This window comes from Ovis canadensis, chromosome 6 (assembly GCF_042477335.2).
Source record: "Ovis canadensis isolate MfBH-ARS-UI-01 breed Bighorn chromosome 6, ARS-UI_OviCan_v2, whole genome shotgun sequence".
NCBI classification, from domain to species: domain Eukaryota; kingdom Metazoa; phylum Chordata; class Mammalia; order Artiodactyla; family Bovidae; genus Ovis; species Ovis canadensis.
In genome coordinates, this window is record NC_091250.1 from 110,095,551 (window position 1) to 110,383,908 (window position 288,358).

The 288,358-nt window shown below is 39.2% G+C and overlaps 2 protein-coding genes across 13 annotated transcripts; one reads left to right on the forward strand and one right to left on the reverse strand.

The window, feature by feature from the left end:
- The first annotated feature begins 363 nt into the window (after positions 1-363).
- On the forward strand, positions 364-122,290 carry BMP2K (BMP2 inducible kinase). 4 transcript variants are annotated; one of them, XR_011257814.1, is made up of 17 exons: positions 364-1,110; positions 53,779-53,897; positions 56,708-56,813; positions 62,350-62,492; positions 65,374-65,495; positions 67,700-67,781; positions 71,779-71,911; positions 78,188-78,291; positions 81,097-81,176; positions 85,264-85,424; positions 92,856-93,040; positions 94,126-94,224; positions 95,005-95,189; positions 95,947-96,104; positions 102,592-102,702; positions 116,401-117,857; positions 121,408-122,290. XR_011257814.1 is itself a non-coding variant. In XM_069594441.1 (16 exons), the coding sequence occupies exons 1-16, from the start codon at positions 951-953 to the stop codon at positions 117,804-117,806; spliced, it is 3,354 nt and encodes a 1,117-aa protein (XP_069450542.1). In that variant the 5' UTR covers positions 364-950; the 3' UTR covers positions 117,807-122,290. The 4 variants fall into 4 exon arrangements, 2 of the variants coding, with proteins under 2 accessions (XP_069450542.1, XP_069450543.1); XR_011257815.1 differs by lacking the exon at positions 102,592-102,702; XM_069594441.1 differs by having other exon boundaries at positions 116,401-122,290.
- On the reverse strand, positions 115,694-147,486 carry PAQR3 (progestin and adipoQ receptor family member 3). Of its 9 annotated transcripts, none has more exons than XR_011257821.1 (8): positions 147,078-147,486; positions 141,451-141,613; positions 136,108-136,263; positions 132,786-132,983; positions 130,460-130,550; positions 126,487-126,635; positions 123,728-123,846; positions 115,694-117,837 (listed from the first exon to the last, which is right to left on the reverse strand). XR_011257821.1 is itself a non-coding variant. In XM_069594454.1 (7 exons), exons 1-6 carry the CDS (start codon positions 147,260-147,262, stop codon positions 126,493-126,495), a joined length of 936 nt encoding a protein of 311 aa, XP_069450555.1. In that variant the 5' UTR covers positions 147,263-147,486; the 3' UTR covers positions 115,694-117,837; positions 126,487-126,492. The 9 variants fall into 9 exon arrangements, 2 of the variants coding, with proteins under 2 accessions (XP_069450555.1, XP_069450557.1); XR_011257822.1 differs by having other exon boundaries at positions 123,653-123,846; XR_011257825.1 differs by having other exon boundaries at positions 123,728-123,865.
- Positions 147,487-288,358: the final 140,872 nt, after the last annotated feature.

The window sequence follows — 288,358 nt, forward strand, 5'->3', positions numbered from 1 at the left end:
AAATCCGCTCTAGTTCTGTGCTGCTCCCACCTCCCACGCTCGGGGGTGGGCGAGCGGAAGAAGGTTCTCGGGAGAATTTCTGGAAAAACGTCTTCGAAATGCAGGGAGAAAAGTCCCTTCACAGGGGTGAAGTTGTTGGCGGCATTTTTAAGCCCCCGAGTGACATACCAACCTCTCGCCGCACAGCCAGAGCCAAAACCGGTCCCCTGAACACCTCCCTGCTCGAAGCCGGGACCTCAGGAAACCGGCCTGAATCCTCCCAGCCAGGCCCCCCGACCCGGGATTCCGGACCTCGCCCTCGTCCCCAACCCCCACTATCGCCTCCCCCGTCCCCCCCTCCACGTGACAAGAGCCGGAACCGTCACTTCCGGCGGCGCAGGCAACGCGCCTGCGCGGGGCGCCTTGCCTCAGTGAGCGGTTGGCAGGGGCGCCGCGCCGCCAACGGCCGCGAGTGGCGGGCGGTGCAGGTTCGGCCGGGGCGGCGGCGGTGCGGTCCAGCGGGTGTGAGGCCTGAGTGGTCCAGCCCACTCCCCGGAGGGACCGGCCGCCCCGCCCCCTTGGCCCTCTCCCTCCCAGGCGCCCTCCTCCGGGGTTCGCGCTCCGGGCGCCTGGCGCGGCGGCGAGGGCGCCCGAGGCACTGGCGGAGGCGGCCGCGTCGCTCCCGCACTCGGGCCCGCCCCCTCGCGCCCCGCCCCGTCCCCGCCCTCCTCGCCGCCCTCTGCGGGAGCCCGGCAGCTGCAGCGGAGCCGCGGAGCGGGCGGCGGGGCCAGGGCAGTGCGCTCGGGGCGCGCGGAATGTGAGGCTCGGCGGGCCTCAGCGCGCACGGACGCTCGGACAGGCGAGGGGCGGTGACCCCTCGCGGACGCCCCGGCCGCGCACGCCGGGCCGGGCGCTCGCCCTCTCGCTCGCCCTTAGGCGCGTCCCGCGCCCTCCAGCGCGCCGGCGGGACCATGAAGAAGTTCTCTCGAATGCCCAAGTCGGAGGGCGGCGGCGGCGGCGGAGCGGCGGGTGGCGGGGCCGGCGGGGCCGGGGCCGGTAGCTCGTCCGTGGGGGTCCGGGTGTTCGCGGTCGGCCGCTACCAGGTCACCCTGGAGGAGTCGCTGGCCGAAGGTACGGGCGCCCGGGGAGGCTCGGGCAGGCAGGTGAGGGAGGGCTGGGGTGTGGCGGTAGCTTCTCCCGTTCTCTCCCGCTTCTTTCCGCGCCTTCGCGGCTCACTCTCCTGCTTTCTCGGCCAAGCCGGCGGGGGCTCGCGCCTAAGTCGGCTTTTCTCGCCGCCGGCAGCTCTGACCCGTGCACAGTTCTTTCAGCACGAGTTTGTCATTTTCACTCCCTCTTGAGGCTGGGAGATAAATAGGAAACGTCTTAGCGAGGGCTGCGGTGTCATGATTGAACCAGTGACTCATTAGAGGTTCAGATAGAGCAGGATTGGGTCTCCTGTCTCCCCGCTGTGTCTCAGTAGGCTGTCCTGCACTAGCCTCTCCACCCGCGCCGCAGGGCTCAGGACCCCGCAGCCCCGGGTGTTCCGCCTGGGTTTGCTCCTGCTCAGTCATCAGTTGAAAAACAATTTATTTCTGTCTGTGCGCGTGCTGGAGGTGATGCTTTGCCCCAGATTTCAGTCAGTGGGTTGCCATGGGGGAAGCAGGTAAACTTGAAGTCCGCTTTGTTGTTTAGAATCTTCTCTATGAGACCAGTCATATCCTTGCTGGACGTCTCTTTGATAGTACTTTAAAAGGCGGTAGGAAAGGTTAACTTTCACTTGAGAAGTTTTGTTTGGGAACTCTCATTATCTTTACCGGGTTATGTCAACAGTTGCAGGGCTGCTTACAAAAAAGTTTACTCTTTTTAAAAAAAGAAATCTTACACTTTAGTTTTGTGTATCGTGTATAATTGGCTTGTAGGAGATAACTTGTTTTGTCGCGTGTTTCACTGGCTTTTGAGTTTTTAATCGCAGAATGATATTACCAAAAAAATACTTAAATACTTATCAAGAAATAATTTGTTGGTGTGCTTAGTCCCTCACTTGTGTACGACTCTTTGTGACCCCGTGAACAGTAGCCCACCAGACTCCTCGGTCCATGGGATTCTCCAGGCAGGGATACTGGAGTGGGTTGCCATTTTCCTTCTTCAAATTTCTTGGTAAATGGCCCTTTTAAGTTCCAAGATTAAGAGAGAAGAAATCGAAGACAGTAGTTTTGGTTCTCTGAGAGCTAGTTGTTGATGTGGTTTGGAGACAGTAGACTGAGATTCCACTTGTGCTTTTTGAAATGCTGTAAACAATAGCAAATGAGTACAAGAGGAAAAATGAAAGGTTATTGTCTATAACATACTCTAAAGAGAAAGAAGATTTGAATGGTTCAGGGATGGATGCATTGTTTGGCAAGCCATTGCCCCTAGTAATGAGCCTGGCTGAATCTTAGAGAGGTGGGAGGAGGATCCTTAGCTTGTCAAATAATGAGTGTATGGTAATGGGTGTTGACAGACAGATTTACTACGCTGTGAAAGTTCCTATCGCATTATGTTACAGGAATTTCAAATGTTTTAGTTGTAGCTCAAGCTGAGGTTTTCAGAAGACATGGCTGTTAACTCGCATGCTGTACTTCTGTCTTTTGAACTGCAGTAACTAATTCAAGTGTGACTTGAGTAATATTACACTCACTTCATTTCACTAAACCCCAGGTGAGTCTTTTATTTAATAGAAGGAAATCATCAACATTTCATGAAAGTAGACTTTGGATTTGTAGCTTTTGCCACTGCTCCATGCATGTCCTGTGATTACTTCTGAGCAAGCTATTTTCAACAAAAAGTAATTTTGGAAAATGCAAATAAAAAATTTTCAAAAGGGGAGTGCTCAACCACACACAAAAAAATTTAAAAGAAAAATTTTTTCAGTCACTAATGTCACTGTTAATGTTCTGCTGCCTTTTGCCATAATTTGTCATTTCTTTTGGAAAAATCTGCAGTCAAGTGTTAGGAGGAAGCAAGCATTGAACCAACTCTTTTGAAAGATGGCACTCCTCCCACCCCCATCCCAACCCCGCCCCCAACACCCCCAGCTCCTGGACCTAGGCTTTTGGCCTTCTGTGGAGGGAAGGCTGAGTCCTTGGTCTTGTTCCCTTATGTATTTCTTTTTCCAGCACACACACAACTGAAATCTATATTCGGTTCACTCTTTGATTCTGACGATATATTGTCATTTCATATGCTTCATATTCTCTCTTCTTTCCAAATATGCCACAGTGTAGATGTTTAAGTACAAATGTGGTTTACATTCAAGAATGATCATTCCTTTAATTTACAGGTACATTTGCCCAGTTGTAAGATTATGGCAAGTGCTTTTGAAAAGGCGTTAGTGTGTAGAGCACCTGAATTGGGGAGAGGTTTACCATTGAATGGGAAAAAGGTAGAAGCAAAGATAGCAAAAAACACGCTTAGTAGGTTTTCCATTTTTGTTTTGTGTCAGTGTTGTTTAAATGGAGCCGGGACTCTGGATGCTGTGTCCTGCGTGTTTTGCCCTGCTATTGCTCAGAATGACTTCTGCAGTGTCTGAGTCTTCAGTCACCCTGGTGGGAGTGCTGGCTGTCTCCCTCCCTATGTACATACTTGATTCTCATTATTCATAGAACTTATGTTCTTTAAAGTTGTCGTCAACAGTGATTTAGCAAATATGGAATCATTGTGCCTAGGGTAAATACAGTGTTAGGGTACCACAAGTCTCTGCTCCCATTTTTGCCAATCAATATAAACCTTGTTTTATGTGTGTTTCTGTTTAAAGAACCTTGTTTAGTATGTATATTGTTCGTTCACTCATTAACATTGAATTCATGGCCAACAGTACTGTTCAGTTCAGTTGCTCAGTCGTGTCGGACTCTCTGCGACCCCATGAACTGCAGCACGCCAGGCCTCCCTGTCCATCACCAACTCCCGGAGTCCACCCAAACCCATGTCCATTGAGTTGATGATGCCATCCAACCATCTCATCCTCTGTCATCCCCTTCTCCTCCTGCTCTCAATCTTTCCCAGCATCAGGGTCTTTTCTAGTGAGACAGCTCTTCGCATCAGGTTTCCAAAGTATTGGAGTTTCAGCTTCCACATCAGTCCTTCCAATGAACACCCAGGACTGATCTCCTTTAGAATGGACTGGTTGGATCTCCTTGCAGTCTAGAGGACTCTCAAAGACTCTTTTCCAACATCACAGTTCAAAAGCATCAATTCTTCAGCACTCAGCTTTCTTTATAGTCCAACTCTCACATCCATACATGACTACTGGAAAAACCATAGCCTTGACTAGATGGACTTTTGTTAACAAAGTAATGTCTCTGCTTTTTAATATGCTGTCTAGGTTGATCATAACTTTCCTTCCAAGGAGTAAGCGTCTTTTAATCTCATGGCTGCAGTCACCATTTGCAGTGATTTTGGAGCCCAGAAAAAGTCTGACACTGTTTTCCACTGTTTCCCCATCTATTTCCCATGAAGTGATGGGATTGGATGCCGTGGTCTTAGTCTTCTGAATGTTGAGCTTTAAGCCAAATTTTTCACTCCTCTCTTTCACTTTCATCAAGAGGCCGTTAGTTTTTCTTTACTTTCTGCCATAAGGGTGGTGTCATCCACATATCTGAGGTGATTGATATTTCTCCCAGCAATCTTGATTCCAGCTTGTGCTTCCTCCAGCCCAGCGTTTCTCATGATGTACTCTGTGTATCAGTTAAATAAGCAGGGTGACAGTACTGTAGCTCGTGCCTAAATGAAGCTTAGCGAACACACAGATGTTCTCTGTGAGGGTCATCATAGCCTTCTTGCTCTAAGGAATGCTAGGTGGACAACATTTTGGCACTATGCTTGAGGGCTGTTTTAAACAACAGAATCGTCAGTAAAAAACACAAAAATGAGAAAAACATGACACTGTATAGACCTTGAAAAGGGCCCTTGCTTACAGTATGAGAGCTGAAAGAAGGCAGGGTAATACCTCGTTGATGCCAGCTGGCCTACTCAAAATTTTCGCCGATGCACAGTCTGCAAATGACTATGAAAGTGCCATTGTTTTGATTTTGAGATATTGTATTGATTTCAGGGATACAAATAAATTTTGGCAAGTAAGCAGGTTTACAAATATGAACTCAAATAATGAAGATCAGCTGTGTGTGAATATATACATACACAAAATGTTTTATATAGTATATATAATTTTAAAAACCTAGATTCTTAGGGGTATACTTATGTTGTGTGTTGGTGTAGTTTCCTTTCTGAAATGTTATATATTTCATATCATCTTTCTAGTTAAGAATATGTGTGTTGGAAAATGCTGAGAACTTGCACCTTTTTAGTTCTTGCTAAAAGTCGAAACAACTGATATGACAGGCATTTTCATGATTTTCCTCAACAGTTGTGTTTAGTTGCAGGAATGCAAGTTCAGTTTTAGGTTAGGCCGTAGAAATGAGCTAGAGCCATATGTAAATTTTAGCTTGAAACAGTATCAAATTGTCAAGCACATATAATTCAATGTCACCTTCCAAGTTTTTACTAAAACATAGGACCACTTTTGGATAACATGACTTCAGTCTAATCAGAAGAATTCAATGTTGATTGATAAGGGGAAGAGTGGGTTCTCCAGTAGGGGACTTTTCCCCTTAAATGGGGAGCAGTGTAGAGGGCAGGATACCATCCATAATTTGTTGACATAATCTAATCATGAGGTTATGGGGCTGGATAGGAACGATATTTTGAATATAATTGGGTGCACAGGACTTTCAGACATGGTCATGGTGGGAGGCGACTGTCAGAAATTGGCACTGTCAGAAATTGGAGGCCAGGAATTTACTACAGATTTCTGTAAAAGTAGCTTGGTAACTCTTTCAGAGTTAACTGCTTCAAGTAGGGTGAATTTAGCTTAGGTGCCAGTTAATTCTCATTGTTAATTTAACAGAAAGGTAGTAAAGTACTTCTGATTTTGCAATATAAATCAGTAAGAAAAATGATGGATTTAAGCATAATGTTTCATGCAGGAATTATCTGTAGCTACCCAGTAACATGTAAGTTAAAGTTCCTAAGAGAGACAGCGGAAGGGAAGGATTTAATAAAGATATCAACAACTGTTCCTATTCCCTATTTATGAAATGCCTTCTTTAAAAAAATGCCAAGCTCTGTACTAAGAGAACAAAACAGATATTTCTTTGGCCTTATGGAACTTGCAGTCTAGTGTAGATGATAAAATCAGTCAGGTTAATGTAGTTAGCAGTTTAGATAATTGTGACAAGAAAGCGTAGGGTTTTATGAGCAAATAACTGATTCAGTTTATATTGGTGGATTAGGAAGCCCCCTCCCCCGCTATTTTTGACATTTTAGCAGAAATCTGAAGTGTGAGGAGAGTTAAGTAAGGGCAGAGGTGTGAAGGTGGGGGTGGTGTGGAGTATGTCATGAAGAGAGAAATTCCTCTGTAGGAAAGTTTCAGAAACTGAAGGAAGTCCAGAGCCATCGACCGTAGTGAATGAATCACGTGAAAGAAGAACCGGGGTGGTTTTGGAGCGGTGACTAGGATCTAGGTCTTTGTATGGCATGTTGGGTATTTAGATTTTTATCTGAAAATGCGGTGGGAAGCTAGTGAAGGATTTAAATTTGGGCCGTGACATGCTCTCATCTGTGTTTTCGTGAGCTCGTGGTGTTTGCTCTGTGGTGACTGTTTGAGAGGTATACAAATTAGATGATTAGTTAAGAGGGTGGCAGTGGGGATGGAGCCTAATGTTACTAATGCTTGACTGGGAGGACCTGGTGTGGATTACGTGGAGGTGGGTGTTGTAGGAAGTGTGAAGAATGACTTGGTTATGCACCTCTTGGATGGAGGTGCTTTTATTGAGGTGGGAAGAGTAGAGAAGGAACAGAATTTGGGGGCTGGGTGTGGAGATTGGAAGAATATCCAGTAATTCCGGACATGTTTAGTTGAGAAATCTGGGAGGAAATACTTGTCAAGTGGGATGCTGAGTATATATGGCCTGGTACTCAGCAAAGGTGTTTGGGTTTAGAGACAGGTACTTGTGATTAGTGAGCATTTATTTGACTGTTATTTTAAGCCCTGGGAGAGGATGGGTGAAGGAGAGCGTGTAGAATGAGAAGGGCAAGGCTCTCATGAAGGACTCCTGTGGAACATTGGTTTCAGACATTAGAGTTTATTAGAATCATTTATTTGGAGAGCTTGGTAAACCACAGATTGCTGAGCCTGACATCCAGAGTTTGATTTTGTATGGCTGGTCAGAGCCCGTAATTTTCATTTCTACCAACTTGCTCATCAGTGCAGATACTGCTGGTCCAGGAAGCATGCCTTGAGATTTAAGAGTGGGCAGAGACTTCAAGGAGCTGCCAGAGGCAGAGGAATACAGGAGAATCTGATGCCTTGAAACTGAGGAGTGAAGGGAGGGAGGGAACAGTTGTGTTGGTGAGAAGTCATCTTACTTGGTTACATTTTTTTGGTCAGGCATTCATGATTATAATGGGCTTCCCTGGTGGCTCAGGTAAAGAATCCTCCTGCCAGTTCAGGAGACAAGGGTTCAATCCCTGCATTGGGAAGCTCCAAGATCCCCTGGAGGAGTAAATGGCAACCCACTCCAATATTCTTGCCTGGGAAATCCCATGGACAGAGGAGGCTGGCAGGCTACAGTCCATGGTGTTGCAAAAGAGTTAGACACAACTCAGCAACTAAACAACAAGTTGATGATTGTGCATGCTTAGTCATTCACCTGCCTTATGAAACTTAGCTGTGATTATTTTCTGGTAATGCTCTTTGCTCCAGCCACAGTGTGCTTCTCGCCTCCTGGTTCCGGGGTTGAATCTCCTGTTTGCCTTTCACTCTGCCTCTCTAACCTTAGCTTCCTAACTGCTGGCTCTGATCACTCCCTTCTTCCTGTGGACATTTGTAGCTGTTTGCTTTTTCTTCTCTTATCACATTTAATCTTTTGTCTTGAGATACAACTATGTAAGCACTTGCAAACCGGTGATTAATTATTGTTCCTGTCTCAACGCCCCTAGCAGATAGTGAAATTCTGGAGGCAGAAGGACACTCCATTAAATGCTTTTTGTGTCACAGAAATTGCCTCACCATAGGCATTCAGATACTTTTCAAAGGAAATGATTTTTGACTTTTTTTGGGAAACCAGAATTCTTCAGTAGAATTTAGAACCGAATTTGCAAATTAAGAAGTACCAGTGGAGGACTCTTTAGTTCTTGTCCCCTCAGAGGTCTTCTGCTTAGTCCTGGGGACCCTGAATTTTCTACTTTTGGTGAAGACACATTTGCAAATTGGCATTTCATTTAGCTTCCTTGAAACAGCAAAGAAAGAATAACGTGGATGCCCTCTTAAGTCACCTTTCTTTGTTGACGTTGTATTTTTCTTTATGTAGCAAAAGTGGCCGAGTTAAAAAACAGAAAAGCATTTTTACATGCCATTGTGAAATTGTTTTATATTCTGCAGTTGATTTTAAGTCTTTTTTTTTTTTTGGATGGAGAGTATTTTGAGGACAGAGTCTTATTTATTTATCTCTGTATCTTTAGTTCTGTGCAGTAATTTTCAGTTGATGTTGAAATAAACTGTCAGGAAACATTGTTTGCTTTTCTGTAACACATAGCCTATACCTAGTATGAAAATCAATAGGTAATGTGTGATATTGACAAGATAATTTGTGACAGTACCTAACAGTGTATGCCAAATCTCTCAATAAATATGGATTAATTTCTGGTTCAGATTTAGTTGTAAGCTTTCAGTGAAATTTGATTCTGGCATTGTAGTAACTTGCTTTTAGATTAGGTGGTACATTTATCCTGAAGTAAGTGTCACATGTTTGTAAAAATACCAAATCATTTTGATCAGATAATTATATGGCATTCAGCCACATATAATTTGTATGTTCCTGTTAGCTATATAGAATTTTGACCTTGATAGCAGCATGTGCTTTCACAATAATGTGAAAGTAATTTGCAGCAATGGGTATTACATAGAATCTTGTTAACAATGCTTCTGTGTTGGGTTATGTTATCATTGTAGGGACACTCCTAGGATGTAATTTTGATCACTGATATATTTTCTTTAGATGTGACACTTTATTCAAGGACAAGATACTAACGCTAAATTTCCAGTACTTCAACAGTATGTAGTGGAAATTGTACATTTGCCTCCAGTGTGTGTGAGCTCAGTTGCTGTCATGTTTGAGACCCCATGAACTGTAGCCTGCAAGGCTCCTCTGTCCATGGGATTCCTAGGCAAGAAAGTGGAGTGGGTTACCATTTTCTTTTCCGGGGAGCTTCCCAACTCAGGGACCAAACCCACGTCTCCTGCATTGGCAGGTGGATTTTTTACCATTGAGCCACCTGGGAAGCCCATTTATCTCCAGTAAAGGTGCTAAATTGCACTGATATGTCAAATTTCTGTGATTTTAGCTGTGGTCAACTTTGTGGGGTTAGTACTGACATTTTCATGTTGAGCAAATTGGAAAGGTTGTCTTCGGTTACTTTAAAAATAATGGGAATAAATTAATATTTGTTAGTATCTTTCCATTATGGAGTTCGCAAGAGGGAAAAATAGAAAATTGGTGTTAGAAGTATTAAGTAACATATTAGAAGGTAGAATTGATGTCTGTCCTTACACTGATTCCTGATCTTCTTTGGTATTCTTTACTGATCTTGTGTATTATCTGGGGTTCTCTTTCTCCCCTTCTCTCCTGTTTTTTTTTCTTTTGATGTCAAAACTCAAAGTAGAACATACATATTTATTAGAACACATTTGATAGCTATCAAATGATTAAAGCCTTGATCTGGAATTCTGAAATTAAGAGTCTGAATGGCAGTTTCAAAGCTGCAGGAGGTTTCATCTGCAAGGGCTTGAGGCTGCTCATTCCTTGATTTTTATCCTGCATCCATCTGGTGAGCCATTTATGTACCCACAAGCCACTATTTTTAGGGGACTTGGTTGGGACGTTGAGTGGTTAATGACTGAGCTGTTTTAAATAGTTGGGTGCTTAGTTAATTTGGAGATTCTCAGTCTGTATGTATCATGTTTACAGTTGAGATCAGTCAGCACATTTCTGCTAAGTTTCAAGACTTAGGAAAGTGGTTGTCAGGCCTTTTATAGAGGGCCTTTTTAATGGAATTTTGGGTTTGTCCTAGAATTCCAGTAACCTTGAGGGCATAGTTTGGGATGTAACCTTTGGAGAGGCACTTTGCAATGGTATTGTTTTAAAATGTGAAATATTTGTTGCTACTAGTTTTCCTGTTTTTAATTAAATTTTGAAATGGTGCCTTCTTGGAGACAACTATTAAAAAAAAAGGTGAAACTTGGAAGTTAGACCATTTGCTAATCCCAGTTAATACCACTAACTCACATTGTGACATTTTGACCTCAGTTTCCTCAAGGAGAAAAATGAAGTGGGTTAAGATAAATCTGTAACATTTTTTTCTGTTTTGAGTTTCGCTGATTCTACCTGTGTACCTGAATCTTACTGCTCCTGCCAATAAGAGAGGAGCATGGGAAAGGAGGGCTAATGATGAGCAGTTTTAGGATTGAGACCGTAATGAAAGGATTGTGCATGGTTATCATACATTTGTGTTCTTTGGCAAACTTCAGTATAGGGTAGCGATTTATTTCTTATTACATGGTATAAAGCTATTTCTTAAGCATTGGAAAGAGTCTTTTATAAGAAGTTACCTTGCGTATTAGCCTCAAGGTAGAGGACTGATGCTCAGTTGAAATAGCGTGGCATTTCAGAGCCCAGTTCAACTTCAAGGGCTGAGGCACCTTAGTTGCTGCTTTTGTCATTTTAATTTGTTATCTCCAAGTGAGTCGTTTATATGTTTTTTGAAGGGTATCTGGAAGTAAAGAAACTCGTTTTACAAATGTTTGCTTACAAAGAATATATGAGGAAGGGTTATAGTAATATTTTCTCTGAGCAAGTTTATGGCCAGAAAGTTTAACTGTGTTATGTATGAAGAACTTGTTACTTTTTGTTTCCATTGCTGTCAGCTCTAGTTTGGGTCCCTACTACTTCTTAAAGAAATACATTCTCCTGTGGGCTGTTCCTCCCCTTTTAGGCTCTTTCCTCATCAGAGCGACTCTAGTCTTCCTTCTAATTGTTCTGGAAGTGGGCTTCTGGTTTTGTCACCCTCTTATTTGCTTAAGCAAGTGAAGTGCAGACTCAGTGCTCTGGGATTCAAGGTCCTCTGCAACGTGACTCCAAACCCCTTTCCACCTTCATCTCTCACTCCTCCCCTGGGTGTATGTCACGATTGCACATGTGCTTCTGTCTCCTACGCTTCTTTCATGCTTTATCATTCCCGGTTTTCAGATGCCGGCCTCTCCAGGTCTGTTGAAATGGGATCTTGCAGGACTCATTTAATATACAGTTAATTAATTGCAGTCTTTATTTTTCCATGAAGCCTGTGTGCCACCAAATGAGTGCAGTTATGTCTTCCTTTGATGCCTTGTGTAGCAACTGTTTCTCATGTTGCACTTACTTTACATGGCTTTGTTCTATTCCAAGAAAATGGCTGATAAAAAGTTTCCTCTACTGCAAGATTTTTTAATCCTTTTTAGCTCCTTTAAAACTTGGCTTATATTCATCATTTATCTTTTGCAGTGCTATACTTGTGATACAGGTAAGAGATTGAGGTTTTGAACTGAAAACAGTCCGAAGGCCTGTACAGATTTACTGTTAAACAGTCAGATAGCAAACTAGACTTGACGTATCCTGTTGTTCAGTTGATGTTTAGGAACAGATTGGCCCTATTTTTCAAGTTATGTCCCTTTATAGAAATTAAAATAAGTAGATGCATTTATAATAATGTAGGTACAGTATTGTCTAGATAGATGAAAAAACACAACCAGATTAATTTTTGAATTTCTAGCCTGTTTTACTTCTGTTATGATTACACAAATAGTGAGTGCATCTTTGTTTTGTGGGTACTGCGTTGCTCTTGTTAGGTATGACTCTCAGAAATATTCTAGCGTAAACTCCCCTGACCCATGTCATCTTTAAGAAAGCCACGACTGTGGGACAGACAGTGAGCTGAAGAGGCCTAATGTATGTGCTCTGAGTAAGGAATCTTAAGGAAGTGTCAGTGTTGGAAATGATCAGATGGCTAAGGCTTTCCCTTCAGTGACTGATAGTACCGAGGTTTAAAGTGACAGCTGGAATCTAAGAGAAGGAGAGATTAGCAAGAGGGGCATCTCCTTAATGCTCTGCTTGAAGGAACATATGATTATTTCTTTTAAGGACCTCTCTAGTTAGTCTGTGATGTTGGAGGTGCTCATTTTCTACCAGAGAAGCTTTGCATTTTTGTTGACTGGGAAATTTGTAAGCCTTAGCATAACAGATCAGAGGGTAGCAAATGAAGTCTTTATGCAGTTTTCTTAGTAACTCATCATTACCACCCTTAGCATTCTTGTATTTCTTCTTTGGTTTTCTGGAAGAGAGGTTTCTAACACACTCCTTCCCTTGCCTAATTGCTATATTTACTTGTTTTCCTTAGATTGTGTGTGTGTGTGTGTGTGTGTGTGTGTGTGTGTGGCTGAGCCATTGTTTGAGCTGATGGGGATTTTTACATACTTAACTATTGTCTTTTGAATGAGGTGGTCAGTGGTTAGTCTGAATTTTGATATTCATTCTGGAATCATTAAGATATTAGTACTTACAATACAGTAAACTATTTTACTTAATGAATGTTGTCAGGACTATTTTTCTAGGGAGTAGGATTATGCATCACTGACCATGACCCACTTTTTCATTCTCTTTTCTGCATAACAGAATCTCTCCTTCTGAATATTAATGGTCTGTCTGTTCTTTGTGTAACAGCAACAAAAAAGATGCCACTGGCTCATGATCAGTAGGACATGGATTCTGAGTTATTTTTCCAGAAGTAGGATGAGTATGTGTTCAGCTGTGCTTAGGCTTTTAATGGTCTGTTTTGTGATCAATGAGAGAAGTTTGTAAAACAGTTAACTAGTGCTGTAGTGCAGAAATGTAGACCTAAAAAAGAGGATTTGGTTTTCCAACTAGCCTAGTTCAAATCCTGGTGAATAGTTAACCAGACTGTTAAATCTTTGTTCATTTTTTATCTTTTAATAAAATATTATTAATAACATTTTAAGGATCTCAATTCAAATTGATAGTTATATGTATGTATTTAAAATCCAGTGAACTAGCTGTTACAGCTTTGTTTTTTCAGCTCACTGAAGTGGGGACTTGAGAAGTGTTGCAAATCCATGGATTGAAAGAGAAAGCATGTGTTTGTGTATGGCATTTTGCCCATAGTATCATGGTAAAAGTGAGTTTGCAAGGTGCTGTATGGATCCATCTTATTCAGAGTTGGATGTGACTATTTTGATGGCCCATAAATTTCTAGCATGAGAAACTCCTGTTTACAGAGTTAAGGTTCAAGTGTGTCCTCACTTTAAAATAGTAGCTGTGTTGATAAAGGTTACAAGTATTTTAAAAGGTTACGGTGGGTCATTATGGATATTCTGAGGTCAATTCTATTGAGTTTTGGTTTTTTGGAAGACTAAATATAGGGATGGAGTGGTGGGTGGTGTACAAGAATCTGCATGAAGGCAAAGGCCTTCTCAGCTTCCTTCAGAGAATATCCCCAGTGGTCTATTAATTGGAGTTGGTGGTGCTGGACTGACAGTCTATCTTTTAAAATGCTAGAGCCTCATTAAATCTCCTGTAATTGCAGCAATTATCCAATTTTAGTTCCCTTATTTAACTATGAGAAAATAGATTAAGGGATGAGCCCTCAAAATCACACTGTTAGTGTTGGTTGTGGAGGGCAGAATTCAGGTCTCAGGACTTAGCACTCTTTCCACTGCATGTGGGCTCTTTAATTGGCACTTGTACACATTCAAATTTTGGCCTTTGGTTGGAGTGGGACTTTGAGCAGACTTAAGAGATCAGAGGACTTTGAATATTTTGGAGGCAGCTGGAGTATTAATGGGTACCTGAGGAGTCTGAGGTGGAAGGAGGTATTCCCAAACATGTTTGAGTTAAAGTTTTTTCACTTCGCTCTTTGCTGAGGCCATGAAACCATTTGTTGCAGTTGTTTAAGGTGTCAGAATTAACATGAAAAGGTTTAAAATTATACCTTCCCCCAAATTAGTCTTATCTCAGTTTAGAAAGATTCAGCCCTGAGTGAAATAATGTGTTTGTGAACTGTAAAGTAAGATAAAATCATATTACTTTAGCGTCTTCTTGTGAATCTCGCTTTGCAATATCTGGGACCTCCTGGTAGGGAGGAAAGAAAGTGAAAAGAAGAGAAACAGATGAATTCTTACCCCCTACTTCCTTCTGTTCCTAGTGTAAGGTTATGGGAACTTTAAAGCTTAGAGTCTAATGTGCTATAATATCAAATCCCCTTTTGCATTTCATTTAACCAGTTTGTGCTACATGTATTCAAAATAGAAAAGACATGGGATCTTTCAAATTTTTATCTTTAGATCATAGCATGTATACATTTGTCTTAAACCTGAAAATACTACACTTCTGAGTCTTGGTAGGAAATAAGATCATGTGACATCATACGAATTTTCTTAAAAATGACATTACTTCTGTGATATATGTGGCATATTTTTATACACATGCAAGTGAAAAGTTGGAATAGTCCTTGATCTATGAGTTAAAAATATTAAAAGAAAATTTCTTAATATTTTTTATTAAACTATGGGACTTCCCTGGTGGCTCAGACAGTAAAGTGTCTATGTACAATGTGGGAGACCTGGGTTCGATCCCTGGGTCGGGAAGATCCCCTGGAGAAGGCAATGGCGACCCACTCCAGTATTCTTTTTTTTTTTTACTTTTTTATTAGTTTTTTATTTTTTTAATTTTAAAATCTTTAATTCTTACATGTGTTCCCAAACATGCACCCCCCTCCCACCTCCCTCCCCACAACATCTCTCTGGGTCATCCCCATGCACCAGCCCCAAGCATGCTGTATCCTGCGTCAGACATAGACTGGCGATTCAATTCTTACATGATAGTATACATGTTAGAATGCCATTCTCCCCAATCATCCCACCCTCTCCCTCTCCCTCTGAGTCCAAAAGTCTGTTATACATGGCTGTGTCTTTTTTCCTGTCTTGTATACAGGGTCGTCATTGCCATCTTTCTAAATTCCATATATATGTGTTAGTATACTGTATTGGTGTTTTTCTTTCTGGCTTACTTCACTCTGTATAATCGGCTCCAGTTTCATCCATCTCATCAGAACTGATTCAAATGAATTCTTTTTAATGGCTGAGTAATACTCCATTGTGTATATGTACCACAGCTTTCTTATCCATTCATCTGCTGATGGACATCTAGGTTGTTTCCATGTCCTGGCTATTATAAACAGTGCTGTGATGAACATTGGGGTACATGTGTCTCTTTCAATTCTGGTTTCCTCGGTGTGTATGCACTCCAGTATTCTTGCCTGGAAAATCCCATGGACGGAGGAGCCTGGTAGGCTGCAGTCCATGGGGTCACTAAGAGTCGGACACGACTGAGCAACTTCACTTTCACTTTCATGGGACTGTCACCATCATTATCAAGAAACATTTGTTTAGTGTTCGTATATTTTTAAGTAGAGGTTTTTTTTTTGTTTGTTTAAATTGAGATAGAGTTGATCTATAACATTATATTAGTTTCAAATATACAACATGAGTCCACATTTGTATACATTGTGAAATGATCACCAGGATAAGTCTGTCTATCACCACACATAGTTACAAACTTTTTCCCCTCTGATGAGACGTTTTAAGATCTATTCTCTTGGCAACTTTCAGATATACATACAGGATTATTAACTATTGTTACATGCTGTACATTACATTCCAAGCACTTAGAGCCTTTTTAAAGCCAAAATACAACCATGCCCATCCTCCATCTACGTCTGATATGGGTCTCTCCTTTACTTATAACTTCAGACTCGCCCCCCAACTGCATTTCTACTTGTGCCTTATTACTTATTCTGTCTATTCAACATATCAGCCTGTTTCTCTCATTTTAAAAGACAAAACAAAAATAAAGGTTTCTCACGGTCTTTTGTGTGTCTTTCCTTCTATCACTGACTTCTGAAAGAACAGGCTTCAGTAATGGTTCTCAAAGTGGTGTTTGTGGGCTCCAGGGGGATAGGTCCTCAGAACCTTTTGATGGGGTCTATCAGGTCAGAATTTTCATAATACTTTTAAGACATAATTGCCTTTTACACTTTATTGGCATTTTCATTGACAGTTTGAAAGCAATGCTAGTTAAAACCACTGTAACACGAATCTACACGGTTGGCCCCAAAATGTATTAGTCGTCGTGTTCTTCACTGTCACACGCTCTCAGTTTTGTTTTGTTTTGTTTTTAAAGCTGCTTTCTCTTAATTTCTTTGATGCAGCTGTAAAAAGTCTTTTCTCAGTCTCAAAAGTACGTGTCTTTGTTTTTTTTCTTCTGGTTGTGGTAAAATATACATAAAATTTACCATTTTAACTATTTTTTAGTTTATAGTTCAGTGGCATTCACATTGTTAGGCCATCGTCACCACTATCCATTTCCAGAACTTCTTCATGTTCCCAAATCGAAACTCTGTATCCATTAAGCACTAACTCCACATTCTTCCTTTTTCCTAGTCCCAGTAACCACTATTCTACTTACTGACCCTATGAATTTGACTATTCTAAGTACCTCATATAGCTGGAATCATACATAATTGTCCTTTTTTTATTGGCGTGTTTGACTTACCATAACATTTTCGAGGTTCATCCATGTTGTAGCATGTATCAGAATTTAAGTCTGAGTAATCCATGAATGGAATGTCACATTTTGTTTAGTCACCATCAGTGGACACAGTTTGGTCATTTCCACCTTCTGACTATTGTGAGTAACGCTGCTATGAATATAAGTGTATAAATATCTAGTCAAGCCCATGCTTTCATTTCTTCTTGGTAATGGACCCAGAAACAGAATTGCTGCATTATGTATGAATGATTCTATGTTTAATTTTTTGAGGAATTGTCATCCTGTTTTCCATAGTGGCCAGCTATACCATTTTAAGTTCTCATGTCCTCACCAACACTTGCTATTTTCTGTTTTGTTTCTTTTTAAAATTTTATAATGACCATCCAAGATGGGTGTGAAGTGGTGTATCATTCTGGTTTTGATTTGCATTTTCCCAAAGATAGGTGGTGTTGAACATCTTTTCATGTGCTTATTATTGGCCATTCATAAGTTCATATCTTTTTAATATCATAAGTTTAATATCATTTAAGAAATGGGAAGTATACATGAAGCACCTGCTGCATGGTGAAGTTTATGGTGGTATAATTGAGGAAGAGCGCTTAGGTGATTCAGTTGTGTGCTGAACCTTCTGCTTTTTTCGTGGAACACTTATTTTTCTTTGAAAGTGATTGATAAACTATGGTTATTCATTTAGATCTGGATATTTGGCTCACATTTTCTCAAAAAATGAAGTGAGACTGTCACTTCAAGGAAAACAAGTGTTGTTAATGACAGAATTTGATTTTTCGAAAGAAAGTTACAATTTTGGAAAACTTGTATCTGCCTCTGTGAACTTGATAGCTTCCTACTGCCTAAAGGCTTTTCTCAGGAGATAGGTGATAATGTTTCCAAATACAATTTTTAAAAAGGATAACACAATTTCTTAAACTCGGTTAACTGTTATTTTCCTAATACATGATGTTACTAATATAAGATTGACCATTGGGTTTTAATGTAAGCATGCAAAAAATTCAGTGATGTGGTTTGAGATATCATGTTGGAGTGACCTTTAAGAAGTGAGTAATTGTTATGTTTTGCTACGATAGCAGAGAAGAATATCCATAGGTATGTGAAAGGACTATTAAAATAGTCTTTGATCTTTACTTCATTACAGCCTTATGAACAGGAGTTGTGATGAGGTGTCTGAGGGACTGGTGACAGCAGGGAAGTTTGAAAGGAATATTCGTTTGGACTCGAATAGCTGGTTCACTTTAGAGTGCGTGCGTGCACGTTCAGTTGTGTCTGACTTTTTGCGACCTCATGGACCGTAGCCCACCAGGCTCCTCTGTCCACAGAATTTTCCAGACAAGAATACAGGAGTGGGTTGCCATTTTCTAATTCAAGGTATCTTCCCAGCCTAGGGACTGAACCAGTGAACCAGCATCTCTTGCATTTCCCGCATTGGCAGGCAGATTCTTTACCAGCTGGGCCACCAGGGAAGCCTGGTTCACATTAAGTGTATTAACTTTTTAAGAGTAATTTTGAGGAGTCGTATTCTCTAATATACTGCTTCTCAGACTCTCAGTAAGTATATGAATCACTTGGGGATTTGTTAAAAAGTAGCTTCTGACTCAGAGCATCTGGGGTAGGGCCTGGGGTTCTACATTACCAGCACTCTCTTAAGTGATGCCAGTGCTGCTGTTTCCACAGGTCACATTCTCCTTTAGACAGTCTCCTAGGAGAGGGAGAGAGAAAAAAATACCCTCTGAAGTGATCAGAGCAGTTCATGATGAATATCTGTTTTATTAATGGCCTTCAGATTGATCATTAGGAGACAACAGGACTAATGCAGGGATTCTTAAGTTTTACCTGGGGTGCTGTTGAACAGATTTCTGGACATAAATCCTAGAGATTTAATCTTCGGTTTAGAGATCTTTTGGGAAAACATCAAGTTTAATAAGCACTCCATATAATTCTGTTGTGTTGGGATTTTGATTGACATTACTCAAAACTGCCTGTTAACTTGGGGTTGAGCATATTGATATTATTGAGCATTCCTTTCCAAGAGCATAGCATCTCTATTTTATTGAAGTCATATGTGTAAGAATTACTAGAAACCTTGTTAGATTTTGTTTGAAAGAAACAAAGGATAAGGGGACATAGTACTTGTTGGGTGCCTGTGGGAAAGTTGCCTAGACTGTTTGAAAGGCTGATCTTTATTACACAGGTCCTTTAAGGTCAAGGGGGACAGTGCATTAATTCATTTACAGTTTATGGGGAAAATTTTTAGAAATACTGTTGGTATATATAGAACCTCACCATGGAAGGAAATAACTGGTTTTACTTCTTTCCTCAGCTTTCTTTCTATTGCATTTCTATAAATTATTTCACTTTGAAAAGAATTTGTTCTTAGAAAAGCTGTGATCATATCCTTTCAAAGGTATGACTTTCTGACAGATTACTTCAGGTGGGAATATTTTTAGGAAAGTTCCAGTGGGTATCTGAAATCTTTTCCCTGAGAGTTTCACTTTAGTCATTGTTAACCAGAAGTGCACATTATTATGCTCTTTCAGATAAAATATGTTCGAATATAAACCTACATGTCTTAAAGATCCACAATCTGTATGAGAAAACTAGTCTTGGTATCAGTGCTTTTAAGACAAAGCTTGTTTTAATTTTTTAATAGTACTTGTTCTGAATGAAATTTGAAATATCTTTTTATAGACCATTGTAACAGATAAAAATATCAATGATAAACATTATAAAGTTATTGCATAGTTGGCATATTTTGATAGAGACTTCTAATTATATAGAGAACTTTCTTCTACATTGCCAAATTTAATGTATTCACCAGTTCTTAAGTAGACATGGCAACAGAACTATGTCCATTTTTAAAGAGAAGGTATGTGAGGCTAACAAAGGTCAGGTACCCTTAGAAGCCAGTTCAGACAGTGTAAGGAAGGGGAGATATACACACACACACACACACACACACACACACATATATGTATATATATATATATAGTGTGCCAGAATTTGGAAAAGTTATAGTTGTTGTATATTCCAGTAGAAGTAGTAAAAACAAAACAAAACAAACTCTTTTTGGATAGCACATTTCTTTGAGAAGTTATATAGATACTTTCCTCAGGAAAATGTGCCTATATATAAATTGTGCAGATTTCAGAGAGTATATATGTATTATGCAAATTACCCCTGTGGTATATTCCTTGATTTTTATAATTTAAAAATGTATTCAAGCTTTTGTGTTTTAGTAGCTTAGATAGTAGTGGCTATAGGTACTAATACATGAAAATAAAGTCCAAGAATATAGAGAATTCATTTTTCTAACCTATATACTTACTTGATTTTGGGGAGGAGATTCTGCTGCTGATGCCAATATTTGGGGGTATGTGTGTGTGTCTGTATTTAAAGGTTTTGTGTACAGTTTCTCTCAGTAAGATTGGCTTTTCTATTAAAAGTGCATAAAATGTTTGTAAGGCTGTGTTGAACCTTATCGCTGAGTATCAGAAGAATTTGACCAAATTCTTCCTTACCAATATGCTGTGGTCATTAACAGTATGCACAGATGGGTTGTAGGTGTGCCCAGATGGTTCCCCTCGGCCCTCAAAGTGGCCCTGTTGTGGTTGGAGGTCCCTGCTGGTCAACTCAGACTGAAAGCAGACTCTGTCATTCACATCATTTCCCCAGGGCGCTGGCCAGGTGGTTGGGAAGCACCGAGTTGGATAATAATACTGGATGGTTTTCTATTAGTAGGATAAATACGGATTCAGTCAATGGAATATTAAGCCCAGGGAGTGTTAGAGGCCCGTGAGAAAAATATGCGCCACTCGACCTGACAGGTCTAATTAATCAAGAAATGAATTTGAGCTGTCTTTAAAAAGGAGGAATTATGCTGGCTAGTCTTTCAGTTTGAGTCTTGTGTTTAATAACATCAAGATAAACCAACTTGGAACTTGTAGAGTGTGCTTTTCTTAGGCTTACACAGAATGTTTAAATATGTATCTGTTTTCTGAGCCAAGGTTTTGCTATCAGGCCTTGAAGTAATAGATACTGGCCCTCTCCTGATACTTTGGCTCCATGGGGTGATTTTTCTCAGCAGTTCCCTCCTCCTCTTCTGAAGTAATTACAGAAGGCGCTGTGTTTACTTGGCACGCTTTGAACTCGTTAGACAAAGTGCATGCATAAGCATCAACATGTTAGGGCCAGTGTAGTGATAAGGGATAATACCAGGAGAAGTTAACATATCCTGTTCAGTGCACTCTATCTTCTGTGACTTTAAAGAAGATATTTCTCTTGTTTGAATCATGTGGAATTACCATGCTTCCCAGCTATCTCATGCACAGTCATAACCATTTTTTGTGGTTTTTATTTGCTAACCATAGCTGTTATGTATGATTTTAATTCTGCTTTAATGAACCAGATAGTGGAATGTAGTTATGGACAGAAGTTGTGTAGTGTTAAGTTAGCTTAATTTCTATGTGTTGAAAAAAATGGGTTTTGCCTTCTCTCATCATTTCATGTTAATGTCTTAAATTGGAATGGGTTGAACTTCAGCTGTCTTCAAACCTGGAAATAAAGCTGTTTTCATTTAATAAAAATATAATTTATATTGTAAATATCGAAAAAATGGGGAAGGGTTCACTTACTAATGGGATTTAGATTGAATTGCCTTGCTTATCTACAGTAAATATCTGATACTGAAATTATAAACAAGTTTTCGGAGGGTGAGTGTTTTAAAGGCTTTGTAAACCTTCGAAGGTAAAGAATCAGCCAGCAATGCAGGAGACCTGGGTTCAGTCCCTCGGTTGGGAAGATATCCTGGAGAAGGGAATGGCTACCCACTCTAGTATTCTTGCCTGGAGAATTCCATGGACAGAGTAGCCTGGTAGGCTATAGTCCATTGGGTCGTGAAGAGTTGGACACTGTTGAGCAACTAACATACACAGTATTTCAAAAGTTTTTTAAAGAAGAGTTTTCTTTTAGTATTTTTTTTCCTAACGGCAGTTGTCCAAAATATTTTAAGGTAGAGTTAAAACATTCCGTAGAGTTCATTTTCATTTGCCTAGTGTTCGTGTTTTACCTGTCCTTTACTCCCCCTCAGTATCTGTGTGATGGATTTATTCACAAATTCCCCAAATCTCTATCTCTGTAGTATACTCCTTGCCTCTGTTGTAGACATGATCTAAAAAACCTGAACTTCTCACCAAATCAACAACTTCTCTGACTCCATTGGAAGGGAAGCCCACTCATAGTCACCTAGGTGAGAAACAAGAGAAGAGTTTGTCATTTCCTTTCTATAAATATCTTTATTTTGCCTGGACTGTTAAAGTAGCTCTGTGGGGGTGTGGGAGTGTATGTATGAATGTCCCAGTAACTTCGTGTTAATCCTCTTCCTGTATCTGTTTGAGACTTCTTTCTTCATACTGAAATTCCTTTCTAATTTGTCTCTTCTTCTGCCCTTGACTTCTCTTCACTTGTCAAACAATGCTGGATAATTATTATCTTTTATAAAAATTCTTTTCTTTTTAATCTTTTTGGACTGATTAAGGTTCTCTTTATCTTATTCTCCCACCTCCCAGTAATTGGAAGCTATATATATATATTTTTTCCCTCTTATTTTTTTAGTAGTTGTTTAATAGAAGACTACTTCCCAGGTGGCACAGTGGTAAATAATCTGCCTGTCAATGAAGGAGACGGAAGAGACGCCGATCGAATCCTGGGTCAGGAAGACCCCCTGGAGTAGGAAATGGCAACCCACTCCAAAATTCTTGCTTGGAACATTCCATAGACAGAGGAGCCTGGCGGACTGCAGCGCATGGGGCTACAAAGAGTCAGACATGACTGAGGAACTGGGCACAACAATAGAAGGCTATAGTTAATATTTCTTTAATGCATGAATATTATGAGAACTGTAGAATGTGCCAACTCCTCCATAGCATCACCGTTCTCTCATCCTGATTTATGATGTCATTGTCCAGGATTTTGCAACTATTGTCTCTTTTCATTATAAATTGGAATTATACTTAGTGTTTTATATTGTTGTTCAGTTGGTTAAGTTGTGTCTCACTTTTTGTGACACCATGGACTGCAGCACTCCAGGCTCCTCTGTCCTCAACTATCTCTTGGAGTTTGGTTGAATTCATGTTCATTGAATCGCTGATGCCATTCAGCCATCTCATTCTCTGCTACCCTCTTCTTCTTTTGCCTTCAATCTTTCCCAGCATCAGGGTCTTTTCCAGTGAGTCAGCTCTTTGCATCAGGTGGCCTTGGTATTGGAGCTTCAGTATCAGTTCTTCCAGTGAATGTTCAAGGTTGATTTCCTTTAGGATTGACTGGTTTGATCTCCTTGCAGTCCAAGGGACTCTCAAGAGTCTTTTCTAGCACTGCAGTTCAAAAGCATCAATTCTTCCACACTCAGCCTTCTTTATGGTCCAACTCTCACATCCATACATGATTACTGGAAAACCTATAGCTTTGAATATACAGACCTTTGTCAGCAAAGTAATGTTTCTGCTTTTTAATACACTCTGCAGGTTGGTCATAGCTTTCCTTCCAAGGAACAAATGTCTGAATTTCATGGCTGTAGGCACTGTTCACAGTGATCTTGGAGCCCAAGAAAATAAAATCTGTCATTGTTTCTGCTTTTCCCCCTTCTGTTTGCTGTGAAGTGTTGGGACCAATGCCATGATCTTCATTTTTTTTAATGTTGAGTTTTAAGCCAGCCTTTTCACTCCTCTCTTTCATCTGCATCAAGAGGCTCTTTAATTCCTCTTCACTTTCTGCCATTAGAGTGATATAATCTGCATATCTGAGATTATTGATGTTTCTCCCGGCAATCTTGATTCCAGCTTGTGATTCATCCTGCCCCATATTGCACGTTTTACTCTGCGTAGAAGTGAAAAAAGCAAGATGACAATATACAGCCTTGTTATACTGCTTTCCAAATTGTGAACCAGTGAGTTGTTCCACATCCAGTTCTAACTGTTGCTTCTTGACCCACATACAGGTTTCTTAGGAGACAGGTAAGGTGGTCTGGTATTTCCATCTCTTGAAGAATTTTCCACAGCTTGTTGTGATCTGCACAATCAAAGGCTACACTAAAGTGTAGTCAATGAAGCAGAAGTAGATGTTTCTCTACTTTCTCCATGATGCAGTGAACTGATTATTTGATCTCTGGTTCCTCTGCCTCTTGGTTTTTTTTTTTTTAAATTTTTATTTTTACTTTAGTTTACTTTACAATGCTGTATTGGTTTTGCCATACATTGACATGAATCCACCACGGGTGTACATGTGATCCCAAACATGAACCCCCCTCCCACCTCCCTCCCCATAACATCCCCCTGGTCATCCCCGTGCACCAGCCCCAAGCATGCTGTATCCTGCATCAGACATAGACTGGCTATTCGATTCTTACATGATAGTATACATGTTTCAATGCCATTCTCCCAAATCATTCCACCCTCTCCCTCTGAGTCCAAAAGTCCACTATACACATCTGTGTCTTTTTTGCTGTCTTGCATACAGGGTCATCATTGCCATCTTTCTAAATTCCATATATATGTGTTAGTATACTGTATTGGTGTTTTTCTTTCTGGCTTACTTCATTCTGTATAATCGGCTCCAGTTTCATCCATCTCATCAGAACTGATTCAAATGTATTCTTTTTAACGGCTGAGTAATACTCCATTGTGTATATGTACCACAGCTTTCTTATCCATTCATCTGCTGATGGACATCTAGGTTGCTTCCATGTCCTGGCTATTATAAACAGTGCTGCGATGAACATTGGGGTACATGTGTCTCTTTCAATTCTGGTTTCCTCGGTGTGTATGCCCAGCAGTGGGATTGCTGGGTCATAAGGCAGTTCTATTTGCAATTTTTTAAGGAATCTCCATACTGTTCTCCATAGTGGCTGTACTAGTTTGGATTCCCACCAACAGTGTAGGAGGGTTCCCTTTTCTCCCCACCCTCTCCAGCATTTATTGCTTGCAGACTTTTGGATTGCAGACATTCTGACTGGTGTTAAGTGGTATCTCATTGTGGTTTTGATTTGCATTTCTCTAATAATGAGTGATGTTGAGCATCTTTTCATGTGTTTGTTAGTCATCCGTATGTCTTCTTTGGAGAAATGTCTATTTAGTTCTTCGGCCCATTTTTTGATTGGGTCATTTATTTTTCTGGAATTGAGCTGCATAAGTTGCTTGTATATTTTTGAGATCAGTTGTTTGTCAGTTGCTTCATTTGCTATTATTTTCTCCCATTCAGAAGGCTGTCTTTTCACCTTGCTTATAGTTTTCTTTGTTGTGCAGGAGCTTTTAATTTTAATTAGATCCCATTTGTTTACTTTTGCGTTTATTTCCAGAATTCTGGGAGGTGGATCATAGAGGATCCTGCTGTGATGTATGTCGGAGAGTGTTTTGCCTATGTTCTCCTCTAGGAGTTTTATAGTTTCTGGTCTTACATTTAGATCTTTAATCCATTTTGAGTTTATTGTTGTGTGCGGTGTTACAAGGTGATCTAGATTCATTCTTTTAAAAGCGGCTGACCAGTTTTCCCAGCACCACTTGTTAAAGAGACTGTCTTTACTCCATTGTATATTCTTGCCTCCTTTGTCAAAGATAAGGTGTCCATATGTGTGTGGATTTATCTCTGGGCTTTCTATTTTGTTCCATTGATCTATATTTCTGTCTTTGTGCCAGTGCCATACTGTCTTGATGACTGACCAGAAAATTACCAGAGCTAATCAATGAATATAGTAAAGTTGCAGGATATAAAATCAACACACAGAAATCCCTTGCATTCCTATACACGAATAATGAGAAAGTAGAAAAAGAAATTAAGGAAACAATTCCATTCACCATTGCAACGAAAAGAATAAAATACTTAGGAATATATCTACCTAAAGAAACTAAAGACCTATATATAGAAAACTATAAAACACTGATGAAAGAAATCAAAGAAGACACTAATAGATGGAGAAATATACCATGTTCATGGATCGGAAGAATCAATATAGTGAAAATGAATATACTACCCAAAGCAGTTTACAAATTCAATGCAATCCCTATCAAGCTACCAGCGATATTTTTCACAGAACTAGAACAAATAATTTCAAGATTTGTATGGAAATGCAAAAAACCTCGAATAGCCAAAGCAATCCTCTGCCTCTTTGAAACCCATCTTTTATATCTGGAAGTTTTCGGTTCAGGTACTGCTGAAGCCTTGCTTGAAGGATGTTGAGCGTAACCTTTCTAGCATGTGAAATGAGCTCAGTTGTCTGGTAGTTTGAACATTCTTTCTCATTGTCCTTCTTTGGGATTGGAATGAAAATGACCTTTTCCAGTCTTGTGGCCACTGCTGAGTTTTCCAGATTTGCTAACATATTGAGTACAGCACTTTAGCAGTATCATCTTTTAGGATTTGAAATAGCTCGGCTGAAATTCTGTCACCTCCACTGACTGTGTTCATAGTAGTGCCTCTTAAGGCCCACTTGACTTCAAACTCCAGGATGTCCTGCTCTAGGTTAGTGACCCTACCGTTGTGGTTATCCAGGTCATTAAGACCTTTTTTGTATAGTTCTTGCCACCTCTTCTTAATCTCTTCTGCTTCTGTTAGGTCCTTACAATTTCTGTCCTTTATCGTGTGCACCCTTGCATGAAATGATGCCACGATCTCTCCAGTTTTCTTGATAAGATTTCTAGTCTTTCCCATTCTGTTGTTTTCCCCTGTTTCTTTGCATTGTTTATTTCTTACCTCTCCTAGCGATTTTCTTGAACTCTGTACTCAACGGGGTCTTTCTTTCCCTTTCTCCCTTTTGCTTAACTTCTCTTTTTCCCTCAGCTATTTGTAAAGCCTTCTCAGACAACTACTTTGCCTTCTTGCGTTTCTTTTTCTTTGGGATGATTTTAGTCACTGTCTCCTGTACTGCGTTATGAACCTTTGTCCATAGTTATTCAGGCGCTCTGACTATCAGATCTAATCCCTTGAATCTATTCGTCACCTCCTCTGTATAATCATAAGGGATTTGATTTATGTCATACCTCAATCGCTTAGTGGTTTTCCTTCTTCAGTTTTAAGCCTGAGTTTTGCAATAAGGAGTTCATGATTTGAGCCAGTCAGCTCCCAATTTTTGTTTTTGCTGACTGTAAAGAGCTTCTCTACCTTTGGCTGCAAAGAACATAATCAGTCTGATTTCAGTTTTGATAATATGGTCATGTCCATGTGTAGAGTCCTCTCGTGTTGTTGGAAAAGGGTATTTGTTGTGACCATTGTGTTTTCTTGACAAAACTCTGTTAACCTTTGCGCTGCCTCATTTTGTACTCCACGGCCAAACTTGCAGTGTTCAACAGTTATCTTCTTTTTTTTCCCCCCTTCTTTTCTTTCTTGTATGTTAGGCTTTCCATCCAGACTCAGCTGCTTTTACTCTGAAACATTCTTCCTTTTAAGTTCTTTTAATCAAGGTCATTTTGTTAGTTTGAGAAATTTTTTATTTTGTCTTCACTCTAAAAAGACTTACTTGATACAGAATTATAGGCAGATAGTTTGTTTCTTTCAGCATTTAGGTATCATTTCTCTGTCTTCTTCCTTTTATTTTTGAGAGGTTGGACGCTGATCAGTTTTGTGGGTAATCTGCATTTTCTTACTGGTGGCTTTGATATTTTCTGTTTGTTGCTGTGTTCTTTTACTGTGATGGTGTAAGTTTGGTTTTCTGTTATTGTAGAGTCCTTGAGTTTTCTGAATCTGCTGATTGGTGTTTTTCATCAGTTGTGGACAACTCTCAATGATATCCTTTCTAATAATGCCTTTTCTCAGTTCTCTTAGGTGATGGATGTATGTTGAATCTTTTCACCGTGTCCTCCAAGCCTCATGACTTCTCTTTCTCATTTCCCGTCTTTGACCCTTTGTCCTGCATTTTGGTAGTGCCATCATTCTGTGCATTCAGCTTCTTTTCCCGGTTTTGCTCCTTTATGTGTACTTCATCTGTGGTTTCCCCTTTTCAGTTACTGTATTTTTCATATTAGAAATTCAGTTTGTATTATAAAATTGCCTGGTCAGTTCTCTGGGCCTTGTCAATTTTGATAACCTCTTAGTCCCTTTTTATACTTTTATTTTCCTATTTTGTTTCTTTAAATCTGTGGAACTTTGTTATTTAATATTCCGTGTTTGGTAATTCCAGTATTTTTTAAATCTTTTCTGGTCTTATTGTGTAGTTTGATTGTTCCTTCTGACTTTTGTTCATGGTGGCTGGTTTCTTGAATGCTCAGTGATTTCCTTCCTTCTTTTAAAAATGTTTGTTTGTTCTGTGCTCACAGTCTGTAGAATCTCACTGAACAGAGTTTTTTGAGGTTTTAGTGCCTTCCTCTAGAGAATAGGAGTTTCTCTCTACCAGAATTCTGGGTGTACCCATCTGAGCTATTAATAAATTGTTGGTTTAGAATTTTTTTTTCCTGAAAAGTTTCAGGCGACTCTCCCAGTTTTTTCAGAGCTGAGGCTAAGGCCAGTGCATGCATCTCTTTAGCATCATCTGTGGGATGCATTGGTTTTGCTTTGTAGATGGATCCAGGCTTTATGTGGTGGTCCCATTGTGGCCTTCCGCCTTATTCCAGTGTTGGCCTCTGTCTAGTGAAGCTTATGGATTCATGCATTTTTCTTGTTTCTTTTTGCTTCAAGGAATTCTCTTGATCTGTCTCCATGATTATGTTCCAGCATTTTAAGGACTACTATACTAGGAAAAATGGCACCCCACTCCAGTACTCTTGCCTGGAAAATCCCATGGATGGAGGAGCCTGGTGGGCTGCAGTCCATGGGGTCACTAAGAGTCAGACACGACTGAGTGACTTCACTTTCCACTTTTCACTTTCATGCATTGGAGAAGGAAATGGCAACCCACTCCAGTATTCTTGCCTGGAGAATCCCAGGGACTGGGGAGCCTGGCAGGCTGCCGTCTATGGGGTCGCACAGAATCAGACATGACTGAAGCGACTTAGCAGCAGCAGCATACTAGGAAACATACTATACTATACTAAACATACTATAAACTGTACTATACTGGGAAACTAGGATCATAGCAAACTGTGGAAAATTCTTAAAGAGATGGGAATATCAGGCCACCTGACTTGCCTCTTAAGAAATCTGTAAGCAGGTCAGGAAGCAACAGTTAGAACTGGACATGGAAAAACAGACTGGTTCCAAATATGGAAAGGAGTATGTCAATGCTGTATATTGTCACCCTGCTTATTTAACTTCTATGCAGAGTACATCATGAGAAACGCTGGGCTGGATGAAGCACAAGCTGGAATCAGGATTGCCGGAAGTATCAGTAACCTCAGATATACAGATGACACCACCCTTATGGCAGAAAGTGAGGAATAACTAAAGAGCCTCTTGATAAAAGTGAAAGAGAGTGAAAAAGTTGGCTTAAAACTCAACACTCAGAAAATGAAGATCATGGCATCTGGTCCCATCACTTCATGGCAAATAGATGGGGAAACAGTGGAAACAGTGAGAGACTTTATTTTTCGGGACTCCAAAATCACTGCAGATGGTGATTGCAGCCATGAAATTAAAAGATGCTTGCTCCTTGGAAGAAAAGTTATGATCAACCTAGACAGCATATTAAAAAGCAGAGACATCACTTTGCCAACAAAGGTCCATCTAGTCAAGGCTGTGGTTTTTCCGGTTGTCATGTATGGATATGAGAACTGGACTATAAAGAAAGCTGAGAGCTGAAGAGTTGATGCTTTTGAACTGTGGTGTTGGAGAAGACTTTTGGGAGTCCCTTGGACTGCAAGGAGATCAACCAGTCCATCTTAAAGGAAATCAGTCCTGAATATTTGTTGCACGGACAACAAATATTTGATGCTGAAGCTGAAACTCTGGTACTTTGGCCACCTGCTGCGAAGTACTGACTCATTTGAAAAGACCCTGATGCTGGGAAGGATTGAAGGTGGCAGGAGAAGGGCATGACAGAGGATGAGACGGTTGGATGGCATCACTGACTCAATGGACATGAGTTTGAGTAAACTTCAGGAGTTGGTGAAGGACAGGGAGGCCTGGTGTGCTGCAGTTCATGGGATTGCAAAGAGTCGGACACGACTGAGCGACTGAGGTGGACTGATAACTAGGAGAGGTGATCTACCTTGACTCTGTAGTCTGCCTAACGTTGCTAGAAGCCGAAATTGTCATTTAAATTTTAATATGGTAAAATTTATTAGTTTTCATCTTTCTAGTCTTTAAAGTAACTTAACGTAAGAAATTCAGTCATACATACCTTTACTTCATTTTCTTTTAAAACTTTTAATGTTTTATTTTTTAATATATATATCTTTGTCATCAAATTTCTATTTGATGTGTTATGGGATAGTGCTCTAATTGATTTATCATTTTTCCAGTGATATATATGCAGTGTTTCTGATGCCATTTATACATTTTTAGATAGCTTTCATATATAAGTAGATTTGTTTCTGAGTTTGTTATTCAGTGGTTCTTTGTTTCTGTGCCATTACCATATAGTATCATCAGAGTTTATAATTTTGATATTTGGGAAAGTGACTAACCCCGTTCCTTTATCTTATTTCTTTGAAAAATATTGTTAGCTAGTCTTAGTTCTTTGTACTTCCATGTGAGTCTTAGAATCAGGACATCCAATTCCATGAAAAACTATTAAGGTTTTATTTAAATGATATTGACTTTATCAAATCTGCGAGAAATTAAAAGCTTTGTAACATAGAGCCTTCTTTTTCATAAATATATAGATATAGGAAGCTGCACTTATTTCAGTTTTCTTTGTCTTGTATTAATGTTCTATGATTTACCTCATACGTCTCTCACACATTTTCTAGTTGATTTATTCCTTGGTGCTTTTGTTGGTGATATTATTGATATCATAAATAATATCTTTATTTTTTCTCTTAATTGCTCCTGTATAGGAATATAACTACTAGAGAATTACTTTCTGATGGTAATCTGATGAATATAAACCTTTGCCTAAAATCCTTCTGTGATTTCCTTATCTTCTGCAGGGCAGGGTTCAGTCATCTTAGCATAATGATCTTAGCAATAATCTTTCATGATGAGGATTATTTCTGACTCTTTACCATGCCTCACCCATAACTTCATGTTTTGAGACCTGTGTTTCAGCTGTAAGGAGCTAGTTGTAATTCTTTGAATATAGCTTAAAATATAAGCTTTATTGGAATATAATTTATATATAATTTAATTTAATTTAAAATGTATGATTTAATGAAGTTTAGTATATTTTAGTATATAGATCTTTCTCAGCTTCAGTTCAGTCAGTTCAGTTGCTCAGTCGTGTCCTACTCTTTGTGACCCCATGAATTGCAGCACGCCAGGCCTCCCTGTCCATCACCATCTCCCGGAGTTCACTCAGACTCACGTTCATCGAGTCCGTGATGCCATCCAGCCATCTCATCCTCTGTTGTCCCCTTCTCCTCCTGCCCCCAATCCTTCCCAGCATCAGAGTCTTTTCCAGTGAGTCAACTCTTCGCATGAGGTGGCCAAAGTACTGAAGTTTCAGCTTTAGCATCATTCCTTCCAAAGAAATCCCAGGGCTGATCTCCTTCAGAATGGACTGGTTGGATCTCCTTGCAGTCCAAGGGACTCTCAAGAGTCTTCTTCAACACCACACTTCAAAAGCATCAATTCTTCGGCGCTCAACCTTCTTCACAGTCCAATTCTCACATCCATACATGACCACCGGAAAAACCATAGCCTTGACTAGATGGATCTTAGTCGGCAAAGTAATGTCTCTGCTTTTGAATATGTTGTCTGGGTTGGTCATAACTTTTCTTCCAAGGAGTAAGCGTCTTTTAAGTTCATGGCTGTAGTCACCAGCTGCAGTGATTTTGGAGCTATGTCCCAGTAAACCTATTGTATGTTGAAAATACAAATTGAAAGTATTTTAATTCACCTAACCTATCAAACATCATAACTTAGCCTGCCTTACGTTGAACATCCTCAAAATACTTATATTTGCCCACTTAGAGGTGGGCAGAATCATCTGACACATAACGTGTTTTGTAGTAAAGTATTGACTGTCGTGTAATTTACTGAATGCCTGTAAGTGTTTCAGTTGTTACTGTTGTGATCATTGGGCTGACTGGGAGCTGGGACTCACTGCTGTTGTCCTGCATTACAAAAGAATGTCCTACTCTATAACCCTACCTCAGGAAAATATCAAAGTTTGAAATGTGAAATATGTTTCCTACTGAATGTCTATTGGTTTTGCACCATCATAAATAAAGTCATAAGTTGAAACATAGTAAGTCAGGGACTGTCTGTATATTTAGTGTATTTGGATCACCACAACTGTTAATTCTAGACTGTTTTCATCAACCCCAGAGAAGCCCTGTACTCATTGTCAGTCACTTCCCATTTTTCCTTCCTGGTTCCAAACCCTTGCAGTGAGCATTCTGTTTCTTTTCTTTATGGATTTGCCTGTTCTGGGCATTTCATGTAAATGGGGTCATATGTAGCCTTTATGTCTGACTTCTTTCACTTAGCATATTTTCAAATTTCATTCATGTCTTAGCATGTATCCTATGTCATTCATTTTTATGGCTGAATCATTACATTCTTTGGGTAATACTACATTTTATTTGTATATCAGTTGATGGACATACGTGTTGTTTCCACTTTTTGGCTGTCATCAGTAATGCTGTTACGAACATTTGTGTACAAGTTTTTGTACACAAAACTTGTGTAAATTTTATCAGGTGAAGGATTTGTAAGTATCAACTTGTGTGAATGTATATTTTCAGTTCTTCAGGGTATATTTTTAGGAATAGAGTTACTGGATTGTATGGTAACTCCATGTTTATCTTCTTGGGGAACTGCCAGAGTTTTCCAGAGTGACTGTATTCTCTTGAAATTTATGAAGGTTTCTAGTTTTTGTGTGTTTTCACCAGTGCATTGTCTTTTTGACTAAAGCCATCCTAGAGGGTGTGGAGAGGTATCTCATTATGGTTTTGATTTGTATTTCCTTAATTACTCATGATCCTGGGCAACTTTTCCTGTGCTTATTAGTCATTTATATATCTTCTTTTGGGCTTCCCTGATGGCTCAGCTGATAAAGAATCCACCTGCAATGCAGGAGACTTGGGTTCGATCCCTGGGTTGGGAAGATCCCCTGGAGAAGGGATCTTCTACAGGGAGAACAGCTACCCACTCCTATATTATGGCCTGGAGAATTCCATGGGCTGTATAGTCCATGGGGTTGCATAGAGTCAGACATGACTAAGTAACTTTCACTTTGGAAAATTGCTATTAAAATCTTTTGCTCTTTGATTGAATTATTAGTCTTTTATTGTTCAATGGTAAGAGTTCTTCATAGATTCTAGATACTAGATTTTTATCAGGTGAAGGATTTGTAAGTATCTTCTCCCTTTCTTTGGATTATCTTTCACATTTTTGAGAGTTTCAAATTGAATATTTTATTAACAGCACAGTTGTCTTTTTCACCTTAATAGTGTTCTTTGAAGCATAAACATTTAGCATTTGATAAATTTCCAATTTTTTCCCCCTTTGGTTGACTGTACTTTGGTGTCATGTTAACACCATTGCTTAGTCCAAGGTCATGATGACATACACCTATATTTTCTTCTTTTATTATTATTATTTTTTAATGAAGTGACTTTATTTATTATTTATTTATTTTTTGACCACACTGTGCAGCATGTTCTCCAGCTAGGGATCAGACCACACCCCCTGAGTTAGAAGGTGGAGTCTTAGTCACTGGACTGCCAGGGAATTTCTTCTTCTGTGTTTTATAATTTTTGCTCTGAAGTTTAGGTCTTTCATCCATTTTGAGTTAACTTTATGTGGGGTGAGGTGGAAGTCCCACTTCATTCATTTACACGTGACGATTCAGTTGTCCTAGCACCATTTATCGAAAAGACTTTTCTCATTCTGTTGTCATTCTTACTGGATATCAATTGACCATAAATGTATGGGCTTATTTTTGAGCTCTCAGTTCTCTTCCATTGATCTATATATGTCTGTCCTTCTGCCACTAACACACTGTTTTGATTGTTGTAGCTTGGTAGATAGTTTTAAATTTTTTTATTCTTTAAAACTTTTTTTTGGCTATGCTAGGTCTTCATTGTGTGGGCTTTCTCCACTTGCCATGAGCAGCGGCTACTCTTCCTTGCAGTGTAGTATGCAGGCTCCTCATTATGGTGGCTTCTCTTGTTGCAGAGCACGACTGGAGGTGTGAGGGCTTCAGTGGTGTGTCTCACAGGCTCTAGAGGGCAGGCTCAGTAGCTGTGGCACGTGGGGTTAGTTGCCCAACCACATGTGGAATCTTCCTGTAACAGGGATTGAATCTGTGTCCCTTGCATTGGCAGGCAGATTCCCAACAACTCTACCACCAGAGAAGTCCAGTAGTTTTGCATTTGGAAAGTGTGAGTGAGTCCTTCAACTTTTTTGTTTTCAAGACTGTTTTTAAGTCCCTTGAGTTTCCATATGAATTTTAAGGTCAACTTGTCTAGTTCTAGAAAAAAAAAGGAGAGGGGACTTGATAGGGATATTGGGAGTTTGTTTTTTCTTTTTTAATAGGAATTTTGGTTGTACTTGGGGATTATTACTGTTTTAAGAGTTCATTCTTCTAGTCCATGAATGAGGGATGCCTTGACACTTACTTAGATCTTTAATTTCTTTCAGTGATGTTCTGTACTCTTCAGTATACAAATCTTTCATCTCTTAAATTTACTTTTTTTTTTTTTAAAGATTATTGCTGCTGTTGTCAGTGGAATTGTTTTCTTAATTTCTCAGATTGTTCATTGCTACTGTATAGAAATACAGTTCATTTTTACAATAATGATTGGGTATCATGTAACCTGCTTAATGTGTTTATTAGCTCTTTTTGTGTGGGTGTTTCAGGATTTTCTATGTACCAGATTATGTTATTTACAAATAGATAATTTCACTTTTAAATTTGAATGATCTTTCATTTATTTTTCTTAGTTAAATTACCCTGGCTAGAGTCAGCACCATATTGAATAGAAGTGGAAAGAACAAACGTGCTTGTCTTGTTCCTGATTGCACAGGGAACGTTTTCATCTTTCACTATTGAGTGGATTTTTCACATGGTTTTCTTTTTTTATTGAGATGATCATGTGCTTTTTGTTTATTTTACTAACATGTTTTATTATGTGATTTTTATATGTTGATCCAGCCTTCTGCACTCCTGCCCACTTGGTCACGATATATAATCCTTTACATTCCTGGATTTGGTTTGCTATTGTTTTGTTGAGGATTTTCACATTTGTATTCATCAGGGACATTGGCTTGTAATTTCTTGTGACATGTTTGGTTTAATAGAATGCATTAAAAAGTGTTTCCTTCTCTTGGAATTTGTGAAGGATTGGTGTAATTCATCTTTAAACATTTGACACAATTCACTAGTGAAGTCATTTGGACATGGGCTTTTCTCGGTTGGATGTTTTTTGATTACTAATGCAGTTATCTTTGGGAGCTTCCCAGGTGATGTGGTGGTAAAAAATCCATCTACCAATCAATGTAGGAGACCCAAGAGGCTGGGGTTTGATCCCTGGGTCAGGAAGATCCACTGGAGGAGGAAATGGCAGTCCACTCCAGTATTCTTGCCTGGAAAATCCCATGGATGGAGGGACCTGGCAGGATACAGTCCATGGGGTTACAAAAAGTCAGACATGACTTAGTGACTGAGAATGAACATGGATGGATGGCAGTATCTTTATTTGCTACAGTTATTATAATTTTTTAAATTTATTTTTTGTTGTGCTGGGTCTTCGTTTCTATGTGTGGGCTTTCTCCTGTTGTAGTGAGCAGAGCTACTCTTCATTGCAGTGTGCGGGCTTCTCATTGCAGTGACTTACCTTGTTGCAGAGCACAGACTTTAGGCACGTGGGCTTCAGTAATCGTAGTTACCGTCCAACTTTTTCATCTGTACGTGACTATTGGATAAACTATAGCTTTGACTATTTGGACTTTTGTCAGCAAAGTGATGTCTTTGCTTTTTGATCGGCTGTCTAGGTTTGTCATAACTTTTCATATGGGCCATAATTTCCTGTTTCTTTCCATGCTGATAAATTTTTGTTGAAAAATACATGTTTTAAATGACATATGTGGCAATTCTGGAAATCAGATTCCTCCACTCCCTAGGATTTACTGGTTTTTTTTTTTTTCATTTAGTGACTTTTCTTCAGAAATTGTATAAAGCCTGAATTTTTTTTTCTTTAATGAGAAAAAGACTGGTCTTTGCTCTGCTAGTAAATAGTCAGATAATGATAGAACAGATATTTCCTTAAACACCTGGAATCCATAAGTCTTCCAGCTTTTGCCAAAGGACTTTATGTATGTGTTGGCATAAATTCAGTTCTCTCATGCAATTTACAACTCTACTTTACTTTAGCCTGGTCTTCCTTCTTCTATAGAACCTCAGTGTTCTATAGAATGCTAGGGCTAGTTGAGGATAATAAGGGATGAGAGGCTAGGGCCTTCTCAGTTCTGCCCTGGGTGTGCTATTTTACTCTGTATATGTGTGTGGCCTTCTCAGTTCTCATGAATGTGTAATAGCTTTTCAAAGCCCTCTGTAGACATCTCATTTCCAATTTTTCTATGTAAATATTTTTGGTCAACTTCTTATTATCCCAGCTTGTTTCACTGCCAAAGATGGCTGCAATGTTATACAATTGCTGTTGATTGTTTTAAACAACCTCTCTAGTTATAGAACTAGAATGAGTCAGGTTAAATAAAAACAAACCCTGAGAATGGAGCTTTTCCAGAGAGCTACCTGACAGATCTGATAGTGAGGAGTCTTGGGCTTTTTGGTAGCTTTAAGCTTGTTTTATTTCTTCCATTGTCTTCAAGGCTGCAGGCTAGTAGTTTTTGCATTTACTGTAGTTGTGAGCTTTATCTTTTCAAGACTGCTGTGGAGCTGGGAGAGAATAATGAGAATAGGATAAGTTGTCACAAAGCTCACTCTTTTTACTGAGATTGTCATTTTTCTTGAATAAAAACTCCTTGAATTGTTGCAAGTCTTTGTGTAATTTCCTGAGTTGTGAAAATATAGATGTTGACAATTTTTGCCAGTGTTCTTACTGCTTTTATGGAGGTATAGCTTTTTGAAGGTTCTTAACTTTCTATTTTGGAAGTGTCCCACTTGTTTTTTGTACTTGTTTTTGGGGAACTACTACATATCTTCAATATTCAGCTCATACATTACTTCTTTCTTCTGCTTAGTTGCTTCAGTCGTGTCCAACTCTTTGTGACCCCATGGACTGTTGTCTACTTGGCTCCTCTGTCCAGGGAATTCTCTAGGCAAGAATACTGGAGTGGGTTGCCATGCCCTTCTCCAGGGGATTTTCCCGACCCAAAGATCGAACCTGTTCTCTTAGGTCTCCTGCATTGCAGGCGGATTCTTTACCGCTTAGCCGCCAGGGAAGCCCTATTACTTCTTCAGTTGCAGCTATTCTGATTTTTCTCCATATACTACAACTTTATTGGTTTCCATATGCTTTGAACATAGTGTTTTTATCCCACTTGTTACAATAGTTTGTTTATCTGTATTTCTTACAAACTTGTGGGGTATTTAGACTACTTTTTATCTCATATTCCTGAGAGTTAAACTATCCCTGGAGATGATCTGCAACTGTTAACATAATTTTATAAATGATAGAGGCCTAGAAGGGTAAGAGAGTAAATACTTAACTAAGTATGTTTCTAAAACCCACTTCTGCTATTTGTGCAGTATATAACCATTATGCACTTAACTATTAATATTATATAGGATTATGTAATATAATGTTATGCATTGCTAGATATTTGTAGGTGAAAACAAGTCTATCTTATTAGAATTTCATATATACATGTGAAATAAGATTGAGATGACAAATATTAGGCTAGTTAATTTTAAACATAATAGCTTCTTTCTGAATTTCATAAAAATAGTTTAGAAATTAGTGTATATGTATGTATAAGTAATGAGTTTGATCTTTTTGATGAAAATTACAAATAAATGAGTATTTTCATGAAGTAATCTCTTTTTTGTCCATTGATAAGTAATTTTCTTTTAACATGTTTCTGAAGTCATTAAAAGTTTTAGGACCATTTTATAAAATACACAGATTAATTTTTTGACCTTTCATGTACTGGCTTCCACATACTGTTTTTTCTTTCCATCTCAAAACATTGAAACCTGTCAAAAACTTTTATCTAATTTAGTTGACTTGGTTAGGGGCAGGTTTTAACTATTTTTGAAATTCTGTTCTGTCTCAAAAAGTGGGAAATTTCCCATATTGTAGTTATAAAAAAAAATTTATGATGAGTCTGTGAAGTCTTTTTCAAACTGTATTTGAGAACTGTGTTACATTTTTAGCAATGTTGTGGAAAAAAATCAGTGTTAGTAACTTTGGTGACAATATTCATATTTTGAGTCTGGGTATATAATGTCTATACCTGCAAAATATAATTTCTTTTGTTTAGTATAAGCTGGATCCTAAAGTGGTATTAAGTATTGCAGGGAACTATCTATATGGTAGGCTTCTGTTGTGGCTCAGCTGGTAAAGAATCCACCTGCAATGTGGGAGACCTGGGCTGATCTCTGGGTTGAAGATATACCCTGGAGAAGGGAAAGGCTACCCACTCCAGTATTCTGGCCTGGAGAATCCCATGGACTGGAGCTACTTTCATTCACATCATATGGTATTAACCCACTTTATCTTACTGTTACCTAACACCCCAAATGCAGGAGTATCACAGTGCTAAATCATTGATTTTTGTTTGTAAGCTTCTGCTTTGGAAACATTTTATATCGTTCTTAGTTAATGAGAAATGCATGATCTTTGCATTCTATAGAAATAACCTTATAGATGAGGGCTAGCTTCTAAAGCTTGATCCTACTGCTCATGTACTTGATGCCTATGTAGGACTCTCTTAACTACAAACAAAAGTTTGCAGTTGAATACATCTCAACTTAGTGAACTAAAAAAAGGAATTTTATTCTTTGAAAGACAAGAGACTGTCCTGAAAGCAGCTGTACCAGAAGTCAGTTGAGCTTGCTTTGTATATATAGGAATCCTTTGGTACCCACAGGAGATTGGTTCCAGGACCACTTGGGGTCACCAAAATCTGAGGATCCTCAAGTCCCTTAGATAAAATGGGATTGCATTTGCATGTAACCTACGTATATCTTGTAGTCTTTAAATCATCTCTAGATTACTTATAATACCTAATACATTGTAAATGCTGTGGGAATAGTTGTCAGCATGTGGCAAATTCAACTTTTGCCTTTTGGAACTTTATGGAATTTTTTTAGGGGGTGGGATGTTTCAGTCTTGGTTGGTTGAATCTGCAAATGTGGGAGCTGTGGATATGGAGGGCCTAGTGTAGTCTATTATATGTTTAAAATTATAATAGTGTTATTACAAGCATCTTTACTGCTTCCACGAACTTGTCCTATATGACATTATTTGCATATTTATTTGCATGTTGCTTGAAATACAGGTTTCTGCTTTTTCACTAATAATTTTTTATGGTAGAATTCTATGAATAAAATCATGAGAAGGAGAATATGAATAATTTTTAAGGCTCTTAATACATGATATGTAATCTTAAAGTATGGTTGTGATGGAAATATTTTACTAATTTCCACATCCACCAAGAGCATATAAAAGATTATTGATTTTAGAGCATCCTTGATGACAAGTTTAATGAGGCTTTACTTTTTAATAATTTTTTGTGTATGGGAAATTTTTTTGGGATGCAGGAATACAACTATCCTCTTGTCTATAGCTAATGATAGATTGATTAAAAACTAAGGTATAAATAAGGATAGCTCTTAAATATATCTCTTTCCCTTTGTTACTTTCTCTGGAGTTTATACTTGGAAATCGAATTGCCAATTCCACATCCCAACTGAATGTCCAACAGGCATCTCTAACTTAACATGTCCCAGACTGAGAACTTACTCTACCCCAAACCTTCCCTGTTGTCTGTTAAGAACTGTTAAGATTTTGAGATTTACCTTACTTGTAAGTTGGAACTTCCCTGGTGGCTCAGTGGTAAAGAACTCACCTCCCAATGCAGGAGATGCAGGTTCAGTCCTTGGGGTGGGAAGATCCCCTGGAGAAGGAAATGGCAACCCACTCCAGTATTCTTGCCTGGGAAATCTCATGGACAGAGCCTGGTAGGCTACAGTCTATGGGATTGCAAAATGTTGAACATGACTTACTGACTAAACAACCAGTTAAGTTAGCCTGCTATAGTTTCATAGATTCCGACAGAAGACATGAGAGAAAGGATTTTGTTACTGCAGTATCTGTATCCAGAATACCAGGGTTTGCTCCACTTTCTAGAGCCTCAGTTCCCAGAGGGCCACGTGAAAGGGCCAGGTGATGCCTGTGCATATAGTGGGATTATACTGAGTTGGCAAAGGTTCAAAACCCAAATGAACTTTTTGGCCAACTCAGTTTTACAGGAGAGGAACACCGACTTTAGGGAACCAGATGTTTTTATAATGGTTATTATATTTGCTCCAGGAGAGTTGGGGGCCAGGTATTATCATTGTTATGCTGGACAGTAAACAAACCTTCCCTTTGCTCCAAAGGAGGTACAGGGGCTCTTGTCTTTCTGAGGCTGTTCATTACGTAGACAGTCTTGAAAAGATCGTCCAGAGCAAAGACAGTCAGTGCCTCTGCCTGCAAATAGGCAGAAATGTGAGAGATGCGTGTTCAATTGTTTTCCAGCACAGTCTTCTCCATCTCAGCGGTGACTTCATCCTTCCAACTTCTCAGTCCAAAAACCTTGAAGTCATTTTTAGCTCCTATTTTTCTCACATCCAGGGTTGTCAAGAAATCCTGTCAGCTCTATCTTAAAATTGTATCTAGATTTCTTTTTTTCTCCTCATTTCTCAGTAGTCCACTGCCCTGCTCAAAACCACTGTTATCTTTCAGCAGAATTAGTGTAGTAGTTACCAGCCGGCTTCCCTACCTCCAGTGTTGCCTGTCTCATTCTGTTTCCACAGATAGCTGGAGCGGCCATGTTGAAATACGATCCAGGTAAGTCACTCCTGTTGGGTGGCTTCCCATTTTACTTAGAGCAAAAGGCAGCGTCTTTACCCTCATCCATACCCAAGAGCCTGTGTTCCCTTTTAACCCTTTGACCTTTTTTTTTTTTTTTTTTTTTTTACACTTGCCTTTGCTCAATTCTGCTGCAGAATTTCTGCTCCCTTTGTTGTTTTTGGGTGTTTGGTTTCTGAGTTGTTTTCGACTCTGTGACTCCATGAACTGCAGCACACCAGGCTTCCTTCTCTTTCACTGTCTCCTGGAGTTTGCTCAGAATCATGCCCACTGATTCAGTAATGCCATCCAACCATCTCATCCTCTGTCTCCCACTTCTCTTGCCTTCAGTCTTTCCCAGCATCAGGGTCTTTTTCCAGTGAGTTATAGCTCTTTGCATCAGGTGGCCAAAGTGTTGGAGCTTCAGCTTCAGCATCAGTCCTTCCAATGAATATTCTGGGTTGATTTCCTTTAGGATTGATTAGTTTGATCTCCTTGCTGTGCTAGGGACTCTCAAGAGTCTTCTCCAACACCATGGTTTGAAAACATCAATTTTTTTCGGTGCTCAACCTTCTGGATGGTCTAGCTCTCAGATTTGTACGTGACTGCTTGAAAACTATGGCTTTCACTCTATGGACCTTTGTCAGCAAAGTGATGTCTCTGCTTTTTAATATGCTATCTAGGTTTGTCATAGCTTTTCTTCCAAGGAGCAAGTGTCTTTGAATTTCATAACTGCAGTCACCACCCACAGTGATTTTGGAGTCCCAGAAAAGAACGTCTGTCACTTTCTCCACTTTTCCCTATCTATTTGACATGAAGTGATAGGACCAGGTGCCAAGAGCCTGTGTGATCTGGCACTCTTTTAACCCTTTGACTTCTTTTTTCTGTTACGCTGCCCTTTGTCCATTCTGCCCTAGGCTTTCTGGTCCCTTTGCTGTTTTTCAAATGTATCAGTAGGCTTCTTCCTTAGGGCTTTTGCATACCTTCTTTTATCTCCCTGGAATGAACTTGCCCTGTTATCTCTGTGGCTCATTCCCTCACTTCCCATCTTTATTCAAAGTCACGCCAGGCTTCTCTAGGCATCTAGCATCTAGATTAAGAATTTTAACCTCATCCCTCCCTCTGCCCAGCACATATTTACAGTCTACCATCCGTCTCAACTTTAATTTTTTCTCTCCTCAGAATGTGTCATCTTTTATATGCCATATATTTTACTTGTATATCTTGTTTCAACCTCTCTAGGACATAAGCTCACAGAGGGTACAGGGGTTTCTCTGAATTACTTATAGTTTTGTTTCTAGCACATAAAACAGTGCTTGGCACCTTGTGAGCAATTAATATATATTGTCCAATGAATGAATGATTTACATGGTAAAGAAGTGAAATTCTGTCTTCTAAATTTGTAGTGTATATTAAAAGTCCAGTCAATATCCAATCAAAATGATGAATCAGTGGTTAATTACTTATTATTCACAGAAGATCAGTGTAGTAATTGTAATTTGTCAGTTAAACTGTTTGCAGCAGAACCAACTGCTATTAATGTTAAGTCATTCAATTAGTAAATATTTGAGTGCCAGGCAAGGTGGTAGGCATTGATGATACTGGGATAAGTGAGGTGTATGTAGTTTCTTCCTTATAGAGCTTATGACCCAGTTGAAGGGAGAGGCACTAAGTATAATAGGTATAATTACTGTGAAAGGCAGAGGAACCAGAGATCAAATTGCCAACATCCGCTGGATCATGCAAAAAGCAAGAGAGTTCCAGAAACACATCTATTTCTGCTTCATTGACTATGCCAAAGCCTTTGACTGTGTGGATCACAATACACTGGAAAATTCTGAAAGAGATGGGAATACCAGACCACCTGACCTGCCTCTTGAGAAATCTATATGCAGGTCAGGAAGAAACAGTTAGAACTGGACATGGAACAACAGACTGGTTCCAAATAGGAAAAGGAGTACGTCAAGGCTGGATATGGTCACCCTGCTTATTTAACTTGTATGCAGAGTACATCATGAGAAACGCTGGACTGGAAGAAACACAAGCTGGAATCAAGATTGCCGGGAGAAATATCAATAACCTCAGATATGCAGATGACCACCCTTATGGCAGAAAGTGAAGAGGAACTAAAAAGCCTCTTGATGAAAATGAAAGAGGAGAGCGAAAAAGTTGGCTTAAAGCTCAACATTCAGAAATCAAAGATTATGGCATCCGGTCCCATCACTTCATGGGAAATGGATGGGGAAACAGTGGAAACAGTATCAGATTTTATTTTGGGGGGCTCCCAAATCACTGCAGATGGTGATTGCAGCCATGAAATTAAAAGACACTCCTTGGAAGAAAAGTTATGACCAACCTAGATAGCATATTCAAAAGCAGAGACATTACTTTGCCGACTAAGGTCCGTCTAGTCAAGGCTATGGTTTTTCCTGTGGTCATGTATGGATGTGAGAGTTGGACTATGAAGAAGGCTGAGCGCTGAAGAATTGATGCTTTTGAACTGTGGTGTTGGAGTAGACTCTTGAGAGTCCCTTGGACTGCAAGGAGATCAGCCCTGGGATTTCTTTGGAAGGACTGATGCTAAAGCTGAAACTTCAGTACTTTGGCCACCTCATGCGAAAAGTTGACTCATTGGAAAAGACTCTGATGCTGGGAGGGATTGGGGGCAGGAGGAGAAGGGGACGACCGAGGATGAGATGGCTGGATGGCATCACGGACTCGATGGACGTGAGTCTGAGTGAACTCCGGGAGATGGTGATGGACAGGGAGGCCTGGTGTGCTGCGATTCATGGGGTTGCAAAGAGTCGGACACGACTGAGCAACTGAACTGTGATGGGTACGTTTTTAAAAGTTCAGTGTTGCAGGGGTTGCAAACTCAGATGCCTACACAAGCCAGGCGCTTAATGTTAAAGAGCAAGGTGGGCCAGTACGTCATTGAAACTTCAAGAAGAGAGGGATCTGTGCTGAGCTGCAGAGCACATGCCCTGTATAAAGGAGTGGCAATTGACTGACATCATATAGGAGTAAAAATCCTGTCTCCTCATTTCCACATTTTTCAAGAAAAACAGAAAAATCAAGATTGTCATCTGAAATATACCAACCTTCTGAGGTACTATGCAGTCCAAAGCAATCCTGGTTTTGACCCACAAGCCTCTTTGTAAGAAATATTGCTTATTAAGTAAGATATACCAAGAGGAAAACTCTGGGTATTAGGCGGGGAGGACATTGTTTCCTCTCAGTAACCCCAGTTTTCTCGTTCCTCCTAAATTGTAATTTTATTCCCAGATCCTACATAGACTTTTCTTCTGGAGTAACAAAGGTGTGGATATAAAAACATCACAACGTGAGATTTATGAGAAAAACCCCTCTGGCTTCATCTTATCAGCGTTGTGTAATTGGACTAGGTGCTTACCTTCTTTCTCAGCGTTTAGCTTATTCCTCATCTGCAGAATGGGCATAAGTTAAATTGCTTCATAACGTTACGAGAACTAAATAAGATAGTGCACAGCAATGCATTGTAGACAGACCCTTTGCCATCTGAGCCACCAGGGAAGTCCTTTCTGTGTAGTTAGGGCTGTGTGAATGAATGCAGTGCTCTTGCTTTTTCTCTTTCCAACTCCCACCTCCTTTTTTCTCCAGCCAGTGAAATGTAACTGACTTATTCTTTCATTACCTTGTACCAGATAGCACAAACGGATATGATAACTTTAGCATGAATTTAAGTTAGTAATTCTTTTTAGAGATATTTTCACTTTTAAAAATAAAACTTCTGGAGTTCTTGCTTTAACCTAGAGTAACGAAAGTCTGATGTATCACAGGCCAGTGGTCATTGGCTCAAATCCTGCAGCCAAATAAGTGCCTGTTCCACTTAACTTGAAGATAGTTTTCAAGTGACATTGTTTTTTTTGGCAGTGGTTGAAACCAGAAGTTGCTGACGGCTTAGTATTTTTTCTGTCTTGTTGACTAGCATGCTGTCTGATGATACACACAATTCAGAAAAAGACCATGTGTAATTATATCCATTCCTCTCATCTCTCTTCATTCCCCAGGGAAACAAACTTGATAGAAGTAAACACTACTAAAGCCCAGTCTTTCATAAACATGAAGTGCTTGTGTGTATCAGGATATTGGAACCGTAGGTATCTAAGATACCATAAACATTTTCTGTGGCAAGAGACTTATGGTGCCTTTGGGGAAGTTGTGAGTCTGGCTAATCAGCAGCAGCATTGTTATTCTTGTAAAATAATAATTCTCAGTGGTGGTGGTGGGGTTGTTGGATGGCAAGGGAGAGAGGAATTACTTGGAGAAAAACATCCTGAGTCTCTTGTTCTTTTTCTTCCAAGTTTATTATGAAAGATTTCAAAATGTACAGAAAGTTTGAAGGAGTAGTACTGTGAATAACCATATGAAAATCATCTAGATTCAACTACTGATAACATTTTACCATTCCATTCTTTATACATTTTTTAAAAACATGGATAATTTTGAGTCAGGACTGTGCATTAGGAGAATTATTTTTCATTTTCTTAGGTGGAACAAAGGTATTATATAGGATAATGTATGCATTTTAAGAATGTATATGTGTTTAAATACTCATGAAATAGTAATACTAAGAATAAAATGACACGAGTTCACAACTCACTTTCAGGTAATTCACTGCTAGCCAAAAGCATGTTTTATGGTTTCTTTCAAAATAGAGTTAATTGAGGATTATGTATTTGATTATAATCTCATTTAAAATCTAGGATCACCCTACCCCCCTCATTAAAAAAATTTCAATTTTTTTAAACTTAAAAAAAAAAATGAGTCACCCAGTTCTTCCAATCCCCCACCCTTCACCTCTGGCAACTACCAGTTTATTCTGTCTGTGAGCTTAGTTTTTTTATATTTATTTAAAAAATATTTTTAGATTCTACTTGTGAGAGAGATCATATGGTATTTGACTTTCTCCATCTGACTTACTTTGCTCAGCATAATGCCCTTGAGGTTCCTCCATGTTGTTACAGATGGCAAGATTTCCTTCTTTTTCATGGATGAATACTATTCCTCTCTGTGTTTGTGTATTTGGCATAGGTTTTAAATCTATTCATCCATCACTGGCCAAGCTGTTTCCATATCTTGGCTATTGTGAATAGTGCTACAGTGGATATGGGAATACATGTAGTGTGGTGGTTTAGTCGCCAAGTTGTGTCCATCTATATCTTTTCAAATTAGTGTTTTTATTTACTGCCAATAAATACCCAGAAGTGGAATTGCTGGATTATACTGTAGTTCTATTTTTAATTGTTTGAGGGACCTCCATACCATTTTTCATCGTGACTGCCCCCAGTTTTTATTCATACCAACAGTGCACAAGGGTTCCCTTTTATCTGCATTCTTTCCAGCATTTGCTACTTCTAGTCTTTTTGATAATAGATGTCCTAACAAGTGTGAGGTGATATCTCATGGTTTTGATTTGCATTTCCCTTGTGATTAATAATGTGAAGCATCTTTTCATGTACCTGTTGACCGTCTGTGTGTCTTCATTAGAAAAATGTTTATTCAAATCTTCTGCCCATTTTAAAATCAGATTTTTTAAAAACTGAATTGTACAAATTCTTTATGTATTTTGGACATTAGCTTCTATCACATGATTTGCAAATATTTTCTCCTGTTCAGTATGTTGCCTTTTCATTTTGTTGATAGTTTCCTTTGCTGTGAGAACTTTTTAGTTTGATATAGCCCCACTTGTTTAGTTTTGCTTTTGTTGCCTTTGTTTTTGATGTCAAGTTCAAAAAATCATTGTCAAAAACTATGTCAAGGAGGTTACTGCCTGTGTTTTCTTCTAGAAGTTTTATGGTTTTAGGTCTTATGTTCAAGTCTTTAACCCATTTTGAGTTAATTATTGTATACGGTGTAAGAGAGTGGTTCAGTTTCATTCTTTTGCATGTGACTGTTCAATTTTCCCAACACCATTTATTAAAGAGACTTTTTCCCATTGTATATTCTTGTTTCTTTTGTCATAAATTGACCATGCATGTCTGGATTTATTTAATTAATCTGGGCTCTCTATGCTGTTCCATTGCTTAATTTGTCTTTATGGCAATAACATACTGTTTTAATTACCATGCCTTTGAAATATAGTTTGGAATTAAGGAGTCTGATGCTTCCAGCTTTGCTCTTCTTTCTTGAGATTGCTTTGGCTCCATGGGAAACTTTTAGGTTCCATACAACTTTTAGAATTTTTGGTCCTATTTTTGTGAAAAACGCCACTGGAATTGATAGGGATTGCGTTGAATCTGTAGATTGCTTTGAATAGTATGGAACTTTAAACTGTATTAATTCTTCCAGTCCATGAGTATGAAGTATCTTCTATCTGTTTGTGCCTTCTTCAGTTACTTTCATTAATGTCTTGTAGTTTTCAAGATACAGACATTACACTTTCTTGGCTAAAATTTTTTCTAGGTATTTTATTCTTTTTTATGCAGTTGTGAATGGGGTTGTTCCCTTAATTTCTCTTCTGGTAATTCATTACTAGTGCATAGAAATGCAGCATATTTTTGTGTATTGATTTTGTATCCTGCAACTTTACTGAATTCATTTATTCTAACAAATTTTTAAATGAAGTCTTTCTTAGGGTTTTTTTTTAATATAAAATATCATATCATCTGTGAATAGTGACAGTTTTATGTTGAATAGGTGTGGTGAGAGGTGAATAGTGACAGTTTTATGTTGAATAGGTGTGGTGAGAGTGGACATCCTTGTCTTATTCCAGATCGTAGTGGAAGAGCTTTCAACTTTTCTTTGACTTTTGAAGTGAAGTGAAAGTCCCTCAGTTGTGTCTGATTCTTTGTGACCCCATGGACTATACAGTCCATGGAATTCTCCAGGCCAGAATACTGGAGTGGGTAGCCTTTCCCTTTTCCAGGGGATCTTCCCAACCCAGGAATTGAACCAGGGTCTCCTGCCTTGCAGGCAGATTCGTTATCAACTGAGCTATGAGTCATCCAATATTATTTTGTTACTGTCTATTTCTCCTTTTAAGTCTGTTAATATTTGCTTCATATATTTAGGCTCTCCTATTTTGGGTGCAGAAATATTTACAAATGTTATATCTTCTTGTTGGATTGACCCCTTTATCATGTAGCACCCTTCATTGTCTCATATTACAGTCTTTGTTTTCAAGTTTGTTTTGTCTAATGTAAGTGTAGCTACTCCAGCTTTCTTTTGGTTTCCATTTGCATGGAATATTTTTTTAATCCCTTCACTTTGATTCTGGGTGTCCTTACATCTAATGTGAACCTTTAGTAGAGAGCATATAAGTTGGTCTTTTAAAAAATTTATTCAGCCACTCTGTGTCTTTGATTAGGGAATTTAGTTCATTTACATTTCAGTTAAGTAGGTGCTTACTGCCATTTCGCTAATTTTTTTTTCCATGTTTTTTGTTCTTTGTGCCTGTCTTCTCTTATTTTCTTCTTTGATGGTTTTATGGTTTGATGATTTTCTTTAATGGTGTGCTTATATTTCTCTTTATATTTTTCTGTCTGTATTTACTACAGGCATACCTTGTTTTATTGTGCTTTATTTTATTGCACTTCCCAGGTACTGCCTTTTTCTTTTTTTCACAAATGGAAGGTTGGTAGCAACTTTGCATTGAGCAAGTCCATCAGGACCATTTTTTCTAACATCTTTTGCTCACTTTGTGTCTCTGTGTCACATTTTGGTAATTCTTTCAATATTTTAAACTTTTTCATCATTATATTTTCCTTGGTGATTTGTGATCAGTGACATTTGCTGTTATTAGTAAGACTCCCTGAAGGCTGAGATGGTAGTTAGTATATTTTTGCAATGAAGTATTTCTTTAATTAGTGTGCACATTTTTAAAAGACATGATGCTGCTGTACTATTAATAAACTATAGTAGACATAGCTTTTTATATAATGGGAATCCAAAAAATTTGTAAGACTAGTTTTATTGAAGTATGCATTGTTACAGTGGTCTGGAACTGAATGTGCAATATCTTCAAGGTGTGCCTATATAGGCTCTTTGCTTTGTGGTTACCAAGTCTTAACATATGACAACTTATATCTGCAGTAGTCTATTTAAAATTTAAAACACTGAAGTTTAATCCCATTGTGAAGCTCAACATTATTACTCCTTCCCCTTCACATGTTATATTATTGATGCCACATTTTACATCTTTTTATCTTGTGTATCACTTAACTAATTATTGTAATCATAGTTATTTTTCTTACTTTTTTCTTTTAACTATCATAGTAGTTTATAAATGGTTAAACCTTCTTTACCTTTACTATGTATTATATTTCCAGTGAGACTTGTTCATTTATGTGTTCTTGTTACTACTTAGTACCCTTTCTTTTCAGCTGAAAGAAGTCCGTTTAGCAAATTTCTTCTATGATCGGTTTAGTGGTAATAAGCATGTTTAGTTTTTGCTTGTCTGGAAAACTCTTTATCTCTCTCACTTCCAAGTGATAACTTTGCCAGGTAGAGTATTATTGGTTAGAAGTTTTTTCTTTCAGCACTTTGCATATATCATGCCACTCCCTTTGGCTTGCAAAGTTTCTCCTGAAAAATCTGCTTATAGTCTTATTGGAGGTTCTCTTGTACAACAAGTTGTTTTTCTGTTCATGCTTTTAATGTTCTCTCCTTGTCTTTAACTTCTGACATTTTAATTATAATGTGTCTTGATGTGGGTATCTTTGGGTTCCTTTTATTTGGAACTCTGGGCTTCCTGGATCTGCATGTCTGTTTTTCCCCTTAGGTTAAGGAAAATTCAGCTATTATCTCTTCAAATAAGATTTCTTCTCCTTTCTATCTCTCTTTTCCTTCTGGGAGCCCTAGTTTGTGAATTTTAGTTCATTTGATGTTGTCCCATAGACCCCTTAAACTATCTCCACTGTTTTCCATTCTCTTTTCTTTTTGCTGCTGTGATTGGCTGAGTTCCACTGCCTTGTCTTAGAGTTGATTGAACTCTTTGTTCTACTTCATCCAGTCTGCTGTTGAGCCCCTCTAGTGTATTTTTCAGTTCAGTTATTGCATTCTTCAGGTCTGTGACTTCCATTTGGTATTTTCTTATATTTTTTAAATCTCTGATGAAGTTCTCACAGTTCATCTATTCAGTTTGGTAAGCATCTTTATGATTATTGCTCTTTATCAGATAAGTTACTTATTTCTCTTTCATTAAGGGTTTTTGTTTTCCTGAGGTTTTATCTTGTTCTTTTATTTGGAACATAGTCCTCTGTTTCTTCATTTTGCTTGTCTCTCTGTGTTGGTTTCTATACCATAGGTGAATAGCTGGTCAGTTTGGAAGGAGTGGCCCTGTGTAAGAGATGAACTTTGTGATTCAATCCTGCCTCAGCTTTTGGTTATCTTATAAACATCTGTCCTTGTCCAAGTAGCCTGTTACATTTTTAATACCTACCAGTAGTTGTGGGTGTGCTATGACTTGTCATTGTCCCAAAGGGCAGAATCTTAGTACCTGGCTGCAGGCTTCATGTAAGTCAAATCCTCAGACACCAGCTTTTAAAAGTATGCAGATATGTACAGGCTTATGAGACTAAAAGTATTAGCTCTGCTGGCCACCAGAACCAGGTGATCTGGAGGTCTCCCCTAAGTAGCAGCGTCAGAAACTGGGACTCCAGATGAGGGTATAAGCTCTTCTCTGGGTGATACCAGTGAGCTGGAGCAGGGCAGAGGGAGAATGCCAAGATGGCATCCAAAGCCTGTGTTCCTTTGTAGGCCACCAAATGTGGATCAGACCTGAAGATTGACCCTTAGGGTGAAGCTCCAGAACAAGTAAAGAGGCCGCCTTCACAGAAAGTCTTGGGTGTGCCCATTACCTACTAATGAAGAAAATGACCTTACTTTCAAATGGGCTTCCCTGATCGCTCAGTGGTAAAGAACCTGCCTGCCAGTGCAGGAGACATGAATTCAGTCCCTGGGTCAGGAAGATTCCCTGGAGAAGGGAATGGCAACTCACTCCAATATTCTTACCTAGAAGATCCCATGGACAGAGGAGTCTGACAGGCTACAGTCCATGGGGTAGCAAGTGAATTAGACACAACTTAGTGACTAAACAATAACAGCAACAACAACTTTCAAATATTTAACCGACAAAAATCATGTTTCATAGTTTCTTCTAAAACTAGTAATTAATCCAGAACTGTGTATTACATTTGATGGTGATGTGATTCTACTCCATTTTTGTACTCCACATATGGAATACTGTACAAGACAACTAACCAGAGTCAGGATCCCAGACTTTGCCTTAGTGTCACTTTGTGTTATTTTCCATATTGTTTTAGCCCCTGTTATCTGTAAAGTGGAATTTAGGCCTTTAAGATTTACTAGGTTAAAGATATTTCACAGATGATGCTGTTTAATTCATTTTCTATCACATCAGGAAGCATGTAATGTCAATATTAATGCCAATATTAGCGACCCCCAAATTTCTTTTGTGAAAAGAAATGCTTTTCCTTTTGATGCTTTGACACCATGTGAATATCCTATTTTTCATAAACCTTTCATGGATTTTGGCATACAACGATGATCCTTGCTGAATCAGTTTCATAATATGGTATTTCTCAGCTTTGATGCCTTCTCCCAATTCCATTGACAATCTCTGTCACTTGGGGAATGAGTAGGGTCCATCAATGTGTTGGGCAAGAAAATGAGTTGAGGATCTCAGTTACAGGAAACAGATAATGGTATCTAATTTTATGTCACTTTTTCGAAGTTGGATTTTCAGTTCTTTGGAAAAAAAATACTGATTAGGAGCTGAGAGACATAATTAGCAAATTATGTCTGATGAATTGACTTCTTGGTAGTGATTGGAAAATTTTTATAGTTGTAATCAGGTTATGTCAAGTAAATTAGTGTATGTTAGATTTCAGTTCAGTTCAGTCACTCAGTTGTGTATGGCTCTTTGTCACCCTATGAACCACAGCACGCCAGGCCTCCCTGTCCATCACCAACTGCCGGAGTCTACCAAACTCATGTCCATTGAGTTGGTGATGCCATCCAACCATCTCATCCTCTGTCATCCCATTCTCCTGCCTTCAGTCTTTCCCAACATCAGGGTCTTTTCAAATGAGTCAGCTCTTTGCATCAGGTGGCCAAAGTATTGGGGTTTCAGCTTAACATCAATCCTTCCAATGAACACCCAGGACCGATTTCCCTTAGGATGGACTGGTTGGATCTCCTTGCATTCCAACGGACTCTCAAGAGTCTTCTCCAACACCACAGTTCAAAAGCATCAATTCTGTGTGCAACTCTTTATAGTCCCAACTCTCACATCTGTACATGACTACTGGAAAAACCATTTGACTAGACATACCTTTGTTGACAAAGTGATGTCTCTGCTTTTGAATATGCTGTCTAGGTTGGTCATAACTTTCCTCCCAAGAAGTAAGCGTCTTTTAATTTCATGGCTGCAATCACCATGTGCAGTGATTTTGTAGCCCAGAAAAATAAAGTCAGCCACTGTTGCCACTGTTTCCCCATCTGTCTGCCATGAAGTGATGGGACCGGATGCCATGATCTTTGATTTCTGAATGTTGAGCTTTAAGCCAACTTTTTCACTCTTCTCTTTCACTTTCATCAAGAGGCCGTTAGTTCTTCTTCACTTCCTGCCAAAAGGGTGGTGTCATCTGCGTATCTGAGGTTATTGATATTTCTCCTGGCAATCTTGATTCCAGCTTGTGCTTCATCCAGCCCAGCATTTCTCATGATGTACTCTGCATATAAGTTAAATAATGTTAGATGTTAGATTTAACAAGGGACTAAAAAATACGACCTTCCCTCGCCCCACCCAGAGCACTTAGTTAATTCAAAAGTGACTTAACAGTTATGTTCTAAACACATTAATTGCTTGTCCTCTGTCCATGGCAATTCTCCAGGCCAGAATACTGGAGTGGGTAGCTGTTCCCTTCTCCAGGGGATCTTCTCAACCAAGGGATCGAACCCAGATCTCCTGCATTGCAGGCGGGTCCTTTACCAGCTGAGCCACAAGGGAAGCGTTGTTCTAGAAGGACTATCAAACTGATGAAAGTGACATAAAATATCCTATGCCAAAATGAGTTTTGAAAACTTCAGGTGGAAATCTTTGTTTAAATGCAACAGAAGTAATTGTTCTTTAGAATACCTGTATATTTCAGATATTGATGCTTTCTCAGGTACAGTGAACAGACTGTGGCATAAATAATGAGGACATTTGTTATCTAGCATGAGAGATCCCAAAGGCTTGTCTAATTCAGTAGCCTAACTATGTTAGTATTCTGGGTCATTTTTTCTCTCATTCTTTTTTCCATCATAGCCACATATGGTTGCCCTAGGTCTAAACATTACGTTCTTACACAACAAAATCCAAAAGCTGGAAGGAAGAGAAAGGCCTTCTTCGTAAAACTCTGCCCCCCGCCCCCCCATCCCGGGATGGAAAATCTTTCCTGCAACCCTCAGCAGACTTTCCTATATGTCCCATTAGCATAGTCAGTCCTGAATCAGTTGCTGACAAGAGGAAATGAGGTTCTCGTTATCACCTTAATACAATGTCAGTTCACCCCCTAGAAGTGGATGAGGGACCCACCCATCTGAGCCTGTTGGTGTTTTGTATCTGATCATATCAGTGTTTTGTCATCATGGAGACGGAGAGGTCGATGGGTAGAAGATCAGTAGTATATGCCAGATATAGTGATATAGTTGTAATATTTTCCATATCCCATATAAGAAATATTCCCATTCAGATACTATTTTAATATTTTAACCTTTAAAAGAGAGGTGTGTAACCTGAGAAGCATATTATTCTATATGTGCTAGTTTGTGATTGGTATAGGAAGCCAATGTTTTGGCTGTAATTTAGTATATTAGTTGCTTACTGTCCTTATTTTGGGTTGTGTACAGTCACTTTATTTCCTTCTGAGATTAAGCTCCTCAGTGATGTTACATAATTTTAGCGTAGTTTCAAATTCTTTATATTTAATTGGTACTTGTTCTCGTAGGTGGCTTCTCCACTGTTTTCCTGGTGCGGACTCATGGTGGACACCGTTATGCATTGAAGCGAATGTATGTCAATAACACGACAGACCTCAACATTTGTAAAAGGGAAATTACAATTATGGTAAGTGAGAGTAATTCCATTTGAAAAACTTGTATTCTTTTTCAGTTTTGCAGCATAACATTAACCAGCTTTTAGGCAAGCTGCTTATTGGCTCACGCACATCTTGAAAACTTTTGGAGAGTCCTCTTTAAAGCCACACTTAGGGCTAAATATAGCCAACTCCTGCCTCTCCTCCCTTGCTTATAGTGGTTCAACAGGGAGGCTTCTCTCCTGTTTTTTTTTTTTTTTTTTCTATTTAAAATACATTTTAATTATGGAATATTCTGAGAATAGAAAAATTGAGAGGACTAGTGAATACTACTTCACCCCCTACTCAACTTAAGAATTGAAAGCTTACAGATACAGTTGAAACCTTCTATGTATTCCTCTCCAATGTCATCTTTTTACTGTTATCCTCATCCAGAAAGAAGCCCTTATCCTGAATTTGGTGCTTATCATCCCCATGGGTATTTAATAAAAGTTTGTGCTTGTATTCACAGGCAAAAGTTAGTTTTGCTTTTCATTTTAAAAATCATGCTGTAGAATTGATTTTTTTGTGTAGGTGTGTACTCTAGTTATATGGTAAGGTATGCTTCAGTAAGGAAAAAATTTCTTCTTAAATATTAGGAAAAGTGAAAAATACTTTACTAGGCCATTAAAGAAAATTTCAGTAATTCAGTTAACTAGACTAACCAGTTCAAGAAAACTACAGAATAAAAGTTTCCTTCTTGTCTGGAATTGCTTATTGTCAGTGCTCTGGGTAGTTTCTTATTCTTGTTCCCCCTCCTTCTCTCTATTCTCCTCCTCTTCCTCCTCCTCATCCATTCTTTATCAAGTGCTAATATATATATTTAATGTTTTTGTTTTATTGTGTCAAAATTCACACAATATACATTTTATACTTAACATTTTAAAGTGAACAATTCAGTGGTATTGAATGCATTCAGTGTTGTGTACAGACTGCCCCTATTGTTCTAAAGCATTTCATCCCTCCAGAAGGAAACGCCTGCCCATGAAGCAGTAACTCCCATCCCACTCTTGTTCAGGGCCTGGCAACCACTCAGTCTATGTTATGTCTCTATGGATGTGTGTCTTGTGGATATTTTATATCCATGGAGTCATGTAGTATGTGACCTTTTGTGTCTGGCTTCTTTTCACTTAGTATATTTTTAAGATTCATCCACATTGTAGCACTTATTAGCACTTGATTCCTTGTTATGGCTGAATAATATTCCATAATATATGCTGTGCATATATATCAAAATTTGTTTGTTCATCTATAGATGGACTTTTAAAAAACCATTGTGATGGTCATTTGGGCTGTTTCTACTTTTTGGCTATTGTGAGTGTTGCTATATATATGTATATATATGTATTTGTTTGAGTATTTAGTTTCCGTTCATTTGCTATATATCTAAGAGTGGAATTGCTGGGTCATACGATAATTCCATGTGTAACTTCTTAAGGAACCATTAAACTGTTTTCTACAGCAGTTGAACCATTTTATGGTCACACTAGCAGTGTAGGAGGGTTCTAGTTTTTTACTTCCTTGTAAACGCTTGTTATTGTCAGACCTCCCCAACTGCTAAGAGGGAGATTTTCTTATTTTGGATTAACATTTCTATCAACACACACGTGGTTTGATCCTTTTTGTTTTAAGACAGGCGCTTTTATACAACATGACTTACCTGAATTCTGCTTTTATTGTCTCTATCCCTCAGCTAGACTAGAGTTGATTAGACTTTGAGACTTGAGTTTTTTTCAGGTAAGGCTGTTAGTCAAAGAGGGAAAAGATTTACTTTGAGATAACAGGAAACCTTAGACTGTTTTCTAGCTTGAGCACAGATATGTTACTATTATATTGTAATAGTTCCTTCAATAGAATTTAAGTTTGAGAGCTATAAAACATAGTCATCATCAATCTCAGTTAACAATCAGATCTTATGCTTTGAAAGAAGATAGTTTGGTGAGATGAGCAGTTTTTTTCTTTCAACTGTTTTTTGATGACTAATCCTCCATTATTTATGTTTATTTGTGAATTATTCACATGTTCAACTGCCATTAGCTAATATCTCAAATTATATTGCATAGTTAAAAGTAGATTTTTTTCTTTAATTATAGTGGATGTAATTTATTTTAAACAGTATTCTTGATAAGAGTTTTTAAATTTAAAGACAAAATGAATTTAGATCATTATTGTTTTTAACCTTATTGTATATTGATGATTGTTTTATACTAGGAGCAAAGTGTCAGATTTCCTATTTTCTTCTTATTTCCTTGTACTCGTTATGCTAGTACTATATTTAATCTATAGTTTCTTTATAGGAATCCTATTTAGCTACTTGTTTATTTTTTAGGTTATTTAGTTGAAAGTACATACATTCATAAATTCTTTTAACTAGGTGGATATAAATTGCAGTCTGTTGCAGAGAAAACAGACAAATGGGAGTATAGTTGTTAGTTTATGAACTAACAATTCATATTTTAAAATACCATATAAAATCTGGTATTTTATTCTTGAGTCCCAAAGTGCTATCTTGTGTGTTCACTTTTGAAGAGTATTGTTTTGAATGAACAGAAGTGGTGTCTTTTTTTCTCCACTGAATTTAAAAATGAATACTCGTGAACTTTCTGTCTATTAGAAAATGACAGTCATGTGTAACTAAACTTTCCATTGAAACTGCAGAAATTTTTTTAAACATGTCAGATTCCATACTTAAATTTTACTTTTTGAAATTCTTTAAATATTTTAGTTTGAACTTCAAATCATTAACAATAGATGTTTAAAATACATGTTTTCCAGCTTTTAAAATTTTGTTTATTTTTTGCAGAAAGAGCTATCTGGTCACAAAAATATCGTGGGTTATTTGGACTGTGCTGTAAATTCAATTAGTGATAATGTATGGGAAGTGCTTATCTTAATGGAATATTGTCGAGGTAAGTATTTCTCTGCATTTGTTTTATGCCAAAAGAATTTGCTCATAAAATGGGTTATTAGGTGTCTTGGTTTCTCCCTGGGCAGCTGTTATCTAATTCTGGACACTCATTGTACCTCAGCTTTAATTATTTGTCTAATTAAGGAATGCTGTTGGAAAATAATTTATAATATTGTTGCTTTGGTGATATGAGCACATGTAAATGGATAATTAGAAAATGCCTTTGGGTTTAAAATAGGAAATCTAAGCAATCACATTTCCTGGTCCCTGTACATTTCTTTTATAGTCTAACCAAGAAGAACATGCTGTGTCCATATTAGTATTATAGGATTTTTCCAGAATGCTACTATGTTATCCTTGGGCATATTGAATGTAATAAATTTAAAGGATACATTTTGGTCTACAATTTTTATAAATTTGTGTGGTCTTTTGTAAACATCAGAAGATAGAAAACTACTTTTTATTTGGATCTAATGTGTTATTTTCAAAGAAATATTTACTTGTAGAGTATACTTAAGAATTATAATCAAAGTCTTGATTTTTTTTTTTTTTTAAACTTTAACATGTGTGAAGGGGTCAACTAGTCAATTACCTGCAAACTTGCCTTCTTCCCCCCCATGCACACCTGGCCTCCTCCAGACTGTAACTGGCAGTTTGGGTTCTAGGAAGACCTGTTTTATATTTAGATTCTCTTAAAACAGTTATGATTGTTAACTATCATACCAGGAACTCTGGTCAGTTCCTGACGTTTAGAGGAGGAGGAGGAGGAGGATGGTGATGGTAAGTGAAAAGATTTAGTCTTACTTTACTCCAGTCTTGTAAGAAGGGAAGGACAGAGGAACATGAAGTGAATCAGTATTATAATATCTATTGTGATACGTTTGTAACTTATATAAACAATTAGATATTTTTGTGATTGTTCTTCCTTATTTTTATCTTCTCTACTGTAAAGCATTATGATCCCTTGAAGGAGACAATACTGATTTTCCTTACTTTCCTGAATTCTAACATTTAAGGTGCTAATTCTTAGCTTGATTAGAGTTGACTAATAGCCCTTGACTATTTTTAAAAATAATTGAGCATAATCATAATCCTGAATGAGTTTAATTAAAATTGTCATTCAGAAGACATTTTAAAAGGGGAACCAAACGAGCTTCAGTTTTTAAGGAAGTGAGTATTTGTGGGGGGCGGGGTGCCAGTGGTACAGTCTGTGGCAGATGAAATTTAATTATCTCGTAAAAAAATAAAGTCGTATCTGCTGCTGCTAAGTTGCTTCAGTCGTGTCTGACTCTGTGTGACCCCAGAGACGGAATCCCACCAGGCTCCCCTGTCCCTGGGATTCTCCAGGCAAGAACACTGGAGTCGGTTGCCATTTCCTTCTCCAATGAATGAAAGGGAAGTAGCTCAGTCATGTCTGACTGTTAGTGACCCCATGGACTGCAGCCCACCAGGCTCCTCCATTCATGGGATTTTCCAGGCAAGAGTACTGGAGTGGGGTGCCATTGCCTTCTCCGAAAGTCATATCAGCATTTAAATAAGATGGTAGGTTGCACTGTTTGGCATTTTAAATTAAATGGTAATGAGTGCAATCTCAGAAATATTAAGATTGTTGAGGATAGAAAAAATGGTGACTTTTAAAATTTTAATCATGAAATTGGGCAGAGTATAAAAGTTTTGTTTAGGGGATGATATCTGTTTGAAAAATATGTAAAGATTTGGAAGTTACCAACGTCTTACTTTAAAAGACCTTCAGTCTTCAGCAATATTTGCTTTTTGGATATGATTTTTAAATTTTTCATTAGAATAATTTTACTTTAATGTCTTGTTGTTGCTCAGTTGTGTCTGACATTTTGCGATCCCATGGACTGAAGCACACCAGGCTTCCCTGTCCTTCACCGTCTCACAAGAGTTTGCTCAAACTCATGTCTGTTGCGTTGGTGATATCATCCAACCATTTCATCCTCTGTCATCCCCTTCTTCTGCCTTCAGTCTTTCCCAGCATCAGGATCTTTTCCAGGGAGTCAGCTCTTCGCATCAGGTGGCCAAAGTATTGGAGTTTCAGCTTCAGCATCAGTCCTTCCTATGAATATTCAGGGTTGATTTCCTTTAGGATTGACTTGTTTGATTGCCTTGCTGTCCAAGGGACTCTAAAGAGTCTTCTCCAGCACCACAGTTCAAAGGCATCAATTCTTCGGGCTCAGCCTTTTTTATTGTCCAGCTCTCACATCCGTACATGACTATTGGAGAAACCATACCCTTGACTGTTCGACATTTGTGGGCAAAGTAATGTCTCTGCTTTTTAATACACTATCTATTTAGAAGACTTCAGTTTTGAATAATTAAATTTCATTTGTTTCTACATTTGACGTGTGGCTCAGATAGAGCTTTTAGCTTTTTCTGGGAACTTAGATTTTGTAATTCAAGGCTTCTAACCCAAAGATCTCTAAAGGGAAAAAATACTGACTCTTTGTTTAAAATTTATTCTACTCATTAAAACATTGAAAGTTTGCAAGAGATAGAATGAATTAAAGGTTATGATTTCTTTAACTGTGAAATGATAGTTGAATAACGTGAATGTTGTTGTTCAGTCTCTAAGTTGTGTCCGACCCTTTGCGACCCCATGAACTGCAGCATGCCTGGTTTCCCTGTCCTTCACTATCTCCTGGAGTTTGCTCACATTCATGTCCATTGAATCGGTGATGTCTAACCATCTCATTCTCTGCCGCCCTCTTCTCCTCTTGCCTTCAATCTTTCCCAGCATTAGGGTCTTTTCCAGTGAGCTGACTCTTCATATCAGGTGGCCAAAGTATTGGAGCTTCAGCATCAATCCTTCCAATGAGTATTCAGGATTGATTTCCTTTAGGATTTACTGGTTTGATTTCCTTGCAGTCTAAGGGACTCTTAAAAGTGTGTGTGTGAGTTGCTCAGTCATGTCTGACTCTGTGTCCCTATAGACTGTAGCCAGCCAGGCTCCTCTGTTCGTGGAATTCTTCCAGGCAAGAATACTGGAGTCTGTAGCCATTCTCTTCTCCAGGGGATCTTCCTAACTCAGGGATCAAACCCAGGACTTCTGCATTGCAGGGATTTTTTTCCCATTGAGCCATCAGAGAAGCTTGAATAATATGAATAAACACCAATAAACCACTTCTTTTACTGTTTAATTTTTGCATAAAATAAGCCAGGACATTTGACAAAGTATGGAGAAAATTGCTGCATAGTCAGGTGCCTCAGTCTTATATGAGATACTTTGAACAAATTATAACCAAATAGACCTGAGTTTTCTCAAAATTGAGGACTCATGGGCAAAATTAATGTTATTTTCCTCTGCTTTAAAGTTCTAAGGAAAAACTCACTGTTTCAGAAAACATATGAGAATGCTGTTTAGATAGTAATAATAGAAGGAACAAGTATGTATGCACCTTCTTCACTTGAGGCACTCAGTTGTATCCAACTCTGTGACCCCATGGACTTTAGCACACCAGGCTTCCTGTCCATCACCAACTCCCAGAGCTTGCTCAGACTCATGTCCATCGAGTCGGTGATGCTATCCAACCATCTCATCCTGTGTCATCCCCTTCTCCTCCTGCCTTCAATTTCCCAGCAGCGGGGTCTTTTCCAGTGAGTCAGTTCTTTGCACCAGGTGGCCAAAGTATTAGAGTTTCAGCTTCAGCATCAGTCCTTCCAATGAATATTCAGGACTGATTTCCTTTGGGATTTGATCTTGCAGTCCAAGGAACTCTCAAGAGTCTTCTCTAACACACAGCTTGAAAGCATCAATTCTTCGGCGCTTAGCTTTCTTTATAGTCCAACTCTCACATCTATATATGACTACTGGAAAAACCATGGCTTTGACTAGAGGGACCTTTGTTGGCAGAGTAATGGCCCTGCCTTTTAATATGCTGTTTAGGTTTGTCATAGCTTTTCTTCCAAGGAGCAAGTGTCTTTTAATTTCATGGCTGCATCACCATCTGCAGTGATTTTGGAGCCCCCCAAAATAAAGTCTGTCACTGTTTCACTTGTTTCCCCATCTATTTGCCATGAAGTGATGGGATCGGATGCCATAATCTTAGTTTTTTGAATGTTGAGTTGTAAGCCAACTTTTTCACTCCTCTTTCACTTTCATCAAGAGGCTCTTTAGTTCTCCTTCGCTTCCTGCCATAAGGGTGGTGTCGTTTACATATCTGAGGTTACTGATATTTCTCCCGGCAATCTTGATTGCAGCTTGTGCTTCATCCAGCTCAGCATTTCTCATGATGTACTCTGCATATAAGTTAAATAAGCAGGGTGACAATATACAGTCTTGACGTACTCCTTTCCCAATTTGGAACTAGGTGTTCCACACACCTTCTTACACATTACAAAATAACAGACATTCATTTATTCAAACTTATTAAAGGAAAGTTTCAAACTTAAACACAAGTTTGCCTTTTTAAATTTCTGTACTTTATTAGGTTAGAATGTTTTCTGAATGAATCATGTATTTGTATTCTGGGAATATGATAGTAAACTTTCTCTTAGTGTAAGAATTGTCACCATTATGCTGTCGGTTGTTGTAGTCCACTCAGTACTTATTTAGTAACTCTCTCAGGGCTTGTTGGTGTGGCTGTTTGACTTTGGTAAGTTACTCTGCCCTGGTAAGTTATCTCTTAACCTGGTTTAGAACATAGTCTTTTATAGATCTCTTTTTCTCTCTTGTGATTCCTCCTTCCCCTAGTCAAGATCTTTTCAAAATCAGATCAGGAAGTTTCCTTGATTCTCAAGATAAAATCTAAAATTTCTCTCTCTCTCATCAGTATCATCTTATTTTACTCTTCTTAATGCTTTCTAGACCATACTTACATTGGTTCTCTTTAACTTATTCAAAATCATCAAACTCTTTCCCAAACTAAAGGCCTTTTTACAGGTCACTTGCTGTCACTAGGGTGTTCTCCCAAATCTCTGCCGGGTTAATTTCTAATTAACCTTCAGTTTAAACATAAATAATCACTTCCTTAGATAGGCCTTCTCTGCCAGTCTTTTCTTCCCATCCTTTACCAATTTAAATTTGGGTTTTTCTCATACAGTACTTGTTGTATGTAACTTTGATAAATACTTACATGTGTGATTGTGTAGTAATTTATCTCTACCTTTAGGTATAAATTTTGTGATAATAGAGACTTTATTTTCGTTCACTAATGTTTACCCTCAAAATTAGCATGGTTGAATAACTGTTGCTTCAAATTTATGATGCCATCAGTTACAAGGTACATCTTGATTTTGGAATTGTTAAAATGTTAAAATATGGCCAATGGTATTAGCAGAACATCAGTTATTTAAAATGAGAACATCAGATGTTCTCATTTCAAAGATGTAAAATGTGAAAAAAAAAAGTACGTCATTGAATCAACAGAATATGGTGTATAATAAGCATCCTTACAGGAAAATTATGAAAAAGCCAGTTTCCCATTACCTGAGACCATAAAGTCATTTCTTAATTTCTTTGTCTGTGGTAGTCTTCATTTATTAAAAATGTAATCAAAATTACTTTTTTTGGTTAGCTGGGCAGGTAGTGAATCAGATGAATAAGAAGCTGCAGACTGGCTTTACGGAAGTAGAAGTGTTACAGATATTCTGTGATACCTGTGAAGCTGTTGCAAGGTTGCATCAGTGTAAGACTCCGATAATTCACCGGGATCTCAAGGTATGAACTTTAGACTCCTTATGGATTACTGCCTTTTAAACTTTGGAGTTAAAATGTCCTTGGTCTGTCTTCATCTAAGGCAGTTCCTGTTACCAGGACTGAGATCGGTCTCTCCATTCTCTGCTGAGTTTCCTGAGGCCGTGTAGAGACTGACCGTAGAACTGAAACTGTGCTTTCCATGACCCTGACAGTTTCTCGCATGGTTGTAGAGATGGATTTTGTGCTCCCTACTCTGCTTCTGTTGTACTGAGCAGGCTTCTTTAAAAGGTTTCATATGAGCAAGAATATGAACATCACTGACTCAGGTTGGATGTCTCTCCACACTGTCCTTCCAGCACTCCTCCTGTTTCCTATAATTCATTTTAAGCATCAAGGAATTTTCCGGAGATATTGGAGGTCACTGTAAATGGGTCTCTTTACTTACTTATCTATAATTTGCTACAGTTTTAGATAGTTTCTTATAACTTGGTGGTGATTGTCACCTTAAGGTCACTTTGTCTTTCATATTCATGAATTGGACCTTTTGTGTATGGTACCCACCTGTTTACACTAGAAAAAGTGCCCAAAGGGGCTTGACTATCCCTGGAATTATATTGCTCGAGCTATCACTACATTCTTTAGAGACATGGATATCTTCTTTGATACTTGCAAACACTAAGATTATAAAAATTCCTCTTTCTGAAATGTTCTATGCCCAGATATCCCAAGGTAAACCTTTCCCCCACTTCAAGTTCACTCAGATTCACTTTCTCAGAGTCCTGTGCTAGTACCACCTTATTTATAATTACAACATAATCTTTCCGTTTTCTACTTGTTTTACTGTTTATTATCATTTGTCAGTTTCTCAGATACTATGTAATTTGCTTATGTATTAAGACTACTGTTTTATTTTCTGTCCTCTTCCATTGGAAGGTAAGCTCTCTGTGAGCAGGGATTTCTCTCTTTTGTTATGATTTATCCAAGCATTTCGTACAGTGCCTGGCACATAGCAGAGTCTCAGTAAATATTTGCTGAATAAATGAATCCCAATTCTGACTTATTATTGGGCTTCCCAGGTGGTGCTAGTGGTAAAGAACCTGCCTGCCAGTGCAGGAGACATAAGAGAGGCGGGTTTGATCCCTGGGTTGGGAAGATCCCCTGTAGGAAGGCATGGCAACCCACTCCAGTATTCTTGCCTGGAGAATCCCCTTGGACAGAGGAGCCTGGCAGCCTACAGTCTATAGGGTTGCAAAAAGTCAGACACGACTGAAGCGATTGAGCACTCAGCACACACAGCTTTGAAAAGTGATAATAAAATGCTCTTAAGATATAAGAGAATAGAAGATGTTACTCAGAATATAGGTTGTTAACCATGAAAACCATGAAAGCATCTTTTAGGGAAACTTACACTAAAGAATACAAGCTAAGGTAAGATGACAGCGTTTGACTCCACATCTGTCTCTTAATTTGGGTAATTAGTGTAGCATCTTTCATTTCAGTTCTTCTGGATATGCAGCTCTTTTACATTTTCCCTAATAATTTGGTCAGATGTTTTTGTGCTATTTTAGCTCATTAAGTTTTTTAATGTAAAGTTGATGTTTTCAGCCAAGTCTTCCTTGGCTTTAAAACAAAGACATTGAATTGCATACTTTTATATAGACCATATTGAATAGAGTTAGTTCTTTTTACATGTGGAAATTCATTCATACCTGCTTAAGTAGCTTTTTTAAAGTAGATTTCTCGTATAAATCTTTATTTTGTACAAGTATGTTTAAAAGTAAACTAAAATGAAATATAGAATAAAAATTATAAAGAAACTAATGTGAGTATTTTGGTAGCGTGGAGAGAAATTTAATTACTCATTCAAGGCTCTGTCATAAAAATACTGTAAAAAAGTTAATAATAATAGTGTCATTTATTGAATGCTTACCTTATTTCATTTGTGTTCTAAGCTTTTTCATGTTTTAATACATTCAGCTTTTACAGTTTTTACAACAATCTCATGTAGCAGATGTTATTTCCCCCAGTTTATAGGTAAGGAGACTGAAGCACAGAGTGGTTAGGCAAATTGTCCAGGGTACATGCGATAGTAAGTAGCACAGTTGGGCTGTGAACCCACGCTCTCCTGTTTTAGAAACTGTGTGCATGACTTTAAGTTTTTATGACTCCGATCTCTTAAGTTAAGACACAAAGTTAGATCTGTGTTTTCAGTGTAATGTTTTAGATAAAAATGGAACTAGGAGTTAATCAGAGGTGGAATTGGAATGGTTTATGTTTTTTCTGTAGAAAAACTGAAGTGTCAGAAAAGGAGGAAAATGGAGGGTAGGGAATAGACTCACTTGCCACTAGCTGTTCTCTCTTGTAGAAGCAGTTATAGAGAGGACTTACAGTTACTTGAGGGCTTCCCAGGCGGCTCAGTGGTAGAGAATCCAGCAGCTAATGCAGGAGACACGGGTTTGATTCCTGAGTTGGAAAGATCCCCGGGAAAAGGAAACGGCAACCACTCCAGTAGTCTTGCTGGGGAAATCCCATGAACAGCGGAGCCTGGCAGGCTACAGTCCATAGGGTCACAAATAGTCGGATACAACTTAGTGACTCAACATGTTACAACAAAAAGGGTTACTCGACTCTTGCAAAACTCATCCTGGTATGGAAGAAGCACTCCTCTGTTCTTAGTGAGAGAAGCAGTAGATAAAGTAACATGTATTTTTGTTCTGAATCGTTGTCCTTTCTCACAGTTTGAGGTACCTTCTCTCTATATATACTTGTGTATGTGTGTGTGTAGGGGGTGTGTGTATGTGTATAAAACAAGTCATTTGGTATCTATTGTGTCAAAACATTGTCGTAAAAAGACAATTTTCACTTTGAAAATACTACTAATTATTGATTTTCTTTTCTGAAGGTAGAAAATATTTTGTTGAATGATGGTGGAAACTATGTACTTTGTGACTTCGGCAGTGCCACAAATAAATTTCTTAATCCTCAAAAAGATGGAGTTAATACAGTAGAAGAAGAAATTAAAAAGTAAGTGTTAATTTTGTTTTGTCTCATGAGAATTTTAGGTAACTTGAGTCTGTGACCAGCTCTGATAGCTTAAACTTTAGGTATTCCATTAATGGATCTCTTTAAGATATTTCTGTGTGATATAATTGATGAGTTTACATCTCATCTAGTTCAATAGGAAATACATTTTACCATGGAAGCGAAATTTTCATCTACATTTTAACAAATTAATCAAATTTAACAAATTTGTTAAATAAGCTGTAGTAATTAGTGGAATCATTAAAGGGAGTTTGAAGTTATTATTGAGTTCAATTAAACATCTTTGTGTTTATTGATACTGAGTGAGCATTTGTGCTTGTTAGGAAAAATATTTAAACTTTGACCTTGTATTTACTATTAAGAAGTTGATATTATTGCATTGAAAACTGTGTGGAAAACTTACTTTATAATACTGTTCTGGACAATTCTTTGGTAGAAATATAAGTCATATCTGCCTTATGTTTTCTTAGCTTTGTATTTTCCATGGTTGCTAGAGTATTGCAAGGACTTCTCCCCGGCTTTTCGGTTTTCTAGTTTCAGAAAATAGTACTGTTTGTAAATCTTTGATCATCTTAATAAAATGATGCAGAATGCAGAAAGGTCTGTAAGAACAGGGTTTTCTAAGTAGCTCCCTTTTTCTAAGTTACTTTTCTTCACTTCCTCAACGGATTCTCAGTTGTTTAAGGCTACCTATGAGCTTTTGTTTGAACTGTGACATGTATTTTGAAATAGGCTCAAATAGAGCAGTGTTCTTGCCTGGAGAATCCCAGGGACAGGGGAGCCTGGTGGGCTTCTGTCTGTGGAGTCGCACAGAGTTGGACACAACTGAAGCGACAGCAGCAGCAGCAGCAGCAGCAGAGCTGATCTTACTCTGGTCCATTTGTATAAACGTATGGTTTTCTAGACTTGTATTTCTACTCAGGAACAGCCTCTGATGGTTATGTTAAGATTCCATAAAAACAAACTCCTTAGTAAACTTATAAACATCCTGAAGAACACCAGAACAATGAATTATTGAATTGGCTTCTTGTGGGTATATGTATATACATATAATTTAAAAAGTTACTGGGTTGTGATATATAATGACTGTTACAGAATTCTGCTCAAGCATCTTTGGCTTGCTGAAAGTTTAATTTTTTGCTGTTAAGACCTGAAGTATAGCTAAAGTTTAGCAGAATTGTACACTAGTGATGAACGTAATAAGCTCATCGGTTCTTGTACTTAGTGGCTCACAGAAATTAACGGTCTAATTGTTTATTCAGTTAACAGGGCATACAACATATTGGACACTGTTGATGCTATACTATAGCAGTGAACAGAAAAAAGGCCTGTCCTCATGTAGTTTCTTTTCTGGTTTCTTAGATCACTCCTCTGTAGTAGTATCATTCAGAATGTATCACAGTTAGGGTGATTTGAAAAAAATAAGATGGTAGAATATTGAGTTTTAAGATACTTCATGTAAAATAAAAACATAAAAGCACTTAAAGTGAATCTTAAATTATGCCATAATATAGAAATTCTTTTGATAGTCTAATAATTTCTCCCATGAAATTGAGCAATACTTAATTCTATTCATAGTGGATTTGGAGTTTTTATTCCTGTAAATATTTATTCACCGTACCTTTTAATTCCAAACTACTTATGTTAACAGTTCTGGAAGTGTACTTAATGTAATTAATAATAGTTAATTATGACAACTAGATTACTTTTAAAAGAATAATTATAAAAACAAACCTCGAGGAGATTTACTACCATGTGTAAGGAATTATGTTAGGATTCATAAAAACAAACTGCTTAATAAACATAAATTAATTTTTTGAGAGGGTAGAAGTTTTACTTATAAATTAGTCAACTAAAATATTTTGATAAGGATATTTTTAGAGTTAAATTGTACTATTTCATTTAAGAAATTCAAGGAAAACCATGTTTCCAGTACATTGTCTTTATTTAGTTTTTTCTATTAAAAATTGTGTTTATTATTAAAGATGGAATTACACTTGTTGAATAAAAACGTGTATAATGCTTTGTATTGTTTAATCCTTGATGGGCTTTTAATGAGCTTTTAAAATAGTATTATTTCTCTATAATGTTATTGAACCTAAAAGTTTTTGTAGTATTTTATGTAGAAACAATGTAGTATGTCTTTTTTTTTATATCTCCACTCCATTTTACTTATTTACTGCCAGGTATACAACTCTGTCATACAGAGCCCCTGAAATGATCAACCTTTATGGAGGGAAGCCTGTCACCACCAAGGCTGATATCTGGGTAAGGCCACGAAAGGCTGGCATTGTCACTAACCAAATTAACAAATCTGAGTTCAGTTGATTATCTTCCCCCTGTCCTCCACAAGGTTATTTCCTGATAAGTAGAAGAGAGTGGTGGACAGTAAAGCTTACATAGCAGAAGAAAAATATTAGCACATATCTTCTTGATCCAGAGATGGAAAACTTAGGTATAAAATAGCAAGTAAACAGTTTCCACATAATGTAACTTTTTATCACAGTATTTTTTAGAATTTAGATTATATATGATTGTTAAAATTTTTTTGAGTGCAGTTTTGGAAAAGCTGGCCATAACTCTTAACTGGTTATGCTTAAAATTTTCTCAAGTATTTTAGGATCTTTTTAGTGGAAACTAATGTGAGTAAAATTAAAAAAAAATTATAAACATACCGTTGACTAACCTCTGTATATTGAGGTTCTTTAGCGTCTATATAGATTGAATTTATTGAGGTATAACATGTTTCTGTGGCTTCCCTGGTGGCTCAGATGGTAAAGAATCTGCCTGCAGTGCAGAAGACCCAGGTTCGATCCCTGGGTCAGGAAGATCCCCTGGAGAAGGAAATGGCAACCCACTCCAGTATTCTTGCCTAGAGAATTCCATGGATGGAGAAGCCTGGGGAGCTACAGTCCAGGGGGTCTCAAAGAATTGGACACGACTGAGTACCTAACACACACAACATGTTTCTTTAGAGTTGAACTTTATGTTAGAGTGTCAATACCTCTTTTGAGGTTATTTCATAAGTAAAATGTTTTGTCTGTATTTAATAAACTAGCAGGAAACTATTTAAAATGTGAATTCATTTAAATTTAACAAGCATTCAGCCATATCTGCCACCAGTGGCCATATTAGGAATTGAGGAAAAACATTCAGAAGTATTTCTAGAGTTTACAAGAAAGGTCATTTGGTTTCATTTTAAAGCATAATATTTAGAAAGCAGTCAGGTGTAACGGGTGGAACCAAATGAATATCTTCTTGGTGTTCTTCTCCTGACCAGAACTTTTATAGAGATTGGGAAGTATTCTTGCAAGGTAATGAAAAAAGAGTATCTACAATATTTTTCCCTCTGTCTACTAATACACACTTTTTCATCAGTGGTTCTTAAATCTTGTGGTAGTTGAATTTTTAACCATATATGTAATTTAATGAAACCACAGATAGGTTTGATTTAGTTAATTTGCTCCTGCTTACAGATCCCCAGCTTGTATGACTCAAATTCAGTTGGCTCTTCTCAGCATTGACATTTGATTCACTAAATGGCTATAGTAAATGGCTTGTAGTATAATGTAGAAAACAAATTCAATTGAATCTTAATTTATAAAATGAAGGTATTAATTAGAGGAGGTGATTGTGGAAGTCTTTTCCTGGCTTAATTTTGTGACTAGTGTTGAAACCCACATTATCTAAAAGTATTTCAACAGCAGAGGAAACAAGACTCATACCTTGACTACTGTTTTGAAATCATTAAGGGTTGATTTTTAAAAAGTCTTGTAAGAACATGTTTGTTACCCAATGTCTTAACAAAAAGGAGGGAGTCTTTCTTTGTTGTTTGTTTTTCCCCAGGCTTAGAATGTGCCAGGATAGCTAAATTGTCAGTGATAGGTGGCTCAGTGGTGAAGAGTACATCTGCTAATGCAGGAAACATGAGTTTGATCCCTGGGTCAGGGAAGCTCCCCTGGAGAAGGAAATGGCAACCCACTCCAGTATTCTTGCCTGGGAAATCCCATAGACAGAGGAGCCTGGAGGGCTGCAATCCATGGGGTCACAAAAGAGTTGGACAAAATTTAGCAACTAAACAGCAACAAGTTTAAAATTTATTCCATTTACAGGTTAGTTATATGGAATAGCATTTCTATAATGGGTAACTGGATATAGCTATGGGATGACAAATAGATACTCAAAGATAAAAAAGAAGCCAGAAAAATTATCAGAAAACAGAATGTATATTTATATGCTTGAGAGAGAGAGTTTTAATTTCCGTGATACCATTTTTATGCTTGCATAGCTCAGATGAAATGCCTACAACATTTTAGGTGTGAATTTGAGAATATTGAGAAAAAAAATTAGTTCATATCAGTTAAGAGCTATATTTTGATCTTATTTCAGAATAGTATTTAGAGAGTTATGATATTGAGGTTAAAGTATTCATATAGCATATGTATTTTGGAGAAATTTATTTTTTACTTTGAAATTTCTATTGTAGGTTATTTTTATCCTGAGAACTAGGATGCTGATTTTATTGACCAATAGGAAATTCAGTGAGAGATGCTTCATGTTACCGTTTAATGGGGAAAATGGAAGATGGTGATACTCAACCCTCAAAATGAGGTCATTCATTCCCTCTTGTTTCCTGAACAGTTCTCATTGTATCAAATGGAAAAAGAGGGAAATGCCTTTGGTGTGAAAAAAATTAGGACACCTCCTTGTGTTCATAGTCTGTGAAGCGGAGTATTTTAAATTAATGTTTTTGAAGTACACTGGCATTGCTATCTAAAATTGTTACCTGGGAACTCCCACAAGGTATACTCTAACAAAAGACACATTACTGAAGGTTTGATTGACAAGATAAAACTGGCTAAAAGGCAGATCTCCTTTGCCTCACTGTCATCTGGGCAGAGGAAAGGTGTAATTTAATGCAGATATTACACCATTAATAGTCATGTTTTTAGTGCTGTTAAGGAAGCCTTATGCTCAATTTGCAGTATAGAAGCTGAAAATATCTTCCTTAGAGAAAAATGCATCATAATTTTTTTAAAGCCACATTGAACTCGTTACTTCCATTCAGAATCTTTGTAGTTTTGTTAGTCACATAGTAAATAATCTAGTAATGTTTTTGAACGAATATATTGAAATTTCTAGAGTCTTTAAACTTTTTTCATTAAAGGACTATTGTAATATTTAAAATAATGTTTTATAAATTAGTACTGTTGAACTCAGGAAGGTAATTCTGTATTTTGTGATCTTTGTAGCAGTTATAAAACTAGTGTATTTGTTAATTGGCTTGCCAGGTTGCTGTGTGAAGAAAAAGCCAACAAAGGAAAGCTGATGTGCTAATCTTTAGATAGGCCAGATTTCAGTTATTGCTGATGTAACTGTATAGTAACTACTGGATAATTTTATGTAATCAATGTAGAGTTAGAATTGTCCCTTACACTCATAACGCTTTGTAGGTGACACTTCTTGTGACAGCATAATGATCTCTTGAGCAGAAAATCACACTTTATTGCCACATCTCGGATCTGAGCTGTTGGCAGTTTAGCTAAAAATTTCCTGTGGTACTTTTCCAGACACAATTTGTGTCTTAGGGTGTTTTGTATTCGTTGTCAGAAAGTAGATTTATTGGCACTGTGATGACTATGAATCCATACAAGCAAAGCAGACAGGGCCCTTTCTGAATTTTATATAGATTACTCAGGTACAAATATGACTAGTATAATGTAGAATGGAAATGGTAGGATTATGTTTAGAAGTTGAGAATTAATTTTTATACTGTAAAATGACATGTGCTCAGTGAATAATCAGTGTTGATGGGTGTCTGATAAATTTAACTGTGCTGGCTAACTCCTATTTGAAACCTGGAATTTTAAAATGTGTTTTATAGTGAATTTTAAAAATATTCTGCTGCAGGGAGCTTTGTGCTTGGTTTGTTGGTTGTTACATGCTAGCTGTGTACTAAATATATATTTTCTTTGTGAAAGAAATAAAAATGTAACTTTTCTCCCAAAGGGAAGCAGTCACTTCTAATTTTAGTTCTGTCATTCGTGATCTAGTGTTCTATGAGAGCATGAATTCAGACATCTAGCCACACACATTAACTTAAGTTGTAATTTGTGAAAAGATTGAGCCAATATAGAAACATTAAGCTTTTGTTTTTTAAATAAGATATTTAGTTTTTCATTTGTGGTTTTTCTTTTGTTTGTTTGCTCTTGTGATCAAGTTGATACTTGAGTTCTGATGATATTCATGCTTCTTTGTTTTCCAGGCCCTGGGATGTTTACTGTATAAACTTTGTTTCTTCACTCTTCCTTTTGGTGAGAGCCAGGTTGCCATCTGTGACGGCAGCTTTACCATCCCAGACAACTCTCGTTACTCCCATAACATACATTGCTTAATAAGTAAGTACTTGGACAATTTATGAAAAGAATTGTAAGGTACTATACGTAGGGCCTGCTATTTCCGTTCCTTTACCTAAAACTACTCTTTTAATTTCATGTTATTATAATTTTGTAGAACTACTATAGTCAAGAAATACATTTGAAAGGATGTTCAGGGACTTCCCTGGTGGTCCAGTGGTTGAGACTTTGCCTTCCAACGCAGAGGGTGCTGGTTTGACCTCTGGTTGGGGAGCTAGGATTCTACATAGCTCACGGCCATAAAACCAAAACATAAAAACATAAAACAGAAGCAGTATTGTAACAGATTCAATAAAGACTTTAAAATTTATCTACATCAAAAACAACTTTACAAAAAGATGCTTATAAGACTTTAATAGGAATGAAAGTAGACTGATTACTGATTAGTATATGGATGTTTTTAAGCTCCAGATAAGCTTTTATAGAACATAGAGATTATGTAATTAAGGAAACTGGAATTTGTGGAAAAACTTTACAGCATAACATTTCATTATCCAGTCTTTGTACTTTTGAAATCAAAATAACCTGATCTGTTTCTTCTTTAGATCAAACTATTTCCAATTTAAAATTGTAGTTTATTTGCCACGTTTTTTTACTGTTTATTCCTTGTTGATTATAAAATCAGAAAGCAACCTGAAGTGTAATAATTAGAAGGAGTAATCCTGTGGACCTTTCATTCCAAAAGAACACCTCAATTTTTCTTACAGTCTCTTTTGAGAGTTTTTTCTTCCTTTTCGACAGATACTGTAACTTAATTCCTTTAATATGCACATTGTATAATTTCTGCAAAAGATGATTTGTTATACATTTGGTGATTGACTAACTTTTGTAATTTATGAGGCTCATTTAACTCAAAAAAAAAAAAAAAGAGCAAACACTCCAAAAGAAAAACAATCAAAATGGAGCATTAAAGGATATATGTTGCTTCACTTGGCAAACTTATTTAAAGCATAATCTTCTTTGTTTCTTTAAAGAAATCCACATTGCTTTAATGTGGATTTGCCCATACATGTTGGAAATTAGAGGATTATGTCAGCTGAACACAAAAATTATACTGCTTCACATAGAGTGTTTTTCCTAGGTGAGGGGAACCAGAGTAATGGCGTAGGGGAAGTGGTGTTATAATTCACAGGGGAAAGGAAATAGCCCTAAGCTTGGCTGCTTCACTGCCAGCATGAACTTTCAGCTCTAATTGGAGAATATTAAATATGAGTGCTTGTACCTGGGGTTTCCTTCCCAGAGAGGTCTACCTCTCAGCTTTTGTGTGACTCTCTGCGAATGGACGACTTCCTGAAGAGCATCCTTGCTGGCTCAGAACTGCACTTTTATCTTTATTGGTGGAGAACCTCCTAGTCTTGTTTTGATATGTTTTTCTGTCCTTTTGACAGCTTTCAGCCAAATAAGCTACCTGCCTGGGCAGTCCAAGTTGCCTTTTCAGATACCAATTAATGTTTTTATCAGTGTTCTGATGACTGAGCTGTATAGGTTTTCAGTGGTTTGTCCCAGCTCTCTTTCCCCATTAGCCTTGTTATTTTTAGCTTGCCATTTTGCAGAATGTTTTTTTAAAGAGCGAGTATACCTTTTGAGTATATATGAATAAACATCAGACCGATCAGCCGCTCTGTCTTAACCAGGTGCTTTCTTCCTTCATTGCAAAATTTAGGGCATTAGGAGCATGAAAGAACTCTGATTAATTGGAATGCTCAAAAAATAGATTGAGGAATTTCCTTTGGCTGTTGAGTGTTCTAGCCAATTGAAATTTAACCTTTCTTTGAAGCCCTTGTTATACATCACCATATCAGTGGCATGGTTTTGTTGTTAAGTATTTATGTTTTTATCACAATTGGACTGAGGATTTTATTGAGGATCTTGCAGTGTCTGCTGATTGCCAAAGGTGAGAGATGGGCAAAAGAGACGAAGGTGGTCAAAAGGTATAAACTTAGAGTTATAAAGTAAGTCCTGAGGATGTAATATACAGCATGTGACTATAGTTAAAAATACTGTACTGTGTACTGTATATTTCAAGGTTGCTAAGACAGTAGATCTTAAAGAGTTCTCATCCCAAGGGAAAACAATGTCTAATTCTGTGAGGTGATAGATATTTGCTGTATCTACTGTGGTGACCCATTTCATAATACATATATACAGAAAGTCATTATGTTACTCACATAATGAACTTCTGTCTGACCTGGGCTTTCCTGGTAGCTCAGCTGGTAAAGAATCTGCCCGCAATGCAGGAGACCCTGGTTTGATTCCTGGGTCAGGAAAATCCTCTGGGTAAGGGATAGGCTACCCACTTCCCTGGTGGCTCAGTGGGTAGAGAATCCGCCTACAATGTGGGAGACCTGGGTTCAGTCCCTGGGTTGTGAAGATTCCCCTGGAGGAGGGCATGGCAACCCACTCCAGTATTCTTGCCTGGAGAATCCCATGGACAGAGCAGCCTGGTGGGCTACTGTCCATGGGGTTGCAAAGAGTCAGACACGACTGAGTGACTAAGCACAGCACAGTTCTGTCTGACATATTTTACTTAGCATATTATGTTGCTGCTGCTGCTAAGTCACTTCAGTCGTGTCCGACTCTGTGCGACCCCATAGATGGCAGCCCACCAGGCTCCTCTGTCCCTGGGATTCTCCAGGCAAGAACACTGGAGTGGGTTGAGACTTCCTTCTCCAATGCATGAAAGTGAAAAGTGAGAGTGAAGTCGCTCAGTCGTGTCCGACCCACAGCGACCCCATGGACTGCAGCCTTCCAGGCTCCTCCATCCATGGGATTCTCCAGGCAAGAGTACTGGAGTGGGGTGCCATTGCCTTCTTCAGCATATTATGCTACCCTCATGTTTATTCATGTTGCAAATGGCAAGCTTTCTTTCTCTCTTTTTTAATGACTGAATAATATTCCATTGGTACATATACATACATAACACACACACACTTCACATTTTCTATATCCATTCATCCATTGATGGACACAAGTTGCTTTCTTGTCTTGGCTCTTGTAAATAATGCTGCAGTGAACTTGGGGGTGCAGATAGTTTTTTTGAGTTAGTGTTTTTGTCTCTTTCAGATACATACTCAGAAGCAGGATTGATGGATTATATGATAGTTCTTTTTTCAACTTTTTGACATACCTCCATACTGTTTTCCATAGTGGCTGTACCAATTTACAGTCCCACCAACATTGCACAGGGGTTTCCTTTTTTCCACAATCTACCAACACCTGTGGGGCTTCCCAGGTGGCTTAGTGGTAAAGAATCTGTCAATGCAAGAAGACACAGGAGATGCAAGTTCTGTCCCTGGGTCAGGAAGATCCCTTGGAGGAGAAAATGGCAACCAATTCCAGTATTCTTGCCTGGGAAATCCCCATGGACAGAGGAGCATGGCAGGCTACAGTCTGTGGTGTCACAGAGAGTCAGACATGACTGAGAGACTAATATACACATACATGTATACTTTTTAAAAGTTGATTTTATATTTGCAGTAGAAGCAAAGTTAATGGGAATGGTCTTGTGGTGACTCACATGATCATTTTAAGTTGGGTAAACAGGGGTGTATTCTACCTTCTTTGTCTTTTCTAAAAAACTTAGTAACTTGATTCACTTTTAGATCAATTAGATGTGTGTATTCATTAACCCAGCAGTCCCCAACCTTTTTGTTACCAGGGACTGCTTCTCTAGTGGCTCAGACAGTAAAGAATCCTCCTGCCAAACAGGTGACCTGGGTTCAATCCCTGGGTCAGGAAGATCCCCTGGAGAAGGAAGTGGCAACCTACTCCAGTATTTTTGCTTAGACAATCCCATGGACAGAGGAGCCTGGTGGGCTCTAGTCCAGGGGATTGCAAAAGAGTTGGACACAACTTGGCAAGTAAACAGCAACAACAGACAAACTAAACAGCCTCCAGAAAATGGTATTCCCACATGAAAACATGAGTTAGGGGAGTTAGAGGTCCTTTTTGTTTGCTTGTAAGGTGATGTCAGTCCACCGGCAGCCTGCTTACTTAATCATTAGGAGATGTGCTATGCTTAACTTGAGAGAGAGAGAGTTACCTATACAGATAACGGTTAGAAAACATAAAAGCTCAAATTTATTTATTTCTCTTCAATGCTTCTCATCTACTGTAAAAGAAAAGAAATATATAGGGTTGCCTAAAGGATTCCCATTCCTCTCTAGATACTCAAAAAACCTTTCCCAAGATTATGCCATGCCAGGGAAGTGTATTTTCGTACCCTCGCTGTTCTCTACTCCTGAAGAATTGCTTCTCCTGAACCGCGTTTTGTTGTTACGTCACTGGTCTGCACGAAGGCGGGTGTAAGACCTGACTGCGTGTCACTCATTGTAGTTTCTTAGGGATATTGTTCACTCAGTGTGAACCATCTTTAGAAAGACTCAGAGGAGAATTTACTCTTTGCTTTCAATGTTAGAAGTGGTGCTTTTTCTTAGCACCTAGTTTGTTTTTAAGAATACCGCAATTCATATAATGGATCATGTTGCCCTATCTGTGTTGACAGCTAGAGGGCTAAATTTTTCCAGTTTTGCCCCTGCATTTGTAGGACCAAACATGTAATTTCTTTACTGACAACATTATCCCTCTTTTTTCTTTTTTTTCCCCTTTCAGCCATTACTTTTTCATTAGTCTTAATTTTCTCACATATTAAAAAAGAATTACAGTTTTGTATGCCACTTCAATTCCTCTATAGGAAAATATTTATAATTAGCTAGTATTGAAATAAGATTTTAAAGGCCAAATAAACTGAATTGTTAGGATAGAAAAGTTTTAGATTTATGAATTTTATAAGTTTCTTGTGATTTGTTTCATTTCTACAAATTACATAGATAAGCATTTATAAAAGTCTGTATAAATGTATTCCTATATCATGTACTGTTGTTGCTTCTAAAACAATGTGTGTTGCTATCAAGATAAAATATGGTTTTGGAGGATAAAATAAACCTTGTAGATTTTTTAGATCTTTTCTGGAATGAAGTTGAATATCAACTAATAAATAATAGAATTAAATGTTTTGGGTTATTTCATTCTAACAGATGATAAGATAATAAAATATCAACTTTATAAGTGGTATATGTTAGCCTTTTTAAGTGTATAAAACCAAGTGACATACAGAATATAATAAAACTGAGTTCAAAATCTCCCAAATAAATTGTGCTTAGTGTTGTTTGCCATACAACCATGTTTTTAACCAAGTTAACTTATCCTGCTGTCGGAGATGTATTACATATTGTTTGTTCAGATATTACTTACGATTGAAAGGATTTAATTTTGATTTGTAATATTACATATGATTGAAAGGAGGATTTAATTTTGATTTGTAATATTCAGGTAGTTATTTATATACTTTTATCTCCAAACATAATTTTGTTAGCAAATTTCAGAATATTGTCTAATTAATGCTGTAAATTTTACATTGCAAATAGGTTTAAAAATGATTTGAACACGATAAGAATTTAATCAATGAAGCAGAGTTAGAACATGAAGAATACTGTAACAAAATATGGTTTTTTCATGTATAGGATGGAGTAGAAATGTCGGCCTTCTTGTGACATTGTAATTTAGCAAGTAGTTCAAGAAATGTAGTGGCCATTTTGGTTAGAAAAAAGGTCAGGCCTTTCAAGCAGTGCTGTAGGACTGGTATGAAAACTGTTCAAAATAGAACCATAAACCTTTGCTTGTATTTCTAAACATGTTGTGGATAGCATATTGAAATTGAAACAGAACTATGATGAATATTGCTGTCATCAGTGTGGGAAGAAAACGTGTTTTAAGAAAACAATGGTGCCAACCCTGTACTACTTCCCTATACTACTTTGTTAAATAGATTGTAACACATACAGTTTAGTCTTCCTCTTCATAATTCAGAAGCCCTTAAAAATTAATAGATACCTAAAAATATTAGTAGGTATGTTAAAATTATTTTAGATAATAGTGAAAATAAGGACCCTTAATATAGCCCAGAAATTTTCTTGAATAATTCCCGTGTTGACTAAACTCACTTTTTGTTTTGTGTCAGAGTCTCAGAAGATTATTCATATTTGTAATTCATGCTTTCAGTACCGACCTGTCCTAGGATTCATTTATCTTTAGCTTAAGATAATGTATAAAGTAACAATTTTTGTATTTTCTATAAACATTCCCAAAGTTTACTGGAAGCATCACTAATCTTAGAATGGAAGTATATATCTTTTTAATGTGCCTCTAATTGCTTCTATGTTCAGTGAAACTTCTTAACATTTTGATTTATTCTTGTAGGGTTCATGCTTGAACCAGATCCAGAGCGGAGACCCGATATATTTCAAGTGTCATATTTTGCATTTAAATTTGCCAAAAAGGATTGTCCAGTCTCCAACATTAATGTAAGTAGTTTTTGTATTATAAGTATCATAATATATATGAATTTAAAAGTTCATCATGTGTGGGTATATATACTTTCAAAGTCACTTGTTTCATGACAAGTGATCTAACAGTATATTTGTAAGTAGTATTTTTGATGCAAAGCTGCAGATACAAAGTATATGTGCTGGGGTGCTCTGGGGAGCTACAGTAGACTTGATGGCACTCACTGCAGGACACTTTACATCATTGAGGGGATCACAGTGGCATCTCTGAAATAGCACTGACTATTATTAAGTTAACTATTGAAAAAGCAGGACTGTTAGATTTTGGGGGAGCATGGTGGGGCCGGGGGTGTCATGAAAAATGGCTGAGGTACTCAGTATTCTGTAAACCGAGAAAGTTTGGTTGCCCTTGGTGTACAGAGCATAGGCATTGTAAATGCAGAGAAGTGGTTCAGGTCCACAGGACTGGAAAAGGTCAGTTTTCATTCCAGTCCCAAAGAAAGGCAATGCCAAAGAACGTTCAGACTTCCTCACAATTGCAATCATCTCACATGCTAGCAAAGTAATGCTCAAAATTCTTCAGGCCAGGCTTCAACAGTATGTGAACCGTGAACTTGCAGATGTTCAAGCTGGATTTAAAAAAGGCAAAGGAACCAGAGATCAAATTGCCAGTATCTGTTGGATCACAGAAAAAGCATCAGACTTCCAGAAAAACATTTACCTTGGCTTTATTGACTATACCAAAGCCTTTGACTGTGTGGATCACAACAAACTGTGGAAAAATTCTCAAAGAGATGGGAAGATGGGAATACCAGATCACCTGACCTGCTTCCTGAGAAATCTATGCAGGTTAAGAAGCAACAGTTAGAACTGGACATGGAATAACAGACTGGTTCCTAATAGGAAAAGGAGTACATCGAGGCTGTATATTGTCACGCTGCTTATTTAACTTCTATGCAGGGTACATCATGTGAAATGCTGGCTGGATGAAGCACGAACTGGAATCAAGATTCCTGGCAGAAATATCAGTAGCCTCAAATATTCAGATGACACCACCCTTTTGGCAGAAAGCAAAGAGGAACTAAAGAGCCTCTTGATGAAAGTGAAAAGGAGAGTGAAAAAGCTGGCTTAAAACTCAACATTCAGAAGACTAAGATCATGGTATCAAGTCCCATCACTTCATGGCAAACAGATGGGGAAACAATGGAAACAGTGAGAGACTATTTTCATGGGCTCCAAAATCACTGCAAATGGTGACTGCAGCCATGAAATTAAAAGATACTTACTTGTTGAAAGAAAAGCTGTGACCAAGCTAGATAGCATATTAAAAAGCAGAGACATTACTTTGCCAACAAAAGTCTGTCTAGTCAAAGCTATGGTTTTTCCAGTGGTCATGTATGGATGTAAGAGTTGGACCATAAAGAAAACCAAGTGCCGAAGAATTGATGCTTTTGAACTGTGGTGCTGGAGAAGACTCTTGAGAGTCCCTTGGACTGCAGGGAGATCCAACCAGTCCATCCTAAAGGAGATCAGTTGTGGGTGTTCATTGGAAGGACTGATGTTGAAGCTGAAACTCTGATACTTTGGCCACCTCATGCGAAGAGTTGACTCATTGGAAAAGACCCTGATGCTGGGCAAGATTGAAGGCAGGAGGAGAAGGGGACGGCAGAGGATGAGATGACTGGATGGCATCACCGACTCGATGGACTGGAGTTTGAGCAAGTTCCAGGAGCTGGTGATGGACAGGGAGGCCTGGCGTGCTGCGGTCCATGGGATCACCAAGAGTCAGACACAACTGAGGGACTGAACTGAACTGGGCTCGGTACTGGTTTTGTATATTTTGGGAAGTTGCTTAACGTTTGTTACTTTTTCTGTAAAACAAGGATGATAATTATGAGGATTAGAAATAATAACTGTAAAACCCAGTGTATCGTTCAAGGAAGCTGTATTATAGCTGACACCATCAGAAGGCTTTGAATTGCATCTGTTGCCTGCACCCTGTACTTAACTATATTGGATTAATAGTACGTGACAAGTCTGCTAACTTGAATCAAGGTCTAGAATCAAACACTGAATTTAAGCTGTTTTCACCTTGAGTGGCCTGACTTTTTCTTACAGGTTTCCTTTGTGTATAACTTAATCCACTCCCCTAAGAAAAAAGAAGGAATTTGGTGCCTTTCCTTTTCAATTTTTGAAGTTCTTGTTACGTCAGTGTAATATATTCTCGGTTGAAGCTGAAAGTCATTGCGCACATTCTAGTAATGAATTTTATTTAACATTTGCCTGGATTTTTAGCTTTTCACTCTGCAAACATTTATTGAATACTTTGTGAATTTTTTTGAGTAATTATTGTAAACTGAACACTAGAGAGCAGAAGCAAATCAGTGAAGCCTCTGCTCTTGTTTCCTGGACTTGACAATGTCATGAAAATTACCTCCAGTCTGTAAAACAACACTTTATTCATGTACTTGGTGTTTGCTTCTTTTCCAGTGTGTGAAGTAGTCATTGTGTGATCCTTTATACCCCAGATTTACCCATTTGTAAAGTGGGTATAATATATATATATAATAATATTGTTCTGTTTATTTTCCAAGGGTTTCTCTGGAACACAAATAAGAAAGTGACTCTTGTGTGTAACACATAGTGATATTTGTGCATTAGATTGGGCAAATATGTGTCAACTTGTACAAAATGAAGATGTGAAGAAATAGTTTCTCACAGACAGTGCTCTTAAAGTTTACGAATATATTTGTAGTGTTTCAATAAAACTTTCTGCAGTTGAAATGAAAATTAAAATGAAAAGTTTTCTTTTTTTCTTCCAAGAATTCTCCTATTCCTTCAACTCTTCCTGAACCGATGACTGCTAGTGAAGCAGCTTCTAGGAAAAGCCAAATAAAAGCCAGGTAGGCCAAGCTATGCTGAAATTTGAAAAGGCATTTATTAAAAAAAAAAAAAAAAAAGGTGGGGGGAACCATACTCATTTTTAATCCTAGCAGATGTCATTGATTAAATAGCATCTTTACCCACAAAAAATACTGTATTCCTTACTGCATGTAGTATGATGTTGAGACAGCAAGTTCAAAATAAGCTTTTTTGTATGAGATAACAGGGTTTGACAGTAGTCGCGCTTGAACTGCTCCCTCTCCACCTTCATGAAGTGATTGTGTAACTGGTGATGTTACGTTGGGTCATCTTATAGGTGGGACTTGTCGTTATTTCATCACATGACAACTAATTTATGAAATGTTATGTTTTATTTTATTTGTAATGACCTTTTATTGATTTATGAAAAGAAGAGCTGTATATAATTTACAATGAATAGTTACAGTGGCAACATTTTTAAGACCAGTAGAGGACTATTTGTTGTTCAGTTTCTCAGTCGTGTCTGACTCTTTGAGACCCGTGAAATATTACAGTGTTTTAAATAATTTTATAGTTATTCACTACATTAGTGTTTGATCTAGATTATGTAGGTTAAGGCCTAAATTTGCGTAATGGTTGAATTAATAACTTTTTCTCCTCATGCTTTTTTTTTGAGTTTAAAAGTGAGTAGACAGGATTGTATTTTAGATTATCAGACAGGTATAGTTTTATGTTTGGGGAGATTTCTCGATCACAGCTGATTTTTGTATTGTATTTCACTTATGCAAAGTATTTTGACATGAAATACATAAAACCATTTGTCACACACTTGTTATATGCAGGATATAGACATGGAGAACACAAAGAAAAAGAAGCAGTGTATGTCTAAGGAGTTCATATTCAAGTGATGATACACCAGCGAACAGTTACAACTTGCAGTGATCAGGCAGCTGAGAGTGGAGGAAGGGAAAGACTGGGCACAGAGGACAGGAGCACAGGGGGAATCCTTTCCCTGGGGGTGAGAGTTGCTGAGCTCTTTCCTGAAGGATGAATACTCTAGTCACTTGGAGTAATGGGTAGGAAGCTGTGACAGGCAGACCTTTCAGGTGAGAACAGCCTTTGTGACGCTGCAAGACGGGAGCATAATAAGGGCACATCTGCAGGAGGTGGGAAATGAAGCTGAGGAGGCAGGTGAATGTCAGTCATGAGCAACTTTATTCTGTGTCATGCTGAGAAATTTGGATTTTGGCCTTTAGGCAGGTGAACCTTGTAGTCAGTTTGCTATTTGGAACTTGGTTGTGAGATGTGTTAGAAATAATCTGCTATTTGTAAATTGTTGAAATATCAATTGGGAATGACTTAATTTTTAAAAAAGATATAGCATCACTCTAAAACTATTATCTTCATTCATTTGAATTTAAAATACTCTTGAGTAAGAGACAGAGGAGTAAAGTTACATCTAACTTGCAGGGATCCAGTATGACTGACTGTCTTACTCATGATATAGCTGGAGTTAACAGCTGCTGTTACAGTTGAATGGTCATTATGAATTATTGTCAGGCTTGTCAGCTAGTTTTATTGTTGTCTTTTAAAATAATTATTTTGTCAATGATTAAATCTTTAAGTATAAATTTTTTAAAAAGCATGAGTCAACTGAAAAATAATGCTTTGTCTTTTCACCATGACACAAGCTATAGCTATATACTTACAAACAAATGAAATAGTTAACAGAAATTCACAGTGCTATTCATAGTATGTTAAACTATATATTATGTGTATTAAATAATAGGGTTCATTGATCCTTACTGGTCAACAATATAAATTTACTTTTTATTGATAGTATCAGTAAAAATTATAAATGGTAAAAAATTAATCTTTTTTTCCATGTGAAAGGTATATTTCCAATGAGGGGGAGAAGGGGAGTCTTTAAATAGCCAGTATCATTATTTACATGTTTTAAAACTTTTATGTATATTATCTACCTGCCCTACCTTCAATCTGTGAACTTTTTGTTTTACTTCTTAAAAGTTCCTTTCCATCCCCCCAAATTTGCATCTGCTCTTGGGAATGTTAAACATGTGAAACTTACATGATTTGTATCTTCAAGATGGCAGGGTTGAGAATCACTGTCCTGGCCGACAGAAACACTGAAGGATTTTAAGAGAAGAGAGAGTTTATATTTTAGGAAGATTGTTCAGGTTAGTGAGTGGAAAGAAAAGAAAGCAAAACAAAAAAAGCTACTACTGTAGCTCTGTGTCAGCTACAGTAGTGCAAATGAGGTTGTATAGCAGTGTTGATACCAGTAATTACTCAGTTTTTCATTTCAGTTAAATTTGTATTTTCTCTTTGCCTAATTCATCCAGGCATTTTCTTCCCATTTTTTTCACAGGCTGCTTAATGTCTTTTACTCTCTGATGAGGTCATATTTATTTTTGTACCTCCAGTTCTCACCTGAGCCTTCTCTAGCCAAGTTAGGTTAAAGGTAGAATAACCCCTCTGTCAAACTCTTGACATTACTAGTGTTAGTGCTAATTATTTTTTCTGTGTTTTATTTTCCTGAACATGTGCCATATCTTCCCAGGTAGGCTGTAAATTCTTTGAAGACTGGGTACTGTCATGTTTGCAGGGTATCAGTAACAGTGATTATATAATAGATATTGGTGCATTAGGGAAATAAATTAGGAAACGCTAGACTCAACAATTGAGCCACCAGGGAAGTCTGCATAGCTTTTCGATGTGGTTTTTAGATGTTTGCTGTTCTTGTGTGTGTTGTGAATCCTCTGTGGAGTGATTTATAATAAAATAAGAACAAGGCAGGATGAGGCTTTGCCTATACTACCCCTGAATAAAGAATGGTTAGACAAATGGAAAGACTGTGTATAATATTTCCACCAGATTGCTTGAGTTTAGAGAGTATAGCATGGGTTTTAGTGCCACATCCATAATCTGAACTCAATAAATACTTGTTTAGATTAAATGAGATAATTGGTTAGATGCACATAGGATCTTTTATTGCCTTAAATTTAGTTCAGTTTTCATTGTATCATCTGCATTCCATCTAAAACATAAATACTATTCAGAAAACTGCCCGTATGCAGTGTATTTCTATGATTTTCCAAAGTCTTTCTATTCAGTTTCACTTCCTTTCTTTCTGAGAAGATAGTTGTTGACAGGGCTCCCTCTTGTGGTGTCTACATATAGAGGAGAGAACTACAAATCTGTGCAGTAGACAGATGTATAGGTCTGTCAAGGTAGACAGGACTTTCTCTACGTGCCGCAGATGTCCGCTTGATGAATCATACATATGCAAAAATTGTAAGTGTCAGGTCATTTGAAAATGTGCTAAGGGAACTTGGTGAAGAGATTTTATCGCAGTCCTTTTGAAAAGTGAACTTAGACCTATTAAAAAGTATGAGTTTTTGTATTGAATTTATAAAAAGCAGAGTTGATAACTATGTAAGTTAAACATTTTTTGTGGCTTTTTTTGGAAGAGAAGTGTCTTCTCAGATCATATTTAGTGTCTCCTGATTTCCATTTGACCACTTCACATCTGTGACCTAAACTAGGTCCTAGTGTGAAAACATTTATATAATTTCCAATCAGTGTTTTAAGTCAAGCAATGAAAAAGATTCAAAAAGATGAAGGTGAGCCGGTAGCTCCACCTGTTAAAAGCTTTGGCTTCTTTTGTTTTATGTGCCCTAGGACATATTCTTTCTTTCTCAGGCTGAGTCCAAGCTAAGGAAGACTGTTATTTGTTGTTTATTTTTATTTTTCTGACTGGTTTAGGAAGTTGGCTCTCATTTTTGTCTAAAACCTTACTGAGAAGGCTTCTGTGTGTTTATTTTATCTCCTTAAGAGCAATCCTATACTCTTTTTTCTGCCAGCTTCAGTGGCAGACTATGAGTGGAAGCAATCCGGTTTGAGGAAGTTGGTTCATTTTATTTCATTTACTTCCTTATCTTTATTAACATTTAATACTTGATAATGAGACTTAGGAAGAAGCCAAGAGGACTAACATGATCATCAACAATAATAAATATGCATCTGCTGAAATAGATGCTTCATAGAACAAATAGTAAATTAGAAATAACCCCAGTATTTGGAATGACATGTCTTCTTCTGTTGTAGAATAACAGACACCATTGGACCAACAGAAACCTCAATTGCACCAAGGCAAAGACCAAAGGCCAATTCCACTACTGCCACTCCCAGTGTGCTGAGCATTCAGAGTTCAGCAACACCTGTTAAAGTCCCTGCTCCGGGTGAATTCGGTAATCACAGGCCAAAAGGTAATACAGCCCTGCCATCCTCGTCCCCTTTATAGCTGATTTACATAAACCTTTTATGGCTTGGTTACCTAGCAGTGTAAATTATTGGCAGACTTATTGTGAAGCAGGTATATTACATAGTACTTTAAGGAAGATAAAGCTACTAATGTGTAATAAGCTCAGTTAGTTATTTTCCTAAAGTTCTCAGCAGTGGTAAGTTACTGGCAGTATAAAAGTATGGTATAAAAAGCTCACAACTTGCTCATCCCTAGCGTTATCATGAACTAGTAGAGTTGGAAGTTGAGACTAAAGTTCAAGAGTATAGAAAATTCTGTATTGTATTGGAAAGGAAGAATTTGAAACTCTAGCCTTACAAAGCATTTGTGTAAAATTGTTTTCAACCAGTATGTTTTAAATTAGGATACTCTGAACGGGCCTCCCAGGTGGCGCAGTGGTGAAGAAACTGCTTGCCAGTGCAGGAGAGGCAGAAGATGCGGATTCACTCTCTGGGTTGGGAAGGTCTGCTGGAGTAGGAAATGGCAGCCCACTGTAGTATCCTTGCCTGGAAATTCCACGGACAGAGGAGCCTGAAAGGCTGCAGTCCATGAGGTTGCAGAGTCGAGCATGACTAAACAACTGAGCACTCCCACAGGGTGGATAAAAACCCACGTGTGGAGTCTCATGAACCTCAATTTCAGTCCTGTATCTTCTGTTTTTTAGTAATGTGTATTATGAAAGTATAGGATTGCTGTGAAGATTAAATGACTGCTCACTGTAATGCCTGCCACATAATAGGCCCTTCAGAAATGTTCACTAGTAACTATTATTAGTACTATTAAGTAAAATATATGCTCAAGAAGACAGTATATTATCTGATGTAACATATGCCTGTGGTGATCAGGTATACCCGACGGAGGAATAAAAGGGAAAATAGGGAAATACAAAGTCTTTATGTCTAATTCCCATTTTACCATTTCTTAGCCTCACTGTTGTCTCTTCTGTAAAATGGGAAAACAGTTATTCTGTTTTAAAGAGTAAATAACAAGGTGTATTGTATCTTTGAAAATTCTGTTTCATAGTAAGCATTCAATGTTAATTTCCCTTTTTATAGCTTTCTGGGTTGGGAATGCTATTAGTCCTACCTATCATTTATTTCAGCCCTTCAGCCAGAGACCACTAGGAACACAATTACATTTGAATAAATTTGTTTATTACTCAGATACCCTGGAAATCTGTTGGGAGTATCTCAGTAAGAAGGTGTCTGAAAAGACTTATGGAAGGGTTTGAGCTTGTTTTTGGTAATTTGGGGGAGGTAGGGGTATATTGCATGAAATGTTCCCTTAGTATCTCTAATTTTCTTGAAGAGATCTCTAGTCTTTCCCATTCTGTTGTTTTCCTCTATTTCTATGCATTGATCGCTGAAGAAGGCATTCTTATCTCTTCTTGCTGTTCTTTGGAACTCTGCATTCAGATGCTTATATCTTTCCTTTTCTCCTTTGCTTTTCGCCTCTCTTCTTTTCACAGCTATTTGTAAGGCCTCCCCAGACAGCCATTTTGCTTTTTTGCATTTCTTTTCCGTGGGGATGGTCTTGAGTCTCCTGTACAATGTCACGAATCTCATTCCATAGTTCATCAGGCACTCTATCTATCAGATCTAGACCCTTAAATCTATTTCTCACTTCCACTGTATAATCATAAGGGATTTGATTGAGGTCATACCTGAATGGTCTAGTGGTTTTCCCTACTTCCTTCAATTTCAGTCTGAATTTGGCAATAAGGAGTTCATGATCTGAGCCACAGTCAGCTCCCAGTCTTGTTTTTGTTGACTGTATAGAGCTTCTCCATCTTTCGCTGCAAAGAATACAATCAATCTGATTTTCGTGTTGACCATCTGGTGATGTCCATGTGCAGAGTCTTCTCTTGTGTTGTTGGAAGAGGGTGTTTGCTATGACCACTGCATTTTCTTGGCAAAACTCTATTAGTCTTTGCCCTGCTTCATTCCGCATTCCAAGGCCAAATTTGCCTGTTACTCCAGGTGTTTCTTGACTTCCTACTTTTGCATTCCAGTCCCCTATAATGAAAAGGACATCTTTTTTGGGTGTTACTTCTAAAAGATCTTGTAGGTCTTCATAAAACTGTTCAACTTCAGTTTCTTCAGCGTTACTGGTTGGACATAGACTTAGATAACTGTGATATTGAATGGTTTGCCTTGGAGACAAACAGAGATCATTCTGTCGTTTTTGAGACTGCATCCAACTACTGCATTTCAGACTCTTTTGTTGACCATGATGGCTACTCCATTTCTTCTGAGGGATTTCTGCCCACAGTAGTAGATATAGTGGTCATCTGAGTTAAATTCACCCATTCCAGTCCATTTTAGTTCGCTGATTCCTAGAATGTCGATGTTCACCCTTGCCATCTCTTGTTTGACCACTTCCAATTTGCCTTGATTCATGGACCTGACATTCCAGGTTCCTATGCAATATTGCTGTTTACAGCATTGGATCTTGCTTCTATCACCAGTCACATCCACAACTGGGTATTGTTTTTGCTTTGGCTCCATCCTTTCATTCTTTCTGGAGTTATTTCTCCACTGATCTCCAGTAGCATATTGGGCACCTAATGACTTGGGGAGTTCCTCTTTTGGTATCCTATCATTTTGCCTTTTCCTACTGTTCATGGGGTTCTCAAGGCAAGAATACTGAAGTGGCTTGCCATTCCCTTCTCCAGTGGACCACATTCTGTCAGACCTCTCAAGGGAACATTTCATGCAAAGATGGGCTCGATAAAGGACAGAAATGGTCTGGACCTAACAGAAGCAGAAGGTATTAAGAAGAGGTGGCAAGAATACACGGAAGAACTGTACAAAAATATCTTCACGACCCAGATAATCATGATGATGTGATCACTAATCTAGAGCCAGACATCCTGGAATGTGAAGTCAAGTGGGCCTTAGAAAGCATCACTATGAACAAAGCTAGTGGAGGTGATGGAATTCCAGTTGAGCTGTTTCAAATCCTGAAAGATGATGCTATGAAAGTGCTGCACTCAATATGTCAGCAAATTTGGAAAACTCAGCAGTGGCCACAGGCCTGGAAAAGGTCCGTTTTCATTCCAATTCCAAAGAAAGGCAATGCCAAAGAATGCTCAAACTACCGTACAATTGCACTCATCTCACTTGCTAGTAAAGTAATGCTCAAAATTCTCCAAGCCAGGCTTCAGCAATATGTGAACCGTGAACTCCCTTATGTTCAAGCTGGTTTTAGAAAAGGCAGAGGAACCAGAGATCAAATTGCCAACATCTGCTGGATCATGGAAAAAGCAAGAGAGTTCCAGAAACACATCTATTTCTGCTTTATTGACTATGCCAAAGCCTTTGACTGTGTGGATCACAATAAACTGTGGAAAATTCTGAAAGAGATGGGAATACCAGACCACTTGACCTGCCTCTTGAGAAATCTGTATGCAGGTCAGGAAGCAACAGTTAGAACTGGACATGGAACAACAGACTGGTTCCAAATAGGAAAAGGAGTACGTCAAGGCTGGATATTGTCACCCTGCTTGTTTAACTTATATGCAGAGTACATCATGAGAAGCTGGGTTGGGAGAAACACAAGCTGGAATCAAGATTGCTGGGAGAAATATCAATAACCTCAGATATGCAGATGATACCACCCTTATGGCAGAAAGTGAAGAGGAGCTAAAAAGCCTCTTGATGAAAGTGAAAGAGGAGAGTGAAAAAGTTGGCTTAAAGCTCAACATTTAGAAAACGAAGATCATGGCATGCGGTCCCATCACTTCATGGGAAATAGATGGGGAAACAGTGGAAACAGTGTTAGAATTTGGTTGTTTTGGGCTCCAAAATCACTGCAGATGGTGACTGCAGCCATGAAATTAAGACGCTTACTTCTTAGTAGAAAAGTTATGACCAATATAGTTAGTATATTCAAAAGCAGAGACATTACTTTGCCGACTAAGGTCCGTCTAGTCAAGGCTATGGTTTTTCCTCCGGTCATGTATGGATGTGAGAGTTGGACTGTGGAGAAGGCTGAGCACCGAAGAATTGATGCTTTTGAAGTGTGGTGTTGGAGAAGACTTTTGAGAGTCCCTTGGACTGCAAGGAGATCCAACCAGTCCATTCTGAAGGGATCAACCCTGGGATTTCTTTGGAAGGAATGATGCTAAAGCTGAATCTCCAGTACTTTGGCCACCTCATGTGAAGAGTTGACTCATTGGAAAAGACTCTGGTGCTGGGAGGGATTGGGGGCAGGAGGAGAAGGGGACGACCGAGGATGAGATGGCTGGACGGCATCACGGACTCGATGGATGTGAGTCTGAGTGAACTCTGGGAGATGGTGATGGACAGGGAGGCCTGGCGTGCTGCGATTCATGGGGTCGCAAAGAGTCGGACACGACTGAGCGACTGAACTGAACTGAACTGAACTGAGGGGTATATTATCATTATGTAGAAGGAGAGATGGAAAAGCCTCATTTGGAAATGAAGCAGCATTCAGTCATATTGGCCAGGATTGAGAGAAGTTTGGTCATTTTTGTGGTTTGGACAGTGTTCCTGATTTAGCCAGTGTTGAGACATGATTATGGAGTGGACTTGTCATGATCCATCACGGTCACAGGATGGCCTTGTCTGATGCTGGTGTTCTGTAAAACTGTTCACATTTATCAGGAGAATCCTCCATGCAGGGGTGTCAGGCCTGCCTCCCCATGTCAGGGGCAGTACTTCTCCTTCTTACATGCTTCCAGATTAAGTTGGGGAAGAAAACCTCTCCCCCCATATGCATACATCTCTGAAGATTTCTTTTCCCATTAAATCTTACATAAAAGTAACACATGAATAAAATTTTAAAAAATATTCATACAAAGAAGTAATATTCAGAACACTGTAGATATCTCCATTCTTTTTCTTCCTGTAGTAGACTAGCAACAGTTTGGTGTACCTCCTCCCAGTCCTTTTTATGTTTTTGCATGTATAAACACAGATATAAATAATTCATGTTGGGTTAAATACAAATGCATTCATACTCGATACAGTTCTCTACAGCTTGATTTTTCTTAAACTCAATATGCTTTGGGGGGGGCCTCCCAGGTGGCTCAGTGGTAAAGAATCTGCCTGCCAATACAGGAGACATGGGTTTGATTCCAGGATTGGGAAGATCCCCTGGAGGAGGAAATGGCAACCCACTGCAGTATTCTTGCTTGGGAAATCCCATGGACAGAGGATCCTGGCCAGCCACAGTCCATGGGCTCACAGAAGAGTAGGACATGACTTAGAGATTCAGTAACAACAACAATAAACTTTGGAGAGCTATGCATAAATCTGTATGCATAGTGCATAGAGCTTCCTTGTATTTTTATAAACACTTTCAAGAATAATTTAAAAGGAACATGCATATTGTTATAATTTTAAGAGTTGTTGCTCAGTCATGTCCAACTCCTTGGGACCCCGTGGACTGCAGCACCCCAGGCTTCCCTGTCCTTCACCGTCTCCCAGAGCTTGCCCAAACCCATGTCCATTGAGTCGGTGATGCCAACCAACTATCTTGTCCTCTGTCGTCCCGTTCTCCTGCCTTCAGTCTTTCCCAGCATCAGGGTCTTTTCTAATGAGTCGGCTCTTTGCATCAAGTGGCAAACGTGCATACAGATTCCTTGTGTTTTATAGACATTTTCAAGAATAATTAAAAGAAACATGCATTTTCTTATAATTTGAAGAGTTCAGTTCATTTCAGTTCAGTCACTCAGTTGTGTCTGACTCTTTGAGACCCCATGAACCGCAGCACACCAGGCCTCCCTGTCCATCAGCAACTCCTGGAGTCCACCCAAACCCATGTCCATTGAGTTGGTGATGCCATCCAACCATCTAATCCTCTGTCATCCCCTTCTCCTCCTGCCTTCAATCTTTCCCAGTATCAGGGTCTTTTCCAGTGAGTCAGCTCTTTGCATCAGGTGACCAAAGTATTGGAGTTTCAGCTTCAACATCAGTTCTTCCAATGAACACCCGGGACTGATCTCCTTTAGGATGGACTGGTTGGATCTCCTTGCAGTCCAAGGGACTCTCAAGAGTCTTCTCCAACCACATAGTTCAAAAGCATCAATTCTTCGGTGCTCAGCTTTCTTCACAGTCCAACTCTCACATCCATACATGACCACTGGAAAAACCATAGCTTGACTAGACGGAACTTTGTTGACAAAGTAATGTCTCTGCTTTTTAATATGCTATCTAGGTTGGTCATAACTTTGCTTTGGAAGAGTTAGAAATGGTCATAAAACTGTCTTCATAGAGATGCTGTATTTAAGGCCTGTGGAGGTTTGAAGACATTAACATTGATGAGAAAGAGTCCTCTTTCTCCTTGCATGCTCCCTCCTTTTCCCCCTTAGGATTAAATAGTCACATTTGAATTTACAGTAACTTATTGGAAGAGAATATAGAAATTATTGTCATTTTCTCTTTTTAAGTTGTGTATTTCATCCTCTTTTGTTATTTCTAAAGTTTATTTGTAGGGTTTTCCTGTGGTACAGTTTATAAAGCTTATAAATAAATGCCTGTTTAGGAGCCAGTGTTAGTAGATTTTTCTACAGTAGCATTTAATTTTGAATATCTGTTATATAAAAAGTTCTTTGGGGTGCTAAAATAAATAATACGTCTTCACCCCATCTCTCAGGGATACTAGTTAGGAAATAGCCATGTAAACAGTTAATGTGTGCAATGCTGAGATAAATGTTATAAAACCAAGTGGAAGCTTTAGATGAAAGAACAAGGAGGAGAGATTTGAGATAAATTTTAAAGGATAGCAACAGTTGCAGTGCGTGGAAACTGTCATTTTGGTTAGAGAATCCTATCAGCAAACATGCAGACTCAGGATGCAGACTCAGACTCATCATACAATTGAGAAATGTGGAACATTTCAAACTGGCCTGGCTGGTGTGTCCATGGAGAGAGAGAGCGGAAAATGACGTGTTTCTAAGATAGTGACTTGTTCATGAGTTGTAACTGTCAAAATTAACTTTCATGAATACTTTTGCTGTAGTAAATAATCCATATAGACTACATTCATATGGAAGTTTCTATAAAATAAGGATATAATGCCTTCGTTAATGACTACTGAAATGAGTGTTTTGAAGTCTAACCATTTTATTGAAATCATGAGTATTTTTAATTTTTACTCCATGAAATGGAGTCTATTTGCCTTGCAGTGTTGTATTAGTTTCTGCTGTGCACCAGAGCTCTACCTATACATGTATCACCCCTTTTTTGGACTCCTTCTCATTTAGTCACCACAGAACATTGGGCTGAGTTCCCTGTGCTCTACAGTAGGTTCTCCTTAGTTATCTGTGTTATATGTAACAGTGTATATATTTCAGTTCCAATTTTCCTATCCGTCCTATCCCCTTGAAATCATGATTATGTTCATATACGTCTTTGAAAACCTCTTTTAGGGCCACTGAAACCTGGAAATGGCCCCGAGATTTTACTGGGTCAGGGGCCCACTCAGCAGCCTCCACAGCAGCATCGAGTCCTTCAGCAGCTACAGCAGGGAGACTGGAGACTGCAGCAGCTTCATCTGCAGCAGCGTCATCCTCACCAGCAGCAGCAGCTCCTTCAGGATGCTTATATGCAGCAGGTGATTCTGTTACTTGAGATATAGAAGTGTCTGTATCTTTTATATATAGCTTCTACAGCTGTGAAATTCATGCCAATTGTAGATAACAGTGAATTCCCTTTTGAGTCATGGGTACGTTGAACAGTGGACTGAAGTAAGCAGGTTGCTCAGTTTGCTGCTTATTAAAGAAAATGCATTTTATTTGCATTCTGTGAGATACTTAAGAATGCTCTGTGGAAATAGGCTGCATTGTGGCTTTATGAAGCACCCAGTCATTGGCACCAGAAATAAGTACTGCAGTTTATGATGAGTAGTATCTTTTGAGTTACATTTTGAGTTCATATATATACAGACTAATAAGGTTGTTGAAAAGGTGATATTAGGCTTTCAGAGGTAGCATTGTCTTGGGTTCTTGTTCTTATTTTTATGTTTTTCTTTTTTTGCCTGTTTTGGGTTAAGTGTGTGTTATGTATGTGTGTAGGTGTATGGGGGTCAGCATTTAGAAGGGACATAGAAAAAAATGGCCTTAACTTCTGTTTTGTTCTTTGCCTCATCAGAATCTGCAGATTTCTAGTGTTACTAAACTATTTTAAATTTAATGGCTGTTGTTATCATCCTTCTATCATTTCCTGAACTATTTTTGAGCCAGTTATATGCATGACACTTCTTATGGGTGCACTCGTGGTCTGCTCTTGATTGATAGACCCAGAGTGAAGAGGCGTTAAATAGGGGTGCCATTGGATGGCCAGAAGATATCATTTGAAGGGGAGACAGAGGAGAGTGGGAATTTACTGTTATAATTCCTGCAGACAAATCACTTCAGGGTCTTCATCAACTGGTAAATGGGTTTGGGTTTCTTCCATACATCTTAAACTGTGCTGAAAATTACTTTTAGTTGAATCTATTATGTTGCATTGATTATTTTGAAACCAGTTCCAATAAGCAGATGTAAGTTCCAGTCACTTACTGATTATAGGTATTTCACATTAGTGTTTGACTGTTGAGTACCCAAGTCATTGTTATGGTAGGATCAATACTTCAAAATAAAAGGCTATGGGACAAAAATGGCATGAGTAATATTATTGAATTTGTTTTTCAAATTGTAGTATCAGCATGCAGTGCAGCAGCAACAGATGCTTCAGCAGCAGTTGTTAATGCATTCGGTGTATCAGCCACAACCTCCTGCATCACAGTATCCTGCAATGGTAAGTGTTACATAACTTTTAGAGGTTGCTTTTAGAGTATACACTCCAGTGTTGGAATTCACAGTGTGAATAGCATTTTCTAGAATTTAGTAATTCAGAATTAAGTTAATTAATGGACATATATTTTATCAAAGCCAGTTATGTGTGCTCAAGCAGTTTTCCATTGGGTTGAACCTGGATTTGGCAGATCATAATTGACTGACAGTATTTTTCTCTTATCTCATAGTATAAGGATATGACTGCTTACCCAAGATATCTTGTCATATGTTTCTTTCATTTGACAAATATCTATTGAATAAAAAAAAGTAAGAAAAGAAGGAAGCCCAAAGGAAAATTACATTTGCTTCAGACAATAGTTTGACCTTTTTTTTTATAGCAACCACCATACTAAGTGACTTTAAACTACTGTATTTTTTTTTTCTTAAACTATTTAAAGGAGAATTTTTGAATCCTGCTAGGTGAGCCTAACTTTCCAGTTTCTTAAAAATTGAGGTATAATTGACATAAGATTATGTTAGTTTCAGGTAGATTATAATAATTTGTTGTGTGTCTGTATTACAAAATGATCACTACAATAAGTCCAGTTAAACAACTTTTTAAATAGATTTATTTTCCCTTGTTGTAATGTTCTGCAGAAGCTGCTCCTTCAGATGAAAGTTGATTTTCCAGTTTCTGATTTGTTGCCAGTGTGAAAAGGAAGGAGTGAAGTAAATGGGTGCACTACTGATAGTGCTTCGTGCCCTTGAGCGTTGTTTTGTGTGATGGCCTGTTTTGTTTCAGATGCAGCAGTATCAGCAGGCTTTCTTGCAGCAGCAGATGCTCGCTCAGCATCAGCAGTCTCAACCACAGGCATCACCAGAGTATCTCACCTCCCCTCAAGAGTTCTCCCCAGCCTTAGTGTCCTACTCTTCATCACTTCCAGCTCAGGTTGGACCCATGATGGACTCCTCTTATAGTGCCAATAGGCAAGTATTTTTCCACTGAACACAAAGGAAATCATTGTGGGAGGGGGTGTTACAATGTAGTTGGAGTCATTTCATCAATTCAAGTGGCTCCTGAATTTGGAGCCTATCTTTTTGGCGAGTCCTCTCTTACGTTTCTCTTACTAGTCTTCTCCTCTGGTCCCTGTGCATCTCTGTCCTTCCTTCCATTTTCATCAGTTAGTCCTGCTAACTGCTCTTTGCAGATAAGGCTTAGCAACATCCAGCAGCATTTAAGGCTAAGAAAAGGAAAAGGAAAATTATTGTCAAAAGCAAAGCTATTGTGGTGTCTCAGCACAACCAGGGCATAAAATCACTTTATTCAGTAGTGATTTTGGAGTGATACTGTTTGTTATGGCAACTGATTTTCACTTTAAGGTTTATTCACTATGATAATAGTTAATCTTTATTGAAGGCTTATTTATTTATTTTCTCTTTGCTTTACATGTATTAAATCATTTAATCTTCTCAGTAACCCTATGAAGTAGATACTGCTTCTTCTGTTTCACAGATGAGGAAGTTGAAACCTATAGAGGTCAAGGAACTTGCCCAAGGGTGAACAGCTAGTGACCTTTATGGAGGTGATTCAAATCCCATGTGGTCCCTCTCCCAATGCATGTCCTTATCTACCACCTCCATCATAATAAAATGATCTGCTTTATCAAGTATTTATAAAGTATGAACCAGGACCCCTTAAAATTTTCAGTTATAATTTTTTTTCCTTTTTTATTTTTTACTCTAGGTCAATTGCTGGTAAAGAGGCAGTTGCAAATATGACAAATCAGAAGAATATCAGTAACCCACCTGATATGTCAGGGTGGAATCCTTTTGGAGAGGACAATTTCTCCAAGTTAACAGAAGAGGAACTGTTGGACAGAGAATTTGACCTTCTCAGATCAAGTAAGGGACACTTGAAGGCTTATTTTGCTTCACAGTAAAATAACAGCTCTGTAATTATTCAGCAAGGCCAAAGACTGTTTGGGATGCTAAAGAGAAAATTCTTTTTGCGCATTTGAGGGCAAAATTCAGGCCATCTTCTTTTACATATACTATCATACTATCTTGTGTGCATTAGAAATCAGTTGCTTGATAGTAGCTATTAAACCTAAGATTACTGATAGTATGTTGATTCCTAACACTTAAATACTGCATATCTTTGAATGTTAATTCAGAAACCTCCAAAAAATGGAAAGTTAATGTTCAAATAAAAAGGGAGACGTTAGTATCTTGCCTTACTAATCATTTTGCAGCTCTGTTTTCTTGCACACTCATTAGAAGATTTTGTGGGTCTGAGATGCCCTTTGAAAGTGCCTGAAAGAAAACATAGGCTACTACATTATGTTAATGTTTTGTAATGCCCTTTGAATGAGTGGTGACATAAAAGGGCTGCTTTGTTATCCTGGTATGGCAAAAGTGAAATAAATTCTTTTCCATCTTATATCAGATATCTCAATGTTTTTACTTGCAATCATTGCCTTTTATTAAACTACCTAATACATTTGTCAAACCTCACCATACATATTTTAGAAATTATTTTTTGGAAAAGGAATGTGTGGAGTGTTTTGAGGAGCTTGCAAAATAGTAGTGAAAACTCACTCCTGAAATTTTAATTATCAGTTTTCTGAGTCTTGGGTGTGTGTACGCATGAGTGCCTGTGCCAAGTGTTTTTCCCCATGTTGCATGTGAAAAGGTCATTAGTTACAGTTCCTAGTTTCTGTTTTGTTTTAGGTAACTGGCCTTATGAGAACATTTATTTGGTGAAGTACTTTGTTTCAAATTGATATATATTTTATGTTAAAGTTTATAAATACCCTGAATTCATGTAAGAATAGTTGTTTGGAATTTAAATTTGTATTTTACTTATTGGTTATATGATTATAAAAAAATTAAATTGATTAAATACAGATATAAAAATGAGTTCTGAGCCTTTAATAAAGGTTTGTTAATTTTGGTAAAACCAATCTTACATTTTTTCATTAAAAAAATTATTTTTAAACCACAACATTTTTTGTATGGCATTTTTCCTACAATTTATGTTGAGTTGGCTAAAAAGCAAGGTTTTTGAAAAAGAAAAGTATCTCTTTCCTTTAAGGAGATGGTAGGGAGATATAGGGGTAACCAATCATTGTAATTTATAGGATTATTTTTAAAGCAAAATATAAAATTAAAATATTCATTTTAATGTATTCTAAGCAGGATAGTAATTAAGGTTTGCTAAATCAGTATTTTCTACTCTCTGGGTGAAAACTCCTCTCCACACTGTTTTAAAAAATAAATAAGTTTATGGAATGGGTAAAGTATTCATATTATTCTGTACCTTATAAAAATGTTATTCTAAGCTCCCTAGAATTTATGATGACACCAAGTGTTAGTTACTTTGGATAGGCAGGAATGGCATACAGATATTCATGTATACTTCATAAAAATTGGATTTAGCTTGTAAAACTCTTAACCAGCTATTTGCTTTCAAACTTTAAGATCTGCTCACATGTGTAATTTGTGTATGTATTTGTATACACAAATGTATGCCAAAGAGAGTCAGAGTTCATTCCAGTATTAGTTATGAAAAGATACTAGGTTCCAAATGAAAGTGCAGGAGGAACTTTATCTAAAGGTCAGACTTGGAAACAACTCAGCCATTTGGAAAACCGCCTAGATGGTCCCTGAGCTATTGAACTCATTGTCACAAGGATGATTTACTTAAATTAGCACATAGCAGCAGAAAGCATGAATTCTGATACCTGCCATGCCATTTAACTAGGTTTAACTCTGTAAAGTCACTTAATTGCTGTTCACTTGCTCATTTATAAACTGGTTATAATGATGCTTATCTCATAGGGTTGTCAAGAAGGTTCAGTAATGTCTTTCAAGAGTCTTGGCACTCCATAAATGCCACTCCACTTTTTTTACCTTCTGTGTAAGTCTTTGGGGTCTTATTTCTGAGGTCATTTTTCTATAAAAAGCATTTTAAAATTATATCTAAACTGTCAGGTTTCTCAGCTGGCAATTAAAAAACAAATGGAAGGGGTTTTGTGGGCAAACCTGTCAGCAGCAGAGGTGATTTATGACAGCATGGAAAGAGATTGAATACTCCAGGCAAGAATATTGGAGTGGGTTGCCATTCCCTTCTCTAGGGGATCTTCCCAGCCCAGGGATCTAACCCAGGTCTTCTGCACTGCAGACAGATTCTTTACCAACTGAGCCACCAGGGAAGCTTCTAATAATTGATAGTCACAGTAATGGGGTTCAAAAAAAGTGAAATGTCTTTAATAAAGTTTATGAAGAAATCTGTAATGTATAGAATATAGTTTAGAAAGATTTCCTCCCAGATTTGACTTAATTGTAAAACTGAGTCATCGTTAGCACTCCTTTCACTCACAAGCAATAAGGTATCTCATATTTGATCTACTTGATAAGATTTAAATTACACAGATGGATCTCTTCTAGAACCTTGAGTTTCAATACACTAATGTTGTAGTGAAAATTGATTGCTGGTCATTACTGGTTGGTTCCTCTGTCTCTATCAACATTTTCCAAATTGGAGAAATAAATTACCAATGAATTTGAAATACCACATTTATCTTTTTTTATCAGCACAGATATTTATCAACAATTTTTCAAAGTCTTTTTTAAGATTTTTTATATTTGGCTTATGAAAGCTTTCCATTGAGAAACTGAATACTTTTATGTTTGGACCTTAAAAATACTGGCATTGCCCATATAATGATTGTTCAGAATAAAACATTGCCATTTGAAGTTTTATTTTTAAAATAGTATGTGGTTATTTATTTTTAAAAAAAGAAAAAAGATATACTATCTAGGAAATACTCTACATGTGTGTATTTTGTAGGCAATAATTCTAAAATTTTGAGATATTAAAATTCTAAGATATTAGTAATTTGTAATTTAAAAACCCATTTTTTAATCATTTTTAAGAAAACAGTGGAATCCAGCTGGCCAAGGGAGTTAACAGATAAAATACGACTCAAATTCTTCTTGCTTTTGCTTTCAGTATAACAATATTTATGGTTTGGAATTTTTAACCTGTTCCTATTTAAGACCAAAATATTACATTGAAATTAAGCATTATTAATAAAGCTAGTCTTAATATTTTAAAAAAATTTAAACTTGTATTTTTCATGGTCTTTTGTATCAAAACATTCAGATTCATGTGTTAACTTTAGAAATCTAATTGTCGTAATCTTTAATACATTAAGCACTCATTAGAATACGAGTGTTTGCTTTGGGAAAATTTAACTTGCCTTTGAATAGTCATGTAGCTCTACACATTAAAAGTAATACTTGATGATATATTTTCTTGCTTATGGATTTATTATTTCTGTTTAAAATTGCATCAAAATAATTAAAAGGAAGAGTTGAAGAAACTAAAGTCTGTGGCTCCTTTGCATATTCTACTGAATGTGCATTGTTTTTCTCTGAAGTCACAGTATGAAATAGATATTAACGTCAGTATATAAACTTAGTTTGTGGTAAAACATTAACTCTCATCATTTTAACCTGATTCAGACCTATTGCTGTTCTCGTAGGGCAGAATAACAGAACTTTTCAGGCATATTAGAATGGTGTCAAAGTATCAGATGATGACTCTACTTTTAAAAGTTATTCTTTAATCTTTTGGCTGTTAAAGCCATTATCCATCCATATAAGCTGTTGAATTAACTTTTTAGAGTATATTCATTTTTCTGATGATATTATGGAATATAATTTGATTTTAAAATTTTAAAATTGTCTGTTTTTGCTATCTGTATCTATTAAAATTCTTGAAAAAATACTGTCTTCATTCAGCACAAATACTTTGGGAAGGCAGGAAGAGGTAAGTTATAAATCAAGCTTAAGTTTTACTCTAATGAAAAGAAAACAATTCAGAAAAAGAAAATGAAAGTTCTTTGAAAATGGAGCTTAAATATATTTTAGGGGTTACTGTATTTGAAAAGTAACTCTACATACCATTTCATTAGTTTTTATTTATATATAGTTGATAACTTAAAAAATTAATATGTATATTTTTTATTTTGTGCCCTGGGATTCAGATTATCATGTGAACTTTAGAAATCTAAATGATTAAAAAAAAAATCCTTCTTGGAAAAATTTATCCTATTTTGTGGAACAATGAGAACATGATTCACTTGATAGTTTATTCTGCTTCCTGTTTTGAAATAATTGGATACATGAATTTTGTACAGAACAGTATCTTCACATTTTTAATTGTGGGGACCCCATATATAAAAAATATTACTCATTCATGGTAGGCTTTATATTTTTTCATAGTACAAACAGCATTTGTTACTGATTTCCTGAATTAAGGATACAATGAATATTTTGGAAAAGAACATCTAAATTGAATTTTCATTGCTTTCCATTTCTATATTGGATTTGAAAGTAACCTCTTGAGTTTTGAAAGTTTTATTTGTACATAAATCAGTTGTCAGGTTTGTTGCCTTAAAATATTAGTGTTTCATTCAAAATTTTAAGTAAAAATTTAAACAACCTGAAGTTTCATGTGGATATTAATAGACTTAGTTTTAGCCATAAAACTGATAATTGTATCATAAAGGTGTTTCAAGGATCAGTTGTCCATAGCAGTGATTAAGTATTGTCAAGATACCATAGACTCTAGGGCCTTGTCTTCTGAAACCTGCACTCTGGACCAGCAGTGTCCTGGCATCTGGGAGCCTGTTGAATTGAGAATCTCAAGATCCGTTGCAGAACCATCCAGTCTGATCTGCATTTTAACAACTCCCCAGGTGTTTAGAATGCACATTAAATTTGAGAAGCACTGTCCTAAGAGATTGCTGCTTTAACTTGGGGCTTTTTACCTCACTCTGCAGTTACAGGTCTTTTTAGAGAAGTCTAATTCTGTCTGGATTTTTCCTCCCCATCCTGCCATCCCTTAGAACTCACATGAAATCAGCATAGTTTTATGTTTGTGTGCATGTGTGTGCGTGTGCGTGCATGTGCGTGTGCGTGTGCACGCATGTGTGCAGACGATTAGTTCTGGCTGACTCTGCAACTCCATGGACTGTAGCCCACCAGGCTCCTCTGTCCATGGGATTTTCCAGGCAAGAATACCAGAGTGGATTGCTATTTGCTTCTCCAGGGGATCTTCCCAACCCAGGGATCGAATCCATGTCTCCTGCATCTCCTGCATTGGCAGGCAGATTCTTTACTGCTGAGCCACCTGGCCTGGGAAGAAGCCAGTTTACCCACAGAATTCCTCAAACATGAAAAGAATAGTCCCGGGAATGCTTAAAATATCTGTAAGGGTAGAATGGATCTGATTATCAAGAATCAGAGGATAAAGAGACATTTTACAGAAATCCAGAAGTTGTCAACTAATAAAGTGCCTGCGTTGTACAGTTTAAGGGCAGGGAAAAATAATCACTACTAGTGAATCAGGATACACTAAATCTTCGCACATAGCAGACCTGCTCCTACCTTTGAGCCTCTGCTCTGGCACTTTGTCTGCCTGGTGTGTTCTTCCCCAGGAATCCACTTCCACCTCCTGGGAATCTTTTCTAACGAGGCACCTGTTAGCATCACTCCATTTACTCGATTTATTACTGCAACCTGTGCCTGCTCCCTCATTTCCTTTTATCTTGCTGTACATATTTCTCTCTAGCTTTGTTTTTAAGTCTGTATTCCTCATGTTTCTTTCTTATTAGTCATTCTTCCATGCCAGCATGTAACCTCCATGAGGGCAGGAGTCTTCTTTTTGTTTGTTATTGTATGCCCATGCTCTAGAACAGTGCCTGGCACATACTAGATGCTCAACTATTTATTGAATGGAAAAAATGAATTCTGTTAAGGCTTTTAATTTAGTAGAGAAATGTCTATATATTTGTATGTATGAGGATGGTTTTAACCAAGTAATATGAGAAATCAACAGTAACACAAAATAAATTAACATACAATGAATTACATTTTATTGCTATTGAAAAATATGATTTACCTCTTTTATGAATAAATGACTGTTTGTATTTTTTCTGTGTGTATTTTTAGAGAAAGTTTGCCAAATATATCTCTGTTTAATAATTGGGGTTTAACTTCAGACCTAATATGTTACAAGTTAAAGATAACTGTTGTTTAAATAAGTCAATCTAAGTTATTTGTTAGGTTAATTATATTTAGTGAAATCTAGCAATGTGATTATATTGTTAAACTTGCCTTTGTAGAAACAGATACGTATTTAAACTCAGGACTACCCCCTAATACTTAAACAAATGAACTTTGAATCTCATATTTTTCAAGAAGGCTGTTGCTTTGTTTAATTTTCACTTTTATTTGTACTGTGTGCCACTTTTTTTTAAAATTTAAAGATCATTTTGTTTTTATTTTATTTTTTGTTTTGTTCATCTTATTTTTGCAGACAGGCTCGAGGAAAGAGCAGCCTCAGATAAGAATACGGAGCCACTTTCTGCTCCATATAACCATCCTCCAGAGGATCCTTTTGGTTCTGTTCCTTTCCTTTCCCACTCAGGCAAGTTACATATGGAACATCACTATCATTAAAAAAAACACACAGCAACAGTAGTAACAAAGGCAAAAACCCTTATTATAAAATCGAGGTCGAAATCAGATGTTAGTTACAGAAGATAGAACAGAAAATTATTTTAGCCTCTAGCTATCCTGGTTTTCTTAATGTTCTTTCCATTGGGTTATTTAATTTGTGCCTTTTGCTGACAGCTAAAAATGCTGATTTGCGTAGTAGAATATTAACTGTTTCTTTCTACCTTTATCATTGGATACTGTTTTCATGCATGAAAATGTCTCCCCTTTTATATACTTGAAATACTTTTAAAGACATTTTTATACTTAGCTTTTGCTTAAAAATCCTGTTTTCCTAGTTTATACATGCTCTCTTGTAGCTGCGTTTTAAAAGTATTAGTGATTTTCTGTTTGTCACAACTTGTAACAAATTACCTATTCTTTTCTTCTTATTCCTTCTTTGATTTCAATTCAGAAATTAAATATTGTCATTATTCACCATTTAAGAATACTTGTAATAATATTTTCAAAGTAATTGCCTAGTTAACAACACTGTTGAAAATACAAGGATGGAATAGGATCCCACTTTAGCATAAATGGATTTGTGTGTATGCTTATATTATAGTGGAAAAACTGAGTTTAATCTTAGAGAAAGGAAGTGCAGTAGAAGAAATCACGCTTTACCAGAAGGTAAAGATTTTGTTTAATATATTCAAGGTAATTGTTGACCATGTTCTTTGGTTCTGTTTTGTTTATTTCTCACTCAGGCAAGTTACATATGTGACTTCATCACTACCATTTAGAAGAATTCATATAAGAGAGAGCAATAACAAAAGAAAAACGTGAATATAAAACCAAAATAAGATATAGGTGTTCAGGATTTCTGATGATGCACTGAGGCAGTGTTACGGCCTTTCAGATTTGGTTATTCAGAACACAACACAGTAACTAAGAGTGTTTCCTGGAGGGTTTCTTTATCTTAAATTGGGGATGGTAGTAGATACTTGATGAGATTGTTGAAAGGATTAAGTGAGAGCATGTTTATAGAAAATACAAAGATCCTCAGTGTTGGTTGCTGTTGTGGCTGTTGTTATTGGTAGTGTTATTAAATAGTATTTTTACTACTTACTACTGAATTCCAAAATCTTAGTGTTCAGTAAGTTTTGTAGCTGCTATCCAGTGAGTAGTAGTACAGAGTTCCAGTAATAATAAGCTAATTAACTACTGACTGAAATCTTTTCATAAAGTGTAGACCCAGTTGACGAAGCTGTTCCTCCACCAAGGACAGTTTTAACAGTGCCGTTTCTATTTTTATTAAAGCGTTCACTACCAGTATTCAGTACAGTATACACATATACATATCTGTTAAAAGCGTGGTGTTCATTCCTGGCCTTGAAATGCACCCAGCCTTCCTTCTCCCTGAGATATCGTTGTTAGTTTGTATACTAACATGGGATGTGTGACTCTGTGAGTTACAGCCTGGACTATCTAATTTTAATAAACACCCTCAACTTCTGAAACATATAGATTTTGAACAGTTCTGTCAGTGAAATTCTAGATTTCTTGTGTTGCATTTCATTTTTAATTAGGTTTGATTAACTTCCCTTACTCTCCCTAACCTTAACCTACCTCTTGGATCTTGTTATCTAATATAAAGTTAAATTGAATTTAAGGATGGGAAAGGTCACTTGGTATATAGCAAATACTTACTGAAACATAAATTATCACAGATCGTCATTCCAAATGCTGGATCATTATATAAGCCATGATGAGGTGTATCGTTTATACCTTTAGAGTCTAGTGATTCTTTTTTTTTTTTTAATTTTTTCCTTGAAATTGTTGTTGTTCAGTCACTCATTCATGTCTGACTTTGCGACCCCATGGACTGCAGCACGCCAGGCTTTCCTATCCATCACTAGCTCCTGGAGCTTGCTCAAACTCATGTCCATCTGGTCGGTGATGCCATCCAACCATCTCATCCTCCGTCATCCCCTTTTCCTCCTACCTTCAATCTTTTCCCAGCATCAAGGTCCTTTCTAATGAGTCAGGTCTTCACATCAGGTGGCCAAAGTATTGGAGCTTTAGCATCAGTCCTTCCTATGGATAGTCAGGATTGACTTCCTTTAGGATGGACTGGTTGGATCTCCCTGCAGTCCAAGGGACTCTCAGGAGTCTGCTCCAACAGCACAGTTCAAAAGCATCAATTCTTCAGCGCTCAGCCTTCTTTGTGGTCCAACTCTCACATCCATACATGAATACTGGGAAAACCATAGCTTTGACTAGACAGACCTTTATTGGCAAAATAATGTCTCTGCTTTTTAATATGCTGTCTGTGTTTGTCATAGCTTTTCTTCCAAGGAGCAAGCGTCTTTTAATTTCATGGCTGATGCTCTTAATTTCTCCCTATATGAATATGAGTTATGAAGTTATTCTATAATGAATAACTATGAGCAACTTTTAAGAAATCAAGCACAGTCTTTTATTGTGAGCACTTCCTTGGAATGCTCCCTACTTTCAGGTTCTAATTAGAACTTGGAGATTCTACTGATTCTTGAAGATAAGAATTTTCCTCTTCTAGAGTGTCAGCAGTGGTTACTATTGTTGAATCCTACTGTATACACACAATGGAAACTGAGGCTCTGAAGTGGGGGCAAGTGACTTGCCCAAGGTCAGATAGTTTATAATCCAGCTCTGATGCTAAACTCTGTTCTGTAAAAATAGCAAAATGAAACTGTTGCATGACTTTCTTTTTTTAACCTGTGTTCAGTATATATTCTGTTCTGTGTGAATTGTTCCACTTGTAGATGAGTTTTTGATGTATTGTGGAAAGAAGGGAACTCCATGTCCTAATTCTCCACCATCTTGATTTCCCAAGTGTCGAGTGTCTTGTTCTAAATAAAAACCTACAGTAAGAGGAGTAACATAATAGAAATGTCAGTTCTATGGCATTTTTAATCTGGCTGGCAAACATTACCCACCTCTAGTATGATTCTCTTCTTATACTCAGGCCTTGTTGCTTGGCTCGTGTTCTGAGAAATTGTACAGATTTTGATAAAACCTTCTAATCCAGTAATCCTTGGGTCTGGTGGGGTAAATTGCTGAGAAATGATGGCAGGCAGTATGCTTCCAATTCCAAGTCTTACAGCCCCTCCCTTATACCCTAAATGATGAGACAACAGAAGGCATGTAATTACAATAGCAGTTTCAAGCCATTCATCCTCTATAATCCGATAGCAAGGAAAAGAACATCAAAATTTTCTTGAAACTGGAAGCTTCTTATATGATTAAAAATGTACCACCTGCTTTATAAGTAAAAGAACTGTCCTCTTGAAGATGGAAACCTGATTAAAAGAGTGGTAACATGAATGGTAAGATGCAAATATTCCCCTCTCCTCACACTGTTTTGGATGTATTCTAAATATTTTAAGTTTTAAAAATTATTCATATGGTTTATATATAAAACTAAAGACAGTTTATATAAAGGTTCATTTATGAGATTTAGAAATGCATTTGCAATATTTATTTAAAATAGTGTGGCATTGGGACTTTCCTAGCAGTCCAGTGGGTTAAAACTTCACACTTCCAATGCAGGGGGTGTGGGTTTGATCCCTGGTTGAGGACCTAAGATCCCACATGTCATGTGGCTCAGTCAAGAAATTAAAAAAAAAAAAAAAAAAAATATATGTATATGTATATGTATAGTGTGGCATTAACTAGGATTTCATTCTTTATACAAAGTATTTGTTTTAAAAATACTAATAAACTGTATGAAAGTCTATGAAAATTGAGAAATTTTAGCTTTTGAGTTTGGAATCCTCTTTTGGACACTGAAAGACTATGATGTCTTTGAAATTTTAATATCTAGAAACATCTTTTTATGAAAATTCAAGCTTGGAATAGAAGAATTCATGTTCTTATATTCATTTGGTAGGTTCATGTTCTTAAATTCATTTGGTTAGGTAAGCTTGTTCTTCAGAATCTCCCAATAGTTTTTACCTTGTTCAGTCATTTTCCAGATCACTAGAATCAGATTAGTATGTGTTTTTCACAACTGTTGGCTTAGATGATAAAGAATCTGCCTGCAGTGCAGGAGACCTGGGTTCAATCCCTGGGTTAGGAAGATCCCCTGGAGAAGGGAATGGCAACCCACTCCACTATTCTTGCCTGGAAAATTCCATGGACAGAAGAGCCTGGTGGGCTATGGTCCATGGGGTTGCAAAGATTCTGATTCAGCTGAGCAACTAACACACTTTCACAACTGTTTAAATGAATGATAAGTTCCTTGAAGTCAGGAATTAATCATATCTTTGCATGCTGTATAATACCTTGTTGAATGAATTCATTATCAAAGTGTACTTTGGTAATCTAATATAAACTTTCTATCAGATACCCTAATATTTAATGAGTTTTCACTAGATAAGATGGATTTTATAAATGTTCTACCTCTATCAGGTAAGTTCCATTATTGCCTTTATTTCCTCATTCTGTATGTGAGGAAATTGAGACTTTTTTGGATGTCTGTCTTCCATGGATTTTGTAAAGTTCTTTGTGTTTTCATTTGTTGATAAAGCCTTATAGTATTTCTAGAACTTAACCCTTTGGTAAGTAAAAGTGGCTCAGTTGTGTCCAACTCCTTGTGAACCTGTGGACAATATAGTCCATGGAATTCTCCAGGCCAGGGTACTGGAGTGGGTAACCGTTCTCTTCTCCAGGGGATCTTCCCAACCCAGGGATCAAACCTAGGTCTCCCACATTGCAGGCAGATTCTTTGGCATCTGAGCCACCAGGGAAGCCCAAGAATACTGGAGTGGGTAGCCTGTCCCTTCTCCAGGGGATCTTCCTGACCCAGGAATGAAACCAGGTAGATTCTTTACCAGCTGAGCTACCAGGGAAACCCTATATGATTAAGATATTTTTCATAGTGTTCAACAAACACTGTTTGCTGAAATAGAAGCGATACCATTCTCATTCTATTAGTTTTTTGTTTCTTTTAAAAAAAATTTTCAGGCATAGGTTTGTAAAGGGGGATACAAAAGAAACATAAGGCAAGCCTGTGGTTATATTCTATAAGGAAGGGGTCGGTTCTAAGCTGTACTGAATGTTTGCTGGTGATGATATTCTCCTGGTAGTTTATAGAATTTACAGAAGAGAGTTTTAAACTAGTGTCATCAGCAGAGAAGTAACTGGGCCTTAAACTTGGGCAAGTCATTCAGCTTTTCTCTAATTTCAAATTACTTTTGTGTTAAAAGAGATTGGACTTGTCTTTAAAAATCTCTTCTTGTGTTTTTGCTTTCAACATATAGTTGAAACTATGAAACAGGATTAAGATCAACAAAAGAAAGAAACAAGAAGAGAAACGAGAAAGCCAGGGAATGAGCGTTGGTTGGTAGCTTGGCATATCTTCAAAATGGTAGGAAATCATGACAGTGAGCTGACATAGAAAGCAAGGGGAACATTTTTGAAGATGTGGTTCATAAGACTGAAGGGGAAAGATTGTAGCAGAGCTAGCCGACAGAGCATTTCACCCTAATGTTACTATGGGAGCTTAAATGGTGGGGGGAGTTAAGAATTAATGTGTGAAAGCCCCTCGGCACTTCATTCGCACTCAGGACAGTATTAGTTACTGTCTTCTCTGGTTGGTTTCTCAGGACCGTTAGCAGTGTGTGGTGGGTACTCCATACTCATGAAATGATGGTGTAAGACAGCGCAGTAAGACAGCCCTCTGCTGAGCGCCTGCGACGTGCTGCCACTGTGGCAAGCTCTGCACCTGTGCTCTCGCTCTAATCTCTGCTGCGGTTCTCTGCGGCGGACACTACTGCTGTCCCTACTTTACAGATGAGGAAACTGGAACACTAAGTCATACCTGACTCCAGATGAGAGCACGAATCATCAAAAGACACTTTGATGAAGGGAGGGAAGTATGCTATATATTTTGATATGGGCAGTTACCAAATGGCTAATTTGGTATTTAACTTATTTAGTAAATACTCGTTTTATGCATAGTACTAAATAATTGAAGCACCGTCTTGTTAGCTTTGAATTACTGTTTTGACATTTTATACAGAAGTACATATTAAGCCATAAAGCAGTGAGAATTTTTGTGTGTCAGTAGGTTCTGTTGATACTTTGGTGACTTCCATGCCCCCCCCCCCCCCCCCCATACATGGAATTTCCCCGAGGAGACAAGTTCATATGCCACATGAGAATTTAGACTTCATAAAGTCATTGCTGTTCTTCATCCTTTACCTGTATCTGCATTGTCTGTCTTAGTCACTCACCCTCTTCTCAGGATTTGGCTCCAGTTAGATTTTGGATGGTTCCAGTAATCAAACCCAACCTCAAAAGATGAGGATTACTCACAAAGCTGAAATTTTTACAGTTTGTAGTTCCAAGGCACAAAGTGGAGAAAAAAGTACCCTGACTGGAAGCCAGAATCTACTATATTTAGTTTAAGGAAAGAAGACTGTGCTACTCAGAGCCCAAAATAAAAATTAGTCAATATATGACATTTTATACAGTGCATTACCGGTATCAGTTAATGAAGAAGAATGTAATTTTACTGGTATCAGTTAATGGAGAAGAATGTAATTGAGATGTGATACTGAACACATTGTAGAAATTTGTTTATGCTTTAAATACATGTTCCTGGTGGTTATTGAAAATACTGTAACTCCCCTTTTGCCTACCTGAAAACCAGCCATTTTTATATTAATACAAATCTCAGTAAAGGATTATTAGGATTTGGGATTATTGAATTATAAAGCAACATATTTAGGCTATCCTTTTGGGAAATTAACTTAAGCAGTGGAATAATCCTGATTTAAATTTTATAGCAAATGTGTAATATTTGCTCTAACAACTTGGAAAAAGCAATCTGGCTCCAAGAGCAAGCAGTAGGAATATCTGAATTTTTTTAATTACAGGAATATGTTTAGGCAAAGAAACAGGTTGAAAAAGTTGATGGCACTCAGCTGTGAAGTTACATTTTAAAGTATAGTTGGTAACCAATTTTATAACTTGGTAATTCATTTTGAGTCTTTTGTGCCTGTGGAACAGGACTAAAAGTCTTAGAATATATTGAAATGATTAAAAAAAATTTATTGGAGTGTATTTGAGTTACAATGTTGTGTTACTTTCTGCTGCACAGCAAAGTGAATCAGTTATATGTATACACATCTACTGTTTTTTAGATTCTTTTCCCATAAAGACCATTACAGAGTATTGAGTAGAGTTCCTACTCAATACTGTATGCTATACAGTAAGATTTTATTAGTTATTTTATATATAGTAGTGTGAGTTTGTTGATCCCAATCTCTCATTTATCCCTCCCTCCTTTAATTTCCATTTCTTTCTCAGTTTATCGTTTTGCACCAAGGAGAGCACAATTAAGTAGATGGCTGTTGTTACAGAGAGTAAAACCTTACCTGGAATGTTTGAAACTTGCAGCTTTGGAATTTACCTTTTCCCTAGCAAGGGGTGGTGCAGAGCAGTGACTACTTGTGTTTAACTTTGGGCTTCATGGTGCTTAGTATTTGTGTTGCTCTTAGGATGCTGGCAGAGAGGCCTGTTGCTGCTCTTGTCTCCACACTAGGTTATGAAGGAATGGAAGGATGAAGAAGCAGAGAAACATTTCAGCAGGGTCAGGGTGGGTTATGATCATATGGGAGAAAAAAGGAATTTGGAAAATATTTTTGATTGCTTGTTTTAGTTTTGTGAAGAGGTGACGATGAAAGAAATAAAACCAGTCTGTCTATACCAACCAGAAATTTCCCCATTTGCCCATACTTTTCAGAAATGTAATCTGAAACCATAAAGCCAGGATAGATCATTTCATGTGTCTTTTCATGTTATTTTTGAAAGCTTTCCTTTGAATTTCCTATATTGTGCTCTTAACTATAGCTGTTTAAAAACCAGAGAGAATGTTTCCAGGATCCAAAATGCACCCTTGTGGTCTGTGAATATACATTTGTTTGCCTGGTGATTTGTTTGGACCCGAGTCACTCTTGAATTATCCATAGAACTGCACCCTCTTGTATCCTCTCCCTACTCTTCCTTCTCATTTAAGTCTGTCTTCAACCATTGGGTCCAGAAAAGTAGGTAGGAAGTTGGAGTATGATGTGTGAGATTGTTGAGTTTGGCCTTGTCCTGGAGATGACAGTTAAACACTTTATCAAGTACTTTTGTGTCAGGCACTGTTTTAAGTCCTTTCTTTATAATAGTCCTATGAGCCTGTTATTACTGTATTATTTTCTTGTAATATGATAAAATGTGTTCCCTCATACAGACCAGAGGATTTAGCTCTGGTCTTAGTAGTTAACAGTTAAGCTGTTAACTAGGTTAATTTTATTAGCTGTGTATTAATCATGCATAAGGAAGGAATAACAGTAAGTCATTAAACTGAAATTATTAGTAAAAACACGCTTCCCCCCCCCCAAAAAAAAAGTGCATGATCATAGTTCTATTTAAAATCCAAAATAACTAGAAACAACCTAGAGGCGCATTCTGTAGGCTTCTAGTTAAATGTTTCACATACAATGTTTTGTTACATCTCTATCAGAATTACTAATGGATTATATCGAAACCTGTAAAGATGCTTTAAAAATGGTAAGTGGAAATCCCCACAAATTTATATCCATGCTGACAGTTTAAAAAGTAGATCTGTATAGCGCTTTACAACAAAGAAATACACAGTCTGTATTAATACAACTTTGAGAAGCTGACAAAAGGCAGAGTAGGAAGTAGAAGGTGACGAATGTGTTTTGGAAAGCAATGTTGACAAGTTGGGTAAAGGAAACAATTTAGGAGACTAGAGTTAATGTAAGAGTACCAAAAGAAGGTCAGTTGGAGGACCTCTGTCCTGTGTTAAATGTTCCAGAAGACTTCTAGGAACAGAACTCTGTGCCCTAGAAATGGAAAAATTTCTAGGGGAATTAATAGAGCAGCATTTTCCCTGAGTGCTTTGTGCAGAATTGTATATAAAGGTTAATAGGTGTTAACGTGTAAATAAAAGTGTTCGTAGTGAAGGAAATGGGGGAAACTAGGTTTCATTAAGTCACATTCTTTTGTGTACAACGTGTCTGTACCTTTGGTTTGATGAGCATTTTCCAGATGAGTGGTGGTGTTGGGGGGGTTACATTATAAATGTACACTCAGTTGCTTGAGACCACAGAACTGTTAGGTTCTTCTTATGGGAATAGCATTCTGCGGGAGACCCTTTAGGGAAGATATTGGACGGTTTCTGGAGGTGTCCGCGAGCAGGAATGAGGGGTGCGTGTTGTGGCTCTCTGTGGTGGGCAAGTCGCCTCAGGAGTAATACGTTAGCATGTCTCTTAGAGGGACTATCCCACTAAAGATAGTGAGGGATGGTTGCAAGTCTTTGCCATTACATTTTTGCTTTGAGATAAAAATTCATGGAAATAAATGCTCTAGCTAATCTAAAAGCAAGCTTTCTTTTTCATATCAGAAGTCTGGTATATGGAGAAGTCAAGTGAGAATTTGACTTGATTTTAATCTGTTAGGATTTAAGATAAGCTTATTATGAATATGTAAAGACACAGCGTATAGCTCTTGGCTGGTTTCAGGGAACTGGCAGATGAATAATGCATGAAGATTATATTTGTGTTTAAGTATAAACTGATGGAAATCTCTGAATCTTCTCTCCCCTTCACTGCTCAGCCCCACCAGGTTTCCTCCCCACTCCCCACTTCAAGGTTGTCAACAACCTGCATGAGCTGACTAGAGCTGGTGGCCATTTCCCTCCTCAGTTTATTGGGCCTCTTTGCATCACCCAGCCCTGTTGTCATCAGTTCCCTCCCCTGGGAACACTCTCTTGTCTCAGCTTAGGTGACATGGCACTCACCTGGCCGTGGTCCTCCTCTCTGGCACTTTCCTGTTTGCATTGCAGGTTCCTCTGTTGACTTCTGAATGTTTTATACCTAGTGATGGAGCCCTTTTCCTCTTGTACTCTCTTCCTCAGCGATTTCCTTCAGACTTGTGCCTCTCTCTGTATAGTGATGACTCCCAAGTCTATTTTCTCCAGCCAGAAACTAACCGTGGTGCTCAAGCCACAGATACTTTGCTCACACTCAAATGTCTTAAATAGATACTTAAACTTTGTGTCCAGACCAAATTCTTGATAATCTCCTCTACTTCCCAGTGTATTTTTGACTCTTTTCTTCTGTATTAAAGGCATTGTCATCCATCCAGAGTTTTTCTCTCCAGTCTCTAATTCTGCCACTTCTGTATTGCGTGCCACCATAACTTCTAACTTGGTGTTAGTTGCTCAGCTGCATTTTACTCTTTGTGACATCATGGACTGTAGCCTGCCGGGCTCCTCTGTCCATGGAATTCCCCAGGCAAGAATACTGGAGTGTGCTGCCATCCAGGGGATCTTCCTGACCAAGGGATCGAACCTGGGTTTCCTGCATTGCAGGCAGATTCTTTACCATCTGAGCCACTAGGGAAACCCAACTTCTAACTTAATGACAATTTCCTCTCCCTGATTGGTACTTTTGCAGCCACCCTCTTCAGTCTTTTTTCTATATGGTAGTCAGTTAATCTTTTTGAGATCTAAATCTGATCTTTGCACTTTAAATAATTCATGACAGTTCCCTACTACACACTGAATTTAGAACAAAACTCAGATTTCTTATCATGGCCTTAGAGGGACCCTCACGATCTGGTCCTTTCCCCTTTCTTTCCCTCCTCATCTTGAGCAGTATCGCCCTTGTTCACTGTACTCTGAGCACACTGGTCTATTTTCAGTCCTTCATATATGCCAGCCACCCTGTTTCTTGACTTGGTCTTCACACATGCCGTAGCTGTTACTCGGAGCACCTCTCTGCCTGCCCTTTGTGTGGCCGGCTTCTCACATAACTGTCTTAACTGTCATCTCCTTAGGGAGGCCTTGGGCAACTGTCCAGACTAGCTTCAAGCACCCTTGCCCCCTGCCCCACGACTTAACATCTCTGCTCTGTTATTTCAGAGTTTCTTTATACTCTGAAACTCTCGAAGGCAGGGACCGTGTTCATTTCATGCACCAGTGTTACGCTCAGTATATATCATATAGTAAAGAGCTTCCCTGGTGGCTCAGTGGTCAAGAATCCCCCTACCAGTGCAGGAGACACGGGTTTGATCCCTGGGTCAGGAAAATCCCCTGGAGAAGGAAATGGCTGCCCGCTTCAGTATTCATGCCTGGGAAATTCCATGGACAGAGAGGAGCCTGGCAGCCTACACTCCATGGGGTTGCAGAGAGTGGGGCATGACTTAGCGACTAAGTAACCAACTACCCTATAGAATGTTTTGTTGAATCAAAAAAAATGTGACTGGATTCAAAGCTAAGAACTCTGAACATGAGGGTTTCTTTTTCTGTGTAGCTTTCTTGATTGTATCCTGAATGTATTAGATATGTATGTCTGTAGCTGTGAGCTTATAGTACTTGTTTTGCTTAACATATATTGATTGCTTCAGCACAGCATTAGGGAATGATCTATGAGGTAAATGATAAATAGGCCTGTGTCTAAGTAGGTGCTACAATTAAGGCTTGTATGAGGTTCATCAGGACCACCAAATATGGGTGTTTTTCGAGGGGTGCCTCAAAAGGGCTCTGACATGAGCTAGATACAGCTAGGCACCCTGGGCAATCAGTCAGGTGGGAGTGGAGTGCTAGAAGGGCATTCATGCCGAGGGCAAGTATTACATGTGAGAGGCTAAAATAGCATAGTGCTCCTTGATCCCCAGATCTATTAGTTTCCTTGGTTTTTGAGAGCAAACCTTAACAGTTTAGATAGCAATAGCTCCAAAACCCTTGTCCACAGCTATTCAGTTCCTGAATTTGAGCAGGGAGAGTTTTGGTGTGGCTATAATGAGGAATACCCATGGGAGACATCAGGGTTCGAGGCTCATGGTGTCGGAGGACAGAAGCTAGGTGGAGAAGGGCCTCTGTGTTGGGCTGCGGATGGAGACTTTAGAGAGACACTGAAGGATTTTCAGCAGTAGCCACGTGGTGAGTACTTCGGCAAGGTCATTCTGGTGACAGTGTAGAGGCACTGCCTTGAGGGGTATGGGACTGGAGGCAGGCAGGGGAGTTGAGAGCCTGAGGAGTTGCTAAGTGAAGCTAAGGAGAGGGTGGGATACACAGCTGGTGGAGGGAGAAGAGGGACCAGATCCTTGAGATTTTAAAAACACTGGTGGAAGGGGAAGATGGTTTCCAGATTTCTGCTAGTTTGCAGAATTCGGTAGATGGAAATATTCATTACTTTAGAGGGAACTGGTGAGGAGCACATTTTAAGAGAAAAGATGATCTCTTTTGAAATTACTGAGTTTAAAGTAATGGTAGAAAAAAATATATATATAAGAGTATTAGGTGACTAGGCTAGGTGAGTATGTATGGTAACTATTAGAGATCTAGTCATTACGGTATAAATGTTGATTAACATACAAGTAGTTAGGACCCAGGGCAGGACATACAGAGGGAGAAAGGCAGTCAAGGTTAGGACCCTGCGGAGCATCTGTGTTTAAGGAGACGTTTGTGAAAGGGAAGTCGCTAACAAATTTGAACAAGAGGGAATAGTCAGAGAGGTAGGAAGACAACAGTGCTGACTTTCAAAGAGAAGGAAATAACTTGGAGGTGTCCTGTGCCATGGGGACCACCATTTAATCACGGGAAAGTAATAGCCCATCCATCATAAGGTATTTAGTTTTCATGACTAAAGACTGTACTCCCAAGCCTAGCTAACTGTTTTGAAAATATCTGATGTTAGAGGGGAAGGGATGAATGGATATGTAATTGGATCAATTCAGATTGTTTCCTACTTTTCTGGAAAATCAATCCAGTACACCAGTGTGTTGGGAGGGCCATATACTTCCGTATAAGCTGACATACTCTATGTTTACTCTGTATGTAGCATGCAGTGAAATTGGAGAACACTGTGCTTGATGCATTTCTGTCACCTACCATACAGTAACCATACTGACAGTTAAGATTTTCATTAAGGTAGAGTGCTTTTAATACAGGGTCTACTAGTACAGGTGTGACAGTTAAAGGAAGATGTGTCCTCTTGGGAAGGCAGGTGTCCTTGATACATCGCAGTTCAGTAACTGGTCCTCAGCTTGGATCAGGCTATGGGGATGCGCTCATGTTCACCCAGCCCATAAGATACTTGTTCACAATAAACTCCCAGAATGCCAATTTTAAATAGTACAGTGAAACATATCTAAGCAGATAAGCTATTCATGCTTGTTGATCTCCATAGGAAAACTTAATAAGAGTCGAAACAGAAGCATAAGGTTGGGGTGAATGGGGTATCTTGGCAGGGCAATTGGCTGGATAATCTTGTTTTGAAGCTGGGAGAAGAAAATTTGCTTGTGTACCATATTCAGAGTCCTGTTCTGGGTACTATAAGTAAGACAGCTGTCAGTGACCACCTGTGGTGAGTAGGTGGTGTGTAGGGTAGAAACACAAGTTTGTCGGTCTGCGCTTCAAGGACCTAACCATCAACTAGGGGCCAAGTGCATCACCTCCCCTGCCCCCCCCACGGCTCAAGAGCCTAATGACAAAGACGTGCCAATAAGTCTTCCTATAAGGGAACTGATATGAGCAATCTGTAAGGCTTTGTATTAGTACATGACGTTTACTGCAAATGGTTTTTGAGATGCATTGAGATGATACAATTTTTGTTTGAATTGGCAGATTCTCCTGATAAGAAAATTGAACATCCCTCCATGAATCAAGAAAACGGCATTGCAAACCCTATCAAGAATACAAAAGGAAGTCCAGTCTCTAAAGACCACCGGACTGGAAAGAAAACCTCAGAGAATTCATTAGTACGTGCTCAAGTGCAAAAGGGGAACGACGAATCTGAGAGTGATTTTGAGTCCGATCCCCCTTCTCCGAAGAGCAGCGAGGAGGAAGAGCAAGAGGATGAGGAAGTTCTCCAAGGAGAACAAGGAGATTTTAATGACGATGACACTGAACCGGAAAACATGGGGCACAGGCCTCTGCTCATGGATTCTGAAGATGAGGAAGAGGAGGAGAAGCACAGCTCCGATTCGGACTATGAGCAGGCCAAAACAAAGTACAGCGACGCGAGCCCAGGCTACAGGGACGCAGCCGGCGGCGGAGCGGTCCAGGGTCCCAGCGCAGCACTCATGATGTCCGCCCGGGTGCCCTCGGACGTGGGAGCAGGGACTCCCAGACCCGAGTTTGATGTCTTTGGCGCTGTCCCCTTCTTCGCAGCGCGGGCTCAGCAGCCCCAACAGGGGGAGCAGAAGGACCTCTCTCCGCAGAGCCGGCTTCCCGCCGCGGGACTCGAGCCGGAGGAATTCGATGTCTTCACCAAGGCGCCCTTCAGCAAGAAGGTGATGGCGCGCGATGTGCACGCCGCGCCGGCTGGCCCCCCTAGCGTGGATGTCTTTGGCTCCACGCCGTTCCAGCCCTTCCCTCCGTCCGCCAGTAAAAGCGACAGCGGCGAGGACCTTTTTGGGCTGGTGCCGTTCGAGGAGATAACTGGGAGTCCGCAGCAGAAGGTCAAGCAGCGCAGCCTACAGAAACTGTCCTCCCGGCAGAGGCGCACCAAGCAGGACACGGCCAAGAGCAACGGGAAGCGGCACCACGGCACCCCGACTGGCGCCAAAAAGCCGACCAAGCCCGCCTTCCGCACCCCCGAGCGGGCCCGCAGGCATAGGAGGGTGGGCCGCCGGGACTCACAGAGCAGCAACGAGTTCCTGACCATCTCAGACTCCAAGGAGAACATCAGCGTGGCCCTCACTGATGGGAAGGACCGCGGGCACGTCCTGCAAGCCGACGAGGGTCTATTGGACCCCTTCGGGGCCAAGCCCTTCCACCCTCCGGACCTGCCTTGGCACTCCCCACACCAGGGCCTGAGCGCCGACCACAACCCGGTCCTGCCCGGGAGGCCCCGGCCGAATTCATTGCACGGCTCCTTCCACGGGGCAGAGGCGTTGAAAATGGATGATTTTGGTGCTGTGCCCTTCACAGAACTCGTGGTGCAGAGCATCACCTCCCATCAGCCCCAACAGCCCCAGCCCGTCGAATTAGACCCCTTCGGTGCTGCTCCGTTTCCTTCTAAACAGTAGAGGACTTAAGACGGACTCTTGGTATTAACTCCTGTTTCAAAGAAAAAAAAAGTATGAATAGTTTTATGAATTTGAAAGAAAATTTATTTGTATAGCTCTTTATATCATTCATTCTTACAGGTCAATCAGAATAGGCGATTTTTAAATAAACCAAATAGAAAAAGGAAGTATCTGCACAGGGTAGTGATTCCACGTGTCTTCACGCAGGTGCAAAGGAAGTGAAGGTGGCAGGTTCTAACGTGGGGTTTCAGCTCCCCACCTGACCGCACAGAAATCTAGGGAACGCGTGTGGCCCCTGAAAAGCAACCGGGAGTTGTGGCGTTATTTTTATAAAAACAGAATGTCACTTGTGCGCACATCCCAGGCTCATTCCAGAATCTAGCATTTAAAACTAAGGTTACTTGTATATACACAAATTGCATTTGTGTATTTTTTTTAAAAAATATCTCTTCTAATTTCCAAGAGGTTAAAAAAAAAAATCCATTTCTCATAAAGAATGGGAAAGTTATCTGGAGAGTGCAGAGATTTTTGTCCTTACACCTTTCTCTAACAAAGAGGAGCCAGAAGTCTCTGACTGTTGTGCCTAAAACTGTTTCATTAAAAAACAAGTGCCATTAATATGGACTATTACATAGAAGCCTAGAACAAAAACTAGAGATAGCTAGCTGATGGGTGGAAAAATGGAGAGTAAAAAGGAATGATTATAGAAGAGAGGAAAAAACATTCAGTAGTACTTCAGGAACACTTCATGTTCTGATTTTGAATGGCTTCTAGCTAAAAACTTATCATGTCTCTAGTAAAACAGATTATTGGAAAAACTGGGAGTGAGGACAAAGGTCATAGAGAAATAGTCTAGGGAAAAATATGTAGCTGAAACCCTGAGTTTCTGAGACGTTTACAATGTAAAATCATGTCGCATTTAATAATGTGCTTTATTAAATAACCACCTTCACCAACTATTCCCCAAGTCGTCTGGTGAGCAGCAGTTTTGGAGTTAGGTCTGAAGGGTGGAGTAGTTTAATAAAGAGAACAGAAGAGTGAATCCCACAAAGCCTTACGGGCAGGCCTTGCACATCCTGCCGCAAGTACCTCTGCACTAATACCTGAGATCTGAGAGTGGCTGTAAGGTGTCAAGGTGATGAGGGGCTAGCATCTCAACTCTGCTAGTTAGCCGATTATGACTTTAGTGAAAAGAACCGAGCTACCAAATTGCCTTTTGATTTTTACATCACAAATCCTAATTAGAAACTTGAGATTTTATAGAAACTGTTTAAGGTAGAAATCATTGATGTGAATACAGTCTGTTTCTCCTATGTCTCCATTTTAAGTTACAGTTAACTGTCCCTGCTTTGCAAGTGAACATCTGGAAGTTTCTAGAACCATTAAAGCTATTTACAGAAAAGGGTAGAAACTCCTATCAGTTGGCACTCTCCTTGATTGCTGTATTTTAACTTAACGCTTTGAGCCCAATTAAAATCTATTTTATCAGTATCTTATTAGAATCTCAATTATAGTGCCCAAACTGGGATGAGCTATTTGCCTGTTTTCATAGTTCTAAACTTGGAAAGAAACAAAGTATCTGTAACTAACCCCTCTATGTTTTCTTGCTTCTTTCTTCTATGTTTTAAATCAGATACAGATTCGTGGACAAACAGGGAAGCAATATGTGAATGATGTGTAGCAGAGACAGATCAATCATGATAGTCATTACTGGGTAAATGTTAGAGCCCAACTGCACCAGTTTTACTTGTCCTTGTGCCAAAGGGAAATGTTATGTTTGCACCTTTTTTTTTCTCTTTCTGATTCTCAGGTTGATTAATACTGCTAATGCAAATACTCAAGTAGATGTTCTTTAAAACTTTACAAAGTAGATTCAAGTGATACTTTCTTTTAAAAGTGAAGAGTTGATGATTACACATAGTCAATTCATGAACTACAGTAGGTTTGTATCAAACAATCTGTTAATGAAAATCTGTTGGTTGATGTATATACAAGATGCTTCTTTGACTATTTTAGTCCTTATTAGCCTTTGTCTCTGCTAGACCTCATGAGTTTCATAATTTATAAGGGGTACAGATGAATTAGTGTGGTCCCCTTGGGATGTAATATGAGATATCTAGAGTCTGTCAGATACCAAGGGCTTGCTTACACTCATTTTCAATACACTGAATAGTTTTAAATGATTTAGACACTGACAGACACTTTGGCTTATAATGCTGGATAAATTCTAAAGAAACACTTTGACGTTGTTTAAAATATTGACAGTCATATGCTTGTTATATCACAATGACTTTCCTCTTGAGATTACAGCCGAGAGGAAACATTTAGTACTTATAGGGGACCCAAAGGGATAGAAATGGGGAGATTCCTTTGTGTTCAAGTGGAGGAATTTTCTCAAGTATAGGATTAGGGTCGCTTTCCATTTCCCATCATGTTTTCCCACTACTGTTAGACTGTAGGTCACTCTACACAGTTGATGCCCAGCTAATTCCCTTATGAGAATAAAGCTCCCACGACGTGTGAAAGAGCTTAATGCATACTTGGCATACAGCACTCGGTTTGGCTCTATTATGGGATGGTCCAGTTCTTGTATAAGGAAGGAATGCTGAAAAGAAATCATGTCTCTATTAATCAGTTGTCCTCTGTGCTTCTTTAGCATGTAAAGTCGTCATAACTCTAAACCTGTAATACTTGAACATCACAAAGGGAAGTGACATATTACAAAGCTAGCAAAAGTCTGAGGCCAAAGTTATTTCTGTCCTAACTGCTTTAATCATGCTTCTTGGTTTTGAATTATCTTTTAAAAAGCGGACCATTTGCTTAATTATTTTAATGTTACCACTTCAGCAAAATGTTAAGCGTTGAAAAGACCAGCTTCTATGGCACTGAGGAATGTAAGACATTCTGCTAGGACACAAAAGTTGCTTGGTATATATGTTTTAGGTGGAGGAGGAAAGGTGATGGGCTGGGTGAAACTGACTAGAATATTTATTCAGAAGTATCCATCAGGAAAGTGTGATTCTTCCACTGATGTGACCTCCGCCCTGTGTGTGTGTATGTGTGTGTACTCGGGCCCAGTTATGCCATTATTTGGAATAGTAGACAAAAGCAGCTTTGGGTCCTCCCATTTGTCGTGTGGCAGGGACAGACCACTGTCCTCATCTTGCTGGTGGGAAACCCTCCTCTACTGTGGTGTGCAGCAGGCAGAGCCCTTTCGTTCGTGTGTGTGTGTGTGTGTGTGTGTGTGTGCGCGCGCGCACGCGCGTGCGTGCGTGTGTACTCGGGCCCAGTTATGCCATTATTTGGAATTGTAGACAGAAGCAGCTTTGGATCCTCCCGTTTGTCGTGTGACAGGGACAGACCGCTGTCCTCATCTTGCTGGTGGGAAACCCTCCTGTATTCTGGTGTGAGCCCTTTCCTACTCTCTGCTTGGCTTATTTTAGGTTGTGGTACTTCATATCAGCATTGAGAGAAGGTACACGTGTATTCGTATCACTGGTTCTGAGGAGTTTGGGTACATTTGTTTTAATATATGTAGACTGTGCAGTAAATATTTTCTTTGTTTTTTTACAGCAAAATTACTTATCATTTATCATTTTAGGTCCAGTGTTGAGCTGACTGTGATCTACTGTGAGAATGAACTGACAGATCTACTGTGAGAATAACATAATGATAGTTTATATAAAAACTTTTATACACAGTGGGGTTTATACATTAGGGTAAATATATAAACCCACGCTTGCATGCACATGTCACATCTCTCTAGTGTGGAGTTAATGTGAATTTTTACATTTTGAATGGAATTGCAACCACAATCATTGCTAAAAGAACATTCACTCCTAGTGAGGGTTTACAAAAGCCACTAAAAGAATAAGGTAGACAGATGAAAATGCAAAGGGCCATCATTTGGGGTTATTTTTATTTAAAAATTTATTGTGCTACTTTTGAAAGAGAATTGTTTTTATGACTATGCTCTTTTTGTGATTGAAAAGTCATCTAATAGTAAGCAGTATAGTAATAATAATAGGCTACTTTTTAATTGCTGGCAAACAGCTTTAAGTGCACTTTCTTTGATTACACTTCCACTTTTTGTTAAACTTGAATTTTCTGAAGCCTTTTATGTACCACTAAGCAAATAATTTTAACTTTTAATAAACCTGATTTTCATCTTTATTGTATTTCTAATTGTTAAGATCATACTTTCTAAAGTTAACTTCAATCCTCAGATACAGCTGGGAAACTGTTATGAAATAGAATCAGTTGCTTTTTTTTCCTCCTTCCTATATCTAATTAAGCACTAACTGATTTTAGTACTATATTGCCTTTACATGGCTTATTCTTATTGACTGAATCCTATCCCTCATTCACTTTGTTTTGTTTGAAATTTAAAGTTATTTTCTTACTGTATTTATCATACCTACTGTTTTAATAATCTGCTTTCTTTAAATGCAATAAATCCCAAATGGATTGCATATTCTTTATAATCAATGACTTTGAGTTTTTCATTTGTCGTCTTATTAAAAATTTTGGATGCCAACTTCTAGTCAGTTCTTTCATTCACATGCATCTATTATGCATGAGCTAACGGAGGAGAAAAATGATTAAGATTAGATCTCTGGTCTAAGGAGCACCCAGTTTTGGATTTAAGTAAGAAAATACATTTTGTGTTTGTACAGTATTTGACCTAGCATCTGTACAACCAAAACGATCATACAGTTTGTTCAGGGATTACAATAACTGATACTTACAGTGATGAAGATAAGGTAAAGACATAAGACTCTGAAGTAGCTTTTGAATATTTAGCATCGTTTTTGCTTTATATAAAATTTATTTTTTAAACTCTTGAAAAACTGATAACATTTTTCACTGTTAATAAGCATTTAGTTAAATAAAATAACTTGATTACAGATGCGAGGCTTTGGCATGTTAAACAGAAAACCTGTTTATTGCATTGATGAACTAAGTTTGGTGTTGAGATCACAATATTATGTATTAGTCCACAAACTGGAGTTTCAGATTGGTGGCTTGTGGAAAGATTCAACTTATTTGTTAGAGATGCACTTCCACCCCCCTCCCCCCCGAGAAACTGTAACATTTATCTTAAGGTTATATGGGAAAATAAGGGCCCTGTTTCTTTTTAATAAATTAATGGTACAAAGGAGCAAAATATCACATATAAGTTATATAAAATGCATAGTGTAGACTGTACCACTGTGCAAATTTGGTTATAGTTTTAACTTTAGAGAAGAATCTGTGCTTCAGTTAGAGCTGTTTACTTTGAGCAAGCTAATCTCGTTTTAAGAAAGTCCAACTCCAACATCGTATGTAAGATGCAGTTAATATTTTCCTACTAAAAGCATGAGCTTTTGAAGTTTTCTTTGTTGCACATTTAAAAAGACAGTTCACTTTTGCTTCAGATTGTTGACACTACTGAATTTACATGTGTGCTCTGCAATGTTTTTGATCCTGGGTTTGCAGAGTATAAGTAGACTTTAGTGGCTATCATGCCTGCCCTCTAAGGATGGAATTTCACTGTTCATAAGAGACCCCTGCCCACAGTGTTACTGCTTCTCCTTCCTGAAAATGTTTTCTCAAAGGTAGTTTCAAGTTTGGGATCATTCTCTCTCCTACTCAGCAAGTATGGTAAAGAATTTCAGGGGATGTTGGTACCCAATTGCATCTGTACCTCTTTTCAGTATAAACAGTTACTGTGATAATGCACATAAATAAAAGACACTTCTGCCCCTCCCCAAAGAGCTGAGCTGACTCTTCATTGCACATATTCTGGCAGGGGTGAAACTGCTCAGAATGATCATTACAAGTGAATACAGATCTACTCGGCTCACCAGGAATCTAGACGTGTAGGCTATGCCCCTTGATACTTAATGCAGGGCAAGCAAAGGATATCTCTACGTCGGTACCTGCCGAGTGGAGAGCTGTACAGCTTTATGCCAGTCAGTGCCAATCTTCAAATCGGTTACTCTGTCCAGGTGGGATGCCAAAGATGTGACACACACTCCCTGAAGCTTCACTCCTGATTCTAAAACATGATCGTGAAGCTGTTATGCATTATAAAGAAAGACAAACAGCGCTTACATATTTAGTAAACCCAGTTTATTTACATAATTCACATTTTGCCATGCAGCTCACTGAATTGCTCTCAGTGTAACAAGAAGACAAGCACTATCTTGCTATTTGAAAGCGGTTTTATGTAGAAAGATAATTCCCTTAAATGAGTTAACTACAACCTTACAAATCACTACAGACAATTTAAAACAGTCATGAATAATTTTAAAATGTACTTGTAAAGTCTATAGGTAAACAGCTTTTATAGTTTACACACTGGTAAAATTAAAAGCAGTCTTTTTTTAGTACTTTAATACCATAGCTGACTAGTGTACTTTTAAAATCTTATTTTAATAAATCTACAAAAACAAAAATATACATCATTACAAGGCTCAGATTCATATGCAATTTTTAAATATTTATTCTTTAATGTGTTAACAATGTCTTAAAATTTTTGCCAGTAGTGATGTGCACACAGTAGGTGGTCAATAAATGCTGATATACAGAAGTGCTTATAGTTGACAGCAATCCACATTCGTTCATTCCCTACTTTATAATAAGTACATCATAGTAAAGATACAAAAGAACTTTCTTACAATATTTAATATTTTCATAAAAAGATGAAATGTTTACAATGGTATAATTTAGTTCTCCTTTCAGTCAGACCTATATGCTTTTTAAGTTCAAGAAGTCTTAAAATTGGTCATTTTTATCAATTAATTCAGAAGTCAAGGATTAAATAACTCATACACTATAACAAAAAAGGACTTTTTCTAAAAATTGGAAAAAATGAAACTTTAATGTTTTTATTTTGAGATTTTATAATTAAAAATGGTGCCAGACCTAAAATAGACTTCTCCTTCATTTTTAAATTAATTATAACCACTCAGTATATTCTGTTTAGCAAAAACGACAAAATATCTATTTAAAAGCAATAGTATCATGTAAGTCAATATGGATACTTTAGAGAAAATATATCCTATTACCATTTCACCAAAATCTTCTTTCACTAAGCATACGGATCAAATTTCTGGCCATTTTCTTTTGGTCAGTTCTTTTAAAATAGCCATTTTCATAGTGGTGTTCCATCAGAATAATGGGTATAATGTGGTGTGCCCTTAGTCTACTGGGGGAGAATTCGCCTTGCTGAAATACTAGCATGGGGAATTCATATTCCAGCAACACTACGCTGAAAAGAAATACAAAATTTTACAGATGCATAAACTAGGGCACATTAAAGTAACATTCTAAATATCAAATGTTTAAGTGGCATTTTGGGAATAAACTTTACTATCAGTCAACACCTCCTGATACTTAGAAAGTTCAAAGTTTTGAATATACACCAGTAGTTAAAGCAGCTCATGTCAACCCATTCAGAAACTTGGATAATATTTTATATTCCAAAAAAACAACATTTTTATGAATGACTGCTTTAAGGGATTTAACTTATGCATATGAGAAGACCAGAAAACAAGGGTGCTAGGCTGTGGTATAGGGCAGCGAGATCTGTTTTTTAATATATACAATGAAGTACCAGACCCAAATGTTAGCTAGTGTCTATCAATACTGTGAGTTCTCAGTGCAATACTAACACATGCATACAGACAGAAAGACCAGAACACAGGTGAATTAATCATGTCATCAAACGGGGAATCTGCATGACTTTTTCTAAGGCTTAAGGTTCATTTCAGTGTCAAGAACTGGGCCATGTGGATTCTGTGGCCTTGAAAGTAGCACCATATACCTGGGAATCCCCATCAATCAAGAAATTAAGACCGCAAACTCAGAGAGGTGAAAAGTCTGCTGTTATAGGTATTCTGGAGACCCAAATCTGCCATCTATGGGCAGGAGCTCAACTCTTCTATATGGGATTAAATCATAATACTGGAAACTGAAAAGCTTAAATGGCCAATAACTTGGTAATTAGACCACAGAATTTGTCACCTGTCATGTAATTGGTTCTTCGTATGATTTTTATTTGATGAGAAATGACAATGCAAGTTCTTTTCCCTTTCTCCACACCTCTCTCAACTTGAAGAAGAGGTTTAAAGTTTTGTTCTAGCAAACTAAAAAATTCAGCGCTCCAAAGAAGAGAACCTACAGGAAATAAGATCTGAAGTGCTGGTTTCTCACAAACCAGCCATAGAAAGGCTAGTGATTACTCAGAATCACGATCAGCTTGCTTTGAGCACAGGCCATCACAAACACTGCCTTGATTAGGCACTTAAACTTGATCATCTACTCTGTCTTCTATGAAAGGAACCATACAAGAGAACTCCACTTTATAACAGAGGTGAGCCCTTCCTAAGGAAGTTAAGCTGGTGCTCAGGAAAAGGAGTACTGGCTTCACATTCAGGTTATTCAGATGATTCTTAGGGAATACCAACTAAAATTTTCACTTTCTGTACAAGCAGCAAGTCAGTAGTCTTAAGGACCCACAAAGCAGTTACTATTACTGATCCCCAAGTATATTTTTCCATATTTATAAAATATTACTCATGATATTACCCAATCAGAGGGAAAAGGAAAAATGAATGGGAATCTTAGAAATGGTGGGGTCTAGAGCTCCCCAATATATATTGCTTAACAACTGAATACACCCAGGCGGCCATACCTGAATTCACAAATGTGAAACATAGTCAGGACAGGGTTTGCTGTGTCTATACTGCATGACATACACTGTCGACTGATGCCACCAATATAACATCACTACTGCAAGGATGTGCCATATTTGGTGGCTTGATCCGAGGTAGTTTAGTTGTCCTGCAAGGGAAGGGGAGAGAAATGAGTACTGATTAGTCTAGAGTCCCTTGGACAGCAAGGAGATCAAATCAGTCAGCCCTAAAGAAAATCAGTCGTGAATATGCATTGGAAGGACTGATGCTGAAGCTGAAACTCCAATACTTTGGCTGCCTGATGCGAAGAACTGACTCTGGAAAAGACCCTGTTGCTGGGAAAGATTGAAGGCATGAGGAGAAGGGGATGACAGAGGATGAGAGATGGTTGGATGGCATTACTGACTCAACGGACATGAGTTTGAGCAAGCTCCAGGAGTTGGTGATGGACAAGGAAGCCTGGCATGCTGCAGTCCCTGGAGCTGCAAAGAGTCAGACACAGCTGAATGACAGAACTGACCTGATTTTGACTTTAAATAAAAATATACTTCCATCTCTGGCCTCGGAAATATGACTGAGCAGCTAAAAGATTTTGGCAGTCTCAGAAACTGAGATTAATACAGACCCAAATGTTTTCTAAAAAAAAGATTAATTCATATTGAGTCTGACTTTAAGGTTGTATTCGTGAAGAGTTCTGGTGAATTTCAGAAATACTATTCCAAATGTCTTTTCAAAATCTAGATGTGGTTAATTTCAGGAATTTGACCTTTTGTCTCCCATGTCTCAACATATATATCTGGTGAGGAAAAGACATCACATGAGAGAAGCAATGGAAATGAGTGCTACAAATCATGGAGTTAATTAGGCATGAAGCAGAGACACAGCTGTGTTTGGGTATAAGTCTGTTTGAAGCATTTTTAATTTTAAGCAGGTGTGTAAGGAGATAGCTCGGACCTGCATCTTGTACTATCAGACAAATGGAACAAATGGAACAAATGGAAAAATGTAATTAGTGATGCTGAAGCTCTAATACTTTGGCCACCTGATGCGAAGTCAACTGCTTAGAAAAGTCCCTGATGCTGGCAAAGATTGAAAGCAGGAGGAGAAGAGGACAACAGAGGGTGAGATGGTTGAGTGGCATCACTGAATCAGTGGACATGAGTTTGAGCAAGCTCCGGGAGATGGTGAAGGACAGGGAAACCTGGCGTGCTGCAGTCCATGGGATCTCAAAGAGTGGGACATGACTGAGCAACTGATCAACAACAACAAAAAATAGGTTAATTAACTAAGGCTGGTTAGTTCATATACAGGCTTCCTTGGTGGCTCAGACAATAAAGAATCTGTCTGCAGTGCAGGAGACCTGGGTTTGACCCCTGGGTTGGGAAGATCCTCTGGAAAAGGGAATGACAACTTGGAGAATTAATTTCTCTCTGGTTACAGTATAAATTCCAAGGAGATTAAATAACTAACAGGTAAGAAGCATGGAGAAGGCGATGGCACCCCACTCCAGTACTCTTGCCTGGAAAATCCCATGGACAGAGAAGCCTGGTAGGCTGCAGTCCATGGGGTCGCTAAGAGTTGGATACAACTGAGCGACTTCACTTTCACTTTTCACTTTCATGCATTGGAGAATGAAATGGCAACCCGCTCCAGTGTTCTTGCCTGGAGAATCCCAGGGACAGGGGAGCCTGGTGGGCTTCCATCTATGGGGTCACACAGAGTCGGACACGACTGAAGTGACTTAGCAGCAGCAGCAAGAAGCATACTGAAAAATAACAAAATACAGAACTATAGAAATTGAAATGTAATTCCTGGTGCATCTATGGTCACATAATGTAAATATTCTCTAACCTTCTGTCTTCTCTACCAAGGACAATAATCAGTACAGTATGTGGATTTTAAAGTGTTTAAGTCAACAAAATCCTTTCTGTTCCCTTATTTTTTTTTTTTTTTTGGTGCCATGGAACCGTTTGACAGCCTAGTGAAGTTCATACTCATTTTTAAAGCATAAAATACTGAGGATCACAGATTCACTGAATTCTGTCCATGGAGAACTTTGGGATCATTGAACCCAACAAATGCCACTGTGATGTTTACATTAAACAAAACAACAACAACAAAAAACTGACATAAGCTGAAAGTAAGTTCTTAGGTTTGAAAAGGTTTTTGATCTCACAGTATTCACCCACCATCTCCCCACCACTACAATGTGCTTCTCTTTAGAGCCAGGTCATCAGGGAGGACTGGCCAGACAAGGTTTTTAAGCCATGCATTCATGAACACCTGACACTATCTATCACTTTTATCTGTAGAGACTTCATTTTTCATGGACTCTGTTTTCTCCCCTGCACAAATGTACCACACACTCAGCTACATGGGGCACGTTTTATGTCAAGCTCATCTGGAGAAAAGTTAAGTTACATAACATTTGACCTTTTATAGGTGTCCTGTATTAGACAACTGAGAACTTTTGATCTGAATATTTTTGGCTCTAAAAACATGATTGCTATAATCACAAGTGTAGAGAACTTTCATTAGTTAATTTTCTACCTGTATGTATGAAAAAGAAGAAATTCATAATAAAATAATTATTAATAAAATGATATGAAAATGTATTTCACCAGAACTGTTTTCTGAGGAGAATTCTGACCCTGCCTAGAACATGGGTGGGTCTTCAATTCAGGGACATGTCCGAGTTATGTTCCCAAATCCAAACGTTTATACACAAGTTCTTCTCTGTATTCCACCCTTATTTAAAACCCAGAAGTGAAAGGTCACGTGCACAGAGGAATGCCTGAGGTTCTGCGGTCTATTCATTCGCTAGTTCATGGTTTCTCATCCTTTTTCCTTCCCCAACACATGTGGCAAATGGCACACTATCTTCAATTCACCGTGGAAGAGGTTCTTAATCCAAGAGAGAAGGAGGACAATTTTCAATTTGAACTTAAACAGCTCCCCACTTCCAGCCCTCACACTGAAAAGCCACTGCTCTCTGCCTCCTGTTATTCTTGACTGGCGCCAAAGCTCACCTGCGCTTGCACCACTCTGTCCCTTCCTAAGTCACTTATTTCATTTATGTACTGGGGCGGGGTCACTGGAACTACAGCTGCTAAGATTTACTGAGCGCTCACTACTTGTTGAAGAACTGAGCTAAATGTTTCATGTGCACGTTCTCATCTAATACCCAGAAGAGAAAAGAATTATCTTCAGGTTTCAGAGAAGGAAACTGGCCTGAGAAATCTTGTGTGACTTCAGTGCATACAGTTAATGAGGGGCTGATCAGGGACTTGAACCTAAGTCATCAGGCTCTAGAGCTGAAGCTCCGAAACAAGCAAATACATGCTTTGGCCAACATTATTCTCTTTACCCAGTGTCCTCTTAGTTCTTTTCTATCAGAAGGTTTTTTTACCTAAACTGAAGCAGGGAAATCTGTCCTTAAGTTCCTGGCTTGTGTAAATCTTGGGGACATGAAGATCCTTAATTTCCTCTCACCACTGGGTGCCAGGAAGCTGAAAGTCAGACTGATGGGCCTTATATATTTTATAGAAACTTACCACAGATACTTGTGAAGTAATCCTAAACCTGGCTTATTTTCATTATCCTATTATTTTCCTTTGTTTCTAGTTTGTTTTATGAATCTTGCACATATAAATTAATTTTTAAGCATAAGCAACTTTTGTGGAACAGAACGCTCCACAAAAAAGCAGTGGTTGAGAACTCACTATTGAAATGGTGAGATGAAATGGTGAAGTGAAATGGTGGTAACCCTGTCTATGGACTCAACTTCTATTGTGACAATGAAAGAAAAAGTTTGTGAAAGCCATCAGAGTTCAAGTTTTAGATACCATTTGAGAAAAGCCATTCTATAATCAGTAATATTGGAAAAAAAATCTGTTTTGATGCTCTGACATATATACCTCCACCATTTATTTAGACTAAAGTCATAAATCCATTATAAAAACATATACCTACCTGGAAAATACCTTTCTGGAACTTTGGAAATGTAGAACAGGAAAGCAAGAAGAGCAATCACATACATCACAACTACACGGGGTGCAAAGTCCTGAAAAGCAAAACATAGTTTTTCACAGATCTCCCGACTGTGACTGAACTTCCAACTTACCGATATTATAAATCTAATTAATATAATTAAACACACAGAATTAGAATTCATAAGTGGGATTTAAGTCTATTAAATCTTACAGACAGTCTCCAGTCATAGAGACCTAGCTCTAAATACTTTAGGAAGCATTTCACAGGAGTGGAACACAGAGACTGCCCTAAGGGTCAGGGCACTACAGCAGCTAAAGCTTCAACAGGGTGAAACTGCAAAGGGCAGCCGACTCCCATTTACAACACGGGTGCCTGGGTGGAATACATGTGGGAACGGAGTAACCAGCTGAATAAGCAAAGAAGCTAAACAGGGATCTGTGGCTGGAAAAGACCCAAGAGGCTCAGCCCAACACTGATATCTGTTCCACCATCCTGGATAAATGATTCTCTTGAATACTACTGTGCAAAGTTCTCTTGGAAAGCTTTTCCTTGCCCTAAGAAAATCAGCCAGCTCTAATTTATACACCTTGTTCCTAATTCTGATTATAAACCTAATTTACTAAGAAGCCATTTAAGAAATAAAACAAATGACTTTTCTTCCTTCGACACATATTTGAGAATCATCATGGAGCCCCTCTCCCCTGAATCCTATGTTCTCAATCAACCTCAGATTCTACAAACATTCTAGAACAGAGCTCCACTGTACCTCCAGGATTAGCTGTTTGGAACTTTGCATCTTTGGTCAAGCGCCTCTCTCTCCATCTTTTTAAAACTAGACCTTACTGGAGAATTTCTCTGGAAGCCTCCCTTTGTTTCTGCACTGGGATGACCTCTGTTTATGTTATATTTCCATCTTAGAGAACCAGTCTTCCTAAGCCATCTTTCTATTTTAAGACTGCTGAACACAGGAAAGTGTCCCCCTGCCCTCCCCCACACTTATTTTTTTCCTGAATTTCTTAATAATCTACTGGCTTAATAGGTCTGGTGCTCTTTCTTTAATAACAAGATAAGCTTATGATAAGCTTGAAAGTGAAAGTGAAGTCGCTCAGTCGTGTCCGACTCTTTGTGACCCCATGGACTGTAGCCTACCATGTTCCTCCGTCCATGGGATTATCCAGACAAGAGTACTGGAGTGGGTTGCCATTTCCTTCTCCATATGATAAGCTTAAAAAGATGCATTTCCCTCATCCCAAAACATTCACTTCTGAATGTCAACAACTATTCACTTCTGGTTAGGACTGAATCTATTAAGAGAGTGGCACTTCCCCATTCTATTTTCTGGGCATCAAAACTGTCACAAAACTGATGTTTTCGCAGATACCAGGATCACTGAAGTTACTCATTACCACTATCACATCTTTATCCCAATTTTTTAGTCTTATAACCTACCATTAGCCTCTCCTCTTCTAAAAAAATATAATTCTTTTGAATAAAACCTGCATTTAAATCTCCATTATTCCAAAGGTACCTTTGCAACAAGTGCATGAAATTTCTTCTAGATTTCTCAGCATAATTATGTTAAAATTCTCGTTTACTCTCTAGCACATACCTAGAGCATTTATATACAAATCTCTTAAGAATTTAGGTCTTATTTCTAACTCCCTTCTCAAGAATGCTGAGGAATTCTCACTGAGGTTCTTCCTAATGTACTCCAGCTCTCCTCATAACAACTAATGGTCTTTTATTTCTCAATATATTTTCCTTGCGGGGTAGAATATAGTCCCATGGCTCTAGCTGCCAAGAGATTTTCAAATCTCTACTACTAGTCTCAATCTCTGAGCTAAATCCACACCTGATCTCCACTTTAACATTCCACAGGTACTGCAGACTCAAGAGGCCCAGGAATAAGTCCTTCCCAACTCCTTCCCTTCCACTAACAAGCAAATCAGCTGCTTCTCCTGGCACTGACCTTGCCCCAGCTGACAAAGCTGGAAACTTAGGAGTCTTCCTCTACAGGGAGGACTTGGATATTTACATTCCAAGGGGAACAGAAAGAGAGTTAAGAACGTATCATCTTACAGAAAAACATCTCAGAAGAAAATAGTAGTTAGAAACTATGCCTCAGAGTATGTTTTATCTATTTATTAATGTATAGATATGAGAACTTACTGCATCATTATGCAATTATAAATGTGCCCTCAAATGACAAAGACCCACTCACTTGGCCGGAGTACACTACTTTACCCAAAGGAATGAAATGAAAAGGACAAAAAGAACGGGAACATACTGACCACACTCAGCCTACCTGAACGATAGGAGCACCGATTCCTCCATTGAGCCACACCCAGTGGAGAGTAGGGATGACTCCATACCCGGAAACAGAACAGAAGATGATGGAACGGAGCCTCTGCCACTGCTGTGTGAGGTAATTGGGATGGATCTGAGCAAAGAACACGGCCAGGATCATAGCAAGCACGGTGATCAAGTACACTTGACGCCAATACTAGAAAGAAAGGACATTGCATTTTAATTGTCATTGACAATAAGGGAAGGAAATGAGCAATTTTTGATTTTGGCTTCTACGGGATGCATTCCAAACTGTATTTATTTTCGTATTTTCACTTCCAAACACGATTACCTTCCTTCCGTAAAACAACGCACGTCGCATACAATTGTTAGGTCTCTTAGGATGACAAACCAGACCCCAAAGTGAGGTGGTAAAGAACACATTTATTCACACAGAAGCATTCCCTGAGTACCTATTATATGCCAGGGGCAAGTGAAGTCCTGTGGCAGCAAAGACAAAGCTCAGTGGGAGAGCTCACAGGCTATGAGGGGGCAGACGTATAAAGAGATGATTATAATCAAAGGATAGGGACTGCAGCTGAGTTATGAACAGAATGTTGTAGGACCACGGAAGAGGGAGCAATTGCTACCGGAAGAGTTAAAGAAAGCTTCACAGAGGAAATGACAACTAACCTGGGTCCCAAGGAATATTTAAGATTTTGTGAGAGGAGGGAGTTCTCAAGGAAAAGGAAGTACAAGGGAGCAAGGAAGTTTTGTGAAGGGAACTGAAAGGCAGACACTTTTCCAAGCTGGTGCTGAGGGAATAGCAGAGCTCTTGAAGAAAAAGGTGATGTGGTTGTTTTTCAAACTAACTTATTAGAATAACTCTGACATCAGTGTAAAGAAAGAAAAAAAAAAAGAGGTGACAGGAAGCTAGCTAGAAGGGTATTAAATATTTGATTCAAAGAGAAAATAGCTTGGACTGTTGCTGAACAAGAAGACAGATGTGAGCACCAGATTCAGGAGACATTTTTGAAATAAACTAAAATTTTACTGGTTGACTGTCTATGGGATAGGGCAGCAGAGGATGGTCAACTGATTGCTGTAGAAAAGGCCAGGCAGATGGCTTCTATTAGTGGAGCAAATGAACAAAGTGATCCAGCAGGAGGGTGTGTGTGTATTGGGGGTAGAAAATGGTGCAACATGAAATATCATTCATTTCAAAATATATCAAGTGTGAAGGACTTATAGGATATTCAGGTATCTAAACGAGAGGTTGAAAAGCTAGTCCTGAAGCTCAAAAGCTGTTAGTTGTCCTAATAACTCAGTTAGGACAGAATTCTTAACCTGGGCTCCAAGGACTTCTCTGGAACCATTACAACTTCCTGAAACTCACATGTCAAAATGACTGACCAGTCTGCACCCAAACGCATATTATCTGGGATGGAGGGTCCACAGTTTTCAATCTCATTCTCAAAGCAGCCTGTGTTCCTTAAAAGGTAAAGCACCATTAGAGCAACTGTATATTTGGTTAAATGATGAGATATTAGAAGTAAGAAAACAATTTTTCCTTTAAATGATTATGGATTGTATTAGCTCTAACAGATTTTTGTTTTTTCCCTCTTTAATCTACCCTGGAGTTCTGGTTCTTCTGAAAAAAGATTTACAGTTTTCCCACTAGTCTCTTTGATTATCAGATATGCTTGGGAAGAGTTAAACACAAAACCGGTTTCAGAGAAATACAGAATAAGCAAAAAAATTTCTAGTATTACATACTCAAAAGCCTATTTTTAAAGATGTCAACATTTTCATGTAAAACGAGTAAGTTGTGAAAGGTGAGCAGATATGGGCAGTTTACTACTAAAATCAAATCACTTTTCAACAGGGTAAATGGCATATATATTTAATTATATGCTTCCATTCCAATGTAATCAGGCCTGAAGAACAAATGGCTTATGAATAAGTGGCTATCATTAATAATGTTCTTACATTCAAACCAAATTCTGATTTTTCACTTTGCTGGTTTTACACTCTAGCAGCGTTGCCATTTTTCTCTATTATTGTGGAGAGACAAAGATCCTACTTAAGAATTTCCAACAATCAGAGGTCTCCGGTGCTGCAGCCCACCCTCCCAGGGAGTGAAGGCTGGGGATATGGTCTGGACCCTCATTCCATGGGGAGGGCTCAGACAGGACAGACTCTCATCCTGTGACTAGCAGGTCCGCTGTTCCTGGCAGAGTAGCTCAGTTTTGGCTCTGAAAGGGAAGGAACTAAAAGGATAAAAGGAAAAGAGAAAATGGTGTGGTGGGGGGCAAGAGAAAAAGAGAGGTGGGTCAATGAGGACTTTCTGAATGGGAGGTCTTGAGATGCAAGGTTCAGTTTGCCTTCTTGACTGAGACATGAGATGAGGAGGGAGTTGGTCAATATATTCAGATCAGCTGCTGTATAATTTGATCACAGTGTTTCAAATGCTGCTTACCCAAGGCAAAAACTGACTTTTGTTAACTTGAGGCTCAGAAAGCAGCAGTGGTCAAGAATTCAGAGTAGTAGTAGCAGTGTTAGTTGCTCAGTCGTGTCCGACTCTTTGCAACCCCATGGACTGTGGTCCGTCAGGCTCCTCTGTCCATGGGATTCTCCAGGCAAGGATACTGGAGTGGATTGCCATTCCCTTCTCCAGGGGATCTTCCCAACCCAGAGACTGAACCCGGGTCTTCTGCGTTGCAGGCAGATTCTTTACCATTTGAGCTACAAGATATGTTAGAATTCAGAGTAGACACGTTTGTTAAAAACACTCACCACCCATCTGGTCTGTCTCTAGGTTTGACTCTAAATATAAGACTAAGGAAAGGAAAATATATTTCTTATATAAGAATATGGGTCAACACATTCAGAGATATACTTTTCTTTTTCTTTCTTTTTTCCCACTGAGAGAGGAATAAAGGATAAGAAGGGAAAATGGAAAGTAGCACCTAGCTTCTTAATTTTGACCAGCACTAACTTGATCTTCAACTCCAGCAACACAAAAATAAAAGACGTGTAATGTGCATCTGAGGACTCAGGTAGCTATATGGTTTTAGTGGGGAAATAGTAAAATTTAATGCTTAAGTTTCAGAAGATAGCATATATATATTTTCCACGGAAAATCAGTAAAAGGAGTAGGAGCTAATAACAGATGTTAGAGATCATGGGGCCCTTTTGAAAAATGAGTTTATGCCTCCACTAGACTTTACTGTTTCTTCGATAAGTTAATTATGTGTCTACTCAGAAGTTCCAGGGAATCATGGAAAGATAAAAGACCTATACCTGAAAGGGAGTATGTAAAATGTTTTTAAGTTACTCACATTATTACAATAAAATGCATAAAATACACCAGAGACATAGCAGCCCAGTATTCCAATAGAAATTCCTGCATAATCTAATGCCATCCATCTTCGACAGGTTTTTTCTGATCGATGGCAGGAAAAGAGATGATAGCCCACGGAGCAAAGCATACAGACCTAGGGAAAATAAAACAACTCTTGTCAAAGTGAAACAAACAAAATGATAAAAGCAACTCATGCATGACATTCAGGGAGGTGGTCAGGTGAAGTCCAGGTTTTTCAGCCAAACAGACCTAGACACAGAGGACTCTGGCTTTGTCCCTGGCTGTATGTCATTTTCTTAAGCCTCAGTTTCCTCATGGGTAAAACAGAGACAAAAATCATAAAGAAATCTATAATGACAGCTATTTTATAAGATAAACAACTTAAATGAGTAGCACAATAGAAGGAAATCTATCTATTGCATCTTATTTTGATCCATGAATAAGTTTCCTTTTAAAAACTACTTACTACAGAAGTAAGGCATGTCCTTAGAAAGATGGAAAAAAAAAAAAAAAGGAATTTGATGATGTAAAAAAAATAAGCCCCACCCAGTCAATCTCTTCTCCAGTGACAGCCACTGATAATATCTTTTATGTGTCTGTTGAGACATTTTCAATGAACATACCAAACATCTATGATACAGAAGTCTATATATACACATATAAGAACACATTTTATATTAATCAGATAAAATCATATAGTTTGCTCTGCTATTTGTTTTTTTCACTTAATTTAAGATCTTTTATGCCTGTATGAGACTTCATTGTATAGAGTTTACTTTTAAGTCAAAGTTAAACATGGCTTTGGTGCATTCAAGGAAAAATAATTGTGACTTATGCTGATTCTATGCTGCCAAATTGAGAGTAAAGCTTATCTGATTCAATCAGCTGCTCTGAAGACTGATAAGGTTTCTGTAGCTGAACTCCCTCTAGTCATTAAATACCAGCTGTGTGTCATGCACTCGGGATACAAAGATGAAGGCTGTGGGGACTGATTTGCATATTGTTTATTTGTATATTGTTTATTGTTGTTATCTACTATCAAAGAGATTTTTTTTGGACAAGTGAGCACATGGTGATGTTGGAAGTCCTGTAGGAACAGTGCAGAGCACAGTTAGGAAACAGGGGAGGGCGGGAACTGGGTCTGTGGGCGCATGTGTGCCCTGGAGGGCGGGAACCATAGGAGGAAAAAAGTTCCATAGTTTATAAGAGGGCTGCCACCTGAGCCGCACCTTCAGTTGCTCTGGCATTCATCAAGGACAGAAACAAAGGTGTGCGCAGGGTTACTGGTGGGTCCACAGCAAGAGCAGCATATTAAACACAACACCCTGAGCAATGAATGCCATGTGGTGTTCTTCATGATATGATTAGGACAAGTCCTATACATCGAGGAGTCTTAACTTCAGTATTATGGACTCTGTGATACTACTGAAGATTTTATTTTAAACGCACCTTTATAGAAAGGTTGACATGAGAGGTTACAACACTAGCCTTAGGAAACAATAACTAGAGCCTACACTAAGGCAAGGACAGTGGGGATGGGGAAAATGGGCCAGATACACGGTCATCTAGCCATTCTATCGGAGAAGGCAATGGCACCCCACTCCAGTACTCTTGCCTGGGAAATCCCTTGGACAGAGGAGCCTGGTAGGCTACAGTCCATGGGGTCTCGAAGAGTCGGACACAACTGAGTGACTTCCCTTTCCCTTTTTACTTTCATGCGCTGGAGAAGGAAATGGCAAGCCACTCCAGTGTTCTTGCCTGGAGAATCCCAGGGACGGGAGCCTGGTGGGCTGCCGTCTATGCGGTCACACAGAGTCGGACACGACTGACGTGACTCAGCAGCAGCAGCCATTCTATGGGGTTCCCAGGTGGCGCTGGTGGTAAAGAACCTGCTTGCCAATGCAGGAGATGTAAGAGATGTGGCTTCGATCCCCGGGTCGGGAAGATCCCCTGGAGGAGGCAATGGCACCCCACTCCAGTATTCCTGCCTGGAAAATCCCATGGACAGAGGAGCCTGGCGGGCTACAGTCCATGGGTTCCAAACAGCTGGACACAACTTAGCAACCAAAAACAAACAACAATACACAAATCAGTCCCCACAGCCTCAATATCAACGCTCAAAACAAGGTTCCTAGCCAGAGTCTCATTTCTTCTTCTGCTGTCTAAAATCCTTAAAGCTCTGTGGCTTTGGCTACTAAACTGCAAGTCAGAGTGCACTGAGCAAATTATCCTTGAGATAAAAGGATACATCCAGAGAACATGAAGGGGTACCTTCTCACTGACTGGAAAAGATCTCATTGCCACAGTGCCGAGTGACATCAAACAGTAAGCAGAGTCAATGACACTCAGAAGGGGGGAGACAGAAAGGTAGGCAGGCAAGTGTGAGGCACGTGTGCACCCACAAACATCTGCAGCGATTTCACCCCAAATGTCCACCATGGAAGTGGAATTTCAAATGACTTTTTATAATACTTTCTTCAAATACCACTTGTTTGCTTGAATTTCTACATGAGCGTATCTTATAGTAATAAAAGAAACAACAAGAAAGCTACTTTCATTGTGAAAAGGAAAGTAAAACTGGAAAGAGAAAAACTACAGTTTCAAGTGGAAAGGATTAATAAAATAAATGGTATTCATAGAGGACATCTGAATGTTTGAAAAGCTAACTTAGACTAAGTATGTTCTGTTTCGAAAGGGACATGTTGTTAGAGTTGCTTAAAAAAAAAAACTGGCTGAAAAATTATGACATGTTGAGTATGTCTGTTTTCTGGGAATTTTCCTTCTGTGGAATATCTCACTCCACCTAGGTAGACAAACAACAACACCTACAAGTCCAGAAAGTGCTAAGCTGTCTCTTGCTTCTGGGCTGGTCCACACATTTTTTATGCTTCAATGCCCTGCCTCACTCTCCCTTCTGTGACTCGATCTTGATGACAGGCTGGTTTTGTTCTGCACCAGAGTCCCAATACCTGGCTTAGTCCAAAAAATATTTTTGGAACTGAGTATTAAGGAACTGAATCTAGGGAAAGGCATTCTCAAATTTTATTTTTCTCTAAGAAAGATCTCTGGGAAAGTGCAAAGCCCCTGAAATTACACTCTACTATTCAGAATGCACTCTATTAATCTTGTTGGTAGGAAAGCATGAGCATTTAAAAAGTGCAGGATAGAGAAAAAAATATTATATATCTTTAAAAAATTAAATGTATATCAGTATTAATACATACACTGATGATTTACCATGTTGCTTGCTGACTCGAAGAATCTGGGAAACTGGGTGAGCAAGTTATAATATCATAAAAATCACAAAAATGGTATTAAGTAGGGCAGGTGTGCTCAGGTGACTTCAGCAAGCTGTGCTGTGTGTAACAGAAAGATCACTGCACTAGCAGTTAGCAGAACAGGACTTTACTGTCCTACTGAACATCCTCGAGCAAGTGACTCTAACACTTTAGGCATTTCTTCATTGGCAGGTGTTTTAATTATTTCATCTTCTCAGTTTTACAATGCAGTGCTTTCTTAAACCACTATGAAAATAAACATACATTCCCTGAACTAACATCAGGTGTGGCTGGGAGGATAAAGGGCAGGCCGAGGGTCAGAGGAAAGCTTGTGGGATCCTCATAGGGGACAGTATCCATATGACTAGCAGTAGAGCATAAAACAGTTTTTCTGATTATTGATTATAAGAGCATCTCAGTCTATAGTATCCAGGTGTGTGAGTCACTCAGTCGTGTCTGACTCTGAGACCCCATGGACTGTAGCCCACCAGGCTCCTCTGTGCATGGAATTCTCCAGGCAAGAATACTGAAGTGGGTTGCCATTCCTTTCTCCAGGGGATCTTTCTGACCCAGGGGTCAAAGTCGGGTCCCCTGTATAGCAGCCGGATTCTTTACCATCTGAGACAGGTAAATATGGGCAAATGGATTCATTTCCATTTTAAAAATGGAGATAGGTTTTTAAGAGATGTTTAGGCTCCGATCGGGACAAAATTAAACCTGAGAATGCGTATACTGTAAAAAAATACTTAAAGAAAAAATAATTTTCTAATAATGACACAAAAATACAGAGTATTCTTTCCCTCAAAGAAATTAAAAATTTTATTCTAGAAACTAGAATTAGAAGAAAAAGGAGAGGGGGATGTTTCCATTGTGTTTCTTAATCATTTAAGTCCAGAGTTTTGAGTCAGATGATGAAGGCCTGAAGCTGATTAATACACAATGAAAGCAACAGCTGTGTGGTTGACTTATGGATTCCCCTTTCAGAGCAGCAGCAGGTTAACTGCTGCATGTGCTGGCCTATGTCTGGGGGAGGAAGGACGATACTTTTTTCTTTCCATTTTTATGGTTATCTGTACTTTGCATTTTTTTTTTTAAATTTAAAAAATATCAACTGGATTTTGGTCCATATTAGCTTTCTTCTTTAGAAACTGTTTGAAAAATTATTAAACATAACTTTTAAAGGCCCTTTAACAGATTCCTGAAGAAAAGTGAAAGTGCTGAGGGACTAACACATGTTAGGTCAATAGGGGAAATGACACAGAGAAGAAACTGAAAGTATTTGAAATCAGGAAAGTGCACAAGGCCCAAAGGAAATAAACATTAAAGTGAGAGAAAAGATTAATACCAGCAAAACGAGGCAACAGAATTAAGACAATAAGGAAACAAGTACAAAAGTCATAGACATATAAAAGGTGAAAAATGTTCCCAAACAAGTTTTAAGCACTGAGTAGGGTTCTACTTCCGGAGAAGGCAATGGCATCCCACTCCAGTACTCTTGCCTGGAAAATCCCATGGACAGAGGAGCCTGGAAGGCTGCAGTCCATGGGGTCGCTAAGAGTCAGACATGACTGAGTGACTTCACTTTCACTTTTCACTTTCATGCACTGGAGAAGGAAATGGCAACCCACTCCAGTATTCTTGCCTGGAGAATCCCAGGGACAGGGGAGCCTGGTGGGCTGCTGTCTATGGGGTCACACAGAGTCAGACACGACTGAAGCGACTTAGCAGCAGGGTTCTACTTCAGTTGGCAAATAGAACACAATGAGAGATTTCTATCTCTGGATTAATTTTATAGCACAGATGTGTAGAGAGAGGAAGAAAAAAGAAAGAAATTTTCTCAATCTTTAAAACTTCATGGATTTCAAATACACTTTCAGAAAAACATACTTTGGGTGCTTCTATTAGGAAATCGAATAAGCTAGCTTACATGCTGCTTTGGGTCTCTTTGCAGCAAGTGGTGGGTGTGGAGTACAGCCACCTGCCCAAGCCTGTGGGACCAAAGTTCTCTTTATCAACAATAGTGCTTGTGAAATGAGACTTACCTGGAAGCAGAAGAGACAAATAGAACAAATTACAAAATCTTCTCTGGATGCACTTGCTGAAGGTAACACAGATGTCATGTCATATATTCCCAGCGTGAAGAAGAGGAAGAAACCTAGCAAATGACTCCAGATGTTTACTGTCTCATTAGATAAAATGAACAAACTGGAAAAAAAAAAACAAAACCAAACATGCAGCTCAGATTCAGATCTGCTGGCTCACTGGAGGCATTTATAAGGGTAGGGACAATTTGGTTGGTGGCAGACGCTATCTAATACTTGCTACTTTAAGCCCTTAACTCCACCTTAGCCTTTTTAAATTTGACATACCATTTAGTTTAAGTTTTTCCACAACTCATCAATCCTGGGATCTTACAGTTTTTTTTTTTCCCCTTCTCATCTCTTATTATATTTACCATTTCAGTTATTTATGTATAAATTCCATCTCATTCTCCAGCATATCAATTCCCTGACAACTGGCATCATTCATCTTTATGACACCACTGTTCTCAGCACAGGGTCCTGCTCAGATTAGATGCTACGTGTCAACAGAAATAAACATGCAGATTAAAACTGGGTGCTAGCTAACACAGTCTGACATTTAGGATAGGCATCTGAAAATCTGCTAAGCTTAGGCACACTCAAAATACCTTTTTAGTATACACTGGGTTTCCCTAGTGGCTCAGATGGTAAAGAACCTGCCTGCAATGTGAGAGACCCAGGTTCGATCCCTGGGTTGGGAAGATGCCCTGGAGAAGGGAATGGCTACCCACTCCAGTATTCTTGCCTGGAAAATTCCATGGACAGAGGAACCTGGCAGGCTACAGTCCATGCAGTCACAAAGAGCTGGACATGACTGAGCAACTAACACTTTGATTTCAGTATATATAACATGCAAGTGCAAAGTTAAATGGACTTGAGATAAGCAGGATAAATACAAATGGATCCACTGGAGATGTCCTTTAAGACAGGCATGCTGCAACAACTTTGCTGAGGCTGTTTTGAAACCAAACTAGTTTCCAGGTGGCATGAGTTTATTCTTTGTTGGAATAACAGGAGGTTACTTTTAATATCTTTACCAGCTGAGCTACCAGGGAAGCCATAAAGCAAAGATATAAGCACCTGAATGCAGAGTTCCAAAGAATAGCAAGGAGAGATGAGAAAGCCTTCCTAGCGATCAATGCAAAGAAATAGAGGAAAACAATAGAATGGCAAAGACTAGAGATCTCTTCAAGAAAATTAGAGATACCAAGGGAACAGTTCATGCAAAGATGGGCTCGATAAAGGACAGAAATGGTATGGACCTAACAGAAGCAGAAGATATTAAGAAGAGGTGGCAAGAATACACAGAAGAACTGTACAAAAAAGATCTTCATGACCCAGATAATCACGATGGTGTGATCACTCACCTAGAGCCAGACATCCTGGAATGTGAAGTTAAGTGGGCCTTAGAAAGCAACATTATGAACAAAGCTAGTGTAGGTGATGGAATTCCAGTTGAGCTATTTCAAATCCTGAGAGATGATGCTGTGAAAGTGCTGCACTCAGTATCCCAGCAAATTTGGAAAACTCAGCAGTGGCCACAGGACTAGAAAAGGTCCGTTTTTATTCCAATCCCAAAGAAAGGCAATGCCAAAGAATGCTCAAACTACCGCACAACTGCATGCATCTCACATGCTAGTAAAGTAATGCTCAAAATTCTCCAAGCCAGGCTTCAGCAATACGTGAACCATGAACTCCCTCATGTTCAAGCTGGATTTAGAAAAGGCAGAGGAACTAGAGATCAAATTACCAACATCCGCTGGATCAGGGAAAAAGCAAGAGAGTTCCAGAAAAACATTTCTGCTTTATTGACTATGCCAAAGCCTTTGAATGTGTGGATCATAATAAACTGTGGAAAATTCTTCAAGGGATGGGAATACCTACCACTTGACCTGCCTCTTGAGAAACCTATATGCAGGTCAGGAAGCAACAGTTAGAACTGGACATGGAACAACAGACTGGTTCCAAATAGGAAAAGGAGTACGTCAAGACTGTATATTGTCACCTTGCTTATTTAACTTATATCCAGAGAAACGCTGGGCTGGATGAAGCACAAGTTGGAATCAAGATTGCTGGGAGAAATATCAATAACCTCTGATATGCAGATGACACCACTCTTATGGCAGAAAGTGAAGAGGAACTCAAAAGCCTCTTGATGAAAGTGAAAGAGGAGAGTGAAAAAGTTGGCCTAAAGCTTAACATTCAGAAAACGAAGATCATGGCATCTGGTCCCATCACTTCATGGGAAATAGATGGGGAAACAGTGGAAACAGTGTCAGACTTCATTTTTTTGGGCTCCAAAATCACTGCAGATGGGGATTGCAGCCATGACATTAAGACACTTACTCCTTGGAAGGAAAGTTATGACCAACCTAGATAGGATATTCAAAAGCAGAGACATCACTTTGCCAACAAAGGTCCATCTAGTCAAGGCTATGGTTTCTCCAGTGGTCATGTATGGATGTGCAAGTTGGACTGTGAAGAAAGCTGAGCGCCGAAGAATTGATGCTTTTGAACTATGGTGTTGGAGAAGACTTTTGAGAGTCCCTTGGACTGCAAGGAGATCCAACCAGTCCATTCTAAAGGAGATCAGTCCTGGGTGTTCTTTGGAAGGACTGGTGCTAAAGCTGAAACTCCAATACTCTGGATACCTCATGCGAAGAGTTGACTCATTGGAAAAGACTCTGATGCTGGGAGGGATTGGGGGCAGGAGGAGAAGGGGACAACAGAGGATGAAATGGCTGGATGGCATCACCAACTCGATGGACATGAGTTTGAGTAAATTCCAGGAGCTGGTGATGGACAGGGAAGCCTGGTATGCTGCGATTTATGCAATTGCAGAGTCAAACATGACTGAGCGACTGAACAGAACTGAACTTTTAATATCAGTACTACTTGCCCTCTTTCAATATGCCCTAACTGGTTTTGAGTTTAAATAGGGCTTCCCAGGTGGCTCAGTGGTAAAGAACCCACCTGCCAATGCAAGAGACTTGGGTTCCATCCCTGGGTCAGGATGATCCCCTGGAGGAAGAAATGGCAACCCACTCCAGTATCCTTGCCTGGGAAATCCCAAGGACAGAGGAGGCTGGAAGGCTACATTCCATGAGGTTGCAAAGAGTCAGACATGAGGGAGCACACAAGCAAATGTATAACTTTAACACAGAATTTGCAGCAGTCACCATGGTTCCCATATTCCCATGCCATAAACACAGTGGAGTCTCACACAATCAAATGATCATCAAGGATAGAGCGGATCTCGTATCATTAATGTCAGGCTTTATCCTGTACAAGCTCCAATTATAAACACTGTTTATACTGGGGAGGGGGAGAAGAGATGCAGGAATGTGAGGAAACATATCTAAGCCCAGGACTGTTTGACAGCCAGTACACATCCGTTACCTCAGAACTTTTCATGTGGTGAAACCCAGTGTAACCTGGTTAAGCGAGCAGAGAGGCACAATCATGGCACGTTCCTTCCAACTAACAGAGTACTGGCAGAACAGCTGTGACACATGAAACCTCTCCTTACACCTAAGATATAGATATCAGTATCTATATAGATATAGACATACAGCTGGCCCTCTAGGCAGCTAAAAGAAGAGAGGGCAAAAGCGGAACCTGGAAACACCAAGCTGGTAGGAAGGGCACTTAGAAGAATATCCCTAGGAGGGGATCTACTTTTAATCAATGAGAAGTTAGACATATACTCCGACCAGCTGCAAAATCAACAATATATTTCTTCATCAGCATCTATCCGGCTTCAAATTAAAAGATCATGGTGTTAACAAGTCACCATTTACTGAGTGTTTATTATGTGCCAGGCTGCGTGTAGTATTTACATACACAAGGACTCATTTAGTCCTCACTACCTTCTGAAGCAGATACTGTAATTACCCTCATTCTTACAAATGAGGAGAATAAGGCAGAGAGAGGTTAACTTTTGTTTAAGGTCCCACAGCTGTGAAGTGGCAGATCTGCATACTCACGTCTTTTTCACTCAATGGCCTGAGATCTAGAGCACTGTATTTTCACTCCTTGATCTATGAAATTTGGACCCTAACATCAGAATGCAGAGGTGGGTTTAAAGCTATTATTTAAGATAATTCATTACCCGCTCTATCCATGTGGAACTTCACATCCACAGCAGGAGCTAGCTCTGATTTCTTGTGTAATAACTTATGCAAAGAAGGTGATGGGGAGGAAATGGCACTCACGAATCAAACTGTCACATGCCGTGGGCCATTCACTGACGCCAAGCAGAGATGGACAGTGATGTCACCTTGTGACTCTGAGTTAGAGAAGTACTTCAAAGGCAGGCAGGGTGAAGGAACAGTGGACAGACGGTGCCAAAAAGAAGATCAAGAATCAAACACGTGGTTGCTGCTTGAGCAACTCAATAGCTCACATTCCAGCAGTGGGGTTTGTCACTACACTGACCTAGAGCTAACCAACATCAGCATCTCAATTCTCTTAAAGTGGGGTCCTGTAATTAAGTACATATAGTGAGTTTTGGGGCTTCCCAGGTGGCTCAGTGGTAAAGAATCTGCCTGCCAATGCAGGAGATGGAGGTTTGATCCCTGGGTCAGGAAGGCTCTCCTGGAGAAGGAAATGGCAACCCACTCCAGTATTCTTGCCTGGAGAATTTCCATGGACAGAGGAGCCTGGTGGGCTACAGTCCATAAGGTCGCAAAAGAGTTGTATATGACTTAAAGACTGAGCATGCAGGCAAGTGAGTTTTAACAGAAATCTAGTCTAAGAACTAGAACACTGATTTTTCAGTTTTGTTTTCTTTTTAAACCCAGGCTTTCAAGGGACTCAATTTTAAGAATGTAGATGATGAAGACATTCCTTTTTTAAAGATGTTTCTACAGTGCTCTAATGGAGGGCAGCACCCCGTTACAGGCCCCCTTTGCTATAGTGCTTTTCCCACACAGCGTTTTTCACAATGGTCATTACGTAATAGTGTAATTAGCTCTTTAATGTGTGTCATCCAGGCTAGAGTTCAGTAGATTCACGAGAACAAGGGCCATATCTGCGTTCCTCTGTAGGACCTGGTAGGGAGACTGTCAGGGGCTCCATACTACCTACTAAATGCATGAATCAGGAATTTTTAAAAATTTATATGCCACTGTGAACTTGTTTCCGATTATACCGGCATTTATCTGGCCCCAAATATCTGAATTTCCATACGGCTGCCTTAAAAATAAACAAAGCTTAGGTATACATAGGAGCAAGTATGTCCTCGCCATTGCCGGTGGGGTCGAGTCCAGCATGTACCCCCAATGAACACCGAATGGAATAAAGGATGTGAGCCCTTTGTAAACAGCAAAGCCCCGCTGGAGTTAGCGACTTCATCATCATTGTTACCGTCATTAGTCCATGGATCAAGTACCCTGGCGGGGGAGAAAGAAAGATCACGAAGAGAGGAGAGGGGGCAGAAAAGGATGAAAAGGATGGAGCAGCTAGGGAACAAGGGGCGCGGAGAACAGCGGGGAAAGCAGCAGGCGGACCAGACAAAAAGGGTGTAGAGGAGGAGGAGCCGCCGGCGCTCCCCCCTGGCGCACCCAGCGGAGGCGGCCAGTCTGTACCTTTTGATACACAGCCTGGAAGGCAGGTAGGCCCGGTAGCCGTCGGTGATGTACGGGTTGTCCTTGAGGGACACGGGGATCTGCTCGTAGGTGTAGAGGCGGATGCCGCGGGGCACCAGGACCGGCCAGTACTGGTAGCTGCCCAGCTCGATATAATGTGCGCTTTTCAGCAGCTTCTGATGCATCCTTCCCGGCCGCCGCTGCTCCCTAAGCGGGGAGCCCACCCAGGCCCCGCTTCCCCGGGGAGGGGGCTTCGCCGCCGCCGCAGCCCCCACCCCGGAGCCAGCGGACGCCGCACGAAGTCCTACGGCCCCGCCGCTGCCCAGGCCCGGCTCCGCGAACTGAGCGTACACAGCCGTCAGCACCCCGGCGGACCGGGCGGCGTCGCAGTCCTCTCTGACGTCAGCACGCCGCTGCGGGCTCCACCCCTCGGCCCTGGCTACGATCGGCGTGGTTGGCGACAGGAGGGGGCGTGGTTATGGAGGGGAGGGGGCGGGGCCGGGGTCCACGCGGGCGCGCCTGTGTGCCTGCGAGGCGGGTCTCCGCAGGAGGTCCGCTACCTGAGCGCCTAGGGGCGGCGGGCCGCGAATACTTATGGATGACAAGAGTGCGAAACTTTATAGCAAGTACAGCGGGTTTTTTCTTATTCTGTGTTTAATTAGAAGCAATACGTGTTTCATTCTGAAAATCAAATAGAAAAGACTAACTGGAAGAAAAATAAGAACTAGAAGTAACTCTTACCGGTTACTTTATCCTTGGAATCTCACACACTTGGTGTCAGAAGGGACCTTCGAGGTTTTCTCGGCTAAGGTCAGTCTTTTGAAGTAGTTGGAAATAGAGAAATCTGATATACATAGAATTTTACCAAAATCGAGCGTACACTGAGCCGTAAAGAAAGCCCTAACACATTCAAAGCGCCAAACCCACTGAGTATTTTCTCTGACCATGATAGACTTAAATTAGAAATTAACAAGAAAACGGAAAATCCCCAAATGTCTGGAATTGAAACAAACGCTTCTAAATATTTAGTGGGTTGATGAAGAAATTGCAATGGAAATGAGAAAATCTAGTGAAATGAGTGATAAAAGGTGGAATATATCAAAACTTGGGGTGTAGCTTATACAGTGCTTAGAGCAAATGTTATATCTTCGTCACAGACTTCGAATTATAATGTAGACGTTTAGTCATAATGGCAACTGGGGAGAACGTCAGTTTTGCGTCCATGTTTGTAGAATCCTTAGCCTGTGTTTTGCTATGGTAACAGTCACTCATGATGCCAATTATTTGTGTGTTGTTATTGTGCAAGTAGTATTAGTTGATGTTTGAGATTCAGTATGATTTACTTCGGAGAAGGCAATGACACCGTACTCCAGTACTCTTGCCTGGAGAATCCTATGGACGGAGGAGCCAGGCTTTGAAGCCTTTCTAAACTACCTGAGTTTGAATTCAGCCATTTACTAGCTATGTGTCCTTGTACAAGTATTTAACCTTTTTGTGTCTCAGTTTTCTTACTAGTAAAATAGGGATAATAACAGAACTTTGTGTTGTGAGGGTTAAATCAGTGAATCCATAAAACAGTCTTAGAAAACTGCCAAACATATTGTTAGCCCCAACAATCTTTATCTATTATTAGGGTTCAAGGGAAGATCTTCTAGATAAAACTAGAAGAATTTAGATAAATCCTAAATGGACTTAAACATTGTGTAAAAGGAAATGTTGAGAATCTTCTTTAAGCCATGAAGCTAAAACTAATATTTAAAAACTTACTCTGTGGCCAGCACCTTAGCTCTGCTGAAGTTTTCTGTGTATTGTTGCTATTCAGTTGCTAAGTTGCATCTGACTCTTTGCAACCCCGTGAACTGTAGCCCACAAGCCTTCCCTATCCTTCACCATGTCATGGAACTTGCTCAAACTCATGTCCATTGAATCAGTAATGCCATCCAACCATCTCTCCTCTCGCCCCCCCTTCTGGGAGGCTCTTCTGAATGTATTCATGCTGGTGTCACGTGAGATTACCATGTGGCCACAGCTGACCCAAAGGTGGATCAGTGGCCCATGAGATGTCGTAACGCAAATGTCCATGCAAGTGGCATGGTAATTAGCTTTCTTCAATCAGTTTCTTTCTTGGGAATTTGGCCTGGAGATGTGGGAAGAGTGTTTCCAGCCCAGTATTTGACACAGAAGTAGGAAGATGCCCAGAGATCATCAGAGGCAGAGGACTGTACATGGTAATAGAGGGACCACTGGAGAGAAAAACTAAGAATGGAAGCTGCTTTGATTGTCATGAGACCTGCTGCAAAATGACTTCTGGACTGACTTCAATACTTTATAACTCATGTCAGTTCTCTCTAAAGAAATATTTATGTGTTTTGATTTTTAAATTAAGCCTTCTTTAGCACTACTTAACCCCCCACTTTTGAAATGAATGGACAAATATGAAAAGGTAGGTATACAACAATCTGTGTCTGAATCCTAGAGAGAAAAAGAAGTCTATGAATTAAAAAAAAAAAAAGAGAAAGTGTTCTTTCACTTGGGGCTGGGAGCAGCATTGGGAGCACCTCTAACAGTGACAGCAGGGAGGGGAGAGGGCATAGTTCCCCTCACGTAGCAGGGGATGTTTAGTACTTTGAGGACTCCGGCTCTTTAGTTATGATGCTTGATAGAAGGCTTCAGTGGCATGCCAGATGGAGGAATAACGCCTGGTGGGGACATCCATAGCTGCATCTAGCAGAAATCTCTGTGCCCTTGAAGGGGCAGGATGGGAAATTGTATCACATGGGCATTTGAAGTTTGGGGAAACTCAGATTGTGCCTTATTTTATAGGATGACTTTCTGTGATCTGGAATGGGGAGACATGGGGGCTCCATGAAACATTGTGGATGAGTGAGATGTTTTTCCTTTCCTTTCCTTCCCTCCTTCCTTCTTGTATATTCTTACAAACCTAGACAGTGTATTAAAAAGCAGAGACATTACTTTTTTGTAAGTGAATGGATTCACTTAAAAATGAAACATGGAATTTACTTAACAGAAAATAATTTTATTATCAGGCAGCATATAAATTTTTTTATTCTACTGGAACCTGTGAATATCACCTTATTTGAAAGAATGACCTTTGCACATGCAATTAAATTTTAAGATTTCAAGAGATCAACCTGGATTGGACTGGGTTCAAAATCTGTGATGCCATCATCACCATCTCTTCCAAATCTCTGTCAATAGGTTCTTTTTAGTGCTATTTTACTGACTTATCTGTAGCACTTAATTGCTCACTACTTTCCTTTTCTTTCCTTCAGTTTCAGTAACAATGCTCTCCCGGTTTTCTTATTTTTCTTAACATACTATCTTAGTCCCTTTTGTAGTCACTTTGTCTGTTGCATAAATATCCTTTTTTTTTTTTCTTTTTTTGCCACACTCTCATATGGTATCTTAGTTCCCTGACCAGGGATCAAACCCATGTCCCCTGCACTAGCAGTGTGGAGTCTTAACCAGTGGACCTTCAAGGAAATTCCTATATCCATGTTCTTAAGGGTTCTGCTCTTAATCTTTTTTCTTGTCCCTTTACATACTATAGTTAGACTGCAACTATCTTGATTTAATTTCCACATATATGCTATTAATACCACATATATGCTATTAGAATGCCAGGTCCCAATTTTCATCCTAAGTTATATACTGAAATATCCAGTTCTTATTACATATTTCTACTTGGATGTGTCTCATGACACACACTGTACCCAGGTCGGGAAGATCCCCTGGAGAAGGGCATGGCAACCAACTCCAGTATTCTTGCTTGGAGAATTCCATGGACAGAAGAGCCCAGTGGGCTACAGTCTATGGGTTGCACAGAGTCAGACATGACTCAGTAACTAACACTTTCACTTTTCAACACTTTCATGATTATTAATTAGGGATGTCTGTTCTGGGCTGGGAAGCAGCATTCTAATCCCACTCATCTTCAGTCATGCCTCAGAGTGTTCCCTTATCACACTCGGTTACCATATACTGTTGGATTATGTCTCTGTTTAGTGTCTCAGATCCACCCTTTTTCTGCATTCCTGTTGTCACCACCGTGAAGTGAAGTGACAGTCGCTCAGTTGTGTCTGACTCTGCGACCCCATGGGCTGTACAGTCCGTAGAATTCTCCAGGCCAGAATCCTGGAGTGGGTAGCCTTTCCTTTCTCCAGGGGATCTTCCTGACCGAGGAATCAAACCAGGGTCTCCTGCATTGCAGGGGGATTCTTTACCAACTCAGCTATCAGGGAAGCCCTGTGCGTTCTTTTAAAATTTAATCTTATTTATTATTTTTTTTGGCTGTGCTGGGTCTTCGTTGCAGCGTGTGGGCACTTCTCCAGTTGCAGCACACAGGCTTCCCTTGTGGACCACGGGCTCTAGAGCACGTGGGCTCAGTAGTTGTGCTGCACAGGCTCTCTAGTGGTGGCACGTGTGCTTCTTTAGTTGTGGCGGGTGGGCTGGGTTGTCCCTGCAGCATGTGGGATCTTAGTTCCCCGAGCAGGAATCAAACCCACATCCCCTGCTTTAGAAGATGGATTCTTAACTACTGGATCACCAGGGAAGTCCTGTCACTGCTGTAGTTTAAATCTTTATCACGTATCACTGGCTACCTCTGGTCCCCACCGTCAGCTCACAATTCAGTCTCCACCTCCATGACCTTTAAAAGCTATGCTATAAACAGACAGACAGACAGACCTATAATCTCTAGCTATGCCCTACAAGATATACTTCAAGCCTCTTAAAATATCTTGAGACCTGGACCATGCTTTAGGATTGACATGAGCCTTGTCTCTCCCAGCAACTTGACCCACCAGACACAGGACATCCCGAATTTCAGAGTTTCCTAAAGGTATCACTTTGCTTCCAATCTCCTTGCCTTGACACTTGCTGTTCCCTCTGGCTGGAATGCCTTCACCAATTTCTCCCCTTTCTTTGCCAGAATACCTCCTAATAATTTTTCAAGCCTCTGCTGCAGCAGCATCACCTTCTCTGGAAATCTTTTCATTTACCCTATTCCACGGATAGGTTCAGTGCTTTTCTCTGTGTCTCCTTGACATATATGCAGAATAGAGAATTTACCACACAACAGTGGAATTACCTTCTTTCTTGTAGGTATTTAGTGTCCTTTGAGGAATCTTTATTCTTTCTGTAGTTCTGGTGCCTTGCTGCTGCTGCTGCTAAGTCACGTCAGTCGTGTCCAACTCTGTGTGACCCCATAGATGGCAGCCCACCAGGCTCCCCCGTCCCTGGGATCCTCCAGGCAAGAATACTGGAGTGGGTTGCCATTTCCTTCTCCAATGCATGAAAGTGAAAAGTGAAAAGTGAAAGTGAAGTCGCTCAGTCATGTCCAACTTTTAGCAACCCTATGGACTATAGCCTACCAGGCTCTTCCGTCCATGGGATTCTCCAGGCAAGAGTACTGGAGAGGGGTGCCATTGCCTTCTCCGTCCAGTGCCTTAGGTGTTCAGTATCTTTTTTTTCAATAAACTTTTTTCGGAGATCGTTGAAGACTCCCATGCAGTTGTAAGAAATAATAGTATTATTTCCCTCAGTGATAACACTGGTTTATAATATCACAGTCGTCCAGGTATGGAATGTTTTCATCACCACAGGGGTTTCTCCTCTTGTCTTTTAATGCCACACCTACTTCACTCTTATTCTCACCCTCTCCTTAACCTCTGGCAACCATGAATCTATTCTCCAGTTCTGTAACTGTGTCATTTTAAGTATATTATAGAAATGGAATCTTACATTGTGTAACCTTCTAGAGTTGCCTTTTTCAACTCTGTATAATTCCCTGGCAGTTCATTCAGATTGTTTTACACAGCAATAATTTGTTTCTTTTTACTGTTGAATAGTGCTCCATAGTACGGATGTACCACCATTTGTTTAACCAGCCACCAGCTAAAGGACATCTGAGTTTTTTTCCAGTTTGGGGCTATTACAAATATAGCTGTAGGAACAATAGTATACAGATTTTCAGGTAAACATATTTTTTGTTTACTGGGTGTAAATACTCCCAAATGCAGCGTTTGACATGGTCATACGGCAATTGCACGCTTATATGGAACCCCAAACTGTTTTACAAAAAATTTTAATGGATAAAGGAATGATGTAATAGCATTGTTCAAAATCTTTAAAGTGAAGATTAGGATCAAATAAATCTGTTTTTAACTAATTGCACAATCAATCATATTAGCCACAAGAGCGATATTCTAAATACACTGAAACATACTGCAGAGCAGAAATCAATAAAGCTTAAATGTGATAAGCTTCTTCATTACTCTCAGAGTCAGGGTTTTTATCCTAAACTGTTTATAGCAATAGTGAGGTTAAATTTCTCACCAATGATGTGTACACACTGCACTATAATGTTTAATCTCTAAATGGCTGTTCTTTGAAAATTACATTTAAAAGCCCCCACAAATGATCAACACAGTTTGTTAATCACTAATGTACATTAAATGTGTAATCGTCAGTTTAGTTCAGTTCAGTCACTCAGTCGTGTCTGACTCTTTGCGACCCCAGGAATCGCAGCACGCCAGGCCTCCCTGTCCATCACCATCTCCTGGAGTTCACTCAGACTCCTGTCCATTGAGTCAGTGATGCCATCCAGCCATCTCATCCTCTGTCGTCCCCTTCTCCTCCTGCCCCCAATCCCTCCCAGCATCAGAGTCTTTTCCAAGGAGTCAACTCTTCGCATGAGGTGGCCAAAGTACTGGAGTTTCAGCTTTAGCATCATTCCTTCCAAAGAAATCCCAGGGTTGATCTCCTTGAGAATGGACTGGTTGGATCTCCTTGCAGTCCCAGGGACTCTCAAGAGTCTTCTCCAACACCACCATAAAGCCCTTTAAATTTTTTTCTATTTTTATTGTGTTCCACTGGACACCATAAAGGTGCTACATCCTTGGTAGCATTCTCATTTCATAGCAAGTCTGTCTTTTCATTTGAAATTCATACCCTGCACTTAGAATAATGTATTTTGGGTGTCATGGAAGGTGCTTGTGATCTAGACCCAGGTGGACATGAAGCTGAATATGAACAGTGTCACTTGCTGACAAGCTTCAGGGTCTCTCCTGGCTTTCATTTTCCTCATCTGTTAGGTGAGGATAATTCTAAGCAATTTACCTGACTTGACAGGGCTCTCAAGAGAAACATGAAATAACATGTACAAAGTGTACTATGTAAATAGCATCAATACTATTCAGTTCCTTTTTCTTGTGGCATTTAAAAAAATTTGGATTTATCTTAAAAATTTTTTTTGTTGAAGTATAGTTGATTTATATTGTGATAATATTGTGGTAATTTTTGCTATACAGCAAAGTGCTTTGCACACATAGATTCTTTTTCATATCTTTTCCATAATTTTTTTTTACAGCATATTGAATATAGTTCCCTATGCTATAGAGTAGGACCTTTTTTATCTATACTATATATAATAGTTTGCATCTGCTAATCCTTAACTCTTTTATGGCACTTTTAATTTCCTGAGAAATTAATTCCTAAGGTTTATTTATACACTTTGTTCATATTGTCCAGGAGATATGAAAGTTAAAAAAAATCAAATCCAAGGAAATATTGAAGGGTAGCTGGTATAATCTGCTAAAGGGCCTTCTTAATATTAAAGGTGGCTATTAGTATGAAGAAAAACAGTTATGTACCATTGAAAAACTTGGCTTCTTGGGACACAAACCCTATTTTCGTATTTCTTGACTTCTTTTTCTTGTTAATGAATATATATCCTCTATAATTCAGTTCAACTAAGTGAAGGAGTTGTGTTTCTTAATTTGGACTAATGTATTTTTGTTTTGAATAACTACATGCTATCAGAAACAAGATCACCACTGACAGAGCCAAAATTTTAAACAAACACTCACTTGGCAAATGGCCAGGAGCACAGATCAAGAGCTGTTTGGAGTGATCACCATGTATAACAAGCAAGAGTAGTAGCTTTCTGATCATTTTGTATCTGATTAGAATTGATACATTCGATAGTGGTAGCCATTCCACCTGACTACTTGCTCTGCAGAATTTAGGAAAATAAGTGTAACTGATGAAAAATGCAAGTTGACCTCATTTTGTATTTTTCAATGGCAGCTTTACATTACTCTGAGGGGCCTCTGTATGTCATAAAGAAGAATGAGAAGAGACATTGACCAGGAACAGAAAGGAGCTACTCTACGATAAAAAGTGATTGAGTGTTTCAACTCTATTGAGGCTAATAAGGAAATAGATTTAAATAGTGGCATTAAACCAAAAACATCAAGGGTTGACTCTGTCCTCTGGCAACTAGTTAGCACATGGGTGAGATAGGACTGCATCACTTGTCTCCATGAGCCCAACACAAAGGTCTAAATGATTTTAGTCTTCTTCAGGAAGACCCCATTCAAATATATGTTCAAATCACCTTGGTGATAGGATCCATTAGCCCTTGACCTGGAGTAGTTTACCAGGTCAGCTAGTTTCTACCTAGATTGGAGCCCTGTGAAAATGAAGCACAGGAAGTTTAGTTTTGTTGAAAGTGAGGAAGATTACGGGAAGTTGGCATCAAGTGCTTATAAGGAAAAACAAATGAGGAGCTAAAAAAAAGAGGTGGGAGACAGGGGAAAGGAAGCAGGAGCCCCCTGGGGATAGGATCAGCAGACTGGAAACTTTTCACGAGCAGGAAATATGTCTAGTTCCCATTGTACACCATGCTGAATACAACGGACTCAATACTGGAGTGCCTGGGACATAGCATGTGCTAAGCTGCATTTGTCGTGTCTGACTTGTTCCCATGGACTGTGGCCCGCCGGGCTCCTCTGTCCATGGGATTTTCCAGGCCAGAATACTGGAGTGGGCTGCCATTTCCTCTCCAGGGGATCTTCCCAACCCAGGGATCAAACCCAAGTCTTTTAAGTGTCTCATATTTGCAAGTGGGTACTTTACCTAGTGGTAGCTGAGAAGCCTGGAGCATAGTAGGTGCACAGCAAATGTTTATTGAATAGATATTCTAAAATTGTGCTTAGTCGCTGAATTGTGTCTGAATCATTGTGACCCCATGGACATAACTTGCCAGGCTCCTCTATCCATGGGATTTCCCAGGCAAGAATACTGGAGTGGGTTGCCATTTACTCCTCCCGGAGATCTTCTCATTCAGGGACTGAACCCACAGCTCCTGCATCTCCTCCACTGGCAGGCAGATTCTTTACCACTGAGCCACCTGGGAAGCCTGTTCTAAAATTGGGAGGTGTGTCTATTCTGAAAAGAGAACTGGAGCTTCTTAAGTTAAATTTGTAAACCTAACCAAAGTTTGCTTGAGCCTGGCCTTCCTGGAGATTGTTGAGCCAGTGTGGATGGGCGAGGTTATGGAATTCTTTCTGTAATATCTTTAGAAACAAGACAAGATTCTTGTCTGTCTGGAAGGGTTTCTATGAAAAAACAAGAATGATCAGAATAATTTGACGAACCTCTGACTCCTTTCATCTTTGAGCTTTTAAAATTTTTGTTTTTTAATTTCAAGAAGTGCAAAAATGCATTTACGACTAACATGTCCATCTCGCAAATGACAGCCATCATTTGTTGAGAGTCCATTGTATGCCAGGCAGCACGCTGAGTATGAAACCTGAACATTGGGGAACTGGCAGACTTTTGAGAATTCCTGTGGATCCTGCCATGTAGTGACACAGTACTCCTGCAGGTGTCAGTCTTTCCCTGCAGAATGTTACCCACTGAGTCGACTTGAGCCTTGTTATAGGTCTGAGAAAACAGTGGTTTTTAAAGTTGGTACTCTAAGGTTAAAAAAAAAAAAGATTTATTTATTACCTATATCTGAGCTTATTTCCTAAGTATGAATCAGCCTGACAGTAAGGTAAAATTAAAAGTTAAGAAAGTTAGTTGCTCAGTCGTGTCTGACTCTTTGCGACCCTGTGGACTGTAACCCACCAGGTTCCTCTGTCCATGGAATTTTCTAGGCCAGAATACTGGAGTGGATTGCCATTTCCTCCTCCAGGGAACCTTCCTGACCCAGGGATGGAACCCAGGTCTCCTGCATTGCAGGCAGATTCTTTCTCATTTGAGCCACCAGGGAAGCCCTTGGAATTATTAACGATATTAAAAAAGAAAAAAAGAAACCTTGATTAAGTTCACATACTTTTTGAATAGCTTTGCAGTTTGTCCTTATCTTTAGCTTAAAGAAGATAGTTTGTTGTACTATTTTCTTTAGGAAAACTGAAAGAAAGACTTTTTTTGAAAGGCAAGCTCCAGCTCAGATCGGTGAAAAGCTTCTGGCCTCTGCTTATGCCTCATGTTGAACTGTTCTCTCCACCTCGTTTATGACTTTTTCTCCTTTTCTTGGAAGGGCTAGTGTGACTGAGCTTGGGAAAATGACTGGTCAAATCAGACTGGCTCCTGGGTAGAGGCACAGTGCGTCAGCCTTACTCACCTCCACCTGGGCCTCCGCTTGTCCTTCCAGCGTGTGCTGCGGCAGGTGCTCAGCGTGCGTGCATGCTTGGTCACTCGACTGTGTCCAACTCTTTGCGACCCCATGGGCTGTAGCCCACCAGGCTCCTCTGTCCATGGGATTTCCCAGGCAAGAATACCAGAGCTGGTTGCCATGCCCTTCTCTAGGGGATCTTCCCGACCCAGGGATCAAACTCACGTCTCCTGCATTGGCAGGAGGATTCTTTACCAGTCGTGCTTAGATTTATGTGCGTGTGCTAAGACACTTCAGTCATATCCGACTCTGCAACACCATGGACCTACCAGGCTCCTCGGTCCATGGGTTTCTCCAGGCAAGAATACCAGGAGTGGGTTTCCATGCCCTGCTCCAGGGGATCTGCTCAACCCAGGGGTTGAACCCTTGTCTCTGGCATCTACCTGTATTGGCAGGGAGGTTCTTTACCTCTAGTGCCACCTGTGAGGCCCCACGCTCAGTGTATAGCCCTTCAGAGACATGCCAGGACAGGATAGAAGAGTAAAGCAGAATTAGCAGCATGCCCAGAAATAGCAATTTTAAAATGACTATCCCATGGTATTTACAAAAACACTCTTCTAGGCTTCCATCACTTTCTTGTTGCTTCTGGGCAAATGCGCAAAATATTTTTACCCCTGCAGCTCTGGTGAGTCAGTGTGTCATACACAGAGACAGCATCAGATTTTCTTGCACACTTTGGAAACATTTAGAGTTTCATATCTCAGAGCTGTGGAAATTTTACCTCTTCCATCAGACTGGCTCTGATGGCAGTACTTCTGAAAGAGTGTGGTCTGTGATCATGTGCATCTGAATCTAGGGGATGTTAGTTAAGGGGAGGGGAAAAAAAAAACCCAAAGTCTTTGACTTACCTCTCTCCAGAACCATAGATGGAGAAGGCAATGGCACCCCACTCCAGTACCCTTGCCTGGAGAATCCCATGGACGGAGGAGCCTGGTGGGCTACAGTCCATGGGGTCGCGAAGAGTAGGACACGACTGAGCCACTTCACTTTCACTTTTCACTTTCATGCATTGGAGAAGGAAATGGCAACCCACTCCAGTGTTCTTGCCTGGAGAATCCCAGGGACAGGGGAGCCTGGTGTGCTGCCGTCTATGGGGTCGCACAGAATTGGACACGACTGACACGACTTAGCAGTAGCAGCAGAACCATAGAACCAGATTCTCTGGAGGATGTACAAAAAATTATATTGATTTTTTCCCGCACTGAAGTTTGAGGAATACTCAAAGTCAGTGCAGGGCTTCCAGATGGTTCTAGTGGTATAGAACCCGTCTGTCAATGCAGGAGATGCAAGAGATGCAGGTTCAGTTCCTGGGTCAGGAAGATCCCCCAGAGAAGGGAATGGGTCTCCACTCCAGTATTCTTGCCTGGAAAATTCCATGGGCAATGGAGCCTCGTGAGCTACAGTCCGCGGGGCCGAAAAGAGTCAGACGTGACTGAATGACTGAGCACACACACAGAAGTGGTGCTCCCGGAGCCGTCAGTTCCTTGAGCCCAGATTACAAGTCTGATTTGGTCCTAGGCGTCCACTGCTATCCCTGTTCATGTGGGTATCTTCAGAGCTTTCCCCCATTCCTTGTTCTCAGCTGAAATTTATCCCCAGAGGCGTTATTCACTAAAGATGATCTGAGACTCTCCCAGAATTCAGTGGTTGAATAAAGCCGCCCCTGCTAGTGTCAGGGAAACTTAAATTCCAGCATGCTTATGCTAGGTGAAGCCTGGCACAGTCAGGACCTTTTCTTAACCTTTTCCCTTTTCTGCCCCATTTGTCAGGTGGTATTCTTGGCTACTCTTCTCTTCTGTTCGTTACTGAGTAAGAAATGATCTCTTTAAGATCTGCTCCTGTGTCCTTCCTCAGGGACAAATTCAAGTCTACCAGGAGAGTGGTTGATCGGTCACAGAGTCCAGCACTTATTATTGCCTTGCTCTCTAATTTGTTTCCTGTCAGCTTCTTGGAAGTAATTTTTATTTTTTTTTTGTATTCCTGGCATCGAGCCTAGTGACTCGGACATTGTAGGTGCTTCCTATATACTGATTCACAAAACGATGTTTCAAAAATCCTACTCTCACTTCTATCTCTGTAAATGAGTGTAAACCAAATATTAATAATAAACACCTCCTTGAGGATAAGGCCCAGGGATGCTTCATCTTTAACATGAAGAAGTGAATCTATGAATGGAAATGCATGCCTTTCATGTCTGTTTGCATGTATCAATTTGAGATACTATGATAGCAAACACTAGGGGAGGGGCCATGTTGCACTCATGCCCAGTTCTTGACATGATATCTAGCACGTAAAAGCACTTGCTAAATGTTAGCTGAAATAAAATTCAAGAAGCTCCCTAGGAATCCCTTTCCATGAACTCAAGTGGTACAGAGAAGTTACCCTCAGGTTTACATATGCACCTGGAATGTTCCCCCAGAGCTAAAGGGCTTTCCTGGGTGCTGCACAGGGTAGAAATGGATTCAGGACTAGAACCCAGGGTTTCTCAGGTCTTTGGAGGAGCCATTCTGCAGAAGAACAGAGAGATGGATTGCTCTCCTGAGTCACTGGCTGGGGAGCCTCCCAGTGAGGATTTGAAGATAGTTCTCACTTTCCAGAGATGACCATTCAATACATACATGTCATCTTTCACAGCTCAGATGGTAAAAAATCCACCTGCAGTGTAGGTGACCAGGGTTTGATCCCTGAGTTGGGAAGATCCCCTGGCAAAGGGAATGGCAACCGACTCCAGTATTTTTGCCTGGAAAATTCCCTGGACAGAGGATCCTGGTGGGTTACGGACCACAGAGGCGCAAAAAGTTGGATACAACTGAGCGACTAACACTTTTACTTTGTTTACGGACCACAGAGTCGCAAAGAGTTGGACGCAACTGAGCAACTAACACTTTTACTTTGTTTCATCTTCTACCAAGCAGTTTTGCTTGCCCATCCTCTAGTGAAGAATCTATGAGGTCTTGTAAAGATGAAAGTTCATTATATGATATCTTTAATATGTGCATTACAGGTGGAAGAAAAGCCCATCTTTTTAAGTAGGTTGTAATGTAGCATATAAGTGGGTAGAGGGCAGTGCTGGAATACGATATGTATGAAAGAGGCTGAATTACAAAAGAAGTGACTCAGGCAAATGTAAGGGTTCTTTGGAGTCAACTGATTTAATTTTCTTGCTCTAACAGCATTCACTGCTATTAATGACCAGTATTAATGACCATCTATTTCATGGCTGCTGAGTGACAGCATTGATCTTTTGAACCCAAAGCTTTCCTGGTGGCTCAGATGGTAAAGAAACCACTTGCCAATACAGGAGGTATGGGTTCCACCCCTGGGTTGGGAAGATCCCCTAGAGAAGGGAATGACAACCTATTCTAGTATTCATAGTATTTTTGCCTGGAGAATCCCATGGACAGAGGATCCTGGAGAGGTACTGTCCAACAAAGAGTTGGACGTGACTGAGTGACTAAGCACGTGCTACTGATTTCTAGTTCAGTATTTTTTTTTTTTTACACCATAATATGATTTCTTTGAATAGGTTTTGTTTGTTTGTTGAAAATAATTACATATTTTTCCAGATTACAAGCATAGTAAAATTATCCTTATAAAATCCAAACTTAGAGACATGGATATTTAAGAAGGTAAAAGTTTCCATTTTCCCAGCTTCCTTCCATGTACAAGTAATGATAACAGTTCAGTATTTATTCTTATATGGGCTTCCCAGGTGACTCAGTGGTAAAGAATCTGCCTACCAAGCAGGAGATGTGGGTTCAGTCCCTAGGTTGGGAAGATCCCTGGACAAGGGAATGACAGCCCACTCCAGTATTCTTGTCTGGGAAATCCCATGGACAGAGGAGCCTGGTGGGCTACAGTCCATGGGGTCTTGAAGAGTCAGATGTACCTTAGCAACTAAATAATAACAATATATTCTTATACTTTTTCTTATGTATAAACATATATATATTTAATAGAAATAGAAACATATTATGGATACTTTTTTCCATTGAAAGGTTTGTGCAGACTAGACCAAGACTTGCTCGACGCATATTGGATTAATATGTTTATGCACAACTTTTTTTGTGGTTACTTTTAAATGCTGGTCCTGCATCCTCTAACAATCGTCTTTCTCCTGGTCTTTTCTAGATTAGCATTATTGTGATTTTAGCCCTTTTAATTTGTAACACATGGTGTGATTCAAACCACTGAGTCTTAGCATCTGTCAATGATAAGATCATTCTTTTTAGTGATATAAGGATGGTTGCCAATAATGTGGCAGAATTTGGCTTTTCATTGTTGTGTTATTAATGACTACAAAAAAGAGCTTGTGGGTAAAAGTGTTTTGTTTTTTTTTTTTTCTACTTAAGCTTTCAGTTAGTAACCTGAAGTCTCTCTTAGATTTCCTCACAAAGTTAAAATTAAGGTGGCTTTGGATTTTCCAAAGCAAAACTAGCTTTCTCTGTCCCCTAAATTTTATTCTAAATCATTTATGTAGGACTGGCTGACACTACCCTCCCACACCTGGGCATCTTGTAGGCTGCAGTCATCATGATGGAACAGGGCAGACTGGCATGAGCAATGGCTGGGACCAATGTGGATGGAGCCACACTGGGACGACTGAGTGCTTAGAAGAGCAGTGATAGCCCCTGCTGTTACCAACTCAAGGGTCTCCTTTCCTCTGAACTCTCTTTTACTCTGTTTAGAACTATTGATTTTTCATTTCATTCCTTTTAACTCTGATTTATTTTTATATAATTTATCTCTCTAGCTTCATATAGATATACATTCTGTGAATAGAGTAGTATGTATTATATATACACGCATACTTTATTACTACAGTATTCGGTTCAGTTCAGTTCATTTCAGCTTAGTTGCTCAGCTGCGTTCGACTCTTTGCGACCCCATGAACCACAGCACACCAGGCCTCCCTGTCCATCACCAGCTCCCAGAGTCCACCCAAACCCATGTCCATTGAGTTGGTGATGCCATCCAACCATCTCATCCTCTGTCGTCCCCTTCTCCTCCTGCCGTCAGTCTTTCCCAGCATCAGGGTCTTTTCTAATGAGTTAGCTCTTCGCATCAGGGAGCCAAAGTATTGGAGTTTCAGCTTCAACATCAGTCTTTCCAATATTTATTCATAATTTATAAATTAGGAAATATACATTTTTGGGACTGGGTATATGTGCTCAAATTTTTTTTCCTGATGGTTGTGTTCTGTGCATGCTCAAGTCGAGTGTGACTCTTTGTGACACCATGGACTGTGCCTGGCAGGCTACTCTGTCCATGGAATTTTCCAGGCAAAAATACTGGAGTGTGTTGCCATTCTCTTCTCCAGAGAATCTTCCAGACTCAGGGCTCGGACCTGCATCTTCTGCACTGCAGGCAGATTCTTTACCACTGAGCTGCCAGGGAAGCCCTTTCCTGATGGTGGTGTATGACAAAAAGTATTTGAGACCAGTGTACAATATTATGATTTTCTCATGGACTTGGATCATTTAGTTTCTTATTGATATCCCTAATTGCTTAGCACAATGTCTGGCATATAATAGGTGGTTAATAAGTATTGTTGGCTGGCTGGCTTGCTGGATTGATGAATACATTAATAAATCATGTAAGTGTTTCTCTTTTTGAGTAGATGGTTATCTTAAGTTACCATTTAGTAAATACTTTGGGTACTAAGAACACATTGGGGGTGATTAAACAACTAGATGCTGGTAATTGATCTAGATGTTATGATTGGATGAATAAAAAACTGATTCAGCTTGCCACATTTTTCAACAATCTACCAGATTGATGGATTACCACAAAATAAGTGGTGAATATGATTGAGAAATTTTATGTAACTCTGTTCCCCAGGATTCATTACTCTTAAATATTATCAGAATCCTGTCTAGGGTTTATCGAATGACATGATCTCCACAACCATCTGTGTTTAGATTTCTTTATAATTTTTTGCCCTTTGGTGAGAAAGTCATATGGTTAGAACAATACAGTGACATGATCAGGGATGAAGAAGTAAGGGGAGAAGAAAAGTCCTTAAAAGGTTTGTGTGGGGGACTTTTCTAGTAGTTCAGTGGTTAAGACTCAGTGATTCTAGGGCAGGCAGCAGAGGTTTGATCCCTGGTCAGGGAACTAACCCCACATGCGGTGTGGTGTGGTGTGGCCAGAAATAAACAAACAAATTTTTTTAAAAAATGAAAGGTTTGAATGCAACAGCTAACTATTTATGATAATACAAATAAATAGTTTAATTAAAAAAGGTTTGTGTGGCTTATATTCAACTGAAATATTGACCCCCCCACAACATTAGTCTTCTTACCCCCAACTCTTTAAGGTAACTGTGAGGGGACTCAGGGTCAATGCCAAGCAGCAGTGTCCCCGGCTCAATCTTCGTACCACCTCTCCTGTGGCTGATTCTTTCCTATGTTGCTGTCATCCTTGATATTCACTTTTATAGCTATGTAAACAGAGCCTAGTACATAGTGGGAACTCAAAGACTTTAAAGACTTTTGTGTGTGAAGCATATCTTCTCTGTGTAGTTTGTGCTCATGTACATACAGATGTACCATGTCTTTGGTGGTGGAGGTGTTAGCCATGTGGCAGCCAGGGCAGAGCTGGGAGGGGACCAGCATCTCTGCATCCCTCAGCCACGTGGCTTGGTCAGGTGGTTCTGTTCAGTACTGCCTGTCTGCCTGTTGGCAGGGGAATGACAGTTGTCTTCTTCAGCCTTGTCTTCTTTGTGTCTTCTTCCTCTGTGCAAACAGATAAATAGAGAAGAAGGATCTGACTCTTCTAGGTACCTTGAATTAATGGAATCAAACAGTATTTGTCTGCACCTAATATCAGTTCAGTTCAGTTCAGTTGCTCAGTCGTCTCCGACTCTTTGTGACCCCATGAATCACAGCATGCCAGGCCTCCCTGTCCATCACCAACTCCTGGAGTTCACTCAGACTCACGTCTATCGAGTCAGTATTGCCATCTCATCCTCTGTCATCCCCTTCTCCTCCTGCCCCCAATCCCTCCCAGCATCAGAGTCTTTTCCAATGGGTCAACTCTTCTCATGAGGTGGCCAAAGTACTGGAGTTTCAGCTTTAGCATCATTCCTTCCAAAGAAATCCCAGGGCTGATCTCCTTCAGAATGGACTGGTTGGATCTCCTTGCAGTCCAAAGGACTCTCAAGAGTCTTCTCCAACACCACAGTTCAAAAGCATCATTTCTTCGGTGCTCAGCTTTCTTCACAGTCTAACTCTCACATCCATACATGACCACTGGAAAAGCACCTAATATATTCCCTGCCTAATGTATTGTCTAGTGTTGAAGAAGACTCTTGAGAGTCCCTTGGACTGCAAGGAGATCCAACCAGTCAATCCTAAAGGAAATCAGTCCTGAATACTCATTGGAAGGACTGATGCTGAAGCTGAAACTCTGATACTTTGGCCCCTGATGCGAAGAATTGACTCATTGGAAAAGACCCTGATGCTGGGAAAGATTAAAGGCAGGAAGAGAAGGGGACGATAGAGAATGAGATGGTTGGATGGCATCACCAACTCAATGAGCATGAGTTTGAGCAAGCTCAGGGAGTTGGTGATGGACAGGGAAGCCTGGCATTCTGCAGTCCATGGGGTCACAAAGAGTCAGACATGACTGAGCGACTGAACTGAATTGAATGTATTCCCTGGTGTATTCAGATGTTAAAGACTCTGCCTGCAGTGTGGGAGACCCAGGTTCAATCCCTGAGTCAGGAAGATCCCCTGGAGTTGGGTGTGGCATCCCACTCCAACATTCTTTCCTGGAGAATCCCATGGGCAGGGAATCCTGGCGGGCCACAGTCCACGGGGTCACAAAGAATGCTAGACTGAGCGACTAGCACTTTCAGTGTATATTGGAAGGCATTTTTAAGGACTTCCCTGGTGGCTCAATTGGTAAAGTATCTGCCTGCAATGCAGGAGATCCACATTTGATCCCTGGATATCCAAGTTCCATCCCTGGGTCAGGAAGATCTCCTGGAAGAGGAAATGGCAACCTACTCCAGTATGCTTGCCTGGAAAATTCCAGGAACAGAGGTTCCTGGTGGGCTAAAGTTCATAAGGTCCCAAAGAGTTGGACATGATTGAACAACTAACACTTTTCACTTTTTTTAAGGTTAAGGTGAAGTTGCTCAGTCGTGTCCGACTCTTTGTGACCCCGTGGACTGTAACCTACTAGGCTTCTTCATCCATGGGATTCTCCAGGCAAGAATACTGGAGTGGATTGCCATTTCCTTCTCCAGGGGATCTTCCTGACCCAGGGATCAAACCCGGGTCTCCCGCATTGGAGGCAGACGCTTTAACCTCTGAGCCACCAGGGATATATATATATGTCCTATACACAGATTGTACCTTCTTTTTTTTTTTTTCCCATGGGCTATATAGTACATTCTTATTAGTCATCCACTTTATACACAGTAGTGTGTATATGTCAGAAAGTATGTTAGTAGATGCCAGGGGCTGGGGGATGGGCAGTGGGGAGGGGGAATGGGGAGTTGGTGCGTAATGGGTGGGGACAGAGTTTCAGTTTAGGAAAATGAAAAATTCGGGAGATGCATGTCGTTGAGAGTTGTTCTATCATGTGAATGTACTTAGTGCCACTGAACCACACAGTTAAATATGGTTAAAATAGTATGTTTTATATTATGTGACTTTTACCACAACAGAAAATTTGAAAAACTAGACAAAAAGACAAGCTGGATACTGTAATAAATCCTGTGTTTTTTCCATTAGAATTTTCACGTCAAATTCAGCTTGGTGCATTGGTGACATTCTCAGTAGTGCATGATTTTTTTTAAAGATGTGGGTCAAATAGAAAGAAATATGAATTTCTGTAAATGTGGGTATATTTTTGAGTCCACCAATGAATTATTTGAGTGTGTAGTTTTTGTTAATAGGACCATTTTCTGTGTCTTGCTCTCCTCTCTTTTTCTTTTGGCTTTGCTCAAAATCGCATATTAGATGTGAATGCCCTCTCTTAGTGCTGTTACCATGATATTCCCGATCAGTTTTGCAGGAGAAGAAAAGCACATTGAGGCAGAGAAGTTTCTGCTATCAAGCGAGGGAAAGTTCTTCATACTTTCTTCTTTTTATTGTAACTCAGGTTAGTTAATTTTTCAAAAAAGGTTTTAAGAGCCAGTTATATGTGTCAGTGATTTTCCTTTATTAGTGGATGGTTTTAGCACATGTTCAGACACAGCTGTCTTTTATGCTGGAAGAAGATTCTAAATTTTCTTCAGAGCCATAGTAGAGACATAGTTTACTAGTTAAGATCTGGAATATACAGTTTTTAGCCGTTACTTTTTTCTCTATTGACTGTGAGTGGTACAAACTGTAAGCCACAAACTCAGACAGACAAAAGATAAAATTTCATTTTTCTAAAGCTTGCTTAACTACTGTTATAACCTGTAACTGAGTTGAACCCTCTATGAAGATAGGGTTTTTGCAGACGTAATCGACTTAAGATGATGTCATGCTGGGTTAGTTGTTGTTGCTTTTTGGTTGCTAAGTTGTGTTCGACTCTTTGTGACCCCCATAGACTGCAGTACCACAGGCTCCTCTGTCCTTCACTATCCTGGAGTTTGCTCAAATTCATATCCACTGAGTTGGTGCTTCTATCTAACCATTTTATCCTCTGCCACCCCTTTCTCTTTTTGCCTTCGATCTTTCCTAGCATCAGGGTATTTTCTAATGAGTGGGCTCTTCCCATTAGATGGCGAAAGTATTGGAGTTTCAGCTTCAGCATCAGTCCTTTCAATGAATATTCAGGACTGATTTCCTTTAGGATTGACTGGTTGGATCTCCTTGCAGTCAAAAGACTGGGGAAGCTCTAATAAGCAGGGTAGAAGATGTGAACACAGAGAAGGAACGTGCATGTGGGGGAGGGGAAGAGGCTGGAGAGACGCATCTGCAAGTGAAAGAAGGGCAAGGCTTGCTGGCCAGATCAGACGCTGGAAGAGGCGGAAAGAGATTCTTCCCTTAACTTCAGAACTTTAGCTTCCAGGACTGTGAGAAAATGTTTCTGTTGTTTTTAGCTACTCAGTTATTGAGGATTATTTTTCTAGCCTACTCCAATTCTTGTTCATTCTTACAGCTTTTTCTGAGATCTTTTGTCCACATCCTGCTTCTTTTTAACCCCTCTAACAGGCTCAATTAGTGACTCTCAGCTGGAGGTAATTTTCTCCCCAGGGGTTATTTAAAAATGTCCGGACACAGTTTTGGTTGTCACAAATGGGGAGTCAGAGGGTTGATACTATGATCTGGTGGGTAGAGGCCAGGATGCTGCTAAATGCACAGAACAGTCCCTAGTCCTTGCCAAATCCTCTTTCATGTAAGTAAACTATTTACATTAAAATATAAAATATATAAATGCATAGCATTTATTGGATCTTCTGAATTTGTTAGATAGCCAAACCACCGAATTAGGAGGAAGAAATATCTACTTTGGACCCCGACCTTTTTTGATTGACTAGAGGTGTTCAAATGATTTGTGTGTGTACTAAGTGGCTTCAGTTGTGTCCAACCCTTTGCAACCCTGTGGACTGTAACCTTTCAGGCTCCTCTGTCCATGGGAGTCTCCGGGCAGGAATACTAGAGTGTGTTGCCGTGCCCTCCTCCAAGGAATCTTCCTGACCCAGGGATCAAACCTGCATCTCTTTGTCTCCTGACTTAATCAAGTGCATATTTTAGCTAATTCATGCCATTCTCAGAGGAATGTTGGGCTGAGACTGTATGAACATGGATTTCAGTCTGGTTTTTCTTACCAGCTGCTTAAGCGGGCAACTTCACGCCTGTGGGCCTCAATTTCTCATGAGATTTAAACTTGGTTATCTCTGAAATTCTTTCCATTGAATTTTCCCCTACAATTTAGGAATAGATTGTGAACATAATTGATTTTTTATTGATAGATTTTAAACGTACAAATAGAAATCATCTTGTTTTCATGCTATTTTTATAAATATGGGGATTTCTAGTTGTTCAACAAAATTTATTCTCTTCTTTCGCATGCCCAGAAATTAGAGTAAAAGGATAAGTTTCTATAATGAAGCGACCTACAAATAATACAGTGACTCTAAAAAAACAAGATCAGACCACATTTCCCATATTCCTTTGCATTTGTATGTGATTAAGTCCTCACTAACAGAAGGTAAAGAAGGGTGAGGTGTCTAAACTCTGACCCCAGTCCTGAAGTCAGTGGTGGGTGCGCCTCTTTCATGCCTTCCCTTTTCCTCCGACTGGAATCCCAGGTCATCCAGCTTCAACCATGCCAGGTAACAGTAATGCCCTGGAGGATGATGAGATTGCAGAGTGAAAGGGGTCTGGAAACTCAAATGATGGAATGGAACAGAACTGTCCCATCAAAATGCATTGCTGTCCTCAGAGCTGTTTAATGGAAGACAACGGTTATTAACTGTTAGGCATTTTTACTGGGCTTCCCAGGTAGTTCAGTGGTAAGGAATCTGCCTGTCAGTGGAGGAGCCGTAGGAGACCTGGGTTCGATCTCTGAGTTGGGGAGATCCCCTGGAGAAGGAAATGGCAATCTACTCTAGTATTCTTACCTGGGAAGTCCTATGGAGAGAGCAGCCTGGTGGCCTAGAGTCCATGCAGTTGCAAACAGTTGGATGTGACTGAGCAACTGAGTATGCAGGTGTTTTTAGTATAGCAGCATAGCTTTTAGCCATAATAAATAGAGGAATTCTCCACATAATGACTAAAACAGCAAATTTCAAAAATGCTGTTATACCCACTATGAGGTGCTAGCATTGACTCTTAATATTTCATCATCAGAATGTAAGTGAAACATTTTAGAGCAAAGAGAGAATATGGACACGATTAGGTCTATCTTTTTCATAATCTCTTTATTTTTGTCATCTGGCTCCATACCATTTCCTCTTGTGAGTACTGTACTAAATAATAATCCTCATAGTCTACTTTCAGTTGATGTTTTCTTGTGTTAAACATGACCTCTGTGGCCAGAGGATTACCATTTTCTCTATCTGCAGTTGCACAAGTTTTAGGCTTAGGGTATCGTCTTTCCTACCATACAGTTCTTCTTATAGCTCTCTCATTTTCTGGCCTTAATGCATGGCTGATGTAGGGCATGTGGCTATTGCCCATGTGTCTAGCACAGTTGTTTACGATAGCTGTTTGGAAAGAATGCCAGGGAAAGTTTTCTTCTGTATGATGTAGGAAGGTAGAAGCAGGGGTAAAAGGGACTGGTGGTTTAGATCACCTTGGCTTTTATTGGGAAGGCAACAACTTCTTGCCAGTATTCTAAAAAAATCACTACCATCTCACAAATGTTCTCTCTGGCTATTTTCATTGTGACTCCTCTGTAAACTATAATATTAGTAATTATTAAGTATTAGTTCAAGTGTTATCCTAATTCTAACTCTGAACCATTGTCATGTTAAATTAGAAGTTCATGTTTAACTATGTATATTAATAGAAACTATTTTGTTGGTATATATATTCATTGAATTATAAGATCATGTATAAGAGAAAGACTATAAATTGAATATTTAATTTTATATATGTTCAAATGGGCTATCCAGGTGGTGCAGTAGTAAAGAATCTGCCTGCTAATGCAGGAGATGTGGGTTCCATCCCTGGGTGAAGAAGATCCCCTGGAGTAAGAAATAGCAACCCACTCCAGTATTTTCCAGTAACCCACTGGAAAATTCCATAGACAGTGAAGCCTCGTGGGCTACAGTTCATGGGGTCGCACAGAGTTGGATGCGACTGAGCGTGCATGCATGCATATGTTCAAATATGGAAAAATAGATTAGTCTTTCTCCTATTGATTTTTTTCCTGTCTTAAAGGCAAAGTTGATTAGCTTAACTGTGGCCTGAATGAAAATGGCAGTGATCATCTTATCAATCTTTCTTCCTAGCTTTCTTTAAATGGACTTATGTACTTGGCATAGGATGACTGCTATTTGAAATGAACATCCTTCTGAGGCTTGTAAGGTGATTTGGGTTATAATGTTGGCTTAGTGACTTTAAAAAAAAAAAACGAACTTTCAGATATAACTTCCCCTAACATCACTTCTTGGCAAATAGCGGAGAAACAATGGAAACAGTGACAGACTTTATTTTTTGGGGCTCCAAAATCACTGCAGATGGTGACTGCAGCCCTGAAATTAAAAGACACTTGCTTCTTGGAAGACAAGCTATGACTAACCTTCATAGCACTTTAAAAAGCAGAGACATTACTGACAAAGGTCCATCTGGTCAAAGCTATAGTTTTTCCAGTAGTCATGTATGGATGTGAGAGTTGGACCATAAAGAAAGCTGAGTGCCGAAGAACTGATGCTTTTGAAGTGTGGTGTTGGAGAAGACTCTTGAGAGTCCCTTGGACAGCAAGGAGATCAAACTGGTCAATCCTAAAGGAAATCAGTCCTGAATATCATTGAGGGGACTGATGCTGGAGCTGAAGCTCCAATGCTTTGGCCACCTGATGTGAAGAACTGACTCATTGGAAAAGGCTCTGATGCTGAGAAAGACTGAAGGCAGGAGGAGAATGGGACAACAGAAAATGAGATGGTTGGATGGCATCACCGACTCAATGGGCATGAGTTTACGCAAGCTCTGGGAGCTGGGATGGACAGGGAGGCCCGGTGTACTGCAGTCTATGGGGTTGCAAAGAGTCAGATACAACTGAGCAACTGAACTGAACTGAACTGAATAATTTTAAATTGATTCTTTGGAAAGAAAACTTTGTGCACGTTTTAACTTGCTGTTAGTTCATGCGGGCCTACATAATGATTTTTGTTTTTCAAGTAACACAGTGAGACTAATCCATACTTGCTTGCTGTGACTTCATTTCGATTTAACTGGGAGACCCACCTTTCTTCTTCTGTTCTGAGTAGGCAGCTGTGGATAGTTTCACAGGAAGCAAATCCCCAATAGGGAACTTTTTGGAGTTGTTGCCTTTGCGCTGTGTGCTCTCTGTGTTTTGATACACTGAGCAAGGAATGTTGATGAGACATGAGGCAGAACAGCTTGTTCCTCCACAGCTATTTTGACTTTGCAATGCTGGCAGTGGTAAAAAGAAAAAAAAAAGTTGAGTGTGTTAACTAAGCAAACACATGGGGCTTGGAAGAAGGCTAGGGAACAGCTAGGCTATTCTTGGTATCGAGAACCCTATTGCTTAGGAACTTTGAATTCCAGTTCATGAATGCATCGTACGTGGAGTTCTGCATTTCTCTAGATGCCCTTTATCTCTGGGGGTGTTAATAAGAACAAATGGTCTGGTTAACGAAGCAAAATTCAAGTTGTGTTCAATAGTCAAATTTCAGTACCAAGAAGATGATGAAGCGATACCTCAAAGGATTCAGAATGTGAATATGGAAACCAAATTTGTTAAATACTCATGCTACTGTTGTTATTAATAAATACAGATTATCCTGAAGAAATAGGAAATATCAAAGATAGGGATTGGTTTGATTAGGGGCACTGCTAGGGATTTTAGAAGGGCAATGTGGATTATAAGTTTGGTTTTGTGAGTTATTGTCTCTGTTTATCATAGAAGCTACAGTGTGCCGGCTTTGAGCCAGGGCTTTAAGAGGCATGGCAAGCTTCCTTCTGCCTCTCTTAAGCACCTGCAATCTGCCATGAGAAGAACAGGTCATAGGTAGCAACAGCCCTTTGGCTTGGTCCAAGAATCAGAGTGGCTCAGACAGTAAAGCGTCTGTCTACAATGCAGGAGACCTGGGTTCAATCCCTGTGTTGGGAAGATCCCCTGAAGAAGGCAATGGCAATCTACTCCAGTACTATTGCCTGGAAAATCCCATGAACAGAGGAGCCTGGTAGGCTACAGTCCATGAGGTTGCAAAGAGTTGGACACGACTGAGCGACTTCACTAAGAATCAGAGATGCAAGGAACCAGCCTGAATGTTGGCCAAGCTGAGCTTCCAGTTCCCAGTTTCAGTTCAGTCGCTCAGTCATGTCCGACTCTTTGTGACCCCATGAATCGCAGCACACCAGGCCTCCTTGTCCATCACTAACTCCCGGAGTTCACTCAAACTCATGTCCATTGAGTCGGTGATGCCATCCAGCCATCTCATCTTCTGTTGTCCCCTTTTCCTCCTGCCCCCAATCTCTCCCAGCATCAGGGTCTTTTCCAATGAGTCAATTCTTCACATGAGGTGGCCAAAGTATTGGAGTTTCAGCTTCAGCATCAGTCCTTCCAATGAACACCCCGGATTGATCTCCTTTAGAATGTTCTGATTGGATCTCCTTGCAGTCCAAGGGACTCTCAAGAGTCTTCTCCAACACCATGGTTCAAAAGCATCAATTCTTCGGCATTCAGCTTTCTTCACAGTGCAGCTCTCACATCCATACCTGACCACTGGAAATTGAACTTAATTCACTCCCAGCCTGCAGACTTGTGGAAGAAATATTTTTTTTTCTGTTTTAAACTTTAGTGATTATTTGTTATGCAGCATTATTGCAGTAGAGCCTAAGCACTTTTATTAAAGGTATCTAATTTTATCCTGTTGGTATGTGAGAACCAGAGATTAGCTGACATAGGTTTTATGTACAGTCTCAGATAGAAACTGCTGTCATAATCTGTGGTTGCTGCAGTAAAGTCAGGTTTTCTGGCTACAACTCTGAGTTTCTGACTCCTCTCATCACTTGAGACTTGAATAGAATCCCACTGTCCTGGGTGTGGCATTTCCCATCTTAAGTGGCCACCTAAAGAGTTGGGTGACACAGTCCAGAAGTGTGATGTGCTAATTCCCATGGAACAAACTTTGATCCATGGGAAACTGAAGATGGGAAGGAGAAAGTAAACATCCCTGCCCTCTTCTTCCTCTTTCCCATGGACAATTCCAACCACACAGCCACATAGCTCATCTGAAGGCGCCCTGTATGGCTTTCACTGCCTTGGTTTCTATTTTTTACATCCCAAAGAAAGCACCAGCACTTAATCTTGATCCAGTATCTGTCTTCTAGATATCCAAGCTAAAGTGTAGACCTTGATCACCAAGGCAAGATTAAAATGATAAAAATGGTGATGATGGTGATCTCAGCCATTACATATTGATGACCACTTCCTGTGTATCAAGCAATATGATGACTGCTTTGAATTCATTTCACTTAATATTCATGACAGCTCATGAACTGGGTAACATTGTTACTTCATTTTATAGAGGAGGAAATCAAAGCTTAAAGAGGTTTGGTTATTTGGCCAGGATCACATAGCAAGTAAGTGGAGCCAGCATCAAGTCCAGATATTTCGTATGTCATATAAGTTAAACCACTAAGTAGCACAAATAAACTGATGGGTAGGTAATAGGTACCAATTGCAACATCTGTGTGCTCCAGAGCACCCAACACAGTGTTGCATATAGTGTACATTTAATACGTATTGGGTTGGTCAAAAAGTTCGTTTGGGTTGTTCTGTTAAGATGTTATGGAAAATCCCATTTGGGTTTTTTTTTCCCTGAAAAATTTGATCAAACTTTTTGGCCAACCCAGTAATTTATTGATTTTATAAATAATTTATTAAATTTTCACTTATTAATAATGTGGTAAATCTAAAATTATTCTACTAGTATTCATGGATTGTCAATTTTTAAAATTAAACTGAGTCATGGTTAGTAATAAAACATGTTCTGAATCAGAAAACCTTTTAGAATTTTATAGGGCATTAAAAAAAATTGAGGTATAGTTGCTTTACAACGTTGTGTTAGCTTCTGCTGTACAACAAATTGCATCAGCTATGTGTTTACATAGATCCCCTCCTTCTTGGACCTTCCTCCCGCACCCCATCCCACCCTTCTAGGTCACCCCAGAGCAACCGAGCTGAGCTCCTTGTGCTCTACAGCAGGTTCCCACTGTTGTCGTTCAGTCGCTCAGTCATGTCTGACTCTTTGCAACCCCGTGGTCTGTAGCCTGCCAGGCTCCTCTGTCCATGGGATTTTCCCGGCAAGAATACTGGAGTGGAATTCTCCAAGAATACTGAAGTGGGTTGCCATCTTCTTCAGGGGATCTTCCCAGCCCAGGGATTGAACCTGTGTCTCCTGCATTGTACGCAGATTCTTTACTGTCTGAGCCACCAGGGAAGCCCAGGGAAGGTTCCCACTAGCGATTTCTTATACACATGGCAGTGCATGTACATCAATACCAATCTCCCAGTTCATGGCAGCCCTCTCCCCTAACCGTGTCTGTTGGCCTATTCTCCACGTTGCATGTCTATTCCTGCCCTGCAAATAGATTAGTTTGTACCATTTTTCTAGATTTCACATATATGTATTAATTGATGGTATGTTGTTTGAAAGTAGTAGTTTTTGAACCTGATGAATTAGGAATAAAAGGATATTTATTACAGAAGGAGTATTCTTTTTTTTAATATATTATGATTTTTCTTTTTTTTTTTTTAGTTTTTTATTTTTTAAATTTTAAAATCTTTAATTCTTTTTTTTAAGTGCTCTTTGTTGCTTCATGGAGACAGCTCATTGTATTGGAAAAATAGTGAGCTTAAAAATAAGTGAACCTGAATTCTGCCCTTGAGTTTTTCACTAACAATTTTACTTATGATCTGGGGAAAATCAGTTTGGGCTTGAGCTTCAGACACATCATATGTAAAATGCAAAATTGGTTGAAGGATATTTCCACCCATGTTAACATTTGTGATTTTCCTGAAGTTTCTGGGGAACCTGTATCCAGGTGGCATTTGAAGACAGAGTTGTAGGCACCCTTTCCATGACATGTTCTGCCCTCTCCCTCTTCCAAGACCTTTTTTTCTGTTTCTCAGTATTGCACTTGTTCTTTAGGATTCAGTTCAGATACCTTTGTGTGCATATGGTGTGTGTGTGTGTGTGTGTGTGTGTGTGTGTGTGAGTGTGTGTGTGTGAGAAAGAAAAACTTCCCTGGCTTTCTTAGACAGTTTCCTACTTTTTACTCCTACTTCACATGCCTATACTATAATTTTTACTTTGTCATATGTGATCATTTGTATCTTTGTCTCAGTTCAGTTGAGTTCAGTTCAGTCGCTCAGTCATGTCTGACTCTTTGCGACCCTATGAATCGCAGCACGCCAGGCCTCCCTGTCCATCACAACTCCTGGAGTTCACCCAAACTCACGTCCATTAAGTTGGTGATGCCATCCAGCCATCTCATCCTCTGTCATCCTCTTCTCCTCCTGCCCCCAATCCCTCACAGCATCAGGGTCTTTTCCAATGAGTCAACTCTTCGCACGAGGTGGCCAAAGTATTGGAGTTTCAGCTTCAGCATCAGCCCTTCCAATGAACACCCAGGACTGATCTCCTTTAGAATGGACTGGTTGGATCTCCTTGCAGTCCAAGGGACTCTCAAAAGTCTTCTCCAACACCACAGTTCAAAAGCATCAATTCTTTGGTGCTCAGCTTTTTTCACAGTCCAGCTCTCACATCCATACATGACCACTGGAAAAACCATAGCCTTGACTAGATGGACCTTAGTTGGAAAAGTAATGTCTCTGCTTTTGAATATGCTGTCTAGGTTGTTCATAACTTTCCTTCCAAGGACTAAGCGTCTTTTCCTTCCAAGGAGTAAGCGTCTTTTAATTTCATGGCTGCAGTCACCATCTGCAGTGATTTGGGAGCCCCCAAAAATAAAGTCTGACACTGTTTCCACTCTTCCCCCACCTATTTCCCATGAAGTGATGGGACCAGATGCCATGATCTTCGTTTTCTGAATGTTGAGCTTTAAGCCAACTTTTTCACTCTCCTCTTTCACTTTCATCAAGAGGCTTTTTAGTTCCTCTTCACTTTCTGCCATAAGGATGGTGTTATTTGCATATCTGAGGTTATTGATATTTCTCCTGGCAATCTTGATTCCAGCTTGTGTTTCTGCCAGTCCAGCGTTTCTCATGATGTACTCTTCATAGAAGTTAAATAAGCAGGGTGACAATAGACAGCTCGATGGACTCCTTTTCCTATTTGGAACCAGTCTGTTCCATGTCCATTTCTAACTGTTGCTTCCTGACCTGCATGTAGGTTTCTCAAGAGGCAAGTCAGGTGGTCTGGTATTCCCATCTCTTTCACAATTTTCCACAGTTTATTGTGATCCACACAGTCAAAGGCTTTGGCATAGTCAATAAAGCAGAAATAGATGTTTTTCTGGAACTCTCTTGCTTTTTCCATGATCCAGCAGATGTTGGCAATTTGGTCTGTGGTTCCTCTGCCTCTTCTAAAACCAGCTTGAACATCAGGAAGTTCACAGTTCACGTATTGCTGAAGCCTGTCTTGGAGAATTTTGAGCATTACTTTACTAGCATGTGAGATGAGTGCAACTGTGCAATCGTTTGAGCATTCTTTGGCATTGCCTTTCTTTGGTATTGGAATGAAAACTGACCTTTTCCAGTCCTGTGGCCACTGCTGAGTTTTCCAAATTTGCTGGCATATTGAGTGCAGCACTTTCCCAGTGTCATCTTTGTCTATCTTTCACTAAATTGTGGACATTTTCAAAACCACAGGCTCAGATGGTTTAGTATCTGCCTGCAATGAAGGAGACCCAGGTTCAATCCCTCAGTTGGTTAGATCCAATGGAGAAGGGAATGGCAACCTACTCCAGCATCTTTACCTGGGGAATTTCATAGACAGAGGAGCCTGGTGAGCTACAGTCCATGGGGTCACAAAGAGTTGGACACAATTGAGCGACTAATACTTTCACTTTTCAAAACCACAGCCAAGCGTTTATTATACTCTAAGAAGGGAATCAATTGCAGTGGTATTACAGAAGCTCCATATCCATCTCCCAGCAACAAATACCTTCTGTACTCATAGACTTTAATTAGATATAAGCTCTTTGAGAGCAATTTTTGTGATCCCTAAATCCCACTTTTGTAAGGATATACTAGCTCAAATGTACAACGAAACATGTACAAGGCTGTTTATTATAGCTTCTTTGCAACGATAAGAAACTGGAATTATTTGCAATAATAAGAAGCTGGAATTATTCATAGTCCTTAGTAGAGGAACAGCTGAACTCCTGTTCTCTCCTTCTCCTCCTCCTCTGAATTCTCCTCTACTAGTACTCCTTTCTTCCCTACCACAGCCACCACCATCACACAGTATTGATGCCACTACCAGCAACAATTAATTATAAAGAGCTTATTGTATTGAAGAAGAGAGTGGGGAGACAGTATTGTGGATGGCAGTAAAGGGACTTTTAACATAATGTTTCTTTAAAAGAACAAGACGTTCTTTTTATGGTTTCAGCAGTTTTATTTGTTCTATGAAATCTTTACCAAGTCTACAATTATGAAAATATTGTCCTAAGCTTTCTTCTAGAAGCTTTGCAGTTTTAGTATCTATGTGAGGATCTGTGTTACATCTCATGTCAATTTTTGTGCATGGAGTGAGGTAGGAGGTGAGGTTTACCTTTTTATTTCTCACATGGATATCTAATCATTCCAGTATAATTTGCAAAAAAGAATTTCTTTCCTCAGTGAATTTATGTGCCACTTTTGTTGATAATCAATTGACCATATATGTTGTAGGTATATTTCTGAACTGTCCTGTTTGCTCATGTTCACTTTAAGTCAGTAACACACTGTCTTGATACTTTCTGATCATTGTATGTGCTATCTCTATTTATTTTGTTTTTCTTTGATTCTGTTTAATAATGTTTTCAGGGTTTCAGTGTTCGGGATTTCTACATTTTTGTGTGATTTATTCCTAAGCATTGTGTATTTTTGATGCTATCATAAATGCCATTTTAAACATTCAGTTTCTGATTACTTGTTGCTGGTGTATAGGAATTCAATTGGTTCTTATACGCTGAGCTGAAATCCTAAAACTTTCATAAACTCACTTATTAGTAGCTTTTACTCTATGTTTCATCAAACTTTTACACAGATGATCATGTTTTCTGTGAGTAGAGACAGTTTTATATGCTATTTATTCTGGTTTTATGCCTTTTATTTCTTTTTCTTACTTTATTTCACTAGCTAGAATCTCATTACTGAGTTGAATAGGAGAAATGAGAGGGAATATTCCTGTCTTGTTCCAGACTTTCATCTTTAAGTATGATGTTAGCTCTTAAGTTTTCCATAGGTGCATCATATAAGGTTGAGAAAATTCCCTTCAATTCCTATTTTCCTGCTTGATTTTATCACAAATGGATGATGAGTTTTGTCAAATGCTTTATGTGCCTGTTCTGCAAAGATCTTATTTCATTTGTTTATAGACTGAATAGCATGGATAGATTTCTCATGTTAAAGCAATGTTACATTCCTGGGATAAATATAAGTTTGTCATGGTATATAATCTTTTTAAAAATATTATTGGATTCAGTTTCTAAAGTTTTCTTATATTTTTGACATCTTTTTTCATGAGAAATATTGGTCTGCAATTTTCTTATAATGTTTTTTATTTTGATATCAGGGTAATGCTGATCTCATAGTATAAACTAGGAAGTATTCTTTCTTTTTCAATTTTCTGGATGAGATTATTTAGGATTGTCATTCTTCTGTGTTAAATACTTGGTAAAATTCCCCAACGAAACCACCTGGAACTGAAGTTTCTTTAGACAGAGGTTTCTAACTACAGATCTAATTTTTTAAATGGATATAGGGCTGCCCATGTTATCTGCCTCTTCTTACGTGAGCTTTTGTCATTCACATCTTACAAAAGTTTTTGTTTATTTCATCTAACTTGAGAAATTTATTGACATAAAGTTGTTTAGACTTTCCCCTGAGTATTATTTTAACATGCACAGCATCACTGATAATGTTACTTCTTGATATTTAGTGTTTCTTTTTCTATTTAAGTCATTTTATTTTAACTCTTTTTTTTGTTGTTGTTGGTTCTTAAGTAGGAACTCAGATTATTGATTAGATTATTGATTTCTAATATACATATTAATTACTTTAAGTTTTCCCCAAGTTCTGCTTTAATAAAATTATATAGTTTGAACTTTTTTTTTTTGGTCTGGCTTCTTTCATAGAGTATATTTTGAAATTCATCCAGGATCAAATTTCCTCTATACTTACCCTAATCTTCAATATAATTTCCCTTTCTGTTATTGGGAGTGGAATATTTAAATCTCAATCTATAAGTGTGTATTTGTCTAATTACCCTTGTAGTTTCATCAGTTTTGCTTATGTATTTTGGCCTCTGTTATTAGGTCTATAAATATTAGGATTATTATGTCCTTTTGCTGATTGGACCCGCTTATCATTGCAAAATACCAGTTTATTTCTGATAATTTTCTTCCCTCTAAATCCTATATTGTCTGATATCAGTGTGTTCACACAGCTTTTATTTTTATTAGTAATTTTATCTTGTTACATTCTTTTACTTTTAGCTTATTCAAGTCTTCATATTTGATAAATTGTTTCTTGTTGACAATGTTTGAATTTGGTCTTGCATTTTCTTTTTTTAATTCAGTTTGACAAACTTTGTCCAGACCATTTATTTTCATTAAGTTTATTGATATGGTTAGATTTAACCCTATTAACTTGATATTTGTCTTCTGTTTGTCCCACCTGTTCTTTGATTTTCTTTTTCTGCCTTCTTTTGAATTAATTGAACATTTTTTTCATAATCCTATTTTATCTCCTTTTGTTTGGACTTAAGGCTATAACTCTTTGTTTTTCAATTTTAGTTTTGCTTTAGGGTTTGTAGTACACATCTTTAACTTATAAAAGTCTGCCTTTAAGTGTTACTAGACCATTTCACATATAGTATAAGAATTTGAAAATAGTATATTTCTTATATTCCCCAATCTTTATGCTACTGTTATCATATATTTTGTTCTCATGTATTCTGTAAACTGCACACTACATTGCTATTATCTTTAACAATTATCTTTTAAGAAGATTTTTTTTATTTTTTTAAGAAGATTTAAATAAGAAAAATATCTAATATCTTCAATTGAGTAGTTACTTTTCTTGTACTTTTCATTCCCTTATGTATTAATAGAGCCATACTTCCATATTGTATCAGCTTTCTTCTTCCTGAAGGACTTTCTTTAACATTTCTTATGGTGTGAGTTTGTTGGTGATGAATTTTTTCATCACCAAACTTTCAGTTTGTTGGTAATGAATTCTTTCCTGTGTCTGAAAAAGTCTATTTCACCTTTGTTTTTGGAAGATATGCTCACTGGATACAGAATTTGGATTGACAGTTTTCTTTTATACTTTGAAGATGTTGCTTCATTGTCTTCTTGCTTGTACTGTTTCCCACAGAAAATCTGTCATCAGCTTTATTTTTGTATCACTCTTTTAATGTGTGTGTGTGTGTATGTGTGTGCATTTAGTCTTTTTAAAATTTTCTCTATAAAACTGATTTTGATCAGTTGATCAAAATGAGATTGATCATTTTGATGATCAATGAGATGATCATGAGATTCTGATGTGCCTTGGTGTAGTTTTTCATGTTACTTATGCCTGAGTTTGTTTATTTTTCTTGAGCTGCTTGGAGGTATAAGATTATAGTTTTTATCAAATTTGGAAAATTTTTGCCGTGATTTCTTCAGACTATCTTTCTGTCCCATGCCCTTCTCTTCTCTTTTGTGAACACAAATTTTACGTGTACTAGACTGCATTAAGGTGTCTCATAGCTCACTATTGCTCTATTTGTGTCTTTTACAATTCTCTTTTCTCTCTATTTCTATTTTGGATAGTATCTATACCTTCAGGTTCACTAATCTTATTATTCCCTGTTATGTTTAATCTGCAATTAGTCCAATTCAAAGTATTTTTTACCCTACATATTGTATTTTTCATCTCTAAAAGTTTGATTTGGTTCTTTTCTATATTTTCCATGTCTCTGCTTAATTTTTTTTACTTATAGAATGCATTTTTAAATAATTCTATGATCTATGTTATTTTTTATTAGGATTCAGCTATTTCCTCATTATGGGTTATAATTTCCTACTTTTTTATATGCCTGGAATTTTAAAAATTTGTATGAGTTTTATCCTGTTGCATGATGGGTATTTTAAAATATACCTGGGTGTTGTTCTGGGATGTCATTAAATTACTTGGAAACTGTTTGATCCTTTGGGTCTTGATTTGTTAGGTGTGAGCTTGAACAGTGTCCATTCAAGGATTGTTTTCCATTGCTTAGGTAAGACCTTCTATATACTCTAATCAAAGCCCCATGAATCTTGAAGTTTTCTAGTCTGGTTGGTAGGAATAGGCATTTTTATTTACAGTCCTGTGTAGGTACCAGGCATTTTCCCCTCAGGGTGGTTTTTTTCCTGGAGCTTGGGCAGCTTCCTTATGTGTCTGTGCTGGTAAGTACTTTGATAAATACATAAGAATGACTCATGGTGGATCTCTCAGGTCTTCTCTTTGTGCAGCTCTCTCCTCTCTGGTGTTCTGCAGCAAACTCTTGCTGCCTTGGGAGTATTGAACCCTCAGCAGTGTCTTCCTACTCAGTGAGTCTCTTAGTCTCTGCCGGTGGTCTCTCTTCCTAAAAACTCTGAGTCTTAAGACAGCCCAATCCTAGGGTATGCCTCTTTTCCCCCTGTAGGAGTCCCTGTTCTTTATTACCTGATGTTGAGTGTCTTTCAAACCATTGTTTCATATATTTCATATGTATGCCGATTTATTTTTTAAATATAAAACCAAGTTTGATTTTCTTGGATACACCCTACTTGACCATGGTTTTTTTTTTTTTTTTTTTGATGCAGGTTTCAGGTTTTCTTTCTTTCTTTCTTTCTTTTTTTTTAAAGTTTATGAAGGATCTAGTCCTTTGGTTTTCTTTACTTGTAATATCTTTGTCAGGTTTTTGGTTCAGAATTATGCTGAGTTCCCAACTCTTCATATAAAGAGTTGGGAATGTTAACCTTTGTTTTCTGAGTTTTTGTATTTGTATTTTTTTCTTCCTTGAATATTTAGTAGAATTCACCTGTCAGGGAAACTTTGCTTAGAATTTTTTTTGTGGAAAGATTTTGAGTACATATTTAATGTCATTAATAGACATAGGCCTGTTTAGGTATTCAGTTTCTTCCAGTGTAAATTTTGAAGTTCATGTTTTTGAAGACATGTGTCCTTTTTGCTAAAGATATAAATTTTGTTGACATAAGTGTTTTCATAATATTCCAGTATCATTCTTTTAAAATCTAGAGCATCTATCCTGATAGTCCTTCTTTAGTTCTTAGTAGTGATAATATATATTTTCCTTCTCACTTGATAAGACTTGCTAAGCCTATATCAATTGAATTAATCTTTTCAAAGAACCAAGTTTGACTGACTATTTTTTTTAATAGTTTTTATTATTTTAAGCTAGTTTCTCCTTTTCCCCTCTATGAAGCATTCTGCTGCCTACTACTTCTCCACAGATGAAAGCATTATTGGTCTCCTTTCTCTTAGAATGGGGTCATGCTTGCTTTTAATTAATTTAGCTTTATGTTTTCAGTTCTCATGATAGGTTAAAAAAAAGCTATGATTTTGTATATTGTCTGGCTTTTCCCTTAGTTTTAAGTTTGAACAGTCATCTCCATGATTTCTAAATTTCAATCTTCTTGATTAATTAGAAAAAAATTTTTTTAAAGCAAGCATTGTATTCAAGTCAGAAGAATGGGTTTTCAGACAGAGTTCTACATGTTACTGTCTGTAGCCTTGGATAAACTATTCTCTGGACATGCCCACTTCACAAAGTCAACCTTTAGCTCCTCATGAACTAAGACCAGGTCTATATTTGATTACCATTGCATCCTCAGTGCTGAGCAAACTAACCGGCATGTGTGTGTGTTTGTGTTAGTCGCTCAGTTGTGTCCAACTCTGCGACCCCATGAACTGTAGCCTGCCAGGCTCCTCTGTCCATGACAACTTTCCAGGCAAGAATACTGGAGTGGGTAGCTATTCCCTTCTCCAGGGGATCTTCCCAACCCAGGGATTGAGCCTGAGTCTCCTGCATTGCAGGCAGATTCGTTACTGTCTGAGCCACCAGGGAAGCCCATGTACGAGGCACTAAATGGATAGTTAGTGAACTAATGAAAGAGATTTCAAAGAGAAAATTGAATCTGATTTTATAAATCTTAATTAGCTCTAATTTTTAAAACCAGTTGAACTTTTTTCACTAGTTTAAAGTTTGGGATATGGCTCTTAAACAGGAGTTGGCAGAACTCTGTAGATTTGCAGATGTATTCGTGTTTGATAACCATTGAGTTATAAGGTGGGTAAATGATTGATGTTTGTGTGTTTATTAGAAAATATGAATAGAAATCTCATATGCTCATAGGTAGGCCTCAGTTGAGAAGAAAAGCTGAGGCTGCCAGGTATTCTGCATTGAATAGATGGTAGTGATGCCTGGTTTGATACAAGATGCTGTCTTAACAGCGTTAAGAGTCACATCAAAGGATAGAGCAACAGGTTGAGTCCTTGGATTTGTACCAGAGCCCCATGAAAAGGATGGAAACAGTGTGTACTTACTATCTGAAAGTGTAGTGATAATAAGAGGTGGGGAAAAGAGCTCATGATATGTATGTGTGTGGGTGTGAACACAACATATGTTTGGAGAACACTCTTTACCAGTCCTTTAAGATAATGGAGAAATATCTGTCCAGAGTTTAGTTAAGCTACTCCATTGTATTGCTGCTTTGGTGTTCATTTCGTTTGACCAAACAACCTATGGTCGACTTCTACTGATACTTAGTTTCCTCATGCAAACACATGCCTGAATAACAGCCTAGAAAGTCACAAGCAAATTAAGTCTCTGACATGACTTTCCCAACAGCCCTTATAATCAAGTTTCTCATTCCTCCCAAGGTCTTCACTTGGAACTCATTGGTGAACATTTTTCTATTTGCTTTATTTCTCATATTCCACCCAGTAATCCTAGAAGGTGGATACTCTGATTTCCAATTTGCAGATGAAGAAACTGAGGCACCAGAGGTTAAGAAACTTGCTCAAGATTACACAGCTAATAAATGACAGAGCTGATGTTTTAATCCAGGAAAGACTGGCTCCAGAACCTGGTACCCAAATACTGTTCTAGTCTACTAACAAATGCTGACTCAACTAACATCTGTGAGAAGAGCTGTAGAGACAATAAAAGGATCAGGTGGGCTTTGAACTCAATATGGAGGGTCTTAGAAGCCTTGCATGATGAAGTGATGAGGAGGGCTAGAAAGACACTGCCAAGGAAAGGTGTGTTTGTGTGTGTGTGTGCATGTGTGAAGAGTGGGCTGGCTGGCAGAGAAGCTGAAGAAGCATTCCAGGCCAAGGGAGAAGCTCATTTATAGGGCTTGTTGAGAAGCATCTCTGTAAGCATCGTCAAAGTCAGTGGCAACTTGTGATTTTTTTTTTTTTTAATGAAAATTCACTTTGTGTATAACTTTCAGATTCTATTTTCTTGCATGATGCAAGATGATACTGGCTTTGTATGTGCCTTGAAGCCAGCTGTTGAGCAAATACCTCTTCTGCTTCCTGCTTTTTAGGCAGCGAATCATAAAGAAGAAGAGATTTGGAAATCCTGGAAAGTGAAGTTCACACCTCAGCTTCATTTGGTTCAGTTCAGTTCATTCGCTCAGTCAGGTCTGACTCTTTGTGATCCCATGAATTTCAGCACATCAAGTTTCCCTGTCCATCACCAACTCCTGGGGCTTACTCAAACTCATGTCCATTGAGTTGGTGATGCCATCCAACCATCTCATCCTCTGTCATCCCCTTCTCCTCCTGCCTTCAATCTTTTCCAGCAACAGAGTCTTTTACAATGAGTCAATTCTTCATATCAGGTGGCCAAAGTATTGGAGTTTCAGCTTCAGCATCAGTCCTTCCAATGAATATTCAGAACTGATTTCCTTTAGGATGGACTGGTTTGATCTCCTTGCAGTCCAAGAGACTCTCAAGAGTCTTCTCCAAACCAATACCACAGTTTTAAAGCATCAATTCTTTGGCGCTCAGCTATCTTTATAGTCCAACTCTCACATCCATATGTGACTACTGGAAAAACCATAACTTTGACTAGATGGACATTTGTTGGCAAAGTAATGTCTCTGCATTTTAATATGCTGTTTAGGTTGGTCATAACTTTTTTCCATGGAGCAAGCATCTTTTAATAGTCAGCTACCTAGTTATGGTCGTTTCTTATTTGGGATTGTGGTCTCTCTCTCTTTTTTTTTTTTAATCATTAATAGAAAGTGTACTGAAAATGCATGTCTGAAGGCTTTCATTGCTTGCAGCTGTTAGGTAACCATCACCTCCTACCCCTCTCCCCACTAGTTAGACAATCAGATTAGTTCTGGACCCTAGCCTTTAGCCAATGGATCCTTAAAGAGGAAACTATAGTTTAAGCAGAGACAAAGGGAGTTTGGATGGATGGCTGTGGATTCAATTACCATGAAGACAGGGTAGAGGAATTTAAGAAAGGGAAGGAAGAGGAAACTGAAGCCCTGAGACTCCTTCTCTGCCCAACTTTATTCTGCTCTAATATGTAGGAAAAAGAGATTAACTAGGAAGCAACTAGAAATTAGATTTTTTTTTTTTATAATTTTTAGTTTTTTATTTTTTAAATTTTAAAATCTTTAATTCTTACATGCATTCCCAAACATGAACCCCCCTCCCACCTCCCTCCCCAGAACATCTTTCTGGGTCATCCCCATGCACCAGCCCCAAGCATGCTGCATCCTGCGTCAGACATAGACTGGCGATTCAATTCACATGATAGAAATTAGATTTTTAACAAGCTTTTAGTGATCTCTCATCAAGTAACACATGTGGTGTTTAGTGTTCCTAATGAGTTGCACTAAAATTATTTTTATATTTTTGGACATCTGTGGAGTGGTAAGTGCATTCCTAAATATTAGAAATAATTACAAGGAAATATGTTTCTATAAATCCATTTGGTAATAGGTTCTGAAGAGCTCTGTTTTAATCAGGGTTTTAGTTTATACGTGACTTTGATTTATCTCTCCCTTTATCCTTCTTGATCAAGAGCTGATGGTGTCTGAACTTGAGTAGACATACCAGATTGCTTTGAACTTTGTTTTCTTGATTGATGAAAAATGAAGCCAATACCTCTGTCACTCAGGATGTTTGTAAGGATGACATCGATAATATGCAGAAAAGTGACTTGTGTGAGGTTTAGTACAGGGTGGATAGCAAAATCATTTTAAATTCCAACTTCCCTTCCTCTTTCCTTTCTCCCTTTCTTCCTTCCTTCTGGCCTGCCTGCCTTTTTTCTTGCCTTCCTCCCTTCATCTCCTCCCGGCAGTGGAGCAGAAAGGTACAGAGGCCATATCTCAGATTTGACACTCAGAGACTGCTGAGCTTGACTTAATCATTCTACTCCTTAGTTTTCTCATTGGTAAAATGAAAGAATTTGTTAAATAGACCCCTTACGAGTCCTACAAGTTATCAAATTCTATAATCCATCATTTTGTTTCTTGAGTTATGCCTGAAAGTGTTTGAGTGTAATTGTAGTCACAAAGTTGTTCCAGTTTTTGCCTGTCTAGGAAGAGGTTGTCATCCTAGCTTTCCACTCCTGCAAAGCTGGGAGAAATTTCCACAAAAACAGTTTGACTAAATTTATAGGCTCCCAGCTGAGTTCACAGAATCCAGGCAGCTGAATGGATGAGTTTCCATTAGCACAGTGATGTTTGATTATGCAGCTGCAGCACTGGGGAGAAGAGACTGAACTGGTATTTATGAGGTGAAACTGTGACTTGAACTTTAAAACAAGTTTTTCTGGAGGGTTTAGATCATGCTCTTTCATTTCCTTGGGAAAATGAAGAGCCATGTATGGTCAGCCACATAATGCCCTTCCTCCCCCAAGATATCTGTTTTTTTTAAATGCTTGAAACCTGTGAATATGTCAAATTTACATGTCAAGAGGGATTTTGTGTGTGAATAAGTTAAGAATTTTGAGATGGGAAGATTATCTTGGATTATCTGTTGACCCTAATGTAACCATAAATGTCACTGTATGAAGGAACCAGAAAAATCAGAGGAAGGAAATAATAATGTAATGATACAAGCAGGGAGAGAGGCGGGTTTGAAGATGCTACACTCTCTTTAAAGATGGAGGGTGGGTCCACAAGCCAAGGAACATAGGCAGCCTCTAGAAGCTGGACAGGTAAGGAAATGGATTCTCTCCTAGAACCTCCAGAAAGAATACAGCCCTGCCAACACCTTGATTTTAGCCTGTAAGACCAATTGGAATGAAGTCTACAGAATGAACTTCTGAATGAATGAAGTCTTCTATAGAATTACAAGTTTCAAGCCACTATATTTGTAATTTGGTAAAAGAGTAATAGGAAACTAATCTACCATGACTACCAAAACAAAAACTCTACATTTTAAGTCATTTATTCTTCCTCCCAAATAAATCTGGATGAATAACTCTAAGGATGGGAGAATAATTTTACTCACTGCAGCTGGTGGCACCTACAGTAAAGAATCTGCCTGCAAAGCAGGAAACCTGGGTTCAGTCAGTAGCTGGAGAAAAGCCTTGATGGGAGGAGGTGACCTGTACCTTCCAACACTTTGATGTATGAAAGCTTTGAAATTTCCATCTGTGGGGTTCTAGATAAAGCAGAAAGCTTCACTTGAGGGAGTTACTGATTCAGTGAGATCGAAATTGGTTGGAATGAATCTGTCTCCTGTTGGGAATCTTCATGAGTTATTCAATTTCAGCTCTATGTCCTCTTCCTGTTTCAGGAATATGATCAAGCTTGCTCTATGAAGACTGTTGGGTATTGAATAAGGTGATATTGAGACATTTACTGTTCTACTGAATTATTCCTTATCTCCTTCCCCCAACCTGACTTTTCTATAAAGTTTAATATGATTTCTCACCCTTGGTAAAGGTAGGTGGCTGTTAGCAAAAGGGTGCCTCTTAGATGGAACAGTAGGGAGGGGTCAGGAACAAAAAGTAACCATTGGGTATTTCTCAACGAGGTTTTTCCTCTCTCGGTTTCGGTCCAGGGAGATCAGGTTCTAGGGAGTCAACTCTGAGGTAGAGATTTGTGTACAGCAAATTTTGTAAGAGTCTTATAGGAACAATACTTGTTTGAGAAGTAGGATTGGGCAGAAAGAGAGTTGAACTGTGATACAGTTTCAACAGAGCCCTCAGCTAATGCCACAGGAAACTCTGAAGCTTGACAAACCCTATAGAGAGGTCCTAAATTGAGGTGAGGGGTGTTGTGTTAGTCGCTCAGTTGTGTCTGACTCTTTGTGACCCCATGAACTGTAGCCTGCCAGGCTCCTCATCTACGGAATTCTCCAGGCAAGAATACTGGAGTGGGTGGCCCTGCCTTCCTCCAGGGGATCGTCCCAGCCCAGGGACTGAACCTGAGTTTCCCACACTGCAGGCAGATTCTTTATCATCTGAACCACTAGGAATGAGGGGACTGGGCCTTGGTACTCCCATATTGACCAGTTGCTGGGTATGTGGCTGTCCCAGGGAAGTTTGCTTGATTTGGGGTGATGCAGCTCCCTTTTTCTGAGGGCAGTACCCACAGCCAGCACATCCAGGGAGCAAGGGAAATGGGTGCTTCAGTCCTGAAGCAAGGAGCTGGGTAGTGCACCAGAGCTGTCCTTTATCAGTGAGTGAATGTGGAGATAGCTAAAGCAGAGGACTGAGATCAGCACCAAATCGAGCACTCAGTTGGATTCTGGAAAAGTGGTTTATAAGTTTCTATGTGCATGCATGCTCAGTCGCTTCAGTCATATCTGACTCTTTCTGATTCTTTGCGACGCTATGGACTGTAGCCTGCCAGGTTTCTCTGCCCATGGAGATTCTCTAGGCAAGAATACTGGTGTGGGTTGCCAAGCCCTCCTCCAGGAGATCTTCCTGACCCAGGGATTGAACCCTTGTCTCTTATGTCTCCTGCATTGGCAGGCAGGTTCTTTACCACTAGTGCAACCTGGGAAGCCCATAGTTTCTATGCCATTGGCTTAATGAAAGTTGCTTACTTACTTAGTTTCACTTTCCAGTAATAACCATTTTCATTGCTTCTGCATCTCCTTGAGCGTGAAAAATAGAGAACTGAGATAGCTGAAAGCCAAAGATAAACCTGACATTAAATCTCAGACTTCAAACTTGTTGGAAAAAAAAGTATCCATGTGCCTTGTCACATTTACCTTCTTTGAACATTTTCATCTCTGCCTTCCTTTGTCTATCCTGAAGGAAATAGCATTAAGCAAAAATAATTGTACAAATTTGGATAGCAGAAAGAAAATCGGTGCAATTAAAGGACCTGGATTCAGTGTGACATGTTTTTGGAACTCCTACTAAGTCCAGACCATATACATCTTCATGAAATATTTATTTTAGGTATTAGAAAATCCATGGATAAGACCTCCTTTTAAGTACAAGCAGGCAGCTGGGTTGGACTGATGGCACAATAAGGAAGTCAGGGGTTTCTCTGGAAATTAATTTTATGCAAGTTATTCATAGTTTGTTGCTGTCAAGTTGATGAAAAATCCATTTTCTTCTATAACTTAAGTAACATTGTGAGAGCTGTTGAAGGTAGAACTAGCTTAATTACACAGAGTTTCCAGCATTTCTAAATGTTTTTTAGCCCTTGTCACTTTGGTTGTTAGCTTTTTGTCTTTTTCTCATCTCACTTCTATATTTTACAAATATCAAGCCCATCTCCTATATCTTTATTATTAATTCATTCAACTTCTGTTACAAAGAGATCAAACATTTATTCCTTTGTGAACATTTACTTCCCGACGAGCTTAGAAATAGTTGACTGACAGCAAGAGCTACCCCTGTGGAGCCTGTGTAAACATGAGTTTATGGGCTGCTATGCAGGCACCTTTGGTGATTTACTTTCTGGTTATTGGAATTTATTTATTTTTTGATGGACTGATAAATTATGAGGCTGTGGACCTTGCCAGGTTTCCAGGTATCAACTCAAAATGCCTTGCTGGAAAAACTGGCTGGCATTGCAACACAGAGAATGACCAATGATGCATCATATATTTTTAATAGATATAATGTTTTAATAAACATTCTCCTCCTAAAGCAATGGGTTTTAAAATAGGCTTTTGCCTTGAGCCATGTAGCCACCCAGCTGTGAGTTTTATAAGGCAACAATCTCCACATCATTAGATGTTATGACTAATCTTCCAGCAACTGAAATAATAGCTATTTACATGCGCATAAAAAGTTAAAATGACATTTAAGGTGCACCTACACTTAGAAAAGTGAGGTTGTAAAAGTTATACCACAAGTTCCTCATTCATTTTTCCCATATTGACTTATCCTGTAAAGAGCCCTTACAAACCAAAAGGCAGCTTACAAAACTTATTCCATACTGATCCTTGGGACCTCTTCAACCTTGACAGCAAGGTGGGCTTGCCTTCTACCTTCAACCCACAGCCCTTTAGAGTTCAGGCCTCCTAAAGGTATCTGCTAATTTCATTGGCTCATGGGTGTATGGTCTGTTCCAACCTTTGCCTTCAATGTTTGCAAGTTACTATTTTGTTCTTTTACTGGTTTCTATATGGAATCTGCTCACATTTAACATGTGGTGAGGTTTTTGTGGGCTTCTTTGGTGGTTTAGGTGGTAAAGAATCTGCCTGCAGTGCAGGAGACCTGGGTTCAGTCCCTGGGTCGGGAAGATTCCCTGGAGTAGGGAATGGCTACCCACTTCAGTATTCTTGCCTGGAGAATTCCATGGATAGAGGAGCCTGACAGGCTATAGTCCATGGGGTTGCAAAGAGTTGGACACAACTGGGCGACTAACACTCTTGTGGGTTTTACTAAGAATTTGGAAGACAAAGTCACTTTGTGCACCTTACAGCCTTCTCCCATTTCTCTGGCTCTACCTGCTTCCCTTCTAGCCTGGTGTCCCCCCATCACTGAAACAAACACATTTCTTTCCTTGTCTTTTTCAGAGCACAGCTTGCCCCCCTGGGAACTCATCTCCTATTCCATGTACTTTTCAAGGTGTTTTTTTTTTTCCCCCTCAGACGAAAAGTCTGGTGCCAGTTTAAGTGAAGTTATTTTTCCCTTCTCACTGAAGACTTATATTTTCTATTCCTGCTAAGAATTTTGCTCACAGGCATTACCAGTTATAATGAAGGGAAAGTTCTCCTGAGCTTTCCCCTGGTGGTCCTTCTTCTGGGCAAGTGAAGAAAGGAAGGCAGATGGGAAGGAAGAATAGCACTAGCAGGAAGTTTTGGATGGACAGCTGTTAGAAGGGGAAATGCTGGTCTTTTGGTTTCCTCTCTCTAGCGCTGCATGAGAATGTTCAATCAAGAGAAGTGATTTGTCTTTGGTCAGTCTTACTGGCTCAATCCTGGAAACACGCAATCCAGTCTCATCTTTTTTTTTTTTTTTTCTCTCATTGTTTTAAAACTTGTAAATCTCTGTCATCCAAATAAATGACAACCAACTGGCTTCATTCTATCTATCTCCCTTGCTACTTTGGCCCATCACATAGAAACTTTTGGAAGTTTGTCCAAGGCTTTTGTCCAAGTTTGTCCACAAGGCTTTTTGGAAATACAGAGCAGAGTGATTTTTCCTATACCTACCGTTTTCTTCTCATATCTTGCTGTAGTGTGAATATTTGTATTCCTGACAAATTCAAATGTTCATATCCTCATGTCCAGCATGATGATATTAGGAGGTAAAGTCTTTGGGAAGTAATTAGGTCATGAGAGCAGAGTCCTCGTAAATTACATTAATGCCCTTATAAAGGAAGGCCAAGAGAGCTTCCTTACCTCTTTCCCATATGACCTGAAAGAAGCCCCTCACTTGACCATGCTGATACCCTGATCTTGGACTTCCAGCCTCCAGAATTGTGAGAAATAAATTTCTGTTGTTTATAAGCTGCCTAGTCTGTGGTATTTTGTTTTGGCAGCCAAAATGGACCAAGACACATCTAAGTGATTTATGTTATTAGAATAATAAACTGAACATATTTGGCTCTGCTGTTTTCTCTAAATGAAATATATTCACAAATATAGTGTGAATATCTACTTGGATTATGATATCAAGGGTAGTTTATTTCCTAAACTTAATCTAGTTTTAGTTATATAATGTTAAAGACTGTACTTGTTATAAAGGAACTGAATTTTATTTAACAACCGAGTTTTAAAAATGATAACTTAGGCTTCAGTGGATCTCCCCATGATAATTTGTTTTCAGTGTTTTTAAATGATGCTACTCAGTAGTGAAAAGCTAAAAGCATTTTCTGAGATCAGGAACAAGACAAGTATTTCTATTCTCACCACTTATATTCAACATAGTTTTGGCAACCCTAGCCACAGCAATCAGAGAAGAAACAGTAAAACTGTTACTATTTGCAGATGACATGATACTATACATAGAAAATCCTAAATATGCTATCAGAAAACCACTAGAGCTCATCAGAGCTCATCAGTGAATTTGGTTAAGTTTCAGGATACAAAATTAATACACAGAAATCTCCTGCATTCCTATACACTAAGAGATATTTGTCATCACAACAAAAAGAATAAAACACCTAACTAAGGAGGCAAAAGACTTGTACTCAGAAAACTGTAAGACACCAATGAAAGAAATCAAAGGTGACACAAAGAGATGGAGAGATATACCATGTTCTTGGATTGGAAGGATCAACATCACAAAAATGACTATACTACTATAGTCTACAGATTCAGTGCAATCCCTATCAACTTACCAAGGGCATTTTTCACAGAATAAGAACAAAAAATTTACACTTTGCATGGAAACACAAAAGACCCTGAATAGTGAAAACAATCTTAAAAAAGAAGAATGGAGCTGGAGGAATCAGGCTCCTTGACTTCACACTATACCACAAAGTACAGTAATTAAAACAGTATGGTACTGGCACAAAACCAGAAATATAGATCAATGCAATGAGATAGCAAGTCCAGAAATAAACCCATACATCTCTGGACACCTAACTATAACAGAAGAGGCAAGTATATCCAATAGAGAAAAGATAATTTCTTCAATAAGTGGTGCTGTGGAAACTGGACAGGTATGTGAAAAAAAATGAAATTAGAACACTTTGTAACCCCATACACAAAAATAAGAGTAATGAAAATAAAAACAAAAATAAGCAAATGGGACCTAATTAAACTTTAAAACTTTTGCACAGCAAAGGAAACCATAAACAAAACAAAAGACAGCATTGAGAATGGGAGAAAATATTTGCAAATGAAGCAACTGGCAAGGGATTAATCTCCAAAATATACAAATAGCTCCTGCAGCTCAATATCAAACAAACAAGCAACCCAATCAAAAAACAGGCAGAATACCTAATTAGACTTTTCTCCAAGGGAGACCTACAGATGGTCAACAAACACATGAAGAGATGCTCAACATGACTAAGTATTAAAATGCAAATCAAAACTACAGTGAGGTGTCATCTCACACTGGTCAGAATGGCCATCATCACAAATTCTACATATAATGAATGCTGGAGAGGGTGTGGAGAAAAGGGAGCCCTCTGTTGTTGTGGCTGTAAATTGGTGAAGCCGCTGTGAAGAACAGTATGGATGTTCCTTAAAAAACTAAAAATAGAGCTACTGTATGACCCAGCAATCCTGCTTCTAGGTATGTATCAAGGGAAAACCATGCTTTCCTAGTGGCTCAAACAGTAAAGAATCTGCCTGCAATGCAGGAGACCGGGTTTGATTCCTGGCTTGGGAATATCCCCTGGAGAAGGGCATGGCAACCCACTCCAGTATTCTTGCCTGGGAAATCCCATGGAAAGAGGAATCTGGCAGGCTACAGGCCACAGGGTTGCACCAAGTCGGACATGACTTAGCACACACAGCACAGGCACCCGGAAGTTCATTGCACCACAGTAGCCAAAACATGGAAGCAACCCACATGTCCATTGACAGATGAATGGATAAAGGTGTGATATATATCTATAATATAGATAATACAATGGAATACTACTCAGCCATACAAAGGAATGAAATAATGAAACAGTGCCATTTGCAGAGACATGGCTGGACCTAGAGTCTGTCATACAGAGTGAAGAAAGTCAGAAAGAGAAAAAATAGTATCATATAATACTGCATATATGTGGAATTTAGATAAATAGTATAGATGAACTTATTTGGAAGGCAGAAATAAGATTCACAGTAGCAGAGAACAAACTTACGGTTACCAAAGGAGGAAGGAGGGGTGGGGTAAACTGGGAGATCAGGACTGACATATATACACTGCTATGCATAAAACAGATCACTAATGAGAACATATTGTATAGCTCAGTGAACTCTGCTGACTGCTCTGTGATGACCGAAGTGGGGAGGAAATCGAATGATGCACTTTTCTCTACAGCAAGAAACTAACGCAACATTGTAAAGCAACTATACTCCAATAAAAAGTAATAATAACAATAAAAGATGCTGCTCTATTTCCCATCCCTAGATAATGTGGAATAAGTATCAGTGACTATCTCAAGAGTCTTGAAAGTGTTTATTTACCTTAAACTATAATTTTGGGTGTTTGCAGGGCCGCTTTGTTTTTAGGGTGCTTGTATATGGAATGAATCTGACTGGATTGTTTTCCATCTTCTTTTCTACATTCTAATTTGAAGCTTAATACAGCATTCCTTTAAGTGGTCCACTCCTACCCTCCATGATATGTGTAAATTTCTCAAGGGACTGAGACTGAGTCTCCTTTATGCCCTTTCCCTCTTGTAGCCTTGCCCATAATAGGTGGTCAGTTCTCTCTGTAGAGTGAGGTCTTCCTCTCTTAATGTGGTAAGAGAATGTTAACCTCTGAAACTTTTTCATGTGGTTGTTGGTTAGTATAATATGGATTGGTCTCCAAATCTCCATGCTCATATAACCAAAACCATCTTCAGTCAGGCATCCAAGAATTTTTGCTTAATTATACATTTGCTTAATTATAATTGGTCTTCACAGGTGGCTCAGTGGTTAAAAAAAAAAATCTGCCTACCAAGCAGGAGACATGGGCTCAATATCTGGGTCAGGAAGAAGCCCTGGAGAAGGAAATAGCAACCCATTCCAGTATTCTTGCCTGGGAAATCCCATGGTAAGCTGCAGTCTGTGGGATCGCAGAGAGTCAGACATGACTTAGTGACTAAACTGCAAAAACAACTTAATTAAAACAGTGAATATCATTGCACACATCCCTTCCTTCCTCAGTCAGTTAAAACTGCTGAGACATTTTTTAAAGGATGGGAAAAAAATCAGAGACTGTTTCTTAATAGCTATAGTTTTTTTTTAAAATTAATATTCATGAAGCAGCATGAAAAAGTTGCCTGAAGAGAAAACAAGAAAGCAGGCACTGGGTACCGAGAAAATGGAGTTGCTTTGTTGTCAGGTGATAACTCTCCTGTGACAATCTGGTTGCTTCAAAAATGAGGAGAGGTATTTCTTGTGATTTGATTGCCTCTCTCATCTTATCTGTAGGAATCCCAGGTTTCACAATAGAATCAACCTGGCATATGCTTTCTTTTTCACTGTTTTGATACTGAAAAAGGAATACTGCATTGCCTATCACAATATTTGCACAGCCTGCCCTGAGTCTTGAAAGACTTTGTGGGTTATGACATTCCCCTAAATGTGCTGAGCTTTCTTTAACCTTTCATAAAACATTGTGATCTTTATGGACTGTATCATATTGTGCAGTAATGTGCTTTATTGTCCACAGAATAAGCTTTTCTTAAAGATAATTGGAAAGCTGGAAATGGCTGCTATCGGCTGATTTTTTAAAAATACATTATTTCTGAAATGGGGCTGGTGTAATAATGACCCTATCTGTTCAAGATTTAAGATTTGTCTTGGCAGAGAAAATTGATCCATTTCACCTTTGTCTAATGGAAATTTTTATCTAGGATTATCTGTTTATGTAAATGAATGTTCTTCTGAAAAGGGAACTTGAGGGGCTGTAAATCTTGGTGACACTTCAGTTTCATAGGGGAGAAATTGGAAAGGATTCTAGTATTTATCTGCCTGAAATTGGTTATAAAAACAAAATTATCTTCATGTACCTGCAGCATCTGATGTTTCCTGGAATTTCATTATATTTTTGAATAATTCAGTGCAATAGTAAGAATGGTGTTTCTATATTACCTCATTCAGAAGTTGTTTTGACTTTTTCTATTTTCCAGTTGGTTTCTGATGCTGACATTAATAAGGAACTGAAGCTTTTTGCTTCCCTACTCTTTTAGGGATGAGATTTTTTCCTGCATAATCTTAACAGTCTTCAGCTATTGTAGGCTTGTTATCTGCGGTTGTGTGAAATGTGTTAGCAGAACAGCCATCATTTCTCTTTTTAAAAAACTATGGCTTAGATGAATTCTGATCTGTTGACTGAATTCTGAGGTATCAGAATTGTTCTAAACAAAATAAATTGGTTCTAAACAAAATTGCTCTAAATAAAATATTTTGGTTCTTTAAAGTGATTTTTGGACCACGCTTACTCTATCTATTATACTTGGAAGTTGTAAGGTGATAACTTTGAAAAACCATCATGTCATAGCAAATTCTTTTTCGTCACACTGAGGGAAGATCAGAGAGAGAGAGATCAACTCATTTAAATGTCAGCTCGTCAGAAAGTGAAAGTCACTCAGTCATGTCTGACTCTTTGAGACCCCATGGATTATACAGTCCATCTAATTCTCCAGGCAGAATACTGGAGTGGGTAGCCTTTCCCTCCTCCAGGGGATCTTCCCAACCCAGGTATCAAACCCATGTCTCCCGCATTGCAGGTGGATTCTTTACCAGCTGAGCCACAAGGGAAGCCCAAGAATACTGGAGTGGGTAGCCTAGTCCTTCTCCAGGGGATCTTCCCAACCGAGAAATCGAACTGGGGTCTCCTGCATTGCAGGCAGATTCTTTACCAACTGAGCAATCAGGGAATCCCAGCTTATCAGAACACAGGCTCAATAGTTGTGATTCACAGGCTTAGTTGCTCCATGACAAGTGGGATCCTCCCGGACCAGGGATTGAACTCATGTCTCCTGCACTGGCAGGAGGATTCTTTACCACTGAGTCACCAGGGAATCCCTGCATTAACTTTTCTAAAGAAATATTTCTCTATAGAGACTATTATTATCGGTAGTTATCAGGATTATGCTATTTTTATGTTTCTCTTGTACTTGCTAGGAAGTCTTTCCTCTTTAGAAAATATTAGAGTATTTCACCAGGATTTTTGGGGGTGTAATGGCTTTACTGATATATAATTCACATACTATATAGTTTACCCAGTTCAACTGTACAATTCAATGATTATTTTCAGAGTTTTGCAACTATCACTGCAATCAAATTTAGAACATTTTCTTAGCTATTTCGCCAGAATTTGAAAAAGAAGAAGAATATATTGGCAACATGTGGCATTCTGAAGATGACATGAATGTAATTATTTAGCTGTGTGACCTAGGGCTGAAAATTAGTATGATATTTTATTTTTTCAGTATGAGTTCATTTATAACACAGAATAGAAAGGCTCAGTTGGTAAAGAATCCGCCTGTAGTGCAGGAGACCCAGGTTCATCCCCTGGGTGGGGAAGATCCCCTGAAGAAGGAAATGGCAACCCACCCCAGTATTCTTGCCTGGAAAATCCCATGGACAGAGAGCATGGCAGGCTACAGTCCATGGGGTTGCAAAGCGTCAGACACGACTGAAGCGACTAAACCACCACCAGAAAGGCAGCAACCAGGAGTGGTGGTTGCTGCTGGGAATATTATAACAAATCATATTTTGACATCCATATTAATCATTGCAGCTGCCTTTCAGTTTTAAGTGCACGTGAGCAACAAAGGGTACAAGAACTACCTCTCTTTTTTAGGAAATTGAAGGAAAATGTAGCAGTACGGGATAAAAAGCAGAGCACCAGCTGGGAATCACAGGTCTGGGTGGCTAAAGAATTGTATAGCTGTGGAAAGGGCATTGCAGTTTTCTAAATCCCAGTTTCCTCAGTTTTAAGACAAAATGCAGCTATTCTGTGAGAAGTCAGGACAGGAATTACTGGGTGTGGAAGTGTCAGGAGACACTTGAGTTGTTGTGGAGCTTCTGGGGTGCTGCCAGTGGTCTCTTACTTGAGTGGGGCGTGGTTTACACAGTTTTGTTTCCTTTGGGAAAATTCCTCAGGCTGCATGATGCCCCAATAATCTGGGTACTTTCCTGGTTATATTTGTAGCTCAGCTAAAAACTTCCCTCAAATGCCTCCTATTTCATGAGATCACTGGGAGGAGTGTATTTGAAAACATTAAAAAAATGGTAATGTGCATTCCCATTTTAGATAGAAGTCTTTGCAAAAATGTGCAGCTTTTTTTTTTGGTATGGATGACATGTATTGCTTTCCATATACTTCTAACCTGATATTTTATTTATTTATTTTTACCATTATGAAAGCCCAGTAAGTTTACTTTCTAATCAACTTTATCGTAATTAGAGGATTGGTTAAGAAGAAAGGCCTGCAGGTGCTATCCTTTGCACACTCTTTAAATACTTCCTTTGAGTTGGAAGATGTCCTGAACCCTCAGTCATTCATTCTGGATTCACTCATCAACTTTTAAGGACACAAAACAAACTAATTGCACCTGTACTGACTTGCAAGTACTCACTGTATTCCCTACACACGTGGCGCTAGTGGTAAAGAACCTGCCTGCCAATGCAGGAAACATGAGGCTCCTTCCCAGCTCATCAGACTGAAGAGTAGCTTAGCCACCCGGCAGGAGGTGAGGGAGATCAGAGATGTTACACGAATGAATGTGCCTCCACTGGGAAGAAAGTGTCAGCAGTGAAGATCAGGATTTCCCTCAACACAGGCACTGGGGGTGTGGTGCAAGGCATCTAGGAAATGCATGTTTGATGGATAAATGAGTTTGCATTTATCTCTAATAAAACAAAATTTTGTTGCATGAGGGCCATCATTTCAAGTGGTATAGAACACTTTAGATTCTGGTTTTCTCATCTATGGTAAAAATCATCCCATTTTCATGTGATTGTTAGATCAACATAATCAATACACCATCAGTGTGCTTATTTGAGGTGCCAAAGGCTGAATAGTTTACAATGTAGGGTGGCAGGGTGGGGGTGTGGCTTAGTCCAGTCACTAGGGGTCAACCTGCCTTTTGGACTTCCCAGGTGGTGTAGCGGTAAAGAATCTGCCTGCCAATGCAGGAAATACAAGAGACTTAGGTTCAGTTGCTGGTTTGGGAAGATCCCCTGGAAGGAAACGGCAATCCACTCCAGTATTCTTGCCTGGAAGATTCCATGGACAAAGGAGACTTGCAGGCTACAGTCCATGGGTTCACAAAGAGTCAGAAATGATGAAATGACAGAACACACACAACCTTGCCTTTCAAGGTACCATCCCTTCATCAATTGTCACCACTACTCAACCAGTGGATGGTGGTCTTAGCTGTACTAACTCTCTGTGTACATCTCCACTGGTCAGATGCTTTGCCAACATCCAATTATACTATGAGATAGACAACAGTTTGGTGTAATAGAGAATATAGAGGTGAACTCACATTACTTATCTTTAGTTACTTGCCTTTAGTTTCTCTTCTTTTCTCAGTTATTTGTAAGGCCTCCTCAGACAACCATTTTGCCTTTTTGCATTTTTTTTTCTTGGGGATGGTCTTGATCACCGCCTCCTATACAATGTCATGAACCTCCATCCATAGTTCTTCAGGCACTCTGTCTAACAGATCTATTTCCCTTGAATCTATTTGTCACTTCCGCTGTATAATTGTAAGGGATTTGATTTGGGCCATACCTGAATGGTCCAGCTTTTTTCCCTACTTTCTTCAATTTAAGTCTGAATTTGACAATAAGGAGTTCATGATCTGAGCCACAGTCAGCTCCTAGTCTTCTTTTTGCTGATGGTATAGAGCTTCTCCATCTTTGGCTGCAAAGAATATAATCAGTCTGATTTCGGTGTTGACCATCTAATGATGTCCATGTGTAGAGTCTTCTCTTGTGTTGTTGGAAGAGGGTGTTTGCTATGACCAGTGCATTCTCTTGGCAAGATCCTATTAGCCCTTGCCCTGTTTCATTTTGCACTCCAAGGCCAGATTTGCCTGTTACTCCAGGTATCACTTGACTTCTTACTTTTGCATTCCAGTCCCCTGACAAATTTCTGAGAAATGAAGAGAAGCTAAAGGCAAAGGAGAAAAGGAAAGATATACCCATTTGAATGCAGAATTCCAAAGAATAGCAAGGAGAGATAAGAAAGCCTTCCTCAGTGATCAATATAAAGAAATAAAGAAAAAAATGGAATGGGAAAGACCAGAGATCTCTTCAAGAAAATTAGAGATACCAAGGGAACATTTCATGCAAAGATGGCACAACACAGGACAGAAGTGGTATGTACTTAAAAGAAGCAGATGGTATTAAGACAAGGTGACAAGAATACACAGAAGAACCATACAAAAAAGATCTGCATTACCCAGGTAACCATGATGGTGTGATCACTCACCTAGAGCCAGACATCCTGGAATGTGAAGTCAAGTGGGTCGTAGGAAGCATCACTATGAACAAAGCTAGTAGAGGTGATGGAATGCCAATTGAGCTATTTCAAATCCTAAAAGATGATGCTATGAAAGTGCTGCACTCAATATGACAGCAAATTTGGAAAACTCAGCAGTGGCTAACAGGACTGGAAAAAGTCAGTGTTCATTCCAACCCCAAAGAAGAGCAATGTCAAAGAATGTTCAAACTACTGCACAACTGCACTCATCTCACAGGTGAGTGAAGTAATGTTCAAAATTCTCCAAGCCAGGCTTCAGCAGTACATGAACCATGAACTTGCAGATTTTCAAGCTGGATTCAGAAAAGGCAGAGGAACCAAAGATCAAGTTGCCAACATCTGCTGGATCATGGAAAAAGCAAGAGAGTTCCAGAAAAACATCTATTTCTGCTTTATTGACTATGCCAAAGCCTTTGACTGTGTGGATCACAAAAAAGTGTGGAAAATTCTGAAAGAGATGGGAATACCAGACCACCTGACTTGCCTCTTGAGAAACCTGTATGCAGGTCAGGAAGCAACAGTTAGAACTGGACATGGAACAACAGACGGGTTCCAAATAGGAAAAGGAGTATGTCAAGGCTGTATATTGTCACCCTGCTTATTTAACTTATATGCTGCATTGGAGAAGGAAATGGCAACCCACTCCAGTGTTCTTGCCTGGAGAATCCCAGGGACGGGGGAGCTTGGTGGGTTGCCGTCTATGGGGTCGCATAGAGTTGGACACGACTGAAGCGACTTAGCAGCAGCAGCAGCAGGGTACATCATGTGAAATGCCAGGCTGGGTGAAGCACAAGCTGGAATCAAGATTGCTGGGAGAAGTATCAATAACCTCAGATATGCAGATGACACCACCATTAAGGCAGAAAGCAAAGAACTAAAGAACCTCTTGATGAAAGTGAAAGAGGAGAGTGAAAAAGTTGGCCTAAAGCTCAACATTCAGAAAACTAAGATCATAGCATCTAGTCCTATCACTTCATGGGAAATAGATGGGGAAATGGAAACAGTGAGAGACATTATTTTTTGGGGCTCCAAAATCACTGCAGATGGTGATTGCAGCCATGAAATTAAAAGACGCTTGCTTCTTGGTAGAAAAGCTATGACCAACCTAGATAGCAAATTAAAAAGCAGAGACATTACTTTGCCAATAAAGGTCTGTCTAGTCAAGGCTATGGTTTTTCCAGTGGTCATGTGAGAGTTGGACTATAAAGAAAGCTTTTTGCCGAAGAATTGATGTTTTTTAACTGTGGTGTTGGAAAAGACTCTTGAGAGTCCCTTGGACTGCAGGGAGATCAAACCAGTCAATCCTAAAGGAAATAAGCCTTGAATATTCCTTTGAAGGACTGATGTTGAAGCTGAAGCGCCAATACTTTGGCCACTGATGCAAAGAACTGACTCATTGGATAGGACCCTGATGCTGGGAAAGATTGAGGGCAGGAGGAGAAGGGGACAACAGAGGATGCGATGGTTTGATAGCATCACTGACTTGATGAACATGGGTTTGAGCAAGCTCAGGGAATTGGTGATGGACAGGGAAGCCTAGCATGCTGCAGTCCATGGGTCTCAAAGAGTTGGACACAACTGAGTGACTGAACTACCCATTACTTATTTAAATTAAAAAATCAAACATAGGTAACAAACCATCCACTTCTCATGAAAACAAAAGTTTATTTTAATCTCAAAAGTAGTCTAAAAAGACCTCATAAAATTTCAACCTACTTTTTCACTGTCAACAGACACTTGTTGGTAAATGTATTATATCTACATATACGTTTCTATGGGCTTCTCAGGTGGCGCTAGTGGTGAAGAACCTGCCTGCCAATGCAGGAGACACAAGAGATGCAAGTTGGATCCCTGGATTTGGGAACCTCTGAAGGAGGGCAATGGCAACCAACTTTCAGTATTCTTGATTGGAGAATCCCATGGACAGAGGAGCCTGAAGGTCTGTGGTCCACTGGGGTTGCAAAGAGCTGGATACTACTTAAGTGACTTAGCACTCATGCACTCATCAGCTGTTAAGGACACAGTTAGAAAGCAAACTTTAATTGCAGCCGTACTGACTTGCAAATACTCACTGTATTTCTTACACAGAGCACCCAATGTTTTCAAATGCTCCTTACTTATTCCATGCATCCCCCAAGCTTTGGCTTTTCACTCATTCCTCCCTCTGTAGAGGATGGCTTGGGACTGTGCTTAGAGGATGCACAGAGAACCCTGTCTGCAGGTGTTTGTATGGGAGGAAGGTGCAGTTAGGGCATTAGGGCAGGTGGTACAAATTATTGGCTTGATTTGATCATGTTGAGTATTGATCCACATCTGGCTTCATGTTTCTGATTTCAGCCTCTTCCTCTGGGTACAGCGTCTCCCACACCCCTTAAAACACAAACCTTCCCCCCCCCCACCCACCACCAGAACAGTCTCAGCAGCCCTGACTATTGACCATCTAATCTTAGTATGTAAGTCAATTGCAAACACTGAATACTGGTAAAGCTACATTTCCTTGATTGTTGTGTCTCTGTATAGATCCAAAATTCAATACATAAATTTCTATATGGTGGAAAGATCTGGGCCTAGGACCTGAAAATGGTGGGCTCCAGGCTCTTCTATGCTGTAATTCAGACCACATTGCAAAGTGGGTTGTAGCATGTTTTCTCATGAGGATCATGGCGATAATAAGTGCTCTCTGCCTAGTCAGGCATATTGTCAGAATTTAATGAGAGAATACATTCTAAAATGTTTTGACAATGATAAACTGCCGAGTTCAGATATTAATAAATATAATTTTCATGCTGGATGCAACCTTTTAAAACATGTAATTCAAGTCCAGCCTTCTAACCACAAAGATGAGAAAAGTCTAACACTATTAAGTTTTTCATAGCAAAAGAACTAGGTATTATAACTACGTATACTTCTCTGTGGGCTTCCCAGGTGGGGTCTCTGGGTTGGGAAGATCCTCTGGAGAAGGAAATGGCAACCCACTCCAGTATTCTTACCTGAAGAATCCCATGGACAGAAAAGCCTGGTACGCTGTAGTCCATGGGGTTGCATGTGGTCGGGCATGACTGAGCTCACACATACATACAACTCTAATACAGAGAAAGCAAAGACCCAGGCAAATTTCTCTATAGATGGGAATTCACAGCAGGAATGCTAGAGGCTAGCTTGGGTGAGAGAGACACACTCTGCATGAACTCTTAATTTTAGTCAGCCGTGCTGAGAACAGAAGTCACTACCAACTGGTTAGATATAAAATAAACTAATATTATGTGCTTGGCAGAGTAGAAAAGTCATGTGCTGCAGTAATAAAACTCAACATATTTGTCACCCCAAATAAAAAGGGCATAGTCTAAAGCTTGAGGTTTGCCAGGTTGGAGGGAGCAGAGAAGTTTCCTATTTGTTAATGTTCCCTTGAGGCAACTTTTAAATGACATGAGACATAGCCCTGCTGGGTTTTGGCATGTGAAGTTTATCCAGTGTCCCCTTGGCTGAGTTTTCCTCAGAATGTCCTTCTGAGTGTAAAGAAGAGTTCAGGGGTACAAGTAAAAGGACAGAAGCCACGAACTGTCTTGAGTTTTCTCTTCTTTTTCACTTCTCAAGGCCTAGGAAAGAACCTCACTGTTTGAGGTCTGTCTGGGGAACTCTGCTCACTGCTGTCTCCCAGAATCCCTACATCGTGGTGGAAAGTGACTTCCTGTTTTGCCTGTTCATCAGATGTAACCTCTGGATTCGGAATCTCAGTCTAGCCTCCCCCTCTTAAATTAAAATGAATGGCAAAATATTTAATTTATATCAAAATGATAATTTATAGAATACATTTGTACTCATCATCCAGTTTAAGAAATAAAATATTACAGACCCCTGAGTATCCTTCCTCCATTGCATTCTCCTCTGAATCCCAAAGGTGGCTACAGTTCTGAAACTGAGGTTATTATTTCGATACAGTTCATCATACTTTTACAACAAGTGTATTTATCCATATGATATTTGTTTATTTCTGAGTCTTTTGGTGCCGGGCCTTCCTTGCTTTGTGCGGGCTTTCTCTAGTTGCTGCGAGCTGAGGCTTCTCTTCATTCCCACGTGCAAGTTTCTCTTTGCAGTGGTTTCTCTTGTTGCAGAGCCTAGACTCTTAAATGCACGGGCTTCAGTGGTTGCAGCACGCAGTTCCAGTAGATGTGGCACTGGGCTTAGTTGCCCTGAGGCATGTGGGATCTTCCCAGACCAAGGATTGAACCCATGTCTCCTGCATCGGCAGGCAGATTCTTTGCCACTGAGCCACGAGGGAAGCCCCCACTCTTGCATCCTTTAAAATTTAGTCATTGTGCCTAATGTTCTAAAATCTAAAAATTCAGTTTTTCCCTTTTAATAACTATTTTTTTCCCAGATTCTGCTACCCCTCTTTTCAAATGTTCCTTTCCCTCAGTCATTTCATTTGTGTGGTTTCCTCATTCTTATTTGTTTTTCAAGCATATGTCTGTCCTTTCTTTTAATTCCTTTTACTCTATTATATTTTTATCTCTTTTGTCAACATACATTTCTGGCATGCTTTCTTTGATTATTTATTATTATTTTTTTCCATAAAATAACTTTCCATAAAAGAAATTTGAGCATGACTCTTTACTGCTGCTTTCTTATTGTGTGTTCTTACAATTTCAAGACATTATTATGTACTTGATATCTGTCCTAACTTTACTGCTCTGACATTCTTTCTGTTTTTTCTTACTGTGATCTCTCCATACTTCCTGAGTTCTTCTTCTGCTCATCTGCCACACTTTTATCTTGTCCTCCTTAATTTTTTGCCCTTATTATCTGTATCCTGCTCAGTTAGATTCTACTCCAAGCAGTTTTTCTTGATGTGGGATTTTTGTCCTGAAAAGTGAGATTCAGTATACTAATTTTGATAGTTTGTTGAGCCAAGACTGTTTTAGCACCGCCAGAACTTCCTGCTGTCTGCTTGCACTCACCCTTGAGTTGGATTCTGTAGCACATGCTTCCAGTTTCAGTGGCTGTTCTCATCTTTCCCCGCTGCGTTTACTGTTGGGAAGGCCTGAGAGTCTGGTCATCTGAAGCTCTGAGAATCCCTATTGCTTTCCCTCTGCTTCTCCTTAGACTGTTTTTGATTCCACAGGGATCCTGTAGCTGATATTACAGTGATGGTGGTTCATCCACACCTATTCATCTTTTGGAGTTCCTGAGGATACTGTATCGCGTAGTTTTGTTGTAGATGTTGTCTATAGGCCTTTGATTTTGCCATTCTATTTTCTGTGTCTGTTTTCATGGGAGGGGGGAGTGGATTTAAAAAAAAAAACAACAACTGTCTTGCTTCATCTTCTTTCTTCCCAGTGTCTTTCTCATTCTTTATGTATAATTATTTAACATCTTTCCATCATTCTGAGAACATGATTGCTTTCTTTTAGAAAGTAATTGCTTATTTTGAAAAATTCAAATGTACAGTAAATTTGAAGCTGAACACACCAAAAATAAAGTAACTGTCTGAGGTGATGGATGTGTGTTAGCTTGATTGTGGTAATCATTTCATAATGTATGGTGGTTTAGTTGCTAAGTCATGTCGGAGTCTTCTGAGCCTGTGGACTGTAGCCCTCTGTAACCAGTCTCCTCTGTCCATGAGATTTCCCAGGCAAGAATACTGGAGTGAGTTGCCATTTCCTTCTCCAGGGGATCTTCCTGACCTAGGGATCGAACCCGCATCTCCTGCATTACAGGCAGATTCTTTACTGTTGAGCCACCAAGGAAGTCTATTAAATCATCATATCGTGTACCTCAAATATATGCAATTTTTGTTTGTCAATTATACCTCAGTGAAGCTGAAAAAGGTAAGTATAATACAACAAACTCCTGTAGGACTTTTCCCCAGCTTTACCAATTGTTGCCACTTGCCCCTTGTATTTTATTACTCTGTCTACACACACACACACACACACACACACACACACACACACGTATACATATGCACAAGTGCACACATGTGTTTTTATTACTGCTTGTATTGTCTCTGCTGATCAATTTGAAAATACATTACAGTTATCATTCCTCTGTATTTCTTAAAATGTCAACCTCTTCTTCTGAGAAATAAGAAAATTCTCTTAGAAAAATACAGTACAATGATCAAATTCAGTACATTTAATGTTGAAACAATGTTGTTATCTAGCATACACACGTTTTGCCAGGTAGTTAAATAATAGCCTTAATTTTTCAAATTCAGAACCTAGTTCAAAATCTCTCATGGCATTCAGATATCAGGTCCCTTCAGCTCGGTTTAATCTAGCATAGATTCAGGATTCAGTCTTTATCACAACATGGGCATTTATTTTGAAGATGGAAGTCCAATTGTTTTGAAGGATATTCCTCAAGTTAAGATTTGTCTGACTGTTTTCACGTCTAAGTTATGCATTTTTATCGAAAGTATGATATCTGTTGTTTTGTCCCCCACTGTATCACATTGGGATGCACAATGTCAGTTTGTTTCATTATTGCTGATATTAATTTAATTGGTCAGTTAGTGATGTTCATTAATTTCTCCATTGTGTAGTTATGGTGTTCCCTTTTTTAGTTAATAATTTATCTGTGGGGAGATAAGGTAAGACATTGTAGATATTTTGTTCCCCTTTAAGCTTTCACTTCAGCATCTATTTGTGGTTTTAATGTGTATCAGTCATTTCCATGATGTCTGTAAAATAATATTTTATAGCTAAATCAGTCTTTTAATAGTTATTAACTGGCATTTTAATACACAGAAGAATTTTCCTTCTATCATCTTATCTCATTAGCAGTATGATCTTACAAATTTTTAAAGTTAAATTCGTTATAATCAACTGCTATCACTATTCATTTTAATGCTCAAATTGTCCCAGATTTGGCCGATGGGTGCCCCTTTAAGCTAATTCCTAAGTTCTTTTCTTTTTCATGTTTATATTGTTTTTGAGAACTTCTTTACTTTGTGGAACAAAAAAGGCATTCTTGGAATACTATATTCCAAGGATCTCTGGTTCTTGTTAGTAAAGGAAGATATTGGTAAACCAAGATCTAGGTACTTGCTATACTTATGGCTATTGCAGTGTCACTTATTTTTAAACATGTGTGTGTGTATGTGCAGAATAAGCTAGGAAATCTATTTATCTCTTTTTCTGTCTCTCTTTATGATCCTCTTTCTTCCTTTCTTTCCTCCTCATGTGGATACTTCTAATTCCAGTCCAAGCCACTTCAAGGTTATTCATTACTTTCCCCCATCCCTTATTTGTGGGGGCTTCCCCGATGGCTCAGTGGGTAAAGAATCCACCTGCAGTGCAGGAGACACAGGAGACATGGGTTCAATCCCTGGGTTGGGAAGATCCCCTGGAGGAGAAAATGGCAACCCACTCTAGTATTCTTGCCTGGAGAATCCCATGGACAGAGGAGCCTGACTGGTTACAGTCCATAGGATCGCAAAGAGTCAGTCACGACTGAGTGACTTAGCACACGCATTCCTTATTTGTGGCTCTTCTTTCTGACCGTGAGGACCGTGGCTCCAGCTCAGATGGCAAAGAATCCTCCTGCAATGCCGGAGACCTAGGTTTAATCTCTGGGTCAGGAAGATCCCCTGGAGGAGGAAATGGCTATCCACTTGAGTATTCTTGCCTGGGAAATCCATGGACAGAGGAGCCTGGAGGGCTAGAGTCCATAGGGCTGCAAAAGTTGAGTACGACTGGGTGACTGACACACACTCTGTTTACACTTTTGTTAAATTATATCACACACTTAAAGTAGTTTCAGAATACTTCTTTACCATCACTGTCAGCAACTTTACTAAATGGAATTCAGATTTTCTTTGTAGTTCGTCTTTACACTGAGTATATAATCAAATTGCCTTCTTTTTCCCTTCTTGTTCATGGCTAAATAGTATCTATCACATTTTCTTTTATCCATAGATGGACACTTAAGCTGTTTCTTCTATGTCTTGGCTATTATAAATAATGCTGCAGTGAACATGGGGGTGGATATATCTTTTTTGAGTTAGTGTTTCTGTTTCTTTTGCTAAATACACAGAAGTGAGATTATTGGCTCATATGGTAATTCTATATTTAATGTTTTAGTAGTTTCCATACCATTTCCCAAAATGGCTATACAAATTTAACTTTACCACCAATAGTTTACCAGGATTTCTTTTTCTCCATATCCTCACTGTTCTTGTTTTCTTTTTTTGTTTTCCAGAATATCCATCCTAACAGATGGGAGGTAACATCTCATTAGGGTTTTGATTTGTGTTTCCCTGATGATTAGTGATATTGAGTACCTTTCCATATGCCTATTTGCCATCTGTATGTCTTTGGAGCCATGTCTATTCATGTCCTTTGTCCATTTCCAATCAGGTTATTTATTTACTATTGTGTTGTATATATTTTGAATATTAACCCTTTGTTAGATATTTGCAGATATATTTTTTCCCTTTGTGTTGTTTGTTTCCTTTGCTGTGCAAAAGGTTTTTAGTTTGATGTGATCTCACTGTTTAATTTTAGTTTTTGTTGCCTGTCCTTTTGCTATTATACCAAAAAAATCATTGCTGAGAGACCAATGTCAAGTAGCTTTTTCCTATGTTTTCTCCTAGGAGGTTTATGGTTCCAGGTTTCATGTTTAAGTCTTTCATTTATGTCTTTCAGTATCTCTTGAGATGATTATATAATATTTATCCTTCATCCTGTTACTGTCATGTGTCACAATTTATTGATTTGTATATGTTGAACCATCCATGCGTCCAAGGGATGAATTCCACTTGGTCATGGAGTATATTCCTTTTAGTGTCTTGTTGAATTTAGTGTGCTAGTATTTTGTTGAGAGTTTTCTATCTGTTTCCATTGGAGTTACTAGCCTATAATTTTTTCTTGTGGTGTTCTTGTGGCTTTGGTAACAGGGTAATACTGGCTTCATAAAAAGAGTTTTGTAGTATACCCCCCTCCCTAATTTTGAGGAAGAATTTGAGAAAAAAAAGCATTAATTCTTTCTTTAGTGTTTGATAGAAATCACCAGTGAATCCATCTGGTCCAATGTGTTTGTTTGTTAAGAGATTCTTGATTACTGATTCAGTCCCCTTACTTGTTATTGATCTTTCTATTTCTTCATGATTTTCTGTTCATTCTATTTTTTCAGTCTTGGTAGGCTGCATGTTTTTATAAATTCACCCAAGTCTTCTAGTTATTCAATTTATCAACATGTATTTATTCAAATTTTTGTTATATCCTTTGCATAGCATCATTTTCTTTGGAATGTAATTACTTTACAATGCTGTGTTGGTTTCTCCTGTAAAATGAAGTGAATCAGCGATATGTGTACATATATCCCCTCCCTCTTGGCCCTCCTTCCCCGCACCATCCCAACTCTCTGCGTCACCACAGAACACTCCTTTGCTATCCTGCAGGTTCCCACTAGCTATCTATTTCACATGTAATAGTGTATATATGTCAACCCTGATCTCCCAATTCACCCCACCCCTCCTCCCCCGATGTCTACAGGTCTGTTCTCTACATCTGTGTCTCTATTCCTGCCCTTCAAAGAGGTTCATCACCATTTTTCTAGATTCCACATACATGTTTCAATACATGATATTTACTTTCCCCTTTCTGACTTATTTCACTCTATTTCACTCTGGGTCCATCCATGTCTCTACAAATGACCCTACTTTTTTCCTTTTTATGGCTGTTATTCCACTTATCATAAATATTATGTGTTCTTTGTCCATTTATCTTTTGACTGACATTTAGTTTGCTTCCATGCCCTGACTATTTATTGTAAGTAGTAAATACTGCTGTAATGATTGTTGGGGTGCATGGTCTTTTTGAATTGTAGTGTTCTTGGAATATATGCCCAGTAGTGGGATTGCTAGGTCATAAGGTAGTTCTCTTTTTAGGTTTTAAGGAACTTTCATACCATTCTCCATAGTGGCTTCAGTAATTTACATTTCCATCAATAGTGCGAGAGGGTTCCCTTTTCTCCATACCTCTCCAGCATTTATTGTTTGCAGATTTTTTGATGATGGCAATTCTGATCTGTGTGAGGTGATACTTTATTATAGTTTTAATTTGCATTTCTCTAATAATGAGTGATGTTGAACATCTTTTCATGAGTCTGTTGGCCATCTGTATGTCTTCTTTGCACAAATGTCTGTTTAGGTCTTCTGCCCATTTTTTGAATTGGGTTGCTTGGTTTTCTTGATATTGAGCTGCCGTGAGCTGTTTGTATATTTTGGAGGTTAATCCCTTGTCAGTTGCTTCATTTGCAAATATTTTCTCCCATTCTGAGGGTTATCTTTTTGTTTTGTGTATTGTTTCCTTGCTGTACATAAGCTTTTAAGTTTAATTAAGTTCTATTTATTTCTTTTTCTTTTCATTACTCTAGAAGGTGAGTCAAAAGGATCTTGCTGTGATTTATGTCAGAGTGTTCTTCCTATGTTTTCCTATAAGAGTTTTATAGTGTCTGGTCTTACACTTAGGCCTTTAATGCAAGTAGTTGTCCACTTTTCCCAGTATTGCTTATTGAAGAGGCCATCTTCTCCATTGTATATTCTTGCCTCCTTTGTCCTAGATTATGTGACCATAGGTGTGTGGGTTTATCTCTGGGCTTCCTATCTTGTTCCAATGGTCTACATTTCTGTTTTTATGCCAGTGCCATACTGTCTTGATGGCTGTAGCTTTGTAGTGTAGCTTGAAGTCAGGGAGCCTGATTCCTCCAGCTGTGTTTTTCTTTCTCGAGATTGCTTTTGCTATTCAAGGTCTTTTGCATTTCCATAAAAATTGCAAAACTTTTGTTCTAATTCTATGAAAAGTGCCATTGGTTATTTGATAGGGGTTGCACTAAATCTGTAGATTGCTTTGGATAGTATAGTCATTTTCACAATATTAATTCTTCTAACCCAAGAACATGGTGTATCTTTCCATCTGTTTCTGTCATTTTTAAATTTCTTTCATTGGTGTCTTATAGTTTTCTGAGTACAGGTCTTTTGCCTACATAGGTAGGTTTATTCCAACACTAATATGGTTCAAAAAACCCAGACTTTACAAAAAGAAATATTTAGAAAATTGTTATTCCCTCTTCATCTCCTTTATCTTGCTTACCCCCCTCCTTTGTCCCAGCATACACTTGTAATTTTTGATTTTCCTTCCTTTTGTTTCTTTTTGAAAAACAAAGTGTACATAAATGTATAGTTCTCCATCTTTTTCACAGAAGTCAGCACATTTTATATAACTTATACATTTTTATATTCTATACCATCTCTCCCCCACTTAACATGATAGAAAACAGATCTCTTTCTATAAGTTTACAGAGACCCATCTTATTCCTTTTTACACTCTGTGAATTTATCATATCTAATAGTTTCCTATATATGAGCAATTAGGATATTTCCACATTGCACAATTACAAGTAAGGTCATAACTTTATATATATGTATTTTTGTAGTGCTAGAAGTATGTATTCTGGGCAAGCTTCTGGAAGTATGATTACCATGTTAAAGTTTAGGTGCATATGTAGCTTTTTTTGATATTGTTACACTTACCTTCTAATAAAGCAACATTCTGCATTCTTGGCAGTAATGTGTTAGAATGTCCATTTTCCCTTACTCTAATCAATAGAATATTTTGTCAAACTTTTGAATTTTTTCTCTTTTGAGAAATATTCAGTGTAGTTTTAACTTTTCTTTTTTTATATGTGAGATTGGACATATTTTCATATGTTTATGAGCCACCTTTCAATAATTTTCAAATGATTGCTTACCTATTTGTTTTGTCTATTTCTTTCTATCAGGTTTCTGGGTCTTTCCCTTGATTTTGAGTTCTCTATTTATTAGGGACATTAGCTCTTTTCCTATTTTATGTGTTATAAATATTTTCCTCTGATTTCTATTTGGTTTTTGATATTGCTTGTGATATTTTATTAAACTCATGTGGAAATAAATTTTATCAGTATTTTCTTTTAGTGAATCTTGATTTTAAGCCATAGTTAGAAAGCTTTTTCCCATTTACTTTCTAGAAGGCAATGGCACCCCACTCCAATACTCTTGCCTGGAAAATCCCATGGACAGAGGAGCCTGGTAGGCTGCAGTCCATGAAGTCGCGAAGAGTCAGACACTACTGAGCGACTTCACTTTCACTTTTCACTTTCATGCATTGGAGAAGGAAATGGCAACCCACTCCAGTGTTCTTGCCTGGAGAATCCCAGGGACGGGGGAGCCTAGTAGGAGGCCGTCTATGGGGTCGCACAGAGTCGGACATGATTGAAACAACTTAGCAGCAGCAGCAGCAGCAGTGTGTGTATAGCTTAAATTTTTCAATATTAGATCTCTGATTTATTATAATTTACTTTTGTATATGATGTTGGATATTCATAATTTATCTTTTTACACACAGATATTCTGTTTAACCAAAGCAGTTTATTAAAAACTGTATCTGTGCTCATGATTTGAGATGTTACCTGTATTATATAGTCAATATCCATGTGTATTTGAGTCTGTTTCTGCAATTTCGTTTTGTTTTTTTTTTATGCATCATGAGTTTATTCATCTGGATCAAAAAAGATACAAGTTTTCTGAGCCTTCCGCAATCTCTACATAGAAATTTTACACAAGTGGCTGACAATAAAACAGTAATGCCTCCTTTGATCAATTACCTGAAAGTATCTAATCTTTTGCAAATTCTTTGCTATGGGAAATATGTATTAATCAGTTCAATTCGGTTCAGTCACTCAGTCGTGTCCAACTCTTTGTGAACCTAAAGACCACAATACGCCAGGCCTTCCCGTCCATCACCAAATCCCAGAGTTTACCATATTCATGTCCATTGAGTAAGTGATGCCATTTAACCATCTCATCCTCTGTCATCCCCTTCTCTTCCTGCCTTTAATCTTTCCCAGTATCAGGGTCTTTTCAAATGAGTCAGCTCTTCACATCAGGTGGCCAAAGTATTGGAGTTTCAGCTTCAACATCAGTCCTCCCAAAGAACACTCAGGACTGATCTCTTTTAGGATGGACTGGTTGGATCTCCTTGCAGTCCAAGGGACTCTCAAGAGTCTTCTCCAACACCACAGTTCAAAAACATCAATTCTTTGATGCTGAGCTTTCTTTATAGTTGAACTATCACATCCATGCATGACTACTGGAAAAAACATAGCCTTGACTAGATGGACCTTTGTTGGCAAAGTAATGTCTCTGCTTTTTAATATGCTGTCTAGGTTGGTCATAACTTTCCTTCCAAGGAGTAAGCGTCTTTTATTAAAAATTTTTATTTTTACTTTATTTTACTTTACAGTACTGTATTGGTTTTGCCATACATTGACATGAATCCACCATGGGTGTACATGCGTTCCCAAACATGAAACCCCCTCCCACCTGTTTCTGCAATTTCTATTCTGTTCGTCTTGTCTAAATATTCATGTATTAGCATCTTCTCTTATATTTATAGTATGTGTAATATCTCATGTCTTCTCCTCAGATAGCTTTTTTCCCAATATGTTTGTGATTATTTTTACATGCTTGTTTTTAAAATGTGAAGTTTCATATAAACTTGTTTAGTTCCATAAAAAGTCTTGTTGGTATTTTTCTTAGTATTAAGTTTATCAATTTAAGGCCATCTTGAATTCTAATTATTGTTAAATGACCATCACCTAGCATGTTGCCAGGACGATAACAGATATTTAACAAATACCTGTTGGATGGACAAATAAAGGAATAAACGAACACTTCTATCATTTACAGGTTTTATAGCTTGACTCAAATAGTCATGTCCTTGAATATGTTATATTTTAATTAAAAGTTAAAAAGTACTTTCTTGGGATAAAAGGCTCAGTCACAATGTTGACAAGTATATTTTTCTATCCTAAAAAGGTCTTTATGTATAATTATTAAAAAACAATCACTAACTAGCTCCTAAAGCAACTTTGAATATATTAAAAACAGCACCCTTTGTTCAAAAACTTTACTGTCATTTGATGGAAAATTATCATAATATCCTGACTTCTTTTAAAGGATACATTGCTTTGTTATTTAAATAAATACACAGATATATGATCTCTTTCATGTGACTAGTTCCCCTTCATGTTGTCCTGTGTTCAACACTCATAGTCGTACAGGGCTCTCCTATGTAATAGTGTTTAAACAGATTTAATAATGACATGAGCAATAATAAAAGTCTCATTTTCACCTGAAGATAACAAACTTAAACACTAGAAGTAGATACACTGTTCTGAGATTTTCTCTGTAAGAGTTTCCATTAGCTTGTCTATGCTCCTTCTTAAGATATAATTCCTTTATCTTTGTAAGAAAAGGTTGATTTACACCCCTTTTCTATGTGTACACACACATACAACTCCTTCCATTTGAAGAAATCCCAGTAGACTTTTTCGTCTCTTTGTACTTCTTTCTCTGCTGAAATGCAGCTGCCTTAGTTATGGAAGACAGCAGCCAACTGGCACAAAACAAAAAGTACAACATTTGGCAGAAAGGAAGTTTTGTTAATGACAACAACAATGTGAGTCAGTTTTCTTGTGAAAAACTGCATGACTAAATATTTGATGGAGAAATAGCAAACTTTTCTTCTAGTTATCTCTTAGCATAAAAAGTTAGTCCTTAGTATATATAATTTTTCAATATCAATGATAGTTGTTTTTAAACAAGAGCAGGGGAAACCACCCACCAACCAAAACTAAAGCTGTAAACATTGTTTGCCAAACATTTTTTGTGTTTATGAATGTAAACTACTGTTTTTTGCTGTGCCAGGTGAACAATTAAGGATTTCCCTAGATTTATGGGAAGTCTTCCTCACTTGCAATGTTTCTGGGTAGAGTTAAAAGTATCAGGTTTGAGAGCCAATGATTGGTGTAGCTTCTTGAGCATGTTTCTCTCTTGCATCATAAACTCCATGGAAATATAAGAAATCACAATACAGGTGTGCTCACCGATGCATTGTTTGGATATGCTCTCATGAGCATTCATAAAGCATCTAACTCAGCAAGGGACAGTCTTCCATAGTTGCCAGGGGCAGTGTTGTCAGACAGACCTGGCTCCTGGCTTGGCTCTGCTGAATTATTTTGATAAGTTAATAAGCTAACTTCTTTCAATGTTCATATTCTCATGAATAAAATTGGGATGTGGGCAAGATAAAAGCAATAAACCCATGTTGTGAGGATTAGAATAGGGGATGCTTAGCATTCCACTAGCCATTCTGTTCATTAAGTAATGCAGAACAGGAAGCCCTTCTCAGTCAGTTGTTTGTAAATGTGACCTGGGCAAAGTAGAGACAGTTACTGGAGGAATACCTTTGTTCCAAGTCTACATGTCATCTCAAATTCTACAGAACTATCAAGAGTCTAAAAATCTAGTATTCAGTTTTTTTAATTGTGTGGAGACAGTCACCTTGGAGAAGGAAATGGCAACCCACTCCAGTATTCTTGCCTGGAGAATCCCAGGGAGAGAGGAGCCTAGTAGGCTGCCATCTATGGGGTCGCACAGAGTCAGACACGACTGAAGCGACTTAGCAGTAGCAGGAGACAGTCACCAGAGGTTTGCAAGATATTTTAGGACAGTCATTCTGGTACCTCCCTTAAAAAAACAGAAGCCATTGATCTTGCTGTAAACATATCTTGTAGGATGTTTGTGGGACAGGAATAAAAGCACTGGGCGAATTCAGAGGTGTTAAGACTCAATAAAATTATAGCAAAAGTATTCACTGTTGATAAAGCCATTTTCCTCAGAGATAGCACTATCCAATAGAAAGTTCTGTGATAGTAGAAGGATTCTGTTTCTGAGTGGTCCAGTATGGCAGCCATGAATCACATGTGGCTATTGAGTACTTTATGTGTCCAGTCATATGGAGGAATTGAATTGTTAGTGTATTTAATGTTAGTTACTTTAAATAACCAAACTTGGCTGATGGCTATTGTATTGGCACAGCTTTATAGTGTCCAGGTCATAATTGGAAGTGTACATTATTCTGAAAGGAAAGCATCCTTTCAATCAACACTTTTGAAAGTTCAATGATGTGCACTGCACCCAAGATGACTTCCTATGAGGTAGCATTTGCGTATATCCACAGCAGAATTCCTGGGACATGGTTTGCCAGCACTGAGTAAGTATAGCCCTGTGAATTTGTTTTTTGGATGCACTGTAGTTCAGTAGGACTGAGCGCTCACCTGGCTGGGATAGCTTGGCTGCAAAACCTTCATTCTCCCCACCCCCACCTCCAAGTGCTGTTATAAACACTGGAAAAAAAAAATTGTGGACCATCTGTAGCTGCAGATGGGGATTTGTGGACGATGTACAAGTTGCAGTCATGGAATCAGCAGAGATGCCCAAAATATGTCATCCAAATTGACCAGTCAAAATGGTGAGGAGGACATTATCTTGTTTGGATACTCTGTCTCACAAACACTCTATGGTGAATAGGCCCCTCATGGGGTCACAGGCTCATTCCCTTTCCTCAATTCTCTGATAACACTACTGCTTTGACCTGCAGCAGTCTGGACTCACTCAGGGACAGTTTTACTGCACCACCATCTGAAGCACCACAAAAGGCATTGCTATTGGCATTTTCTACCATTTGATTTTTTTTCTGCACAAAATAGGTTGTGAGTAAGTGATCTTTTGACTTGTTTGAAACAGTAAGTACTGTGGGCAATGGATTATGTTGATTTTATTATGCTGGAGGAGTAATTTTTTAAAAATTTATCATCCTTGAGTTTTTCTTTCATGGGGTCTCTAACATACTCATTTTGCCATATCAAGCTTAAAAATCACATTGAAGTTAATACATTGAATTGTTTGAGTTTGCTGAGAAGGCCACAGTTAAATAGGCAGTTGTCAGTGTCAGACCACAAGGGCCATTTAAGGTAACTTGGTTTATTTGTGAAGCCAACAGTCCCTTTCTCTCAGCTCTAGAATTTTATGTGTCTCTAAGGTTTGATACATTCATATATTGCATTTGAAATGCACTGTAATCATATTGAACATGAGCCAGTTTAAACCTATGGATTTGGTAGAATGATCCAATAGAGAATGCCAATGTGGAGGAAAATAAACTAGAGCATAACTGGCCTGGGTCTTTATTGAGGATGTCGGCTTGAAGAGACTCTGATGGGGCATTGTAACTTGGAGAAAGATGTGGAATGTTTTGTAGGGCTTCAGCGGGAGGGGACTAGCAGAAGTTCAGCCAGTTTCTGGAATGCTTGGTTCAGGACAGTTCTCAGAGGAGATAGAATTTATTCTGTGGATGAGCAGTGATTACTGAGCAATTTGGATTTTATTGAGAGGGCTGGAGTGGCACAGTTAGGGGCTCAGCCCGTATACTAGAGGGTGGGGAGGAGTGACTGCCAGAGATGAGGAATGCAAGGACTGCCATGAAAAATCTGCAGCCCTTCAGCATCTCTCACAACAAATTATGCAATTCAGTAGTATAATAGTGCTGTCTTTCAAGAAAGGAAGGTTAGGCTAATGAATACTGTAGTTCCATGGTTTTTGGTGGGAATACATATTCTGAAGTAGGATGTGCAGCAGCTGAGACCATGCTAGGCAGGAACTCTTACCCCCGACTCCTGTCTCCAAGCAGAAGCTTGCTCAGGATCTGTGGATCCCTACTGGCTCCTCTCTGCCCTGGAGAAGGAGAAGAGCCTGGCTTGAAAGGTGGCTTGGGAGGAGAAGCAAAGAGCATGGCCCAGACCCTCCCAGGTCTGCACAGAGGGTGCAGTCCACTCAGCTCACACCACTTGGCAGTGCAGCTCTATGCTGTGCTTGTCCAACTGCCTGTACCCAGGGGTATGAGTCTGATTCAGGGGCACACCAGACAGCTTTACGGCTGAAAATCTCACTTGTGTTCTCTAGCACAATTTTACCAGTAAATGTTTTACGGTAAATGTTTTGATCTCCATCTGTCTGAATTATACATGTATTTTCCCTTTAGTTACAAACTCAGAAGGGGGAACAGGATGGTTTTATTACTGACCTCTCAAAGATAGGTCAACAGACCTAGGAATTCTTGGGATACATTTTATTTTATTAAAAAATATTTATTTATTTAAATTGGAGGCTAATTACTTTACAGTATTGTAGTGGTTTTTGCCATGCATCGACATGAATCAGTCATGGGCACACATGTGTTCCCATCCAGAACCCCCCTCCCACCTCCCTTCCCATCTCATCCCCCAGGGTCATCCCAGTGCACCAGCCCTGAGCACCCTGTCCCATGCATCAAACCTGGACCAGAGATCCTTTTCACATATGATAATATACACTTTTCAACGCTACCCTCTCAAATCATCCTACCCTCTCCTTCTCCCACAGAGTCCAAAAGACTGTTCTTTACATCTGTGTCTCTTTTGCTGTCTTGCTTATAGTGTCATCATTGCCATCTTTCTAAATTCCACATATATGCATTAGTATACTGTATTGGTGTTTTGCTTTCTGACTTACTTCACTCTGCATAATAGGCTCCAGTTTCATCCACCTTATTAGGACTAATTCAAATGCATTCTTTTTAATGGCTGAGTAATACTCCATTGTGTATGTGTACCACAGCTTTTTTATCCCTTCATCTGCCAATGGACATCTAGGTTGTTTCCATGTCCTGGCTATTGTAAACAGTGCTGTGATGAACATTGGGGTGTTCTCTTTCAATTCTGGTTTCCTTGGTGTGTATGTCCAGTAGTGGGATTGCTGGGTCATAAGGCAGTTCTGTTTCCAGTTTTTTAAGGAATCTCCACACTCTTCTCCATAGTGGCTGTACTAGTTTGCATTCTCACCAACAGTGTAAGAGGGTTCTTTTTTCTCCGCACCCTCTCCAACATTTATTGTTTGTAGACTTTTTGATAGCAGCCATTCTGACTGGCGTGAGATGGTGCCTCATTGTGGTTTTGATTTGCATTTCTCTGATAATGAGTGATGTTGACATCTTTTCATGTGTTTGTTAGCCATTTGTATTCTTCTTTGGATAAATGTCTGTTTAGTTCTTTGGTCCATTTTTTGATTGGGTCATTTATTTTTCTGGAATTGAGCTACAGGAGCTGCTTGTATATTTTTGAGATTAATTATTTGGCAGTTGCTTTGTAATTAACAAATAATCAATATCCATACTGTATAATATTTGTAAAGTGAAAGTGAAGTCACTCTGTCATGTCAGACTCTTTGCAACCCCATGGACTATAGCCTACTAACCTCCTCCGTCCATGGGATTTTCCAGGCAAGAATACTGGAGTGGGTTGCCATTTCCTTCTCCAGGGGATCTTCCTGACCCAAGGATCATGAGAAATGCTGGGCTGGAGGAAGCACAAGCTGGAATCAAGATTGCCGGGAGAAATATTAATAACTTCAGATATGCAGATGATACCACCCTTATGGTAGAAAGTGAAGAAGAACTAAAGAGCCTCTTGATGAAGGTGAAAGAGGAGAGTGAAAAAGTTGGCTTAAAGCTCAACATTCAGAAAACTAAGATCATGACATCTGGTTCCATCACTTCATGGCAAATAGATGAGGAAACAGTGGCTGACTTTATTTTTTGGGGCTCCAAAATCATTGCAGATGGTGACTGCAGCCATGAAATTAAAAGACACTCCTTGGAAGGAAAGTTATGACCAACCTAGATAGCATATTGAAAAGTAGAGACATTACTTTATCAACAAAGGTCCAACTAGTCAAGGCTCTGGTTTTTCCAGTAGTCATGTATGGATATGAGAGTTGGACTATAAAGAAAGCTGAATGCAGAAGAATTGATACTTTTGAACTGTGGTGTTGGAGAAGACTCTTGAGAGTCCCTTGAGATACAACCAGTCCATTCTAAAGAATATCAGTCCTGGGTGTTCATTGGAAGGACTGATGCTGAAGCTGAAACTCCAGTACTTTGGCCACCTCATGCGAAGAGCTGACTCATTGGAAAAGACTCTGATGCTGGGAGGGATTGGAGGCAGGAGGGGAAGGGGACGACAGAGGATGAGATGGCTGGATGGCATCACTGACTCAATGGACATGAATTTGGGTGAACTGGAGTTGGTGATGGACAGGGAGGCCTGGCATGCTGCAATTCATGGGGTTGCAAAGAATCAGACACGACTGAGTGACTGAACTGAGCTGAAGTTGCTTCATTTGCTATTATTTTCTCTCATTCTGAAGGCTTTTCTTTCACCTTGCTTATAGTTTCCTTTATTGTGCAAAAGCTTTTAAGTTTAATTAGGTCCCATTTGTTTATTTTTGCTTTTATTTCCATTACTCTGGGAGGTAGGTCATAGAGGATCCTGCTGTGATTTATGTCAGAGTATTTTGCCTATGTTTTCCTCTAAGAGTTTTATAGTTTCTGGTCTTACATATAGATCTTTAATCCATATGGAGTTTATTTTTGTGTATGGTGTTAGAAAGTGTTCTAGTTTCATTCTTTTACAAGTGGTTGACCAGTTTTCCCAGCACCACTTGTTAAAGAGATTGTTGTTTCTCCATTGTATATGTTTGCCTCCTTTGTCAAAGATAAGATGCCCATAGGTGCATCGATTTATCTCTGGGCTTTCTATTTTGTCCCATTGATATATATTTCTGATTTTGTGCCAGTACCATACTGTCTTGATGACTGTAGCTTTGTAGTATAGTCTGAAGTCAGGCAGGTTGATTCCTCTAGTTCCATTCTTCGTTCTCAAGATTGCTTTGGCTATTCGAGGTTTTATGTATTTCCACAGAAATTATAAAATTATTTGTTCTAGTTCTCTGAAAAATACTGTTGGTAGCTTGATAGGGATTGCATTGAATCTCTAGATTGCCTTGAGTAGTATACTCATTTTCACTATATTGATTCTTCTGATCCATGAACATGGTATATTTCTCCATCTATTTGTGTCATCTTTGATTTCTTTTGTCAGTGTTTTATAGTTTTCTATATATAGGTCTTTTGTTTCTTTAGGTAGATTTATTCCTAAGTATTTTAGTCTTTTGTTGCAATGGTGAATGAAATTGTTTCCTTAAATGCAAGGGATTTCTGTGTATTAATTTTATATTCTTCAGATAAATTTTAAATAATACTGTTGTGCTGTGCTTAGTTGCTCAGTCATGTCTGACTCTTTGTGACCCCAGGCTCCTCTGTCCATGGGGATTCTCCAGGCAAGAGTACTGGAGTGTGCTGCCAAGCTCTTCTCCAGGGGATCTTCCCAACCACATTGCAGGCAGATTCTTTACTCTCTCAGCCACCAGGGAGGCCCAAATAGTACTGTTAGTACATGGAAAAAATATATGGTTGTTATCTGGGCTACTTTCTGAATTAATTTCAATTGAATAATAACAATATTAATAATGATAATCAGTGTTATTCATTAAACACTTAACATGTGCCAAACAATGGCCTACTCACTTTTTGTATGTTACTTCAATTCTTACAACAAATGTATTATGTATACATGATGATTGATTCCAATTGTCGTTTTTTTTTTCAGGTAAAGAAGCTGAGGTTTAGAGAGGTTGGGTAGCTTACTCAGGGTCTTGCTGCTATGGGTGGTCATTAATGCCACACTGTTTCTCATATGTCTGAATGCTGCTTCTGTCTCCTTATGTTGGTTCAACTCACACCCTCAATGTTTCCTGGTGACTTATACACAAGGCCACTCTAGGGTATGGACTTGAAACTGCCTTCACCTTCCTTCTGACTTCCTAACACTTTCTTTGGCTTTTATTTTTCTCTGGTTCCATATCCTGAGTTGGATAGATGCCTCTGATCCCATTCTATTTTGGTGACCCTCTGAATTCTCCTTATCATGTTTTAATACCTTGGCTTTCCCATGCAGTATTTTACTTTGCTCATGTCCTTGGCGCTGTGGTCCCAGTTACCTTGGTTGTAAATATCAGGTGCAATTTTAGTTCTTTAGAACTTAGTCTCTTTCTCTCTTCCCACCAGAAGAGACAGACATTGAAGGAGGAGACTTAGATAGTAAATCTTATATATTCAGTGTTCAAAACAGCTATGTGATCTATGATCCTGTGATCCTCTGAAACAGCCTTTCAGTTTTTGCTTTACTACTCAGGGATGCCTTTTTGCCTTTTGGAGAGAAGTGCCTAGATGATCACAAGTTGCTGTCAACACACCCGAAGAAGTCATCTAGGTGAGGCTGAGATATCTGAGCACAGAGTCAGGTTCTGGGAGAACACAGAGGACACCAAACACCCACGTCAAGGTGTAAGCAGGTTAGACACTGTGTTGGTGGATCCCCTAGAGAAACCTGCTTCACGTGGTATTGATAAATATGAGACAAAGCTTTGGAAAATGTGAAATCAAAGTCAGCAGGGGCACATGAAGCGGAGAAGATTTGGGGAGATGGGGAGGCCCAAAGACTCTTGAGATCTGAGGTCCACTTTGTCTTGAAGTCACGGCCCTCTCCCTACCCAGTCTTGACAACTTAGGTACTAGGACTAGGATTCACTGTGAATTTTAATCCATTTTGTTCATCTGGGCAAGCAATGAAAATCTATCAAGTCTTCATCAGGTGCACAGCACTTGCAGGGAGTAGACCATACACTAGTGAACAGACTTTATATAGCAGTGAGGGAATTAGGGAGATTAGAGGTTGTTGTGGGAAGGGCTGGAATTGTAGGGCCCTGCTGGGACACCAAGGAGGAAGGGACATCCAAACAACTGTCCTTGAGAGGTCAAGGAGAGCTTCCTGTCTTGAGGTAGTGTTGTCCAGTCTTGGATTTGCAGGATAAGTAGGAGTCAGCTAAGTTTGGGGAGAGGAGTAAGAGTATTGGAGGCAACATACATGAGAACCCAAAGGGTAAGAGAGAGCATAGGATGCTGTCCAAGGATGTTCATAGAGTGTGGTGTGGTGGATGTTGGGAAGTGACCCTGAGAGAAGGACAGCAAAAAGCTCATGTCCGGGGTTCTGGAAGCCACTGAAGGATTTTGAGCAGGAGAGAGATCTGGTCCAGAGTTTATTTTAGAGAGATTGCTGTGGCTGCTCTGAGAGCAAAGTGGAGAAATGTAAGTTCAGACACTGGCAAAACCAGGGTACAGGCTGTGGAAAAGTCAAGGTGAGGTGTGATAAAGTGCTTTGAATTGGCATAGTATTAATAGCTGTGAGGCTATAGCAGTGGATGGACTACAGGAAGATTTAGAAGGTAAGATCTGTAGGAGTCCATTGTTTGTTGGTGCAGGAGTTGAAGGTAAGGGCTAAGAAGGCATTAAGGATGATTTCTAGGGTGGTGCCTGGGTGTTTCCAGTGACAGAGAGCGTGGGAGGAGAATCGGGCTGCAGGGGCCTTTGATGACTGTAGGTACCGCCTGGGCCGTGCTGAGTGTGAGGTGCCTGTGAGATTAGCAAATGGACCTGTGCAATAAGCAGGTGGTGAAGTCTGAAAGGTTGGCCTGGCTGGAGAAAGGGTTGTACCATCCTGAGTATGCAGCTATCAGCTGAGGTCACAGGAGTGGATAAGATGGACAGCTAGTATGTTTCTGGAGGGATAAGATAATTTTTAGTGCCTTTAGTAATGAAAAGTGATAGTCACTGTTTGAAGAAAACTTCAAAGTTTTCTGTGCTTTACTATGAACAGAAGATCTCTAAACTCATTGATTTATGCAGCTTCAAAAAGATCAGTCTATCCGTCGATTTCTTTCATTGCCTGTGGATTACTGAGGTCTTGTTTATCATTTGAATACTTTGAACATGCCTATTCCAATAAAAGGGCTTCCCTGGTGGTTCAGATGGTAAAGAATCTTCATGCAATGCAGGAGACCCAGGTTTGAGCCCTGAGTCGGTAAGATCCCCTGAAGGGAACGACTGCCCACTCTAGTAAGCTGGCCTGGAGAATCCCACAGATAGAGGAGCTGATGGGCTACAGTCCATGAAATCGCAAAGAGTCAGACATGACTGAGCGACTGAGCATGCACATGTGAATTACAGGAAGAAGGGCCCCTTTCAATCGTGAGATAAACTAAAAGCTGCTGTGAATAAACTTTATGTTTTATCATAAGACAATGATGATTAAGTATTTATTGGCTCCACCATGGGTGCTGACGTAAGAGCACTTAGCAGGAAGTATGCTTCTTGCTCTTTAGCAATCAGTCTTCAAAAGTATATCTGTTGTCGAAACTCACAATGCAGATTTATCAGCAAGAAGACAGAAAAGCATGTGGGAGGGCCATATTTCTCCCTGTCTACCCTCTCGGACATCCCAGAGGCTGGCCTTACCCCAGCAGTCAAATGTGTTTCTGAACAACAGACAACATGCAGTGGTGTATGCTGGTAAAAGTTAAACAACCGACTTTCTGGGAAAAGAAAAAGAGATAAAAACAAATATCATATATTAATGAATGTATTTGGAATCTAGAAAAATGCTACAGATAAACGTAGTTCCAGGGTGGGAACAGGGATGCAAATGTAGAGGCCAGATTTATTGGCAAAGGGGAGGGTGGGATGAATTGGCAGATTAAGATTGGCATGTATACACTACCTGGCTTCCCAGGTGGTCTGAGTGGTAAAGAACCTGCCTGCCAGTGCAGGAGACATAAGAGATGTGGGTTTGATCCCTGGGTCAGGAAGATCTCCTGGAAGAGGAAATACACCCCAGTATTGTTGCCTAGAGAATCACATGGACAGAGGAGCCTGGTGGGCTGCAGTCCATAGGGTCACAAAGAGTTGGACTCGACTGAAGCAACTTAGCACGCACACACATATACACTGTCATGTGTAAAATAGATGGCTAGTGGGAACCTGTGGTATCGCACAGGGAGCTCAGTTCAGTGCTCGGTGATGACCTAGAGGGGTGGGATTAAAATAAAAAATAACCCAGCAACAACAAAACACACACAAATCCTGGTTTATAGCATTGCTGATTTCTTTGCTATCAATATTCCTATGTTGGTTGATTTCAGGATTTCAGCCTGACCTCTCTCACCACAGAGCTGGGAAGAGACATGTAAAATTAGCACCTGCCAGCTGGTGGGGGCCGGCTACGCACCCTTTTCACATTTCTGGAGACATTTTAGTCAACTTCAGCCTGGCATAGGATATTTTGTAAGAGGTGTTATATTTTGTTATAATTTTGACAAAAAGCATATTTTATCTTGTTTGCTCCCAAATATGTTGGGAGTAGTTCCCAGCCAGGTGGAAGGTCTTAGATTGGCCAAAAAGTTTTTTTGTAAGATGTTACAGAAAAAAATGCAAACAAACTTTCTGGCCAACTCAATACTTCCAAGGGAACGTATGTGAAATCAAGGAGAAAAGGAGTTGTGGAAGGAAGCAGGTTGAAAGAGGAGAGATTAATTATCAAGATCAAGAGGTAGAAGACCATATGGAAAGGAATATGAAAAAGAATATATATATATATGTATGTATAACTGAGTCACTTTGCTGTATAGTAATAAGTAACACAATATTGTAATCAAACTATACTTTGATTAAAAAAAGAAAAAGGGGCAGGAGCATGCTACAGTTTTCCCCTTGGTTTTGTTCACAGTGCCTTGCATTGCACCAGAAGGGGAGTGGGTGGGTGCTGGGTCTTGCCCCTCTTACTGGTGGGTTAACTTCTGTGAGGCTGGAGGAACACTGGTGTGGCTGTTAGAGCCGCATTCTCAGTATGTTGTTACATGTAGTGTCAAGAATGCAAGGTGTTTGCCCAAACTGCTACTTAACTAAAAAGTATCAAGGCCTCAACTATCAGTGTCAGTGTTTCTGTGGATGTTTTATTATTTTTTTAAATTGAGGTATAAATGACAACTGTTGGTATTCTTTAAGTCTTCAGGTTTTGACTTTCAAAATCTTGAGTTAACTAGAATTCTCAATCAAACTTTCCCTTCCTGGATATTGAAGTTTGGAATTATTTATGTGTATGCTCAGTTGTGTCTGGCTCTCTGCAACCCCATGGACTGTAGCCCACTAGGCTCCTCTGTCCATGAAATTCTCCAGGCAAGAATACTGGAGTGGGTTGCCATTCTCTTCTCCAGGGATCTTCTTGGCCCAAGGATCAAACTCAGGTCTCCCACATGGCAGGTGGATTCTTTACTATCTGAGTTACAGGGAGCCTTTGGAATCATGTGATTAACTACAAAACATGCCAAGCCAATCCACATGCCCCCTAAAAGAAAACAAAGCAAAATCGATTTCAATTTAAAGGATATTCAGGAATTAACTTTTAATTCTTATAATTAAGTTAAAAATCCCCCCAAAGCTTTGATTTAAAGTCTACCAAATAAACAGTCAGAGGAACTGAGTGGCTTCCTAGAACTAGCTTTGATTTAAGATAATATTGAGAACTTTACATTCATATTCTTCAAGCAGCAATCCACATAAGGCTCTACTAAGACCATCTGGCTACAGATGATAAAAACATTTTTTAAACAAACAAATTCCAAAGGAAACTTTTTTTGTCAGTGCAATCTCAAATATACAGAAAGATAAGAAAGAAAATGGTTGTTTGCTTTGTTTAGTGAAAGATTCTTCGTGCCTGGATAGTCTATGTATTATTGTTTCTTAAAATATTATATTCTCTTTTACAACCTAAGTTTCCTAGGTAAGCGCTCTTCCCTGTGAAAGGTTTGTGCATTGAATCATAAGAGTCTGTTTAAACACATGTGAATTTCTGTGTGTTTAAATATAATACTCAGATAGATGCAAAACATAAGTATGCTCAGGGGCCCTAGTTAAGAATTGATTAAACAACATACTGGAGAGGAGTGTGTGAGGTTTTCCCTCTGCCTCCTCTCTGCTCTCCTCCTCTGTCTCTCTCTCTCCCTACTATTCTTTCTCCCCACACCTCTCACCCTTACCACTGGTCCTGCCCTGCCCACTAAAGCCTCTGCACCTTCCTGCTTGTAATTTGTCGCTAATCAGCTGTCACTGTCATAGCCATGATGAGAGGTTCTTCTCTGGCTGAGGGTAATGGCCTTAAAAGTCACAGAGTCAATGTCAATGGGATCGCTCCAATTCAATCACTGAGCTGAATGAGGGATGGCACCTGCTGACATTAGCACTCATTTTGAGCTCAAGCATCTGGGCCCCAGTAAATAACCATCAGTGGGTGGGTCTGGGGGACAGGTCATTAGCCCCACGAAAAATAAATATCGCTTCCCTTGATGGCTGCGAGTAATTTAGCTCAGACGAGGAAATTTCACCCTAGATTAAGTATGATGAGCCAATATCAGTCAGAGGAGGCCAAACAGTGAGAGCTTGATGAGATAGAGGGAAATTTATATTCAGCTGGCTGCATGTGAGATGAGCTCAAAGAAACGACTTACCCTTCCAGCCCATCTTCCTGTGCCTGCTGGGTGGTGGGTTTAGCTTATTGCCTGCCTTTCTTGTTTGATTTGTTGGGGGGTGTTTGAAGTAGAGATTTGAGGCTGCAGGAAGAAGCCAGGATTCAAATTTTTCCCCACTTTGCGTTTGTGAATTTTGTCCTCTAGCACGTAATGTCACAGCTTAGCCCTTGTGCCAGCACTTGGCTGGTGGAAGGGCTTTGCCGTGCCCGCCGGCTCTTACACACAGACCTCCCCTCCTGAGAGAGCAGACTCCGCTTTAATTGTTTTGGACGCCCTGGAGGCTCCTTTCCAACCCGAGTAAATAAGCCAGAGAGGGAGGTAAAGTGGGACTAGGTCCCTCCTTTTTTGATTCTTGGGAAGGAAGAACTCCCACCCTCAATTCACAAGAACATCTTTTTTATTTGTCCCACTGATGTGATCCATCAAATCCAGAAGGATTATTAATAGAAGGTCCTTATTAGAAGCAGTTTAGCTTACTTTAGAATCATATTTTATATCTGTAGGGATCTGCCCTCGGCCCACCCTCTCCCTCATGGAACTAGATGTATCTGAAAGCTGGGTGGATCAGGTTCCCAAGCAGTCTCTTACATTAGAAACTGGAGAGGATGTTATTTCTTTCACTGACCCCTTTGATAACAGAGGGCTTCCCATGTGGCTCAGATAGTAAAGAATCTGCCTGCACTGCAGGAGACCTGGGTTTGATCCCTGAGTTGGGAAGATCCCCTGGAGAAGGGAATAGCTACCCACTTCAGTATTCTTGCCTGGTAAATCCCATGAACAGAGGAGCCTGGCGGGCTATATATAGTCCATGGGTTATAGTCAGAAATGACTGAGCGGCTAACACTTTCACTTTCTTTTGATAACAGACCTCAGAAGGGCTTTCAATAGCCATATATATCAGTTATTAAACCAATTTCTAAGTCATGCATACTTCATAATTAACCAAAAATCCCATAGCATTTTTTTAAAAGCAAGGTTTTGTTCCATGACTTGGATATGTGAATTTTGTTTTTATAGTTCTGGAAACAGTTTCATTGCAGACAAATGGGTCATGGAGGCAACAGTCATGGAAACGTGGAGGATGGTGAAGCATGGGTGCATGGATAAGTGGAAGGGAGATACTGGATAGATTCAGGGGGTGTAGGATCTGAGATTTCTGTGAAAGCTCTCACTCTTATAAGAGCTCAATAAATACTTCTTGACTGAATTCATAAACACCTGCTGAGATAACTAATCGCCTCTCATAGAGGAGCTCCTGGTGCCTCTCGTATTCTGAGGAATGATCACAATTGTAAATATAAAGATATTTGGGTATTTATTTGTTCTTGACCTACAATGAGTGCTCAATGATGAATGAAGGTTAAACATTTGTCTCCCTTTGCAGGAGGCAAAGATTCAGTCCCTATGTGGAGAATATTCTCCTGGAGGAGGAAATGGCGACCCACTCCAGTTTTCCTGCCTAGAGAATCCCATGGACAGAGCAGCCTGGTGGGCTGCAATCCATGGGGTCACAAAAGTTGGACACAACTGAGCAACTGAGCACAGATACATGCCCCTTACAGACTGTAAAGTCCATCAGAGCAAAGCCTATGGACTGTCTTGAGCCACTGTATTCCTGAGCAGAGCTCAAGGTATTCCATGCAGTAGGTGCTCAATAAATATTTGACAGGTGAATAAATTTTTTTGAGCACTTCTTATGTCAGGAACTACATGAGGGACTAAAATGTATGGTATATATAAGACGGAGTTTGTTATTTCATTGCAGAAAAAAGATCTATATATATAAGAAGTTGAAAAAAGAAGCATGTGCCATATGCAGATGTCTTCTATGAGATAATCTGATGTTGCTTCTGTTTTTACCAAAATGTGGAATGAATTAAAGAAGGAAATACCATGGTACAATGAAGGCTTTTGAAGAATTCCTATAGGAAGGAAAATGTACTCCTTGATCTATAGAAATTCAAGTACAGTGATTTTATGTTGGTTCTTGCTAGGCAAATGCCCCCAGGATATATTCTTGTTGAACATGCAAGACTTAAAGCTCTCCTACCCCTTTAGCTGGTAGACATTTTTCAAAGTGAGTTGTGAGATTCCCAACTTTGTGATATATGTTGAGAAGGTATTTTATCAATTGTACAGATGAGAGAAGCAGAGGGATAAAGAGACTTACTCAATATCTCAGATAAAGCCGAAATAGATCCCAAGTCTTTATCACTAAACAAGTAAGGGGATAAGAGGGGCAGCCTGAGTATTAAAGTCTTTAATTTATCCACATAGTACAATATTATCGTCATCCTCAGTAAAAGACCCTCATGGACAGAAATACAAAATGAAATTTATAAATAATTCTTTTATTATGGGTTTTATTATAGATACTTTTGTATACTTCTAACAGAAAAACAACTACTTATGGTCCAATACTTCTGGGAACTACAGGGGATAAACTTTTCTGAGTCAGGTTATTTTAATATACTAGGTATGCTCATGGCAAGCTAAGCAAAGAGATAATTTAAACAATTACTCCCATGATCCCTATTTCAGTGATCTGAAATCAAAGAAAATTTCTTTTGTGGAGACTCTTTGGTATAAACAGATTAAGTTAATCAGGTCACTTTCATTTTTACTTTTGAGGGAAATTAGATAACTGATTCTATACTTTCATCATTTTGCAGACTAAACAATTTTTAGAGTTGGTGTTTTTAAAATGTTAGTGTTAGTGTTAGTCGCTCAGTCATGCCCGACTCTTTGCGACCCCATGGACTGCAGCCCACCAGGCTCCTCTGTCCATGAGATTTTCCAGGCAAGGATACTGGAGTGGGGTGCCATTTCCTTCTCCAGGGGGTCTTCCCAACCCAGGGATCGAACCTGGGTCTCCTGCACTGCAGGCATGGTTCAATTAAATTAAAAAAATATACTAATTTTAGGAATTAGATTATTTCCTTGTTATTGGACAGAATATTTCCATGATGAAAATTCTCACCAGCAATATTTGTGTTATAAATGTTTATCTTATCTTGTGCTAATATTTCAGAAGATGTATTTGCATTGATTCGTATATTTTATATATCAAAGTAGGAATTGTTTTAGAATCAGATGCTGCTGTTTTTGTGACTAGCAGATAGTTTTCTCTGGTTGTTCTCTCTCATTCTAAGAAACTACATTAAAAATATTGCTGTCTTTCTGTGTATTACTGTGCCCTGAAGTGAAATCTATAAAGGTCCAGGGATTTAATTTCTTTAATATTTATATCTGGCTTTTAATACTCTGTATAACCACAACATGGTTTCGCCTCACTTGGTAGCTGAAAGGTGATTTTTCCCACTTGGTTTTCTTATTTTGAGGTTTTGTTGCTAAAGGTGAAAGGTGGTAGAGCCAAAGGTTTAAGGCTGTTGACAGGTGTACATGCAAAATTTGTGACGCAGATTTGGTTGCTTTGGTATCTAGGCCAGTGTTGTAGCTAAAACAGTCTTATGCTGGTCACTTGTTTGAATGAATTGAAGTATCCAGTGTGCATGGGAGTGTGTGTGTGTGTGTGTGTATGTGTGTGTGTGTGTGTGTGTGGTGGACAGAGAGAAGAGGAATGGAAAATTAATGGCCTTTTCTTCAAGTTTTGAGCATTTCCACCAACCTTCCTCATTGTTGCCATATTCCTCCCACTTTCACCTGGGAGAGCAAGATTTGGGAGTGGGTGAAAAAAATAAGGAAAAGAAGAAAAGAAAGAAAAAGGCAGACTAGTGAAAGAAGAAAAAGTGTAATTAAGCATAAATATATGATAAAAAAAAAAAAAAGCCCAATGACAAACCAACTGGTGCAAAGGCTTCTATAGAGAATAGGATTATCCTGTGCTAGAAATCAAGGAGCTGAAGGGTAAGCACTTTATGGACATCATTCTATCTAATCTTACAATGATGATTTATTATTTACATATTATAAATGAGAAAAGTAAGGCTCAATGAAGTTATAGAAATTTCCTAAGCTCACACTGTAATAAAAGTTCATGTCACACTTGGAACCCGAGTCTCTCTGATTTAAAACCCCTGCTTTTAACCACTGCATTTCGGAAGTGCTTGTTCAGTTGAACTGAATGTATAGAGATGCAGATTTTGTTTTAGGCTATGTGGTGTGTGTGGCCAGCAATGCAGAGCATGGGTGGAATAGGCGTGTCAGAATGACTTTGGAGAATAACTGTTTTAGGCCTCATCACTGGAAGGAGAGACAGGTGTTTTTTGGTTTTGGTTTCTCAGAAAAAGTAGAATGTATTGTGTTTTGAGAATTTGGCAGAAAAGTTCGTGCAAATGGTGACTGTCATGATTTCAAACCGTATGAAGGCACACCATCATGATGGAGGTAAAGACCTTTTCCTTTAGTTTTAGGTAATAAGGGACTTCCATTCTCCTTCTTTTTAAGGAAATGCACACTCTTTTTCTAAAGCCCCTCATTGAAGGCTGAGAATTCAATAGAGCTGTGTTCTGGAGAGCCTACTAACATGTGACCACCACTAAATTATTTAGAAGTTTTGGATTATCCATGCTTCTTGGGCTGTGCTTTGCTGGAGCAGCCGTGAAGAGATACTCCACGCCAAGGTAAGAGAAACCCAAGTAAGATGGTAAGTGTTGCAAGAGGGCATCAGAGGGCAGACACACTGAAACCATACTCACAGAAAACTAGTCAATCTAATCACACTAGGACCACAGCCTTGTCTAACTCAATGAAACCAAGCCATGCCAGCGGGGCAACCCAATACAGGCAGGTCATGGTGGAGAGGCCTGACAGAATGTGGTCCACTGGAGAAGGGAATGGCAAGCCACTTCAGTATTCTTGCCTTGAGAACCCCATGAACAGTGTGAAAAGGCAAAATGATAGGATACCAAAAGAGGAACTCCCCAGGTCATTAGGTGCCCAATATGCTACTGGAGATCAGTGGAGAAATAACTCCAGAAAGAATGAAGGGATGGAGCCAAAGCAAAAACAATACCTAGTTGTGGATGTGACTGGTGATAGAAGCAAGGTCTGATGCTGTAAACAGCAATATTGCATAGGAACCTGGAATGTCAAGTCCATAAATCAAGGCAAATTAGAAGTGGTCAAACAAGAGATGGCAAGGGTGAACATCGACATTCTAGGAATCAGCGAACTAAAATGGACTGGAATGGGTGAATTTAACTCAGATGACCATTACATCTACTACTGAGGGCAGGAATCCCTCAGAAGAAATGGAGTAGCCATCATGGTCAACAAAAGAGTCCAAAATGCAGTACTTGGATGCAATCTCAAAAACGACAGAATGATCTCTGTTTGTCTCCAAGGCAAACCATTCAATATCACAGTTATCCAAGTCTATGCCCCAACCAGTAACGCTGAAGAAACTGAAGTTGAACGGTTTTATGAAGACCTACAAGATCTTTTAGAACTAACACCCAAAAAAGATGTCCTTTTCATTATAGGGGACTGGAATGCAAAAGTAGGAAGTCAAGAAACACCTCGAGTAACAGGCAAATTTGGCATTGGAATGCGGAATGAAGCAGGGCAAAGACTAATAGAGTTTTGCCAAAAAAATGCACTGATCATAGCAAACACCCTCTTCCAACAACACAAGAGAAGACTCTACACATGGACATCACCAGATGGTCAACACCGAAATCAGATTGATTATATTCTTTGCAGCCAAAGATGGAGAGGCTCTATACAGTCAACAAAAACAAGACTGGGAGCTGACTGTGACTCAGATCATGAACTCCTTATTGTCTGATTCAGACTTAAATTGAAGAAAGTAAGGAAAACCGCTAGACCATTCAGGTATGACCTCAATCAAATCCCTTATGATTATACAGTGGAAGTGAGAAATAGATTTAAGGGCCAAGATCTGATAGATAGAGTGCCTGATGAACTATGGAATGAGGTTCGTGACATTGTACAGGAGACAGGGATCAAGACCATCCCCATGGAAAAGAAATGCAAGAAAGCAAAATGGCTGTCTGGGGATGCCTTACAAATGGCTGTGAAAAGAAGAGAGGCGAAAAGCAAAGGAGAAAAGGAAAGATATAAGCACCTGAATGCAGAGTTTCAAAGAATAGCAAGAAGAGACAAGAAAGCCTTCTTCAGCGATCAATGCAAAGAAATCGAGGAAAACAACAGAATGGGAAAGACTAGAGATCTCTTCAAGAAAATGAGAGATACCAAGGGAACATTTCATGCAGAGATGGGCTCGATAAAGGACAGAAATGGTCTGGACCTGACAGAAGTGGAAGATATTAAGAAGAGGTGGCAAGAATATATGGAAGAATTGTACAAAAAAGATCTTCACGACCTAGATAATCATGATGATGTGATTGCTAATCTAGAGCCAGACATCCTGGAATGTGAAGTCAAGTGGGCCTTAGAAAGCATCACTATGAACAAAGCTAGTGGAGGTGATGGAATTCCAATTGAGCTGTTTCAAATCCTGAAAGATGATGCTGTGAAAGTGCTGCACTCAATATGCCAGCAAATTTGGAACACTCAGCAGTGGCCACAGGACTGGAAAAGTCCGCTTTTATTCCAATTCCAAAGAAAGGCAATGCCAAAGAATGCTCAAACTACCGCACAATTGCACTCATCTCACATGCTAGTAAAGTAATGCTCAAAATTCTCCAAGCCGGACTTCAGCAATATGTGAACCATGAACTCCCTGATGTGCAAGCTGGTTTTAGAAAAGGCAGGGAACCAGAGATCAAATTGCCAGCATCTGCTGGATCATGGAAAAAGCAAGAGAGTTCCAGAAAAACATCTATTTCTGCTTTATTGACTATGCCAAAGCCTTTGACTGTGTGGATCACAATAAACTGTGGAAAATTCTTCAAGAGATGGGAATACCAGACAACCTGATCTGCCTCTTGAGAAATCTGTATGCAGGTCAGGAAGCAACAGTTAGAACTGGACATGGAACAACAGACTGGTTCCAAATAGGAAAGGGAGTACGTCAAGGCTGTATATTGTCACCATGCTTATTTAACTTCTATGTAGAGTACATCATGAGAAACGCTGGACTGGCAGAAACACAAGCTGGAATCAAGAATGCCGGGAGAAATATCAATAACCTCAGATATGCGGATGACACCACCCTTATGGCAGAAAGTGAAGAGGAGCTAAAAAGCCTCTTGATGAAAGTGAAAGAGGAGAGTGAAAAAGTTGGCTTAAAGCTCAACATTCAGAAAATGAAGATGATGGCATGCGGTCCCATCACTTCATGGGAAATACATGGGGAAACAGTAGAGACAGTGTCAGACTTTATTTTTTGGGGCTCCAAAATTACTGCAGATGGCGACTGCAGCCATGAAATTAAAAGACGCTTACTCCTTGGAAGAAAAGTGATGACCAACCTAAACAGCATATTCAAAAGCAGAGATATTACTTTGCCGACTAAGGTGCGTCTAGTCAAGGCTATGGTTTTTCCTGTGGTCATGTATGGATGTGAGAGTTGGACTGTGAAGAAAGCTGAGCACCAAAGAATTGATGCTTTTGAACCATGGTGTTGGAGAAGATTCTTGAGGGTCCCTTGGATTGCAAGGAGATCCAACCAGTCCATTCTGAAGGAGATCAACCCTGGGATTTCTTTGGAATGAATGATGCTAAAGCTGAAGCTCCAGTACTTTGGTCACCTCATGGGAAGAGTTGACTCATTGGAAAAGACTCTGATGCTGGGAGAGATTGGGGGCAGGACGAGAAGGGGACGACCCAGGATGAGATGGCTGGATGGCATCACAGACTCAACGGACATGAGTCTGAGTGAACTCCGGGAGATGGTGATGGACAGAGAGGCCTGGCATGCTGCGATTCATGGGGTCGCAAAGAGTCGGACATGACTGAGCGACTGAACTGAATGCTTCTTGGGCTTCTTTTCACTCCTGTGCCGGCATTTTCTGTGTTGCTTTTGTTTCTGATTAGTCACCGCTGAATAAGGATTAACATTTGGCTTTGCTAGTTAGCAGGAATTAATAGCAGATGATAAAGGTCACATTCCATGGTTAAAATGAAATTTAGAAGTAAATTGTGTATTAAAATATTCCATGTTTTTTTTCTCTTCTCTGTAAGCATAGTTGAGAATACTTTGTAAGTTTGAAAATAAGTGCTAGATGTTTGTCAGTCAACACTTGTAAGCACACGTATGTGTGCACACACACACCCAATAACAACAGCCCTTTGTCCTTCAGACTCACTTTACAAGACAGAGCTCATTAAATTTCCAGAGCTTGTCTGTCTTTCCTTGATCAAGTAGGCAAGATTGCTATGATGAAGTGATGAGGTGGTAGACAGGACCTAGGTCAGAGCTAAGTAAACCTGTAGATAATAGGACTAAATTGGGAATTTTAATATTGTAGGTTTCAATAATAAATGTTTCCTAAACAGTTATATTTTAAAAATTTTTAAAAATTAAACCCTATACTAAATCCATTGGGGTAATTTTTCTATTAAAAGCAGGTCCCCCCTCCCACAAACCAGTATGTAAATATCATAATTTTAAAGGATATAATCTCTAAATCTATTTGTTTTAGAAGTACCATTTCCATTTATTTAGATTTTATTTCAGTGGAGCGTCCTGTAAAGATGATGATATTGATGATAATGATGGTGGTGGTGGTTGTAGTCGTGACGGTAAAGAAGAAGATAAAGATGAACAGTATTAATACAAGGTTCATCAGCAGGATAGTATTAGTAATAATAAGTTACTGAAGCAATTTTGCTATAGGTTTTTGAAATGAGATTTTGGGGTTGTAGAATTCAAAAGGCTTTATCAAAAGGAAAAGATTAAAACATTTAAAATTTTCTATTTTTTGCATCCCTTTTTTGATTGGAAGTCTTATTTACATTGTCCCTCCTGTTCTGTAATAACTGGCATTTATTATGACTCGATATCTGTCTGCAGTGTTTGTGCACGAGAAGCTAATGAACAGTTGGCAAAGTCATCATGATGAAGGGGTTGATGATGAATTGATTGCCATCACACAGGTATTGTGTGCATTCTACTAGTTGACATTTTGAACTTCTTCCCTAATGCAGGTTGCTTTCTCTCATCTAAGAAACAGATCAAAGGCAGGCATTCCCAATTAAGCCTGGTCAGGTCCTATACCTCCTAATTACAGGCTAACTTACTGTGTTTAACTGTAACAGACATTTTGTTAGCAAAGTGCTTTGAACACCCAAGTATGCCCAATAAGGCAAATAGGAAAATATTACAGTTACTAGTGAAAGTGTTCAATGTGTTGAATTTTACTGCTGAATAGTCTATAGTGATATTTTAGGGTCATGTACTTTTTTCTTTTGCTTTTCTTTTTAGAAGATGTTGTAATTTGCAATGGCACCCCACTCCAGTACTCTTGCCTGGAAAATCCCATGGACGGAGGAGCCTGGTAGGCTGCAGTCCATGGGGTCGCTAAGAGTCGGGCTCGACTGAGCGACTTCACTTTCACTTTTTACTTTCATGGATTGGAGAAGGAAATGGCAACCCACTCCAGTATTCTTGCCTGGAGAATCCCAGGGACAGAGGAGCCTGGTGGGCTGCTGTCTATGGGGTCACACAGAGTTGGACACGACTGAAGTGACAGCAGCAGCAGCAGCAGCAGCAGCAAGACAATGAATTAAAATTGATACGAAGGGGAAAAAAAGACTTGTCAATTAAAGGACTTAGAAGAATTTGCAAGAATATCATAGGAGGAAATTCAAGTTTGTAGTGTTTAAAATATTGTGGGAGGAGACTGATAATATGAAAAAAAGTCACATAAATTTAGCCAAATGTTATAATCAGAGATTGTTGTAAAGAGTGGATTGGAGACCAAGTCTGTGTAAATAAGAAAAAAAGTTTTAATTTACTTTTTCAAACTCTCCCTTCTGTGGCAGTTTTTTTTCCTTTAAAATTTTACATTGATGATAAGCCAAATGATTCAGATTTATATCATTGTAATAGTCATATAATGGCAAAATGTGAGATTACAGAATGTGGAGCTCATAAATGAACTATATTCTGGTTGTTTTATTTCAAGACATTTTCAGAGACACAGATGAAGCAGTTGCTAAACTAGAGAATGACTATTGCTTAGCCATCTATTGTGCAATGTAGTTTTTCTCTTCAAAAATATCTCATTAACAATTTTTTTTTCCCTGAGTTCTCTTTACACTTCTTATTAGGATCAGGGATACCAGATTATTATGTACTCCAGACATCTCTGGCAAGTTAATATTCCTTGCATCCCAACTGTAGAAATGGGGTTAAATTCTTCCTTTTGTTTTTTGGTTTGAAATTTGTTCAGCAAACTCTTGGCAGTAAACCTGAGAGGGGTTCATTGTAGACTCACTGTTACATCTATAATACCCTTGTTCTGCATAGCTTTTGAACCCAAATCCTTTGGTTCAAATAAGTTGAATTTAACTAATGTCCATTGAGCACTTACTCCTTCTCTTTCTGTTCTTTAGTTTACAAGGCAGTATACAGAGCCCTTTATAGTTTACCAAGATATGGAGTCTGTATAACTTTTTACAGTTTCCAAGGAATTTTGATCCATATTTTCTCCCATGAAATTGGCTTTGTATACAGGTGGCTCTAGTGGTAAAGAACCCGCTTGCCAGTACAGGAGATGTAAGAGACACAGATTCGATCCCTGGGTCAGGAAGAGTCCCTAGAGAAGGGCATGGCAACCGACTCCAGTATTCTGGAGGATTCTCTATCCCCATTGACAGAGGAGCCTCATGGGCTACAGTCCACAGAGTCACAAAGAGTCGGACACGACTGAAGTGACTTAGCATGCAGCATGCATACATAGATGAATGACATGATTCCTACTCTGGAGATGCTTCCAATCAAATTGAAATGGAAACAGGAACATAAAGGACTTACTACTCCATTATGGAGTTTCAAAATAACTCTGAGTAGACATTTGAAAAAGATAATAAAGTGTAAAGTGAAGTCGCTAAGTCACGTCCAACTCTGCAACCCCGTGGACTGTAGCCCACCAGGCTCCTCCATCCATAGGATTCTCCAGGCAAAAATACTGGAGTGGGTTGCCATTTCCTTCTCCAGGGGATCTTCCCAACCCAGGGATCGAACCCAGGTCTCCTGCATTACAGGCAGACTCTTTAACCTCTGAGCCACCAGGGAAGTGACTTAGCATACAGCATGCTTACATAGATGAATGACATGATTCCTACTCTGGAGATGCTTCCAATCAAATTGAAATGGAAACAGGAACGTAAAGGACTTACTACTCCATTATGGAGCTTCAAAATAACTTTGAGTAGACATTTGAAAAAGATAATAAAGTATAAGGACATATCAAATTTGACACTTGCCTAAATAGAAATACATGGCCTCTCTGTTAAATATTTGGAAACTTTAGACTGCTTTTTATTTTAGAATTCTTACATCAGATACTTTGTATCAATAATGGAGACAATAATACCAACCTCTCATAAAACATGTAATACTTTTTGAAGAGCTTTTAAATCTCAGATTTCATTTTATCCTCATTAATTTGATAATCTGCTGAGATTCTTTTCTGTCCATTGATTTGATTACAATTGCTACACAGCAAAAAGAGAGATGGAATTCCAGTATATTAGATCCTGAAGGAAGTATAAAGATAATCTAATCTAATGCTTTTATTTTAAAAATGAAGCTCAGGTCAAGGTTAACTGACTCATCTTAGGTCACACTGCTAGTTAGAACCAAATCTTCTGACGTTAAATCAATCACGTTTTCTACCAAATCACACAGCTCATGTCCACTATGGGTTTTTTGAGCCTTGTGCTCCAGAAGACTGATGGGCTCAGGGGTGAATTATCCCCAGTTTGACTCTCTGGTCCACCCAAATGCACTGTTCACTGCTTGCTGCCTCTATCCTGTGCCGTCTATTTCCCTCTACCTCTTCTTGTTCTTTCTCTCTTCTATTTATCCAAATACGCAGTCATTCATCTACACTAGACAGTCTATTGGATCTGTTTCGTCTGTGGTTGCCAGTGTATATGCTGGCTGAAATGACTGGATCCTGATACCATGGCATCAGACGGGACCAAAATGCCTGTCCCTGGATATTTGAATACTAAAATGAGTCCATTTCTAGAGTGAGAAGGTAGCTCTTTCTACTAAATGAGAAAGCAGGCTTATGAAATAGAGATAGAATTTGTAACACTTCACTGAGTTCCCCAACAAGGTTTGTTGCTTAAAGAGCATATTAACGGCGTCTACCTAAGAGTGTAGACAGGGAAATATTTCTGATCCTGGTTACTCTAATGCGGTGTTCTCTGTCAAGGATACTAGTAGAGTCTCACTGTAACCTTTAAAAGGTAAATGTAGACCAAACTCTATCTCAGGGGTGGGAAGAGGGCACTCTGGGCTCAGATCTCAGAAAGGCCCCAATTTAGTTTTCAAGATTAGCTGTATAGAGTCTCAGAGATGTGCTGACATTTTAAAAGGCTGTTCATCACAAACCATAGCCTTTTGTCTCTTGACCTGACCTCAATACCTATAAAGCCCTATGTACTTAAAAAAAAAATCATTTATTTATTTTAATTGGAGGCTAATGACTTTACAATATTGTGGTGATTTTTGCCATACAACGGCATGAATCATCCATAGGTGTACATGTGTTCCCCACCCTGTCCTGAACCCCTCTCCCACCTCCCTCCCCAACCCATGAAACCATCTGATTCTCTTGTGAACAGCCTAGTCTACACTGTATGCTTTTTTGCTAAATGTGCTAATTTGTCGAATGTGTGCATTGTATATGTATGTGACAATCCTAACTGTTTTGGCTTTTTAAAAACATTTTTCAAAACTCTTAGATCCTCAATAAGACGTGGCAGAGATTGTTTTAAACTTTCAGAATCCATTTATTTTGTATTTAACTTCTCTTACATCATGTTACAAATTTTATTTTATTTTTAAAAACTTTTACTGGAGTATAATTGGACTTCCCTGGTGGCTCAGACAGAAAAGAATCCACCCACAATGCAAGAGACCTGGGTTTGATCCCTGGGTTGGAAGAAGGGAATGGCTATCCACTTCAGTATTCTTGCCTGGAGAATTCCATGGACAGAGGAGCCTGGCGAGTTACAATCTATGGGGTCTAAAAGAATTGGACACTGAGCAACTAACACACATTTGTAGTTGCTGTGCAATGTTCACGTTAGTTTCTGCTGTGCAGCAAAGTGAATCAGCTAAATGTATACATATATCCATATATCCCCTCTTTTTTGGAGATTTATGGTGTAAGTTGATCTAAACTGTTTTTTGTGTTTAGATTGAATTCTCATATGTTCTGCCAAACATATTCTCAATAACAGAGGTTACAGTGCTACTAGCTATGTTGAAATGTATCTTATTTATAATAAAGGTGTCTTCCTTTTGCCTTTGGTGAGATTCAGTCCTGATTTTTCAGGGTATGGGAATGAATCAGTGGTCACCTAGTTATTTAAACCTCTTGTGATTTTATAGATTTAAGTGATATGTCCTCTGTGCTTCTTAGTTACAGAATGGAATATGCCAGTGCCTCTGGCCCTTGAGGTATCCATTCCTGAAACTTTAAAAATGTCATTCAGTTTACTTTGACATTTTTTGATCCACAGCCACAGACATTGCCCTAGAAATTAGCACACCATGACTGCAGAGGAGAGTGTCTTTTGTTAATTATTCTTTTTCATTGTGTGAAAGTAAATCAACCTGGTTTGGGAAATTATCAAGAAAATTTAAAAAGTTTAAAAACAGCAAAAATCTAAGAGGTCTGATGTTTGAATTTCAAAGTTGACATAATTACAAAAGTAAGACATAGGTATTACAAAAATATGCAAGGTAAAATATTCACATTGTTTTCCATTCCCCAGTATGACTTTTCATCATTGATAACTTGGTAAATATCTTGCCACATTTTTTTCTATGTCATATAAACACTTGACAGGATTTGTCTTTCAGTTATACTTATTTGAAAATGGTCAAAATGGAATGTTGTGTAAGGCAAGATTTCATTACTTTCAGTTCAGTTCAGTCGCTCAATTGTGTCTGACTCTTTGTGACTCCATGGACTGCAGCATGCAAGGCCTCCCTCTCCGTCACCAATTCCCTTTACCCAAACTCATGTCCATTGAGTCAGTGATGCTATCCAACCATCTCATCCTCTGTCATCCCCTTCTCCTGCCTTTAATCTTTCCCAGCATCAGGATCTTTTCAAATGCGTCAGCTCTTTGCATCAGTGTCGGACTTTCAGCTTCAACCTCAGTCCTTCCAATGAACACTCAGAACTAATCGTCTTTGGGACGGACTGGTTGGATCTCCTTGCAGTCCAAGGGATTCTCAAGAGTCTTCTCCAATACCACAGTTCAAAAGCATCAATTCTCTGGTGCTCAGCTTTCTTCATGGTCCAACTCTCACATCCATACATGACTACTGGAAAAACCAGAGCCTTGACTAGACAAACCTTTGTTGGTAATGTCTCTGCTTTTTAATATGCTGTCTAGGTTGGTCATAACTTTTCTTCCAAGGAATAAGAATCTTTTATTTTCATGGCTGTAGTCACCATCTGCAGTGATTTTCCCCATCTATTTGCCATGAAGTGATGGGACCAGATGCCATGATCTTAGTTTTCTAAATGTTGAGCTTTAAGCCAACTTTTTCACTCTCCTCTTTCACTTTCATCAAGAGGCTCTTTAGTTCTTCACTTTCTGCCATTTCACTTTCTGCCATAAGGGTGGTGTCATCTGCATATCTGAGGTTATTGATATTTCTCCTGGCAATTTTGATTCCAGCTTGTGCTTCTTCCAGCCCAGCGTTTCTCATGATGTACTCTGCATAGAGTTAAATAAGCAGGGTGACAATATACAGCCTTGACATACTCCTTTTCCTATTTGGAACCAGTCTGTTGTTCCATGTCCAGTTCTAACTGTTGCTTCCTGACCTGCATACAGATTTCTTAAGAGGCAGATCAGGTTGTCTGGTATTCCCATCTCTTTCAGAATTTTCCACAGTTTATTGTGATCCACAGAGTCAAGGGCTTTTGCATAGTCAATAAAGCAGAAATAGATGCTTTTCTGGAACTCCCTTGCTTTTTCGATGATCCTGTGGATGTTGGCAATTTAATCTCTGGTTCCTCTGCCTTTTCTAAAACCAGCTTGAACATCTGGAAGTTCATGGTTCACGTATTGCTGAAGCCTGACTTGGAGAATTTTGAGCATCACATTACTAGCCTGTGAGATGAGTGCAATTGTGCAGTAGTTTGAGCATTCTTTGGCATTGCCTTTCTTTGGGATTGAAATGAAAACTACAGCTTTTCCAGTCCTGTTAGCTGCCAGGGGCCAGCGTGAGGAACTCCGCCCATGGCAAAGGTCATGAGGAAGGAGGCTTGGCATACACAAAGGCATGATCAAGCCTCAGGAAACCCCCTGTTCCCGAGCATCTACCCCCCAAACCAGAGTCTATCTACTTTACTGTTTCATGCTCTCGCCTCTGGGGGGCTGTTCCCCACCAGTTCTCTCGGAGAAGGAGTAAACGTGCAGCTCCAAGTCAATAAAAATTCCTGGGCATGACAAGAGTGTTTCAGCTTATGGACTCCTCTGAAGGTTATCTAGCCCACCTGTATAGGTTTGTCTGGCACATGTGATTGTTTACAGCCTCCCAACCTGAGAGGCACGAGATGTTTTAGACTTACTAAAGGAAAATTCCTTTGGGAAGTTGGAAATTGTCAGTATAGTGGGTTGGTTAGGAATTATATTGGTGAAGGGTTTTTTCATTTGTTGTGCCAATAATTGCTGCTAATTCCCTGCCCTGGGTGTGACAAGGGTGTCTCAGGTCAAACCTCTCTGCTGACAGACTAACTTGTGTGACAGGATTATCCATACTCCTGCCACTACCACATGATTGTTTACTACCTCTCAACCATAAACAGCACAGAGAGTTTGGAGTATTTTGAAAGTCTTAATTAGCATAGGGCTTTTCTCATTGTTGAGTCAATGATTGCTGCCAGGCACCTGGGAATATATTAATCAATGTATTTGGAATATAGAAAAGGAAATATAGTAGTTTTTAAGGTTAGCAATACTAGACTTTTTGAGTTAATGAATTTTCTCTTTTGTAATAGATCACTGTACTTTGTTATAAATCACTGTGTCCTTGCTATGTAAAAATGTAACTTTATCACTATCTTAAGACTAAATAGATCTTAAGGGGAACATTGGTGAAAGGATTTTCATTTGTTGGGCTGATGTTTGCTGCTAAATCTCCATATTTCCTGCCCTTATAATGAATATAACTAACATATAGGAGAAATAAGTATTAACCTTTAAGATTAATCATGTTAACCTTGGGTTAAATAAATTCCTTTTTTGATTGTAACTCACTATACCCTCACCCTATAGGAATGCAACTTTATTTGGAGGGTGGTACCTGGTTTAAGAAAAAATACCCTTGGAAAAAATAAGTTTTTTGGTTATCAGAAAGAAAGGGTCATAAGATGTCAGCAGGCCTCATGGCCAGAAGATGATGTAAAACCCCTAAGATCTTTTTTTTTATGTAAAGCACCTGATTTTGATAAAGGTCAGGACTGCTGACCCCCACATGACTCTATATTCATCCCTATGTGTAACAAAAGGTATATAAGCAAACTTAAAAATAAAGAAATCGGGATCAGTTTCCGGAAAGACTGATTCCCCCATATTGTTCTTTCTTGCTCCCCGTTTTTCTGGCTGAATTCCCATCTGGAGCGTGGGTGCTCGCCATGTCTGCTTACTTGCCCCGGTTTTCAAGCCCACGTGAGAAGGAGCCCAAGGAGGGGCACCTTCCGATATTCTAGTGGCACTGGTGGCCCAACGTAGATGGTGCAAATTCCTTGTCTTGGAATTTTATTGGTATCCCACGTAAACCAAATTATTCAGCCTCTTTTTCTCTCCTACTATTTCTGGCTGAATTCCCATCTGGTGCATGGGTACCCACCAAGCCTACTAATTTTGCCTGGGCTTCTAAGATCAGACCGGGGTGGGGGGGCCTCAGTGCCTCCTCTCCTTTGGGAGAATGGGAAGACGCCTGCAGCCTACGTAGGTGGTGATTGGTATTCCACGTGAACCAAGTTATTCAGCCTCTTTTTCTCTGCTAATTTTCTAATCCCTCTCTATCTGTAATTAAATAAGTTATTTCCAAGGACGCCGACTCCGTCCCCACCTTCAAATCACCCTGGATCCACTGGGGCTGGACCCCGGCAGTTAGCCACTGCTGAGTTTTCCAAATTTGCTGGCATATTGAGTGCAGCACTTTCACAGCATCATCTTTCAGGATTTGAAATAGCTCAACTGGAATGCCATCACCTCCACTAGCTTTGTTCATAGTGATGCTTCCCAAGCATCACTTGACTTCACATTCCAGGATGTCTGGCTCTAGGTGAGTGATCATGTCATCGTGATTATCTGGGTCATGAAGATCTTTTTTGTACAATTCTTCTGTGTATTCTTGCCACCTCTTCTTAATATCTTCTGCTTCTGTGAGGTCCATACCATTTCTGTCCTTTATTGAGCCCATCTTTGCATGAAATGTTCCCTTGGTATCTCTAATTTTCTTGAAGAGATCTCTAGTCTTTCCCATTTTTTGTTTTCCTCTGTTTCTTTGCACTGCTTTTAATGATTGTATTCTATAATTGCTTCCTTCTAAATAGTCATTGAAATCACTGGTTACAATACCAATGATGGAAGCAGAAGTAATGTAATAGAAATAGCCCCAAATCTTGCAAAAACACTCAGATTCTGGCACTTAACTAGCCTCATTATTTGCATGATTTAGAGTAAATCATTTAATTTTCTTTTGTTCATTTCTGAGATTTTTTGCAATTCTATTATTTTCTTACCAAATAAAGAACATTTAAACATGGATTTTCTTTTAGAAAGAAATTATTTTATAAATAACAATGCAAAATTCAGAAAATTTTTACCTTAAAGGAATCACATGGGAAAAATAAATGAATAGTTTCTAATAGGAAGAAGAGTTTAGTATTTACTATATTTTTTGCATAGAGTAGATAGCATTATATTATGATCCAGTGTAACACTCAGAACCATTAAATTATAAGCTTAGCTTTTAATATACTTAATCTTTCAAAAGAAAAGGAAAAAAAGAAAAAGGTTTCAAGAGGTAAATCCAAAGAATACAGAAGAAATGGCATTATGATATAATTCATTCTGCCTGTATTGTTTATATTGTGCCTCTCTTTGCAAAGCCATTACTTTCTAAGGGACTGTAGATTATAAATTCGACTTATATTTAGAATTTATCTGTGATACGAATATAAAGTTTCAGTTTGTTTTATATTGCTAGTGTTAGAAAATGAAATCAAGAGGCAGAAAATTTCTAGGAATCTGAGGTCAAGTGGATATGTCCAAAGAATTCCAGGTAGTGAAAAAGATAGATATGTTTTATCTAGCAAGCAGACATCCCCATCAGTATTTTACTGAAATGTGAAGATGGGAACTGTATTATTTACTCTCAGATTTCTTCAGGGACAGTGTTAACAATCTTCTTTGGAGGCAAGTATCAGACTTGATATCTTTCAGGATTGCAATAGAACATTGCCAGTGTATTTTTTGGGGTATTAAAAGCAGGGTGATAGCAACATGAGGGATTACATGATGTGTGGCAAGACATTCTATCTTTATGGGTAGAAGAATAGCCTTGGAGAGTTGGCTTTTATTCTCCCTTCTGTCATGCTCCAGTTGTATAACTATGATGGTGCGCTGTCCTTGATTTTTCCTTAACCAGTTTAAAGCAAAAGACATGTAGGCATTTAGATACCTGCTGGGGACATTCAGTGATACACTGCAATACAGTTTTTTAAAAAATTATTTATTATTGCTTTTTGCTGAAGTACAATTGCTTTACAATGTTGTGTTAGTTTCTGTTGTACCATGAAGTGAATCAGCTATATGTATACACAGATCCCTTCCTTCTTGGACCTTTCTCCCACCCACCCACCATCCCTCCCATCTAGGTCACACAAAGTTAACATTAGATACCATAGGTTTAAAGGCATGGTCCCCTGTAAGACTGCCCTCCCTTCAGATGCCAGCTGTACATTTAGTGGTCCCAGGCCACCTGCAAGTCTGAACAACTGGCTACAAATCTAAGGCATTCTCATAACTCTCCTTCAGATTCAATAATTTGCTAGAACAACTTCAAGAACTCAGGAAAGAGCTATACTTATGATTAAGATTATTATCAAGGATGTACATTAGGAACCGCCAAATGTAGAGACATATAGGGCTGGCTCTGGGAGGGTCCTGAATGCAGAGTTTCCATGCTATCTCCCCATGGGTTCAGGGCACATCAAACTCCTGCCACATCAACACATTTACCAACCAGGAACGTGCCTCAGGCTTTGGTGCTGATAGTTTTCATTGAGGTTTCATTATGTAAGCATGGCTGATTGAATGATTGCCCACATACCTGAATTGAATCTCCAAACCCCAGAGGTTGGGAGGTCAGGCAGATATCACAGATTGAAGTCTCAGTCCTCTGATAAGATAATTAGCCTTCATCCTCCAACTATCAAGAGCCCTAACATTTAATTAGCATAAACTCAAAATGAGTCAAGGGCTTCCCAGGTAAGCACTAGTGGTAAAGAATCAGCCTGCCAATGCAGGAAACAAGAGACACTGAGTTAGATCCCTGGGTCAGGAAGATCCCCTGGAGGAGGGAATGGCAACCCACTCCAGTATTCTTGCCTGGAAAATTCCAAGCACAGAGGAAGCCTGGCAGGTTACAGTCCATGGAACCGCAGAGAGTCACACAACAAGTATGAGTCAACGATTGCATGAATAACAAAGACACTCCTTTTTCTCAGGAAATTCCAAGGATTTAGAGTCACCCTCCTAGGAATAAGGACAAAGGCTAGTTAGGTACTTGGTTATACATGTGGTAAGCTCCAGAGCCCCTAGCTTTAGAAATTTTGTAGTTTTTTCATATATATATATAATATATATATATATACATACTATAAATTAGTCATAAAGTCAGACCTGACTGTTTTTAAACCCGCTCTTTTCTAATCTGTTCTTTTCCTTTCCTGGTCCGATAGGGTATGAAATAATGTTCTCATGCTGGTTTTTTTTCTTTTCTGGCAAAACTGTATGAAACGATATGGATTCTTATTTCTAGGTAATATCTAAAGGGATTGAAACTGAGAATACCTTCTGATTTAAATAGATATTAAAAATATATCTCTTCTTACTTCAAATGCATAGCTGTTGCGATTGCTACTATAAATCATAGCAAATGGTCAGTGGTCAGAGTTGATCTGATTTGGCTTTACCTATGCGCAGGTTCCTAGGATGAGAGAGGTATGGGAATAATAGATCCATCACTTTCGTTTTTAAAGTACATCAGAGGAACACTCCGATAAAATCCAGTGGTAATTTGTAGTTTGAGCTCAGCTCCACCAATGCCCTATGGTATGGTTTAACATTTAAAAAACCTTCCTGACAAATCTGATCGACTACTAAATTAGGTCTGATTGGCTTCCATGATCTGATTCATTTCACTAAATTCCTGATCTTTTTTTCACTCAGGATTAGAGTTATCATTGTTCCTCTTTTCAGAGACTCTTGAAAGAGGGAACAACATAGGAATACCTAAAAGTCCTAATTTCTCATGGAATTTTTTTACCTTAATGGAAATAAATTAAAAATTTTAAATATGCAAAAATCATTTTCTATTTTTGAAAATAATTTCCTGACCACGTTTCCTCTTGGTAGTGGCTGGATGGCAATAATGTATGCCTTTATCATTTATGGAGTTCTTAGAAGTCTGAAATATGCCACGTGCTGAGTGTTATACTAGATGAAAATACATTAATCTTGATGTTAGTCAGGGTGTGTTAAATGCAGTGATTATGAAAAGCTTTTTTAGATTATGCAATAAACATTAGGTACCTATTATCCATCTAGGGCTTGTTAGGGACGTGGGAAAGAGATACCACATATTGAAATAATTTATTTGTTGCCAGTAAGCAGCCTCATATCTATTGTTTAGAACCATAGTCTATCTTGGCCAAGAAATTCTGATGAATCTCAAGGAGAAAAAGAGCGTAGAGAAAATATACAGTTATTTCAAGTTTTGAGAACTGATTCTTAATATTCACTTTCTGTTGTGGGTAAGAAATTAATATTTAGGTTGGAAAATGAGACTAAATATAGCAATTTGGGGGGAAGTACAGAACTGCATTTATTTTGTGTTGGATGACTGTATTACTCAGCACTGGGAGCGTATTTTTTGGTATGAAAATAAATGTTTCCTTTGTGGGAGGGTGCTGTTTTATGTGGTGTGGAAATTACTCCCCTACAAACTGTATTTTATCTCGGGAAGTGATTGGTGTCAGAAGCATTGCTTGTATCAAGATATATGTACAGACTGGAGGTTGCTCGGTAATATATAGTGCCCTGATGGTTTATGTTGATGGTGTACCGGCACAATTTACATCAGCCATTCTTTCTTACCTTGAACTGTAAGGTGCAATCACTGCTGGATTTATATTTGTAAGACTTTTAACCATTTAAGGAGTTATTTTTTAACCAATTCACACATATGTATGATATTCTAGTTCTGAGTAGAAAATAAATATAAAATGGCATTGCTTGTGAGAACAGTGAATGGGTAAGGACCTTTTTGACAAGCAGCATTGTTGATGCAAAATGTAACAAAACAATTATTATTTTTAACAGCTTCTGCATGTAGGGTGCCCTTTTGAAATAGGTTGGTATAATAATTTAGCACTGAGCCTCTGGAGTCAGGTTTAGATCTCAAATCCTCTGCTTGGCATGTGACCTTGATTAAGTTGTTTAATCTCTTTCTACCTTGGTTTTCTATTTTTTTTTTTTAATGGAAAAAAGAATAGGGTTTTTGTTATTGTTCAGTCACTAAGTCGTGTTTGACTCTTTGTGACCCCGTGGACTGCAGCATGCCAGGCTTCCCTGTCCATCACCAACTCCTAGACCTTGCTCAGATTCATGTCCATTGAGTCGGTGATGCCATCCAACCATCTCATCCTCTGTTGTCCCCTTCTCCTCCCTCCGTCAATCATTCCCAGCATGAGGGTCTTTTCAGATGAGTCAGTTCTTTGCATCAGGTGGCCAAAGTATTGGAGTTTCAGCTTCAGCATCGATTCTTCCAATACATATTCAGGACTGATTTCCTTTAAGATTGACTGGTTCCAAGGGATTCTCAAGAGTCTTCTCCAACACCACAGTTCAAAAGCATCAATTCTTTGGCACCCAGCCTTCTTTACTGTCCAACTGTCACATCCATACATGACTACTGGAAAAAGTATAGCTTTGACTATGTGGACCTTTGTTGGCAAAGGGATATCTCAACTTTTTTAATATACTCTCTAGGCTTATCATAGACATACTGACTTTCTGACATATTGACTGCAGAACTTTTAAGGATTACATGAGATAATATACAGAAATACATTGAATAGTAAACTATTACTTCAATGATGATGCTTTACAAAATCTCTAGTTCTTACAACAACTCTGACAAGTTAATTTCTCCTCCAAATTACTCCAGATTATAGATGCAGAACTGAGACTCAGAGAAGTTAAATGATTTGCCATGAGCACAGATTGGGAATTGAAACATTAAGTGTATGATTTCCATTCTCTAATTAATTTCAATAAATTTTATTGCCTCAGGATTCAAGCTATTATTCTTCCTTTTTTAAGCAGAACATTTAAAAAGGGAACACTACAGAAATATCTAAGTCCTAATTTGTCATGGAATATTTTTTAATTCTAATGGAACCAAATATTATATAGTATGCAGAAAGAACCCATTATCCAGGCTACAGATAAGTGTTTCAGGGGAGGAAGGATTAATATTATTACTGAGTCATAAGTATACAATTTATGCAGAGGGGTAAGGAGATCAGCCCTGGGTGTTCTTTGGAAGGAATGATGCTGAGGCTGAAACTCCAGTACTTTGGCCACCTCATGGGAAGAGTTGACTCATTGGAAAAGACTCTGATGCTGGGAGGGATTGGGGGCAGGAGGAAAAGGGGACGACAAAGGATGAGATGGCTGGATGGCATCACCGACTCGATGGATGTGAGTTTGAGTGGGCTCCGGGAGATGGTGATGGACAGGGAAGCCTGGCGTGTTGCAATTCATGGGGTCACAAAGAGTCGGACACGACTGAGCGACTGAACTGAACTGAACTGAAGTTGGAATTTATAAGTTAGAGAAATTTGGAGAAATTATTTTGAGCATGGATGCTGCACACAAACACACACTCTCTACAGCCAACTTTAATTACATGCACATTGATGTCCAATGTTTGACCTTGGTAAATCTTACTTTAAGTTCTTATAAATGTAAATACCGAATTTGGTTAATAAAATAATTTATTGATGGATAAACAACAAGTTTCTTTAGTATAACACAGGGAAATATATTCAACATATTCATTATCCTGGGATAAACCATAATGGAAAAGAATATCAGTTCAGTTCAGTAGCTCAGTCGTATCTGACTCTTTGCGACCCAGTGGACTGTGGCACACCGGGCCTCCCTGTCCATCACCAACTCCTGGAGTTTACCCAAACTCACGTCCATTGAATCAGTGATGCCATCCAACTATTTCATCCTCTATCATCCCCTTCTCCTCCTGCCTTCAATCTTTCCCAGCATCAGGGTCTTTTCCAGTGAGTCAGTTCTTGGCATTAGGTGACCAAAATATTGGAGCTTCTGCTTCAACATCAGTCCTTCCAATGAACACTCAGGCTGATCTTCTTTAGGATGGACTGGTTGGATCTCCTTGCAGTCCAAGGGACTCCCAAAAGTCTTCTCTAACACCACAGTTCAAAAGCATCAATTTTTAGGACTCAGCTTTCTTTATAGTCCAACTCTCACTTCTGTACATGACTACTGGAAAACCATAGCCTTGACTAGACAGACCTTTGTTGGCAAAGTAATGTCTCTGCTCTTTAATATAAAGAAGTACACACACGCACACACACACACACACACACGGGCTTCTGTGGTGGCTCATCTGGGAAAGAATCCACCTGCATTGCAGGAGACCTGGGTTCAGTCAGTGGGTTGGGAAGATCCACTGGGGGAGGGAAAGGCTTCCCACTCCAATATTCTGGGCTGGAGAATTCGATGGACTATCCATGGGGTCACAAAGAGTCCAACACGACTGAGCAGCTTTCATTTCACTTCAAAACTGCATAAAATGCAGTAAAATATCAGATGCATAAGTAAAATATAACAAACAGGCATTATTAACACATCAATTAATATATTAGAAAACATTCTATACTCTATAGTCCATGGGATTGCAAAGAGTCAGACACAACTAAGCAAATTTCGCTTCAAACTTCATACACACACACACACACACACATACACACACACGCACACATATGGGCCTTTTTCCAGTGGCTCAAGTAGTAAAGAATCTGCCTACAATGCAGGAGATACAGGAGATGTGGGTTCTGTCCCTCAGTCAGGAAGATCCCCTGAAGGAGGAAATGGCAACCCACTCCAGTATTCTTGCCTGGGAAATCCCATGGACAGAGGAGCCTGGTGGGTCATAGTCCATAGGGTCGCAAAGAGCTGGACATGACTAAGCGTGCACACAGACATATGTATATATGTTTAACTGAATCACTTTGCTGTAGAGCAGAAATTAACACAATATTGTAAATCAACTACACTTCAATTTAAAAAAATTAAATCAAAAATTTATGGAGAGTATGAAAAAAGTTTCTCTCTTTGGGATTTCTTTGGAAGGAATGATGCTAAAGCTGAAACTCCAGTACTTTGGCCACTTTATGCAAAGAGTTGACTCATTGGAAAAGACTCTGATGCTGGGAGGGATTGGGGGCAGGAGAAGGGGACAACAGAGGATGAGATGGCTGGATGGCATCACTGACTCGATGGACTTGAATCTGAGTGAACTCCGGGAGTTGGTGACGGACAGGGAGGCCTGGCATGCTGCGATTCATGGGGTCGCAAAGAGTCGGACACGACTGAGCGACTGAACTGAACTGAACTGAACTGAAAAATATTATTATAAAAATTTACCCTGTAGTAATATTGTAGAATACTTGGAAGACAGAGGAAGAAATCAGTTATATGCCAGTGACCATAACAGATATTAAATACAATTGTCTTTTACATATTTTTCTCATCTTTCTTAGGCAGATCGACTTTAATGCAGTTAAAATTGTAATGGACACAATTTTGTCTTCCTATTTTTTTATGATGTATGAAAAACATTTTCTAAGCTGCTACATTGTCTTTTTTTAAATTGAGCTATAGTTAGTTTACAATATTATACTAGTTTCAAGTATACAATGTTAGTGATTCAAAATTTTTGTAGATTATATTCCATTTAAAGTTACTACAAAATATTGGCATATTCCCTGTACTGTACAATATATCCCTGTAGTTTGTTTATTTTGTACTTAGTAGTTTGTACCTTGTAATCCTCCACCTGTATCTTGCCCCTTTCCTTTGCCCTCTCCCCATTGATAACCACTAGTTTGTTCTCTATATTTGTGAACCTGGATTTTTGTTGTTGTTGCTACATTCAATAGTTTATTTTTTGGATTGTACATATAAGTGATAACATAAGGTGTTTGTCTTTCTCTGTCTGACTTATTTTTCTCTTTTACAAGCTATTCCTCATACTCTGAAGATCCTTGATGGGAAAAGACAATGACATGTAAACATCATTCCTTATAGATTTGTAACCCTCCTGCCATCTGATTGAGTGCAATGTGGGTTGTAGGGGGTTAGTTATTTTCTGAATGTTTTTCTAAAATTATTATTTTTTTACCTACTGTACCTCTGTAGTGGTAATAGGGGCAAAAACTCAATGAGATGAAGAGAATTGGGTATACGGCAGACACTTGTGTTTATGTCTAAGACAGCCAGGTCAACTTTTGACCTTATGTATATTGCTTAGTTTGGCCACAGTCTCTCACTCACCCCAACATCTGAACTAGTGTCCTGAGATGATCCATGATCATCTGTATTTCCAGACACCCTTTTAGGAAGATCCCCTGGAGGAGGAAATGGCAACCCACTCCAGTATTCTTCCCTGGAGAATTCCATGGACAGAGGAGCCTGGCGGGCTACAGTCCATGGGGTCACAAAGAGTCGAACACGACTGACTGACTAACACTTTCACTTTCCTATCCTTTTGCTCTAAGTCTTAAGTCATTCTCCTGTTAATTCCTTTTTCCTCACTCCCATTGCTGTTTGAATTCTTACACATTTGGAACCACATGGTTTTTCTCTTTTTGTGGACGAACATTTATTTATATTATTAAATATCTTTCAAAACATGTTTGTGTCTCTGTGCTATTTTATTCTATGATTCTACCCAAGTAAAAATTTCCTTTATCTTTGTTTAGATTATTTCCTATTTTTGGCTATTATCAATGATTTTTTATACAAATTCTTTTTAGAAACCTGTCATTTCCTTGGGCAAGATTTCTAGAAATAGAGTTTCTGGGCTACAAGTTCTCGAAATATTTTAAAGACTAGAAACATAGCAGTATACTTCTTTTCAGAAAGGTTACCAATTTACTCTCCCATCAGTACTGTGATAGAATCTGTCTCACTAGAACCTTGATTATTCTTATCTACAACAGTTTTGTCAATTTAATAGATAAAAATGTTATCATGATATAATTAGTGATTTTGTACACTAGTGAGGTAGAATATTTTTACTTGTGTGTGTGATTTGAATCTCTAATTTTTGTAGTTTGTGATGTTTGCATAGACATTTCACATTTTAATGTAGTAAAATCTATTTTTGCATCACAATTTTTGTTGGTTTTATACTGATGAAATACTTTTATAAGTTAAATGTTCACTTTACTTTATTCCTGCTTTGTGCATGCTTGGTCACTCAGTCCTGTCCGACTCCTTGCGACCCTTTGGACTGTAGCCTGCCAGGCTCCTCTGTCCACGGGATTTTTCAAGCAAGAATACCGGAGTGGGTTGCCGTTTCCTCCTCCAGGGGATCTTCCTGACCCAGAGATTGAACCCATGTCTCCTATATCTGCTGCATTTCAAGCAGATTCTTTTTACCTGCTGAGCCACTGGGGATGTTCCTGCTTTACAGAATTTTAAAAATCATTTAACTGTTTAATCTGAAATATATTTTGGTGTACCTTGTATAATGAATATCAAATTCAATTTTTTCAAATATGTAATAATTTTTTCTCTGATTATTTAATGTTTTCTTTACATATGTATAAAGAGATGGGAATACCAGAGCACCTGACCTGCCTCTTGGAAGAAACCTATATGCAGGTCAGGAAGCAACAGTTAGAACTGGACATGGAGCAACAGACTGGTTCCAAATAGGAAAAGGAGTACGTCAAGGCTGTATATTGTCACCCTGCTTATTTAACTTCTATGCAGAATACATCATGAGAAATGCTGGGCTGGAAGAAGCACAAGCTGGAATCAAGATTGCCAGGAGAAATATCAATCACCTCAGATATGCAGATGACCACCCTTATGGCAGAAAGTGAAGAAGAACTAAAAAGCCTCTTGATGAAAGTGAAAGAGGAGAGTGAAAAAGTTGGCTTAAATCTCAACATTCAGAAAACGAAGATCATGGCATGCGGTCCCATCACTTCATGGGAAATACATGGGGAAACAGTGGAAACAGTGTCAGACTTTATTTTTTTGGGCTCCCAAATCACTGCAGATGGTGACTGCAGCCATAAATTAAAAGACACTTACTCCTTGGAAGAAAAGTTATGACCATCCTAGATAGCATATTGAAAAGCAGAGACATTACTTTGCCAACAAAGGTCTGTCTAGTCAAGGCTATGGTTTTTCCAGTAGTCATGTATGGATGTGAGAGTTGGACTGTGAAGAAAGCTGAGCACCGAAGAATTGATGCTTTTGAACTGTGGTGTTGGAGAAGACTCTTGAGAGTCCCTTGGACTGCAAGGAGATCCAACCAGTCCATCCTAAAGGAGATCAACCCTGGGATTTCTTTGGAAGGAATGATGCTGAAGCTGAAACTCCAGTACTTTGGCCATCTCATGCGAAGGGTTGACTCATTGGAAAAGACTTTGATGCTGGGAGGGATTGAAGGCAGGAGGAGAAGGGGACAACAGAGGATGAGATGGCTGGATGGCATCACTGACTCGATGGATGTGAGTCTGAGTGGACTCTGGGGGTTGGTGATGGACAGGGAGGCCTGGCGTGCTGCGATTCGTGGGGTCGCAAAGAGTCGGATACGACTGAGTGAATGAACTGAACTGATGTTATAATCTGTTTTTTGGCCGGTTAATTATTAACAGTTCCATTGATCTGTCTGTTGATTTGTGCACAGGTTCTCAATTTGTTTGGGCTTTCCTGATAGCTTAGTTGGTAAAGAATCCTCCTGCAATGCAGGAAACCCCAGTTCGATTCCTGGGTTGGGAAGATCCCCTAGAGAAGAAATAGGCTATCCACTTCAGTTTTCTTGGGCTTCCCTTGTGGCTCAGCTGGTAAAGAATCCACCTACAATGTGGGAAGCCTGGGTTCGATCCCTGGGTTGGGAAGATCCCCTGGAGAAGGGAAAGGCTACCCATGCCAATATTCTGGCCTGGAGAATTTCATGGATGGTGTACTCCCTGCAGAGTCGGACATGACTGAGTGACTTTCACTTTCACTTTCAATTTGTTTGAAATAAGTTTTAAATTACATCTTGACATTTGATGGAGGGAATGCCCCTTCACTGTTTTTATTTTTCAAAAAACCTTTGTGTTTGTATAGTCTGCTCATCCAGAGGAGCTTTAGAGTAATTTTATCATGTTTTTCCCACTGAAAAGAACTCATGCATTTAAACTATTTTGTGTCTCTTCATTTCGTTAGATCTTATTTTACATTTTAAATAGTTGTCTAGTTTTAGTCATAAAAGTTTCACACGTTTTTTGTCGTAGTTATTTGTCATCATTTTGTATTCTTGATTGCTACTCTGAATACTATGATATTTTCCAGCTGGATTTACTGGCGTACATCTTTTAAATAGTTTTTCCAGTTGCTTTTAGTAGTTTACACCATCAATTTTGGCACCAGAGGGAGCTGTGGTGTAGTGGAAAGAGACCTTGTCAGTGATAAGGCCTGAGTCTTGGCTCTGTAAATTATTTCCCCTGTAGCCTTGACCAAATCATCTATGAAATGGGAAAATCCCTCCCACCTCTCACAGGGTGTTGGGAAAACTCACTGAGAAACGTTAAGGTCCATAAGCCCCTTGGCAGATGATCTGAAGGGATTGAGATTGGGAACCCTTAGAGGGCAAATAGGCATTCAAATTATACACTGTGGGCACCTGATGTGTGTTAAGTGCTACCTAGATGTGAGGCATCTAATGAGAAATATCCCATCTCAAGATGAGGAAAAGAAAAATATCATTAACAGCATTTATAGGACTTGATATTAAAGTTAGCTTCTGATTTTTATGCATTTAAACATCACATGAGTTGAGGGGATAGATTATTAAAATGGCAGCATGGTGTTGTGAAACTAATAGTGATGCGGACGCCAGGAAATGTGGGTCCTATTCCCCACTGTGCCACTTTGTTGGGTGATCTGAGTGGTTCAGTCTTTCAGGACCTCAGTTTTCTAATATGTAAAGCAGAGGATCAGGTATGAAATCAAGACAGTACAGATGGATTGAAGATTCTTTCTGCAAATGGAATGAAGGTACTAAGTGGAATGCCTGGTTTATTCTGCATGTACTTCATGGTTCTCTAGAGTGAGTTCCAGTGACTTAGGCAGATATATGATAGCTGATTTGAGTGGGTTTCATGCACTGTCTAAAATTATCATCACTGATAGATTAAAATCCATGAATCTTCCAGGAAAGAAGGAAAGCTTTTTTTTTTTTTAATGTAAATAACAACTGTAAAAATGCTGCAGGATTTTTTAAAAATTCAAAAACATTTAAAAAACTCTTCAAACTGTTCACGTTCTTTTTTTTAGACTATTAAAGTGTTGACAGACTCTTAACTAGAGCCTTGGGAGGAACAACGCTGTAATCCAATGAATAACATCCACGAATACAGGCTCATGTTGGATATGATCACTCATTACCATTGTGAGAGAAGGATGATTAAACTAATAGTTACTGGGAGACATTTCTGGTGACAGGAGGCAATGATGAAAATAAATGGACTTCAATATACATTTAGAATCGGGAATAATGGGACGTGGCAGGAAGCCAATAAATGAACATGGCCCTCCGCTCTGATCAATGAATTACTTTCCTCTCTCTCTCCCTCCTCTTGAGAGCAGCACAGGAACCTTAATGAAAAATCAATAGCCCTCTGTAATTCAAAACTGGAATCAATCGTTTGACCTGACTTTTTTTTTCCCTCCTAGGAGAATCAGCTCAAGACAGAGTTCAGTTGTAAGGAGCAGTTCTTCAAAAAGCCTACAGAAGAGACCTGATGGCAGTCCCACAGCAATTTATGCTTGTTATGGGCAAGGCTTTTCTTGCAATGTGAAGAGGATTGGGACTTTAGATTTACTTTCCCCATCAGTTCTTCCCTTTAATCCCTATCTTAAAAATTATATGCAGACATCATTAGTTTTGTTTTCTTAATGTTTCTATGGAAGTTAACTGCTTTCAGTGCTGCCTACATTTAAAACACAGGTTTATAGCTCAGAGTGCTGTCTTTAGACCCACCTGGGATCCAAAAGGAACCAATTTTTCCAGGATGAATACCTTCTCCAACATCTTGTGAACTGTTATGTCTGTGCTCAAAACAAGGCAGAGCCCACATGTCCTCATCCTAAAAGCAGTCAGTACAGGCTGAAAGGAAATTAGGATATAGGTTTTAAATTGTGTTTTCTGCTTTTTGAAAAACTTTTCATTTTATATTGGAGTATAGTTGATTAATGGGGCTTTCTTGGTGGCTCAGACAGTAAAGAATCTACCTACAATGCAAGAGGCCTGGGTGCGATCCCCAGGTTGGGAAGATCCCCTGGAGGAGGGCATGGCAACCCATTCCAGTATTCTTGCCTGGAAAAATCCCATGGACAGAGGAGCCTGGTGGGCTACAGTCCATGGGGTTACAAAGAGTTGGGCACAACTGAGCAACTAATACACACACATACACAGAGTTGATTAAGAAAGTTGTGTTACTTCCAGGTGTACAGCAGAGTGATCTGTTATATATATACATATATCTATTCTCTTGCAAATTTTTCCATTTAGGTTGTTAAATAATACTGAGCAGAGTTACCTGTGCTATATAGTAGGTCTTTGTTGGTTGTGCATTTTAAATATAATCGTGTGTACATGTCAGTCGCAAACTCTCAATCTAGCCCTCTCCCCCACCCTTTCCTTGTGGTAACCATAAGTTCTTTCTCTAAGTCTGTGAGTCTCTTTCTGTTCTGTAAATAAGTTCATTTGCATCATCTTTTTAATATTTTGCATGTAAGTGGTATCATACTATTTTCTGTTTCTATCTGACTTCACTCGGTATAACAGTCTCTAGGTCCATCCATGTAGCTGCAAACAGCATTATTTCATTCTTTTTAACGGCTGAGCAATATTCCATCGTATATATGTACCACCTCTTCTCTGTCCATTCATCTGTTGGTGTATACTTAGGTTGCTTCTGTGTCTTGGCTTTTGTAAACAGTGCTGCAATGAATGAACACTGGGTGCATGTATCCTTTTGTACCATGTTTTTCTCCTGGTATATGTCCAGGAGTGAGACTGCAGGATTATATGGTAGCTCTATTTTTAATTTTTTAAGGAACCTCCATACTGTTCTCCAAAATTCTGTACCTATTTGCATTCCAACTAAATAGTGTTTTCTGCTTTTCTTTTCAAATATATCATAATACAGAACAGAGGTTCTTGGGGTCTCTGTTAGACCATATTCAGTGATATGCCAGTAACTCTTTAACACCTGGCTCTCTTGTTAAGGATAGCCCTTCCTTGTAGAGTTTGCTAATTTCCTTGGTGTAAATATTCACATATGGCTGATTTCACGCTATCAACATGTCTGTCATTGAACATGGAGTTGGGATGAGATACACACAAAGGACTCAGCTTAATATCTGGTGTGAGCTGGTCCCAGGACAGTGCTGTGACTACTTGGTATCTTTGCACAAATTAGACCACAGCACCCACTCTGGGCAGGTACAACATGGCTTAGTCAGTTGTATGGGGATTGGAGTTAGGTCCCCAGTGTCTTAATCTGCACAACCAGCTGTGAGCTCTGGAAGTTCCCATCTTGGGGCTCCATAAACCTTGAGAGGCCTATGGATAGCTTCTTATCATGTAGTTACATGTGTGTGTGTGTGTATGTATGTTCTTTATCTAAGGGGCAGACTCGTGGCTTTTATCAGATTTTTAAGAGTTCCTAATTCAAAAAGTTAAATCCTTCAAAATTCTAACTACATTGGTAGAAATCTGAGGATTTTGGAACTACTTTTAAATGCAATTTCAAAGGATATGGAACCACAAGATCTAGTAAAAGTCCTGACTTTGCATCTTTCGAGGAAGAAAGATGGAGAAGGAGATGGCAACCCACTACAATAATCTTGCCTGGAAAATCCCTAGGACAGAGGAGCCTGGTGGGCTACAGTCCATAGGGTTGCAAAGAGTCAGACATGACTGAAGTGACGTAGCTTGCAGGCATGCAGGAAGAAAGACCAAATAATTTTGCAACTAGAACAAAAATAGAATTTTGATAGGTCTACCTATTTTTAAATACCTCATAGATTTATGGAGTATTCACACTGTGTATAATGATGCAGTCAGAAGGCAATAGGATTTGATTTTCTTGCATTCATCCCATACCAATGTCAATAACAGTCATTTAGAAAATAGGGAAATAGTCATCCGTTTCTGTCCTTTGTTAGTGGCACAGAGCACTTGAAGAATCACTGAATTCTTTTCTGTCTTTACCCCGGGGCTGGGCTTACACCCAATTTTTGGTCATATTGATGAGGCTCATCCTGCACCATTTCTAGCATTTGGAGAATGTTTCTCATGGCAGCATCTAATCTCTGAGGCTGCTGTTTGAGGGCAAGTAATGATGAAGGGAAAACACTGATCTCCATTCCCATGGTTGAAGCTACATAAACCTGAGTGTTACATGTATAGAGGTTTTAAAAGTGCATTCCTGCTTCATATTTTAATTTAATTTAGCCAATAGTGAGGCTGACAGGGCAGTTCTCTCTCCTGTTATTTTGTAGGGATTCAGACAGCTGAAGGACATGCCCAAGGAAGCTGAGAATATGAAGAAGAATCAGGTGCAAAACCCAACTCTTCTCAAATTTGTCTAATGCTCTTCTCACTACTGTGCTAAAGAGTTGATGCTTTTGAACTGTTGGAGAAGACTCTTGAGAGTTCCTTGGACTGCAAGGGGATACAACCAGTCAATCCTAAAGAAAATTGGTCCTGAATATGCATTGGAAGGACTGATGCTGAAGCTGAAACTCCAATACTTTGGCCACCTAATGTGAAGAACTGACTCATTGGAAAAGACCCTGATGCTGGGAAAGTTTGCAGGCAGGAGAAGGAGATGACAGAGGATGACATGGTTGGATGGCATCACCGACTCTATGGACATGAGCTTGAGTAAGCTCTGGGAGTTGGTGATGGACAGGGAAGCTAGTGTGCTGCAGTCCATAGGGTCGCAAAGAATCGAACACGACTGAGCAACTGAACTTCTCACTACTCCTATTGTTACACTGTCATCATTTCCTGCTTGTTTCAAGGGTTGAGGGTTCAAACAGTCACATGGTCCAGTGAGCCAATGGTATGCCAAAGGTAAATCTCAGGTCTGCTTGTCGGAGTGTAGTTATTTTGATATTCCAGGTGACATTTCTTAAGGCAACACGTTTTATGAACAAGGGCTTCAGAGAAACACAAACCTGGGGTCAAATTCTGGCTCTGCTCTTTCACTGGTTCTGTAACCACTGTCAGTCTCAGTTTCGTCTTCTGTGAAATAGGGGCAGCAGCAGTTCCCTCAAGATTGCTGGGAAGATTAACTACATAAAGCACGTAGTCCATGCCCAAAAGGCACACAGTAAGCATTCATTAAACTAACTATATTAATTATTAATAATATGCTTAACATTCTAATTCATTTACTAGAAAACAATGACTGTCTAGAAGTTCAAGGTCATAAATTATTTGACAAGCTCTATTTGCAAATGAAATCTCCAAGCAAGAATACCGAAGTGGGTAGCCAATCCCTTGTCCAGAGAATCTTCCCGATCCAAGGATTGAACCCACGTCTCCTGCATTGCAGGCAGATTCTTTACCATCTGAACCACCAGGGAAGCCCCAAGATATATGCAAAATGTTCCAAATTTCCAAATAGGGCCACGTGCACGCATGCTAAATCACTTCAGTTGTGTCTGACTCTGCAACCCTATGGACCATAGCATGCCTGGCTCCTCTGTCCATGGGATTCTCCAGGGAAGAATACTGGATTAGGTTGCCATGCCCTCCTCTAGGGCACCTTCCTGACATGGTCTATCATATCTTTGTTTCTATTCTTTAAATACCAGGGGAGGCACCCAAAGAGCGCTAATGTACCAAAGAAAAAAAATAAAATAGAACAAACCCTCATCTCGTTCAAACCTTCCAGCTCTAAGTCCAAAATACAGACTGGCATCTCTGCTTATTTTTGTGGACTAGTCCTCTAAGCGTTTGCTCGGTAAGATATCATTACATATTTCTGTTCCCAGTTAATATGGTCCACAGTTTTGCTGAGTTATAAGTACTTTCTTTTATCACAAACATCCTGCTGTTACTGTCAGTGATAATCTATTCTTTTCTCCTTCATTTTTTCCCCGTGAATGTGTGGAAGATTTCTCCTCTGCCGGACAGATCCCTTCTGCTTCTGTGCCCCTGCTTCTGCCATGTCGTCTGTTTGCTGAAAGTCTGGGCTGCTGGCAAGAAGGCAGGCTCCATTCATTGGCGTGAAGCAAAGCACACCGCACTGTTGCCAAGTGACCATGCATCACTACGCTTGTATTTTAGGTTTCTGGGTGTCTTATCCTTTGACATCTTCTTAAGTCCAGGTGGGGAGGAGCAGTGTTTGCAGTGTTTGGGAGGCTGGGGCAGATGGACACATTCCTGGAAGGGGGTGCCCTGAGAGCTGGCGCAGGAGGATGGAATCTGTAGTCATTTCTCCTCCACCAAGGTCATAGCAGGGTTCAGTTGGCATCAGCCACCCCTCCTTTCCCTCCTTCCTTCCAGAAAACCTGTTCCAGTTGTCAAAGAGGCTTCCTGTAATTCCTCAAGAGAATATTTCAGATTTTCCCATTGCATTATAAAGGCAAATTACTTCCCCCCTTTTTTGACTCAATTAAAAAAAAAGATTTCTTCTTCTCCCTCCCTTCCTTTGCCGCTTGATTCCCTTCCCTCTCTTTCTTTTCCTTCCTACCTTCCCCTTCCCTCCTTTCTTACTGTCTCCCCCTCCTCTGTAAAGTTATCTTTATTTGTAAATTTTAAGATCAAGAACTCTGGAGCTAGACAGCCTGATTTTGAATTCCAGCTCTGACACTTATCAGCTGTCTGTGGTACCTCTCTGTGACTCAGTTTACTCATCTGTAAAATCTGGATACTAATAGAACTTAATTTATAGGGTATGCTGATGATGGAGTTGATATATGCATGACCCATCACATAGTGAGTCATAAGTGTTGGCTATTATTCATTTATTTATTTATTATTTTACAACCCAGATTTGTAGCACATTAACTAGAGACATTGTAGGATGGGCTATGATGTGTTTTAAACTTAGAAAAGACAGATATAAATACAATGCAGTTTTAAAATTTCCGTGAGCATTCAACCTTAAAGAAAAAAAAAAGAAAAAAAAAAAAGAAAACATATTTAACAAAAAAAGCATTTTCTAGAACATACTTTGGTGTTGCCATTTTTAGGAGTGAGAAACACAATTACCCAACCTTGGGTACTGTTAGCTTTGGTTGCGTGTACCATATTAAAATATGTAGGTAACTAAATACAAACGTAGGTTTTCATTGCAATCTGCTGAATGTATTTTAGGGGTTTTAGTCCCAGCTGTTCCATGTATATTTAGTTAAATAATGTAGCTCTATAAGAACAAGTGTTATGCTATTTTTAAAGGCACATTGTTTTTTAATTAGCTGCACGTATATGTTTTGTCTTATTCTGAGTAGAAAGTACTCAGACTCAAGGCCTTCTGTGCATGGCTGCCTCCGTAACATGTGAGTACCGCTGGATGCCAGAGATTAGGTTTTCTCTCATGCTTTCTCCCAAAACAAAGCTGTTGATAAGACATTGAACTCAGGTCATTTTTCTAATGCTTCCATGGAATTCTCCAGGCAAGAATACCGGAGTAGGTAGCTGTTTCCTTCTCCAGGGGATCTTCCCCACCCAGGGATCAAATGCTGGTCTCCTGCATTGCAGGCAGATTCTTTACCATCTGAGCCAACAGAGAAGCTTTTCTAATGCTCCAGTCATGTCTAACTCTTTGTGACTCCATGGACTGTACCCCACCAGGCTCCTCTGTCCATAGGATTCTCCAGGCAAGAATACTGATGTGGGTCGCCATGCCCTCCTCCAGGGGATCTTCCCAACCCAGGGATTGAACCCATGTTTCCTGCAGCTCCTGTATCTCAGGCAGGTTCTTCACTGCTGAGCCACAGGGGAAGCCTTATACATAGGTCTTTCTGGGGAAATAACCAGCAGCTCTTTTGCATTTCAGACAAGTAGGAGCTTTATAAACATTGTTTGGTGATATTTCTCTGTTCTTGATCTCTTAACCCATCATTGTCCTGCCTATAAAATTAAAGTAATATACCTCTCCTTCCTGCCTCACTAAAATTTGTTAAGGCATATCAAACCATCTGTCATATGTTGGAAACAATTTTCAGGACTGTTTTTTAGAAGATACTTTTAAATACTATTTGTCATCATACCTAGATTTCTAGGTAAGGTCCATTTTTGTTAATTTGTTGGGAGAAATGCATGTTGAGATTCAAAATCAAGTTATCAAGTGGAATATAAACAGAAAACATTGAAGTGTATTTTTAATACTTTGGCATTTTCACATGAGTTCTTGCCAATCAGTTTCTTTTTTTATGACTATAAGCTGGTACCTTCCCTCCCCTACCCCCAGCAGCTCACCCCCCACCCTGTTAAGAACAAATGCCCTTTAATCAGATTCTACTTGCTGACAGCTTTCTTTTTTTATGAATTTCAAGTATAGTATATTATATGGAGTTCCCAGTTGCCAAACTGTGCCCAGATAAAATCATATTGGTTCTGTCAATTGATAGATGTAAATTACAAAAAAGAAACTCTGGTTTGGGAAGCTGAAAGTTGGCTATCATTAAGATTTCATTTGCATCCAAGTGTGATTTCTGTTTTATATAGAAGAATTAGGGTTATGATTTCTGTTAAAAAATGTTTTATGGGTACCAAAACATACACTGCATGCTTTCAAAGAGTAAAATTTCCAGTGCCATTTGGTGACTGGGAATGGAAAGGGAGATGACTAGATGGCCCTGGATATGGATATCAAGTGGAACAATTAAACCACCTGGAGAACTATACACATGGAAATGGGACAAGGGGTCTTTCATTGCCAGTTTGCTGATTAAAATCTGGGCTGAGTCAGAAGTGATCTCAAGCCATTAGCATCCTACCCTTGGCCAAGGGCCTACTGAGAATAAAATAAGTATGAAATGGGCTTGTTCAGCTCCCCAGGGCCACAACCCCTTCAGATATTTCTTAATGTTAGACTCATTAGCAATGTCTTTGGAGATAGGAGCTTAAGCAAATCAAGTTCTGACCATCTCCTTTAATTCTGAACAGACTGAGTTTGAGGGGTGGTGAACCTTGTCTCTTGATTCTATTGATGGTCACTTAGTGGAGAGTCCCAATGTCTAGTCTTGTCAATCCATCAACTCTGGTGAGCACCATAAAACAAACAGGAGGGGCTTAGCAAGGCTGTTGACCTCTTGTGAACTCGAATGACAATGCATGCAATTGAAGAGTGAGGTCTGGGGAAAAAGGAGTAATAAAGGTCTCTTTAATATGCTGGATTTGGGTAACAATTGCAGTGAGTGTTACGGAGATAAGGAGAAGGGAATCAGACAGTGTTGGAGTCTCAGAAGACTGAGCTGTTAAGTGGTTGCATGTAGGGGGTTACTTGTGTGTGATATTTACGCATACATGTATGTATACTATATAACTGCTTTAGAGGCTTCCCAATGCATACGTGTATGTATACTATATAAAATAAAATGCTACTCTTCTATAGTTACAAATGTGACTATACTAAGGGTGATTCCACCAGCTCTGATCAAAGGTTTCATTCTTTTATGTTCTTACCTTCTTTCAGGCTGCAGGAGGTACAATATCAGTTAAAACAGGAGCTTCCTTGATGGCTCAGATGGTAAAGAATCCACCTGCAATGCTGGAGACCAGGGTTCAATCCCTGGGTTGTGAAGATTCCCTGGAGAAGAGAATGGCAACCCACTCCAGTATTCTTGCCTGGAGGATTCCATGGACAGAGAAGCCCAATGGGCTACAGTCCATGGGGTCACAAAGAATCAGATGTGACTGAGTGACTAACACTTTCACTTTTCACTTTCTATCAGTCTCTAGGAGGTACAATATTAGTTAAAACAGTCCCCGTCTGAGTTGAGATTTTGGTATTTGGAGGGCTGGCTGTTAAATTGGACGGGTTAGCAGAGGACTTTTCTTTAAGACTCAGCTGTCCCACACAAAACACTCTGTAGTAGGAGGAAGCTTCTAAACCTCTTTGGACTTCCTTTGCTTATAGGCAAATCAGATTAGATAGATGACCTCTGATCTCCTTTTCTAAAAGTCTTGCTTCCCAAATAATAGTCATGGTGGTAGTGTTGGTGGGACTCTACCTTTATTTTTTACTGAGTTGGTGTAATTTCTGATAGCCTTTGTCTATCCCCTCCCAGGGAGTCCTCTCACTTTTTGTTCCTCTGAGTTCTTGGAAAAAAGGAAAAAGTGAGGAAAGTGGTCAGAAGAGGTGAGAGCGAAGCAGAGCCCTGGTCAGGGTTCTGAGCTGGTGTGTTGCTTCCCCAGCCAGGGCTCTGCCTCAGGTGCCTGCCTGGCAGCCAGACAGGACATTTGCCCACCCCACCCCCAACCTGGGTGAATGCTGGGCCTCACAGGGAACAGCCCAGGGTTGTAGCTGCGCTTTATTTGTTAAATAAAAGGAGATAATTAAAGGAGCTATAAAAATTCCCTCCAGAGCCTGTATCTGATCTGCACACTGGCTTGGTTTATTAATTGATACAGATTTCTGGTTCAGTTCACCGTGTGCCTCTCGTGGAGCAAGGAGATCCGTGTGGTCAGGGTCTGTGACCGCCATGGTCTGGGGGCTCAGGGCTGCCCATCGTGTGAGGCATGGCTCCTCTTTCTGAGAAAGTCAGTCACTGCGGCCAAAGACACGGGGTCCAGATATTCAGGTCATGCGAGCGAGAGCGAGGGAGAAAGCCATTGTCCCTGACCCCGCCTAATGTCCCTCTCCTGTCCCCATTTTCTTCTTCTTCGTGCTCCTGTTTTCCTGGTACATTTTATTCCCCCATTTTCTTCTCCCCCATTCCCTTAAGTAGAGGTGACACAGATCAATACCTTTGATGGAAAGTAATAATCAGGCCTATTAAGTGACAAAGGTTTACTCTGTAACAGCTGTGCTGGCGGGAGAGGAGAGCTTGTCTGACTAATGAATCATGAAACAATCAGGCAGTAGCCATTTGTGTTTAGATCTGTAAATATGGTGTGGTTCAAGTGCCAGACCATTGCCGGCACTCCAGCTGGGGCACAGATGGTCCGCATTCATAGCAGCACGAGTGTGAAGAAAGGGTTTTTTCCCTTTCTCTGTCCCACACTGCACCTCTCTGAACCTCCCTTCAGCTCTGTGCAAAAGGAACGTAAAGAAAGGAGACACATTTCTGGGCAGCACACACCTCCCGTGTGGATTTCACTGTAGGTTACCAAGTTCTGGTGGTTCCTAAAGGCTCCACCTGGGAGGAAAGAAATGCTCACAGAAAATATCACTGTTCTGTATTCCCCCAAGACTCTCTGGTGGTTTGGACAGTGAAGAATCTGCCTGCAATATAGAAGATCCGAGTTTGATCTCTAGGTCGGGAAGATCTCATGGAGAAGGGAATGACAACCCACTCCAGTATTCTTGCCTGGAGAATTCCATGGACAGAGGAGCCTGGCAGGCTACAGTCCAGGGGGTCACAAAGAGTCGAACACGATTGACTGACTCGACTGAGCGACTAACACTTTTTATTTTTTCTAAGAAGACATGATCCGTATGTGACTCTAAATGTCTGTTGGAATTGTCACTGCAAAATATATTCCTTTATGCTTTTCTTACCCATTACTGTACTTGACCTCCTGTTTTTTTCTTAGCTGTAAACTGAACAAATTGAGAGAAAAACTGATGTTCCAAGATGAGAAAGTCACTATACAAAGCTAAAGTTGCTCTTTAAAAATATGCTAATAATGTCTGTTGGGATTCTTTCTCTAGGATCTTCATCTTCAAGACATCAGAATTTCAAAAGCTAGTCATCCTGAGCTTAATCAAATATGGATTTTAGGGGTGTTGATGACAGTTGTTTGCCTTAACCAAGAAGGCTTTATTTTTCACTAGATATGGAAACTGAGCCTCTGTTGGAAAGAAATTAACATTTGAAGTCATTCTTGGTTTAATTATTTTTTTATCAATTTATTTTATGGCTACTTTTTAACTTGTTTTATTTTCTCATTTCTTTTGGTGTTCAAAATCTTTGTTACTGAGCAGTTTCTGGTAAGTTCCTATTAGAACTTGCATTGTGGCATCCTTTCAACTGTGGGAAACACATTCCTACCATTTTTTCTCACCTTTAAAACATGTAATAGATATAATGGGGCTTCCATGGTAGCTCAGATGGTAAAAAAACTGCCTGCAGTAGGGGAGACTTGGGTTCGATCCCTGGGTTGGGAAGATCTCCTGGAGAAGGGAATGGCTACCCACTCCAGTATTCTTGCCTGAAAAATCCCATGGACAAAGGAGCCTGGTGGACTATAGTAGGTGGGCTTACAAATGTTTAGGAATAGTCAAGAAAGTCAGATATTTGAAAATATATTCTGGAATTTACATTTTCCCCTTAAATTTGGCTTCTGTTTGAGGAGGCTCATTTTCTTTTCCTTTTCTCTGTTTAGAGAAATTAACAAAGATCTTTTTCAGGATGAGCTACAACTAGTGAAATAAATGCTATCCATTTTTTAGCTGAAGTGCTAAACTCTGAGTTTACTTATGGAACTACAGATATTCATGAAATGTTAATGAGAGTATTGGGTTGTGATAAAATAGGTGGAGTGTTATCTCCAACTAGCTGTTCGAGGCTGGCTGACTTTGCTCCCTAAAGAGAGGGCTGGTGTAAAGGTGACTTAGCTTTGATTTAAGGTTGCTGGTATGTGTGCTAAGTCGCTTCAGTCCTGTCCAACTCTTTTCGACCTTATGGACAGTAGTCCACCAGAATCCTTTGTCTGTGAGATTCTCCAGGCAAGAATACTGGAATGGATTGCCTTGCCCTCCATCATGGGATCTTCCCAACCCAGGGATTGAACCTGCGTCTCTTATGTCTCCTGCATTGGCAGATGAGTTCTTTATCACTAGTGCCTCCTGAAAAGCCCAGGGTTGTTGGTAAATTCACTAATTATTGAACCAGGAAGAAGCAGTGCAAAGGAAACCATGAGATTAGATGGAAGTGTGTCTGAATATGGCTCCCCATGGTCTTCCCAGATATGTCCAGAGTTTGGTGGTCAAGGTCATCTGTTGGAGGTGGGAACACAGAAGGTGGCATCCTCACTGCCATCTCTAATGCTTAGAATGCCACCATTCAAGGATCAATGTCATTGTCATCTAAGGACTCTCTTATCATGCTTCAGTTACATGCTTTCACATACTAATTGTGTCTCTGTCCATCTGGCCTATAGCAGGTCTGGCCATAGCTTAACACAAACCCACCCTGAAAAATAATGCTGGTGACACCGTGACCCCTTTCCCCAAGACACTTTAAGTACACCACCATTCTAATGCTTGGTAAATTTGGAATAGCACATATATTAATGTAGAGAAATATCTTCCAGATGTTTTCAGTTGACTAATTGATCTGGCTCAGTCAGAAATACTGAAAAATTGGAAGCCACCAGTCTCTGAAACTCTGATGGGAGACATGGACCATCTATTTAGAAAAATGCTTGCTCTGATATTTGCATATGTAACATTTCACCACCCAGTTTTAGTGGTTTCAGACATCTCCCAGAACCCACCATGGTCTCCAGGTCAAGAGCCTCTGCTTCTCTTCTTTGCTTAGCAACTTGATGAGTCAAGTCTCATCCTGGATTCTTTAGCTCCATCTCAAAATCATGCCACCATCTTGTTCTCTACAGTCCCTGACTCCCAATTTTATTCCTCTCTCACTAATTAAAAAAATTATTTATTTGTGGCTGTGCTGGGTCTTTGTTGCTGTGCAAGCTTCCTCTAGATGCAGCGAGCAGGGGCTACTTTCGAGTTGTGGTGCATGGACTTCTCACTGGGATGGCTTCTCGTGTTGCGGAGCTTGGGCTCTAGGGCACGTGGGCTCAGTAGTTGTGGCACATGAGCTTAGTTGCCCTGCAGCAGTGTGGGATCTTCCCAGATCAAGGATCGAACCCAGGTGGATTCTTCACCATTGGAACATCAGGGAGGTCAAAAACTTTATTTTCTAACTTCAGTTTTTGCTTTAATTTACTATCATTTGTGACCACCTCACTCTTTTCTTTCTGCTGATCTTGTAATAGAATTGTTTCTCCAGATTTGTTTTGCCTTTAGATTTTAACCTATGTTTCCACTAATGTCATAATCTGTATTACACCTAGCACATGCTAGGTACTTAAAAATATTAATAGTAACAATATTTTTTCATTATTATTGAGGGCCTGCTAGGCATTGTACTAGATGTACCCTTATTGTTAGTTATCATAGCAACCCTGAAATACAGATTGTATCCCATTGTATTGATTAGAAATCTGAGGATTCTGGAGATTAAGAATTTAGTATTTTTTCCTTTAAACTGACATTCTATTTTTTTGTTGAGTAAAATAGGAAAAATTTAAAATAGGAAATGTTCTCTCACTCCTGAAAGTACAAAAGTAAGCAATTTAATTGCCAAAAGATAATTGTATGATAAATACACAATATGTAAATATTTTTCAGAATCTACATACTATCCAAAATCACCTACTGTACACCTATCTTGTGACAGTAACATTGCCCATAAGCCATACTCTTTTCTGAAATTAATGCTAATTTTCTTTCTGTTCTTCCTTCTCTTCTATCTGGCCTGTTTTCTTCCCTTCTTAATTATACTTCTCTTCCTACTCTTGGGTGTCCAAGTGACTCATCAGTAAAGAATCTACGTGCAGTACAGGAGATGTGGGTTCAATCCCTGAGTCATGAAGATCCCTTGGAGAAGGAAATATCAACCCACTCCAGTATTCTTGCCTGGGAAATTCCAATGGACAGAGGAAACCTGGTGGGCTACAGTCCATGGGGTCACAACAGAGTCAGACACAACTTAGCCCGAAACAATCACTCACTCACTCACTCACTCACTCACTCTGACTCCTGCCTCTTAACAGATTCTCTGAAAGGTCTTTAAATCTATCTTCTTCAAGTGGAATATCAAATCTAGCCTTTCATCTAAGAATCACCAGACTCTCTTAGGTCAAGAAACTCAAGCATGTATTCCCTGTTCATGGTGTCTCTTCAGTGCAAACATTAGCATTGAAAAGTTATTACCCATTTCTTTCTTCAGCTCCAGGCAGGAGGGTGGGGGATTGTCTACTTCACAGACAGTGTCCGGTTATGGAAACTTCTGCTACCCGAGGCTTTAGGATCAATGACTTGAGAGCCAGAGCGTCAGACAGATCCCAACTGCTTCCTCTTCCAGACTAAACATTCACAGATTCTGTCCTCAGACCTCCTTTCCACTCAGTGTATCTTTTTTCTTGAGGTAGTCTCAAGCAGTCCCATGACTTTAAATACATTTTAAAGTGTTTGTCTCTCAAATTTATATTTCTTCCTGTCTCTCTTCTTGTACCATTTCTCTCATGCAGAAGAATGATTCCTCAAGTGGATATAAGATCACATCATTTGCTGCATAAAGGCCTTAATGAATTCTTTTATTACTTAAAAAAGAATCCAGGCTTACTGACACATAGGGCATACTGGTCCCTGTGTGTTCCCATCCTTCCTACCTCCCTCATGTCATCTCCCTCACTGTCTGCCTTGTCTATGAAACTGCAACCATCCTAACCACCCACCGACAAACCCTTCTCTATTTTTTCCAAAGATGCTTATCACCCTATGACCTATTTAAAAATTTCTTGTTTAGTGTCTGTTTATCCCAACTAGAATGTGATTCAGTGATGACAGTGGTATTCACCTGTGGTATTCAGTGCTCAGAAAAATGTCTGGCATAGAGTAGATGTTTAAAAAAATTCTGTTAAGTGAATGAATGCTATTATTTGTAGCTGGAGGATGGTGAGATGGTATTCCACTTCCTTTTTAGAAATACCATTTCTTTTCTCTATTTTCATAAGTTTAGTCAAGGTCCAGATTAGAAGATATACACTTCTCACTTCCCACATACAGCAAGATCTATAATAATTTTTCATCTCCACCTCTGCCCCTCAGTTGTGCTATTGATTAATAAAGTGATAGTATATTTGAATTGGGTCAGTCAAGGTGAGGACTAATGTGCCTCTTCAGATCTTCCTTCTCTTAAGAATTATTTTATTTATTTTATTGTGATTTTACTATAAAAGAATACATAATCATTGCTCCCCTGATGGCTCAGATGGTAAAGAATCTGCCTGCAGTGCAGGAGACCTGAATTTGATCCATGGGTTGGGAAGATCCCTTAGAGAAGAAAATGGAAACCCAAGCCAGTATTCTTGCCTGGAGAATCCCATGGACAGAGGAGCCTGGCAGGGTCACAAAGAGTCAGACCGTAGTCGGACATGACTGAAGTGACTGATCACTCACATAATTATCCTTGGAAAATCAAACACTTCAAAATTATATAACATAGCTCTCCTTCTCTGACAATATATCTGAAAAATAAGACCACTGTTAGAAAGTTGTTCTATAGCCTTCTTAGATCTTATTTCTTCTTTATTGTTTATTATTTTTATTAAACATTCATATTAAGCAGAGAAAGGCTTGCTTTGGGATATGCCAAAAGTTGATAAAAGACCTGATCCTTGGTGTTGGGAAATCTAAACCTTAAATATGGAGAGAGGGCAAATATAAAAAGACAATACATCTGAAGAAATATGCTAACTAATTCTGTGAAAATGAGAAGCATAAGTGCTAGAGGACAAAGAACCATAGGGTAAAAGTGGCCAAATGAGATGAATCCAGGTAGAGTACCTGTTGGTCTCAAATGATGTCAAAATGGAAATAAACAATTCTGTATCTTTCTATAGTGCTTTTCTTCTCATGGTTTAAAAAATACCCCAAAGAGAAAAAATGTAAAGGATATTCTTCTCATATATACATAAGTTAAAATATAGGTTATCCCTCCTTAAAGAATTGGCCACTATTGTTTTAAGATATAAAGTGACTGGAATAACCATGCATTTCTGGTTATAATGAAATGAATACACTGAAATAAGTCTATGTGTAAAAGGTGAATGAAATTCTGTCTGTTCCTATGTAACTAGCAAAGAAAAGAGAAATCCTTTTGGGTGGTATGGGTAATGATTTACTTGCATGTAGACTATAATTTAAAATTGACTCCTGAATTTGTCAAGCCTTTTGACCTGTATTCAAAACACTTTGAGAGGGCTCACGCCAGCAAGTTACAATACTGTATTTATCAGCAGCCACCTGCAGGGCTTTAGTCTCCAGCTGCTGTTTTTTTTTCCCCAATCCATTGAAACTCTTTTTTTAAAATGGCTGTAGACCAAATAGCATTGACTGAGAAAAGAAAGCCAAAGGGTAGCGCTTCCTTAAAACCATTATTTGATTGGGACAAAAGGGCAAGGTTTCCTGAATCAACCTTAAGAAATACAGATATTGAACATGTTAACAATACCAGTGTTCTTCCAAAAAAACCACATTACACCCCACCTCACTGGGTCTATTGATTGGAATGTCGTGCAAATGAAAGGAACGAAAGAAATCCAAAGTGCTTCTTCTAACAAGGTGCCATCAATAATGTCCACATGGGCGGTCCTTCCTTGATTTAAGAGCTTGTCACCTTCGTGTACCCACTTAAAACTCTCTGGAGAGGGAAAAACAGCCTCCTGCCCCAAACAGAATGTTAGATTAAGAAAGATTCGTCCCATTCTGCTGCCCTATTGCTCATCCTGCCTGTTTTCTTGGGCGCTCTCTCTCCTGCAGCATTCTGTCTCTTGATCATGTGTAGTATTGACTTGCTGATGTACGTTTGTACTCCTAAACTTAGACCCTGTGCATGTGTATTTCCATATAATAGAAGCGATTTTTACATGGGAAAAGATTTGCACTTTGAAGGCATCTTCTTAAGGAAGAACCATCCAGAGAACACAGCTGGCTTTGGAAAATTGAGTTTCTACTGAAAGTTTCCTGCTATTATCTTGACAATCTTATCATTATCAAAGCATTTGAATATTAGGTATGACAATGAACACTCGCTGCAGGGAAGAGAGGAGCAAGGCCATAAGTGGGAGGGGGCCGCTAACAATTGTGCCCCCTGTGGCAGCCATCATAATTTAATATCCTCACACTGGGAGGCTCCATTTCGCTTGGCCCGCATTGAGCTACTCGATGTGTTGTTTCTCTTTGGCCAAACCATCAGGGTTGTCCCTTGAACAGCCTGTAAGACTTCAAATAAAAGATCATGCTGATCATAGCCTAAGGGTAGGATTTGTGTTTTGCATGAGAGTGAGTAATTTAACTATTACACGGAGGGAGGCTTCTGGGTTTGAACAGAATTTATTTCAAGATTGCACTAAACTTGTTGGTAGATCAATAGTTTTTCTTCTTATTGACTAGGTGTCTCTTGCTGAAAAATAGGGAAGACACATCCATTAAATGATAATGACGAGATATATTGGAGTTGCCACATGCTGATACCCCATTCTGTTTGTCTTGTACTTTGTGAGTGGATACTTTTTTTTTTTTTTTGCAGTGGATTTAACTTTTTCCCACATTTCTGCTCAATATCAGGTAGGATTTGAAGCTGTCATGTTAAAGATTCTAAGTAGAAGAGACTGATTATCGTTCATGTAATTTCTACTCTTGTTTTTGTTCTGGTATCAGTGCCAGGGATAACCTTCGTGAAGTCTTTAACACATTATCATTTGAAAATAGACTCATGAGCTCAGCTGTATCTTGCCATAGTGTGGTACAGAATATACTATAAGGAGGATTTGTCTTAGTCTGTATCACATGAAAGGGTTTGTTATATTTTTATACTGTAACACTGTCCTATAACAAATATTTGGAGGATAGTTGTTATGGTGAGCTCCAGGGTGTTTCTGAGAGAGAAAAGGAAAAAAAAAAAGATTAATATGCTTTCTTCTTTGTGGAACTGATTTAGACTGTGAAATGGGGCTTATCCAAGGTTATGGATATAGCAGAGTGTAGTGTTAAATTAGGACGACCTGACCACCATGTGGGTTTTGATTATCATGGGTTGTCTCCAAGACCTACTTTTGAAAAGAACAAGAAATATTAGTAGAGCTGTTAAGCATTTGGTCCTTTGTTTTTATTCATTAAGATCCAAACAGTGGGAAGCTCTCACAGAAAAATGCCTGGCTTAAAATACCACATCACCATGGGAAAGTGGATACTTTAGTTACTTTTTTTGTTCAACTGCTGAATTTATTTTAGAAACTTAAAGGCTTTGTTGTTGTTGTTGTTGTTCAGTCACTAAGTTATGTCTGTCTCTCAGAGACCCCAGGAACTGTAGCATGCCAGGCTCCTCTGTCCTCCACTATCTCCTGGAGTTTGCTCAAATTCATGTCCATTGAGTCAGTGATAGTATCTAATCATCTCATCCTCTGATGCCCCCTTCTCCTGCCTTCAATCCTTCCCAGCATCAGGGTCTTTTTCAATGAGTTGACTGTTTGCATCAGGTGGCCAAAGTATTGGAGCTTCAGCTTCAACATCAGTCCTTCCAATGAATATTTAGGGTTGATTTCCTTTAGGATTGGTTTGAAGGCTTTATCTATTGATAAAGGGGTAGTTTTCTGTTGCCCATACTCTAGAGTAAATTTTAACCAGTGTGAGCTCATTAAAAAATGCCAGGTTGTGGTTTGAAATGTCTCTTTAAGATTCCCATGACCTCAAATGCCTCATCTCTTGTTTTGGAGTCCTGTGACTTCACACATGAAGGTCAGAGGGCATTGTGGTATCTGTGCACTTGGGTTGTTTGCCTTTGTACCTAAGATGGTGAAGAGTTATCATGACCAAGTTTCATTTCCAAGTCGATTTGATAGAGCATTTGAACATGAATTATTTTTATTGGTGTATTTATGCTGAGTCCCCATGGAGAACAAAGACTCTTTAGGAAATGGGTCCTGACCAATGATCTGTAATCATGATGACAAAGAAGAGTTTAGGTTAAGGAGCAGACCATCAAAGGTAACACCCTACTCTTTCCTTGTATATGTATATGCATATTTGTATAAAGTGCTGGACAAGCAAACAACAGCTGAAGGAGAGCTTAAGGGAAATTCTTCCTGTTTAATAAAGGGTATAAATGCTGAGATATACATGTGTCTAGATGTGTGTCTTTCTCTATGAGCACCAAAAGATATCATTATCAGTTTTAAAAATGAGATGTGAAATGGACACATAGATTATCTCATGTGATATTTGCATTTTTAGTTTTTAAAGGCACAGTGTTCATCGCAGCACTGTTTATAATAGCCAGGACATGGAAACAACCTAGATGTCCATCAGCAGATGAATGGATAAGAAAGCTGTGGTACATATACACAATGGAGTATTACTCAGCCATTAAAAAGAATTCATTTGAATCAGTTCTGATGAGATGGATGAAACTGGAGCAGATTATACAGAGTGAAGTAAGCCAGAAAGAAAAACACCAATACAGTATACTAACACATATATATGGAATTTAGGAAGATCGCAATGACGACCCTGTATGCAAGACAGGAAAAAAGACACAGATGTGCATAACAGACTTTTGGACTCAGAGGGAGAGGGAGAGGGTGGGATGATTTGGGAGAATGGCATTCTAACATGTATACTATCATGTAAGAATTGAATTGCCAGTCTATGTCTGACGCAGGATACAGCATGCTTGGGGCTGGTGCATGGGGATGACCCAGAGAGATGTTATGGGGAGGGAGGTGGGAGGGGGGTTCATGTTTGGGAACGCATGTAAGAATTAAAGATTTTAAAATTTAAAAAATAAAAAACTAAAAAAAAAAAGGCACAGTGTTTCATTCAAAGAGACATTAATAACTGAAATAATTCAGGCTCAAGATAATTTAAAAATACTAGTAGAGAGTTTGACTGGGGAAAGTATAAGAGAATATTTCCATAAGTTATCTTTGCTAAGTCCTTGGTGGTAAGGATATTAAAATTGTCATCTAATGATTGATGCTGAATGTGTATAGCAGGGCCGCTATTTTCTCCTGAAATCATGTTTATCTCAAAGCCTCATTTGGCATCTTCGTATTTCATAGTGGCTCAGATATTGTAGCTAAAGGAGGCAGAATGGTATGGTCTTCAGGACCATGGACTTTGATGCTGACTGCTCTGGGCTCATTCCCAGCCCCACCAATTATTGGTTGTGACAGAAAGTAACTTGTACTCCCCCGTGCCTCTGTTACCTTATTTTTAAAATAAGGCTGTTGTAAAGATTAAGTCAGTTAATATATGCAGGGTTTTGCAGTGCAGGGCTTATGGTGAGTTGTTTTCTCTCTGTGCCTCAGTTTCTGGTTTTAGGGGTAGTAATTGTACTTCTCCCATAGGGCTGTTGTTAGGATTTAATGAATTAATATTGTGTATGCAAGATACTGGTCCCATCACTTCATGGGAAGTAGGTGGGGAGACAGTGGAAACAGTGTCAGACTTTATTTTTGGGCTCCAAAATCACTGCAGATGATGATTGCAGCCATGAAATTAAAAGATTCCTACTCCTTGGAAGGAAAGTTGTGACCAACCTAGATAGCATGTTCAAAAGCAGAGACATTACTTTGCTAACAAAGGTCCGGCTAGTCAAGGCTATGTTTTTTTCAGTGGTCATGTATGGATAACCACAGAGTTGGACTGTGAAGAAAGTTGAGCGCCGAAGAATTGATGCTTTTAAACTGTGGTGTTGGAGAAGATTCTTGAGAGTCCCTTGGACTGCAAGGAGATCCAACCAATCCATTCTAAAGGAGATCAGTCCTGGGTGTTCTTTGGAAGTAATGATGCTAAAGCTGAAACTCCAGTACTTTGGCCACCTCATGCGAAGAGTTGACTCATTGGAAAAGACACTGATGCTGGGAGGGATTGGGGGCAGGAGGAGAAGGGGACAACAGAGGATGAGATGGCTGGATGGCATCACTGACTCGATGGACATGAGTTTGAGTGAACTCCGAGAGTTGGTGATGGACAGGGAGGCCTGCATGCTGCAATTCATGGGGTCGCAAAGAGTTGGACATGAGTGAGCGACTGAACTGAACTGAACTGAACTGAACTGAACTGATGCAAAATGCTTAGAACAGAGCCTGGAAATATGTTAATTTTAGCAATTATCATTATTCTACAGAATAAAGGTTAGATTTTCTGAACTCCAATTCAGTTCTTTTAGAAACAATACACGCTGTGCTGTGCTTTGCTCTGCTAAGTCACTTCTCTTTGCATCCCATGAACTGTAATCCGCCAGCCTCCTCTGTCCATTGAATTCTCCAGGCAAGAGTACTGGAGTGGGTTTCTATTCCCTTCTCCAGGGGATCTTCCTAATCCAGGGATCAAACCTGGGTCTCCTGCATTGCAGGCAGATTCTCCATTGTTTGAGCCACCAGGTCCTTCTGGGCTAGGTGTTGGTTACCTTATAAAGAACACATTTTTAAAGTCTATATGACCCTGCTTCAGTGTTTTTCCTGCTGTGGGTTATGATCTATTAATAGGTTGTAAAATGAATTTAATGGATTATAACCAGAATTTCTTAAAAGATGAAGCTGAATTGACAAGAACAGAGCATATTGCATATAATATTGTTTCCTGAAACTTTAAAAAATATCTCGCTTTCAATCTGTCTTTAAAACACATAGATTTGTGACAATGTAAAGTGTAGTATTTTAGATCATGATTCAAAAAGTTTGAACAGGGACTTCCCTGGTGATCAGGTGGCTAAGATTTCACGCTCCCAATGGTGTGGGCCTGGGGTTCAATCCCTGGTCAGGGAACTAGATCCCACATGCTGCAACTAAGAGTTCATATGCTGCATCTAAAACCTAGTGCAGCCAAATAAATACATATTTTTAAAAATAAAAGTTTGAACAGCCCCACATGTAGTCGTAGTCTGTATCTCTCTGCACTGTACCCATCCCCCGACCTCCTCTGCTCCAAACTGTCCCCTTCACTTTCCTTTCAGCTTGCCATCTGTGCTCTCCTTGCAGGATCTTTGCTTGTGTGATCAGCTCTGCTTTAAAAGTAGTTCCCTCCAATACCTTTCCTTTATGCATTTGATCAACTATCCCCTTCTCAGGGAGTCCTTGCCTCGACCATTCTTTATGAAACAGCTCACCATTCTCCTCAGCTCACATCCCTGTCCTCTTGGTTCAACCTTTCTTTTTAGAGACAAGGGATCAAATAGGCTTTGACATGTTACCACTGCCTGACATAGTTTGTTGTTTTGCGGTCATCTTTTGTCTTTCCCCATCAGAATGAGCACAGCATGAGTCCAGTTCTTGGTTTTGTTCCCCCACTGTATCACCAGCACCTAGGACAGTGCCTGGCATGTAGTGAACACTGAAAGTGGTTAGTTGTTGACTAAAAGAAAGAACAAACATAATGGAACTTAGGGTCATGTTGGTTGTTACTTTATCTTGGAAGGACTATTAAAGTTTCTTACATAGCTGCCAAAGATTTGGACTTTTCCTCCACTTACGAGTTTTATCAGTTGCCTTTTCCTTCACTTTCTCTTCCCCTATGATTATGATTGCTGTGCTGTGACAACTTGGAGATCCCAGCTCTTCCGGGAATATACAGAACTGTGTCAGACATCTGTGCCTTTGCTCACAATACTCCCTTTGCCAACAGTGCTCTTCCCCTGTCTCTTATTCACCTGGATAACTGTGCTGGCCCTTCAGGATCCAGTGTGGAATTCATCCTCCTCCATGATCTCCTGAGCTGGGGAAGATGCTTCTTCTCTGTGCTCTGATATCACTTTTTCAGTTTCATTTATCTATTTTTGTGACTCCTCCCTTTCTAGCTACATAAGAGCTCTTCATATTTTTGTATTCCTAGAGTTTTCCATACTGCCTGGTAGTCAATAAGAACTCAGTAAATATTGATTTAACTGAAAGGAAACATATTTGAATTTTTAACTTGTTTGAACTACATTTTTTTCTGAACTATATTCCTTGAAACTGACAACAGACCTTTGGGGAGATCTATGTTGGAGAAGACTCTTGAGAGTCCCTTGAACTGCAAGGAGATACAACCAGTCCATTCTAAAGGAGATCAGCCCTGGGTGTTCTTTGGAAGGACTGACGCTGAAGCTGAAACTCCAGTACTTTGGCCACCTCATGCGAAGAGTTGACTCATTGGAAAAGACTCTGATGCTGGGAGGGACTGAGGGCAGGAGAAGGGAACGACAGAGGATGAGATGGCTGGATGGCATCACCGACTCGATGGACGTGAGTTTGAGTGAACTCCAGGAGTTGGTGATGGACAGGGAGGCCTGGTGTGTTGCAATTCATGGGGTCGCAAAGGGTCGGACACGACTGAGCGACTGAACTGAACTGATACGGTCTTTGATCCATTAACAAAGGCAGATATTTATGGCTATTTTGTTGTTTTTCAGTTCTCAAAAACAAAGATTTCTTAAAAATTGCTTTGAATAAGAGAAGAGGTTATTTGGGGTAGAAGATGGAAAGGCGCAGATGCAAACTGCCCCCTCCATCATGTTTTTTCCACTGCACATCTCAACTGTCTGGAGATGTTTTTTTCAATGGGTGTGTTCTTCCAGCTTTTGCTTTTTCTTCACCTGTTTACTTCCTGAAAACTGACACCTGGAGATGAGAAAGAGATTTGAGTAAAATGTGATGTTGTCCTTTTAGATCCTAGGAATACCCTGGTGAAAGATTCAGCTAAAAGGAAAATTTTGGATTATATGTGATTTTCATTTATATTTGATATTTTGGTTCCTTTTTGCTATGGATAATTGAGAGTTGACTGAATATGCTAACTACCCAACTAAATATAACCTCCTGAGGAAAATTTATTCTTTGTACTCCTTTGCTTTTTTATTGTGATGAAAAGAAGAAGAAGAAGAAAAAAAAAAAAACCCAGAGACTCAACGGGCTGTAACTTTAATAGGTCATTCCAGCCAGTGCTTACCTTCACAAAATTCTGATAATACACGGAAGACAATACAGTGATCAAAAGCAGTGATGAGATTTTTTAGCAGCATTAACCGTCATGACCTAGCAAAATGAAAGAAAATGGTTTAACAGAACTGTCAGCTTCAATATAGCTAATAAAGGCATGGATAAATGTTTATTACATACCGGAGACAGATCATTTCTGTACAGAAATTGAGGATGACCTTTACTGATAACTCTTATCTGCCTGATATCCTGAGAGAGAGGGAGAGGGAGAGGGGAGAGAAGCATATTTGCTGATATTTATGAAAGGAGAAATTATCATGTGCAAATAAAACATTTTAGTAATGATTATCTCAAGTCACCCTCTTGCCCTCTCTTCCACCCCCACAGACATACCTCATGGACGTAAAATATAGATCCTTTCTAGCAGACCAAATGTGCCTGAAAGTGGCATGGGTAATTTCAGGGAAATTCTACCTAAACTCACCATGTCTTAAAAAAGCAAAGAATAGGCACAGGTGGATATGAATACTTGTATTAATTATGTTGACTTAATTTCTTCTCAGAGATTACAAAAATATTGCAATTATTTAACACGCTTTTAATAACATGGTCTGGAGAAGGAAATGGCAACCCACTCCAGTATTCTTGCCTGGAGGACTCCATGGACTGAGGAGTCTGGTGGGCTACAGTCCATGGGGTCGCAAAGAGTCGGCCTGAGTGACTAACACATACAGCACAATAAGATGGTCTCAGTTGTAACTAGGAAATTTCAGAGAAATCACTGTTACAGGTGGAACAGGAAACCTCTTCTTCCTTGGCTCTATGACTTAATTGGGCTTTAAATCTTGTGGCTCAGACAGTAAAGAATCTGCCTGCAATGCAGGAGACCCCAGTTCGATTCCTAGGTTGGGAAGATGCCCTGGAAAAGGGAATGGCTACCCAATCTAGTATCTACCTCATTCGTGGCTCAGAGGTTAAAGCGTCTGCCTGCAATGCAGAAGACCTGGGTTTGATCCCTGGGTCCAGAAGATCCCCTGGAGAAGGAAATGGCAACCCACTCCAGTATTCTTGCCTGGAGAATCCCATGGACGGAGGAGCCTGGTGAGCTACAGTCCACGGGGTTGCAAAGAGTTGGACATGACTGAGTGACTTCACTTCACTTCACCCAATCCAGTATTCTTGCCTGGAAAATCCCATGGATAGAGGAGCCTGGTGGGCCCCAGTCCATGGGGTCACAGAGTCAGACATGACTGGTAACTAACACTTCCATGACTTAATTAAATGTCTTTTTTTTCCCCTTTCACTCAGAGGTTAACTTATTTTTTCTTTCAGTTTTCTTTTAAACAGACTACAGGCAACTTTTTTGCACACCTGACAAAAGAAGTGCTGCCAAAAGGGCTGGTTGTGTTTAGGAGCCATCATTGGCTCTTTGCACTTACAGAAGTGGTCTTTACATTCTCTTTTTCTCTGTCTTTCACAGATGCGACTGTCATGCATTCCTCTGGCTCACTTGGACTTCTCTGAGTCACCGACTCTGCCGTTATTAAGGTAGGATGAGTTTTCCACAATGTCATATGGGGCTTGATTGACATTTAATATTGAATACAGTAAGTCCCTTACATATGAACCAGTTGCATTCCAGAAGCAGGTTCATATGTCCAATTGGCCTGTAAGTCTAACATAGCTTAGGTACCCAACTAAAACAACTGGCTATATAGTGGTGTACTGTAATAGGTTTATAATACTTTTCGTACAAATAATACAAAAAAAACGAACAAGCACAAAAATAAACAAAATGTTTTTAATCTTCTAATGCAGTACCTTGAACAGTATAGTAATACAGTACCATGGCTGGCATATAAGGGCTGGCATCAAGTGTAAAGACAGTAAGAGTTACTGACTGGAGGAGCGAGTGGGTAGGAGATAGTAGAACTGAAGGATCTTTGTGTGTTAACCAGTCAGTCGTATCCAACTCTTTGCGACCCCGTGGATTGTAGCCTGCCAGGCTCCTCTGTCCATGGAAATCTCCAGGCAACAATACTGGAGTGGGTTTCCATTTCCTTCTCCAGGGGATCTTCCCATCCCAGGGATTGAATCCGGATCTCCTGCGCTGCAGGCAGATTCTTTGACACTGAACCATTAACAGTAGGAAATAGAGGGCAAGCTGCAATCTCACTCAAGCCTGTTGTTGATGGCATAGGTTTTAGTTTTTCTTTTTTCTTTTTTAATTTTTATTTTTACTTTATTTTACTTTACAATACTGTATTGGTTTTGCCATACATTGACATGAATCCACCACAGGTTTACATGCGTTCCCAAACATGAACCCCCCTCCCACCTCCCTCCCCATAACAATTAATGGCATAGGTTTTAGTTTCTTGCTGGATTCAATTCTATCTACCCTCTTGAAAAAGTGATTCAGTCCTGGGTAGTAATTCTTTCTCTTCATAGATGACTTGGTAGCACTGAATTACATTCTGAATGACTGCTGCAACCATCATGTACTGTTCTGCACTGGGGTCCTGTTGGCACCAGTGGTGAAGAGCCTGCCTGCCATTGCAGGTAGATATGAGACGCAGGTTTGATCCCTGGGTTGGGAAGATCCCCTGGAGGAGGGCATGGCAACCCATTCTGGTATTCTTGCCTGGAGGATCCCATGGACAGAAGAACCTGGCGGGCTATAGTCTATAGGGGCACAAAGAGCTGGGCGCTATTGAATCGACAGCACACACGCATGCACATCTCAGAAACTAACAGTGCCTCCTCAAATAACTGAAATCCGCTTGCCATTTCCTGCATCAGGTAGCTCTTTGGTTCTTCAGTTTCTTCTTCCTCTTGTCTCTCTTCATCCTTTCTCTGGGCCTCCAATTCCATCAGGTCTTCATTAGTAAGCTCCTCATGTTGCACAGCAATAACACAGTAAAGTACACAAAAGCAGAACCACTTGTAGAGGATGCGTGTATGTGACAGTGCACGCCAGAGACATGAACTGCTTATGTGACTGAACATACAAACACATGCTTGCATCTTTGAAGTTTTACAGCTGGAAGGTTCATATGTAGGGGACTTACTGTGTAGACTACAGTGAGGATGAACAGGACAAAATCTTATAGATGAGGTAAGTTCTACTGTAGTTCACAGTTTGTGCTTTGTTGTAAACATGTTATTTTGTGCCTCTGACCCAGTTTCCAAAATCAAGTTTTCGTCTAAGCATTATTTCTCTGTTGACATACAGGAGCCAGTGGTCTCTCTCTCTCTCTCTCACTCTCTCTCTCTCTCTCTCTCACACACACACACACACACACACACACACACACACACACCCAGAACAAGAGTGAGAGCAAGTGCCAGCATCAGACATGAAAATCTGTTATTCCTTCCTTGATCTTTGTAGTTGAATTAATTTTATTGAAACATATATACTATCATGTAAGAATCAAATTACCAGTCTATGTCTGATGCAGGATACAGCATGCTTGGGGCTGGTGCACGGGGATGACCCAGAGGGATGTTGTGGGGAGGGAGATGGGAGGGGGCTTCATGTTTGGGAACGCATGTACAACCGTGGTGGATTCATGTCAATGTATGGCAAAACCAATACAGTATTATAAAGTAAAATAAAGTAAAAATAAAAATTAAAAAAAAATAAAAGAAAAAAAATAAAATAAATTTGTAAATATATGATAGAAGAAAGGAACTGGAAAAAAGCCCTTAACTGTTTATGTCTACAGTCTTAAACTATCATTTGGTGGAACTATGAAACTAAAAAGAACAGAAAAGTTCTAATTTGATGAAGTTGTACCTTGATGAGGAATGATTAGGTGTTAACTATAAAAGTATTTTACTGGAATAACATCTCTTTTATAGTTTTCTATGTTGTTCAGATTTACTGTTTAAAGCAAGTTTCAGCAAGAATGAGGTTGATGTTTTAATGCTTATGTGAAAACTAAAAGCCTTGGAAATCTACTTGGATTAATTAATTTCTTAAAGATTTTTTTTAGTGAATGGTTATGGATACTTCCTCAATACAGGTTAGTCAACTATACACATGTCTGACAAGGTACTCACTGATTCTGGTGCCATGTCTGTGATAGATATTAACCAAAAAGTATATCTGCTACATGTCCTGGGCAACACAATCTTTATGAAATCTTTTATGAAGAACAATTGTCTGTATTATTCTTTATGTGAAGTACATTCATTTTGGTTTTAGTATTAAAGAAATGCTGGCCTTATACAGTATGCTGAGAAATATGTATTCCTCTTCAGTTTTCTGGAAGAGTTTGTATAGAACTGGTATTATTTCCTCTTTAAATATTTGTTAAAATTCCTCAGTGAAGCTGTCTGAATGAGGGATATTTTAGTGTCAAGGATTTTAACTAAAAATTTAATTGTTGGCTGATATTGTAATACTAGGGATTATCTGTTTTTCCTTGAAGGAATTTTAGTAGGTTGTGCCTTTCAAAGAATTTATCCATTTAAGATGTCAAATCCACTAGAATAAAGTCATTATCGTATTCCCTGTTATCCTTTTTTGGTTTGTTTTCCTCCTATTATCCTTTTAATATGCACAGAATCTATAACAAAATTGCCTCTGTCATTCCTGATATTAGCAATTTGTGGTATCTTTTTTTGTTTCCCATTAGTCTTGTTAGAAGTTTATTAATTTTATTGGTTTTCTTAAAGAAGCACTTGAAAAGTAATGATTTTTTCTATTGCTTTTCTATGTTCAACTGATATCTCCTCTGATTTTTATTATTTTATTTGTTTTAAATTTTAAATTACTTTGATTTTAACTTGCTCTTCCGCTTCTGAGGAACTTGAGATCATTGATTTGAGATCTTCTGTTTTAATTGACATTTAGTACTATATATTTCCCTCTAAGTATTGCCTTAGAAACATCCCACAGATTTTGATACTGTATTTTTCATTCTCATTCAATTCAAAATACTTTCTAATTTCTCTTGTGGTTTCCTCTTTGACCCATGAAGTTTGTTATTTGTGAGTTTTTCAAATACTTTAAACATTTCTAATTTAAACTGTTTGTGGTTAGATAGTATATCTTATATGACTTGAAATCTTCTAAATTTATTAGACTTTTTTATGACCCAGAATACAGTTCTGTCTTGGTAAATGATCCATGTGCACTTGAAAAAAATGCATATTCTGCTGTTGTTGGGTGGAGCACTCTATTAATGCCAAGTATACCAATCTTGTTAATAGTGTTGTCTTCTATATCCTTAATTTTGTCCTATCAATTACTGAGAGAGGATAGTTGAAATCTCCTGTAATTGTACATTTACCTATTTTTCCTAGCAGTTCTATTAGTTTTTGTGTGTGAAACTGTTATTAGGTTAATAAATGTTTAGGATTGGTTTGTCCTTTGAGTACACTGACTTTCTCATCGTCGTAGAATGATCCTTTATATCTCTGGTGATATTGTTTGCTCTGAAATTTGCTTTGATATCAATACAACCACTTCAGCATGCCTCTGATTGGTGTTATCCTGGTATATGTTTTCTCATCTTTTAAATCTAGTATATCTTGATATATAAAAGGTATTTCTTATGGGAAGTATGTAGTTAGATCTTTTTCTATCCAATCTGCTAATGTTTGCTTTTGTAACATTTAGGTTCTAGGTTATTTACATTAGGGCTGATTCTGCTATGTTGATTTTTTTTCTCTGTTATTTTTTCCCTTTGTTCTTCTCCTCTGCTTTTGCATTAATAAAAATTATTTAATGGTCCAATTTTATTGCCTTTGTTTTACTGATATTTATAACTCTTTTTGTATTATTTTAGTAGTTGCATTTGTGTTTATCCCAACCTATTTTCAAGTGGTATGATATACTTCATGTTTAGTGCAAGTAATGTTTAGTTCTGGTACTAGTACTTTTGGACAGATTCTTTTCTTGGCTATGTCTTCAACCTCATTAATTTCTTCTTTGCCAATGTCTACTCTGTTAATCCTAACAATTGTATTTTCATTTCAGACATTGTTTTCATCTTTAGAAATACAGTTTGTTCCCTTAAAGAATATATCTTTTGTATCTCTACTTAACATGTCATTTTTTTCTCTAGCTTCTTGACCATACTGAATATGGTTACAATAACTTTAATATCTTGTATAAGCTATCATCTGTGTCATATTTGTTTTGGATTCAGTTTATTGACTTTTCTCATTATGATCATTTCTTTGCATGACTTTTCACTTCTATTTTGAGGCCAGAGTTATGAATTATAACTTGTTGGATCCTGGATGTTTTATAATCTATAAATATTTCCAAATATTTGTGCATTCATGTTATGGTACTTGGAAACAGCTTGATTTTTTCAGTTCTTGCTCTTAGGCTTTGTTAAATATGATCATAATAGAGTTTGTTGCTGTTCAGTTGCTTGGTAGTGTCCGACTCTGATTAATACAATTCATTCAGTTGCTAATTTGCCCCACTACTGAGGGAAAACACTTCTGAATATTCTACCAAATGCCCATGAAATATGAAGCTTTACACTGTGTCAGATGAGAGCAAACATTAATTCTGGCTCTG

What these genes read in the sequence shown, in the direction of transcription:
- BMP2K (XM_069594441.1), top strand. Translation starts at nt 951, where the DNA reads ATGAAGAAGTTCTCTCGAATGCCCAAGTCGGAGGGCGGCGGCGGCGGC. An exon ending in GGAGGAGTCGCTGGCCGAAG is followed by an intron (nt 1,111 to 53,778) that starts GTACGGGCGCCC and finishes TTGTTCTCGTAG; the next exon opens with GTGGCTTCTCCACTGTTTTC. An exon ending in CGGTAATCACAGGCCAAAAG is followed by an intron (nt 85,425 to 92,855) that starts GTAATACAGCCC and finishes AACCTCTTTTAG; the next exon opens with GGCCACTGAAACCTGGAAAT.
- PAQR3 (XM_069594454.1), bottom strand. Translation starts at nt 147,262, where the DNA reads ATGCATCAGAAGCTGCTGAAAAGCGCACATTATATCGAGCTGGGCAGC. An exon ending in ATGCATTTTATTGTAATAAT is followed by an intron (nt 132,984 to 136,107) that starts GTGAGTAACTTA and finishes CTTTCTTTCTAG; the next exon opens with TATTGGCGTCAAGTGTACTT. An exon ending in TCCAGAAAGGTATTTTCCAG is followed by an intron (nt 126,636 to 130,459) that starts GTAGGTATATGT and finishes CTTCCCTTGCAG; the next exon opens with GACAACTAAACTACCTCGGA.